A 288,358-nucleotide genomic window follows, 5' to 3' on the forward strand; every position below is an offset into this window, starting at 1 on the left:
CGGTACCCTTCCCTTGCCATGTGCCCTCAAGGGCAGCGCTGCGGTACCCGTCACGCCGGGGCTCTCTGGGCATCCACCGTGCCGCTCTCCTCTCGGATGTCGCTGGGAGGGCGGCTTAGGCGCGGAGATCCACGGGGCTGTCTGCCTTCCACGGGCTACCGGTGCGCTGACATCCGCTGTAGTCCTTGGGTTGTCAGACCCGAGCGTGGCTCCGGGCCCTGCGGGTGCCAGGCACGGCACGAGGCAGTGATTCCCCATGGATTCGGGGACCTTCCTGATCAGCGGTGTTGTTGTCACCCGAGAGTTCCGCCGCATGAACAGAAGTGTGCGGTGCTGTGTACACAGGTCTGCAGCCGGGCCGTGTCTGAAGGGATCGAGTCCAGCGGGCGGGTGGACCCTGCCACAGACTTGCGCAGGGGAAAAGGGAAAAGAAGGGAACGAGAGGGCACAAGACCTGGTAGAAAATACATGCATACCGTGCAGAAAACCCTATTGGCTTTGCAGATAGCTCTCCCCTTCTTAATTTGTTACAGCCAGCTGAGTAATGGTGTTTATGGAGGCCTACTGCTGCATTTCCAGCTGAGAGTCTTCAGTTTCCTGTTCTCCAGCTTGTGATGCAAAACCCAGCCTCCTGTCTCAGGCTTTGCATGAGACCTCTTTCGCTTCACTTCCCTTACCTGCTTTGAAGTAGTGTGTGGCTCTTTACCTAGAGCTTTACCTTTGCCTAGCTTGGCTTTTGCCTCTGTGATTCTCCTTCTCTGTTTATAAAATACAGTGAAGGGAGTGATATGCAAAGAAACTGAAGTCTTGTTTTCCAGGTAATTTTGTAATCAGTAATGAATGCTCAGGGGTACAAAACCTGGATTTTGCCCTGCAGTTCAAAGGCATGGCTCATGGGCATATGTTTTCAGTCAGGGAGTTCAGTAAAGGGTGAAAGTCAACTGATACGAAAGGAGGGTACTTACATTCTGGAAGCTCTACAGTAAGGAAGTTACCTATTGAATCTTTTGTAGTCTGATTATTTTAGTATAAAATTAATTGATTTTTTTTACAGCTGTTGTTGCATTGTGGGGTGGGTTTTTTTGTTTTTGGGGGTTTTTTACTGTAATTGGTCTGTCTATGCATTTGAGTAGTGTTTTGGGCAAATTGTGTCTGGGCTAAGTTTGTCTTCTCTTAACTGCAGTTACAGTGAATCAAATACTCGATCACAACTTGCAGTACTAAGGCACAGTAAATGCAAATGATAATATCTGCATGTCATAGTGTTTGTTATCCTCATTGTTCAGAGCACTTCACAATGAGATAAACATCACTGGATGGACTGTACAGATGGGGAAACTGAGACGGATGCAGGGAAAGAAATCTGTTACTGCAAGTAACCTGCTAGGTAGCCTTTTGGACTCGAGGTCACTGTTCAGGTCTTCTCTGTCTGCAGTTAGCAAGTGCTCTGCCATTACACTGCATTGTACTTCTTGGGCAACTTGGAGTGCAAGGCTATGATGCAGACATCTTCAGACAATGGAGACCTGAGTCTGTAAGTGTATGGTGTTATTAGAGAAGCTGACCACTTATAAAATGCAGGGGAAAAAAATTACAGTAGAACTGCTTTCTCCAAAGTTCAGCCCTTTAGTCTTGTCAGGAATAACAGGTTTAGCAGCATGCTGTGCAGTGAGGTGCCTTGTGCATTCAGATGCAGAGTAAACTGAAATAAGTGGTTAAAATGGGATATTTATGCCCAGGAGGCAGTAAGCAAACACAGCATGCAAATAAATGCCAAGCAGATCAGTAGGTATACTGCTGGCAGCTATGTTGTCATTAGAAAAGGAAAATGTCCTGATCTGGATTTTCTCAGAAGCAGAGAGGAATTAGGATGTGCATAGGCTGTGTGTATACACATCCAAACCAGTTCACCTGCCAGCAGCTTAGAGGTCTCCGGGTGTTCCCGTGCCTTGTTTGGTTTGTGTGTTGCTTAACAGTGGAGTTTCGGAACAGTTTGTACAATGCCTTGTACACCCCACAGCTGGATTAATCAGCAGTCCAATAAAGCTGCCTGTGTGTTGAGGGACAACCACACAGATCTCAGCCTGGCCAGGTGTGCTGCCCTCAGAGCTGCAGAGTGTGTCACCTGGGTTGTGCTCTGATCACTGGGCCTGAATTAAAGCAGTTCAAGTTACCTTACGACAAACACATATACTACTGCTCAGCTTCATACTTACAGTGATTGTAACATCAGGGTTCATTGTATTAGGAAGATGTCAAAGCTGGCCTAAAGCTAATTTGATCTGGTTCTTGGCTTCCCAGCTCTGTTTTATGACTTCATGGATTGAGAGTCCTTTGCAGAGCCACTTTAAAAAATTCTAGCTGTTTCAAGTACAAATTAGGATTCCTTTCCTTTCTTATCCAAATGGAAAGAGCTTGTGGAAATGTTTTGGAAAAAAAGGGCTGTTTAGTGGTGGTACGTGTGTGTACTGTATGAAAAGTATCGCATTCATGTTGTATCCCTGTTGTTAATATACATCCCTGTTGTATCTTAAAATATTACTGTATTGACTGTATACCGGAAACTTAATCAAATGGTGCCTCTTTGAACTCGAATGAATCTCTTTTGCTTTTAGCTGTGCTTTTACCAGAAGAAGCAGGGAGAAGAAAAGAATATGTGTTCATGGGGCATTTCTCAGATTTCATGTAATACACTTCTTCTCTGCATTGCTTTCAAGGACTATTTGATTCCTCCATGTATGTCAATCTGTATGTGCCATTTTTGTTCAAGGAGGCTTTTCCAGTAATGCCTCCTATTCTTTTACAGTTCTTCATAAGCTCTTAAGAATTTTTCAGGCATAATGGTAAGCCTGAATCAAATGGTGAGGTATCTTATCCCATTTGAAAGAACAGAAAAGAGCTGGATTCCATCATGAGAGTAGCGAGTGCTGATGTGTAGGAAGTTGTGAAAGTATAGGTAAGTAAAGCAAAAATGACACATCAGGAACACTGTAGCTTAAAGACCACGAATAGAGCACACAGGTAATTATCAGTGTGGGCTTGTCACCTATGGAAGGATGGATATGCTGTAAGCCTTACATAACAGTTGTATCTTTTGGGGAGGCTGAAGACTCCCTACTCTTGTTCCAGACTGATCTGCTTTCAAATTCCTTTTCTTCATGAACAGAATAGGTTGCCTTAGGTCAGGAACTTAAAGTAGGTAATTCTACCAGCTCTGTGGCTTGAAAGCCATAACATCCCTGTCCCCCTTTGTTTCTGAATTTTGTGATCTGTTTTATCAGATCACAGTCCTGTTTCCTGAAGTGACAGCTATGGGCCAGGACAACACAGAAAGTGACATTTTCTTAGCCATGTGGTGCTTGTGCAAAAATAACAGTATTCTGGGTGTTTTCCAAGGTATGCAAAGTCTATAAAACAGAGAATATTGTTGTAAATTGTTTCTGTGGCTCTCAGACTCTTTTCTGAGCTGTGGGAGTAGGGGTTTATAGTGCATCCTTCTATTAGACTGTCTTTCCTTTTGCAAAATATTTTACTGTTCATTTTCTATCCCTTAGCCGGATACTAGAAACTCAGCAGAAGAATTGGCTAGGAACTTTGGTTATGTATTGCAGTTCTTGCTTCTATGAAAGAAGAAGGTTGTCTCTTGCTGTCCAGAGCAGGTGTTTCTGTTTGCAGTGGAGAGAACATTTTCAGAGAGTATGATTTTCTTTTTTATCACATTTGCAGCATGGATTTTGTGTTCTTCCATCCTAGGTTGTAGATTTGGAGTATTTTTGCGTTTTGTGTGTAGCAGATTGTACAGCTGCAAATTCTGTTGAGGAAATGAATACATGTTCTACCTCAGGCTGTATAGTCAGTTATTTTACTGCACCAGCCTGCAGCTGATCTCACTATCTGCCTTTGGAAAGGGATATTGCAGTTGCTTCTGAAGCTGCACTTCTGAAAGCTGGGCACCTGCAGTGTCAAGGACCACAGGACATGAACTTCCTTTTTAAAAGAAATGATAAAGCTGCACTGGTTGATGTGAGAAAGCACAAGAACCATGCAGCTGAAGTATTGCTTTTAGTACTTGAGTGCTGCCAGCTTGAAGAAAAGGGCCAGGAATGTGCATTTTAGTTATTCAGACTTAGGTGATTTCCCTTTATATTGTCTATTGTAATTATTTTAGTGAATCTCTTTCAGTTTTAATGCAGGAAAAAAAACATTTGTGTAGATGAGTCTTTATACTGTACATCATCAAACTCTTATTCTGGTCTCTGGCTGAAAGGCAGAGTACTATCTAAGTTTCTGTGGCAAGGTATAAGGCACTTTGAAGGCAATAAATCTTCAGACTTGGTGAGTTTCCCACTTAGATTTTATGATTTCACTGAAATACAACTTGGCATTGCCAGGGAGTGGAGCTTTCTAGGAAGTGTTTATCTTCTTGGGACTCTCATGAAACTCGGTAGTTTACAAATGAAAATGAATTCTCATGGTGTTTCTGGGGACAGTATAGAGTAATACAGCTGGCTAAAGATTTAATGTAAAAAGTCAGTATATCTCAAGTGTATTTCGGGTGACAGGATGAAGTGACAAAGTACTGGCTTAGCTGTGCAGAGGGTAAAACAACTTCTGAACCTGTCTGTGGGTTTCCTTATTTTGAACAATTAAAAATATTCCTTATTCCAGATGGAATTTTCCTTGCCATCCCCAAGCAAAGTTCAGTTTTAATGTCACAAGTGAAAATGAGGTGCTTTGCAAGTGACGTGCTCATTTATAGTTCTAGTTTATGTAGGACTTTTTTAGCAATGTCCTCAAAATGCCCGGAGTTTGAAACCTGGCATAGCTCAAGTACTTCCTGGTTTTTGTTTGTTTGGGGGTTTGGTGGGTTTTAATTTATTTTAATACTTTCCTAGCTAGATGTGGGGCAGAAAATTGTCTGGATATTAGCAAAGGGACTGAGTAATCACTGAGCAATCCTTACCTGGCACCTGCTAAAACACACAAGTAGAATCCAATTTAGCCTTGGCTTATAGCATACTAATATTTTGTGCTGATTCCCCCATGATGCTTTTCACTGCATCAGCTGAGAGATTTGGATTCCAGTTCCCTTGTCAAAGTCTTACCTCCGTTCCCCACTGACAGTACTGCTTTCACAGCTATATCAGCCATGATGCATGCTGGCATCAGGATCAGAATGCCTTTCTCAAGTTTCCTTTCTTCTGCCATCATTATATCATGGGCACTGGATTTTCCTTCCTGAAGCCTTTTAGCCTGCCTGCAGTGTCAGCATGATGTACTTCTTCTGGTCTTCCCACTTAGCTTTCCAGCCCTTGTGTTTTCACTGTCTTGGATCTGTTTTAAGAACCTGTCAGCTCTAAAATACGTGCTTTTGACTAGAAGACCATTATAGGTCTGTAGGAGGTACAATAGAACATATGCTGACCTGTTCACTTGGAAAGGGAAGCTGGAAGAATGGACAGGGTAAGTCAAAAGAAAAAGTGAGGAGAGGAGCTGTCCTGCCAGCCATGTTAGTGGGCATCTCAGCCTGAAGTACACAGGTTACTTGTGTGTTGGCTGGGTGGCTAGAAAACATTGTGATATAATTATGGGAGTGGAAAAGTATTATCAAAGAGTGTGGATTTCTAGCACAAAGTTTTCAAGTTGTTTGTTGAGGATGAGGTTTAAGTGCTTCTCTGGTTGTGTTTTTTCTCCCCTTGGTTTCTCACAGAAGAAAACAGTGAGTGTTGGGAAAAGACATAAATTAGTGATGATGTTTTCATGATATCCTATTTTTGATGTTTGGCTCAATTTTAAAGTATCCAGCTTCCATCTATAAGCCTCGTACCAGACAAAGCACAAGGCAGAAAGCTCTTCATTGAATTCTGTGCCCTAGTGGATGATTCATGCTAGCTTTCTTGTTACTGTAATCATCCCTTCCTTTTCCTCCTTCCTATCCAGCAAGTGAACAACCCTGCAGTTTTTTTTTTCACAAGAAAAGAGATACAATCTCTTGCTCTTCCAGCACTTTTCCTTTCTGAATGAAGTAATGCAAGAATGTGGGTTTGCAGAAGCTACTGAGGAAAACAGAGGAAGAGAGAGGAAAGCAATTTGCAGAGAAAGGAAAGAATATTCCTCATTTGTATTTGTATTGCATCAGGCTCAGTCTCAATTAAGCACTTTGAACATCACAATAGTATGCCAATTTTGGCTTCCTCTTCTAGCGAAGGATAGTGTGTGCAGCGGTTCTTGGCAGGATTCCTGGATATTAAATACAACTGAAATCAACTTGTATATTTTAAATTGGTCTGGCAATAATGCAAAAATGTGAATAAGTTATATAAATAATATAAACGGTAAGTATTTTAAATAAGCTTAATGAGCTTGGCATAATTTATTAGTGGTCATATTTTTTGTTTCTATTATGTTTCTTCCAAATCTGTCTGTCAGACTTTCTTCATGTTAGATGCCAAATAATGGGTACCAGCCATCTTGTTCGTCTCTGTCACCTCCCTTTCCACATCTGACATGAATGACACATGTTTTGTCAGGTGCTTGCTTGATACCAGTGTTGTAATGGATGCCAAAAAAAAATCAGGACATTTGGAGTAGGACAGAGGGAGCAAGTTTGTATTGAGGCATTTTTAACAGCTCACTATTTAAATCTGAGGATATAAATGATTGCCTCAGTGGGAAGTGGAGAAGATGACAGGTTAAAAAGCTGTTTAGAAACCAGACCAGACTGCTGTGGCATGACAGAACAGATTTCAGATGTAAGGCACGTGCTGGCAGTGGCCTGGAGTGTGATCCTGGCACACCATGCTGCAGCCAGGCTGGAGGCTTCTGAGTCCTCTCCCATTCCATCATTTTGGGCAGAGTATTCTGCTGAGTGCACTGACAGCAGTGAACCCTGGGCCAGGCATGAGGGGTGGGTTTTCCCTCTGTGGACCATACTGCCATCCACCTTAGTGTTCTCTCATCCCAGCTCCAGCATAAAGCAAACCTTGTTTTTTGCTCCACAGCTATTGCTGCAATGCAGCTTCCTGGAGAGGGAAATAGGATTACACAATCAGAGAGTACTGGTGAAGCTAGGAAAGCAGAGGATGAGCTTGTCTCAGATGATCTCCATGCTCCTTGTTTGTAGTCCAGTTTTACCAGCTAATGGAGGTTGGGGGTGAAATTCCTCAGTTCCGTGATTTGTGCAGTAAGCATTGAAAGGGGCTGGTGTAACTGCTGTAATGTGATGCTTCTGCCTTGGCTGCAGTAAAAAGCAGCTGAGGGAAAACATAAAAAGGGCTAACTTGTGTTTTGAAGAGGGGGAGTAGAGGCAAATAGAGATAATGACAAGTAGTGCATAATGACAAGGGGCTGGTTTCATCACTAATCTTTATTTTTCCTTAGCCAAGAAGGTGATTGGAAAGTATCACTTCTGATGCAACCTGTAAGATTCCTGGTGTTAATTTATACATAAAAATTGGATAATTACAATGATCATGAATGAGTTCAGAATTTGTTCTTTTGCTTCTCAGGAGATTTTAGTGTAGTAGGACTTTGTTCCATTAGAGTGGTAGAACTGATGAACATGGGTTTAACAGGGAGTCAAGCGTGGCGGCCATGCTGGTTTGACCTCTTATTCCTCACACTGTTCAGTTGTTTCCTTTCATTGGTGTACTTCGTTTTCTCTGAGCTGAACTTGTGACTACACTGGGTGCTGTGAAGGGTTTGGTGATGTCTATTCTCCAAACTGGGAGTCTTTCTGGTGTGGATGGAAGTCTGAGCCATGCAGGTGACAGGAGAGCTAGGTGAAAGTGGAGTTCTTCAGAAAAGAGGGAAAAAAGATGCTACTACCCTTGCAAAGCCAAGGTTTGTTAGGTAATGCCATAATTAATTTCTGAACACAACACTTGCATAAAGTTGTGGGGTTTTTGCAGAAAATATGCAGGGAAAATCATGTTCCAGAGCAATCTAATTAAAGACAGTAAATAGTTCCTGGGTCCAGTCTCATTGTTCAAAATGGAAAAGAGAGGAAAATGGGACTGTTTGTTACATCTGGTCAAAATCCATATGCAGCCTTGCATAACTGATGTGTGCTCTGGCTGGTAAGCCTGGTTTAGAGCCACATTCCTCTCATCTGTTGTGAAACTTCAGCCTCTGGTTTGTCTTTCAGCTACTGTCACTAGTTAACAGCAAAAAGGGAAACGGGGCAGCTTGAGTATAACTGACACAGTGCTTCTAAAGGCTGACAAGGCACATGATTTAGTAAATTCTATGGAGAAATAGCTGATTACTAGTAAGTCCTGCACTTGCATCCATTTGGTGAACCCTGATTGTATGTATGAAGGAGAAGAAACAGTTGTTTTTTCTGAGTGCTCTCTTGGGGGCCTCTTGAGAGGGAGAGGTTAAGTACCACTTAAGGAGGATGGAGGGCAGCTCTCTGAAGGGAAGTGCTCCACTGTCCCATTATGCTGCTTACATTGATAAGGTATCTTTAGAATGATAAACATTTCCCTGAACAGATTTTATTCAATAAATTTGCTTTATTTTATTTTATTTTATTTTATTTTATTTGTTTAGTTTATTTTTTCTTTTGTTTAACCTAACTTCTAGCTCCTTATTCCATACTGACTGTATTCATTGTGGGGTAACTTAGGGTTGCTGCTTAAAATTACACTGGCAATAGATTTATGTTGGTCTCTTTTTGAGATCAGTCATTCCTAGTGTTTATTAGCCAGTGGCAATAAACTCTGTGGCAATATTGTAGTTACAAAGGCAGGCTTGTCTGACAGTGAATAAATGGGGGTTAGCTGCTCCCCCATGCCACCATGGATGGCAAAGGACAGTTGACTTTCTCTGCCCTTGTTGCATCATTTTTGTGATATTTGATAGAAAGCAGTCTCCTACGTGTCCCGCTGCACTATGGCTGGTGATATTGCCAGCTGACTTGTTACTAAACAGTTCATAATTGTGGCCTATATTTGCAAGATATTTCCTTGCAGCACCCATGGATGTTCCTCATGGGATATTGTGGAAGTGCAGGACATGCAGTGTCTCTCTTGCTTGCTGGAAATGCGTAGAGCCAGCACAGAGCTGCCCACACAGTTGGTGTGGGAGGTGAAGTGTGTGGCACCCAAATCCTTAAGAATTGTTTTCCATTCCTGCTTTTAGCTTATCTGTAATTCTGGTCCAGTGGGCCTTGTCCGTCATGAAATGGAAATAGTTGGTATCTTCTGTGATTCCAGAAGCAACTGATGTAATATCCTGGTTTGTGTCCCCACTCCCAATTTGTACAGCCTCTCTGAGCATCACGAGAGTTCATTCAATGATTTCTTGATCCCAGGCACCTCTTTGAGCCCATAAGCTGGATCAAATCATGATACTGATTTGCACGGTACTAGCAACCTTCCCAAAACTGTCCAGTGCTTTTTAACTACCTAGATGTGATGTACGGAATCTTCTCATTCATGTGATTCATTGCTTATACGTACCAGACTGAAAATGCAGCACTCAGTCTTTTGCGTGGGTGTCAGTGTTACTGTGAGAGAAGTTGGTGCAGAGGAGATGTACCTCAAGGAGACTTTACTCATGAGTTTGGCCATTAACTTACTTAGTAAGGTCCAATTTACCTCCTCCACTTTGTGTCCAGGTATTTAGTGCTTGTGTGGAATGTTTTCATGCAGCAGCTCCGTGAGTTTTGTCAAATAGGCAATATAGGAGTAAATAACCACAATTTATGCAGTGGCCTTGTGCAGTTTTTTTCCCTAGTGGGTAACTTTCAGATGGTGATAACCTTCAGTGAGTCTTCCAGTTACCAGTTTTTCTACCTTGCTTTTAATTCAGCAGAGTGCTTCAGCTCATTCACAGCTACGGTTTTGTGAATGGTCCTAGTGAAGTAAAAGGGAACACTTGAGAAGTATGTGTCTTGCTGAATCAGATTGGCACTCGTTTCTTTGTCCATCTGGAGCCCAAAAATAATTTTCAAAACATACTAGGGAATTTAACCACAGAGTCTGTTGATTAACAGTGCATACATATCCATGTTCCCTGAACTGTTCTGGAAACTGCCCCAACTGCTATTCTTTTAAGCCTGTTATCTGATTAAACAGGCAATAATAGGACTTTTGAATAGTAGATATTCATAGTAATTGTGGTTAATTCTTATATTCCTTTCCATCTCTTCCTTACAAACGTGAAGTTGTCACGTTTAATGGAAATTAAAGTAGTTGCCATCTGAAAAGCAGAGGGGGGTGATCCCATCCCACTCTCCCTGTGTCAGTGTAACTTGAACCAGTTACTGCTATGTGAGTGATGCAGGTGCAGTTCAGGTGTCAGTGGTATTGATTGCTGTGAATTCCAATCTGTTAATGAAACTTTTTACTTCTTTCTAAAGGGCTAAGCAATCCCAGTCTTTTATTTTCAGTTTTGCCTTTCATTATAATCTTTATTGTCCAAATAAGAGTCTTATTCTTCTGCCTTCAAGTTATTTGCTCAGATTTGATAATTAACTTCAGGGTCAGCATTTATATGGCCTTACTTTATATTTTCTTCCAACTGCATTAAAAGATTTTTTAAAATATATTTTGAAGTGAACCTACTAATTACTCTTACTGCTCACAGTACCTAAAAATTGATTTGAGACACCAGTGAGTGCTTTATTCCTTCTCTGAACATGGCAAGCCCTTAAGAGGGCTGTTGCTTTTCCTCTTCATGCAAGTTTGGGGTCCTGAGACCCTGCTTTTTAGTCTTGTAGCAACTTTGATTTTTGAAGCAGGACTAGGACTTGGTGCTGGCGTGCCTTGCTCTCTGCTTTGTGACACTCTCCTGGTTTAAGCCCATCTGGTAACCCAGAACCATGCAGCTGCTCACTCACTCCCCCCGTTCTTCCTTCCCTTGCTTCCAGAGGGATGGGGAGGAGAATCAAAAGAATGTAACTCCCATGGGTTGAGATAAGAACAGTCCAGTAGCTAAGGTATAACACAAACCGCTACTGCTACCACCAATAATGACAATGATAAGGGAAATAACAAGGGGAGAGAATACAACCACTCACCACCCACCATCCAATACCCAGCATGACCTGAGCAGTGATCTGGGCCTTCTGGGTAATTCCCCCCAGTTTCTATACTGGGCATGATGTGCTGTGGTATGGAATACCCCTTTGGTTAGTTTGGGTCAGGTGTCCAGTCTCTGCTTCCTCCCGGCTCCCTGTGCCCCTTCTCACTGGCAGAGCACGAGACTGAAAAATGCCTTGATGGGAATAAGCATTACTGAGCAGCAACTAAAAACATCGGTGTTATCAGTGCTGTTCCCAGGCTGAAAGTCAAAAACACAGCACTGCACCAGCTACTAAGAAGGAGAAAAATGACTGCTACACCTGCACCCAGGGCATGTGTTTGCTTTCTCTTTCATGTGTATGTGTCACTTAGTACTCTGACATCTTCTCCCTACTGTAGAGCTGCTATCTGTGGATACTAAATTTTTCTTAAGAACTGTAGCTCTGTGTTATTTGAAATGCTTGGTTTGTCCTAACAAATTGTTAGGAAAGCAGATGCTTTCTAGAGTGGAAGACAGGGATTAAGGATGGCTATAGAGTTGCTTCTGGAGGAATTTGCCATCATTTGCAGTGAAATCCAACAGCTGATAACATAGTTAAACCTAAATTAGACATTGTTACCAATGTTCTCTTGATTAAATCAAATGAAAGTCATTGCTTTCTTGTTACAGTCCACATTTTTTTGTGAACTGCACATTTTCAATATATATTAAATGTTTTGCAGTTGCAGTTATAGTTGCTTCAAATCACCGACATAACTGGGACTTTTGTGTTCTTTTCCTTGCAGCAGGACTTACCAGTCACTGTTATCCTTTGTGTCTCCAGCCTGTCAGGCAGGGTACTTACAGAGGGGCTGTGCTGCGAGCCAAGGGGCTGAAAGCAGCCATTGTAACAGCAAGAACTTCTGTCCTACCTGGGGAGTGACACCTCAGTGTCAAGCCATGAGATGTGAGGGTTAAACAAAAACTAATCCACTACAAATAAAGTCTATTACTGTATTAGTCTGTCTCTGGAGGATGAGTTTTCATGCAGTTGGACATGGCTTAGCACAGTGCTAAGGTGGTCTCTAGATGATGTCATATCAATTGTTAGCACCACCTCACAATAAAGAGTATTTTTCACCCAGGACAGTTTTGTTTAATGAGTTTAGCCTCCCATCATGTGAAGTAGTACTCAACAGAGGCACAAGAATTTCTTTGTCATACTTTGATCTCTCCAGAGCATACAATTAGGAGCTTATAACCTGATTATTCACTGAGTAAGTGTAGCAATAAATTACTGATACAAAGCATTGCCTCTGAATCTGATGTTTTATATGTGTTCAATGTAAATACCGTTAATTGCTCTCAGTCCATCCAGCTCTGCTTTGTGATGTGTCCCTGCACTAGCCATCTCTCTGAATAGCGTTGTTGCACTTTCTGTAGTAGATTGCTAGTTAACAGGTTCAGTTGAGTTAGCAGTTTGTTTTACTGTCTAACAACCAGTACAGGCCAGTTTAAGTATGTCATTTACAGTCTGGGTATGTAATTAATAAGAGACTTTAAATTATGAAGAAGGTAAGGGATCAGCTTCAGTCTTCGATTTGGATCAAATCAACAGCTTCTTAGGAGTACTATGGTATCTGTCTTACAAATGACTGCAGTCTGGGCTCCTTTCTTGAGAGCTGCTAGTACTGATGTGGGATCCCAGCCCACCATCTTAGGGCAGAGGAGAAGGGAGCCAAAACAGGGTTAGCCATGTCCTGTTCCCTTCCTTTATGGTGTTAATGTTGTTTTCATTAGCAGTTTGTCTGGATGTTGATCAGTTGTCTGTTTTGTGTAGAAGACCTCTGGAGAACAACATCGTGACTTTAAACCATGTACTCCTGTAATGGATATAAATTGGTTGTGTGGATGCTGGCATAGTGTCTGGTGGTATGTAAATTATCTGCGTCAGGGCAATGTTATAATGGAGAGAGACTGCAGAGTGTGTTTAGTCTACATGAACGACCCTCTGCCCCTCATCATTCCTGTATTAGCATGGTGGTGATCACAATATCCATCCCAACTGAATAAATACTGCTGCTGTTGTTGCACTGAGAGAAGGTGGAAGAAGGAAGTGTGGTGCTGTGATAGCAGCACAAACTGGAGTCACTCACATGCCAGGGACCTTAGCTGCTTCCTATCGATATAAGCACTGCATCTTCTGTCTTTGTTGCTTGCTTCTGATGTCCTTCCTTAACGCCACACTGTGCTTGTGCTGAAAAAAGGCAGCCCAAGTCTTGGGTTTGCTTAGGTTGCCTAAGGACCAGGCTGCTCCCTTGTCTTCTTCCTTGCAGCATATTGGGTGCAGGTGCTTCAGTTGCAGCCTTCAAGTTGCAGGCAGGCTTCAAACCCTGTGCTTAGGAAAGCATCCTGCCAAAACATTGCATTCCACAGCTGGAGCCAACAGAATATAGATGTAAGGCAGGTCCTACAGCTAGGACACAGCTCTGCAAGTTGAGGGGCATGGAATATCTCCTCCTCTGCTCAAATCGTTTTAATGCCCTGATTACCAAAGTGGGTATGTCACCCCTTTGCCTGTAATAATTACAGATTTCCTCTCTGATTTTTCACTCATCGGTTGCCACAGCAACCGTGCAGTGGCTGGGCTGGAATGCTGTCACAGGGATTTAAATCTGAAGCGGCTCAGCCTTTTGCTGCGCTCTGGCGCATCTTCCCTCCTGCCCCCGGCACCATGGCAACCTGGTGATGGCATCCCAGGCCTGAAGGGATATGTTCTGTGCATGCCTGCGCCTTTCCGTTCCGTCTGGAGCAGTGTGCAGTGGGAGGTGGCATTGGGATGTGTGCTGGCTGTTGTGCTGCCTGTGCCTGTGCATCACCTGAAGGAGCTGAGACAAACCAAGGTTATTTTATGGCAGTTGTTTGCCCAGGTGTCACCGTTGGAATATTTGCAAACCAGAGTAAAATGAATAGTTTTAGAGATAAAAACTGTTCTTCAGCTTCCTCAGTTCTTGAAAACTGAGGGGCTGTTCCATGCATGAATACAGCCTGGTCTGCAGCTCAGTTTTTAGAGCCCTGCTGAGAAGGTATTCAGGTGAACTCAGACTCCCAGGGACCCAAGCTGATGGGCTACACCCACATGCCAGAGGTACTGGAATGGCAGCAAGCAGAGCCAGATGATCTCAGTTTGAGGCAAGTTGGGTATTGCTCCCCACTGGGTCTGGGGGAGCACAGGATATAGCTTGTGGGAGCTGGTTTCATTAACCTTCATTAACTGGGGCATTCCCCCAGTGAAGCTGCAGGGTTACAGCTTGGTGTTTCCTCTGGGTGATGCCTGTCCTTGCTGCTAGCAGTCTCGGGAGGCTCCTGGAGGGAGCTGATAGCAATGGCATTTCTCATGGACACAGCCAGCAGGAGCCTACCCTGAGGTGAAGAAGAGAGCAGCGTTTTCCACCTGCGAGCTGGCTGGGGAGATTGCATCCAAGTAAGTGCCTTTACCTTGTGCCTGTGTGCGGTAGGGGTTAGCACAGACCCTGGCCAAGCTTTCTGTGCCATGGGGAATGCATGTCTCTGTGTTTGTGCAGCCAGGTGTGATGCTGACACATCCCTGTCACGGATACACGCTGTTAGCAGTTCCCCGGGATTTTTGCTAGACCCCCTGTAAAAGGAGTCTCCTGCATGTGTTTGCCTTGTGTATCCTCAGCTGAAGTGGGGGTCACCTTGAGAAGCCAGAGCGCTCGCTCCCGTTTAAGATGTTTCCCTTGCTTTGGTGCAGGCTGCCTCCAAGTGAGCTCTTTTATGACTTCAGGAAGCAGAATAATTTGTGCTTTTACAGTGCATTTTATTTGATGCTGTTTATCTAATTTCATGACCTCTGAGGAGGCAGTAGTAGGATGCTGAGGAATAAAATCTGACAATGAATATAACTGAATTTCCTTCAATGAAGCTCATCTTGAGGGTATTTTGCAATGCTTCAATTTTTCCAGAACTACAGAAAGCTTGTGGAGTAACTAATCTGAAAAGCAGGGCTGTGTCTTAATGTAAGCTATTTAACCCTCTGAGAGCTGGGCTGTTCTGGTGTGCGAAATATGTGGAAATTAACAGGCATGGTTTGGATATGTTGTTGCCATTTGCATTTAAAATAATGGATTCAAAATATGCAGGCTTGAAGAGAGGTTCATATGTGTGGCTCAGTAGTTAAGTTTCCTGAAACACCAAAGTGCAATTCTTTTCAGTGGGAACTATTAAGGAATGACTAAAAAAAAACTCAATATGTTTTCAGCTAACATTAGCTTGGTTGTGCTTGGTTTTTACTAACGTTTATGTACAGGTATGCCACTTACATAGTTTGGATCTGGAACTTGCCCAGTTTCTAACAGATTACTTTTCTGACCCCATTGTTTCTTTTCCTGTGAGAATGTATTTGTCTCAGGGAAGATGTAGGCACATCTCATTCCAGCTTAGCTGTTGCAGTCAGTTCTTGAAGCAAAAATGCACTGCTGAAAAGTTTAGTAAGTCACCTGAATCCTAGTGTGCCATAATCATGACATTCCCTCCTGTTCTTATTCATTGGATCATGGACCAGAAGTCTTTGCTTGGTGCAGTATTTGTTAGAGAGAGGGAAAACAGAGATAAGGACAGAATTTTTTGTTGTTTTGTGTTTTGGGGTTTTTTAAAAAAACAAACCCAGATGTATTCATATCCAGCCACCAAATCCTGCTTAGGGGACATCTGAGGAAGAGAACCTGGGCACATGAGAGTAATGACACTTCTGCCTGTAAATGAGTTGTAAAACTTGGTGGAAGGACTGAAAGTTTCTGTTCTAGCTTTGCTGTGGGTTCAGGTCTGACCTAATGGTTGGGCTTGCCTAGGCAGTTGTTGCCATGTCAGGATGGGTACTGTGCTGTACTTCCAAGCTACAGATGAGGTTTTGTTTTGCGTGTTGCATCTTGCTCTGGGCTTTTGTAGCAGTGTTCAGATCAGCCTGACTTGAATGCCAGCTGAATGTGAGTGAGAGAAGGTAGTTGTGAAAAATGCCTGTTTATTAGGGAAGACTTAATACAGTCATGTGCAATATTTACTATTTTGTCAAGGCTTGATTGACAAAACCATTCTCCCCATTTGTGTCCTCTGAACAGTAGCGGGAGTGTTTGAGCCTGTCACTATCAGTAAATAAATAAGCAACCATGAATAACAGACGCTTGAGCTTCACTTGTAACTATGACGACTGTGTCCTTGACAACTTAAGTACAATCATGGAGGTTCCAATTACATCCTGTTCTACACAAAGCCGTTAAGGTTATTAGAGGCATAAACAGCAAAAGCAACTATCAGCTTGTGAAGTGTTTACTGGTAAAACCTGTTTTGGTGGTAGATATAATGCTTCCATTTGCAGATTGCTGTCACTCGTTTTGGTGTCAGTGTTGCTTGGTAGAAAGTGTGTTGGTGAGCTTCCAGGACAAGCTCTCCATTCTTTGGTGAGAGTCACTCTTTGTGCTGACCTTTTTGGCTGCTGCCTGTGAAATTGCTCCAGATAAGTGTTGAGCTTCACTTAGGGGTCTCTCTTATGTGTTGGTTTACGCACAGACCCGGCAGACTTCTTCCTCATCTTGTCTCTGTAGTGATCCTGGTATGTGGCCTTCATGTTGTGGAGCGCTTGTTAACCACTTTTGCTTTTATGGTACAAGGCTGTGGTTTTATTTGACCAAGCTGGGTGAGGAACAGCTTGTTTCTCTTTCCTGTGCCACCTCATGAGGGTGGTGCTAGGTACTGTTCTTTCTGAAATCAGGGGTTCAGCTCTGTTTTGAGCTGGGTTTATATAGATGCTGGATGGAAAATCTAATGTAAGCCTTATATGAATGCTAGATGTAAATTTTCTTGCAACTAACTCTTAACAGGACTGTCTCATTTCCATGGTCCTTAGTCTAGCTGTTACTAGAAATTCTTGGTACTGCTCTAACAAACTTCTCTTGCAAATGCTCTTGTAAGCTAATTAAAATACTTTTCAGAACTGTGCCTTTGAGAAAAAAGCCCCGTTGAAGTAAAAGGACCTGTTGCATCTCACTGTGTGCACTCAGGCTTCCATAACCACATAGTTTATATTGAACTCTTAATTCTGCCTCTGGGACCAAGTGAAATGCAGTTCAATCAATGCATCAATATGCCGGCGGGCTTCTTTATTTACTTTGTTGTTTACTACATTTAAGTGGCTAAAGCAGTAAGTCAGGATTTCTGATGTCACCCTGCCCTCTGCCAATAAAACTGGTGAAGTCATTCAGTTTTCACTTATATTGATCAGTTGCCTGTGGACATTCCCTGTCTCCCCAGAGGAGGGTGGAGCAGTACTCGGTGATGGCCATGCATTTTTGAACAGAGACTGCCCTATACATTGAATCTTTTTAGAGAGATACTGTGATGACATTAGGTTACCCCATTCTTCCTCAGATACAGACTAAGAAAGGACGTGCTTATGTTTAATGGATGACAGACTCAATTGTCTTCCACCACACCCATACTTACATTTCTTTGTGAATTCCAGACTCTGAAATTATCTTGAGTTGGTTTCAGAAGTAAAATGCTTGAGCTGCATCACCTGAATCATGAAAGATACTTGTTCATGAACTAGGAGACTTTCCCCCCTTTAACAAACAGATTTTTATTATTCTTTTAAGACAGGACCCTTCAACTCTCTGCTTTGTGAGCCCCAGACACAGAACGTTATCTGCCACAAGCTGGTGAAGATAATAAAAAAAAAAAAAAACAAGGGATTTTGGGGAGTTTATGGGGTGCAGAATGTAGGACCAGTTAAAGTACTTCCGTTTGGAAGCCTTTATATCTTCTCTTTCAGAACTGCTTATCTCATCTCTCATTTACCATGCAACAGTCACTGCCTATGTGATGGGGTCTGTGACTCCCTCTTCTCGGTGCCCATGTCCTGGCCCCATTATCCAAACTCTTTCCAAAAGTTTGCCTCTGATATATTCCAATCTGATTCTCTTCCAGAAAAGCTGTTTGAAGGGCCCTGAAGTACAGGTATGGGAGCATTGTGAGGGTTAGAAAAGGAGATACAAGTTTATGTAAGATAAACAACACGAAAAACCTGAACCACCAACACTTTATCATGCTGTGGGTCTTTGTAACAGTAATTGGACTCACTATCCTGTGAAGCCAAGGAAATTAGCTATTAATTCCAAAGAAAATCAGCTGTGCAGTGTTTTCTCACTTCCGGCATGGCTACCTGAGTACTGCCAAGCTTTTCAACATTGTTCTTTTGTTTAAGTCGCAGGAACCTTAGCTAAGTTGGTGTCTCCATTTGCAGTTTCTTTCACTGTTAAAAACCAGATGCAGAAAATGCAGCATCAAATCATGCTGAGCATCTGCAGCCATCCTTGGGATGGATGGCAAAGCTTGAGGACTTGAGGCTGCTGCCCCTGTGCCCCTCAGCCACACCCTGCACAGCTCCTAAGGGGAATGAGCTGCTTTCACATCGAGATGGATCCAAGAAAGCAGGACTGAAGGTAGTTTAAGATGTTTAGAATTTCACAGTAATTAAATGTAGCATGATGATATCCTCACTGCTTTGCACCATAGAAAAATCAAGCAAAGGAAAATGGGAAAAAAGGAATGAATTTACCTTTACCTTCCTTCTCCCCAAATACATATCATAAAGACTTGTGGAGTGTGCAGTTCCTGCTGGTGTTCCTAAACCACTTAATTGTTCCCCGTTAAATGGGTTTTTAGCAGCCAAGGGACAGATTAATGTGCCCCCATGAATTTAAAACAGGCTTCTGTGTCTTTGGCATGAGTTGCAAGAAAGAGATGCAAATCGGCAGTGCTGACTTCTCATCCGTGTTTTGCTGGTCTGTGTTTCACCTCTTATCCTGCTTCTTTCAGAGGCATGTTTTTGGAAGCTGCAGTCTGAAACACAGCCGTCATGCTGCATTAGCTTTTCTGCGAGCAAGCCAGAATGTTATATGAACTCCTAGTTTGGCTATTTTCGCTCTCGTATCTTGATCAAGGTTAGGGGTCTCTCTCTATTTTTTATTTCTCCAGGAAGTCCCCCTAAGAAACATAACCTTGTTAGCTCAAAACCAGCCCATCTTTCTGTGTGCACAGTAGCCAATGCTGGTGCTGCTGAATGGCTGCTGTCGCTCCTAGTAACAAATTCTGCCTATCAGAAATAATCACTTAGTACATAATTTTAAGAGCAGCTGTTAAAAAAAAAGTCCCTCCAGTTTTGCAGTGTGCATTTAAAAACGCCTCAAATCCTTGTGCTTCACGTGCTCGGCAAACTGTGCCGAGCTTCCTCTCGGAAAATCGGGTTTTGTACTGAAAGAATGTGTCTGCGGCTTAAACTTTGCCAATGCATGTGTTTGTGTAATGCAAAATTCCATATACAAATCTATGCAAATGTATCTGCAAAATTAATGTCCTAACATTCAGAAAAGCTGTTTTTGACAATGGCCTTCACCAACTTAGACTTTTGCCATTAGAGGAAACGTATTTAGAGAAGACCTTTATGAATCTCTTTTTCTGGAAGAGCCTCACTTGTCTACGGTAGCAAGCATTTAATCACAGATCTTATCTAAACGCTGTTCATCACATCCCCTTTCCAGTCTGGAACTGGGGGATGCATTTTGCCTGGATTTTAAAGCAGCAGCAGAGGCAATGCAGCCTGGCTTTGCTCCTGGTTTGATGTGTGCCAGAAAACTGATTTCTGCTGGCTTGCAATCTGTGCCACTGCTGCTTGCAGTGCTAGAACAAGCTGAGCTGGTGGGAATAGATCAAGAGGTGGATTATAGAGGCACAATTCAATTGGTTATTATGATAACCAAGTAGCACATGCTTAGAGATATAGCAGTTGCATCAGCTGATCTCCTGTGAGAACTCGTGTATGTAATGGAGATGGAAAAGAAGCTTGATTTTAATATAAATCATGTGATATTACATGATTTATTCTGACTCTGGTAAGACTTTTTATATAACAACTGTCAAGGAAAATTAGGGCTAAGCTACTTTATTTTTAAACTTCTTGTAATAATTTTTTCTATGTGTTTTTCAGAAAGCCAATAGCATTTTCAGATATATTTTTTAGCCTTTTATGAGTACAGTATTTGAACAATAAAAGAATTTAAGATAAGCAGTGAATCTAAATCTAAAATAATGTTTTGGGAGAAGAGAGGTAGGAGTAGTTCACCTAGGAGAGGAAGAGTAGGGACTGCTGAAGGGAGACCTGGACTCTGGTGGGTACAACCGTGTGGTGTGGAAGGTATGTGTGACTCATATGAGAAGAGACATCTTATCACTGCGGGGAAGGTGGATTAGTCAATTGATACCAAATCACCCATGGGAGATGACTTCAGGGGTTTAGAACAGTGAAGCAAATCTTGGTGGGTTGCTTTAGCCTTCTGGTTGCAGAGGTACAAACCAGATAAGTAACTCTGAGCAGAGGACATCAATCAAGGTGCTTAATCATTGTGAGAGGTGCTGCTGGGCTGATTCACCCTTTAATAGTGTTTTTCCACAGCAGGATCTCACTGACTTAGACGTGCACTTGTTTTTTGCTACAGAATAGTCATGAGAAGAAATTCATGGTACTGGGGCATTTGTACACTGATTATGCAAAAGTTAGCACAATAAAGAAAAGAGCCAAGAGTGAAAAAAATGCTGAATGAATGAATGAATCTCCTCTTATAAATGAAGGTACTCTTTTTTGAAAAAAAAATAGCTAGTTCTCTGTACACTTCTGACCCAAAACCTGACAAAGCTCATCCAGCTTTTCCAGCATGCTCTCAAACATTTTGCAAGTGTTTGCTCACCATGGCAGATTTCAAAATACCTTGGATTTTAAATTGAGCTCAGAACAAACCAAGTGAAACCAAATGCTGTGTCAACTGGGAAGCCACAGGGGAATTTCTTTGTACCTGAGTATTAACAGGTCCATACATCCATAGATCTCCATAGGCAAGGAGGTTTTTGTTTTCTGCTGCCAGTTTTGAAAAAGCTCAAGTGTGAAGGAAAACAAATGGTATCTTGGTTAAAGACAATACAGTAATTAAGTTTCTGATATATTAGTGTTGTGTAAGAGATAGTACTTAACTGTGGTACCAATAGATCAACTGCTTCCCTGCATTTAGTCATGATGCTGTGTATTTTATTGATGGCATTGATGTAAGCAGCAAGGTGTCATCTCTTTCTGCTGGAAGCTCAGCTCTGTTCTTGGAGCATATTTGTTAATTACAGTTCTTTCCAGGAGCCTTATAGGTAATAGCCACATTTCATTTGGCCTTGGCCAGTTGCTGCTGATGGCCTACACCTTCTCAGGGTAGAGGGACAGACATCCAGTGAGGTGAAAAAAGCCAGCTCAGTCTCTGTACAGGCAAAGAAGAGATCTAGTGCCCTACATACATGGGGTAGCAAAGCTTCTAAGTGTAAGCTTTTAATTTAACCTGTATCCTAGGTAATAATTCAGTGACCCGTTTTATCTATTTATGACTTCCAGCCAGGCTTTCTTCAGAGGTGATCTAGAGTGAAAAAAGAGTCATATTACTATTCATGGTACTTGACTTTACAATGTCATTTATATTTAACTAGCTGAGGCAGAATCACAAAACAGCTGAGGTTGGAAGGGACCTCTGGAGCCCGTCTGGTCCAACCTTCTGCTTGGGCAGCATCACCTAAAGCAGGCTGCTCAGGACTATGTCCAGTTGGGTTTTGTATATCTGCAAGCATGGTGACTCCATCCCTTCTGGGTGACCTGTCTGGGGTTTTTCTATGTTTGGAGCTTGCTGTGTTTTGGTTTGTGCCCATTTCCTCTTATACAGTCACTGAAACCCCTGAGAGGACTCTGGCTCCTTTCTTATTCCCTCCTGTCAGGTACTTATTACACACTGATGGGATGCAACCTGAGCCTTCTTCAGGCTGAACAATCCCAGCTCTCACAGTTTCTTCATAGAGATGTGGTTAATTGGTAGAACCTGTTATTTCTGGCAATTTACTTTCTTTTACTTCCTAATGCTTGCCCTGCTGTTTGGTTGGTTTAGGTTTTTTTGTATGAGATTTTCCTCATAAACTTCAGTTGAATGGAAGTAACAGATTGCCTTGAGAGACTGACTGAAAACACTGTTTTTAAAAGTTCAATATAATCAACATATGTAAATTAGAAGATCAAGGAGAAACAGGCAATGATCTTTATTGCTGGTCCCCGCTAAAGCTGGGAGATACAGATTTAGCCTAGAAGTCATTTGCTTCAACAAGACGTAGCATCAGACTTGGGGTTCAGTGCTGAGACTGCTCTGAACATTTGCATTAATCCATTAAAGCATGCTGTCAGTTTCTTTGGGTTGAAATTAGTGAAAGGGGAAATGGAAATGAATGGCACAGGAATAGCGGCTGCATCTGTAGGGACATGAATAAGTGTTCGCTTTTCTTTTTTTTTAGAGCATCAGCCAGAAAAAAAATCTCTCAAGACTTGGTCTTTTGAGTAAAGAAAATATGGCGTCGATGTTGCTGAGTCGACAGCTGACCTGTTGTCTGCAGCAAAACTCCAGATTGCTTGTATTTGGTAAGTGGTTTTTTTTGTACTTTACTGGTTTATATTTGGTAAGTACTCATTCATGCTAGTAGACATAATCCCAGTTTGAGCATTGCTGGGGTTAGTCTAGTGGTGTTGAGTCTTTAATAATATGATGTTCTGCATCTTGGATAGTGATGCGGCTGTAGGCCAGAAGTGGCCCATAGAGGTGCTGTGGCTTTGTTGTTTTTTTCAGTTGTTATTCTGCAAGCAAAACTCAGTTCATAACTTGCACTGTAAACGTGTTAGCTGAAACAAAGCTCTTCAGCCCTTGGAACTTTTCTCTTACTTTCTGATGCTCCATGGTGCAGAGATAAAACGATCATCCATCAGAATCAGCTGGTTCTTGTCTTTGTGCTGTGTAGTGTGACCCTGCCCATCTTCCTTTGTGAGAGGGTTTGTGTGACTAATGTGAGGAGGTGGCCCTCACTGAGGATAAGTACTTCTGCCTGGAGCTAGCTCTAGTGTGAAATAAAAACCTACCACATGGCATCAAACTATTGTCTCATAAGTGTATGACAGCAAGGTTTTGCTTGGCTCAGGCTTGTAATTTAGCTTGTGTATGTGCATATTAAACCTGCAATCTTTGTGAAATAGGTATGAAAACTAAATTCTGTTGGCTTTTTTGGACAAAGCAGTGTAGAATCTGAGGTCTGGTTTCCATCCATTTCATGTGCTCTTACACTGAATACAGTATGGCTGAATGGCTTTTTCTGTGACTGAGTAAATATTAATGCTTGTTCTCTCCTCCAGCCTTCTTCCAGTGCCATTGTGCTCCTCTGCCACTGACAGGCAAACAGAGAACCCTTCCATTTGCTAAAAAACTTAAACATAATTGACTTCCTTTTAAATAATACACTTTGGGGAGCAACTGACCTTTGCCTAAAGAACACAAAGCCTGGTCTGATAACTATTGGAAAAGTATTAGGTCAGTGTTTCAGTACAGAATGTGTTTCTATTTATGGGGGTGACGCCACTCATTGTGCTGTGCAAGAGTAGGGATAGTTTGGTCGATAGTGGACTATGGAAAGTGCTTGCAGCAACCAAGCCTTCATTAGTTGCCAGTCCTTTGAGCTTATTTGTTATATCAGTATCACTACTGCTCCTGGTCCCTCCCCGTGCCTTTCAGACTTCCATGCTGCTTTCCAACCACAAGACAGATATATTGCAGTTATGTGAGATATGTGAAGTCACTGGAGGGCAGAAGCACCAACTCACTCTTCCTTTTTCACCATTGCGGTGGGGGGTGTAGTTCTGCAATGAGAAAGGAAAGTACCTCCAGGCTCTGTTAATGCGTCCTTGCTTTCAGGAAACTTGTAAATGGAAAAGTCTGCTAAAATTTTGAAGCGAAGAATAGAGGGCCTTGGCTGCAGTGTGTATCACAGACCTGTGGCCTTTGGGACTGACTGCTCTATGTTGTGTCCAGACATTAAAGATGGACCAAGGGGAGAACCCTTCACCAGAAGGATCTGTATCCTGGCAGTTTTTTAGCCTGCAACATTCCTGGCTGATGTAATAGGCAGGAGGCTCTGATTCTTGTAGCAAAAACTGGAGTTCTGGGCCATTTTTGTAGTGAGCCCCAGCTAAGGGTGCTGTGCTGCTGGTCTCTGCTGGCTTTTGTGGAAATGCTGAGGCTGGCATCCAGGAGCTCTCTGCTCCAGGGTGCTTTCCTCTGAGGTATTTTTGAGCACTCAAGTTCAGAGCTTTGCAGACTGAAAGAGAGACTAGTACATTACTCCCACAAAAAAACCCTGCGGTGCCATTTGGTTTGCTGTTTTATTTTCTGTGGGTACTGAAATGACAGGGTTTGCAAAAAAGGATGGAGGTGGAGAGGAGGAGAGAATAGATTGCCTCTTGGTAGAAGTCTCTGTGTCTGTGGGCTGTCATGTTTCAGTTGTGTGTGTGCATTAAGCGCAGTAATCCAGTTTAGCTTGAATCTGATAAACTTATTTACAGAAAGAGATTTTTTCACCTTTGATTATTTCTGATTTTTAAAGCAAATGTGGGAGTTAGCATTGTGCTGGCCCTGAGACTGAAATAAACCAGTTACTGACAAAAAAAGGGGGCAAGTGGAAGGGAAGGATGTTGGCAAGTTTGCATTCAGTTGTAAACCAGGTGGGAACAAAGGTAACTGAGCTTTATATTAATCAAAATAGTGTTAGGAACCTTTTCTCTAGTTGTACATGAGGGATATGTTTAATTAAGATGGATTTCAAGCCTTCAGTCTTCTACAGAACATGGGCAAGAGATAAGCATCTGTTTGGAGAATCTTTTTTACTTAGCCATTGCTTATAGTGTTCTCATTATTAACACAGTGCTGGTCTGTGGCAAGCTAACTAGAAAGGGAAAATATAAATCAGTTAAATTAATCAAAATGCAAAAGGTAGGCAAAAATATGAAAGTACTATGCAACTTAAATCTTCCACAAAATTGTGAAGCCTACGAGTATGTGGAGTCCTGTATTAAAAATAAGCCTTAGTCACATGGGGTTTTAATTTCATTAGGTATTTGATCTATACTTGATAGTTTGGCCTCAAAGATAAAGATCACTGGAATCTGAATGGTGGCAGAAGAATGCCCATAGGCCTGAGTAGCTGCCTAATCTTTTCTGACAAAGACTCCTGTGTACTGCTGTCAGTATGGTAACAGCCAGGCAAGCATTGGAGACACTACCTGCCTTGGTGTTACGCTTTACCTGAACTGAGTTCTACTGTTGCTGTCAGCTCACTGTGCTGCAAGGTGAACACAACAGTCTGAATGTAAATACTTACTCTGCTTTGTGCCAGCTCTGGTTTTATGAGTCACACCACTGTAATAGGAAAAGTTGTTCCATTCCATGCTTTGGAGGTAGGTGAAGATTCAGTTGTTTGTTAGCTGATAGGGTAGTACATAATTACTTGGGCAGGCTGGGATTCCAAAGATCTAAGTTCAGTTTCCTATTGATTACCCTAAGGGGTTGAATTGGTCGCTGAATCTGGAACAGTAAAGCATGCCAAAAGGTCAGTCTTCTGCCTTAAGTTAGCATCAGTTTGCATTACTGCATGCCTGTGCCCTTCTAGGATGCTGTTCCTAAAGGCTCCCAGCAGTGGGGCTTCTGCAGCCTCCCCAGGCAATCTGCTCTATTGCTGAACTGACCTTACCTTGAAAACTTTTTTCTAACATTTAGCCTAAGTTTCAAAATAGGGGAAAAAGATTTGCCCTGCCCTCAAAGGACCTGGAAGCTGGAATGTGGGTTTTTAATTTGTAATAGCCTTTTATATATTTGCAACCTATTACCTCTCCCAAGACTTCATCTTTCTCAGTTTGTCTAAATACTGTCTCAGTCTCTCCCCTTCCCTGATGGGGAGTGGGAATATTCTTAATCTTTCTTATGGGAGCTTCCACTTCTGTACAGCCTGTTGAGTACTGGATTTTTTAATTCATCTCTGAAGAATCCTCTTCCAATAAAATCTCCAGTGTGGGAGTACTGAAACACAGACAATCTCATGAGGAAGAGCTTCTGATCGTACAGCGAAGCACTCTGTAAATAGCAATCTCAGTTTCCACAATATTATGCAATAGTGATGTTCGTTTTCCCAAACATCTCTAGCTAGCCTGGCCTTTTGCCATTCCGTCTCAAGATCTGTTTGTAACAGATTCTACTTGCAACACCTAAAAGAGGACTTGGCGGAAATCACAGTCCTCCTACTTCTGGCTGTCAGGGCCTCCACACTCTAGAAATTCTGTCTGGAAGGTGGTTTGATAGACACCATAGAGTGGAAGTTGAAGGCATGCCAGGGAGATTGCTGTTCTGCACTTGCATAGGGCAGCCATTCTATAGCACGTGTAATGTGCCTCTGGGACTGGAGAGCTTTCTCTCCATGCTCTCTCATAGGTATTTTAGAGATCTGCTCTGCCAGCATTTACTTTCACCTATCTTCTTTTCTTTCCTTTTTTATCTTGCATTAGATCCTTCTCTTAATTACACTGATGTAATTTCAGTGCTTCCACTGGAGTTTCTCCCAGGCAATCCCCAGTTGCTGTACACTCAGGAACTGTTATAGGTGTGTTATTTGTGGTCAAACATATCAGAGGTTTAAGCACTTTCTTTCTAACCCTGTGCTGAACTTGGCTCTTGTTATCAGAGATCACTGCTTAGCACAGAGCCCTGCTAAAAGTAGTGCTCTTTGTGACTACCAACATCGTAAAATGCTAGGAGGGTGTACTTACAGCAATTATGTTGCTATAGCAATGTGGTACTTTGTTAAAAATCGTGTAGTGAGACACCTGGTGAGGGATGAGGGTAGCATAGAAAAGAGAAGTAGAAAAATGAGCTTTTCTGTCTGCCAGCAAATCATTACATCCTCTTAGATGAAAAGGAAGGATGTGATTATTTGCTGATGTTATCCAAATGTTTAAGAAGATGATGTGTGTTGCACAGAGCTTTGAGAAGTCTGCAAGATGCAAGGAAAATAGAATTTAACTTATTGTGAACACTCTTTAAATGAGATGGCTAGAAAACTGCAAATCACTCAGCTTATATGCTCTCTGATGATTGTGTTCATTAATAGTACATACTTTGGGGTTTTTACTTTTGCCATGATATGAAAAAACAGCTTTGTTTACCAGGAAAAAGAGGATGCTCTTCTCAGTCGTATTAGTTAAATGTAATTTAAGAGCTTTCCTAATGCTGCTTCAGATGGACACTTCTGTAGCCCATTACCTCTACACACTTTTAAGGTGAGAGCTGAGGTCATGCCATTTGGTCCTGCTCTTCACTTAAGCTCATACAACACAGGAAACTCTTCCTGTTCCAGTTTGATCATAGACCTCAGTAGAAAGTCAGTGAATGGACTTGGTCTGTTAGCTCCAGAGTGTATCTTTAAATATCTAGGTACTGATTTACATACAAGTTATAGTGTAATATGTACTTAAGCATATTAACATAAAATTATATTGGTTTAAAAAATAATAATCTGTGAGGATGTTTAGGCAAGTAATACATTTCTGTTGAGCTTCCATCTTTTCTTTTAAACTAATGAAGTCAGACACCTATCAGACTGAAAATACCTTGCTTGGACATACTGAGAATCTCAGTTTTTGTGTGTCTCATCTCTGCTGTCTTTTGGAAAGACGAAGTGCAGTGTTCAAACCAAGACCTGACATGCAAACATCTAAACTCATCTAAGTATGAAACTGGAGTAGCCTGAGTTACGGGGTGACTCCAGGGCTCTCTTGCAGGATCAGTTGATATAAAAAGTTAAACAGGAATAATTTGGGCTAAGTTGTGAAGCACAGTGAGTACGTTCAAGAGAGAAACGCCAGCTGAGCAGAGCACACTGCAGTTTACTAGGGGACAGAACACTACAGTGAGTGATCCAATTTACTTGCATTTACTTGTCTCATTAGGAAATGCAATACTGACACTTGGTGTGAGGGGAAGCAAGAGAGATGGTCTCTGGGTTGAAATCCTCCTTCAAGCAAAACAAAGCAGGTATTGATGTAGCCAGCGGTCACACAGTGTCCAAGTGCATGGAAAAGCCTTGGCAGGAGAGTGAGCCACCTCCCAGAGCTGTGCTGTGTGTGCAGAGCCTTAGGGCCTGGGAGCGAGAGGCAGCACCCGCGTGCGCCGCCATTACTTGGGGCCAGGAGGACAAAGTGTGGCACAGTATTCGGAGCAAGGAATGCCAAAAAGCTGGTGAGTCTTCATGCAGAGGGGTGGCCAGACTGCCTTTCACAGGGCCTGTTGAGAGCAGTCTGAGCTCCAAGTTTCATCTGTAGAATAAGGACAGCCTGTGAGACCCTGATAAAACAGGCCTCTGAAGGCAGTGCTGTGGTAATACCTTGCTGAACTCTGCAGCATCAAGATGAGTGGAAGCCTTAGCTAATAAAAACTGCTGTGCTTCCTTTTGTCTCATTGTCAGGGGTGTTTGGACAGGTCTCTGAGCCCTGAGGCATCATTAGGCTTTAAAAGTCATCTATCCATCATGTGGTGGTAGGACAGCTTGTTTTCTTGCTGTTACAGTGCTCTTTTAGGAGAGCTGTTTACATGTGAGTACCAGAGGCTTGCACAGCCCATGTGTGCCAATGCAAGTCACACAGAGGCTGAGCTCTTTGCAGGAACTGGCTGTTTATGCTGTCATGAAGATTTCCAATCAGAATCCTGATTTACTTGAGGAAGAGTAGGGGAAGAAAAAAACCTAGAGCTAAAAGGGGGAAACAGGGGAACCACAGTTTTGTATTCTTAAGATTTGGTTTGTTTTGTTTATTTTTAACCAAACCTGTGAATAAGTATGGCAGTGTGATGCGTAGTGAAGTGGCCTATTTGGAATGAGTCTGTTCACCTTGCTAGAAACCGTGTGAGCTTGTGCCAGTCATTTATGTTATACTCTTAAAGGGGGGAGAGCTTCGTTAGAAACTAAAAATTTTGAGGATTAACTCCACTTCGGTTTTAGTTTTTGCTATCAGAAGCTTTGCTTGTATGTTGAGGGTTTTGTTCTATCCTGTATTCTTCATCCTCTACCTAAGGGGAAGAAAAAAACCCAAACCTTTTCAAGGTCCTTTGGTCTGGTAACACAGGAATTTTCAATACATTTATGGCAAGTTATGCCTTCAAATTCAAACCATAGTGTTTGCCTGAGCTAGGATGTGGAACAACTGTGTGGCAAGTGTAAGAATCAGTAAATCAGCAGAGCTTCCATAATACTGGCATTAATAAAATGAGATGCTCTGTGGGCTCCTGAAAACAAGTATATAGAATCAAATTTGTATCACTGAATCAGCCTAGAAATCTCTTGCAGCACCTGATGGCATGCAGCATCCTTTTTAGGAGATAACAAGAGAATGAAAGGAAATCTGTCACTCGTGTTGCTCATTTTTTAGATGGCTCTGGTTTGCAGAGAATAATTGTGGTTTGGATAAGCTGTTTAAAAAAATATGGTCTCACAAATTGACCAACACTACTGATTTGATAAAAATGATCTTGAAGTCAGCTCTTCTTCAGGGAAGACCTGTATGTTTTAGTTTCACTTGACCAGTCTTTGTGCATGAAAACCCATCTGTTGGTAGAATTGGTGCAGCACTGAACAGCAAAATACTATTTGGTTTTAATCGTTTATGTGTGCCCTCAGTAAACACCTAGCTCAACAGACCTATGCAAAAGAGCATACACAGTAGCAAAAAAGATGATGATAATGATCTGCAAAGCAGGCTGACTGGTTTTGGTCTTTGGTACAGAGCCTGACTGATGGAAGTATAGTTTAACAGCACACTCTTCTTGACATGTGATGTTAAACAAGTTAAGACAGCAGTAAAATACTCTCCAAATTAATTCCCTGTTGTGCAGCTTGGTAAGTATGGGTGGTTTTGCAGGGGAGACTGCCCTTTGCAATATCCACAACAGATTTTTCTTAGAGCAATAGTTAAATCTGTGTTTAATTCAGAATCTTCACCTGTTAAAATACCTCACAGATTGTCCTTTAGGGAAGTGGAAGAGGGAAGATGTCATCTGCACCTCACAGGTGATGGCCAGGAAGTCTTTCACTGTTGGCCTCAGGTCCAGAGCCTGCCAGTCAGGCATCTTGAATGCTTGCAGGAGTAGCTTCATCGTTAGCTGGAGAGGAAACCTTTAATTGCTGTCCCAACAGGTGTAGTTTTATGAGGACTCAGAAAGACTAAGGCAGGCAGTGTGCCTGTCAACTGCTGCTCTGGGTGGGAGAACCCTGGGAGATAGAGAGGGGACATGGTGGCACAGGGTCTCCATCATTCCTGTTACTGATAAGTTCCAAAATGCCCAATATATAATTTGTACATCCCTTGGTGCTTTCTCCTTTATCATATCAACTAGCACCCAGAGCCTGGGGGGAGGGAGAGAAGAGGACACACAAGGAGAAACATTTATCACTGCTTTGCTGTGATCTCCATCAGGGAGGAGCATTTGGTTTCTTTTCCCCTTATAGACTTCATGGTTTGTCTACTAAATCTGCAGCTTTATTGGCTATGAATTGTGTGGCTTTTGATCTCTTATATGCAGTTGCTTTTTTTCCAGTGGAGCAGTTGTCATGTGGTCTCCAGTTTGCATGAACACTAAACAGAATGGCACCAAAATGAAGTGTTGTTGCTGTAATGAAATCTATTAATAGCTTTGCAGAGAGGCACTGACGCATCTCAGATATAAGGGCTTAGAATTAAAGCTGAGAATAATCATCTTTGCAGACAAAGTTTTCCCAAAATGAGCAGTGAATTTAAGTGCTCAGTTAGAGAGGATCCCAAAGGGCTGTAATTTTTTAGATAGTTTCTCAAAGTCAAGCTTGACTGAGACATCTCAGCGTGGGCTGACAAACTGAGGCAAGCCATTTGGGCTATGCAAACATTGGGCTATGTAAATTGCACCAACTTAAAAATGCCTATCACAGACTAAAGTTATGCCCTTATCTTTCAAGTATTGTTCTGGTCCAAGTGTAATTCCCCTAAGTTAAGCATATGAAGGTTAATTTGTTGTTGACATTATCCTGGGTAGAGGTTTGCAAGTGCTCCCTGACAAAAATGCAATTGTTAAGAGCGTTAGTTCAGTTTGACACTTAACCACAGGATTAGAAGCAAGCTTATGGTCTCTTACTGGTCACCTTGGTAGAGCTCTTGAGTCTGCTTTCTTTGTTGCAAATGCACAATTCCCATATTATCCTGTACTCCCTTTAATGGAATATGTACATATTTGGAATATATGCTCACCAGAACTGTCTCTGTCATATGAAGTATGCCGAAACCCTGGATTTTGAAACAGTTATTTCAGAAATGGAAGGAGAGCCTGTTACTGATGAAGCACAGGGGATTTTTTGCCTTTTTGTTTCATTAAGATGTCAAGTTTATCATGATTCCCCAATTACACATGTGGATAAAGAACAGCAAGGCCAGAGGAAAAACTGTCGCGATTTCTGACCCAGATTTCAGAGCTGTACTGGAAGATGCTGCATTCATGTGAGATTTTGCATTTATTTTAAACATAGCTGTTTACCTTTCTGAGACAAATCTTTCCCAGATGGTTTTCTTTGAGCTATTGCAGAACATCGCAAGGGTTTTTACCTGTGGACTCCAGTAGGCTTTTTGGTTATTACTGAATGAATTACTAGTGAATGAAGCCAACTCTGCACAGGAGTGGGGAATTTATGGCAAAGGTGTAATGGACAGATTCAACAACAGAGATGGAAAGAGGTGTGCTGTAAGTGCCCCTGTCCTTTACAACAGGATTTGTCTCTGTTTCTCTAGAGTTGCCTTGTCATTTCACTTGGGTTTTTTATTTATTTTAAAGCCACCTCCCTTATATTAGTTTTATTTTAACACTTGTCAAAGCTATTTAGTTCACTTCATACAGTACAATGTAATGGGTCTCATCTGTCAAGTGTTCTCAGTCTGGTAATGTATGGATATTTATTCTGAGAGGAGAGCACAGAAAATACGGTCTGTACTCAGGTTTTCATTATTTGTTACAGGACACAGATATATCAGTCAAGCTGCAGCTAAAATTGATGTAGATTTTGATTATGATGGACCTCTAATGAAGACAGAAGTTCCTGGACCACGATCTAGAGTAAGTTACCAAAGCACAGGAGATTGGATTTTGTGGGGTTTGGTTTTCCTTTTTTCTTTTTTCTTTAGCTGTGTTTAACTTGTTAGAAAACAAATTTAATTCCAACCCTTAAATCTGATATGAGTAATCATCAGTTCACAGCAGTCTGTGGCCACTTTTATGAAGATGCTGAAAGTGAAAAGCTCATGAATGAAATGCCCTCTCTCTGAGAGAGAGATCTGAATCTCAACTGCCAACTTCCTGTATGAAGTAATTGAAAGCAAAAGAGCATCAGTTTGATGAAACATCTCATGAGGCTTGGTCACTTGTGCTGCTGCTGAAACAGAAACTCAGCTGGCTTTATATATGAAATAATGTTTTGGTTTTGAAGTGAAGAAAGAGTTCCAATTTGCAGGACGTTGTCTTCTCTTATTTTCTGATTTCTCTCTTGTTTTCAGTTGATCAGTATAGAAGAGGTAGCTTTCCCTTTGGGGAGATTTACAATTAAACTGTGTTTGCAGTTCCTGTAGCTTTGCATGCCACAGTTCATAGTTTTGATTGTAATATTTGCAAGATGCACTGTGGAAGTCCATGTGGCAAGTTTTGCATATGATTGGTGTGATCGTAAAAAAGAAGCATACATTCTATTTCAGTATGGGGTAGTTACATACTTGAGACTCTTTTGTTTGCTTGTTTTTTTACAGGAATTAATGAAGCAGCTGAGTGGCATTCAGGTAACTTGTCAAGTTTTCTGAGTTTTGGGGGGTGTTAATACTGTGATTTTGGAACTTGTTTTGAAATCCTGTTGTGTATGCTTAATTCCATACTAAAAAAAAGGTAAATCACTTGACTCTGTGCTTCCACACTGAATGAATGGACATCTGAATAAAATCTTTTTTAGTATATTTTGAATACTGCAGTTATTTTGCTGGGAACAGTGATTTTTCTTTAAACACTATACATGCCTTTTAAGTTGGTGTGAAGTGGCCAATGAAAACATAGGTACATTTGGGCCTGAGCTTAAAAATATGTCAGCCTCTGTGCGTTCCTTAAAGCCTGTGCTTTATTTCTGTAGAAGAAGTGCATACTTGCCCTTTTAACAGTCCCTCTTTATAAAAAGAGCTGTACAGTTAATTCCTATGCAATTAATATAATGTGCCTTTTATCTTATTGTTAGACATTATTAGATTTTGCTGTAGAGCCATTAGTTGAACCTACCTACACACTGCTACATTTTAAAGCATTGTTTGTTTTCTTCTTTAAGAATGCAGATGCTGTACACTTTTTTTGCAACTATGAAGAGAGCCGAGGGAACTACCTCGTAGATGTAGATGGCAATCGCATGCTCGATCTCTACTCTCAGATTTCATCCATCCCAATAGGTAGGAGGCAGTTGTACCAAAGCTTCTTGCTTTGTCCTCAAGTTGTCATTTTCTTATCTATCTCAGCCACTACCAGTGAAGACGGTTGGATAGAAAAACAAAGCAGATATATAAGGTATGGCTTGTTGCAGTCAGGGTACCCCTCAATGCTCTGTATTACATGTGGTGTTTTTGAACAGCTGAAGAAACTACAAATTGGATACTGACAACTCACTGGAAGTACATAGTGGTATGTGGAAGGTGCTCTAGTATTAATCTTAACTTGAATATGCAAGTTCCACAGTTTAGGTGGTCTTTGCTTGGATTTGTTACTTTGATTCTGTAACAGTATGTTACTGTTTTAAATGTTAACAAACATGACTTGAACATTTTAACAATAAATTATATACTTTAGTTAACACTTCTGTCTCAAAAGAACTGAAAAAAGGAGTTTTCCATACAGACTCCAATAGGGTGAAAGAAGACCAGACACTGAACTGTGGTGCTGGGTGTAAGCAAAGGCAGGCCAGCCGGGCTGAGGAACCAAGCAATGGGATGTATCAACTACTTGGGAAAGTCAGTTGATTTTGTTTTCATGAAGCGTTCCAAGAAGGAAAAGCAGCAAGGCAGAGATGTAGGTTCCAACTGCAAGGAATACAGGTTTCAGTACGTGTTCAGTTTGTTCCTTGTCCATGGTTCCTATCACTTGCTTAAAAATACATTTCTGCAAAAGCAAAAAGCAAGAGTGCTGAGGTAATTTAACAGGTAGATGTTGTGCAATGTATAGAAACTGTGATGACTCAAAATCATCCCTACAGGCTTCCCTTATTGGGAAACAGAATTAAGTGCTGTTCAGGTCATTATCAAAATTCTATTACTGAAGACCTTGTGGGTCTTATGGCAGTGAGTTTATAGTTACCCCAGTCTTCTTTGCAGATAGGTAATATTGTTGCTCTCATGTAGCACCTCAGTAAATGTGCAATCATTCCAGAGCTCTTAAATTTTTGCATCTTATTTTCATTAACAGAAGTTCTAGATAAATTTCATCTTTTAGCTAAATGCTGCACTGAGTAAACTTTGTCACTGCTAATGTAGAAACAGGGGTGAGACAAAGGAGCACAATGCTTGTGTGCCAGTGCTCATCTAGCTTGAGTTGGATTGGACAGTAGGGGTCTAGGAAAGGAAGTGCATTTAGTGTTCAAGATCTCCCGTTCTTCACACAAGAAATGCCGATTTGAGAAACTAGTGCATGGTCATGCAGTTGAAGGAAAGTCAGTGCATGCTCCAAAAGAATGAAATGAAGGTTGTTCACATGGTGCTCTGAGCCTTTCTGATTTTCTAATGCCTGATGGTGCAAGCACACCTCTTATAATACAGTTTTTGTGTATAGAAAGTTTAAGTTTTAGGTGGAAATATTTTCTTAACAGGCAGAAATGGGCAGGGGCTTCTGCAGTTTACTTTTTCTGGTTGACTGAAACTGTGACTTAACTGATAAGCCATCTATATCAGCTAAGCTGTCTAGCTCCTCCCCCATCTGTGGCAATTTGCTTGTGAGAATAAACTGTGTTTTTTTTTCCTAGAGGACATGTTCCTCAGTCACAAGGGAACTATAGTGCAGTTCTTCATACACCTTCTCAGATAATGGCTGTGATACTCTTTGTAGTAACAAAAGGTAAATGGAAATGGAATATTTACAGGCTGACCTAAATCTAATTGACCACACAGCATTTGTTTGGTTTTTTTTAAGTTGCACTGAATGACAAGACTGACTATCTGAAGCTGCAGAGGTTACTAATAACATCCTTCTTGGTGACAGCATTAGGTTCTAGACTGGGACACCAAAACAAGATCACAGTGTGCTTGTGAGTCATCTGTGCTTATCTCTCTGCAAGTAAATCCAATAAAACCTTTTATGAATCTGTCAAGATGCCCTGAGATTTAATAATGGTCTGCCACCTAGAATATATTTATCAGCAGAGCTTGAGAGATAATAAGTGCCTGTGTGGTGAGATAAGAATTAAAGTATAAAAAACCTCCAGGCAAAGATGTTCTGGGCTGTTTCTTGCTGAAAACCAAAAATTAAACCAATTTTTTATCATGTTTTTTGGGAAGCTGTGGCACAATATACTCCTTTAAATCTGTATCTAGTCTGTCTGGAGTTAGAGATGCCATGGAGCTAAATACAAGAGGAGATTCTATCAGCATATTTACTAGCAAACATCCTGAAATGTTAAATGAAACATGGGTTTCAGTGCTGGGAAGGCGTTTTGTTTGTAGCGATGTGGAAAGGTGTTGTTGGATACTATTGACAGCAGCCTGCTGCTTGGATCAAATGGATTCTTCGGGCTTTCTCCATCTCATTGTTCTAGCAACCTCCAGTTTTTTTTCCTCTTGCAAAGAGGCACATTCATGAGCCTGAGGACATGTACTTTCCTGTCACATTGATCTAGACACACAGCAAGAGTGATGAAGCAGGTGTCCTCTTAAGAACCAGCCCTGTCACTTCTGGAAGGAGTGTATGTGAGAGTGGATTCCTAAAGCTACAAACCCTCACATTGGTTATGGCAGTGAAGCATGCTACTGTTTGACATCTCAGCCTAGAGCTTCCTGAATTTGTCTGCCACAGTTGTGTAATAGTTATTGAACCGCTTAGTTCTGCCTGGTGTTGCTTTATGAGTATGAACCCATGTACCAGCTCAGCATCTTTCAGAAACAGTCAGGCTCTAAGGATTCTCTCTTCTCCTCCTGGGGCCTGTTTGGGGATGCACCAGCTGAATAGGGAGTGTTAGGAGGGCCACTGGGAAACACACCCTGCGTGGTTGGGAAGAGGTAAGTTATGGGTAATAGAAGCCTTGAATTTGTGTTACTTAAGGGAAGATGCAAACATATCTGCATTCTTCATGCATCTTGATAGCAGCAGCAGTGTTACATGTCTTTACCAGCAATAGCAGAGTTAATGGTTAAGCTCCTAAGCAGTGGTAGCTATTTATAACAAAGTTCTGTGAGTTTAGTCTGGAGACTTCTAAAATACCAGGTGTACTCTCAAAGGTACTCCCAGCAGTAGCACAGCTACAGTTCACAGTGACACAGCTTTCAGCCTAGCAACAGCACTTCCCATGACAGCAAGTGCAATGCAGATTCAGTTGTCTGTGTCACAAATAACTGCTTGGATTCTCTTGACAGTAATTTCTACAGATTCTTTGCAGCATGCCATGCAGCTAAAACAATTCGGATATTTCCTTGTTTTGAACTAAAATACTCAAAACAGCATTTATAATTGATTTGTTAATGCAGTAGCCTAAAGCTCCATTGCTCAGCCGTGATAATCAGGGCTGTTGTCATTCAGCTGCACTGGCCTGATAAGCTTTTGTAATAAAATTAGAGCAGGCTGGCTTCTTGAGCAGTAGGGAAGATGAAGTTTCCAACTGTTTCTACAAAGCTATATAAAAGATTATGTTAATCTCTGGATTTGGCACTTCATACCTTAGAAATCAGGCTTCAAATGAAATTTTGTAGGCTCCTTTGTTTGGGGTTTTTTATATCAGATAGGTTGGTTTACTAGTAAGCAAGCAAGTTGCACCATTGAACATCAATCCTTCTTGTGTTAGATCCAAAACATCCTTGGTATCTTAATGTTTCTGGGTAAAAAGAACACATTGTTGCATCTTTTCCCAAGTAACACTTTTGTCAAAGTAAGAAAAACCAGAAGGAGCAAAAAACTGGTCATGAAAGAAAGTGAAAAGAGCAGAATCTGCTGCTTTAATACCAGACAGCAGTTTATCAAACAGGGGGTTTTTATGGTGATGCACAGCTGAGGTATATAAATTTATGAGAAACAAAGATTTTCAGGCAGGTGTCTAGGAATGATGAATGGCTTGTGGCAGGTTAGATTTGGGTGTTTATCACAGCCCACGAGGTCCAAGTGCATGACTGTCTGTGTAGAGAGCCTTTTCCTTCTTGTGGGACTGTTAATGATCACACATGAACATCTGCAGTGTGCCTGGCTGGAATGCACATCTTCATGCATGCAGATAAATGCCAGTGTATGAATACCTGACAGTCTGGACAGCATGGAGACACATTTCAAACCCAGTTTTGACAGCACTCTGCACATGGTGTGGAGGTAGCACTGTAGAGGGGGGTGTGGTGAACACTGCCCAACTGCAACTGATGTCAAGGAGCGCTGTAAAGCCACTGGCAAAGTTCTGCTGGAGCCCCAGGGCTTGTCCCTCATGAGTCTGCCATAGCATGTGCTCTTCAGCAACCAACAGCCAGCTCTGAGAACAGCATGGCTGTGCTAGGAAGGTTACCCTGCACTGCCTGGCTGGAGCTGCTGAAGGACAAAAAGCCCTTGCTGATGTTTTGTTAGCACACTGTAATGCAGTGAAATTACATTTGCTAATAAGTGAGCTTTCTTTGAGAAAACAGTAAGTGTGGATTTTTGCGTGTCTGTTTTGTATGGTCAGCCGCCAAATACTGAGGAATGGCATGGAAGAAACAGGGGGAATGTTGATTTTGCCATGAAGAAAAATCCAGTCAGTTAAAAAGCATGGGGTGGGGGGAACAGAAGGGGGAAGCTCTGTCACTGTATTGGGAATAATCACCCTGATACTCAAGGATGATAAACATTGCTATGAAGGCATAGCTCCAGCTACTGTAATGGACAGAGCTGCATGGGGAATTTCCCTCCATGGTGTTAGGTGTGTCACTGCATGGTGAGAGCCACACAAGTCTAGCAGATAAGGGTTGTGGTGAGTGAGAACAGCAAGCAGCCTGCTTCAGGGAGAAAAAACTGGAGATGCTTCTATACCAGAGCTAAATGGTGACCTACAGAAACAACAGCTTGTTGGCTGCATTGGCAGAACAGAAAGCTGCTGTTAACTGAGGAAGAGAGAGGTTCACATGTTGCACTGTACAGAAACCAAGTACATGTAGGAAACCTAGGAAGGAGAGCGAGCAAGTGGTTAATAGTGTCAGTTCTACAGTAACTAGGTAGGAACTATAATGCTTCAATTAGGCCTTGTCAGGCAAAAGATCCATGTCGTGTCCCTGCCCATGGCAGGGGGGTTGGAACTAGATGATCTTAAAGTCCTTTCCAACCCTCACTATTCTATGATTCTGTGATTTATTTTTGTGTTCAGTTTTTAACTTTCAGTACTTACATAAGTTTTGCTATTTCATGACACAAAATTTGTACCAAAGTTCCAGATAATATATTTTGTAAATATATATTTGAAGCTAAAATACATTAACTTCAAAAGAAGTTCTATTACTGTTAGCTAAAACATACACTAGTTACATAGAAGCAGTCAAGCATTTAGTCAAGGTTATTGTCTAAGTTACTTCACATTAGTTTATTGAAACCAGTTGGAAATAACTTTTCTTTCTTTGTTCTTTTTTTTATTAGGTTATAGCCATCCCTCTCTGATAAAGCTTCTGCAGCAGCCGCAGAATTTGGTAGGTGAATTAAAACACGAAGTATTTGAAGGCATCCCCTCCTCCTTGTGGAGGGCATTCTGACTTTTTTCTTAAACTGATAATGCTTAATGACTCAATTTAAAGTGTGATGGGATCTGCTGCCTCCAAAGGAACTGCCTCCAAAGCCCAGAGTGAATAGTGCAGCCAGGACCCCTCTGTCCCACATATGAGAATCAAAACTTTTGTTGGTCCCCTATTCCAATTTCTGAAACCTACCCCAATCCCCCGGGAGGGCAGCACTAAACCCCATCAGTCTGCACCTCCCTGCACAGTTTGGGTATCCAGCAGGCTTTAGCCTGGGCATGGTCTGGGCAGGGTGTCATCTTCAACTAGACCACATCACTCAGAACCACATCCAGCCTGGCCTTGAATGTCTCCAGGAATGGCACATCCACCACCTCGCTGGGCAACCTGTGCCAGTATTTTACCACCCTCATTGTAAAGAATTTCTTCCTCATGTCCAGCCTGAATCTCCCCTCTTTTAGTTTAAACCCCTTTACCCCTTGTCCTATTGCAATAGGACTTGCTAAAAGGTCTCTCCCCATCTTTCTTATAGCCCCCTTTTAGGAACTGAAAGGCTGCAGTAAGGTGTCCCCAGAGTCTTTGTCTTCTCCAGGTGAACAACCCTAACTCTCTCAGTCATTCCTCATAGCAGAGTTGCTCCATCACTGATCATTTCTGTGGCCGCCTCTAGACCCTCTCCAACAGCTCCATGTTTTTTCTGTATTGAGGACTCCAGAGCTGACCACAGAGCTCCAGGTGGGGTCTCACCAGAGCAGAGCAGAGGGGCAGAATCACCTCCCTTGACCTGGTGGCCATGCTTCTTTGAATGCAGCCCAAGATACAGTTGACCTTCAGGGCTGCAAGTACACACTGCTGGGTCATCTCTCATCCACCAGGACCCCCAGGTCCTTCTCCTCAGGCCTACTCTCAATGCCTTCATCCACCAGCTTGTATTGATACCAAGGGTTGCTCTGACCCTGGTGCAGGACCCTGCACTTGGCCCTGTTGAACCTCATCAGGTTCGCATGGACCCACCTGTTGAGCCTGTCTGAGTCCCTCCAGATAGCTTCCTGTCCCTCAGGCATGTCAGCTGCAGCACTCAGCTTGGCATCATCTGCAGACTTGCACACTCAATCCCACTGTCTGTTGTTGATGAAGATACTAAAGAATACTGGTCCCAGTATGGACCCCTGAGGGACACCACTTGTCACTCTTGTCCATCCAGACATTGAGCCATTGACCACTACCTTCTGGATGCAACCATCCAGCAAATTCCTCATCCACTGAACAGTCCACCCATCAGATCCATATCCCTCCAATTTAGAGAGAAGGATGCTATGGGGGACTGTGTCAAAGGCTTTACAGAAGTCCATATGGACAGCATCCATAGCCCTTCCTCTGTCCACTGAAGTAGTAACTCCATAATAGCAGGCCACCAGGTAGGTCAGGCAGGACTTGCTCTTGATGAAGCTGTGCTGGCAAATCCACTGCAGACAGGAGTGTGTGCCGGGCTCTGCCTGCAGATAAAGCACCAGCTTTATTGTGAAAGTATTTCTTTTTAGCAGTACACACTGAGGGAGGACCCTTGATTACTGTTCATTATGGGATCAGTGCTTTCTTATTTGATTGGTTGTAATGTTCCACATACCCTCTTTGTAGCCAGGTATAGAGAACAGAATGTGCATCTGTTCATCTGGGACTACAGCAGCTTGATGTCAGTGTTCTCTTCTTCTCAGTGCTGAGTATCTCATTAACAACATAAGAAAAACACAGCTTTCTTCTCAGTGGCAAATGTTGTCAATTGACTGTGACATCTCATAATCAAATTCACAACAAATTTGTGGCCTCTTATCTGACTTGAGATGAAAATTTACTTCTAAGCTGAGACAAAAAGTCAAGTAAGATTTCTCGTGCACACTAAACAAAAGCTTTGTGTTAATCTGTCAGTAACATCCTTGCTCAGGTTGTGGGGTTTTTTTAAACTTGAGTCTGTTGAAATGATGTTTTGGAAGTTAGACACTTGTTTAAGTTACAAAGTCCTACCTCAAACTCTGTTACATCTCGCGTGATCTTTGTTTTTCCCTAAGAATCCTGATGAAGTGTTCTTGCAGGCACAGTGACCACTCATGCCTTTTGCTGTGGTCTACACGTCTGAATAAATGAGTACAAATTGAGGAAAAAGATTGAAAGATGCTCATAAATGTGCAAGCTTTGAATTTGAGTTGCAGTGAAAATACAGATGTTTTGGGGGAGGCAGCGCATCCCCTCTGGAGACCCATAAAGATGTAAGTCATCGAAGCTCAGCCTTTCATTTCAACATGACTTGTTATAATAAAAAGAGTAACAAAAATAAGGGCAAATAATGCTGCTTTGCAGGTGGCAAACTTATTGAGCTTGTCTTTTCCTGAGCAAGTTTAATTTAAAATAGGAAGTGTAGCACATTGTGACTCAAATAAGGTTAGCTACAAAGACTAAGAGCAATGATGAATCAGTTTTAATCCATGACACTTAATTTACATTAACTGCATAAACATGACATTCATCTCTGTTAGTGGACTGGGGAGACTGAGGGTGTTCCTGCCTGTGTGGGCCAGTGTGGCTCAGCATTCCCACCATACCTTCTGACACCAGAAGTACCTTTCTCAAAGGTGTGAGTCAGACCAGGTTGCTCAGGGCTTTATCTGGATCATGCAGTCTGCAAGGAGTGAGGCTGTACAGCCTCTTGAGGCAACCCATTCCATGGCTTCACTGTTGGTGACAAAGCTTTTCCATGTACCCAAATCTGCACTCTGCATCTCTGTCTGGATATATCACAATCAATGTTCTGGACCTTGATTAAAGGCATGTTGTTGAGTACTGGGGTAATAACATGCAGGGGAGCTTCTCACCATCTCTGTGCTGCACTGCCCATTACTGTACATGCCTGAGGAGTCTGGAAGGCAGACAGCATGCCAATGAGCACAAATTTTTGTCAAGAATCTATTTTTTTGTAGTGTTGTGTTGCTGATCCTTGCATGTGTGTTACCTTTCTCAGATGTAGCCCCTATCCTTTAAGTTCACTTTTGCCTTGTTGCCCTGATTCCCACTGTAATAGTATCTTGAGGATGTTTATAACAACAGTGCTGTGAAATGGTCTGTCTTGAGGCTCAGTAAGGAAGAAAATGCTGCTATGCTAATTGTATTTAGATTTAGCTATACAAGCTAAAGGCAAATAATTAAGATTTTGAAGTGTATTCCCTGTGTATAAGGAAAAATTAGATTGAACAACTAAAATGGCAATATTGAAGAGGAGATGTCAGTATCAGTGTGTCCCTTCTCTAAGGAGTCCTGCAAGAATGAAGTTTTAAGAGCTAGGCAGAAACATTTTCTAAGACATGAGTATTGTCGTCTGGTTTTAAAACCCCTTCTGCCACGATACAAATTTCTGGCTAAGTATTTGTAATGAGAATAAAATGTAACTGCCTTGTTATCAGCATGATCCTTTTTATGTGATAGTAAAACCTAACAATTTGTCTTCCTTTGTCTTTCTAGAGCACTTTTGTCAACAGACCTGCCCTAGGGATTTTACCTCCAGAGAACTTTGCAGAAAGACTGAAGGAATCTTTGTTATCAGTAAGTTTGAGATAGTAGTGATGAGTTACCATGTTCTGTGCTTTTGGGCACTGGCAAATCAAAGGATGTTATGGACTTTGATAGGGAATTGTCTTTCGTCATCCTAGACTCTGTTAGCCTCCCATTATACCAAAGCTCATGATGTTAATGACTGAGCAGTGTTACCATCACTTTGCACTATATGATATTATGTGTAATATTTTGGAGTAATTTTCTGTCTTCATTGACAGGTGGCTCCTAAGGGCCTGTCACAGGTGATCACCATGGCTTGCGGATCCTGCTCTAACGAAAATGCCTTTAAAGCAATATTTCTGTGGTACAGAGTGAGTAAAGTATTAAGATATTTTTGTAGGCTTCAATGTAAAATGAGTATTTATTCATTATCAGAGCTGTTACTGCAAACCAAAGTAAGGCTTGGAGGTTGTCTTGTTTGTGGTGTTAATTATGTTCAACCTAGTATAAAATCTTTATTTAAAAGTCTTCATCTGAGCTTTCACTTTGTATTGATACAACTTTAGAAATTACAAAGAAAAGGAAATAAAGAATATGCAGATTGCAGTCACTATCGAGGAGCCACTGTCAGTGTGTTCATTGGCTCTAATTTGGCATACCAGCATTACTGATTTGTGGTTCAGCCATAACTACTTTGATTTCAGCTATAGGAAAACTATCACTGGGTTCTTTGGGTTTTTTTTTGCAGAACAAGGAGAGGGGCCATAACAATGTCACAAAAGAGGAACTGGAATCCTGCATAATTAACCAGGTAATGTTTGCTCTTTTCCACACCTCAAGAGGTACCATTGGCTTGGATTTATAAGGGAAGATTGGGAAGAAAAATCAGCTTTATCTTTTAAGTGGAATCTCGGGCTTGTAAACGTAGGAAATGGTGGAATACAAACTGCTCCCAACAAATATCAAGAGCTGCTGCTTGTATTCTTGCATTCTTCCCAGTTGTAAATCTTGGGAAGATCTCCCTTTTTTCATGGCATCATAGAATCATAGACTCGATGAGGTTGGAAAAGACCTTTAAGCTCATGAAGCCCAGCCATTACCCCAGCACTGCCAAGGCCACCACTAAACCATGTCACTAAGGGCCTCATCCACACGGTTTGTGAACACGCACAGGGATGGTGATTCCACCGCTGCCCTGGGCAGCCTGTTCCAATGCCTGACCACCCTCTTGGTGAAGACGTTCTTTCCTAATATCCAACCTAAACATCACCTGAGGAGCCTACATGATAGATGGATGGTGATCTGGCTCTTGCCAATCACAAATTTGAACATGCAACAACAGCAGAAGACAGTATTTGATCTCTTTGAAATAAATGTGTTAGAAATTAATAACCTGCTGGTCCCAGCCTGATCTGTGGCATTTCTGTAGTGACAAGCATTCAATGCCTTCAGGTGGGATTAGGGAACTCACTTGGCTTTAAAAATGAGGAGGGTTCTTCTAGGGTTTTGTTGGGCTTTGATTGTCTTCAGAATTATGAAGTTCTTGATGCTGCTCATAGCCTGGTCAGACAGATGGCTGTCCAGTACAAATAACATGGCACATCATGACCTGAAGAAGCAGGAATTTTATACGATAGCATAGGACATGCAAAACTAATGTTCACTTCTGGTGATCACCATCCCTGAGCATCCCATACACATGGTCTCAGTTTGTACAAAAAGGGCTGATCCTGCTGAATGTTCAGCCTTTGTGTGACCTCCTGTGTGAAGAGTTACTATGATACAGTGTAAGATGCCAAGTATTCATTAGTATTAATGATGTATTTGAGGAGGCTGGGCAGTTACTAGGGCATGACAAATGTGTATGTTTAAATGGGTGACTAATGCTGCCTGGTGCCTGATGGCGGCAGCCTCCACTGGGAGTGCTGAGAGAGGCAGCAGTGCTGCCATGTGTCTGTGTCCCTGACTGCTGCCTGTCTGCTCTTCCTCCAGCCCCCCGGCTGCCCTGACTATGCCATGCTCTCCTTCATGGGTAGCTTCCACGGGAGGACACTGGGTAAGACGAGCACGGGCACACCTCCTCCTCCTCCCTTTGCCTCCTCTCACTGCTGCAGTTATCTCACCGTGGTTCCTGAGAAGTGTTTTATTTTCCTTAGTCTCCTGTGTTCCATTAGAGAGGCATAGACTTACTGAAGAACCTTGCAAGCCACACTAGTACTGAAACAGAGTGTTTGAGTGGCAGTGGGAATTAATGTTATATATATATATATTACAATTATTTTCAGAAGATCTCTTATGTTCATTCTGAATCTGACATTTCCTATCTATACTAGTAAAAAAGTAACTCCTGGGTAAAATCACCAGAACATGCACACAAGATGTCACTAATTGTTGCCATCTTATACTGTCTCGATCCCTGGTGTAAGCACATTACCCATTCTGAGCTTTGCAAGCAGTTGTATTTGGTTAGGTGAAACTCATCTAAGCACCCTGTTCACATTGACAGAGGTTCTCCTGTTCTTTGGCAACAGTGCATGTGGAAACTGACACTTAAAAGCTGGAGCAATTCACTAAGCTTAGCTAAACCAAATTACCCAGTATTTCAGAAACTAAAGTAAAACCAGAGCAGTTAAAGAATTCTACAGTCTTGGTATGAGGCAGTTTTTCACCTCTGGGTAGCATTTTTCCTGTGTTTTTCCTAGACAGGTATTACTTCAATTTTTGCTTTTCTGGGTTTAGGTTGCTTAGCTACAACTCACTCTAAAGCAATTCACAAATTGGACATTCCATCGCTGGACTGGCCTATTGCTCCATTTCCAAGGCTAAAGTATCCTCTGGAAGACTTTGTGAAAGAGAATCAACAGGAAGAAGCCCGTTGTTTAGAGGAGGTAAAAGAATTCCCTGGCAGCTTTCTAGTTGCTTTTTTTTTAAAATAATGAATAGTGTTAGTAGGATTAGCTGGTGTTCACTAGAAGAATGTTTTCAGGGGTTGGAACAGCATGTGATTAAAGCAGCATTCACTGTTGCTTACGGTCCGAAGTTTGTCCTGCCTTTCAGAGGAACAGCCAAGCTTACTGTGAGTTGGAGGTCTACATGAACCCTACCAAAGTGAAATACCATATGCAGGAGAAGTTCCTTGTATCACAGTGAACCTGACTGCAAAGGGACACTCACAGAGAGCGAGCACAGTGTGTATAATCCTATGCAAAGAGAATCTGGAACAGTATTTTCAGGTTTTTCAGCTTTTCTGTGGTAGCCTTCTGGCATCAAGTTGTGGTCCTGCCTATGGCTGCAGGGAGGGAGGGGGCAGGGACTTTGTGCCTTCTCTAGCCCCGGAGAGAAGAAAGGTGGCCAGAACAGCCTTTAAGGGAGGGAACTGTCTCCAGGTACCAGAACCATGTGATTCCCTGTTGGGCTTACTGGGATCCAGGATCTACCACTTCCAAGGAATCTCTTTTTGAGGTGGTGGTGGGCAGCAAGGCATGGTGCCCTGTGACTGGAACTGAAATAGGGCACAGTTTAGAGCACCACACAAACAACAGAGGGGCTGTGGTGTGCTGGAGGCACGTTTTTCTTATGCAAACATGCCAAACCTTAGGGTTCCTAACACCTTTATAGCCAGGAATGCCTTTGAAATTTTGAAGTTGTGTTGCTGAGACTTAACCTTTCTAGGAGGAAATGTACAAATTCCTGAAAGGTGAATGTACCATAAATGTTTGATTTACAGGTGGAAGACCTGATTGTAAAGTACAGGAAAAAGAAGAAGATTGTGGCTGGAATCATTGTAGAACCGATACAGTCAGAGGGTGGGGACAATCATGCTTCTGATGACTTCTTCAGAAAGCTACGAGATATTGCCAGAAAGGTAATAAAATATTTCACTGTTCACTCAGTGGTAGCTAAACATGCAAATACTTCTTGGTGTCTCTAGTGGCCCTCTCCCCTGCCCTAGGCAACCTGAGAGCCTCCAGGCCTCCTCACAGCAGTTGGGGTAGTTATGTTTGTGTATTCAGATACAGGCAGCCCCTTATCAGCACAGCACATTCTCTTCCATTGGATGCACACCTAGTGCTTTCTTCTAATGCCTGAGAGAGAAATTGCTCTGATTCATTAACTGTGGATTTCACAGTAGTGGTCTCTGAATTATAATGGAAATTTGTTGAGGGGATTCAAACAATTTCAGAAGAGGCAGGTTTGGAAAAGGATGATTTTTTGTTGACAGATTTGTTTTTAATTGCAAAAAAAAAAGCTGAAAAGTAAATCTGAGTCCAACTATGATGCAGATGCTCCAGTAAATCAATGCAGATGTTTTGATACTTGGACAGTGAAGTAACTGAGAAGTGATGACCTACTTAGAAGTAAGACTGCCTCAGTGCTTTTTTTACTCTCAAAACATTTGTGTGCTTACAGAAATGGGTATAGGTGACGTTTAGAAAATTCTGTTCTGCCATGAGAAAAAGCAGCTTTTTCTGTAATTATCTCATGCTGGAGTGATAGAACAAATGAGGTGAAGTGAAAAGATTTGCCTTGTCTAAAACAAAATGCTGCCAAAAGTACTCACCTATTGTTTTTCATTGCAATATCATGACATAGCTTGATCTCCCTATCTCAGAGTTTCAGCAGAATGGTACTTCACATAAAAAAACACGTTGCTGGCTAAAATGGGCAGCTCTTTCAGCAGACACATTTGAAAAGGCAGATCTTCCAAAATCAGGTTAGACCCCTGGACTGAATGGATCATGCTGCTGGTATTGCCTTTATGCACAAATGCCTCACTCAGATTGGAAGCAGAGAATTCTCATTTAAAACAAACAAACCTCCTAGAAATGACATTCTACTTTCTCAGGGCTTTGAAAATGCCACCCAGGGTCTTCCCAGATGTTTTCAGGTATCCTCTAGAAAATGTTCAAGACTATAAAAAAACACGTACTTTGTGAATTTAGGTAGAAAATATGTTTCTAGTGCCGTTCTGAGACAAACAGCTGAATTTTTCATTGCAAAATCTAGTGCAGGGAGTGGTGTTGGGATGGGGGCAAGGGAGATTTGGAGCTGTGAAGGGAGAGGCAAGAGGTCTGTTGTAACTGGCTTGTTTTTATCTATTCACTAAGGGAGGCATTTTTGGTTTGGAAACGAGGGCTCATTCCCTGCTCTTTACATCTATTTCTACAGCATGGCTGTGCCTTCTTGGTGGATGAGGTGCAGACAGGATGTGGCTGCACAGGAAAATTCTGGGCACATGAACACTGGGGCCTGGATGACCCAGCCGATGTGGTATCCTTCAGTAAGAAGATGATGACAGGAGGGTTTTTCCACAAAGAGGAGTTCAGGCCAAATGCTGTAAGATTTGTCAGTGGAACTTGAACTTCATGCTAGCTAAAGATTCATTCACAAGTAACTGTAGTGGCCATGGAATAGACAAGCTTTCCTTCAGTAACACAGGTTCAGCTGAGTGGAGCTGCTATTTCATAGACACTTGCTTTGTGCTTCTACAAAAGCTGTTGTGTCTTCGCTTTTATTCCAGTTGCTGTCAGTTGCAAAGGTCATAAAGCTGGTGGGAGGGAGAGAACTGGGTTTAGCCTAATGAACTACCCTTCAGTACAAAATCCAACCACAAACTGTAGGGCAACTTATTATCTTCAGAGCTTCCAGCATTTTGGATTCTGTCAGTAAGATTTCTTCTTTGCATTAGTGGCCCTTTAGATGAAATAAATGAAAAAAAAAGAAAAAAAGGGCAGGTGGGAGAACATAAAGCTTGAATGTAAAACCTGTATAGAGGATACTGATTTCCCTGTCCTCTATAGCCACGTTTCAGTGAGATGTTAGAGCAGCAAGACAGAATGACCTGAATTTGTAGCATGAAGTAGTTGCCCTTTGTTTCTGCTCAGCAGGGCAGATGTATTTTGCTTTTACAACAAAAAAGGGGTTTGGTGAGATGAATGTGTGATTTTTCATACACCAGATGTTTGCATTACCGGTTTGACAGCTTGCTTTTCTTTATTGTAGTGATTTGCCTGTTAGTATGTTTCACAACTCTCTTTCCACTCTTTCCCAAGCCCTATCGGATTTTTAATACCTGGCTTGGAGACCCATCCAAGAACCTTTTGCTTGCTGAAGTCATCAAGGTTATTAAAAGAGAAGACCTTCTAAACAACGTGACCCATGCCGGGAAAGCACTACTGACTGGGCTGCTGGATTTACAGGTAAACACCTGGAAGGATTAGAGATAAGTTGAAATTTGCTCATCAGGTAGGACCTGACCTCATCCACTTCAAACTCTTGGACTGAGGAACTCCAGCTTAACTCTGGAGCCCCACGTGAGAAGGAAAATCAAGACAGACATTTAAGGGTAGGCTCACAGATGCTTGCCTCCCAAAAGGCATTTTGCACAGGATAAACCCTCATACTGTCTCTGCTCTCTCCACAACTCAAGGTATAGCAGGCAGGAGAACACAAAAAATTATACCTTTGTCCTCTGGAGGGCCAGAATACAACTGGTACTACGTGAAAAAGGTTACTCATGTAAGGGAGGAGAATGGGGAAAAGAGCTTGTGGGTTGGGTGAGACATTGAGCCCCTGTAATAGTTCTGCTCCACCGTAGTGGCAGAAGCAGCAGGTTTCCATAGGAGGATGCTGGCAGAGCAGAGCTTGCCACCAGGTCCCCTTTGTGGCAGCAGCTGCCCTCCCTACTTCCTCACCTCTCTTTGCAGGCTCGTTATCCCCATCTTATCAGCAGAGTGAGAGGAAGAGGAACATTTTGTTCATTTGACACTCCAAATGATGCAACTAGAAACAAGTTAATTACAATAGCCAGAAACAAAGGTAAGAACGCTTGTGTGTGGATTAGCTTCAAGTGACAAGCAGTAGCGTATGTAATGTTTTAAATTTTGATTTTTCCTATGGGGTATGTGTACTACAATGATGAACTGTATCTAACTTTTCTGGAAATACTTACATTTTCTAGAAACATCAGACCAGTCTGTTCCATGGTGTGTGTTTACCTTTCTGTATAGGTCTAAGAGCTCTATGTAGGGCAAGAGTTTTTGTGACATCCCTTTTACATTCCTCTGCAGTGACCCTAGGTGCACCCAAGCACACATTACTTCTAGACACAGATCAGGAAAATGAGAAGAAAGCTAATGCAAGTATCACTCAGGAGAAAGGGAGGAAAAGATAGGAATTTTATGGAATACCCAGGAGTGAAATACAATGTGTTGCCTAAAATGGGCACAGATCTACAACTACATCCCCCTCTTACTACAGAGCTCGTAACCAGCTGTAGAAAAGCCCATGTATCTGAAGCCCAATGTGCCCTTTGAATTTAACTGTGTGTGTATAATTTCAAAGAATTAATTGATTCTGGGTTAAAAACAATGCCATGCACTTGAAGTACTGCAGGAATTTGTTTGCCAGCACTGAGCTGTTTTAATATTTTGTCATTAAAAATTAAGTAGCTTGAAATTTTGTTTTGAAGAAACCTATTGTGTCATTTTGTGGCACTGCGGTACTTAACCAGTACAGCATAGCAGCTTTGAAGGCTCAGATGCTGTTGGAGCTCTTTCCACTGCTGTTAAGATTAGTCCCAGCATTCCAGGTGTTTCAGCTACAGGCACCCACTGTGTTCTAAGTTGCTGTGCAGCTTGAGGCCCTTTTGAACCCATGACTGCGTGCTCTATTGCTGTGTGGTTGGCAGTGATTTGGGGAGTTCTCCCAGCCCCTGCAGTGAGGTGAACCTCATTTTCTGGGTATTTGGCAAGGATGGAAATGACTAGAGGACCTGTTCTATGCTTGGTTTAGGTGTTGTGCTGGGAGGCTGTGGCGACAGATCAATTCGTTTCCGTCCAACGCTGATCTTCAAGGATCACCACGCACACCTCTTCCTGAACATTTTCAGTGACATCTTAGCAAACTTCAAGTAAAAGCAGTTCCCTCGCACTGAACACTGACTATGAAATTAGTTTGCATTAATTCATGTCTTCTCTACTTACGAGATAAGTGTAAAGTCATAAACTAAGGTCTGTGTTCTGTCTGTAATCCTGCCCAAGGCAAGCTGCTCCATGCAAACTCAACCCAGGCAGAGCACTGGTACTGGGCACCAGCAGGTACATGCAGCTGTCCCGCACTGTGCGTTTGTAGATGCTGTGGCCCTCAGTCTTCTGGCCTGGGTCATACTAATTGCAGAGTCCTCTCTACGTTCATGGTCCTGACTATTTGATAGTCTAAATATGACCTGGTACAGTCTGTTTGCGCAGGTAATCCCAGCACATTTACTCTTGTATCCAGAAGCAGCCACAAGCCTGCCATGCAGAAAGTGCCATTCTCTAATGGTAGCTGGAATAAGCCCAGTGTTTCAAGGAAAGCTCTGCTTTCCCCCACTGCCAAACAATGTTTTATGGTTTTATGCCCCTGAACTCCTGCCACACCAGCTGGATCAGGACACCATCAGCTACTCTCTGCCCAGCTTTCAGCCTGCACACACAACACTTCAGTGGCACTAATGCACTCACCCACATGTGCAGTGCTGTACGTGCAACTCAAATACTCATGCTTATTCCCTTGTCCTGGATTTTAAAACTTGACTTCTCTTACAGTCAGACTTGTGCAGAGAAGACTACACCTCGAGGTATCTAATTTGAGGAAGCTTAGAGAATCGTGTGAAGCACATTATTACCACCTCTCAGCAACCCAGAATGATTTGCTGCTATTTACCCCAAACCACACAATAGGCATTCATTTACCTGTTGCACATTCTACACAAATACTTGAGGCATTTTGGAAAACTACTAAGCAGAATTGCTTGATCTTGCCAATTACCTGACGTGGGAGCCACTACAGTGAAGGCCTAGTCCTAACTGCACATCTGTAATGCAAAGTAATTCTGTGTTTGTTCTAATAGTTTATTCTGTTGTTGATACTTGAGAGATCCTCTAGGCCACAGATCAAAAAGTGTCAACAGTTTGTCAGTACATTTCTCCTCAGAATTGTCCTGGATGTCTCTTTACTATGTGCTCTTTGTTGTTTGCTTAAGGCTGACCTGAACTAGGTCTAGTGCCTTTTTTCCCCCTCTTTTCTTGGCTAGCAAATACCTGCATTTTGCTTGGTAAGTTTATGTTGTGTGCCAAAAAAACAGGGACCACAGTGGACTTTAAAGCTGCCCTATTATGATCTGGCCACAGTTTTTAAGTATATAATGAGGCAGAGCATTAAAATATCTACATGTTTAATACAACTACCAAAATGTGAGAGGTTTCTTACCTGCTTTGAGAAGTATTTATTGTGGTTTTCCCATTTTATTTCTTGAGTGCTGGTATTGGGAAACCCCAGTACACTCCCTTCTGCTAGCCTAAAAACAAGGGTATTTCTGTAGACCTCTGCAGAAACAGGAATCCTGGTACCAGCTGGTCAGAACCTGAGCAGGTTTTTGAACAGAGGTTGTAGAAATCTGGGGGGAAGGACTTGTAAACTGGTGTTCAGCACAACCTCATTGTCATCACTGTCCTTTTAAGCATACTATCAACAAGACAAAAGTCAAACTGAGAACTGTATTTGACAGCATTTTGGGAATTAGTTTGTTTAACATATCAGTGCAGTAGTTCTAGTAAATGTCTCTAGCAAGTCTTGTACTTTTACAGAAGCAAGGGTCCAGTAATTTGAAGTCTTAACCACATCTTCACTTTTATTATGAATACTCTAGGTGTTTTTATAATTTTTACTGACACTCAGTAACTGTATAATTGTGTACAACATGTTGATGAAATGTTAGAGAATAACTTAGGAAGCACTGCAGCTGAAGCATATGAAGTTACTATTGTTTACAGCATCCTGTGGACAGTGCCAAATAGATGTTGAAACAAATACTTAACTACACTTCATGGTGTAACTAGTAACCGTACACAGATTCGTAACAAATGACATCTCGTGTAATCAATATTCTTAAATAAAATATTTATAATGGAACTTCTCCAGGCTTTTCATTTTACACCTAGTACCTTCCTCAACTGAAGCATTGGTGCGTATTAAATATATTCTAATGAAGATAAGCCTTCAAAAAACATGATGCATGCTTACAGTCCACTGTATTTTGCTTTATTTTGTTTTAGCCATGGAACATTTCTCCTTTTACTATTGCTCTACCATACAGTGTCAGCCAAAATTTAAAAGAATGGAGTTTCCATTAGGAAGAGTTCAACACAAATCAATAGTAAATCAGGGTTAGCCCACGCAGTGACATGGCGCTTTTACTTACCTGCATCTGCTGATCCACCAAGAGACGCAAGTTTCAACATGCATGAGGAAGTCACAGGGAAAAGAACACTCCAAATGTCTCTGTGGGTGAGGGTCAGCTTATTTGCTGTGAATTAACAGCTAGAAGAGTGGTGTAAGGAGTTCACTGGCTTATGGCAGCTCAGCAAGTGAGCAGATGTGGCTTTACATCCTGCTCCTCATTTCTACTGTTTTGGTTTTGCAAAAGGAGGAATCGTGCCAACAGCTATGGAATTAGACCACTGACACAGTCTACTGTGTCACAGACACAGGTATTCAGCCCTGCAAGCACAACAAAACACAAAGCACACATTTCCAACCTTAATTCAACACTGCTTTCAGATGTCATACTTTTGCTTCCTTTCAGGTAAACTCAGACTGGAGAAATAGGGAGTGGAAAGGGTATTTGGCAGAGGAGCTTTTGATGTTAAAATATGCCCAAATGGGTAAACACATCAAGGCTATATAGTAACCTTCACAGAAGACAGCTTCATTCACAGTACAAGATAATTTTGGTAACATTTACTGAAGTTTTTGCAACTCTTGTTACAGCATTGATTAAATGTCAGCCACAAAAAAACACAAACATGAGTATGTGCAAAGCAGGTCCAAATTTTCAGATGATCATGAGGATCCAAAGTGAATAAAGGCTCTCAGACTGTCCTTGTAATCCACAGCATCACAGTTTACAGTTCAGGTATGTTTTCCCTTGGTTTCTATGAGAAGCCCCAGTCAGTACCTCACCCTTACACCTGAACTGGCCATTGCGTCTTGCAATATGTTTTGCCCCATTATGTTCATGTCCTGGAAGACCTTGCCAAGGGACCGCACACACTGCATCCAGCATTGTATGCTGCTCCTCCCATTAATGCATGAGCATGTAGCTCCCTGACATCCAGCACTGTCATACATATGTACATATGAGTTTTAATTTCAAGAGGCTTCCTAGACAAACTGAAATGTGCTGAAAGAAACAATTAATTGAGGCTGTCCTGGTGGCACTTAAAGAGTTTTTCCTGTTTCAGGACCATCTGAGAGGCCAGCGGAACAGTTGGGGTCAGCAGCAGTAATTAATACAGCCTCCCACTGCACCTTCCAAGTAGAGCACTTCAGACTGATCTGCTGGTGAGAGTGCACCAGGCACGTCACTATCTGACATGGAAGAGACACTGCTCATACCTTAAACAAGCTACAAAGTCACTTAATCCAGTGGACTGCTCTTTACCATTGCTACTTTATACACCAAGTGCACTTACCAGCTAGCTTTGCATAGGAAAATGACAGAAGTATGTCACTTTAGTAGTTAAACTTCACAGAAGAATAAGCACAATGAACATGCAACAAGGAAAATCACTGGACATTAGCTGCTGTATCACTCAGGTTTTCCAAATATTTCCATAAACTTCTGTCTGTCTACAATCTGGCCAAACCTAAGTGTAAAATATAAAACATCTGTACTGTTATAGCGTTTGAACTGGAGAAGCAGCTCCCCTTTGCTATCTCCAGTTTCATCCAGAGGTATCACCGTCTCTAGGGGACAGTAAATGTCATTTCGTCTTCCCCAAAACGTCAAGTGGGCCACTTTAACCGTATGGCCAGTTTCACTTAAGTACATTAATCCAATAATTCGTCTGAAAAAGTAGCTCATAGCATACAGCATTGCACCAGCAAAGAATGCGATGCCAGCTGTATACAAGAAGATACCCTGCGAAACCTGGTCTTGCAGGTAGAGGTAGCAGACAGGTGGCAGCATGAGCAGCGTGGTGCCAGTCTGCAGCAGCTTCAGTCGGGACAGCATCCGGCAGTACTTGATCCCTGGGAACCTGTACACCAGCTTGAACTCTTCTGCTTTCCCATCTGCTGCCCTTTGCCTGACCACAGCAGCGGGGGCCGAGTGGCACAGCCAGGCAGACGGCTCTCGCTGTCTCCCGAGGTAATTATTAACTCCATTAATGTGCTGGGTTTGTGACTGCAAATGCACCCATGGACCACACAATTGTGACTGCAAGCGCACCCATGAACCACACAACCAGGGCGGCTGCGCATCCTCCTTTTTCCATGACTTCATCCAGAGCTCCTTTTGTAGACATCTCCCAAAAGCTGGTGCCATGCAGGTCTTGGTCCTAATTCTGCAGAGCCCAGCCTATAAGGAAACATTCCCACAGGTCATCATTTGAGTTGTCTTTAGGACCAAATCCCCTTCAGCTCAGACTCTGCTTGCTCCTCAGGCACCCAAGGACAGCAGGCAGCAGCCCCAGCTGACTGTAACCTTGTACTTCAAGCCAGCCTTATGTTAGGAAGCTGGTATTCATGCCTGCAGCTGAGGGAAAACACTTTCGGTAACATAGCTGACACCAGAGCCAGCTCCCTGAACACAGCCACACGGCATCTCTGCCCGTGTCTTTGAGCAACATCGAACTGAAAGCACCAGCACCGCAGGCTGCCTCTAAGCAGAGAGGGTAAGAGAACGCAGGGCCGCTAGCCAGGGATGTGTTAAATACTCACTTCTGTAACAATTTCAGGGCAACAGAAGAGTTAACCGACCACAATGGAGCAGAGCAAGGGCCGGGCCGCAAGAGGGCCCTGAGGAACACGAGGAACGTGCGGGACAACACCAGATAAAGGCGAGAGGGAGTCCCGCGCTCCCTCCTGCAGGCACACGCTCGCTACCGTCCCAAGGCCGCCAAACCAACCGGACAGAAGGGGCACGGCCCCGGGCCTCGGGCACGGCTCCAGAGCCCGCCTGCACCCGGCGGCGGGAGGCCGGCGGCAGGCACCGCGGCTCCCCTCCTCACTGAGGCGGCCTATACCCGCTGCGGGCGCCTCACAGGCGGCACCGCTCACCCCGCGCCCGGGAAAGGGAAGGAGAAAAGGAAAGCAAAGGGGAAAGGGTTAAGGGGCACTCCGCTCACCATTGCCATTGCTCCAGCATCCCACATGCGCCTGCGCCACAGCGTCCACGGGCGGAGCGTGTCCCCGCTTCCCGTCGTGCCCCACGTCCGGCGGGCCGGGCCGGCGCCATGTCGGCGGCAGAGCCGTCTGTGCTGTGCCTGTTCGACGTGGATGGCACCCTCACCGCGCCGCGACAGGCGAGTGCTCCGCGCCGGGCCGTGAGGGGCGCGCTGGGGCGGGCACACCGGGCCTGGGCACCGAGACGGCTTCGGCTCCCGGTGGGCACGGGCCGCTCCTCAGGGGCTGCAGCTGCATCCCCTCAGGGCTCGGGGTGCTAAGGGCTGTTTGAGGCGAAACACCCTTTTTAAAGATCCGCACGGAGCGGCTGGTTTAAGGGTTGTTGCGAACTGGAGGTGCCGGTGTCACGGTAAGAACGCCGACAGAGCTTGTTTTATTTTGGCACTTAGAAAATCACGGCGGAGATGGCGGCGTTCCTGCAGGAGCTGCGGCGGAGGGTGAAGGTCGGAGTGGTGGGAGGCTCCGACTTCGAGAAGATCAAGGAGCAGCTCGGGGATGACGGTGAGGGCAGCGGCAGAGCCCGGAGCGGAGCCTGCGGGGGTTGAGCATAGTTCACCGTGTCCGTGGTCCCGCCTGGCTTGGCCGTCTCACACTCGGGCTTTGCAGAGCCCCTTACAGGCGTTTAGAAAGCGCAGGCTGTGATTGCGTTTGCAGGTACCGCGGTGCCTCGTTCAGGGGTGTTGCTAACAGTGAGATCCCGACCTGGTGACGGTACCGTGGGAGGGCGGTTGACCACCGTGGAATTCCATACAGGACAAGTACAGGTGCAGGCTGCTCAGCTGTGGAGCACTTCCCTGAGGATCTGGGTTTGTTAACTGCAGGTTCTGATGCAGAGATGGACTCTCGGCTTCAGGCCTTTGAAAGGCATTTCATTTTCTGTATATAAGGTGGCCTTTAATGGTCTTTATTTAACTGATGACACAAATATGCCTTCGGTAATGGCCAAGTAATACAGAATTTGTTTGACTTACAAGTGCTCTCCAGTAAGCCATATCATCATAGAATCATCAGACTCGAACAATTTGGGTTGGAAGGGACCTTAAAGCTCCTCCAGTTCTAGCCCCCTGCCGTGAGCAGGAACACCTTCCACTAGACGAGATTGCACCAAGCCCTGTCCAACCTGGCTTTGCACCATAGTAAGACCCTCACAAGTCTGACATCTGCTGCAAATTAGTAACACTGAGAAAACAAACCTCAGAGGGTAGTACTTGACGTGCTCTTCAATGTTTGAGGTATTAAGTCACTTTGTTATCATGTGATGCAAAGAGGCATATTGGCAGGAGAGGAAGAGCCTTTAAGCAAACCCACAGGCTTTATGTGATTTAAGGTGTGTGCTAATCGTGGAGTGAAATGAGAGTGCCTTTGATCTCGTGTTCAGTGTTATGTTGCTGAGTCTTTCGTTCTGTATGATCTAATGTTTGCTGGATTTTAACCTATTTAATACAACTCAGCATTAAATATACAGTGGAAGTGATAAGTTTCTGTCTTTTTCTTTGGTTGTAGTGGTTGAAAAGTTTGACTACGTTTTTCCAGAAAATGGCCTTGTAGCCTACAAAGATGGGAAATTCTTGTGCAAGCAGGTAAGGGAACTTACCAGTGACATGGAAGAGACATTTTCTAAACAAAACTTTACTTTGTGGCTACAGTGCAGTCCCTTATAATCAGCCTTGGGCCAGTGTGGCTGCTGTTTTCATGTGTCAGCTCTGTAACAGATCACAGAATCACAGAATGGTTTGGGTTGGCAGGGACACCTTCCACCAGACTGCCCCAAGCCCCATCCAACCTGGCCTTGAACACTGCCAGGGATGGGGCAGCCACAGCTTCTCTGGGCACCCTGTGCCAGTGCCTCAGCACACTCACAGGGAAGAGCTTCTGCCTAAGAGCTCATCTCAGTCTCCCCTCTGTCAGGTTAAAGCCATTCCCCTTGTCCTGTCCCTACAGCCCCTTGTCCAAAGCCCCTTCCAGGTTTCTTGTAGCTCCTTTAGGCTACAAAAAAAGGCTCTCAGGTCTCTCTGGAGCCTTCTCTTCTCCAGGCTGAACAAGCCCAGCTCTCTTAGCCTGTCTCCAGAGCAGAGGTGCTCCAGCTTTGGTCATCTGGCTTTCATTTGGCACTCTGATTCATGTAATGACAGTCTGCACTTCCAGCTTTATTCTTTAATCATATTGAATGGTTTAAAAAAGGGAGGTAAACAGAGAGAAAAATGAGAGCCTTCAGTTAGCACCATGTGTGCATCAACTGAGAGCTACTTACTGAAGGCATGTTTCTTTGTGGTATTAACTGTGCCCAATTATACAGTATCTGTGTTTTCCACGTGACTTGATTTTAGAATCTCTAATTCTGGACCTTGACTGTTGGTTATTTTGTTAGAGCATTCAGGGGTACCTGGGTGAGGACATACTTCAGGATCTGATCAACTACTGCCTGAGTTACATTGCGAAGATTAAACTGCCAAAGAAAAGGTATGTGCATACACACACCAGTGTCACCATGTTCTGCGTGCTATAGTGTTGAACATCCATGTGTAGATCAGGCTGCTCAGCAAAAAAAACTAACGATCCTGTTGGTTTTGGAATTAAAGTGTATTTTGACCAATTTTTCATCTATTTTCTGTCTCAACAATTCATTTTCAGGGGCACTTTTATTGAGTTCCGAAACGGGATGTTAAATGTGTCCCCCATTGGAAGAAGTTGCAGCCAGGAAGAACGAGTTGAGTTCTATGAACTTGATAAAGTGAGTTACAACTCTTGAAAACTATCCAGCTCTTCTGGAAGAGGCAGTTATGGCCAGGTTATGAGTTTTAAAAAGCTTTTATACTTTATGCCTTTCTAATTTTTCTTTTCATTTTAACCCTTTCCATGTGGTTTAACCAACTTCTCCATTCAGATTTCAGGAAATCAACAACACTATGTTTGTTGCACTAGTGAACAGTGATTACTTGCAGAAGGGATGGGTTTGGCTGAGCCTATATCCAGAATACCAATACTTCTGCAGGATGCTCCTGAAAAACCCTCTCAGAGATAAAACCACACTTAATGTGGAACGCTCTTTAGGATACCAACCTATATCCATGCAAATCAATGAAACTCTTCCATTTCTTGTCAACTCTTTAAAGCCTTTTGAAGCAGAATTTAAAAGCTGAGGCCAAACTCTTCACCATTTACTTTCCTTTGCACACAGCTAAACGAATCTGAGCCATGGTATCAGAGTTCTGTTCCCTGCTACATTATCACAACTGTTCCTGACCCAACACAAAAAGTGAGATTCAGATCCTCGAAAGAAGACTTTGCCTGGGTCTCAGTTAATGGATGCTGAAAGATACCCAAGCCCAAAGCATTCTGAAAATACCCATATACTCCCATTTTTTCAGTATATGGCATCAGAAGATTAGTACCAGCTTTTGCGACTTCCTAGGCCCCAGTCTCCCCATGTGTAAGACTGAACTTTACCAGGAGTTAAAGCATACTTCCAGCATTCTAAGATTTTCAGCTAGAGAAGTATATAACACAGCATCTAAATGAAGTTTTGCTCTCATTTTTGACAGGCTGGTAACCCATTAAAGAGGAAATATTCTCAGTGTACTTTCAGTGATAATAAAATGTGGCTCTAGCACACCAATCCTGACTACTCAGACCTTTGGGTGTTTTTGGGGTGGTTTTTTGGGCTATCTTTTTATGGATGAATTAATACAGACGTTTGGTTTTGTTGTGCATTTTTTTTTAACAGAAGGAACATATAAGAGAGAAATTTGTAGCTGATTTACGAAGAGAATTTGCAGGAAAAGGCCTCACGTTTTCTATAGGTATCATTAAAAAAATCACTTAAAATGTCATTTAATTTAAATGTCACTTAGTATATCTCAGCCATAAGAAGGTATGACTTCTCTCGTGTATGACAGATCTCTCTCTGGGGGTGGCTGCAGGCACTGCATGCAAGACTAAGCCTCTTTTTCCTCTTAGGCTTTCATGTGGTACATTTTAATTGAAATTCATCAACAGAAGTAACATCATTGCTTGTCATCAGTTCACTGTCTTTTATTGTCAGTTGGGTGACTGATTCTGCTCATTTTGAAGCAGGTTACATGATTCTGATTAGTCAGAGTTGTTTCTGCAAATCAATTTTGATCAGAAATGCTCTATCAGTACTGTTCCAGTAGCCCTTGGTTCTTCAGTACTGTAGTTTTGTGTGAGAATTAAAGAAATTCCAAAACCAAGTGCAGTCTTAAAAGTGATATAATGGGGAATTACTTTTCCATGTGTTTCTTTTTTCCTCCCTTTCCCCCAGTATATTACCACAGTCCTGCTTTTATTATTTTTCAGAATTATAAAAAAGTATGGTTGCTATTAGTGCTGTGGTGTGGAAACACTGAGGCAGAAATGAACTGAGTATGGCTCTCCTAAAGCACGTTGTAAATACTCCTGCTTCAACTGGAAATGATGCTTTTAAGCATGGGTAAAGCCCAAGGGTTTGGAACTGAAGCAGTTGTTACTCTGTCAGGCTGTGTTAAAAAAGCTGATTTCCTCCTTTTTCTGTTCTGAAGCTTTAGCAAGTCTTTTGCGTAAGACCTTATGGCTGTACATAGACCGATCGCTGTATCCAGTCACGTAGTTTCTTTCTAAAGCTGAAAAGATTAGATGTAATTTTTACACAAAGGTTCAGTTTTGGGAGCCACGAGTGCTTAGGAACATGCCAAGACTTTCATATTTGTTTAATGGGTAAGTAATAATCTGTAACTGACAACTAATAACTGATACCCTATAGAACACTTGCTGGAAGACTTAACTCCAGGGTCTTATCTCTGACTTCTGCAGAGCTCCCTCTACCAAAAATTTGACCCAGTTTAGGTTTTCTCACTTCTCTTCCCTCAAGGATGTGTTCTTATAGTAAAACATTAACAAAACTAATAAATTATAACAATACATTAACAACAGCTTGGTTCATGTCTGTCCTAGGAGGCCAGATAAGCTTTGATGTGTTCCCAGATGGCTGGGATAAGCGGTACTGCTTAGGAATCGTTGCCAACGATGGATACAAGACCATTTATTTCTTTGGAGATAAGACTATGCCAGTGAGTATACTGTTTTGTGTGTGTATTTCAGAGCTTTGCTTTTAAAGCACAAGCACTGTGGGTTCTAACCAACTGACAGGAACTGAAATCAGAATATAAACATATGTCTGTGTTTACCACACCTGTGTCACTTCTGTTTCCTGAAGTGAACACCATGTTCTTGACAGACTTAATAGAGTCTGGTTTTAAATTGAACTTCTATAATTCTGTTAAAAACCTAGGTGACATGACTGTGTAAAACGTTATTACGTTTGGTTATTGTAGATTGATGGTTCTTGTTGGCTGGTGTTTATTAAACATTGATTTTTCCATTGAATTTAATACCGTTCCTTTGCTAACCACTCTGTCTCCACCTTGAGGAGCTGAAATTACACATAACCCCTGTCCCTAGACATTGGACTGAGCTAAACACCTCTGTAGGGCAAGTTAGAGGCTTTTCTGAACAGTGAGCAGAGACCTGTCTAGAAGCAGTAAGTGCACCAGCAAGCACAAGGGTGAAATGAAAGTTGTCTGAGCATGGCTGAGGGATGGTGTCAGGCTAAGATTTAGCGGAAAAGGCTTAGTTTTATAGGAACTTACGGTTTTGTTAGTTATAAAGAACTTTATAGCTTTATAAACATAAAAGGCCAAATTTTACAAGAAAAAGCTTTAAAGGGTTTCCCCCCCCCACCCCCCCTTGAAATGAGCTGCAAAAGTGATCACCTGTCCCTCTGGCATAGAGCTATGGACAGTTGATTTTAAACCCCTGTAAGTGGCAGTGCAGCATTTTAAGAGTTTGGAAGTAGCCAGAACTGCTGCTGCCTCACTGGGAAGCCACCTGACAAACAATTTACAAACATTTGGAAACTGCTTCTTGTAACACATGAAGCTGCCGCTTTCATGGGGCCCTGCTCATGCAGGTGGCTCTGGCTTTGCTTCCTGTGCCAGCTGTGAAAGGATGGTTAATGGATCCCGTCATCTGACACCAAGTTACAAATGTCACATCAGAGCAGTAGCCACAAGGCCAAAACATTATTGCAATAGCAAAAGTTCAAGTCCTAACAATGATGTATAACTAAAAGGAAAGAAGACCAAGTTGGAAGGAAGAGGATAATGCAAAAGAAGTAAATACCTTGTGCTGGTAGTGTCCTGTAACAAGGTTTACATCCTGGTATTAACAAGTAAACTTTGTAAAAGTCAATTATACAAAACTATAAACAGAGGTAAAATTCTACTCTTTCTTTACCAGTGCTAATGTGCAGGGCAGGAAGCTCTCATGCAAGTGTGTGGTGTTCAGCTGCAGGTTTGGCAGAGCTGTGCTATAAACACATCATGCAAAAATCTCACACTGGAGGTTCACAGGGTTTTAGCTTTCTGGAAGACATCTCAAATGAGACAGTGTTAGCAAAGAAAGGCTTTGGCTGGAAGGGGCCTTAAAGCTCATCCAGTTCCAACCGCCTGCCACAGGCAGGGACACCTTCCACTAGAGCAGCTTGCTCCAAGCCCCATCCAACCTGGCCTTGAACACTGCCAGGGATGGGGCAGCCACAGCTTCTCTGGGCACCCTGTGCCAGCGCCTCAGCACCCTCACAGGGAAGTTTTTCCCAGTATCTAATCTAGTTTTCCACTCTGTCAGTTTAGAGCCATTCTCCCTTGTAAAAAGCCCCTTCTTTCCGTAATTTCCTTTGTGTGTCCCCTTTCCACCTCAAGTCTGTGACTGTACATTAAGTTAAATAGAATTAAATCCTTTTCTGCCTTTTTCCTCTTCTGTTTTCAGGGAGGGAATGACTATGAAATTTACACAGACTCCAGAACAGAAGGCCACAGCGTCACATCCCCACAGGATACAAGAAGAATCTGTGAAGAGCTGTTTTTCACATAAAAGACTTTTAGGAGTCACACTGATAAAATGGTTAAGACTCCCTAATAACTCAGAACTGCTGTATGGTTTTTTGTAATTGGTCATGAATAGCAAGTGCTCTACAGGTCAGTCATTACTGAAGGGAAGTACTTTGTTGCTCAGTGGTAGAATATAGCTGAGCTCATTGAGTACTATCCTTTCCCTGTGCCCATTTCACACAGGTGCTTTGTTTTCTCTTGTTGATTGTGGGTTTTGGGCTGGGTTTTAAGACATCAGTAAACTTCCTTAGCTAACTAATTACATTGGGCAGGGGGAAAATAATCTGATTTATGATTTCAAATTATCCTGCAAGGCTTTATCCCTTGTTTTTATTAAGCTGCTATTTAAAAGTTGAACGTTTTTGAGTTTGTTGGGCTTTTTTTAAATACTACCTTTTGCTATAAAATCATGAATTACATGGCAGATGTGATTTTCTTATTTAAAACTGAAAGATGAGTAAAAGAGTTGTTCTTTCTCTCTGGGGCTAGGAAGACAGAACTGCATGGTTGGAACATGCATCAGTTCTACCACCACTGGAACAGCTGGGCCAGTCAGTTGCTGCTTAAGTTACTCAGTACAGCTGCAGTGCCACTGCACAGTGCAGCTCATGGTACTTACACTATTCACAGACTGTTTTTAAGTCTAAAAGTTATTAAAATTAAATCTTGAGCTCAGTAAAAAAATACACTTGTCATTGATTACAGTCCTGATAGGGTATTATGGGTAGGTGAGGCTTTAGTACTAAGGACAGTGATATAAACTGTTAAATTTCAAGTTGAAGCATGACAATATGTAACAATCCTACTTGTCACATCTGGCATTAGGAAAGCAATCTTGTTTAAAACAGTTTCATTTAGTAAAAGAATAAAAATCTCATAACAAAAAAAATTACTATTTCACTTTGTCATTTTGGCAAACAAAATACGTAAAGCAGACCTGTTGTGTGCTGTCTGTCTGCACAGAGAAATGATTGACTTGAATCTTTCCAAGTTTACGTGATACTTACGCAGTAAAAAAGGGGAGAACACCATCTTTGTGTACAAACTATAATCCCCAGAGGGCCTACAGAACAGGTAGGGGAGCTATGTTGCCCTTCTGCATGGGAACTGTCTTCTAACACCCTTTTCATGTGCCTACTTCCAGAGTAACAGTCTCAACCATTTCCATGGGAGCAGACTTCAGGCCAGAACCACCTGTAGTGCCCAGAGGCTCTGTAAAGGTAGCCACATTTTAGCAGCTGCTACTCCCTAATTGTTTTGGTAATGCCAGTCACTTGATACTACAGTGCTTTTTAAAACATTTCAAACTATCATCACAGAAGTGCATATGCAGCACCTGTGTTCTCCAACACTACCTCAACACCAACTACACAGAGAGCAGACTGAAGACATACATGAAAGCATTACAATGGTCACATTTATTGTAAAGGAAGCAGCCTGTGTTACTCCAACAAGCTGAACAGTGTTAAATCCACCACTACTAAGTTTTATGGTTAATAAAAAACCAAACAGAACTCCCAAACCCTACTGCAGGTGGGTCATTATTTCACACTACAGTGTAATGCAGGTACAGCCACTGCAGAACCACCATCACAGTAGTTACTAACCTTCAGACACATGGAGATGTCTCCAGGCACCTTAAATGTCTTAAGACATTTCATGACAGCAAGTGGCTGCTAAAACGGCACCAGGCAGCTGGAGTTACCCTGTCACACAACTAACAGGAGAGCGTGATGCCATCTTTTCTATTTCTTTATTTGCAAAGTCAATAAAAATCCACTGTTAGGAACATAACAGAGAAAAATGCTTCATTTGGAAAATAAAAAATGTGGAAGGCAAACGGGGACAGACCTAAGTTGCACTACAACTACATGAAATCTTGCAGGCAGAGAAGAGTCAGGGCACAGGTGACCATATCCCATCCTACTGAGCTGCTCCACAGAGCAGCTGCAGAATCTGCTTCACCCAGACATGCAGCTGAGCCTGTTCAGGAACTCGCACAGCAGTTTACACACTTGCACCTGAACAGCATACACTGTGATACTGAACAGCATACAACTTGCTTTCCAGAGGTATGGTTACCCTGCCTGCCCAGAGCAATGCTGGGGCAGACATTCAACTATATGCCATCAAGAAGGTAATCTTCAGCTTTGTCTAAATACAGACACAAAGGCTGTGAAGCACCCACTAGTTTACAGTTTGCTACCACTTACCTTGAAACAAAATTTTCGAATTTTGGGTTGATTTTTTTTGTCTTTTTTTTTTAATACTGGCCTATAAAATCTGTTGCTGATCAACCATCAAGGCACCTAAATCAATTCACAAACAATCCAGGCTTTAAAACCACAATATTCCACTCATACAGGTATGCCATTTGCAAAGGGAGCACCCAAAGGGCACCCAGCCGGGGACATGGGAGCGTAGCCACCAGAGGGAAAATTCCCATCCTGCTGTAGCTGCTTTCATGAGCTTCCTCCCATAAGGCAAAGCAGTGGCAGCAGTGAACACCTTTCCCTTGCCCAAGCCAAGGTGTGCAGGCACTGTCCCTGCAGGAAGTGTACTCCAAGCCTTACAGAAGAGGGAACACAGTGCTCACACACCTTTAGGGACTCAGAGTGGTGCCTTTGCTGTGCCCAAAGCTCTCCCCAAAACCTCTCCTCCAGTCCCCTAGGCATTTCCTGGCACCAGCTCAGAGATAAAAGAGAAACCCCAAGCTTCCCCCTCCTCCACCATGCACACACCAGCTCTCTTTAAAATACAGTTTTGTAAACACATTGCGCTAAATTTTGTTTTCATTAGCATTTGAGTTGCCTTTTGTTTTGTTTTTCAGCTGTAACACCACTAATTCTGGCCTGCTTCTGCTTTATTGACAAGGCAGTATTTCCCCCTGCACAACACACAAGGCATTCTTAGCACAGGTCCACTGCAGCCAGGTGTTGAGCAGTGACTGTGCTCCCTCTGGGGCACCTCAGGAGCTGACGACGTGCCCCGACCAGGTCTCGTGCTTGGTTCCAGGAGCCAAGTGGGTGATCACCACCTCCACTGCCTGCAGCTTCTCGTTCTTCGGAGGGATGGTGCACATCTTATAGGTGACCTCATCGCCTGCCACGGGAACATACTCGCCTTCGATGCTGTGGACAGGAAGCTTCAGTTAGTCATAAATCACAGCAATGCTCTTTTGCAGCTTAAATTTCTTATCACGATTATCTTTTATGTTAATTATTATCAAGATATTTCAAGGGGTTTTTTAGAGCCCACCTTCCCCCACAGCCTGTGGTTGATTTCTGCCGTCTTGCAGCAAAATCCTATGAAAACACCATGAACACCACCACGCACAAACAACTCCCCACTTCATATGGCTTACAAACAACGAGCCTCGGAGAGCACTGCGGGGAGCCCTGCAGCCGCCTCTTCCTCGCCAGCAGCACTAGAGGGCAGGGCTGACACTGCCGCTCCATTTGAGGTTTGTGATTTTAAACTAGAGAAGTTGGTGTGGGTTTTATTTTATCCTCTCGCATGAGCTTTTGAAGTTTGGTTTGTTTGGGGTTCCCCCCCCCCTTTGTCTTGTTTCATGGCACAGAAGGACTGCACCATGCCAGGCATTACTTTACCTTTAGGTTACACCACAACGGTTTGTCTAGAAGATGAAAACAAAACTGTTTTTTTTTTTTTCACAGCAAGTAATGTTGGAAGGAGCTCAGGGACACACTGCACCACAGGAACTGCCCCCCCAGCACTCCGGAGGATTTCCCGGGGTCACTCACTCCTACCCAGCCTCTTCCAGCATGAGGACATGGGATGCTGGAGGACTCACACCCTGCATTGCTTACCGTGGGTCCTTACTGGAGATACAGAGGGAAATGCAAGCATACTGACAAGACACAACTGCCAAGGGTAACATCCTGCTTCCCTTCCACTCCTGCAGTCAAGATCAGAGCTTTTTAATAAAGACCCCAGCATGTGCCAATGAAGGCAGACAGGCAGAGATGCCTTCCAACCTGATCCTCTGACAGCAGCAAAGAATGCTTCACCTTCCCTTCAACAGACCTACACCATCCCATGCTCAGGTTCCCTCCTCTTACAACATAAGCTCTAAATTGCTTGTGGTTTTCAGCAGCATTTGTATATGTGAACAGATAAACACTAATTGTAAATTATACCAGGTGCCCAACTGGTCTGACTTGCTCTCTATCACACTGGGAGCAAGATATGGGGTCAGGGCAAAAGAAGAAAACAAGTCTTCTAGGTCAGAAATGGGGCAGACACTGCTGGGTGTGTTATCTGCCTTCATTGGGAGCAGGCTGGGAGAATACTCACACCACCAGGAATTTTACCCCACAACTGTTTCTGGGATCTAAGACTACACCAGTGCTTTTCAATCCACTCTTGCCTTATGACCCATTCTTGTTACAGCTTTCCTATTGCAGCAGAAACTGGCAGGACTGATAGGAGATAACTATACTGCCCCCCCCCCCCCCAACATGTATTAATTTCACATGAGATTTTGCTTCTCCCTGCTGTTTGCAAAACTTCTTCAGCTCCATCTCCTGCACTGCCTCTCCAAAGCCCTTCTCCCTTTAAGGACTGCCTCTGTTTCTGCTCCCCTCTGACCTGTTCATCTTCTGTGCACTGCTGCTAAGGGAGCTGGTGCATCAGACTGTGACTGAGCAGAAGCAGCCTGTACTCGGGGATGAGACAGGGTAAGCAGGCATGCACAAGGGAAGCAAAAACTGACCCATAAAGCATAACTTCTCCCATGGGAAATTCAGAAGTTACTATTTGCCATTGTATCTAAATATGGATCTAAAACCTGCTATGAGATGTTAAAGGTATTCCAAGGCCTGTGGCTTGTAACACATGTCCTTCAGACTTAATTTCCCTGGGCTAAACACCCTTACTCCAGAGCTGCCTGTGACTGCAAACCCAAGAAGGCACGTCCTAAGCTGAACTCTTCAGAACAGTGCCTGGGAAAGGCACTGTTCTGAAGGCAGAAGAAACCCCAAGATGCTCAAGCCTCCTTCACCAGACCTGACAGCCCTTTCTTCCCCACGCAGGCTGACATCACTGACCTTTACTTACTTCCAAAGTCTCCAGGCCAAGCTGTCAAGCCCAGCCTTGTATCACACTGGACAGGCTGTGTTGAAGCTCCCACATGTAGACTCTTGCTGTAGCTTCTTTAATTATTGCCCTCATTATATCCCACTTTCCCCATTTCTAACAGGTTTAAGATTTCTTCAGGTGTGGAGGGACCGCACACCCAGTACTTACTGTCAGACGTTAGCTTATCTTTTCTTACTGACAAAGGAATCTGCCACCAAATTCTTTGCAGCTTACCTTAACTTTAAACAGAGGATTTCAAGCAAGGATGAGAAGACGCTGCCTGCGCTGTCTCAGAGCCTGACAAGAAGACATGAAGCCCCAAGAAGAGACACAGGAGACGGTCAAACCATGAGTGAAAATAGGAACGCCATTAAAAAAATGACACCATCTTTTCCACTTGAATCTCTTCAAAGATCCCTGGCTGCCAAAAGAATTGCTGTTACTGAGCTAAAACCACTTTACCAGGAACAGTAATTCACATGACAACCCATGCAGAATGTCAGTCCCATCTGAGAAAGGTAGCATCTTTCAGTGGAAGGCAATACAGCACAGGCATTTTATCTGTACAAAGAAACATGGTACTAGCAAAACAGTGAGCAGAAACATTTCCCAGCTCAGATGTAATGAAAGTAGACAACATGAGCTGAAGTGGAAAGTCTACACTGAGTCAAGTGCAGCTGAGCCACTGGAACAAGCTGTAATGAAACATGTTTCTTTGTGCGGCTTTGAGCACAGAGGCCAGCTACAGACAGTGTTTCAGGGAGCACAGGCAGAGCAGTTACATAGGCCTGGAACTAAAGCAGCATCTCCTCTGGGTATTACAGCCACCCATTTCACAGCCCCAAGCACTGCCTTTGATTGCTGCACAGGGGATGCACATGCACAGCAAGCAGTGAGCTAAGTCACCACTTTGCAAGCATCAAATGAAATGGATGCCCTGCCCAGGAAGGGATTTGATGTTTGGTTGAAAAGCTTTTTTAATGAACAGGAACCTTACTTGTTCTTTAAAAGCTCCTGTAAAACAGGATGAGAAGCAGTTAGCAAAATAAATACCCGAAATCTGCAAAAGGTATCAGTAGGTCTGGTTAATGCAGAAAGAAAGTGGATTCTCACTGTTTCCTGAAGCACCAAACACGTGCCAACACACAAAGGCAGGGCTTTAAGCCCCTTGAAAAACAGAGATAAATTAGATTATCACTTAAATCTTCAAAGTCCAGTGAGGAAGAAATATAGCTTGAGTGCTAAAACAGACAGGTGTTTTGTTGGGCACTCTGGTTTAAAATTGAAGTATGAATATACACCAGGATGGGTTTTGGTTAAGAAAGGGGTTATAGGTGTACTGGTAATCAAAATGGTCCTGTTTTTCCCAGAAAGTAAGAACAAGTGAATCAATACACACAGAGAAATGGGATGCCTAACATCTGACAGCCTGCAGCAAGGAAAAGCAGAAGCAAAGGGACCAAGCAGGACTGGATGATGCACTCTCAGCTACCAGTGAAAGCTGCTTCACCCCTCAGCACTTATTATGTGACTGTTTGGGGTACTGTCTATGGCCACTGGTCTGCACAGGAGAAAATAAAGCAAACATTTGCTTACATGAATTTTCTGAAGCCTGAATCATGAGGTTAATTACTCCCATTCCTCCTAAACAGCTCACATCAGCCCCCAAATCTGCACAGCATTACCCAGGAAGGTACACTTTTCTCCCTGAGGAATCACTTCTTACAGGACCAAGCATTACACTAACAGCATAAAGATCCTTTCTTGGCTTTTTCCTTATCCAAGCTGACATTACAGGAGACTGAAGGTTGTAATAAAACCTGATTCAACCCCAACATAGCTTCTTCTCATCCCCCAATTTGTCTTCCTTCTTTTCAAGTTTGTAGAGGTGACTTTACCCCATCAAGACCAGGCCTGTCCTTACACAGCACAAAAAGGTTGTGACCACAAAAAGGTCAAATTTCATTTCATGCATTTGGTCTTTAAACTTCCCTCCCACAGATCAAATATTCTTGTTTCCTTCAGCTTTCCGATTACCAGTTATTCTTGGTAGCTACTGAATACAAGATTCTTAACTCATTGCCCCCAGTGCATGTGAAAAGTGAGAGGACAAAGGTCTTAATCTGCAGCCTGAGTAAACCTGTTTGTGAATGGTGCTCCCAGCACAGTGCTTGTCCACCAAATGCTTCTTCTGGGATAGAGGAAGACTGACTCCAGCATTGTTATCACTACCTGAGGCTTAGGAGCAGGAACAAACAGCATCCAGATTGTGCAGTACTTCTGGTGGTGTCAAGAAAGAACAATATAATAGCACTGAAAAGTGATGAAGGGGTATGGCACTGGAGGCAGAGCCCTACACAGAGAAGATCCTCCATCAGGAAGCAATTGCCTTAAGCCTGTGAGGGGAATGAACTGGGAAAGATCAGAGAAAGTAAACAGAGATCTTGGAACAGATTCAGCCTACAACAGCCACTCACTATATAATATAAGCTACCTGGATAATTTGGTAGAGGAAGTTAAACATGGACTTTTTTGATGTTATACATTGCATCAATATTTTTAGATGTTTGTTTTGGGTTTTTTTTACTTTTACCCTAACTATATATTAAATGTTCACCCAGAAGATGATGGAGATTTTCATTGCTATTTAAGAGATTCATATGCATCTTCTATTCAAAATAATGGATATTTATGTATCCAGGGAACTTTAAGATACTTCAACAAATTAAACTAAAAATAGGTAATGCTTTCCTGATGTTAGTGTCAGAGTGAGACACAATAGAATGAGGTTTAGATTATCCAGCAACTCCTATTTCCCATCTCCATGCCAGTGTGGTACGGAGGAGCTTTTTATCATGCACTATTTTTAGGGAACTGGGAGGTTATTAGGAAATTACCTAAATAAGGAATGTTCTAGTTCTTCCTTCTCACAGCTGCTATTCATATTCCAGGGCTCTAGTTAAACCTCTTGGGACGAAGTCTAAATCACATGGAAACATATTTGAACAAGAGTTTGCAGTGAATTCAGAGCCTTGCTGGTTAGCAAGCCTGCTATGGATCAGACCATGCAGCTGGATCTGCATGGATCCCATGGATCAATGGGCTGTATTATCTTGTGGGCTTCTTGAAGCTGATTTAACACAGTGCCCAGGAAACCCATAGTTCTATTAAACAGCAGCACATGACAGAATAATGAACTATTAAGAGTTACTAATCCTGAATGCAGTGCTGGGGTAAGTGGACTGGTCTAGCATGTATCAGCAAAGCCAGGCCATGACCTTAGCAAGCCGGCCATCAGGCAAAGCAGAAGCAGGGCTGCCTCTCACCAACCCAGCACACTCATAATGGGGACAGATAAGCATAAAGAGGTCCAGATACTGAAGAAACCCAGCTGTTAATATTCAAGGTCTCTGCCATGTGATTGCCCCAGGCTTTGTGCTGTTGCAGAGATCTTCCCAGATCTCCTGCTAGGGCAGGAGCTGCGCTTCCCTCCCAGCACAGGGTGTGCATCATCCTGTTGGTCAGCTCTGCTGAGATCTCTGGATGTGTCTTCTGAATCCATGTTGAGGGATATTTATGGTTCTATATGTACTTTCAGCAGCTAGTTCTGCACACGACACACTGTGAGGAAGAAACTGGTGATCACAAGAGGCAGAGCATTCCAAAGATGCCTACATGGACTCAGAGATACAGAAAATGCCTGTTCCTGCAAGCATTCAACTTGGATCCTGTCACAATAATACCTACTTTTGCACCTGGAAACCTAAGCCCGGGGCAGTTATGTTCTGTGCTCACTAACCATGAAGAACCTCCATCCTCAGGTGACCACAGCCTCCTTGAACACCCCTGACTGGCTTGCAGGTACAGAGTAACTCTTGGCTTTGACCTATTACAGTTTGTATGATTTAGGTGGAGACCCTGCGAAGGTTTTGCTACAATAATGACCACAGCAAGCTGGACTTCCTGCAAGCACCAGTGCAATGTGAGTTTCTTGAGCCAACCAGCGGGTGTGGGAAACCCTTATGAAAAGTCTATCCTTGTTCTAGTCATTTCCACTATAAGCATAAATCCCTGCAATCACAACACAAAAGCAAAGCACAGCAAACTCCAGATCTCTCCAGGGACCCAAAGGCACTGCATCCCAGTGTCCCAGGTGAAGTATAATGTCAAATCTCCAAAGCCATCATTAAGCATGGGACTGGGAATCCAGCCTGAAGGCCTCTGCAATGCAGCATTTTCCCCTTTGGAGCCAAGTACTGCAGAAAACCCGCAAGCACTGCAAGCGGTTTTTCTGTTCCATGAGATCAGCTGCTTTTGCAAAATAAAATCTTTAAAAACCACGAGTGTGGTCATCCATTTGTCACTGCTCGCTGGTGCACTACCTCCTTGCCTTGCCCTTGCAGGCGCACAGGCTTCAGGCCAAGCCCCAGCCAAGTGCAAAAGCCTGGAGAGTAAAGGAATATCCATCATGTGCCCACTCCTAAATACATTGGGAAAGCAGAAGAATGGAATTCCTATGCAATGCTCTAAAATGCATCATTTGATCAGCTGTACAGACACCTGCACCCCACCTCAACTCACCCACCCTAGCCTGTGCCCTCAGGACCCTGTTTGGAAGGCAGCTGATATGAGCCTTTAGAAGCAGCACAAGGCAGGGCCTCCGTAGCCAGTACTGCAGGGGTTATCAGTCTGCTCTTTGGAAACATCCCACATCCACAGGAAGAGTGGCAAGAGAGTGAAACTGAAGTCTCCAGAGCAATCAGTTTCAGCAACAACCAACCTGGCTTCTATCTGCACGAGCTGACTCAGTTCCACTATGGAATGGCAGCAGAGGAGGTCAGATAGCTGGGAGGATACAGCTCTCAGCACTGATGCTACAGTAACACCATCAGTTAGGTGACAGTGGCTCTCAACAGACTGGTAGAAATGAAAACATTAACAGCTCATGTCACTGCTAAAAATGTCATAAAGGGCTTTTTAAAATTTTCACTCCAGGAACATGAATTTGCCTTTGCTTCCAGCATTGCAGAGACATTACTGGGAATCACCATCTCAGCAACTCCTCCATCCCCTTGCTTGCTAGCTCAGGTTTTACATCACTATTAGCAAGCACATTACATTTTCTGCTCTGTAAAAGGGTGAAGGATGAAACAGAACAACAAAATCCCACCACACTCGAGCTGTGACATTTTCCTCGTACAGTTGTTGATACCAACTTGAGAACTGTTTTCAATAATACAAGAGACCAGGACTCACTGTGTGTGCAATGCAGGGAGCAGCAGTGAGCCCACGCCTGGTGCCAGGCTGTGCATCTCCAGGCCAGAACACATGAGCTGGCTCTTATCTGTCCACCAGATCACACCACTCAGTAAAACAGACAAAGCCACAGAGACAAAACACACCTCTAAAACCTGCATTTCCATCTGGAAAATGGAAATGGAAATGGAAAAACATTTCTTATGTTTATCTATACACTTCAAAGTAATGCAACTTTGCTGCAGGTTCCACTCATAAAACAAGCCTACATGTCCACATCCAGCTTAAAGTCTTGCACAGGTACTGAAACTGAAAGTTTTGTGGATGCCAAATGAAGAAGCTTTTGAATGTCACACGTTTGGCCTTATTTTTAGACCACTGTTCACTTACAGAAATGGAAATGCCATGCTAAGTTTTATTATCTTACAAAACTGAATGGAAACTTACAGGGAAAAAAACACACCCCATTTTATGGAAGGTATTTTCATTGAAGAGTAACCTTACATCTCCCCAGAGCACAGGGAATGTAAACATAAAATTTTATGTTTAAAATCATATTAATCTGCAAAATAGGTCCTGCAAGATAATCTGCACCTGGTCCCAATGCTCAAAACCTTCACTAATCATCACAGCTCAGTGCTGAACACAGAGGAAACTGGTGAATCCAAACCAGCAAACCATTTTATCCACATTCCTAAAATCCTAGCTTTCAGGAAGAAATGATTTAGGAGAAACAACCCTCTTTCACCTCACAAGTAGATGCCTACACCACACTGAGAGAACAGATTGATGTCTGTCTCACATCCAGGTTTAACTGAGTAATATAGGCAGAAAAGAATTATGTGATAAATGTAAGCAGTATCTCAAAACTCACAGTGTGAAAACCGGAGGCATTAAAGTCCCTGGAGCCACAGTGATGGTTATATAGAATGCTGCTGCAATAAGCAACTCCCATTAATAAAGAGCAATGTTTCTAATTCACTGTGAAATAAACTGAAATGGAAGGCATTATTAAGTCATCTCTCCAGTGCTGCCTTGCATCAGAATTAAGACAATGATACCATCACCCTCTAGCACTAAAAGCCGTTTCCAACAATTCCAGTGCAATCTAAGTAATTAAAGAACACAATGTTCTAAAACCTTCAGTACTTCAATAATAGCACCTTTTACTAACAGGTTGAGGCAGAAACATCAGCTATTTTTGAATTTGAGTTCCGAGATGGTACCTGAATAAGAAACATTTAAAAAAGTGGCTCAGTCCCAGTTCAGTAGAAAAGTCCTGTTGGCTTCAGAAGGGCAGAACTGTGCCTACAGAGCTGCATAAATCACATCCTTCAGTCCTACAAAATTCATATGAACTAACTTCACCAAAATGTTTCTGAAAGAGCAAGAAAAATGGTCTTCGAATGCATAAATGATAGGTTTAAAGAAGAAAGGCATCATTTACCAAGTGCAGAGACAGAAGTAGTGAAGTGCCATACTGAAACCAAGGGGAGATGTCAGTTAAACATCAGAAACAACTAAGAGCCAGGTCTGCTGATGACAGGAAGAGATTGCCCAGGGAGGCAGTGGATACCCAGAACTCAAACTGTTAAGAGTGGGCTGGGTAAAGCATCTGCCAAAGGCATGGTTGCATTCCAGCAGCAGATGGAGTAGAAGTCCCCTCCAAACTTCTCATCTACAGTTAACTTGCAAGATCTGCTGTACTGGAGACAGCCTGGGTGCACTGCGGCATGGTGTACGGAAACAGCTCCCCATCGGTGTGAGCATTAGGTTGAAATGAAGCCACTTCATTGTACCTCAGGTTGTATCTGTGTGGGCCAGAGCCCATCACCTCCTGCTCATGCAGTGACTCTCACAGTCAATCCTTTATCTGCTCCAGCTTTCCCATGCAGGGGCAGCCTGAGGGCACAGGTGGGTGAGGGTGAGAGCAAGCAGAGAACTTGATGTGCTTCAGCAAAATAAATATGCTGAAAATACATCAAGAAAAAACAAAACAAAAAAACAAACCAAGTGTGGCTCCCCAGGAACTTCTACAACCTTAGTGACTCATTCAGTAGTGTCTTGGGATAGACAGGGTGAGTGAAAGAAAAGGGAACAGCAGCACACCACACTCAGGGCACAATTACTCAAACTAGCCTACTGATGGCTCACAGTCAAAGCCTTTTGAAAGCTCAAGATGGATACACAAAACTAGCACAGCCCACAAGAGGGGACTCCTGTGAAAGGGGGTCTCTTAGACCACCAAAATTCACAGCAGACAAAAAAATCATTTTCTTAATATCATACAGAGTATCACCATAGGAGACAATGGGAGTCTTATATAGCCAAAGATCACTGGAGTGTGATTCACTAAGAATTCTAGCTGGTTGGAGAGGGATTGAAGGTAGAAGCAGTTAGTATATCCAGAATCAAGTACTGGGGTTTGGGCCACAGGACAGGACCTGGAGAACACCTGAGTAATTGGGTATGTCCCTTTGTTTGTCTATACAAAATGTGAACCAATCTATCTCTAGGGTTTTAAAAGGGCTAATTTCACATGACCAAAGAGAATTTTACTCAACTAATTGGAAGACAAAATGTAGGGGGAAAAAAGCAGGAGTGAAAATAGACAGTTCTTTAAAAGGAATTCATTAGAAGGCTGAAAATTCATGTTTCCATGAGAGATCTGCTTTAACTAAGCCCTTGCTGATCAGTAACTGTATAGGTCAGACTAGGTGTTCACAGTTAAATTTTTAATTGTGGCATAAGAAATGTTATTTTTAAGTTAGTCAGGAAATCAGAAGTTGTGCATTTGTATTATATGCAAGAAAAAGAAGATACTGAATAACATTTCCTTGGGTTGAACCCATGAGTAGGACTACTCAGCCCATATGCACCTATGAATCCTAAAAAGCTTTGGCTTGCCAGAGCCCATCACACAGCAATGTTCTAGAAAGCTGGAAGAAGGCCAGTGTGCTCCTCCAAGGACACGTGCTACACACACATGCAGGAAAGATAACTGGAGTAATGTGAACAACTTAGGTAACGCTTTTGTTGACTTATCACTGGATAACCACTCCAAACAACAAATAAGGATTATAGAGCTTCCACACTGTAAACAATAGATAGACTAAAAACTGGCCATAGATCTGAGAGGTTACTGGAGAATAAACATTAAGCAATCTTACTACATGCCCTCAAAGACCAGTTTCTGCCGAAGTGCTGGTCAACATCTCAATCTAGAAGCAAATACAAATTTGCCTATTAAACCCTGTAAATCAGACAAGCAATAAATAACAGACAGTGCAGTCACAGTGCATGATCTGCACCCCTTGGTCCAGCACAGCCTGTTTCAGTGAGAGCTGCTGCAGTACAACTAAACAGGGACTTGGACATCTAAGAACAAGGAAATACAACTGCTTGTGTTGTTTTTGTGTGCAAACACAACTGCTGGGGGTGCCAGCCTGTATCTGGGGCTGCACCAAACTCTGACCCTGCAAAGGATGCTGAGGTCAGAACTGATAAACAACTCAGCAAAAGCCTAGGGACAAGAGGGCTAATGTGATTATGGGACAAAAAGAAAGAATGGGAGTCTGGAGGACATTCCATCTCCCTACACTGGAAGTATGTTCACAATGTATTGGTCTAAAATTATATTTAAGTTCTACAGCACACTGAGAAAGAGAGACTGAAGGTGTTTCAGACTGGAAAAAAAGTTCTCAGTGAGGGACTTGAAAAGCTTAATCTGTTTAGCTTATCAAAAGGTGGATTCAGAAGTGATGGCTCTCAGTGTGCCCAAGGCGAAACAGTGGAGGTTCTAATGAACCCTTTAACAGAGAAAGCTTTAGCTAGAAACTGCTCAAAACTGAAACTAGATAAATTCAAGGAAGTATTAAAGTATGACTTTTCTTAAAAGTTAAGGTAATTAACCTTTAGTTTAATAACAGTACAAGCAGTGCAAAGTATAAGTAGTGAATTTTCAGTGTTATAAATCTTTAAATTAAAACTGGATACTGCATAGATTATTTGCTTTAGGTAAATGCAAGTTTCTGGGCCTGGGTGAAACTACACAGCTTATTCCAAGAGATTTGACAGGATCATCTTCCAGTTTTTAACTCAACAGATTTATAGCAATACAGGAAAAGAATAGCATAATCTATCACTGCCAGTAACATCTGCATAACTCCTCTTTGCTGAGGTAAAGGTGAAATGTTATAAACCATTCTTGTATCTGAAACACCAAAAACATTTAGTAATTGAAGCAAACCAAAGCTCCAGCCTTTTCTGCCACTCAGACAGCTTACTCAGAGATGTGTACAAAGATGTCGGGCCCTCCATCTGCAGGGGTAATAAATCCATGGCCTTTGGAGCGACAGAAGCATTTACAGACACCTTTGTAGATAGGACCCTCCGATGCTCTCACGGTTCTGCAGAAGAAAGCACAAAAAGAGTGGTTCATTGCTGAGCATGGATGTAACATGTTCTGGGCATGTAAGCCAGAACCTGCTAAGCAATAGGGCACAATGGTCCAAATACTCCCTGTGGGTACACTCCTCTGTAGCAACTGCTTACGATTCAGTTTCATACATTGCCCATGTTTTGTCTGTAGCTTTTTTAAGGGAGATAAAGATGATGATGTTTGTTAGCATTATAATCCATCAGCTGCCATGCTGAATCCATCTGCTCTATCACCCTGGACACTATGCTATATATAAGCATCTTACACCTTTCGTGAGTTTAGGAGTATCGGTATGCACTTAGTATAGAGAGAATGCAGTGCATAATGACATAATGTGTACACATGTCATGTATAAACACATACACACACCCCTTCTGCATACATATTTATTGCTACCCTGCCAGACTAGGATTCAGGGAAGTCAGTATTTCACCTCCAAATGACTCCATCAGGCTATAAGGCATAGCTGGTATGCAAAACATCAAGATTGATCTTCTCCAGTCATGGGACCTGTATTTTAAAATGACTTGCTACCAAACAAGAAAAACAACTTGCATGACTCATACTGAAAACTGTGTGATTGAATACTTCTCCCCATCAAATACACTGAGTTGTATCTCCAGAGATGCAATCTCAAAAACTTTCATTAATAAAGCCAACTGTTTTAGGCTTCTTATAGGGTTTACACAAAGGAATTAATAGATCAAGACCTCCTTATGCCATGACTATCCAGTAAGTTAGAAGAGGACTTTAGTGGGATTCTTCAAACTCAGTGACTGTGTTGCCATCTGGTTACATGCATCATGTCAATTTGACATCACTTCCCAAATGTTTAAAGTTTACTGAACTCTAAATAAAATCATTAAAAATGTAGCAACAGCTCTGTGCCTTAAGTCAAATTAGCACTAAAGAAATACAGTTGAAATTGCTAAAGAAAAAAGAAATCTCCATTACATTAAATCATTTCACTTCCATCTCTGTAAAGCTGCACCTGACTCCACAAGTGCTTGTTACGCAGAAAAGCACTCACTGTCCTAAATAAACCATTAAAGTTCAATTGCAGCTTTCAAGGAGATAAAGTACTGTGGGGAAAAAGGCCCCACACTTGCAATGAACCCAAATTAAATAATCCCACCAAATAAGCAGCCACTGCCTGCCACATTCATCTTTTCAATACAACTATGGGGACAGAGCTCACTTAGAGCTCCTCTTGTATAAAGAGAACACTAAAAAAATAATTTAAAAAAGAGTAAAAATTATAGTTACTTTGATTTTCAGAGCAAACAGATGCAGCAAGATTCCTACAGTAACTAATGATTAAAGAACTGTGGAAGTCAAATAACCAATTCTTTAGTTTTGTAGGACTCAGACTAGGATTAACAGTTGAGAAGAATTACAAAGAGTTCATTATTAACATGGCACTGAGGCAATCTAGTTTGGAACTGCTTTTCAAGGGCAATCCCAATTATCAAGTCAGTTATGTTCCTTTTAGCAATGTATTTCCATTACAAAGTTTAGGGCATTTGAAGACTTCTGGAACTGACAACAAGTACATTTTTCTTCACTGCTGCTGTTTTTTTGCCTCATTTTGAATACAGAAGCCATAATACAAAGCATCATCAAGATTGATGCTATTTAAATCTGCAAAGATAACTCTTGAAGAAAAGTTCTGGGTAACAGTGCAAGAAGCAAAAAGGAAAAAGCATGCCGACTACATTAAGGGGCACAAAATAACCTAGCTGAGGGTTTGAAATCTTACTTTCCACAATGTCTCACTCAGGCTTCCCTTACATGGAACTAATTGCAAGACTGCGCAACAGACTGATGACAGCTCATAATTTACTCTCAGACCCTGAGTCAAAGGCCACTGAAATTAAGAAAGAAGCCCATGTTGCCTTCTGAAGGTCAGCACCACACTGGGAGGCCCATCACAGGCACGGAGACTTTTTTGCAATGGCCAATACTTGTAACATCATCTTCTACTGCTATGCTATGGAAGAGTCCCCTTTGGGCAGGAGGCTCCCAGGAGTCTGCACAGCACCACCTGGGCCACAGGAAAGCTCAGGGAAAGACAGCTTTGCTGTAGGATCCCAACCTCAAATAACTACAAATAGCAACAAACCTTATTTTATAGAAAAACTCATGATTTCAGAGAATCAGAGACCAGGGTTCATACCTTGACAGCCAACATATTCTTTTACAGGTCTACTTGAGCAATCTTAAGATGGAGATGTGAAAGCTGAATAGGAAAAGGAAACAAACCCTTTGAAAAGTGACAGGGTCATGGACCATCCCTAAAATGGAACCTGGCTGACAGAAGGACAGATGTCAAGACTGAAAGAACTAAAACCTTCAGCAAGGTCACGTCCAGTGAGAAGAGAGATCATGTCAAAACACGAGATGGAGCTGATGAGGAAACACCATCAGGAACTGGTCCCAAGAGCCACAACCCAGTGTCTGAAGCAAAACAAAGCTTTGGACAAGAAACTCTGTTTTGAAAAATCGCAGTGTATTTTCCCTTCCCTGTAAAACTCCGATCTTAAGAGTGGAAAAGACTTTGAGCATCATTTACACAAACAGAGCATTGAAAAACTACAGGCAATTTGGCCTAAAAGTTTAGCAGCACCAGAATTTCTTGGAACAGTAAAATACCAAAGCATCTTCCAGATAGAACCACTCCCACCACCACCATCCCCACTGACTCCCTTCACCTCAGTACTTGCTTGGCGTGTGTTTATGAAGTGCAAGTTTCCCATACTCACGCTGAGAAGGTCCTGGTCCGTCGGGTGGGCAGCGGGCTGGGAATGAGGTACCCTCTCATGGGCGATGGGGAGCGGTCTCTTGCCCTGCGGGTTTCAGGCAGATGGAGAGAACCAGGTGAGGGTGAAGAGGTGGGGGACTGCTGCGAAGCAGATGAAGTGGGCTCAGAAGACATTCCTGATGCCTGAGAAAAGCCTAGAGAGAAAAAGAGATCTGACTTAGCCCAAAATGGGAATTGTCATAAAAGTCACAAATTCTTCAGATGATAATTTTGTAAGAATATGACTCATTTCCTGCAGACGTACACATGGACACAGTTGCATCAAAAGCTCCTCCTCTGTATCAGTTGAGTTCATTTTTTATTAAGTTTGTTTATTTTTCAATCCCACAGCTTTTGTAAGCTGTACTAGGAAGCTCCACTGAAAAATGATTCAACAACTAACATTTATTTGCTTACTCCTGCCTTACTCACAGGCAATGGCTCCTGAAACAGAGCTCAAGCCCACCCTAGTACCAGTGTGCCCCATGCAGCTCCAGGGCAGATGGGTTTGACCACTGACAGCACAGAGGAGCTTCCTGCAGCTACACAACAGCACACTTTACAAGAAAGACTGAAAGAAGAAACACTGAAATAAAAGCTGCACCTTCACTGCTGGAGGTTATTTTTCCAGTGCCATCACCAATGCTAACTCCGTTGCTGCTGCTCAGCTATTAGCACAGCTCTGCCAGAGCTCATAACACCTTCAGCTTGACTGCAAGAACAAAAATCATACCAAGTGGCTCCTTAATTCACTTCACACTGAGTCCAACAGTTAATTTACTCTGCCAAGGACAGGAAAATAGACAAAGCAGGGAGTCAGTGGCTGACTACAAGGAGGTGACCCCTCCAGCCTGGATAGATCTGGCAGAACAATCAGTCCCCTTCTGTAGGCTTGTGTCTGCTACAACTGTCCAACAACTAGGAAGCCAACAGTCCACATTTGCATTCAGACCCCCACAGCCCAAGTCAGATTTGCTCCTACTCATGTCCTACAGGAGAGGAGGAGAAGGTCCCTTTCTCAGCACACCAACAGCAATATGTATCCCATCACACAAGCACAACTCAAAGAACCCATGGCTGATAAGAAGCAGCAGCACTTCTACACACACACAGATGTATGGCTTTCAGGTGCAGCAGTGACAGAAACAAGAGAAACTGGTCAGCACTGCTCTGGTTTCACTCTGCAAGTCCCTGTCCACACTGGAAGAGTAATCAACTGTACAAAAATAAACAATAACCCATCACAATCTCACAAAAAACTAAAATTACCTGGATGAATTAGCAAAAAGCACTGGGATCTGGGTGAAGAAAGGGTCCTGAAGGCAAGTAAAGTTGACTTTAAGACCAATAGTTTAATTGAACTGAAATTTCTCATCTCCATTACACACCCTCTTTTTGACACCCACACTCCCCAGCATATGAATTATGGAGTGGATCCTTCACATGACATTTGAGAAACGCAGCCTTCTTGTCAATGACAAATTCTCATTATTTCTTCTTGAAATTAAGGACTAAAATTAAAGAGGCCTCTTAAGAATGAAATCACCAGGGAACAAAGGCTTTTGTGTTTAATTGCTCAGGGTACTGAGAAGGTAGAAATGGATAGTCATGTTCCCTCGTGTACCAGCTTGAGCTTTCCACAACATTCTCAAGAGCAACAACTCAGCTGGAAACAAAACCACATCTTTATGGATGGCATTTCAAATACAGATGGCATTTGCCAGTCACAAGCTGATGCCCTGCCCAACACCATGACAAAGTTCAGCTGAGGCCGAGATGGTAGCACAAAAGGGACAGGATTTCCCAAACTTCCTGTCCCTCCAAAGAGACCCTGCTGCGCTGACTGGTACTGAGGAAGTCTCCTCGGATTCCACAAGACCTCTCCTTTGAGTGCATTTCTTTCAAGGAATGCATGTTTGACATGCCAGGACTATAACTACTGAGTTAAATAGCAAATAAAACCTCATTCTGGGAACTCAGCACACATGGTCTGGCCTTAGCATTAGTGAAAACACAGCTTTCAGAATCACACACTTTCCTAATTTAAATATAAATCAGCTTGTCAGGTGACAAAACAATGCAGATTTTTTCACCCATCCACAGCAATACAGCAGAGCCAGCTACAAAGTACTGCCCATTCCCTTCCTCAAACAAGGGTAGAGAGGCAGAATTTTCCCCCTTTACAACAAAGACAACAACAAAAATACTTGCAAATAAAGGCGGCTAAATGGAGTTAGATGTGTGCTAATGTACCTTATTGTTCCCATTTATGTTATTTTTTTGCCCTCTGCTCTGTAAACATAAAGTAAAACACTGATGTAGAACATTCAGTGCCATTTCACTGTACAAATACCCTTTCTGTTCGCTGCCCATGGCCAAAGTAGATGAATGGCCTTGACTTTCATAGTCTATTACCAAGTCCTAAATTGTGAGGAGAGGTCAGTAAGAGCTGATACACAAAAGCAAGCAGCTGGAAGCAGCCAGGAGCAGCTATGCTCAACTTCACACCTGCTGCAGCAAGTGAGTACAGCTCAGAAGAGGAGAGAATGAAACGAGCAGCAGTAGGAAGCCTGTGGCTACACTACAGCTCAGCAACAGTTTGTGTTGGCATGTCTGTTGTGCCACTGCGTGTGCAAGTGCACCAGCACATCTGTTTGCCTCTTGGGTTTCTGACAATCGTGAAAATGGGACACACTTGAAAAGGACTGCACATTAATGACCAGGTCTTACTGTGTGCACTACATATGGTGAGACGACAGCAGCTCCTTCCCCCTGCAAACCTCCATTCAGCCCCCTCAGTGCAGAAGATTGCTTCATCTCAGCCTTTTCAAAGACAAAGGTGGAGTTTGGCTATTTCAGTTTGTTCTGGTGTGGCCACTGTCTTGACATTGTTCATACAGGGATTAACTCATTTCCTACAGGGAATAACTCATTGCCATTGGCAGCACTCTTAAAAGGAGCAGACACGCTATTCCCACTTGTACATGCAGCTGGAGGCATTCAGAGGCTGCACAGTGTTTACACAGGAAGCCTACAGCAAACACTCAAACTGAAACTTCACATCCCAGCCTTCCTCTTTGCACAAGCTTTGCCTTCCAAATGCAGTTACTGGCAGTCTTCAAAGACTGTTTTTCAGATGTTATCCTGGGTTCTGAATTGACCCTCTGCACATCAAGACTCAGCCCTGGGATGCAGACTGCTGCCAACAGCCTTTCCCCAGCAGCCAGCAATACCTTCCCTTCCTCATGACTGGCTGAACAAACCCACTTTCTTACATCTCAAGTCCACCAGCTCCCACCCTGTTCCCATGAGTTTCCCTGTCCCTCCAGACCAGCCACCACCCTCTACTTGCCTATGGCAAGGAAGGTATCATATGAACCCCAGACTCTGCTAAGGGAGCTCCCCACGAGCTTCATGCTTGCTGTGTTTTGTGAAGGCAGCCAGGACTTCACAGCAGGAAATCATAGCTACAAAAGCCCAGCAGCATGCAATTCTAGCTACAACAAAGACAAGGGACAACACAAACTGTGTATTTCTTCTGCTTGAGCCAGCAAAGTATTTGCCTTCAAGGCATTTACAGATAGAAGGCAACATGATGCAAGGTATATTCAGGCTCTTTAGGAAACTCTGACCACATGCTTCATGACCCATGAAATCTGCCCATATTTCAACATACATCATTTATTTTTCACCAGTGTGGAGTTTTTTGTGTGTGTGTGTATATATATATATATATATATATATATATATAGTTTTTTTCAGACTGTTGGTATGCACCAAACTAAAATATAAATAAATCACAGAATCCCAAGGGTTGGAAGGGACCTCAAAAGATCATCTAGTCCAACCCCCAACCATTAGAGGAAAAAAAAAATCAACTAATTTAACATTTCAAAGCAAATATATATATATATATTTTACCATACTTTTTCAGAACCATCAGGCACTCTGTACATAAAAAGACCCCAAAATATCACCTCTAGCAGGTGACCTACAAAGCACAGGGTGCAATACACGCAGGAGAAATCTCTGAAATTCTTAGAAAAAATAATACTCAAAAAGATATACAGAAGTAACTCAAGTTGGGGGTCTATAGGTACCACCATCAGTTCTCTCTATATTGACATTCTTTTCCTATTCTTCTTTAAATCTATTCTATACCTTCAAAAATACCCTCAAATTAGCAGTTCAGGGGAAGTTATCCATTCTGACCAGCACAACACTACCATGGAAATCAAGTCTCACTTTATTTAAAGGGAATGCCTGGAAAGGAATCAAACCGGATACAGCAGCTCAACAGACTCCAGGAAACCCCTCCATCTATGAATGGTCTCTTTTTCCCAGAGACACTGCAACCCCTCCAGCGAGCAGGCACAGAGCTCAGCCCCAGCAAACGTTGGTCAGCACGCTTCAGCGCTCCGGCACAGAGGAAAAGCTCTTCCCAGCCTCCTCACCTGGAAATAATGCTGTCAGCAGGAGCTGCTTTCAGAATGCAGCACAATTGCCTCTGAAGAAGACAGAATTGGCCACACATACCTGGAAAACAAGGCCCTTTCCTCAAAGGGAGAGCCACATTCTGTACCCCAAGAGCAGCCATGCTCAGCTGAGTTTTCCTTGAAGTTAGCTCTTTCATTTCAGCCTCTAAAGGGAACATGGACACCTGAAAATTTGTTTTCTGGACTTCCTTTCGATTTAGAAACAATGTCAAGAACTCAGACTTTTAAATCGTTTGCTTTCAAAATGTCTTGGTTTCCAAATTTATTCTACACACCTGCATTTCTCTCCTTCTCTAAGGAAGCCATGCAGATAAACCCCTGTGCTTTGGCTGCTCTTCTGCTGGCAGCTACAAGATCTCAGCAAGGTTAAGAACGTGGCTCGATGGCACACAGTGAGCATGAGAGGCTGATTCTGCTCCAAAGTGCCCTTTCCCAACAGTATGTCCCTTGCTCTCATCTACTGAAAGGCTGAAAGCACTGTGACTCTCTGCTCTCTGCATCCCTTTCCTTGGCTCCAAACTGTGCCCCCAGCTCCCATTTCCCTGGCACCTTTCCAAGGCACCTGAGCAGCCACTGACTGTGAGCACCAGGTCATAGTACTGCTCCCACCTTCAGCTTCTGTCCAAAGAACATTCTGGTACTCAGACCCCAGTGTACACAAGGACCCCAGCACCACAAAGCATCACAGCACTCCTACATCACAAAAATCAGCAATTACAGAATACATGCAATTACAGAAGAGCTGGTTCAAAAAGCCTCCCCTTCCAGCTGCGTCTGCATGACTAACTTTTCACAATTAACCCTGGTATTTCAATTAACATGGAAACTCAGAGGAGTTGCTACACACATGTGACGTGTCCACACAAAGGATTACAGTACAAACATGATGCTCTTGAGGCTGCAGAGGAGTGTCTGTGTTCTGTAGTGATTTGGCAGTTAATAGGGACCAGGACACTGCCCAGCTGTTCCCCAAGTCCAGTAAAAACCTAATTATGAGGTCAGCAAAACAGTACAAGGAAAATTCCTATTGCTCCTCTGTGCATTCAAGTTAGTTTGGATTAAGACAGTTTTGCGTTTAAGCAGCAACAGCTATTTCCAAGCAGTCTCAGCAGTGAACACCTTCTCCAAAACACTGCAGCTGCCTTTCTGCTCCTCTAGTGAGCAGTTTGTTGTGTCTGAATCAATGTTGCCTGAGCAGCATGCATCAGCCCTGCACAGCAGAGAGCACAGAAAGAGGGTGAGAGGGGAACCAAGTCATCAGCAGCCTCTATAGTGTCTTGGTAAAGATGAGGACTTCTTACAGTCCTGTGTTTTCCACTGGTCTTGTAAGCTTCTAGATGAACTTAAACTGCAGTTAAGTTAAGGAACAGAGTGGATAGTTGGGTTGGGTACAAGTTTGATTGGTTTATGGTTATACTGAAGGATATATGTTGATACCCTGTGGCTCATTCTATCAAAAATATAGAACAGATTCCCTCACTGGAAATCCAGTATCTGCAGTGACTAACTGATGCTGCATAAACTTCTTGCTCCCAGTTGTCCAGAACAGAGTTAGCCAGGGGCCTCCACTTGAAGGCAAACACAGGAGACCATCACCAGCTGTAATGTGTCAGCTGCCAGGGTGACATCACTCATCACTAGGATTTGCCTAAAGAGGGAGCATGTACAATGATACGAAGGGGGCCATATTTCATCCTACATCTTGCCAAGAAGTATTTCAGTGGGAGCAGAACACAGGAGAACCCAGCGGGGAGGCCACTTCCTCACACAATGCTGGGAAGGGCACAGAGCTGCCCTGAGACCAGCCGCCTCCCCTCACACTCTCTCACAGCACAAGTCCAAGACTTCAGCCTGCTTACAAAATCTCACTTACCTGTTTTTGTTTATAGAACAGATTAAAAAGAGATGGAAAACTCTCCACAGCTCACAGCAAGCCTGGACAAGCTATGATAGGCCCCAGGCAAGCACCCTTCTATGGGAGTTCTTACCCAGCAAAGATAAAGATTACAGTAATGATTACTGCATGCTAATCAAACACAAGTATTGCCCGGTGACTTAAGTTTCTGTGCACATATATTACTGACTAATGTCATCAAGTATTTAAATGACCATCACTTGCAATGCTGTTGCTCTGCTTTGGTTATCTCTAGTACAAACCAAAACATCTACAACAGGGCAGGAGAACAGGAAGAAGGGGGGATTCTCACAAGCACTGCAGAGGTTGCCCAGAGAAGCTGTGGCTGCCCCATCCCTGGAAGTGTTCAAGGCCAGGTTGGATGGGGCTTGGAACAACCTAGTCTAGTGGAAAGTGTCCCTGCCCATGGCAGCAGGTTGGAATTATATGAGCTTTAAGATCCCTTCCAACCTAAACCATCCTGTGATAGTATCATAATTCTAAAGGCTTTGGATTCATCTTTATTTCCCTGCTCATGCAAATCCACAGGTTCCAGAGCACCACACCTGAAGTCTGGGACAGAGACCTGCACATCAGCTCCTGCACCCACCACCTGCACCTCAGCAGGAGGCAGCAGCCTCTCACCAACCACACATGGTGGGAACAGCTGGGAGCTGTTATCCTCTTCCATGTACTGCTGGGGCAGCTAACAGCCCAGGCCTGCACCAGGACAAGGCAGAGCTGCAGGGAGGTCATGAATTACCACTCCTGGAGCAGCATGAGGATGATGATGATGAGCCAGCAAAAGCCCAGGGTGTGACACCAGGCTTCTTGCCCTGCTTTCAGTCTCCAACTGGTTTCTGTATAAATTGCCAGCCTACAAACCCAGTTGTTTCTGTAGCAGCACTGCAATGCTATGTCACAGCACTGCCCAGCTGCTTGCAAAACCGCTCCAGCAACATCAGCACTGCTAGCACCAGGAGCAAAAGCACATATGGCAACTCCCAGAGTCCTGCTTCCAGCGCTCTCTGCCTGGAGCCAAGTACACCACACATTACCTCCAGCACCAAGTGTTGGTTTCCCTATTTAGTCTTCACATGTCCTAGATAGGCTGCAATAAAGGGACAGTAGTCACAGTATGAGGTGTCCCTGGCTATGGCAGGGGGCTTGGAACTAGATGATCTTAAGGTCTTTTCCAACGCAAACCATTCTATGATTCTATGACAGAGAAGTACTTTTGCAGTGAAATGAGGGAACATCAGCATGACTTTTACTCCATCTGATGCTGGCAAGCCAGCAGTGGCTGCCTAGGTCAGAGTGAAGTACAAGGTAAACAAATATACAATGGTGCTTATTTTCACTTTCCAGCATTTTGGATGTACAATTTAAATAAATGCCAAACTACAGGTTGTATGGTGGTATTTAACAACCTCCAGTAAGTTTTTCTGTGGCCTTTTCTGAGCTCATACAATCTTTTAGCACCTACAGTATTCTATAAGCAAAGAGTTACACAGCTTAAAGGTCATGTGAAAAAACAAATGAATCTCCTTTTAGTGGACAGTGAGGAGTGGCCATTTTTACAGAGAAATTAAGAAAAAGCAGTGAGATCAAAAGTCAAAGCATAGCAAATTGGGAAGAAAAAGAAAGGGAACAACATAATATCAAAGAGACCAAACAGGAAGGAAGCACTGGCTCAGAGGAGCACACAGAGAAGGGTGCAGATTTATTCATAAATGAAATCTTATATTTTCCACCAGAGGACACGTAAATGGGATAGAGAGCAAGAGGAGCTACAATATCTTCCTGATATTCCACACACCACCACCCCCTTTTTAAGTACAAAAAGAAACACCTTATACTACTCCAGACTCCCGCTTCCTTCATCACACCTCCATTAGCCAAGGCTGGGAACTCTGTTCTTTGATAGCAGAGGCAACATTTAATACATCTCGTCCTATTCTTGCTATGCAGGCCCAGTCACAGCAAGCTTACATATTTCCCAGATGAAGTGTATTTGTACAACTGGACAGGGACCAAGCTGTCTCTTCCAGCGCCTGCTCCTGAGCTCTGCAACTTAACTTTTCCTTCAATGCTTTTGCAGCTCTGAAGCTCTCCCTCTGGCATTACTTCCATGCTGGTACATTCCATGTGAATTTATTCCAGGATTTATTGCATTTTGGCAGAAACTATTTATATCAAAACATGAGAAATAGCTCATGTGTCTTGTGTCTAAGCATCTTAGGGCTCATCTACAAGGCAAGTGGGCTTATACAGTGTGACACTATTATGAAGAATAGCTTTACGTATGTAAATCCCTAGGCACTTCTGAGAAGTTCCTTTCTCAGCCTTCTCTCACATCTCAAAACTTCAGCCAGGATTATAGGGAAGTCTGTTCATGTGCAACTTTGAGCCTTTTAAGAATACTGAAATGCCCTAAAATATTTATGTGGCTCAAGTGTTATTCAGAACAATTAGTTCACTGTGTTTCCTCCCTAATCAACATTTTGAACAGGGGAAAACAGTTCAAATTACAGATACCTATAACCATGGAAATTTGAGGCACACGAGTATTGACAAAGGAAAAAATAACCCTCTGAGGACTTGAAATTTGCCAGCATTACAGCAAGATGCAGATGTCAAAGTACAGCATCAGAAGCCCCTCACAAATAACTTGATCCTCAGACCAGTACTATCAGGCACCCACTGAACCACCTCCTTCTTACCAGGCCTGGCTCTATTTTCAATGCACTGGCCATCTCCCAGTCTCACCACCTGATACCTGCTGTGCATATTTTTACTTTTAAGCATCCTAGTCTAAGAACCTGAATATATTCCAATTAGATCGTTCAGAAGTCAATCAAACAAAAGGTTTGCGATTGAGATATCATTAGGAAGCTGTATCAATATAGATTAATGTCCGACAGATAGGCAATTTACTGAAATACTGTATTGTACCCAAATTAACAGTTAGTGACTGCCTTCATCACTCCAACAAAGACAGCTTGATGAAACACATTCAGGTTGTGCTAATTGGCAGAGCACTCAGAGGTACAGAAATGTACATTCCATTAAAATAAAACAAAAGGGAATATTTTTACACATACACACACACATAAAGACAGGAGATGGGATGGCACCTAAATTTTAATGGAGAAAGTTCATAAATATATCTTTATAGAAACACTGGCCCATTTAGCAACTGCATTTCTGTCTTGATTCTTCTCTCCACCATATTTCTGAACTCAATTTACAGTATATCTCACCATGCTGGAATCAACCTTTTGCTTGTGACCCTGAAACCCCCCTCAGCATCCTCCTTCCCCTGGCTCTGACATGAGGATAACAACCTAGTTTGCAGTAGCATGGTGAGGACCAGCTGTGTCCATACCTCTGCATACAAAGCCCTGACTGAGCCACAGAGGTTCATCAGGCTGCCAATAGCCAGCCCTGGTTCCCTGCTTCAATTCAGTCTGTCTTACTCCCATCCGGATCACACTGCTGGAGAGGAACAGACTTCTTGCAAAGCAGCTTAATAGAGGGAGGTAATGCTCCCTTGCTTTCCCTGCCAGTGAGCGACTGTGCCTCCACGTCCCAGTTGCAGCAAGGCTTCATTCCTGCTAAGCCCATCACAGCACCTGCCCATCCTGAGGCTAATGTCCATATCCTGCATCAGCAAGCGGGACACAGGAGACCCACTGCCAAGGTGTCTGCCTGTGACCAGAAAAATCCTCCCTGCAATCAACTCTATTCTGCTTAGGGTGAAGAGGCGACTGAGGCAAAGGTTCTTAACACTCTGCAGTCATGAACACCACTCACAAGCAAAAGCCATACTTGCGCTCCACTGGGAGACAAGTGCTTCATAACACTATAAAAATGCATGTTTAGTTCCCAACTCTCAAGCTGTAATTGTCTGAATTTGTTTGGCTAAAGTCTATAGGACAAGCATTACATAGGACAGATCTCTGCAGTGTGTGTGTTTTTCTTATATAACCTGTTTGCCAAACAGAACACAGAAGCAAACGCACACAACCAAGCTACTTATAAACCAGAGAGCTTTGCCCTGTTACCTTATGTCTCCTCAGCTCAGTCTTGGCAGCACAACTATCCCCACTGTGAGCTGCTGCTTTCACTAGAACTGTGTGACCTACTGCACTGACAAACAGGTAGTCCCCATACTGTGTAATCAAATCTGTGATTGCATGAACAGTAATGTAGCCAAAGCTCACACCCACAGCTCACAGCCTCCACAGCTGCTTCAGGGACAGTAGCCACCTCAATAAACATCCTGAACTCTTTGGAAACCACACACTGTACAAATCCTCCATCAGATCCTCTTGGATGGCAGTTTGGAAAACATCACCGAAAGTGTATTCGCTTTAGACTTCAAGGAAAAAGAGTCTCAAAAAGACTTACAATACCAACAGTCCAGCAAGTCTATTGTAGGCAATGCATTGTTGGCAACCAACTAATGAGAAAATTGACCCACAGAGAGTTTGATTGCTTTCCCCAATTACCACGTGTGCACAAACCAGTCTGTCTTGCTCAGCACACCCACTCTCTGCATTGAGAGCCAGTTAAATGGCAAAAGGAGACATATTGTATTTTACTGCCTGCAAAAAAATGGCACCAGCACAGGCGCGTGTGTGAGCCTGGATTTCGTGCCGATTTACACATCAACAAAACTATTTAACATGCTGTGATTGCAACAGCCATGGCTCCAGTGATGTGCTGGAAGTGTACTGCATAGGGTAGAGCTGTCCAGAATCACAGATCTGTTGCTGTTATGTCTACTGTGATAATGTCCAAAAGCCAACACAGACCAAAGCAAGGGAACAGGAAACACTGCTTTTCAGGAAAGGCAAAATCAACTGTTGTAGCTGAAAAGAAAGCAGACAAATCTTGAGGCATGCATGTTCTTCAGGTCTAAAACTAAAACTTGATATAGAAGCACATGTTGAATAGAATATTGCATCATATTACAATAGTCACTACCTTAAGGACCTGTACCTACTTCAGGGCACGTAGTGATAAGACAAGGGGGAACAGTTTAAACTAACATAGGAGAGACTGAGATGAGCTCTTAGTTAGAAGCTCTTCCCTGTGAGGGTGCTGAGGTGCTGGCACAGGGTGCCCAGAGAAGCTGTGGCTGCCCCATCCCTGGTAGTGTTCAAGGCCAGGTTGGATGGGGCTTGGAGCAAGCTGCTCTAGTGGAAGGTGTCCCTGCCTGTGGCAGGATGTTGGAACTGGATGAGCTTTAAGGTCCCTTCCAACCCAAACCATTCTGTGATACTATCATAACTCTAAAGGTTTTGCATTCAGCTTCAACCTTACCCTGCTCATGCAAATCCACAGGTTACATGGTACCATGCTCTGCAAACAGAGGGAACAGGACACAGCAGCAGAGCAAACACTGCACACAGCAAAGGCAGTGATTGCTGTTATGAAAGAGTATTTTGATTCAATTTACCTGGTTGATCACCTGCCAACAGTTACATGACCTTAAGAAGTGACCATTTTCCAGATTTGCTCACTGGGAGCTGACAGCAGCCTCCCATGTACATGCAGCCACACACCAGCAGCACAGCAGGGCAATCAGACCTGCTAGCTAGCTCCAGGGATCCTGTACCAAGCTTGGTGGAAGGAGACAAAAAAACAGCAAACCTAGAAAATCATATGTACTGAGGGCTGGGTGCAGGTGAGCAGGGGGCACTGACAGGTCTTGACAGTCATGGATGAAATTCAAGAACAAACTGGGCTTCTGCCTGGCGCGCACACACAGGGCATGGGGCAAGCTGCCCAGGGGGGACAAGCCCTGCACACACACCACAGGAAATGCCAACGATGGAGATGCATCTTCAAGGTGCCTCCTCACACAAGGCTCTCTGGTGATGATGGTGATCTCCAAGATGTGCAGCACAACACTCTAGCTTCCAATCTGAGATGCACAGGCTCTCCTGCCTTAATCAGGCAGGAGTCACACTTGCAGCCAGGAAGAAAGGGCTGCTGGGTACTCTGTCCTATAGCAGCCCCATGCATACAGCACTGGGAACAGTCCTTCCCACAGGGGTTTGATGCAACACACAAAGGACCTGCACAGGAGTGACATGAAGAAGGAACAGACCCACAACCACGAGAGGCTCAAGACTTCAAGAAAATGAAGGCAGGGAAATGCTTTTTTACCTAGACTGGTATTTTGCATGAAACCTGGTGCTACACATCTAAGAAACTTCAGGTAAGCTTACACATCTGCCTGCCTTGGAGCAAGCTGTAATTCCAAATAAGTCTTGTCACAGCACTGGTAAAACAGGTGCATGCATGTCTGATAGGGTCACCCTGGTCTTGGTGGCCAGGAGATCCCAGGCTGCATGGCTCCACATCAGTGGGGTACCAGAGACAGAGTGCATCCTCAGGACCAGTGCCAGGGAAGGGGTGGCACTGCAGCCCAGCCTCACTAAAATATTTAAAACCAGATTTGATTAGGGTCCTAATTATAGCAGCCTAGAGAGTGTCCCTCAAAAAGGGTAAATGAAGCTGCCAAAAAGCAAAGTGTTTTTCTCCCCACCAGGTTGCGATAAATACCAAGTCAGCTCTGCACTGGTTTTGTTTCTTATTTTATTGCTCTGGGAGGGTTTTCAATAGACATTTGTTTACATGAAGAGCCTGAGGGATGGAGGGGTGAGAAAGGTCAGCATGTGAAAACCTGAAAGCGCAGGCAGCAGCGTGGTGACACCACGACCACCATGCCAGCACTGCCTGTGCAGCAGCTTGGCCAGATTCAGCCTGGCCTGACTCCAGCACGGACGTGCTTTCCTGAAGTCCCTGCTGTGGGTAAAAGACACTGCAGTGCACCACCTCACATCCCTGGGAGAGAGACCTTTCCTGCCCAAAGCTGGCACTGGGGAAAAGAAAAAAAAAAACCTAAAAATAAATAAATAAAAAATAGTGCCTCAGACAACAGTGGAGCTGCACAGACATAGATAGATAAAGGCACGTTTTCTCCTCTAGAAACCTGTGCTCTAAACATCATTGAGAATTTTTAGGACACTACCATTGCTCCTGGGATAGGAAAAAGCAGCCTTTCTACATGGAAACAAACCTCATGTTTATTCAGAAACTGAGGCTTGTGCAAGATCACTTTTCAGACGTTCTTACTGCAACACCACAAAGCAGAAAGTGAATACAAATATTCACTCTATTTACCCTCTCCCTACCACTAAAATGAAAAACCTACCATGTGAAACACTTTAAGAACTCCTCCTGCCAGTCTCTATCACAAAGAGGCTCTATGAAAAGGCTATCGTCACATTTCATAATCTCATTGCTAGATTTCTCTCCAAATACTGGAGGAAGCAAGTCACAATCTACATAGCTGAGTAAATCCTGCCTTTCCTGGCTGCTGCCAGCAGAGCTCCTGGTCTGGACATGCCACCACACAGACAGGCACTGCCTTGCTGAGCTGGGTGAAAAAATCCACATTTATTTACACCTCAGTAACAGGTGTATATTTCCTAAACAGGAAATTCTTTACCTTTGCTTTCTGGCAGCTTCATTTACCCTCTTAGGTAACCGTCAATAAATTGCAGTCATGACTGTGGTTTACTTTAATCAAGTAACTGAAAACAAGTAAATGCCCTTAGCCAGCCTTCTAAAAATCACATGATGAAGACAAAGCCACCAAATGATAGACACTGAGAAGCAGGAGTTCATAAAACAACGCTGTCCATATCTCTAGAGTGTCTTGGTCAACCTGTCTGTCTGTGTAATGTAAACAAATCAAACTCTAAATAAGTTCTAACACAGAAAGAAAACTCCTCCCCAGCTGGCCAAGCAAGATGAAACATTAATTCAGCATCAGATATTGAGCTGGCTACAAACCTTCTTACGCCTCACCCCAACAATCAACAGCATAAATTCCCCTTTAGTAGCAGAGGTTCGTACTCCAATTCTCAGGAACATTAGTATTTTGTTACTGTTGGCTATCCAAAAGCTGCAGTTGCAGCAGGCAGCTTGTCCCCCCCATGGGACAAATATACTGCTGCAGATGAGCATGGAACACACCACACACGGCTGAGCACAGAGACCCACTGCTCCAGGCTCCTACAGCGCAGTGTGGGAGCGCTGGCCACACTTGACTGGTGTCTCACAGCTGTAGCTCCATCCAGCCTGGCTTCCCAAGCCAGCTTTGCAGCAGTCCCCACAGTGTTAGCTCACAAGCTCCTACTCAGGGTAGCAACAATGCATACTTTGCTTTTCTTCTTAGGATCAGCCTTAGCTAGTAGCACTCCACCACTGCCAAAGTGATACACTGCTCACGAGGCATGGCAAAGGACCAGTGTGGTTTAATATTCAAGAGAAACTACCAGGTCAAGGTTCTCCGTTTTCCTTTGTCCCACACAAAGCAGTCTGTGATCAGATCGGGCACAGAGCCATGGGCACAAGGAACAACACAGTGGCACATACAGCTCACTTGCTTTTTCCAGAAACCCGTAACAGAGCCCTTCCCTGCAGCGCTGCTGGAAGTGGAAAACCATCCAGGAATTAAACTGCAGGTTATTTTGTTTCCTCTGTGCCTGTATCCCTCCCATCTGATCACCTTTCAAGAGGAAGCTGAAGTGCAATCCCCAGTTCCCCTCCAAGCCCTGTTGCTAAGTGAGATATGTGGCCACAGCACACCACACAGAATCCTTGCACAAACAGCAAGGATCCAAAGAGCAAATCCACATCTGCTTGAAACACTAATGTTTAACCATCTGTCCAGACCTTCACCTTATCTCCACCTCCTCCCTGAAGAGATGAATAATTTAAGGCAAGTGCTAAATTAGCCCAAGGAGCCCAACACTCACACCATGGTCCAAAATGTAGTGTTTGTTTCCTTCAGATGACTATTCACTTTCCAAATAACCACCTCCTATCCCAGTGTCATTACCCCATGATACTCAATCATTAAGTAAAAAAGATTTCTTGGTTTACTTGATTATCTATATTTAAAACTGACCCAATGAAGAAAAAAGCAACTATGCAACAGCCTCAAACCAACAGCAGATAAAGCACCAGCAAGCCTCTGTGATCAGTCAGTGAGACTGGAGCATTACAGTCACACAAATGAAACCTGATTTAACTGAAGTGGAAGAGAGGTTTCCAGGCTGTTGAAGCCATGTCATTAGCACAAGGTCAAGCTCCCAGGGCTGAACCCACGCCCCATTTACCTCTAAGCCCTACAGCCAAGCCTGAGAAGATGTGATTTGACTCACATGGTATTTCACAGATTCCCTGGGGGAGAAGAAGCAACAGAAGCACCACTTTAATGTACTCCAAGTGCCCCAAATGTGACAAATGAATGCCAAGTGTGTTTCTGCACCACACAAAGAAAGCATCAGTTCAGTTCCTCTCCCAGATGCACCCAGTTACCACTACAATGGGGATGGCACTTGAGGTGCAACCTCATGACGGAATGGTCCTTGTCTCTGCATCTTCTATTCCTTAATGTCTTTTGTTCTTGGTAACCAGCTGAAGGGGAAAAAAAAGCAAAGTCTTCCTCCAAAGTGATCTCACTCGTGACTGTTTACAAAACCCAAGAAGCAGCTTTTTATTCTCAGGAAGGGGAGCCTGTGCAGGAGGCAGTGCTGTAACAGGGAGAGTTCAACGCCATGTAGGCAGCACTGTTTTGTTAGCAGCACAGACACCACTCACTGCCTCGTTCAGGGCTCTTCCTGACAACGGGGATTGTATCATACGAGCTACATCCACAGACACGTCAGGAAAAAGAACAGGCACAAAGAAAAATCCTGAAAGCACTACCTCGCTAGCAGAGGTCAGCTCAGGGAAACAACACTGCAGAACTGAAAGAGCAAAGAGCAGAGCACAGCAAGGTTCATCCGCTTCCTGAGGCTCGGAGTTACCCCCTGCAGCCACCAGAGACCATCCAGACAGGCAGCGGGGAGCGGAAGCGAGCAGAAATCAGTACGGGAGGCAGAGGAAATGAAGATCACTGAGCTGTCCAGGGGCTGCCTCCGACGTGAGGAAATGGCAGTGTTAGACTGAGATAGAAGAAAGCTAAACAACTGCCTCTACCTTCCCCCAAGAGAAAAGGGAAAGCAATTAGTGAGATCAATACTTTCTACCTGTTATTTTACCTAAACTATGCCAGGAGTGACACATTATGCAAACCCAAACAACCACTCTCATGGCTCCTTCCTCTATAGTGTTCCTTTTTGGTTCCCCACATCAACCTGCTGCAAAATGCAGGATTTGAGCTTTGGGGTTTTTAAAAATAATAAATAAAAATCCCCACCCTGTTTTGCAGAAAACAAACAAACAAAACAACCCAAACACATCATTTCATTCCCCAAAAGGGAATGAACCTCCTCAAAGGTTGCCACCCTGTGCTGTGCAGAGTCCTGTTTGCAGCCCTGATGCCTGCAAAGGGATGTGATCTCCACTCACACTGACTCACTACCCTTTCCTGCTCCAAGGTGGAAGTTTATGTGCTTCGCACTTTTCAAATTCAATTTCTCTCCTTAGCCTTCATCAGAAACCTTCCAGACGAGGAGCAAATTAACCATCAACTCTCACTACCAACATCCAGAATATTAATGAACATAGACTTGAACATCTACAACGTCATTACATTTTGCTAATGATGGTCCTCAGGAATCTTCTTCCAAGTTTCAAGCAGTTACAATATAACCCTGCCAACTCAACCCCATGGGCAGTGATCCAAAAATGCCCCCCAATAGAAACTTGAGACAAAAATAGATTAAATCGGTAACAGCTTTCAGTCTGAAGCCACCCTAGCCACAAACACCAGGACTCAGCTTCTGTGCCATGGTCCACTCAGAGTGAGATGGAAGCAGGGGGAGGATTTCTTCACTTCTGCCACTGCCAGGCTCAGCACCAAGAACAACTTTGGGCATTGCTTGCTGGTCATATCAGCTAGAAATAACCTCCCACACTGCACTGCATCCAAACAACCACATTTCATGTAGTGCAATACCAACACAGTCTAGCAGTTTGCTGTAAGGGAGCTTTACCAGCAGTAGATACATTCACATTCATGGTGTGGTTAATTCTTCAAGTATACATAAAGACTGGATTCACCAGAAGTATACCACTACCCAAAAAGCAAGTCTTAAGAGATGACAGATGAATGTACCTGGCTACTTTCAGATTACTTGTATGCAGATATTTCTGTGCTTACAAGAATGCAAATAAAGGAGTGGATGCTGCTGGTAAAAGTACTTACACCATGAGCAAACCTCGGTGCAAGCTCAGAGCAGCAGAGAGGGTAGCTGTAACCAGCAGCAGGTACACAGGACACAGAGGCAGTACAACCAGGCATATCACAATGCACAGAGCTGTTGGATAAGCTTCAGCCTCAGCTCTGCTCCTGCAAAGAGCCACTCACAAGAAACATGCTTTCTCTCCTTTTAGACCCTCACATAGCATGTGAAAATAAACCCATTGCCAGACAACAGTCACATCTTTTTACATTTTCTTTGGCACATGACACTTTTTCTGTAAAAACACAAAGGATTTATATATGCATACTTCTTAAAAAAGAGAAATACCTTTACTACATGTTAGTTAAGGCTCTCTAGATTTAACAAGCTACTAAGCTGCATTTATGAAAGCACAAGCCCTCTGCAGCTGCATTCATGGGACTTCTTATCTTCCACTGATAATCGAGGGAAGGAAACAAATATATTTGCCAAACGTCACAAGGTTAAGAACAGCAGTCAAAAAACCCTCTCAGCCTCACAAAACATAATGATCAGGAGGCTCACGTCAAAGCAGCCTTACAATTTTCTCAGACTCTCCAAGAAACCAAATCTAGCACCCACAGAAGGGTTGGCAAACATTTCTCAGAAGTAGTCCTGCAGTTCCAGCAATAACAGCGTCAGAAGAGAACTTCAGATCCTCTCCCTAAAACCTGAATTCTGAGGCACAGATCCAAATATCAAGCTGAGAGGCTTCTCTACAAAGAAGAGTGACATGCTTGCACAGCCAGCTTGCAAGGAAAACATGAAATAAAGGCTATTTCCCCCACTTCTAATAAATACGGGTGCAAACTGCTCACAACAGACTTTGTGAGTTCTGAAGTACCCCTTTAAGCAACCAGTGCTGTTAGACCTTTTGATTCCTAGTGGCAGACAACTCTTACTTAGCATGCTTTGTCTTTCTCGTGATTCATAAAATAAGCAATTCTAAGCATAACAACGACACATCCCCGGTCATGAGTGAAAAAAAAAAAAAAGCACAAATAACTATTTAAATTTAAAAAGAAAAAGAAAGAAAAAAAAGACGGTAAGAGGAAGAGCAGAGAAGGAAGGAGGCAGACAAGCCCTACTACCTCAAATCAACCCAGGGACGGGCAATCAATCAGCCGCCGGGCACTGCTCTCCGACCCTTCCGCATACACACCCCACCCGGCTCCCTCTGCGGCGACGCGTTCGGCGTGAGAGGGGCTGCCAGCGCTGGGCAGGGCCGGCCCCGCCGCTGCTGAACGTCCCCTCCCGCTCGCCCCGGACAGGCCTGCGCTGCTCACCTGGGCCGGGCTGGATGGCTGCTATAGTGCAGTCGCGGAGCGCCCCGCGCTATAAAGTGGGTGGGCGGGGACCGCTCCGCCCCGCCCCGAGGCCAGCATAGCCCCGGCTCAGGGAGTGGAACCATAGAAGAGTACTGTGCTTTGTCGGGAGCCCGTCTGTGACAACTGTGAGGTGACAAGGGCGTTGGAGTGGGGTAGTGCAGCCAGAGAGCTCAGTAAAACCGGTTGAAGTTAAAGGGATAATCCTGGTGTGTTTTCTCGAATTTTGCCATGAGGAAGGCTGAGGAGCTGAGCTGTGGTGCACACTGATGCGGAAGTACACCCGTGTGCTCCGTAGTAGCAGCATCACTAGCATGTGCTTGCCGTTGCCTCCAGAAGCCAGAGCTGCCACAGCAGAGCCTGAAGTAGAAGCTGAACCAAGACAACATGATGCAGGACAGGACAGGGACGAGGACAAGCCCTCAGGTAGCTGCACGGACTTTAATAGGAACCCAAGAATCACTGGAAGACGACCAAGAGAGCTGTCTTCACCCAGCACCCAGTCACCAGAGAGCGGTGCTTTCATCTGTGCACAATTGTCTCAGCTGATAATAAACCACAGGTTTTCAGTGGGTTTTTTTCTTTGTTTTGTTTTTTTAAGATAGCTTCAGCACTGAATTCTTTCTGATTCTTTTCCACTTTTAAGTACCAGGTAAAGCACATCCTTATGTCATTACAAACGTAAGATGTAGAGGAGATAGCAGCATACACTGTTGTAGCCAAACCACCACACACAGATTTTCACAGGGCTTTTTTTCCACAAGGAAATGTGAACAGGAGCCCTATAACATACAGTGGTTGACCTGAGGCAGGGGAACTAGGAAAGGTGGCACCATAGGAAGTAACCAGCTTCCTGTGTCAACTACAGGGTCATCATCTTCCAAAGTATCTTACCTGCCCAATTCTGTTCTGCACAAGATTTCACCCCTTTGTAGGATACATAGTAATGGGACTGATGAGAGCTCTTGCTTAAAACACTGATTTCATTCTTGGAAATCTTTTCTGCTTTGTATGGCAATACAAAAGGTGGAGGAGGATGAAGGGGAAGCACTACATAAGCAAGCACTGTTCAGAGCCATCTCCCCAGTCTTGGGGTCTGGGATTACAGCCGTGCTTTTATCAGAAGTTCAGCACTTGTGAGTGACCCCTCTCTCCCTCCTCTACCCAAACAGAAGTGCACAGCCTACAGTGGATACATGACAACATGTATGTTCATATTCATGAGGCTGGTTTTCAATACCAGACTGTGGGCTTCAGGGTCCCTCCATGTGAGTGTGTGTGTGCCCATCTATCACAGTTAGGAAATGTGATTTTGCCTGCTGCTTTTTTTTCACCAGCTGCACGAGACGAGGTTCCAGCTTCCCACTAAAATCCAAGCTATCTCCCTTCCCTTCTCCTTCTCCTCAGTACAATTACTAATGACACGTTAACCATATTCAGCACATGTGCCTATCTTGTGCTTTTGGTCCCTGGTTTGGGGTGGCCAGCAGCAGGGAGGCGTTGGCTCCTTCCTGGGATGCAAGCAGGGCTGAGAGATCTCTGCAAGGCTACTGCTTCTGGGCTGGGCCAGCAAGGGGCACTCATGGGCACGAGGTGGTCCAGAGATGCCAGGCCTTCCTGCCTCCCTCCTTTCTGCTGGCTGGTCCTCTGCTTCCTCAGACACAGCTCTGGGCTGTGACAGGGGCTGCGCTCCCCCCCAGCAGTCCTGACAGGGAAAAAGCAGATTTCTTGATAGCATAGCATCATTATACCACTTTTCATTCATTTAATGTATTCAAGGTGCAATTACTTACACAATTTGAGTCAAGAAAATGAGTGTGTAGGGGGGAAAATGTATCAGCTAATGTGATTCATTAATAATGATGGGTGATATACATCCGTGCACAGCAGCAAGGATGAGATGGCTTCAACAGCTATTAAATAATTAGATAGGTGCTAGAATAGGGTGAACTCTGTCCAGCTCTATTAGAAAGGCATGAACTATTCTAGGACAGCTCCAGACAGTGAGAAACAACCCCAATTTCCAGTTCTGGCTTCTGCACTGTTTTGGGCTTTTTTAACCTAAAAGATGTGGTTGGCATAAGCACAAAGAGTGTAGGCTGGTTATGAATGAACTGTGCCTGGAAATTAGAAACAGGCTTTCAATGATTGGAACAATCAGATTGTAGCAGAGAATAATAGGAGGAAAAATACCCTAAACTCCTTGAATATGTGGCATATTAAATATGCTTCAGTCCAGAGTACTCCATTGCCATTTATGTTCTCATGTGTCCAGTTGCAATGCAGACTGGAAATTGAGCAATGCCATACCAGTGTGCTAAACCAAAACTGTGAACTGTTTTTCATGTAAAGCTGTTTACAACAGGATATAGTCATTCTGTTTTATAATATTTTTTTTATACCAGGTATCTGTCAAGTTATTGTGTGCTCTCACTACCTTAATCATCTGTAGCTTTGAATCATGCTTCAGATGAGTTCTATTCAGTTTGCAAAGTGTGGGAATTGAGGACAACTTTGCTGTTCTCAGATAAACCATTGCAACAAAACTGGGGTTGAAAATCATCATAAACAAATCTCTCTCTGTGGTTAGGGGTTAGACTTCAGTTAATGCTAATTAATGCTTCCTTTTCTTATACTAAAACAGGTCCAGGGTCTTCCTCCCATTATTTGCATGCAGGTGAAATTTAGTTGTCTTTATTAGGAAGCAAGGGACTTCATACCAGCGCAGGAGTCATCAGTGAACAGCTTGATAGGAGGCATAATCCACCTAGTCATTGCAGATGATTTTTTCTCTTGGCTAACATGTCTTCAGGTGCCACTTCTTCTAAAGAAAGATAAGGAGCAGAGGAATCTTTTAATGCGTAAAATCAGGCAGAAGCTACTCAGCTACCAAATATTTTAGGGTCAGTCAGGTTGTCTGTCTGTTACTCCTGAGGCAGTCACCTAATAGCTCTCAAACCTGTTCTTTCAGATTTCTTGTCTTCACAGTCAAAAGGATGCAATTTTTTTACTTGAGGAAAAATAATGTGTATGGATTGTGCTGAAGTACAGACATAGAAAAGATGAGCTTTTCAGCAAAGCAAGCTCCAGGGAAATTGTAGTGGTTTAAAACTGATATGTCTTGTCTTCTCTGTGTTTTTACTTCACATGCAACAGATGCCTTTAAAGTAACCCAAACCCTATTCTAGTAGGAAAACAAGGCCTTACAGAAGAACTGTTTACTCTGCCATTTGTTTTTTATTTTGTAAATACTGATTAGCTGTCAGAAATAAAATATTCTCATCTGCTCTCTCTTCACTTAACACCTTCTATCCCTCACTCCTGTTGTTTATATTTACTCTCAATCACTAACACAAGTTTTCTCACTGGCCACTCTGCTACCCAGCTGTTCTATGGAGACTCACATCCTCAACCTGCCTCAGCCTCTGCCCTACCTGAAAGCTTCCCCTTATACTTTCAGTTGATGCCCCAGCGGACTCAGCCTTACATTCATAATCAAGCTTGTTTGCTATGACCTTGCAATAAGAAGTCAAGAAGTCAGCTTGATCTCTGTCCTTTACAGGATCAACACATGAGCTTATGCCAGGTTGTACATCATACATACTGGAGGGTCAGGCCAGGGATTGATGGGCAAAGGCATTAATATCTGAAGACAAGATTCAGCATCTCAGCTGAAGTTTTCTTTCTGAGGTACAGTGTGTTAAGGTGAAGTTAATCTACAAAAGCAATGCAGGGCACAAATCAATCACTAAACACTTAATAGTGGTTATCCTCTGAGTATATATATGACAGCATGTCACTAGAGACACTACCACACTGCATCACTAGTATATACCATCATGTTAGGAAACTACTTTTTGAAACACAAAATATAAAAGTAGCTGCTCAACAAACATATTACTGGGGTTTTGATACAGATTTCTAGTTTTAAACTGGTACAGAGATCAAACTGACTCACGTTTTACAATTTCTGACAGATGTCATGATCAAAATACGGCTGCTAGTTAACCAGTCAGGTCTTTGACAAATGTATCAGTCTTTGACAAAATATCATGTTGTATTATCTGCAGTTATTTAAACACATTTGTTTTACCATATGCTGGATAATATTCATAATTCACAATGTTGAATAATGATGATAATGATCACATAATTCATAATGATGACATGCTGATAGATAATTATAGAAAAACAAAACCCCACACAAAATGGAAGCTATGTTCTGTCCAAATGGACACACAGCAAAAGCTTCATCATGAAAAAGAACCTATGAAACCATCCTACCACACAGGCGGGTTGGGTTGTTTTATGACCTGCCTCAATAGATGGCAACTGCCCAGAGCAAAACCACAAAGACAAAGTGCATAGACAGCAGCATCACTTGAACATGTGGCAGCTGCAGCTGTTAGAAGGTGAAACACAAAAGCTTTTTATAGACAGCTTATGGTAAGATGTTTCTTATTCCCTCATGATCTGGCCATCTTCAGAATATGCATCATTCTCTTCCCACTTTGTCTATTCTGTTTAAATCCCCAGTGGCACACAGAGCTCATGTTAGTGCTTAAAACTGACATCCTGCAAAGCTCTCTGTTCATTATCAGTTGATTGTTTGTGATAGCTGTGATTAAACTGGTACAAATATATTTACATCCCTAGTAGTGAGATTACTACCTCTTTGGGGAAAAAAAAGGCTCTTACTAGCAGTATGAATAGACTGGACAGACAGATTCTTCCAAATGCTTGTGAATGCACATCCTGCTCAGCAAGAAAAAAAACTGTCAACAACTGGATTTTTAAGGACTAGATAAAAATCCCCATGGTGCTAGAACTATTAGGTGAAAGAACACATAGATGAAAAAGAATATGATGAGTACGAGGCTGCATGTCCAAGCATCTAGAAGATTCTCTGTACTTCTGTATCTAGAAGTTTTGTAACAGAAACATGGAACAAAATACTAATTCCTGTGTTTGTAATCAATGTGATATATGGGCTGCAATATTTGTGTTTATTTCATTTTGGGCATTAATCTCATCAGTATTTTCACTCCCACACCAGGGAGAGAAAAAAGCATTCTTCCAGCTACATTTCTTAATTCTGATTACGTGTTCCAATCTACAAGACAGGATTAAACGCAAACTCCTTGTTTGCACCTCTGTCTTCATTTTCTCTTAAAAACCACTGGATGTAGCATCTCAAGTACACATTATCTCAAGTCTTCTGAAAACCTACAATGGCAAGTTAGATCTGGTGAAACAAGGGTATGATCACAGGCTAGCAAGCCTGCCACTCTTGAAAGCCTGCCAGGTTTAAATATTTGATTATCAGACATGATATCTGTCTATCCTCCTAATCAATTCTTTTTTTTAGGTACCAGTCTGAAGAGTCTCAGAAAGTGCAATCAGGCAGTGCTGAAGACCTGCAGAGGCTTCTCACACCAAACAGTCAATAGCTACACTTGCTAGGAAATGAGTAAGGGAGGCAGAATTCTCTGCCCTGTTCCATTAGAGGCCCATGAATCCATACAAGGGCTAGACTGCCTCGAAATCAAGTTGCTTTTATAAAGCCTTTTCTTTATATCCTTCATGTTGCTAGCTTTTTTTGTTTTTTTGTTGTTTTGGGTTTTTTTTTCACTTAAAATTAAATGAAATGGAAACTTTCACAAAGTTGAAATTGGCAAAATTCTTCCTTGGAAGCCAGCGGACAGGGATAAGTTCCACAAATGCAGAACATCTAAGAGATGTCTGCTTACAGATGTAGCACATATGAACCATGCAGTGGGAGCACATAAAAGCAGGCATGAGGTTTGGGTCTGGCAAAGCAACAGGTCAAGCCATTTGCTTTAGAACCACAGGGAGCCTTTGGGAGCTGATGTAATATAAGAAATGTAAGCAACAAAGTCAGGAATGTGTGTCTCAAGTCACCTTCTGAAAAGAACTTTGGTTCCTTTGCCTAAATGCTCCTCCTTCTTTGACTGTGGTTCCTAACTTTCCCTCCCTTCAGGAGCCAAGTATTTATCCTGTTCCTTTCTGCAAAACAGTAGCCAGAGGGTTGGTGCTTTTTTCCTTATTTAGTAGCTGAAGGGACAGGACACTCAAGCTCCAACTAAGGCAATTCCCAGAGAAGACAAGACTGTAAGACTGTTCTTCAGTGTCTCTCAACTAGTCTGTTAGCACAAATAGACTGTATAAGTCACCCGAATTGAGCCTTCAGTGCTGGATTCTCCTCATCCAGAAGATTCCCATCATCAATAGATGATACTGTAGTTCCTTCACAACTGAATTAATATATGTTGGATTATCCTTAGCAAAAGGATTTGCATCAACAAAGAGCTCCAAGACTGAAGACCACATAGATCTACAAGAGATCCACATTCCAGATGTAGGCTCAAAGCAACTCAGACAAAAAAATAGACTAAAGCCCACTTCATACATTTTTGGTGAAGTGCTGAGTTTTATGCCATCTTTTATTGCGGAGAGTAGCTCCTAGGAAATTATTTCGCTCTAACTGAAGCTAATACTAAAATGTCTATTGTCTCCCAGTGAGATCAGTGAGATCCAAGCAAGGCTCATAAAGCATTTAGCAGCTAGAGAAAAAAAATTGTGAGGATGGCAATCTTAACAGATAATAGTACTCTCTCTACCCTTGCATTTTTCTTATGGGCTCATGGAATTACGTTTAACTGTAATCATTCTCTAGCACAGTTTTCCTTTGGGCCCAGAGTTTCATACTCTGCATTTGACACTTAGATCATGATGCAAATACTCATGTCTAAGCAATAGAAAGGATTCATTCCGTGATGACGTAAAGGGCATCAAAAAGTCATTTGAAAGAGATTCAGCAAGAAGTCTGCTTTGCATAAAAAGGAAAATTTTGTATATAAGGATAATTAAAAAAAAAAACAAAAACAAAAACCCTACAGAGCAACAGAATTGGTCTGGCTTATAATACCCACCCAGTGAACAGCAGCTTGTCCTTATGAAAGAAGTTTGTTTATTCTTTCCACAATGTTCATAGGTCCCTCTCATGGCACTTCATGTTTCTCTAATGCACAACAGAATAGAGACTAGGTAAAAACATAGCTGTGCTTTATTTCAAAGTGCTGTGCAATACAGGCTATTGTACAGCCCTTTGGGTTAAGTTCAGGATAGTGACAACTGATGTCATCACTTGATAAAGGTGAACATACTTAAATATGACTGTACCATTCTCAGAGAGTGTTTTTATAGATCAGATGCCTGATAAGAAAGCAGATACAAGTTTATCGGGATGGAAAATCCATGAGGACATTAGCAGTTATGTTCTTGTATAACTGCATACTTCTCCATTTAAACTGCTGCTGCATCTACCCCAGAGGAAATCCTTCTAATCACTGTATAAAGAGAGTCTCAACACAACAAACAATTTAAGCTTGAAAGTCAATATTTAGTTGAATGTGTGGGAGTACTGCACTAAATGGGTACAGATGTGCTCACGTTCTGGGGTTTGTGTCAGCAGAAACATTCACTTAAGGAAAATGAAAACAATCCTTAATGCAAAGAATCCAATGTACTTTCTGCAAGTCTATGTATGAGACAAGATCAAGTGCTGGCAAAGAACTTGACAATTAGAAAACAGAACAAAAAGCATTCATCTAATTTTGTATCTTCATCTGGAGATCAAATATTGGAAAATCTGCTTTAAAATGGGCGTGAGAAAGTCAAGGACAAGTCAAAATCTCCTGTACAAATTTGAAGGAGAAAGGGAGTAAATGTTGCATTAAGTAAACAAGCAAATAAGATGTAAAATTTTCAGGGAGCACCGTCACCACTGGATGAATGCATTGAGACTGCCCTACAGTCATTACTGGGGGAGGGATCTAGAATAATTCTGAGGATGCTACAGCTCATCCAGGAAACTAATCAGTTACTTGAACTGGTGCCTGATAAGGTCAGCACTGACAAAGTTTCACTGTTTTAGCCTGACCTTGCTTCTGCAAAAGCCTTTAGAACACCAATGAGCTACCAGAACACTGTAGCAGGGTGGGCTGGTTACAGTTATTCATGGCTCTGATTAGCCACAAAGGCCCTTTGTGATGATGTTAAACATACCCCATTTCCCAGCAATGATCATGTTCTTATCATCAAGAGGAAATACCTTCCAACCCTTTTGTTTCAAACAGATAAAGCAAACAGGAAATACTCAGCTACCTTGCTCCCAGTCTTCTGCCATCCATGTTACTACTTCCTATGTCTATTTTGGGACAGAACTGTTAAGAAAACTGCTTCTTCAAAAGCTCAGGTTTCACTTATGCAGGCAGCTTGAGCCCTCAGTATCTCACTGCATCCTTTTACCTTCATGGTGGGGAAAAGAGCAGGAGCAAAAGGAGGATTAAAACAGGAGTGTGTTCACAACATCAGCTTCTTTCAGCTACTGCCCTTCCTTCAACTAAGGGTTACTTTTCATAGCCCAGAGAAATGGTTCATGAATATTCCCCCTGTAGTGACAGTCTGGGATTCTTTGACAGTAGGAGCCAGGCATGCAGGAGCAGGCATTTTTTGTACTATTTATACTAACAATTCCAGGTGTCAGATTCCATCAGCTATTTGACAAAAGTTAACCCCTGGCTCTGTATGCTTGAAAAAACCCAAAGAATTTCATGCAGTCCAACAATTTCCTGCTGCTTTCAGAAAATTTGAAGGCATTAATACAACATAAAAAAAGATGAATTCTTGTTTGTATGTCAACTATAAGGATAGAAGGATTTTGGGTTTGTATCACACTAGTGTATGAAGCAGGAAAATAAACGTATAGGAACATAAGATCCTTGCACAGAGATGGTAGCCTAAAAATGTTTGTGGTTTCTGCTTATAAAGGGCTTCAGGAAGCTGGAAAGTGTGGTGCAGAAGTGTCACATCTTTGATGTTTTCTTAGAGAATATTGCATGTTTTTTAATGCCAATATCAGGGCAACTGACAAGGAAAAGGCCAAGATAAGGTTACTCTGATCAGGGAATTTTCTACACTATTCTGTCCTTCCACCAGTCATATTTCCTCAGGGGAAAAAACAATCAGTGGGAAAGTATAAGAAATTCCCAGATACATTGCTTAAATTGAAATATATTTTTAAAAGGAAATCAATTAAACAATTCCTACTAGTTCATCAGGTCAGTTTCCACCTCATTCGTGTCTCTCATTTTACAGCCCCATAGCTGTCTTCAGGTGTTTAATTCCTTCCCATTTATCTCTAAATAACTTTGACTCTGGAAAAGATTTCACAGTAAGTCTATAGACAGCCACTCCTGCATGATAACACTGAAGAACAGTAACACCACAGCCATGCATACTCAGCTTTAGATGTATTAATGATGAAGACAGCTTTGAGAGGTGTTTTACATCCTTAAGCCTGTGGAAAACAGAAAATACCTATGAAGCAGAAACACTTACAGCTCTGATTTTTTCAGAATGACACTGTATTCAGTTCAGTTACAGATTAAAATGGTCCCAGGATTTACTCCAGTTTCAGCTGAACTAAATAGCACTGTTCTCACCAGGAGAATCAACATTGCATGTAATAAGCACCAGAGAAAGAAGAGGGCTCCTGTTCATCTCTAGTGTTTCTCTATGTACCAGAGGTGACATCAATAATGCAGCACTCTTCTTTGTCTCTTTTTTAAATTTTCTCCTGCTAAGGACAGTAGCCTTGTGCTTTTCCATTAATCCTCCACCTGCAGTCTCAAATTCCGGACTGACAGAGTAGAATTTGCTGTATGAAGGATGCTTTTATTAATCATATAAATATGTGGTGCAACACTTAGCCCAGACACGTAAATGTTTCAGTGGGATGAGATTAAAAAACAGTCTTCAGGCTGACACAGAAAGAAGTGCTCACTAGAGTCATTATAGTCAGCAATGAGGTGATTCCCCACTCTGATGTTAAACCTGCTGCAACTCCACCAAAGCTATCATTCAATAGCCTCTGGCAATACCACCTCACTAATAGGTTTAAACAGCTTAGTTTAATTATTATTATCAGTTTGTGAATGTCCTCAATTCTGCCTCATGGTAAAGAAGTTTTATGCCAAATACAATGTTCTATTTCGCCCAATCAATGTTTCTGAATTCAGTTCATGTTCTGTTTCTAGCTGATTCAAAGTAAAATTGTGTTCAATTTTTCACTTTGGCCACGCAATAGAAAAAACAGCCCTTCAGCCTTAGCACTGTTGCCAGGTACCAAACTGCTCAGTGATGACTTACAGACTCAGTTTTAATTTTGAAGAAATTGGCTGCTCTCAGGTCTCATTTTTGAAGTTATTTACAATCCATTTCTGTCAAGAAGAAAAAAAAACAAACAGATATTAATTAATTTTCAAGTTCACAGTTATTTATTCAGGTAAATAACTCAGGTTCCTTTTGTAGGCAAGGAAAATGAGCTAACAAAACAGACTTGCAGATAAAGGTATTTAAACTTGATAGTGTTCAGATACCCCAACAAGACCAGTTGTTTAAAACTAGTAATCAGCAGAAACACTGCAAGACCATGGATGCAGCAGCATTCACTCTCCTAATTTTCCTTAATTTGATGAAGATATCCACTCTGTATAGCAGCTTTTCAGACCATCATGTGGGAGAACTCAGAATGTAGATCTTCACAGCTCAAATGGCATAACGGGTTGGATCAGCCAGCTCACACAGCTCATTACCTGAGGGACAGCCGTGATGAACACACAAGACAACTCCCCCTCCCTGTGTACCAGGCAGAGTGATGTAGTTTTCCATCTTCTCAAACTATACACATTTCTCTGCTCTTTAAGTACTGTGTTGTCTCTCAAGCAGACCATCTGGGGGCAGTCAGTTTGGCAGAGAGAATGAAAGAATCAGTGTGTTTTCTGTGGAGTAAAAGGAGTGAGCACAGGAGAAATGTCCCGTTGACAAGGCAGCTTCACAGCTTTCATGTTTCCTCACCCTTCTTTCCTCTTTTGAACTAACTATATACCTACTCTTTCCACAGAGCCTGAGAAACACTTGCACTGGAGCAACCTTGGTATTATTTTTTGTGCTCCTATGTAAGTCTAGTCTATACCAGTGTTCTGCAGTCTGTGGTCTGCAGAGATACTATAGACTAGTTCTTAATTTGGGATATTGGAATATGAAATATTTGGGATACTATGGACTATTCCTTAAGGTAACACAGAAAAGTAAGATACTGTCAATTAGTGCAAATTCACTGTCCTAGGGCCAAGAGCTCAGTGATCTCCTGGTCAGGAGAACTGGGAAGCTGCCAGGCCAGGATGTCTTAATTTCTGCCCATGCTGTGCACTATTGTTGGGCCTTCTGTAGTCAGCAGCACCAAAAGAGGTAAACATTTACTCTGCAACTATCACACACCAGCTCCCGCCTTCTAAAAGATTTAAAAGCTCACTAGCAGATGGTGAATTTAAACAACATGCCTATCTTGTGGCTCCATTTTGACAGAGAAACTGGTTTTCCCTCAAGGGCTCCACTTACTGTAAATACGATCAAGTCTAAACACATTATCTACCGCATATCATCATTAGAAACTGCCATTTGCTTTTAGCTTTGTCTTTGGGTGTAGTCTATTGTAGACACAAACCATTCCTCAGTGATTAGGATGCTGCAGCTCTACATCCTAAAACCACTTTAAGTGGTGAGCATGATTAGATGCTACAGACTTTAAATCACAGTACAATGATACTACTCAAAAAGTACTCCAAAAGATTTTAAATCCTGTTCTAAATTTAAACTGGAAAGACTGTACTACTTAGCTGGCACACCAAGCTATCTCAGAAGGGGGACAAGATGGTGGTACTGATTTCCCAACAACAGATAAACTCATCTTTGCATTTGCCTTCCACATCAGCCTTGGTTTTGTGGTCATGATGAGTGACTTTGTCAGGAGTATGTGTAAAAGGCCTAAATCAACATTTCCTGGTTTTGTCCTTAAAGCAACTTTTTCTCTCAGAGGATGCCAGCAGGACAGGGTACTGATAAACTATCCTTCCTGATTAACAGGGAAGGATATGATTTTTCACACTTGCGTGTGTGTTTGAGTACATGCCAGTTTAGTTTCATTGCTTCCTCTGCAAAAGGCATGTTGCAGAGATTGACATATACTACGGACACATCTCCTTCCAACAAATCTCCTTCCACGAGAGAGGGAATCCAACTCTGAGCTCTCCAGCTCTGGATCACTTGGGTGTCTCCTTCACAGAACTATTGAAATACCCAGAATTACCTTCCCTAAACCATAAAAAGGGAGATCTGACAGTAGGCTGATTGGATCTGTAAAGCCGCTCTTCAGTTTCTCAATCTCTTCTTCACACTCTGTCCTACCCTAGCAAAGCCCCACGCTATGCCTCAGTGCAAGAACACTGGTCAGAGTAGTGAGCTGACAGATCAGGCAGAACGTGGCTCATCAGCACATGCAAAAACATTGATGAGGTAACATCTGGGCCTTTCTCTGCTGTCAGTCATGTAATCTGGGTGTTGTTGATTCTGCTGATTAATGCTGTTACAACAATCCAGAGACAGGTTGCAGGGGCAGATGGGAAAGTGTCACAGCTGACAGATACAGGGAAAAAATAGTATTTCTGAGCTGCTCAACACACTGGCCTCTCTGCTACAGGAAACTATTAGCCATTGCGCCATAAGCCACTAAGAGCACTCAAAGAGCAGAACATGAGGAATACTTTTATTTGCTCTGCAGAAAAACCTCTGTATTTCACAACAGTGCACTGGCTGATCTATTAATCATTCGACTGTTTCCTGAAAAATAAAATTGAGTGCCAGGAACAAGAAAAAAGACCAAGTTCAGCAACAAAAGGTTTTATTATCTTTTAATTTCTTGCTTTGTCTTTGTTACATTCCTAACTGATAGAGGCACCAAGAAACAGATGCATTATAATATATTGCTCTGACCAGTATTTTTGCAAGAGTTAATGAGACACAGAGCAGTGCAAAGCATTTCCAGAGGTATATAATCTAACTTACTCTTCTTCAATTAGTACTTTTTGAGAAGAAACACTCCCCCTCCAAGCAGGGCTGCTCAAGAGTAGCATACTGTGTTAAAATTAACCTACTCTCTGATATGTCCTGTGCATAAATTCCTTACACTCCAAAAGTGAAACCATTTGGTAAGGTGCACCAGTCTGCCTTTTGATCCTTCAGTACTTAAACGCTAGGTGTCTTGTCTGTGAGAAATATCTGAGAAGCAAATATAGCACCTCATGTACAACAGTGAAATCCTCCTAAGAACAGTGCATATTAAAAGAGAGGAAAGATCTGGGAATGAAAGAGGCTGTCTGTGCTCTGTTAATGATGTTGTGCTTGGTGCCACAGTGTCACAGTAATAGCACTGTGGCTGAGTGCTCACGATTTCAGTCCCCGAAGGAAGGACTGCTCATGGCTGTTGCATGTTGTCTTTGATGAAAGGCAAACAAATGACAAACCTCTTTTATCAGGGAATGATTTTGCCACCTCTCTCTGCTCACGATCCTTATTTGCCCACAGATGCAAAGCAGGCAGCAGAGACATTCTTGATTAAGTTTCTGCAGAGAAAATACTGCTCTCTGTAATGATCCTTAAGTAAAAATATATTGAAGTGGTGACTTAGTACTTACTTCCCAGTTTAAGTAGGAGGCATATGTATGTGCATATTGGGACCACCACAAAGCATTTCCTTCTTGCCAACACCTTGCCTCAGAGGACTTCTCAGGAACCTGCTTCAACTCAAATCACTCCTAACTGAATAACAGCTTCAACCTCCAACACAGCACAACTTGCAGCAGCTGACTCATGCCATGCTGAATCAGTTCTCTGTATATTTTTTATTTCAGCCTACCATAACTCAAAAACACTTTAAAATGGCATTAGAGAGCTTCAGAGACTTCAAACCTCAACTGCATAAGTGAAATACTCAGCTTATGTTTGAGATACCCTACTGGCACAAGGACATCTTCATCTCTCTGATGGTTCCTTCTAACAACCTTCATGCAGATCAATTAGTTCCTGCACTTATTGGCCCAACTAGCCTGACCAGCTCTTACGGGTGTGTAATTTCTGTCTTTGGGTGGTGGTTTTCAGTTATTTTATTATCACCAAAGAAAGGGATGTTTAATAGCTCTCTCAGTAAAGCCAGAACAGTTTACTGTCCCAGTGAAAGACACTGTAGCCCAGCCAGCTAGGTACCAACAATGTACAGACAGAATGCTTGTCTCTTCATGACAAAAAAAAGAAAGTGGATCAGTCTGGTTTTCACTTGACCATAGTGATCACAACTAGCAACCTCTCCAGAGAATGACTGCTTTTTCATGTCACGTTGCCTGCAGAATAATGACTGCATTAAAAAGGGTTTAAACCACGACAAAACCCGAAGCTTCTAAAAGTGAGAAAGAGACATGACAGATTGTCTTGCCAGTGGCTGAAACAGAGATCTGGAGCAATGCAGACTGTAGGTGGCAGCATCCAGTAACCCAGCTGCAGGGTGAGCTGAGCCCAGAGGAAAGTCAATACGGGGTTGGGTTTGAATCCACAACCTATACTGCAAGTGCATTAGTATCTGTACAATTTCAGTCTGAATTTTCTGTTTTAATACAATTTTTATTATACTAATCAATGTATCATTAATCTGTATTTGAGTTCTTGACGTTTATGACTTTGCTGTCTACATATTGTTGTCACATTCTCATGTAACTCTAGTTGCATACTTTGCAGGTAACTTGCATAAATTACCTTTCAGCAACACCATCTTCATGAGCACAGTCACCACACAGAAAAGGTAAGGACAGAGGTACAGGAAATCTTGTTCTCCCTAAGTGGAACCTCTTTTCTCGTGGAGTTTTGTTAAGTGCTCTTGAAAGCCCAATCACGGGAAAGGGCTAAAAAAGATATGATCATATACGTAAAATGGAGTATCTGTTCAAACAAACAAACCCTCAAAAACCCAAACAACAAAAATCTGTGACTAAGGTTAATTAATGGCCCATTTAGTCAGAAGGTGGTGAGGCACTGGAACAAGTTGCCCAAAGAAGTTATAAATGCTCCATCGCTGGCAGTGTTCATATAAATGCTCCATCGCTGGCAGAGCCTTGGGTGACATAGCTTAGTGTGAGGTGTCCCTGGCCATGAAAGGGTTGGAACTGGATAATCTTAAAGTCCTTTCCAATATTCACTATTCTATGATTTAACAGCCTCTGGGAACCTCCCCCATGCAGGCACTCGACCACATAGCACCTCCCTTACCCTTGGACTCTGCCTGGCTGTAGGAACCTGAAGCCCCTCTTCATGAACGATAGCAGCAATGAGATTCTGCATATTTGTGCATTTCACATCCCTTTTGCTTGTAGAACCAGACAGGTGTGCATTGACCTTGTTGTGTATGGCAGTGTGCCCTGGAGGGGAAGCAACCTCGAAAGTGTTTTGATTGCACTTGCAACTAGTCTTTGCAAAGCCTGTGCAAATTCAACACAGCTTTTGCAAAGGAACAGGTATTTTTGGCCTATTTAAACTATGTCAGATTTCCTTTCCACATTGTCCACTTTTATAATTAAAACAATGTAGAATTCTATGAACAACTGAAATACTGAGATACTTATTCTTCTGACTGCACCAAGTTTGTAGTTAGACAATAATTCAGTCATCCAACCACATACTTTTTCTTACATCAGAAACATTTCTGGCTTGCAAGCCAGCTCTAGTGATCATCTTTCCAGCATCCTAGGCTTTACCATTCAAGTTAATTACTTCCTGAGGGCTAATGGTCAAGTCCTCTTCCTTCTGATATCATTATGATGATCTCTAAGGTGGTTTTGTCACATACATCATATAGATAGGACTCCTATTCATTCCTATTGTCTAGAAAAGTCAGAAAGTCCATTAGATTAAGCAGAAGCTTTTACAATTCTTGGACATGCCAAACACAGCCCAACTGGATAATCACTGGTGTCAGCACCACAGTCATGCAGCAGAATGGGATTTGTCATCTCTGCATGAAGTTTCTCAACTCTGTATTTTTTCCAGTCTGTGAGTCTATTCCTTCATGCTTCTGGCTCTAGCAGTTGCTAAGGTGGGATAACAACCAGTAGATGCAATTTCATTCTTACAGCAGGATTTGTAGTGTTTCATGCTGTGGTCTATTACTCCAAGGCATGAAAAGCTCAGCAGTAATTGCACAGATCTCAGCTGACAGCTTTACCTGCCTTGTCCAAGCCAAACTGCATGGTGCCAAGTTGGAAGCACAAATATTACTATTGGCAGCAGGGGTGTATTAGCATGAAAGTAGAATTTGTTGTGAATGTGAGGACTTCTCAGAAATTACCTAGATAAAAAAAGAAAACAATTAAACATTTTCTATAAGGGTATTCCTTGCAAACCCAGGCCTAGGTTTACTAGTTTTCCTTTGATTCAACAATTAATTTGAATTAAGCTTTTTCTCTGCCTTAGGTTGTCAATCAGTAAGACTGTGAATCACAGAAGACCAGGTTGGAAGGGCACCTCAAGGATCATCTGGTCCAAACTTTTCTGGCAAAGTCACAGTCTAGAAAAAAGCTGCAAACATCTTTCTGACACCAGGCTCTGTCAGAACTGTTACATTAAAAGGGGAAAAATAAAGAAAATCATTACTTTTGTGCCATTAGCTCAGCTGAGCAATGTCCCCACTTGTGGCTGGGCACACAGTGCAGTTGCAGCAGGCTGGGGTTTCAGAGCAGATTAGTCACAAAGTGTACAGTGATTTTTCAGGTTGCTGCATGGCATGTGGCTGGTGCTTTTTGTCTACATCTTAATTTCAACAGGCAAACTACTAGAAAAACCCTGTGTATACTTTTTCATATTGCTGATCCTGTTTTCATTTGGAAACCATTGTGTGGAAGTGGTTTCTGCTTTGTTTTGAGCTATGTACTGTGTGACACTTACATATTTACTTTGCGTATTAAAACAACACATCTCTAGACCTTATCTGAAAAGAATGATGTTTCATAGTTGAGTCACTCTGATCCTTCTTGTGTAATCAGTGTTCCAAGAAATATGTTGCATTCAGATACCAAGCAGGATAGGCAAGTTCCCAGTCAATAGGATGAATCCTCAGCTATGACAAACTGACATTTTAATTGGGAGAGGATTTTTTTTCTACCTGTACTATGTTTATGGTAGACAATTGCAGGGATATTCACAGATGCTGATTTCTTGAATTACAAAATACTTCCAACTCCAGATACCATTGACTGCAAACAAATAACTGCTGGTATAAACAAGAGGGGAATTGTGTGCACAAGGTCTCTGCTTTTTGTAACCATCAAGATATTCACATCTTTCTTCAAGCTTTATTAGGAAAGGAGCTTTATTCATTGTTAGTTTTCCAGTAGCAGAGAAGTTATATAAAAATACGGATTATCTGTAATAAGATCTTGATTCAACTTTATTCTGTCATGCTTTGACAAAGGTTTCAGTCAACTGTGCTAGACCTTGAACACAAACAGCAACAAAGAGATAATCATGCTTCAAAGAGCATACAAACTATTTAAAAGGGAGCAAAGGGAGGACCACCTGTCACAGTTTCATCCACCTACAAGCGAGGAGCACAGCATGAGCCAGTTGGCTGAAGACCCCTAAAGTCAATTGAGAGATATAAAGAACTCCAGTGTGCTCCATTCCACCTTCATATGTGGCCTGGCCAAGGAGGAGAGCTGCCCTGCCTTAGCAGGGGCTTGCTGCACTGCTGTGTGCTCTATTTTGTGTGCATCCTCAGAATGCTCTTAGGCCTGGTCCAGGCTCCAAACCTCCCTGAGCTTTCACTGGTGCAGCTGGCCCATGGTACTGCCTTACACATGGGTCTGTGTAAGGCTCAGTATCTAGGCATGCTCTTGGCTCCACCAGCAGCTCTGCAGCAATCCCCAAGTGAGATTTCACAGCTTTTATAATGCACAATGATCCTTCTGATCTTAACTCCATGGTTACCACATCCACAGTCATAATAGAGCTATCAACTACACACAGAATAAAGTCTTGAATCCAGTTGTCCCATCATATGAGATACTGTAAGGTAAAAGAGGAGAGAAGCCCCCAAATAATTGTTAATGGAGGTCCTACATGCAATAACAGGCTATCTTTCATGATGATAGGAAAAGCAATCAGCCCTTGATGGACTCATTTATAGTGATTATTACACCCTTGTCTCTGATAGCATATGTGATATTCAGGGGATTGGTATATATGATTCAAGGGGGCTGATATAATGATTCAGGGGGACTGATATCATCTTTCTCTTTGCTAAGTATCATACAAATCCTCTGAGAGCAAACAGCATAATTAAGATTGCAAAAGAAAGCCAGTGACAGGCATGTAAACAGAGGTTTAAAATCACTCACTTCTCCCCTAAGCTGAAGAATCACAGTGAGGTTGGTAGGTAACCACAGCAGTGAGAAAAGTGTGTATGGCAGGAGACAAGAGGATGTTTGTGTCCTCTCATCTCACCTATAATAAAGGTTGAAGATGTGAAAATGTGTCTGCCCAGTGCCACTTGGAACAGGTGAAATGGTAATTGCATGTGTCCTGCATGCCTGTAAACACCCCTAAGAGCTTAAACAACTTCAGGATCTTTCACGAGCGTCAGCTTGGCAGCATCTTAAGCATATTAAAGCTGTTTTAAATATTTAAGCACTTAAGCCACCCTACACCACAGTAAGAATTTCTTGTGCATGAGTGTTTCTGGATTCACTCATGTTTTCATTATCTTCTTCTGCTTTTCGAGGAAGAAAAAATAAAGACAGCTCTCCCCAAAGAAATGGGCCCTGTCTCCCACAGATTTACCTCCTACTTAACTGTAGCATCTCCAATTGCAATGTTACAGTTGCTGAAAAGCAAGGAGTGAAAGGATTCAGTGATAATGGCTAACATCTTCACAACATATAGGAATATACATAATTATTAATGTTTTTATATATCAGCATTCCTTTCACTTATTCTGTATTTCAGCCTCTTCTATACCCTATAACTACCTGTTGCATTTATGCATTATAGCTATACCTCTTGGCTTTTAACCTCATCAAATATCTTCAAATCCTATCATACTTAGACATACACATGGCAGCAATGATCTTTCTCCCTTATCAGAAATGACCAGTGAACCCTGAGAAACAAAACCTTTACTGAGAAAATGTCAAAATAATATATCTCCCCAAAGCATTTCAGTTTCAATAAAGAAGCATTTTAACCTCTCTATTAAAATTAAGTTGCATAGTACTATTATGATCAGTCTATTTCCCCCTTTATACAGACAGAACACAGAGGAGTGACTAACTTGCCCAACATCTGTGAAAATCTGTGACAGAGCAAGTGTCTGAAAAGCAAAAATCAGACCAGCCATGGTTGCTCTCAGCCATCCTTTCATATTTTTCATTTAGCCTGGAGGTGTGGCTCTTGTCAGGGAAGTTCACAACTATTCTGATGGTGGTCAAAGGTAAATCATAGCATGTGTATAGTGTACGAAGTGCTGAGTCTCCATTCTTTCTGGTGAGGCAAATTTGAGGAAGGACTCTGTACCTGGTCCTTCAAGTCTGAGTGAGAGGCAGGTGATGTGCTTTCACCATTATGGATGTTAACAATCCATTAACAACAATTTCTTTTTCAAAGAGTTACTAAGTTATGGTAACAAAAGCAGCATGAAAACTTGGCATGCTCAACTGTTCACTCTCTTCTTCCTTTACCCATTGGCAGTTCCTCAGCCATACCTTACTATTTTGCTAATTACTGTGCAATCCTAACCTCTCCAGGTCAGGGGCTTCCTGCACTGCTATGGCCCTTTCTTGAGTAAGACTTTGTTTGCTCAAGAGCCAAGCAAAGAGCATGGTTTGAACAGGCAAAACACAATGCATCATTCTCTGTCCCTGTCTGGTACACTGTAGATGGGCTCCTTTTGCAGAGAACAGTCTTTCCACCAAACAGTTTTGCAGTGGGTTTGGATGAAGCAAGAATGATCCTTAATGTGAAGTTCATGTGGCCACTGTTATACTTGGAGATGCCAAATCTGTGGCATCTAGGGGAGTTGTTTCAATTTTTGTCTTTGTTTCTCACCAGCCATGAGCAATAAACTCAATCAGTTTTCCTCAGGTTGAGTTTGTTTTGCCTGTGATGGTCACTGGTAAGTGATCTCCCTGTCTTTATCTCAACCAAAGAACACTTCCATTATTTTTACCTGCCTTCCTGTTGAGGAGGAGAGTCAGTGCATGTGGGTGGAAGTCTTGCAGTTGGCCAAGGTCAACCCAACACAGCGACAAAGCACCTATTTAACAAATAGTTCAGTTCAGCCACAAACCTAGTTACCAAAAAGATCTCAGTGATAATGTCAAGGATTACCACCCTGCACAGGTATCTTTGCTAACCTAAGCACAAACACCTAATCAGTCAGAAAGTTAAAGTGATGACTGACTTCAGTAATACAATATCAGAGCCTCATATACACCTGTACCTGCGGCTTTTCAACATTCTCCATGACCGTTTGTATAGAGGCACTATGGGTTAGGACATATACTGTTCTCCCATTGTCCTCAAGTTATTCCTATGCTTCTTCTAATTGTTTTTGCCTAGCTTTCAGGTTAGCACAAAGTCAAACTTCTGGGTTATTATTAAAAAAACCCAAACCAACAAACTCATGCAAGCCTGTCACACAACATTCCTTTTGCTGCAGAGCAGGTGTGAGCAGTAGGCTGGGACTGTGGGCAAACTGGGGTAATTATAGACTGTACCAACCTGACTTGCATCTTCAAATGGATACGCTGCTGAGGCATGACGGCAGGTCATGTGTGCTGCTTCCCTTCCTAGACACAAACACATTGAAAAGGCATGGATGAAGTGATCAACTCCTGAAGCGGTTTTGCTCCCAAGATTTGCCAGAGCTACCTAAAGGTAAGAGCTTTCAAGTGACTTGTGATCAATACTATGTTTGCTCCTTAGGGAGTAAAGGAAGGGAAGTGGCAAGGATTAAACGAGACAGTGAGCTCAAGGAGCATGACAGCTGTCACTCTCTGCTGTAAATATTAATTCTTTATGATTGAATTGAAATCTGCAAGATCTCTCCCATGTTCCTAAAATCTGAAGGCAAAGATTTTTCTCAGAATATTTTAACTTTTTCCTAGAACAGATCAAAGATGTAAAAGAGGAAAACAGGCTTTCTGATAAGGTTAAGATGAGAAGAGTAAGTAAGAATGGAAAGTCAAACTAATCCTCAATAGGAATGGGTTTAGCTTACGCGTAAGAGCCGGGCACATACCTGCTTTCTTCAAATGAATGTTTATTCATAATAACTATGCAAAAGTTGCTAAACCAGGTCCAGATGCTATATGACATGTTACTTGAGCTGTTTGGTCAGTTTTCAATTGAAGAACAAGTTATGGACATTATTTTTACATGGGTATAAATGAAATGCTGGCTACCCCATGATTCAATACTGTTGCTAAAGGAATGTTAATCCATAAAAGAATTAAATGGCAAATATCAAATTTTAAGGTAATGATGAACTGCTGGAAACAATTACGTAAGGTTTCCCTCAATTCCAACAGCTAGAAGAGAATGTGAAAGACAAAATCATGTCAATAGAGGACAACTCAGTATTTCCTGTCTTCTGTTGTTTGCTCAAATTTTAAGACAAGGCATAACCAAATGTAGACCATAACACTGTAGAATGATTACAGTGTTTCCCCAATACAGGGTTTCCGTATACAACAGAGCTAAGCAAAACCAAGACTAATTAATTTGCTCATCATCACTGTCGCAGAACAGGAACGGAGCCCATCTTTCCCACACACACACTCCAGTTAATACAAACCACTGGACAATACTTCCTTTTAGTGGGGAGGTTAGGACTCTATTTTTGTAATGGCAATTAGGGAGGGACAAATTCTAATGCAGTCTCAGGGCCCAGGCATGCTCATCCTTCAGAATAAAGGCCCTTTAAATCTGAATAAAGTTGTTCATCTGAGGGAAGCAAGCGATTATACCTCACAGAGTAAATGAAGGAACAGTATTTAAGAGATACATCTGGTTTGCATCAAAGGTGATGGATCTTATTCAGTGATTTAATTTATAACCTTGACAGAAACATAGGAGTGGTTAATAAAATGTATGAATGAAGAAATAAATCATGGAAGCAGAAAATCTATTACACAGAATAAGAAAACCTAGAGAAATGTCGTGAAAGAATTCATGTGTGTTATAATGCTACAAAGGAGTGCAGTTAGAAAATTGTACTAGAAATTTCAGCTACAAGCTGGGAGTTCATTAGCACAAAATGACATTGGAGGAGTAAGACCTATTGCTGGTCAATAATAGTATAAATACAAACTATCAGCCTGATTTGGCTTTGGAAAAAAAAAAAGTGCTACTGGATTGTTCTAAAACCAGCATTTCCATTAAATATGACATTCATACCATTATATAGGCTGAGGACAGAGCTCACTGGCTGCTCATAGTTAATGATGAATTCACTGTACAGAAACAAGAAAGACTCAAAAGCTTGCTTAGCCCTGTGAAGGAATGGCTGCAGAGAGCCAGGAATGTTCTCTGAGCTGTCTTAAGGGGAGACGGTTTTTCTATAGACATGTGATGCTGGCACAGTAACAAACAGGGATAAACTGTCATCAGTGATTTTAGGCTAGGTTGTTTCTGAAAGTTCACAGTATTTTGAACAGCTTTAAGGTGACAGCAATAGGAGCAGTAAATGTACTGAATTATAGACCAGAGCTTCCTTCATGGAGGAATAACCTAACATAAACATATGCTCTGGGCCAGGCCTAGAAATTCCAGAGAGTCCTTCCCTATCCAGCAAGGACTGCGAGTCCACATAGACAGGGCCAGGCTGCTGATCTGCATGCACAAGTGCTGCAGTTGCTTGCACAAGCCCCGTAACCAATCAACCACCCCTCTGGGCACACATCACAGCAAACAAAACCAAACCAGAACAAACCCCCAAACCTTCCAAATCTTTTTGCCTCTGTGTTACCATTTACAATACCACAGAGAAGGTTTTCTCCAAAATGGAAGAAGCAAAAAGCTATTTCTTTCTCAGTAGAGCTCAGTTCACCAACATTTCACTGCTCACTATATGCTTCCTCCTGATTTTATGAACAATGGTTATGTTCATTTTAGTCTAAACTTCCATTTAAGCCATAAGGACTTGGATTACACGTAAATATCTCCCTTTCCACACAAGGGAAGGAGAAGCCATATCTACACAGTGACTTTCTAGGTTCTACTCAGGCTCCCTAGCTCAATAACAAAAGCATCCTGATGACTTCAACAGATGAACCACCAACTTGTTCCACTGACCACTTTAAGCAGTGACCTTGTATGACAGCTAGTGAGTCAATGCAGTTAACAGACAAGCCAAAGGAACCAGGTGAAGAGTTTGCAAAGAGAAATACAGTTCATACTCAGCTGAATCTCCCATAGCTACATCCTCTCCATTTGAGAAAAGAAGCTGGTAGCCTGATACAGGCTTAAAAGCCATAATAATGATAGAATTTAAAATTAAATCTGGGAGTAAAGAACAAGGAATTGACAGAGCATCCTTCATCTCATTTAAAAGGCTGTCTACTTCAGACATCCTGAATACCTTTTAATGTCCAATTTTTACTTTGCTGCCAGCAGTAATCTCTTTTAGCTTCTATTTTAAGAATAAGAATAAACAAATACCTGAATGCTGCTCCCCCAAATCTTTGTTTAGCTGTGTTAGAGCTGGAAATCTTCCTTCCTGAACATCTGAAAAGCCTCAGCACACTGTGATTGTTACGATAAACAATCAACTCAGAGCTAAGGGGAAAAGATCTCTCCACTGAAGAATTCAGTGTTTTGTTGTTAGCTGAAAACTAGAATTAACTGCTTCAATAAAGTAAAACACAGGCACTCAATATTGTTCAAGTCGTAGCTGCAATGGCATGCCAGCAATGGCATTTTGTGGTCACTCTTTGAAATAGCAGAAACTTAAATTGTCTCAGAAATGCAGCTGGAAGGGCTAAATACCCAAGAAAGCATTAAACTAGTAATGACAGGAGAACAAGAACACATTAGAGCAAACTGAAAGCCTTTGGACTAGTACCCTGCAAGCTAACAGATCACTGGTGAAAACATCTATACCTACACATGAGGTATAGATGAAATCTATATCCATGATATCTGAAGATCACTCACTATAATATTTTAACATTAATCTTACAAAACACAGAAATTTTGAGTGCATAATTCTATCTTCTTCAAATCCATGAATCACTTAATGCTTCCTCCCAAATTCTATATTCCCTTTCTTCCATCTCTGAATCTGCTCTTACTGAATGGCAAATCTCACACTAATATCAGCTGGAATGCAGATTAAACACTTATAAAGTGTCTGCTTCTTGTCCTGCCTAAGATTCTGGATGGTATCCTGGTACATGATGTGATAGCCAAATAGTAAAACCACCTGCCAGGTGACATGATACTGATCAGTCCTTACAGCCAGCTGTAGTACAGGCAGGGCCCAGAAACAGCCCTTTGCAGCTTTAGTCCCTCTCTCACACATCCAAGTTGTCCCTACATTTTCTCCTCCAATCCCAGAAGTGTGAGGTACTTTGTGCAGTTACATCCAGGTCTGGGTCCTGGGAGCAGCTCCACTGCTGGACAGTTGAAACTGGAATAGAGATAGGCCAGTGCCAAGTACCTTAGAAAACTGTTCTGAAATGAAAATGAAACTTCATTTGGAGTCTGCAGTATGAGACCAACAATTAACCTTGCTAAAACAAACCCCAATTAAATAAGAAATTAATATTATTATTAATACTAATAGTAGTCACAATAGATTAGTAAACCTTTATCAGCTTTCACAGAAGTACTACATCATTCCCTCAAGAGAACAGAATTCCAGGGAAATGTTACCTAGACTGATACACATGCACCTGCCAAAACCCATCTGCCTCCTCTCCTTCTCAGACTGTAATTTCTGCACCTAAATGGAGAAGGATTAGTAAGTACTGCAGTGAACTTCAGTTTTCAAATGAAATCATACATACTTCATTGGCACATTTGTAAGACTAAAACAAAGATGCATCAGCACTCAAATAATGAGATTTCTGAGATGACTGTGAAATAGCTCCCAGTCTGTGTTTTGCTGAGCTATACCTAGGTCAAACCAGGCACGAATTGCATGGGATTCTTGAGGCTCATGAATGCTTCAATTTCAAATACCACAATGTCACCTTTGAAGAAGTGTTTGTGAGAAAAGCGTATTTCCAACAACTTTAAATCAAACTGAAAAAAGTATTTCTGAAAGGTGACAAATTATTTGCATTGATGGCACCTTCTCCCTACCCACCCCTGCAAACATGCAGCACCTGAAAAACCTTTCCAAAGAATACCACAGAGGGGAGGGAAGCCATGCTTCTTCTTTTCAATTATTTGAACCACACAGGGGAGGCCCAATGACAACTCTGTCAGGACTCCTGATAAGACTGTCCTCTGTGTGCCTCAGTTTCCCCCTTTACCAAGCAAAAATGACAGTACCTGTGCCTCTTTGCAGGCACACATCAGACTATGCTCATGTGTGGTATTATGTAGCCATCAGGGACATTGGGAGTGAAGGTGCAGAGGCTCGGGTGAGAGTTGGGCCCTGCCGTGAAATTTGACAGTTCAGCAGCTTTCTTTGGCTGCATGACACCGCTCTTCACACCAGAACACAAGTGCCTGGGGCAAATCCAGAGGAATATGATGGAAACTGCTGTTGCCCATCCTCCCCTAGGATGTCCTTACTGAAACACAATGGTTTTGTAGTTTCCAACTCCCCTTCCCTGAACTGGCTCTTTGAATATGCCTCTGGGTGTGATTTTCTTTCTTTTTTTTTTTTTTTTTAATAGTAATTTCCACAGGACTCAAGTGAGCTTTATTTTCCAGTGCAAACCCATTATACTCATATGTAGAGGAGACTGAAACTTCAGAGGAGAGAAGGCACAGACTTGTTTTGGTGCCCTTGGGACTTCATATTCCTGCCTGCAAATCAAGCAGCTTGCAGTTGTTTGAGTCAATTTTGAGTGCTTCAGATAAACAAAGCTCCCACTTCTAAAGTGCTTAAGGGTCTGCTGTGTCCTTGCAGAGAGCTCCCTTTGCTCAGTGTGACTGCAGCGGAGGCAATTTACATGACCTCCCTAGCTATTAAGTATTGGCCTTTTAGATATTACTGGTTTCTGGAGTGGAGTTTATAGGACATTTTCCTGCTCTTCAGGAACTGCTGACCAATATTTCTCCTTACATCTTTTTCCTACAGGACTACTAACACTGTATGTTCTTGCCCATACCCATCAGATATACCCAGCAGACGATCATAAATGAGATGAAAGTCTCTAGCTCTAATCCATGGCAATAACATTTACAGGCTTGGGGGCACAGCCCCAGAGAGCTCTTGGGTACCACAGACATTGTTGCAAGCAAGAACTGAGAGTAACCACTTATATGACAAATGAAAGGATCTACCTTGTTGCATAAAACATCCTACAGAATGCCTTTCATGGACCTCTGGACTTGCAGCATTCAGGCCCAGAGGGTATCAAACACCCTGGTACTTTCTGCCAGGTACACTGAAGATGCTTTGCAGAAGCTGAGGCCCAGCTGCCCATCCAGTTCTCACAGCTCATCTGCTCTGAGGCAGGCCCTCTATCACAATACACAGAGCTACTGACAGCACTATTAGAAACACACATCAAGACACTGTAAGTGAGCAAATTCAGGGCACCAACTTTATCAACAGCTTATGGTCCACAGCTTCTGTGCTTGACAGCTCAGTAGATCAAGCACAAACCTGGCATCCAGTGGACTCCCACACTACTCCTGGCTCTGCTACTGATTCACTTCTGTATCTCTTGTCCTACGCATTTAACTGGTAATATTATACTAATACCTCACTGGGTGGAGCAAAGATTACTCAGTGTTTGCTTGCATTCACCTGTTAATATGCAACACTCTCACTATGTTAACCATTGTTATTCCCTCTTACATTGTGCCTTACAACAGGCCTTTTGCCTGGGCCTATAGTCACTGGATGAAATCCAAAAGCCCTTTCCTCTTTTTCCTGCTTCACAGTGAATGAGATGAATTCAGCAGAAATGTCACCTGAATCAACACCACCCAGTATTTAGTGTATGGTGTTTAAGTACCAAGATAACAGTAAGCCAAAAACTTAAGAGACTCCCTATAATTTTGCCCACTGATCCCTGTCCCAGGTAAACAACCCTTGGTCAACACTGGCTAATGCAATATTGTCTATCAGCACACTCCTGAACCCACAGTTACTATTGACACACTGTCTTCTCTGTAATCATTACTCTCCCCTGGCTCAAATAGCTTCATCTTACTCAAGTTCTCTTTATTCTCAGTATTTCTTTTTTGTTCTCAGTGGGATCCTCATGAAGCTTCAGCAATGGCCTATTAATACCTCTGCCATTCCCAATCACTTATTTTAGATTTCTTATAACAAGTATACCCATCCCTCCTCTTCAGTCCAGATATTAGCAACTTTCTAATGCATCTTTGGCTTTAACATGGCCAATGCTGCATTTCTGATTTTTTTCTTGCCACCATTCTACCCATTCCCTTTAGTATTAATTCTGCTACCATTTTCCAATATCACTTTCAATTCATACAGATTTGTGAAAATGGCATCACTTCTTCCCTAGTGGTATTTTCAAATTCCTCCTTTTCTTCCTCCCTAAAAGGACTGATGCTTTATCTCAGCATTACTAACTCCCCCCTCTTTCAGGCTCCCCCACCCATATTCCCCTCCAGTGCTTCTTGAAAACAGATCTGTTAAGACCATCTTGTCTTGTTCAGCAATTTCTATCCTACACCAGTTTGATCTCATATTCAGCCAGCTTGCACCGATTTGCCAAAGGTTACATTTCTTAGACTCTATTTGCTTATCAAAGTGTCTTTTAACAATAGAACCCCTCACTTTTACATCACCACTGAGCAAGTGAGATGGGCACAGTCCTGATCTGAACCAGGGAAGGTGTTTGCACAGCAACACAGGACATTTAGCTGGAATGCAAGGAGTTAAATGGAGTTACCTGAGCAGCCACTAAACTGGCATCAGGCTCATTTAGAAGCTTCTCACAAAGATCTTTCCTCCTTTTTTTCTCACAAAATTGCCATTCCTTGCTGACCTGTGCAAAAAGGCTGTAACTTTCTTCTGCAAAGGACTCCTACAGTTAACATTAGTAGGAAACCAACAGGCTAATACTGGTTTAAGGGACAGCTAGAAATAATTAACACCATTCCACTTGCAGTAATGCAGATATATCTGTGTCCTCTTCCTCCCACTCTCCTTTATTGTGAGGAGCAGTTCCTGCTAACACCTGCAAAACACACATACTTTGTGGCCTGATCCTGTTCAGAGCCTCAGGCAGTGCAGTCATATTTAATAATGATCTTGCACAACAAAAGCCTGTCACATTAATGATGAGACAATAGTTTCACAGTACAAAACTGGTCATGATAATGACGATGATAAGGTTGCACAACAACTCAAGGAAAGACAGATCCAGATTGCCACTGGTTGCATTGTTGCTGGCTCTGACTTAATGACACACAAAAGTTTTTCAAATGTGCTCTACCCTTCCTCGATTGTTTTGACAACCCATAGAAAAAAATCAGGTTAACTTTTCTCCAAAGGTAACACATCCAGTCACGAGTTTACACACTTTGACTAGTGTGTTTTCCTGGAGGTACATTTTTAGCTTTACAGCACAAAGAAATACGTAAAAATGTATTTTCTCTTCTCCCTTCCCATCTCCCTTATCATGAAGTGCAACAGGAACTGACTGCACTTCAGTCTATAAAAAAGCCAGAATATGAGAACTGGTTTTCCTCTAAGTAAAATCTGAGTATGAGAACTAAGAATTACAGAAGCAAGCATTACAGGGCACTGGAAGTCACAGTGGATTTTAGTTTGCACTGGTTTTGGCAGGTGAACTGCAGAGATGCCCAGCGAGAAGGCACGTGCAGAAATTCCTATGATTATGTATGAACCGCGTCCTGAGCCCTATGCACAAGAACCCTCTGCACCAGAGTACTGCAGCCAAGAAGGTAAGCAGGCTTCACTGGGAGGGCTTTGGAAAGCGCACCCTCTTCATGGTTGTGTGCAAACATTGATAGTGTACCTGAGCAATTCTAAAGGGCCCAGCTTAGCCAGAACATGATGAGTTTAGAAAGTACCTATGTCAGAATATAAAACCAGGGTTGGGGTAGGCAAGCTGATAGGATCTCCTGACAGAAACATCGCTTACAATGGCAAAAGAACATTTTTGTTGGTTTAGTTAATAATTTTTGAAACAACGTATGCTTTACTGGAAAAAGAATTGCAGTTGTAACTCTACAATAATTTCATATCTCTTAACAAGCAAATGTTCAGCCAGTAAACTGTACATGGATAGGCTAAGTCTTGCTTGAATTGTAATCTAGTTTTCCAGAGGATTGGTCTTTTCCCAAATGCTCCTGCTGCCCAGAGCTGCCTTCCCTACATGAGTCAGTTCTGCAGCCAGGTTCTATAGGGATGAACAACCCCTCCCCACTATTGTACCATGGGGAAAACATGACTGAGTGCTGGTAATTCAGACCAATGACTGCAAATGTGGACAGCTGCTGCTCTGCTGGGCTGGCTTTTCCCTCTGAAACTAGGCATTGCTCTCACACCTACATAATTACCTCACAACATCTATTTGTCTTGTGCCTGTTCAAGCCCACACTTATTAAGACTGAGATATCAGTGATTTTACCTTTGTTACTTTCCTGCTAGTGAGGAAACTGCCATTCACCAGACAGGACTGGAACAGAAAACCTGAATGGGAGGTCAGAAGGTGACTGATAAGGCTAGATGTGTCAGAGCATTTTATTCTAATGAGTTCTCTCAGTAAGTATTTTTGCCTTCAAAGACCTCTCTGGTCTCTTTCGAAAGTCAGAAGAGCTTGCAAGAGGCTGAGGAGAAAAAGTCACTTGTGAACTGCTCCACTAAGGGATGGGCACTCAACACCTTAAGACTGAGCTGCAGTGTCTTGTCCTTGCAGATCCTTCGCAAAAACACATCAAGTGTTGTCTCAATATTCCTCTTCTAAATCAGAAGGAAATCCTTTACTTTTTAATTTCTTTACAAACTTGTTTTTCCACATTCCCCCCCTCAAAAAACAAAACAAAACAAAACCAACAAAAACAAAAATAAACAAAAAACCCTCAGTGTTATAAAGATTCACCGCAAACCGGGTTTTGTCCCAATCGTTTTTATTTACAATTGATTAGAAATTTAAAAGAGACAATAAGTAAAACAGCGCTGGGTGCGCAGGGGAGCCTCCGCTCCACCAGCAACGCACACCCGGGATCTTTGGAGTACAGTCTCTTATACTTCTCAGATTCGGGTTTTAGCCAATCTTGTTGTCTTCTTTACCCGAATGTCGACGTGGCCCTTTTCCTTTGTTCTTTTCTTGTTTGCTGGGGTCTTTTCCGGTGAGGACGTTCCTGAATTTACTTAGTAATGTATTGACAGAAAAAATGCTTACAAGCTTAACATTTTGTTCTATATCTTATATGGTTATTTGCCTAGTGCCCAAGTTTGCAGTATCCTGTATCAAAATGTATCTCTTGATTATTTAACCCCCTTAGGCCAGTCAAACCGTTAATACGGAAGCCCTCTTTGAAACACAAAGCAATTGATTAGGAGAGATTATCCCCTTTTGTTTCTCCTTATTGACAGGAGTACTTATGATAATCACGGCCACAAAAGGAGGCCTGGTTTCACACCAAGTGCGAAGGCGACAAGAACGCCCAAGTCCCTGACACGAAATGTATCTCTTGGTTATCTAACCTCCTTGGGCCAGTCAAATAGTTAAACGGAAGCCCCCTTTTAAACACAAAGCAATTGATTAGGGGAGATTATCCCCTTTGTTTCTCCTTATTGACAGGAGCACTTATGATAATCACGGTCACAAAGGAGGGCTGGTTTCACACCAAGTGCAAAGGCGACCAGGACGCCTAAATTCCTGACACGAATCATCCCTGTATATTTTACAATTCCCCCATTTGTCTTTTTGCAACATATTGATTTGTGTCTTACTTTCTAATTTAATGACTGCTTTTTGTGCCGCGGATAATGACGGCGTTGTTTTTGTATTCAAGATCATTAGTGAATGAGTTTTTCCATTGGCTGCCTTTTCAGGATCAAGTGGCATAGCTGAAATTTGCATTCCTTGTACGACTGAATAGATTAATTTTATAAAACATGGTATCATACAAGGTAAAAATAAAAATCCTATCAATGAACAAGCAATTATAAAGCCTATCTTTTTCCACCAAGCGCTGTTTAATAGATTATTCCACCAATTGTCGCCTAATATTGAGTCCCATCTTTGTACCGGTACATGGGCAATTCTTTTTATTTCTCCAGCTATTTGAGTTACAGCTTGTCCATTATCGTCTATCTCTAGACAGCATTCTGAGGTATTAAATTTGCCACAAACTCCCCCTTCTTCAGCCAATAGATAGTCCAAAGCTAGTCGGTTTTGATATACACCAGCCCTCGTTTGGGATAATTGTTTTGCAATCAATTCTAATGCTTTGGCGGTTTGATTCGTAATTACTTCCACTACGGCTTGTAGTCGAATAATGCGGTTTAACATATAGATAGGAGTTCGATAACCCCAACTCCCATCTTGAGCCCAAGTTGCTGGATTATAATATTCTATTATTCTTTGAGGCGGCCATTCTTCCTCTTTCCATTTTTGATCCCCCCCAATTTGTATTGATCTCTTTGTTCGCTTGAGGGTTTCATATAATGGCCTTCCTAACTGGTTTTCTTTTTGTTTTGGTAGTAGGAAAAAGGCTGGTTGTATTATACCAATGGTACAAACTCCTTTCCATGTTTTTGGTAACTTATTATAAGCCTTTTTCCCACATATCCAGAATAAGCCATCGGGAGCTTTCCAATCACCCTGTCGTTCTGGCTTTCTCCAGAATGATTCTAAATCAGTTATTTCTTGGAATGGGTTCGCTATAGTCCCATCAGTTGTTTCTTTCCAGCATATTGTTTCATTCTCCTTACATTGTCGAGACCAATACCCTTTGGGTGGTTCGGGCCACCAAATATTTTGGTGTGTGGAGTTGGTGATTATCATCATCTTACAGGGGGTATGTCCTACAAAATGGGTAAAATTTTTTCCTCCTCTTGATATGCATATTTGGCCTAGAACTTGGTTAGTTAATACCCACCCTTCAGGTCTCTGTTCCTTAGATTTATGTGTGTTATTCCATAAAAGCATCTGTTGAGGACTCACTCCCTCCCCTCTCCAGGGCCATTGTTCCGTCATCTGGGATCCTCCACAGATCCAACAATTTGACACATTTAATTCATTTACTATTCTCTGCATCAGATCTATGTATAGGTTTCTTCCTGGGGCAGGGAGTCCCTCCTTCCCAATTTTATTCTTAATTTTCTCATATAATTCACTAGGAGGTATTTTTTTGGACACAGAATTTTTAGATTGTTTTAGGTTTTTTGTAGTGTTCTTTACTAATTCCTCTTTATATATATCTTGTACTCCACCGCCATCGGAGTATCCCCACATTCCCTCTCGAGTAAAACATATATATTGTTCTCCATAGGGACAGCTACCAATTCCAGTTTGTGCTCTTCCAGTTCGTGCTCCTAGATTGGTTGCTACCCATAGGTTTTTATTGTCAAATTTGCAAGTCTCTAAAAATTGTCGTTGATAGCATCCAGCATTAATATGAGTATGATATGCAAATGACCGAGTTGTTGTATGACCAACTCTAACGTTTTGATAACATTTCCAGCACGAGTCGGCAATTCCGGATTGAGGAATGGTTAGAAAGATTATTATTAAACCCCACATGTTTCTTACTCCTCTGCCTCCTTCGCCTACCAGGTTGCTTCTGGCAGCGAGGTATTTGATCTTCTCGGCAGCAGGGGTATTCTTCAGGGGTCTTTAATGTGTATTGCCGGCTTTTTCTTGTGCCGTCCCTTACAGTTTTGGCTTTTAATTGTCGAGTGGTCACTACAAGACTCGGTTTGATTTGTCGTATAAAGATCTATTTTACTAATTCATTCACTCCTTATTCTAAATAGTTTTTCCTCCTTTTTATCATTAAAATTTTTCTTTGTCAGTACATACTAGGTATGGTTTGTGGTGGAGAATGTGTGCTGTAATGAGGATAATATCACCAACTCCTTAAACAATATAGAACATAATAGTGACAGAGTTTTGTTTTAGCAAAATGGTTACAGTTTCTTTTTAGTATGTTTTGTTAAATGTCTGTCTCTCGCGTGAGCTTCAATTTCAGCTCACCAGGTATCGACGCAACCTTCCAGTGGTCTGATTTCACTGCTGGAAGAGGTCCTTTCACTCGGGATGCATGCGTCCATCCTCTTTCAGCCGTTCGAATCGCAGTTTCTGTAGTTAAAAGAACAAGAAAAGGTCCTTCCCAACGAGGAGTTAGGCTACTTTCTTTCCAGCTTTTTATTAATACTTTGTCACCAGGTCGAATATTATGTATTGCAAATTCTAACGGGGTACTTTGTGCTAGCATTCCCTTCGCCCTAAGTTCCTGTATATTTCTATTGAGAGTTATTATATAATGTTGGATACTTGCATCTTCTAATTTGGGGTGCCCTATAGGTAGTCCTTGGGTATAGGGCATTCCGTATAACATTTCAAAAGGCGAGATACCTGTAACTGAGTTTGGCATGGTCCTAATGTTTAGCAGAGCCAGAGGAAGACATTTGATCCATGACATCTTAGTTTCAATCATTAGTTTTGATAGTTGATGTTTCAGTGTTTGATTCATTCTTTCTACCCTCCCAGAACTTTGGGGATGCCATGGGGTGTGATAATCCCACTGAATCCCCAAAGCTGCTATAATGCTTTTAAGAATTTTCGAAGTAAAATGAGATCCTTGATCTGAATCTATTATTTCTATCATACCATATCGAGGAATAATATTTTCAAGTAATTGTTTTGCTACCACCTGAGCCGTAGCTCTGGTGGTGGGTATGGCTTCAACCCAATGTGTTAATTGATCTATTATTACTAAGAGATATTTATATCGTCCGGTTTTTGGTAGTTCGGTGAAGTCAACCTGTATCCTTTCAAACGGTCGGTGGGCCAAAGGTCTTCCCCCTTTTGGAGCTTGTCGCATTTGCTTTTTATTAACCTTCTGACAGGTTAGGCAACTCTGTGTTTCTTGCTTAGCTATTTCAAAAATTCCTATACACCCATAAAATTTTAAGAATTGATCAGTGAGTGCTCTTGTTCCCCAATGAGTCTGTTGATGTAATCTATGTAATATTCTCCTTGCATATCCTTTAGGTAACATTTCTCTCCCATCTGGTAACACCCATTTACTATCTTCTAATTTTGCTCCCAATTTTTCATATTCTCTTATCTCATTCTGAGAATATGCTTTCGATTCATTTATCTGATTTTCCTCTTCTTCTATATTCTTAGCAGTTAAGGTTAGTAGAGCTGCTCGTTTAGCTTCCTCGTCTGCTAAATTATTTCCTCTAGTCCTGAATTGTAATCCTTTTTGATGTCCCCTAACATAAGTTATAGCAATTGCTTCAGGTCCTCTTATGGCCTGCAATATTTGTTTTATTAACTCTTCATGTACTAACCCTTTTCCCTGGGTATTTATCAACCCTCTCTCTTCCCATATTTTTCCAAAGGTGTGTACTATTCCAAAAGCATATTTTGAATCGGTAAATATAGTCCCCCTTTTATTTTTTAGCCTCTTTAATGCCCTCAGTAAGGCATATAATTCGCATGCTTGTGCTGACCAACTTGCACTCAATGGACCGGACTCTATTACTTCCCACGTTCTTCCATCTACAATTGCATAACCTGATTTTCTTTTCCCATCGACCACCCGTGAGGATCCATCCACAAACAACTTTTCTCCTTCTTGCAATTCTTCCTCCTCTAGGTCAGGTCTAATTTTTGTCTGTAACTCGACCATATCAACACAGTTGTGGCCGAGCCCCAAATCTTCCTCCCATTCCCCAAATAAGAATTGGGCAGGATTCTGAGCTGTAGAAACTTTTAATTCCAATTCAGGGGAAGAGAGTAAAATAGCCTCATATTTCAGTAATCTATTATCTGTTAGCCATTTATCCGCCTTTTGTTGGAGGATTCCTCGGATGTCATGGGGAGTATAAACAATTAAGGATCCTCCAAAGGTCACTTTCCTGGCTTCCTCAACTAATAAGGCTACTGCTGCTACTGCCTGTATACACGAAGGCCAGCTCCTGCTTACAGGGTCTAGCAATTTTGAAAGATATCCTACTGGCTTTTTGCTCCCAGCCCAATCCTGGGTAAGAACCCCATATGCAACATGAGTGCTTGTGTTCACAAATAATTGAAAAGGTTTAGTTAAATCTGGGAGAGTTAACACGGGAGCCTTCATTAAGGCATCTTTTAGGTATTGGAATTGTTCTTCATCTCTTGGGGACCATTTTATTACATTTAATGTGAGTTTTTCATAAAGAAACTTTACCTTGTCACTATACTCTTCTATCCATTGTCTACAGTAGCCTAATAATCCTAATAATTGTCGAATTTCTCTTTTTGTTTTAGGGGCAGGCAAAGCTATAATTCCTGCTATTCGGTCTGGGTCTAACCTTTTTTTTCCTTTACTAATCCAATGCCCCAAATACTTTACTTCAGGTTCTGTAAATTGTAATTTCGACTTTGAAACTTTTAATCCTGTTTCTCCGAGGAAATTTAATAATTTTATTGTATTTTCCCGGACCTCTTCTTCCAGTTTTCCAGTTATTAATAAATCATCTACATATTGTAACAGCTTTACACTTCCCTCAGGTTTGAAAGACATCAATAAATTTTCTAAGGCTTGTCCAAATAGATTTGGTGATTCAGTGAAGCCCTGAGGTAATACTGTCCATCTCAGTTGTTGCTTCCGACCTGTTTCTGGGTCTTCCCATTCAAATGCAAAAAAATCTCTGCTTTCTTCGGCCAATGGACAAGCCCAGAAGGCATCTTTTAAATCAACTACACTATACCAAGCATGTTCTGGTGACACTTGGTTTAGTAAGGTGTACGGATTTGCCACCACAGGAAATCGGGTTATAGTTCTTCGATTTACTGCCCTCAAATCTTGGACTAACCTATAACTCCCATCTTGTTTCCTTACAGGGAGAATTGGAGTATTGTGTGGGGACATGCAGGGTTCTAACGTCCCCTTTTGTATTAATTCTTCAATTATTGGTTTTAAACCTTTTCTCCCTTCTAAAGAAATTGGATATTGTCTGACTCTAATTGGTTCTTTTGGATTAGTTATTTTCACTTCTAAAGATTTGATATTTAGTTTTCCTACTTCCCCTTTATTATGCCAAACTTTCGAATTTATCCGTGCCTCATCCTTCTCTGTCAATTGATATAAATTTATCATTATCATCCCTTCCTTTACTTCCAAATTGATATCTAGTTTTATGATTAAGTCTCTACCTAACAAGTTATGTTCCGCTTCTTCTACTATCAAAAAGTCATTTAAACACATTTTCCTTTCAGATTCAACTTCTACATCTTTAATAATGGGTACTCTGAAAGGTTCTCCTTTTGCTCCTATTACTATAGTAGATTCTTTGCTTACTTGGCATCCTAAAGGGACATATCGGACAGTGGATCTCTGTGCTCCAGTGTCAACTAAGAATGTTATTTCTTCTCCCTGGGGACCAATTTTTAACTTTATCAAGGGCTCAGATGATGTTCTTGTCCCCAGGATATATAGCCCCTGACACCCCTATTCTTCTTCTCTAAACATTTTTTCGTCTCGTATCCGTTTTTTACAGTTCCTCTTACGGTGTCCCTTTTTACCACAGTAATAACACTCCGGTATTTCCCCAGAAACAGTTTTAATGTTTTCCCTTTGATCTGCCCGTTTTCTTTCTTGATATCTAAAGCTTGGAGTCTCAGGTACCTGTCTAGGCTGTTCTCGTTTTTGAGTCTCTCGTATCGCTGCAACAAATATCTTTGCCTTTGCTTTCTGTTTTTCTTCATCCCTGCGTACATAGATTTTTTGGGCCTCTCTTAGCAGTTCTTGGAGCCCACGGTCTTGCCAATCATCCAACTTCTCTAACTTCCTTCTAATGTCCCCCCAAGATCGAGCCACAAATTGAGTTTTTAACAAGGCTTCCCCTACTGGAGAAGCCGGATCTACACCAGAATATAATTGAAATGATTTTTTTAACCTTTCTAACCAATCGGTAGGAGATTCATCTTTCTCCTGATGTTCACTAAAGGCTTTATTAATATTTTGTCCTCTTGGAACTGCATCTCTAATTCCTTGTATAATCATTTCTCTTAAATCCATCATATTTTGTCGGTCATGGCCATTTTGATTATTCCAATTAGGGTTTTGATTTGGCCATTTTTGTTCTCCGGGAGGACCCTGCTGGTGCTGTCTTTCCCAATTTCGCATTCCAGCTTGTCTGATCATGGATCTCTCCTCTGCAGTAAATAATATTCCCAATATCGACTGCATTTCTTCCCAGGTATAGGTGTTAGGACCTAGGAATTGGTCTAGTCGCTCAGAAACCCCTAAAGGATCGTCTAGTAATCTGCCCATTTCTTTCTTAAAGGATCTTACGTCATTTGTATTCAAGGGCACCGCTACGAATCCAATACCTCCTATATTTCCCCCCATTGGAACTTCGCGGAGGGGTGCCAACGTTATTGTTTCCTCCGCTTTGTCTAATTTCTCATTTTTCTGTGTCCTCATTTTACTTCTAGTATGGGCAGAAGGAGGGGAAGGAGGGGGAGCCGACGGGACGGAGTTAGGTGTTAATGGGGGGTAAGTATCCCCTTGTTCCTCTTCCGAATCCTGTCCCAGATACGGGGGTGGTAAATTATCTAGTGGCTCCCAAGATGGTCTGTTTGATTTCTCCCTTTTGTTTTTTTTTTCTTTTAGAGGGAACAACGAAACTTTCGCTGATGATCCCTTCCATAGAGCTGCATACTCACTTTCCTCCTGACTAAACGGTGCTTTCCTATTCACATATAAATTTAAAGCTTGACATATCCAATCATCAAAAGACCCAAATATCGGCCAATACAAATTATCGGGTCGAATTCTTTCTTTTGTCCATACTTCCATACAGTAATGGACCATTTTTTCCTTACTTTTTCCTTCCCGGGACGGCCGAATGTCCCAGTATTTTATCATTAACCCCAGGGGACTGTCCGGTGGTATATCTGGTAGGTTGTTCCCTGTTTTATTCTTACGATCTCTCCTTGGATCCTTTCCTGGGTTATAATTACGACTCTTATTCTGACCCATTGTCTTATTCCGGGGACCTCTGCCTGGGCACCCCGGGACTGGGACCTCTGCCTGGGTCCCAGGGACGGGGGCCTCTGCCTGGGCACCCCGGGACTGGGACCTCTACCTGGGCCCCAGGGACTGGGACCTCTGCCTGGGACCCAGGGACGGGGGCCTCTGCCTGGGCACCCCGGGACTGGGACCTCTGCCTGGGCCCCAGGGACGGGGGCCTCTGCCTGGGCACCCCGGGACTGGGACCTCTACCTGGGCCCCAGGGACTGGGACCTCTGCCTGGGACCCAGGGACGGGGGCCTCTGCCTGGGCACCCCGGGACTGGGACCTCTGCCTGGGCCCCAGGGACGGGGGCCTCTGCCTGGGCACCCCGGGACTGGGACCTCTACCTGGGCCCCAGGGACTGGGACCTCTGCCTGGGCCCCAGGGACGGGGACCTCTGCCTGGGCCCCCAGGAATGGGACCTCTGCCTGGGCCCCTTTCCTTGGGTCAGAGTTGCAACCACTACTCTGACCCGTTTGCCGGGTGTATTCTCTTTCACTCAATTACTATCGCTTCCCTCCTTCAGCGGCCAAGTCCCTCGCGGGAGTTTGGAAACGCGCCTAGAAGAGGTCCACACTCACTTCATGAATCCTGATAACCCAACCTGTATTCTTACAGATTCAGGGTATCTGGTTCATGTCTCACCACACACTCCATCTCTACCATTGGGTTTCCGTACTGGAGCCTTGGTCCGAGAAAACCACGCAACGCAACTGTAGTTACGTTCCACACAGACACACACACACCGGCTTTTCCTCCCGACCGAACTATACTTACTGTCCGCTGTTTTCGTCCGGGTCTTCGTGCACAAGAATTACAGGAGGTTGTACTGCAGTTTTCAAGGAGCTCAATTCTTTTACTTATTGTCTCTCTCTTTTCGTTGATCTCGTGGAACCGCTCAGGACCAGAACCCCCGAGCCACAAAATGTGGGGCGCCTCCTCGTAAGGGCTATAGTCCCCAGCAGCCACACAGAGATCACGTCGGGGTCACCAATTTTGTTATAAAGATTCACCGCAAACCGGGTTTTGTCCCAATCGTTTTTATTTACAATTGATTAGAAATTTAAAAGAGACAATAAGTAAAACAGCGCTGGGTGCGCAGGGGAGCCTCCGCTCCACCAGCAACGCACACCCGGGATCTTTGGAGTACAGTCTCTTATACTTCTCAGATTCGGGTTTTAGCCAATCTTGTTGTCTTCTTTACCCGAATGTCGACGTGGCCCTTTTCCTTTGTTCTTTTCTTGTTTGCTGGGGTCTTTTCCGGTGAGGACGTTCCTGAATTTACTTAGTAATGTATTGACAGAAAAAATGCTTACAAGCTTAACATTTTGTTCTATATCTTATATGGTTATTTGCCTAGTGCCCAAGTTTGCAGTATCCTGTATCAAAATGTATCTCTTGATTATTTAACCCCCTTAGGCCAGTCAAACCGTTAATACGGAAGCCCTCTTTGAAACACAAAGCAATTGATTAGGAGAGATTATCCCCTTTTGTTTCTCCTTATTGACAGGAGTACTTATGATAATCACGGCCACAAAAGGAGGCCTGGTTTCACACCAAGTGCGAAGGCGACAAGAACGCCCAAGTCCCTGACACGAAATGTATCTCTTGGTTATCTAACCTCCTTGGGCCAGTCAAATAGTTAAACGGAAGCCCCCTTTTAAACACAAAGCAATTGATTAGGGGAGATTATCCCCTTTGTTTCTCCTTATTGACAGGAGCACTTATGATAATCACGGTCACAAAGGAGGGCTGGTTTCACACCAAGTGCAAAGGCGACCAGGACGCCTAAATTCCTGACACGAATCATCCCTGTATATTTTACATCAGCAAACCAACAAACAACCTGGCAACTATAAACACCCAATCATTAAAACCAAATGCTGTTGCAAATCTCTACCATTCAAGAAAACATTGCTACCATTTTTTCAACTTTGCCACTATATTTTGTCTCACTTTGGAAAAATCAATTTTTTTTTTATCTCATTTTGTATCCCTGTGGGCTTATTCCCTGTTTGAACTCACACTGTTTCTGCAAGGCTCAATTGTGCAGGCTGGACTGCCACGTCAACACTGCTCTGCCTGGGGGTGAAAGCTTCTCTGATGCTGTGCAGGCTTGATCAAACAAGACTTCTCACAGGGACTGTCCTCCTGCTGCAGACCACAACTATGCCAGCTGGCTGTAAAGTTTTATACATTAATTTATTTTTAATGTATTCACGAATGTGTATTTTACACATTCATTTATTTCACACTCAGCTGATTACACTCCTAATCTGTGAGATCAGAACTAAAGAACTAGAGCAACACGAGGTGTCTTAGTCACCAGCTTCCTTTCTCCTTTCTCCACAACAAAAGCAAAAAGATCTTTTAACTTTTTTTTTTCTAGAACAAATGGTATGATGAAATTAATTGGAAGCTGCAGGCAGATAAAATTCAAGCAAAAAAAAAAAGGCTCTAAATACTAACAGAATTTCAGTGTATCACTGGAACTAGTTGGAGGTACAGTGGATATTTTATCAATGGAATCCTTAAATTAAAACCAAGTATCATTCCAATATTATGCTGGAACAGATACATTTACTGCCTTTGTGTTGAAAAAAACAATTTGATTACTCAGTTTATGTTATATTGGAAATGAGGCCAGCTTGCCACTGTGGGCTCTTTTGCCTTTAAAATTCCATGATTCAACTCAGCATTTTTGCCCTGTACTTCATTGAGCTACATCAGGCCCCCCGTGCAAGCCACCTTCCAGCGCAGCTTCTTAGCAGACTCTGAATGGGGCTTTCAGGAAGCATTAAGCTGTATGCATTTTTATGGTTTTCCCTGTTTTTCTTTGCACAGGGGGTTATGAGTATCCTGCTCCCCCACCTTACTCCTATCGGGAAACAGCCACCATTGAGCAACCAGGTAAGTGCCAGGGGGCTGTGTTTCTGATAATTTTCAAGGTTCTACATGCTAACAAAAGTGAAATATTTTTAGTTTTAAAATCAACACAGAAGATGGGAGTTTTCTGCCCCCTCCCCCCCCCCCCCCCAATCTAAGAGGCTAGAAAATTTCCCTAGAGATGTTGGAAGATAAACAAAGATGAGAGATTTGGACTTGGTTTTCCAGCATTAGATAATCTACAGAAGCTCCCAATTTATTTATTTATTTTTTTTTAACCAGCTAGGAACTAGGACTTTCAGAACAAATAATTTTAAGTCCAGTGTATTTGTTGTTCCTGTTCTAGTCACCTTTATGGAAGTGGAGAAGCTCAAAGAAGACACTGAGGAAAGGCTTCAAAGAACAGTCAAATAACATCACTTACAGGAGGAGACACATAACATTGTTAAAAATCACTAAGACCAGAAGGCAATTAAACTCAGATATACTATATCCTCTCTATCTTAACAGACAATACCTTCCCACTCTTAAAGTTTTGCTTCAGGCTATGAATGTACCCTAAATTTGGTTTAGGATGTTTAAAATCATAGTTTTTCACTGAAAACATTTCTGAAAAAATAGTCTTCATGTACCTACAAGAGCCATGCCCTTCCAGAAGTATGACAGTCAGGTCCAGACTGAAAAAACTTGAGGGAAGTTATAGACTTCACTAAGCACAGCACCAGCATATAAGTAATGACATTTGTATGTTAGAATAACTACCCTGATTAATTTCTTGTAACTATTGAAAAGTTAATCCAGAAAGTTCTTCTATAGCCTTCTAACCTCTTCTTTGGGGAGAACATGCTTTTTCATATTATTTTAAGTATCAGAACATAAATTCTCAATGTCAGAGTGGCTAGTGAAGACTGTCTGACAATGGGGGTTATCGCATAAGCAATTCCTTGTGTATGTCCTTATCCAAGTAAATAGTCGCTGTGGGTAGAAGCAACATACTGGGATACACAGAACAAGCAATACTGTGGTTCTTATGAATATACTTGAAATCAGCAATAGGAACACAAGTGCTTCTAGATCAGCCATGTTAAGAACCTACGTTCTCCAATTAAGACTACAACTTGCAAAAGATTGCCTTCTAATTTTGCTCCTTATAATTTCCTCTTGCTCTCAGTTTACATGGTGTCTCAGCCTCCAATCATCGTAGCAGGAATCTTCTCAAGCAAACCAACATCCACAATATGCCCTTCTTGCCGTCAGCACATCACCACACAGGTCACCTACAGACTGGGCAAACTGTCCTACCTTCTGTGCACCAGCTTGTGCATGGTTGGGTAAGCTTTTATGCATGCTTTGAAGATTCTTCATAGCAGAAGGTTAAAAAAGTATTAAAAGTTCTAGCTAGTGCCTGTATAGATGGTTTACCCTTTTCTACTTGGAAACTAGTTATTCTGTCCATTCTAGATACAGTCATCAGGGCTACAGGGGATGCAAACTTGCTAAATGTAACTGACAAAAATTGGTACAACACTGTCTACTGCCCCAGTACAATTTAGGATCAGGCTCAGAATCAGACTAATGCATCAGGTGTTAATGGTGAAGACAATTTTTTTTGGAAGATACTTCAAACATTAGAAGACTTGAGATTTATGCAGTGAAAGTGCAGACTGACTAAGGCAGAAGAAAACCACAGATGTAGCCAAGCAGAAAGCAAAGTCAGTAAATCATTCGTGCATGTCCATCTCCTCTTTGGCTGTAGGTGCTGTTTTGGATGCTGCTTCGTACCTCTCTTTGTGAGGATCTTCAAGGACGCAGACCACTACTGCCCATGCTGCCATTTTCATATTTATAGATACAAGAGACTATAGAAACAAAGTTTATACAACCAGATGGCATCAAGTCTGTTTCCTAATTGCATAAGATTCTACACATAAAACTACTGGTATGAAATATATAAGAGTAGGCTTAGGTTCTGCAACACCCTTGCTGGTGAATCTGTCTGAAGTTTACCATCACATAGTTGGACTTACTTTAAAACAAAAAGGCTTGAAGACTATTTTAGTGTCATTTGTATTTATGCTCTATTTGATTCATTGTCCTGAGCTGTGAAGTGATCAGCTCATGACTACTTACTTAAGTGCTACTACTGCTGCTCTCAAATCTCAAACCCAGCTGGAACACAGACTCTTCTGGACTTTTCAATCCATCACTAACCAAGACGTTTGGAAATGCATGTTTTAGGGAAGCACTTACCTTCTATGCACTGGAACTGACTGGCTGGAATTTCACCTCTCTCTGCTCTTCTTCATAGTACTACCCCTGCAGAGCTGTGGGTGGTACACTGTAGCTGATTATTTATTAACAAAACACTAAGTTATGAAACTGTCTTTACTGTATTACATACAAGGTAAGAAAATAAACTTGTTATGGTTAGCAATACTGGCAAAACATCATCTCCTGTCTGCATTGCTTCCATGACCCACTGCATCCAGAGCAGAGACACTGGTCAGCCTGGGACACCCCATTTACAAACCAAAAACCAACAGGCAAACAGAAAAATCAGCAAGCACAGCTTGGGGAAAAGCCACCAGTACCACAACACAAGGCCTTCTTCATTTTACCTCTTTGCCTCACCACTGCAGTGCACCACCTCCTAAACAAGGGCTTACTGGGCTTTACACTTTGCAGAGCTTTCACGGTTCTCATCCAAACATACTTGTAAAACATTTGCAAATCTCTGCAGTTACATGCCCAGAAGGTGCCAAGAACCTGCTCAACACTGACAGGACCAGCTGCTGTTTATTGCTGGCTGGAAAAGTCAACAGAATAATGTAAGAAACCCTTGATTTCAACGTTTTATCACAAGCGTTTTCCTGTTAGTACCGTAATTTCAGTGGCAAGCGGGTGGGTGTCTGGCAGCATTCAGGCTGATTCCGACATTGTCTGACTATTGATACAAGGAGGCACAAAATCACGAAACGTAATCGGTTCTAAGTAATGATAAGTTTGATGGCTTTGTAATGGAAAATAACCGTGATGCCTGAAGGTAGTTGACTTAGTTTCAGGTCCTCAGAACCTTAGTACAAAAGGTGTGAGAAGAGCAGAATGGAAGAACAGGACCTGGGGGGGGGGGGGCATTATCTGGGACTAGCTGATGGCCAGGATGGGAGCACTTAAACTAACTGATAAGTAGGACAGGTTGATTGCTATGTCTGCAATGTTAATTAAGCTGGGAAAAGTAAACGACCCTTAAAGACCACCATCACATTTTTGTATGAATGCGGGAAACTTTCTGGAAATGATGTAATATACCCGGTGACCATATAGGGATGGCCTGTAGAGCAATACAGGGACACACGTTAGGAGGAGCTATCCCCCGTGTCTCCCGGCGCCGCAATAAAGAATACCTTCTTGTCAGCTTGAAACTCTGTTGGCGAGTTTGTTCCTGGAGTTTTCTCCGAATCACTATGGATGAGGTACCTTGCCTGCGCTCCGAAGGATCCGTAGCCACCTTGTAGTTAAAAATACCTTAAAACTTCCCAGTTCTTCTGACATTAAGTTTGATCGAGTTATTTGTTGCAACTATTTAGTCCACTTAAGCAGCAGAAAGTGTGACCCTCAACAGCCACTTAGCCACATTGGCTCCAGCACCGCGGGGATCCCCTCAAGGCCAGGACTCGCCGCAGGAGGGGTTTGCCGCCATCGGCACGCAGAGCCCTCCTCACCTCAGGACACCAGTGGGGGACACCAGAGAGCCCGACAGCCTCCCCCGGCGGCGCAGGCCGCTCCGGGAGGGCAGCCCAAGCCCGCAGCCCTCCCTCGCTGTCCTCCCGTAGCAGCACTGCACACACAGAGCCCTCAGCGCAGCCCCGCCCTTCCCGCCACACTGCGCCCCCTTGCGAGGCCCCTTGCTGCAGCAGGGTGGACGGACGGGGTTTGACCCGAGCTCCAGGGCTCGGACGGCACAAGCCATGCTCCTGACCGAAACAAGCACATGGGATCAACGCCAGCGATAACGTAAGGCGAGCGTCTTCCTTTCCAAGCAGTTCAGAAAAGAGAGGGAGACCAGGCTGGGGCAGCGTGCCAGGCACCACAAACAGGCCCGGTGACCTGCTGAAGGTGAGAGCAGCAGCACTGAGGGATGCTGCTGAAGGAAACCGTGGCTACTAGGCCAAGCACAGTCAGTAGAGCAAGCACAGCATGATTCAGCATGCCGCACATCTGCAGCTCTACGGGCTAACCCGTGCTGATGAGCATCACAGACTAAGAAATAGCGCCTAGAGCAGACCTGGACCTCCTCAGGACTTCAGCACAGCAGCAGCCAAAGCAAGCCATGTGGACCCATCACCTGTGTGTTACTGGTGTATGCACACTTCAAAACTCACTACCTCCAAGAGCACAGGCTCCACAGTGCAATTCCTCAAAGGAGGCATTTCTGTCGAGGCTGCCACGTTCCACCTCCCCATCCAGTGGTATAATTGTAAGTGCCTTCTGTTGTACCAGGTCAGTAATGCCCCATCCACTGGGGACCCAACCTACATCAACCCAGGGTGAAATAATACTACATGGATTAAATCGACAAGCAGTCATGGAGATGTCAGCCCAACAGTTTTCATGCCATTTCACACATTATTGTTAAATGTTAGGATTTTTCTTCATTTTAAAATCTGGCTGTGAAACACCAAGATTTGCTGTTAAGTAATAGTAAAGAATCTATCGAACCAGTAACAGGAGAAAAGGTGACAGCAAAAACCCACATGAATATATACATAAGAAATTATTTGTATGATTTAAGATGTGCAGGAATCATTTAACAGAAGTAGTTGGATCATTTTTACACCAATAGTTGGAGATGTTTAAGCAACAATATAATACAATACAGTAAAGTATTTAATAACAAAATGCAGGCTTCCAGGCACAGCCTGATGGTTAGCAAATATAATTTACTGTTGCTGTGCTTGGTACATGGCTAACTTCAACATCACCTGGGACAGAAATGATATTGAGCACAGATTTGGGCACAGCACACTTGAGTATTTCCCCTTTTTTCTGACTCTAAAGACCAGGCTGGTTTAAAAGCCAACAATAAATGACACCACAGCATTCACACACCAAACACTGATGCTCTCTGCCTCAATATCCAAATCATTGTTTAGTTCCTCCAAGAAAAAACGAGATCAAAAACTGGGAACTGCCACAGAAGTCAGCATTTGCCTTGTGGCCAGCTCTCCCTACACTGTGAATGTCATTCTTAACACACAGGTCAGCTGAATTTTGCAGGATTTATCTCCTTGGTCTAACCAAAATCACCCCAACTTCTGAGCGACTCATTAGCTTTCACATCCAATCTTCTCTAAAATGAAGAGACAGGACACCAATCCAGTGTTTATCCTAGTCTACTTTATTTACAGTATGTACAGTTCTTACAGAAAATGATTTCTCACAAAGGATATTCACCAGCAAAACTACGGCACAGCTTGTATTTGGGCCCTGACACCTGCAGCCAGCACAGAGCCCACAGGGCACGGGGTCCGAGCTCCAGTGGGATTCTGGATGGGATGTGGGCAGGATGCTGGCATGCCAGCTCTGGAGGGGCAGCAGCTGAGGTAGATCCAGTACGCAGGAGGCACTGCACGTTCGGCACATCCTGCGGCACATTGGCCTGATCCCTCCAACGCATCCTGGGGCAGCACAGGTTTGTCCAGGTGTTGCTCAGTAGGCCTTCTTGTACACAGGGTATATCACTCTCTTGGCTATCACCCTCTAATCAGCAGCTATGTCACTGGTGTGATTTGCTTAGATCTCAGAGAATGCTTTGGACTCCTTTAGGATAAAAGGCACTATGTAAATCTACAGGAACAATGCGTGCTATTTTCCTAGGGAGCATTCAGATGGGCCATTTAACATCATTTTGTTCTGATGATCTGTACCATGAAATTACATCCTTATTGCTTAACACTTATATTAACTTCATTTAATGCATTCATTGCTTATTATCCAGACAATTCCAAAATCTGAATAAAAAATCTGAAAGAACTGTGATTTTGAGGACTGTATTCTTGTAAATGTTTTTAGAATGAACTAAATATACTGCACCTGAGAAACCTCCTGTCTTCCTCTTCTCTTCATAGGTGTTTCCACTTTTGAGCAAGTTACTTGTGCTCCAAAAAAAAAAATTACTTTATTTTTTCATTAAAAACCTTCAGTTATTGAGAACTACATCTGGAATGCCTGAATGTATCCTCTCTTCAAAACTAGCGAGGGAACAGCACAAACACTGAAGCACGTTAAAACTCGTCACCTAAAAAATCAAAAGGCACCCAAAATTTACTTCGTTAGTGGTATTCTCTTCTGAAATAGGAAGTATTGATTCCTTTAGGTATTTCCTAAAAGATTCCAACATCCTATGCATGAACGTGAAAAAATAGTGACATTTGGCTACAAGCTCAATTTTAGATCAGTTACTGTAACATTAAAGTCACAAAACATAATTAGGGCTTACTACTGCTGACCAGAGTCTCTGATTTTACCAAAATGTTTTGAATACAAATCCTATCATTTGCTGAAAGCCTGCAGAGACAATCCAAGGACTAGTAAGAACACCAGTTGGATGGGGTGTAATTCTCACCACTTTGATGCAAATACAAATTAAAGGAAAACTTTATCCACTTAAGGCAAGTCATTTAAAACACTTCCCTCTACCTGGAAGCTCTGCACTCAGGTAAAAAAAGAAAAGCCTTGACTAGAAATCGGAGACAGTTAAAAGCACTAAAAGATATAAATTAAAACAAACAGACAAAACCCAAACATGCCTAAAACTTGAGCAATTAATTATTTTAAAGCTAAAAGAATGAATTAGATCTTTAAATTTAAAAATCCTTGCTGGTGTTTTCAGTAATCAGCAGAATCCACCTCAGAAAAAGGTATAAAGGCCATCACATGTACTCACCCCCTACTAAATGTTTACTGACAGGTCTGAGAAAGGGAAGCTTCTAAGCATTTTCTGTTTTGATTATGAATACAGGGAACACATTACAGTGGGAATCTATTACTCTATTTAGGAAGCTTACCTTTAAGACTCCAGATTTCACTTTACAGCATTTAAAGTATTAGACTTGAGAATCTGGACCACAAAATTTTGTACAGGCAGGCAGAGTCAAGTCTACCACAAAAACTCTACTACAAGCTTTACAAATGAACTAGTAAAATAAGTTCTTCCATTTGTCTTATTTGTACATGGCTCCTCCCTGGAAAACCTTTTATTGATTAAGCTCAAATTTGACGAGATAGGAAGTACAAAACAAAAGCAAAACAAAAAAGCCCCTCCAAACCCAAAACAACGAGACAAAATCCCACAAATCTTCCCCAAAACAAACAACATGAGGGTTACACTATTGTTAACACTTAAGAAAATAAAACAAAACACCACACCTTTAGCAAAACCTCACAAATAAAAACAGTTCCCAAAACTCTATTTCCAAGGAGAGGAAAAATCTTCTTCAACGTCCATGTCATCACTCACCGAAAAAAATTTTATAGAAAATTTTATTCAACATACAACATTTTCCAGCAAAAAAAGGCAATATACAGGAAGAGTTGTTGTACACTGCGGCTACAGAAACAAAATAAAATACTGGAAAAGAATGTAAAATTAAGTGTGAATTGCTGATTCTATCTTTACTGCACTCAAAACTAGACACGCGGCTGGCATTAGCTCCAAAAGAAAAGGAAGCAGTCTGGGGACTGAAATAAAACTACACACAATGAATATCAACATCAGTGAAATTCACTTGCAGACTCACCCAATAAAATTAACCTCCAAGTGTTAAATTGTACATGTTCAGTCATTAAATATACAATTCCATCTTTTCTTTTTTTTTTCTTTTTTTTTTTTTATTCCTCCTGTTTTATACAAAGTCAACAGCTTACTAAACACTAGTGAGCATGCCCTCTGTGCTAAAAGGCTAGTTCCTGTGTTTTCCCCATCTCTTCCTATGGTAACTAAATTAATGGTATTTATAATCTTTTCTCTTGCTTTTGCCAACTTTTGAGTGTCATTCTATTTGCCAGAAGACGGCAAAACAAATCGCAACAGTGTTTATCAATGGTTGAAAATTTAATAAAAAGACCCAAATATCTTTCTTTTTATGACTCGGGATATCCACTTGGCAAAACGGGACGCAAAGTAGTGACTAAATTAAATGAAAACTAGTTTATTACAAAAGAGTCTATGCAGCTGGAGGAGACAAAAATCCCGAATAAGTGCCAACAATGTACACAATGAAGTAGAGATTGCTATTTATTGATGATGTGAGTTTTTTGCATTTACAAATGCACAAAAATGTCATTTAAAGTATAACTGAAGGAAATAAATCTGATGTGAGTCTAAACATAAGACTTACTAGCTGCAGTGATGGTGAACACCATACTGGGATGGGCAGCCAGCCAGCTTATGCCATCTATAAACGTACTACAGACAAATATTTTGCCAATGTCAACTGTTCTACTAAACTCTTCCCTCATTATGCTGACAATTGCCTTGCATTATGTTTACCATAAAATAACTCTCATTGGCATCCAAGCTTTATAAAAACACCTTCATTTTGCTCAAAAAGGGCAGTCAATAGATACAGAGAAGCCAAACTGAACAGCCTCAACAAAATAAAATTAACATCAGCAGCAAATCCTCTTGCTGAAGACTTCAGATATAGTGCACGTGTACCAAAGTTCTACAGTTGTTAAAAAGGTGCACACACACACTTATTTTTGTCCCTTGCCTTGACAATCTGGTTAAGTAAGTCAGTTATGGATTTTAATAGCTTTTTCAAGGTAAGTGTAGCGACTTCTCTTTGGGGCTTTATTGAAATGGTCAAGCCCTAGCCATGGCCTTGGATGAGACATGTTGCCTAGAAAAGAAAAGAGAAAAAAAATAGTAAGCTTTAAAATTAAATTTGAAAGTTTCCTTTACATAAACTAGTGATGTGTGTCCTGTTCACAGTTTGCAAGAAATCCCAATGTATATAGAAGAGGACTGTAGAATAACCCTATAGTCCACAGCCAATAGGGCGGCATTCCTGATCACTGCTTTTCTTCCAAGAACACATTTGACAGCCATTTCTGGATCAGGTAGCAGACTTCTCTTCAATCACTTACAGGAGCTCACAGCAGTGAAGTGGGCACTAAGGAGAACTGCTGTTATAATTTACAGCCATAGGCACACTGAAGTACCAGCCTCCACCAAAGTGCTGAGCCTCTGAAACAGGAAGGCATCCAGCATCCAAATATGACAGCATACAGTCTTTGCCATACTAGAAGTTCTCTCTGCTATATTAATTTATTCTTATCACCTGGTTTAAGTGAGAATATTTGTTAAATTAATGTAAAATGCAAACAATCCATTAATAAGTCATGTAACTGACCTCCTCTTTGTCTTCTGAGGAAAAAAACTTAAGTCATATTTAGGCTGTATGGAAAGCATACAGATTTTTTTTTCTCTTGTTCAACCCAATAGGGTTTTATCTACAACCATTTTTCATGAAAATCCACAGTCCACATACTTCTTGCAAATGGGAAAAATTCTCTTTTAAGATGTCCTCAATGCAGAGCATCAAATGTGCTTTGAAGTGAAATGATAAAGGCAGAAACTAAATAGCCCGCCAGCAAGACAAGCACACTCCTACATTCAAAGCCATCAACTGCAACCACTAAAGCATAAACCACTTGACCTTTCTGGTTGCCTGCATCTGCATTTTTGGGTATATTTTCTTCAGTCAAAAGTATTTATCATTTTCTTTGACATAATAGTCAATGCCAAACATAAACCAGAACTGCCAATCTTGCTGAGATCACCTGAATGTCTTTTAAAGAAAGAAATTAAGTCCTACACTTAGTGCCAGTACAATTGTTGCTAGAGTGCATCTTTGTAAAACCAGATGGAAACTATTGACACCAGCTACATCAATCAAATTAGAGAATGCCAAAGCTTTGGTTTAATCAGTCCAGCATGTGTTCAAATTTGGTATTTGTAGAAACATGTGAGCCCCACTCCTTGAAATGCTACTTTAAAAGCATCAGAGCATCATATCACCCCACACAGTAATTCCACGGGTGGTGGGATGAACTCTATCAAAGGAGCAACTTCCCATGAGCTCTTAAACTAAAGCCCTTTAATATCTCATTCCCTACAACTCTTACAAACAGTTCAAGCTTTCCCTTTTCCAATTTCTGCCATGTTCTGTATGCTTGACCTAGTTACCTGGTTAGCCTTTCATATTGTTTTGGCAATATTGGCTCTACGTTGTTCAGAACGTCCAACAGTTCCAGACTATTGCCTTGCCCTATGGAAGATGACTCACAGAAGAAAATCAAGATGCTGCCTGCTCTGAGCATACAAGAGAGAGTTTATGTGCCCATGGAAAACTGTCCACCCCAAGTTCATCATCCAGACACTCCTCACAGCTACTGCAGAAAAAGAGATTTCTCCAGTGACACGTGCCTCTGCTCACAGACGACTTATGCAGACAGATGCAGGCATTCAAAGCTTTGGCAAGTCCTCTTGTATTCACAGACATAAACCTGGCTGTGTAACATACCACAACCAGAGAATGTTTTGCTAGGTTCCTGCAAAATACTCAGTATAGGTCTCACTCTCTGTGGGTTTTGAAATAAAGGGGCAGTTACATGATTTAGTCACAACTGTTACATAAATCCAGAACACAGCTTGAAAAAAAACTGAGTGAAAGTCTGGTCCTAAGCATAACCTGCCAACAAAAGACAGAGCTTGTAACTGTCAGAAAAACAGAACTGTAGAGCAAGATGTCCTCAATCTCATTTCTACCAGCTCACAAAAAGGAACACTCAGCTAAACTAGGGGTGGAAATACCCAAATGAATTCACGGCTTTCAACAGAGCCCTGACTGCAGATTCAATGGTGCCATTCCCAACTGAAACTCTCAAATTCCACTGTGGTGGAATTTTTGAATTATTAACCTAGTTTCTCCCATGTGTAAATCCCTCCAAGAATATAGCTTTAAACATTGGCCAAGTAAGCAGGATGGGAGACCATTCACAGTCAAATTCAGAACATACCTGCATTTGTAGCTTGGCCGATCAGCTCTTACAAAAATAATCTAAACAGCACCCTATTCACATTCACAATATTCTTGTTAAGATTCTCCAGATTCATTGAAGATATCAAGAATAAAGAAGTATCTTCAGTGAATATGAGAGCTCAAATACCTCTTTGCAGCACATTCAAAATAAGGATCTTACGATAAGGCACCTTAATGCAATAAAATGAGCGTATACTTCAGTAACAATGTCAGAATCTAACATAAAAAGGAGCAGATGGACAGTATAGATAAGATACAACTGATGTTGTTACTCTCTTCTGTAAAATATGTTGATATTGACCCATTTAGTTACTCAAATACAAACTTTCTATTTGGAAGGAAACAGATTTAGTTATTTGTATGCCTATAAAATACAAATTCTCAGACTAACATATACACTTAAGTGTGTGCACAAGTGTATATAAATACTTTTATATACAAGGAACAAACCATTTCTGCATCCTGAGTGAAGAACAATCACATTATAACAACTGGCAGAGCAACTTCAGCAGGTTAAAATAATAGTGAGGTTATCTAAGAACTTACCAGGTTGGGGCTCAAAGTCTTTCAAGTTCACTTCATACTCATCTTCATTGAGATATTGGTGTCGGCCCATCATTACAATTGCAAATTTAAACTGTGAAAAGGGGAAAAAACCCAAAAAAACAGCTGGTAAGATATCACATTAAAACAAATCCTTCAGATCTAATTTCACAGTCTAACTTGCAGCTCACTCGAAGTAGTATCCTTCAGGGGTTGATAAAGGCTAATCCTGTTTAAAATGCTCAATAACCTGCATAATGGGAGAAAATGAATGCTCAGGAAATCATGAACCTGCTTCTGGAGTACTGTGTCCAGGTTCAGGCCCTCCAGGGAAAAAGAGATGGCAACAAATTGCAGCAAGTCTAGCAAGCATCTGGGGGGGGCTGGAACATACAAGAAGTTAAGGGAAATGGATCTGTTCAGCCCAAAGAAAAGGCTAATAGGGGCATCCAGTCTTCCACCAACTGTGGGATGTTACAACAGGAACAGACTTTTCTCAAAGAGCTCTACAGCAAAAAGACAACAGGCAACCATCACAAGAAGTTGCAAAATTAAAAATTCTGATTACATATAAGGAAAACCAAAGTCTTCACAATGACTGTGGTAATGCTGTAACATACAGGGTCCAGAACATGACACGATATCCATCCCTGGCAGTTTTCAAATTGCAACAAGGTAAGACCCTGAGCAATCTCAGATAACTTTAAGCTAGTTCTGCTCCAAGGAGGAACCTGAAGTAAGTGGCTTCTAGGGGTCCTGCACCATCTAAACTTTCGTAGGCTACTTTAATGTTTTGCCAAGTACCTCTTTTGATGCAGGACAGAAATATTTCTACACATCCTACCTACTAATTCTCAGGAAAAAGCATTATTAAGTCAAACAACTGTTCAATTGATCAAAATTTACACTTATCCCAATTCTGTGGTGTTTCAACTTCTTAAAATAAACTCCTTTAGGGTCTATAATCAGCAATTAAACTCTCACAACTGGCCATTACCTTTTCAAATTCTTTTTCTTGTATGTCCAGCATTGTCTGAATCCGCTTCATAACCTCTCTGAAGTGTTCACCCTAAAAATATCAACGAAATGTTCAGTATCAGAAAAATACAGGGATATTGTTAGTATTTCCTGCTTCAACCTTCGTTGAAAAACACTGCCTTAATCTCTCAGTTATTTACAAAACCACACAAGTGTCAACATCATCCTCTGAAATATGGAATAACAACATAAAACTTGCTGTAAACTCATCCGCTTTAAGTCTTTGCATAATCATGAATCAGTAACTGTCCCATAGATCAACCAAGCACTGCTGATGATATGTGCAAGTCAGGTTAAAGTTAAGAAACAAAGTTAGAATATTAGCAGCAAAATCAGAACTTGGAAAAATAAAATTTACATATTCTTTCTAAGCACATCGCTTTTGAGAAACCTCTACACCTGTGATGCTCCCACTCAATCAATAACCATTTATTGTGTGTTTCTGCATGCTGTATATGTAAGCTGCCAAAAAAAGTGATGGATACCATCAATTTAAAGATCAATAATATACATATATAATATGTATATTATATATATATTACATATATATACACACACTGCTGTAGAAGCACTGCAAATGGTTTTCACCAGAAATCAACATGCAGGTTTTACTTCATATTGATAAAAAAAAATAGAAATACAGTAAAATTCTATGCGATGCAGAGATGTGAATTTATTTCTCATTCCCCAACTTCTAGGAAAAGTAGGTAATTTTCATACGAACTAATTAACGTTAGATTAGAAGCAAATTGCTAACTTCCCCAGAAATACACGCTCTGATATTCAAAGAATCTCTATGACATTCAGCTGGAGCAGCATCACATAAAAAACCTTAAGAATTTAAATAAAGCTTTCAAAATGAGCTTTCATGCTTGTATTTGCTTCAAGCCCTAGAAGATAAAGCACATTGAATCACAGAAGCTAGGAAATGCAATGTCATCTTAGAAAACGTTGAAGGAAGCAAACTCATTTTCCATCATCACGTGTCTCAGTAAGAAACCAAGCAACCACTGCCTAGCTACTTTTGCCAACAAGTCTGAACCACAGTTATTAAAGTGGTACTAGAAATAGGATTCTGTTTTGTTGGAGAGGGGAAGGAAGGTTTAGAGGAGGGTCAAGGGTAGTACTGTTTTAATAGCATTTCAAGTCCTTGGCCAATGCAATTAATTGTTTCTAGATATTGCACATACTGAAACACGAAATAGTCTGTATATGTACAAGAGAACTGAGATGGTAAACGATTTAAATAGAAAAAAGCATATATGGAGCAGAACCTTTTATACTAGAGCAATATTTTTCTATACACTTGTTATGATTTCTTCGACATTACTTTAAGAAAACATCATCAGTATAATCCCATGGGGAGAAAAAGGAAGGCATACTGTACCTGGTGTATCCTCAGCAAGAATGGAATTCCAAATGTCCCAAAAACCTCTTTGTGGAAATGTGCCACTGTGATTAGCATCTCATTTTCTTTATCTATATCTACCTGGTCCAGAGGAATTTCCTAGATCCAGACATAAAGTTATAACTGCAGTCAGCTGAAACTTCCCGAAAAAGTAACTTATCAAGTAACTAACAGCATAACTCATGCACTGTTACTGATGTAAACAAGACTATTTGAATGCAATCAAAAGAACCATGCTGTCTGACATAGTTTTTTTTCAGGTGTTGCTCACCCCTGGCAGGACTGTATTTCAGCTTCCCTAACTCAGTAAATACTGTCCTGGCTTTCTCAATTGGCATTTTGGACATACAATCATCTGTCAGCCATAGCAGTAGCTGACAGCAGTACCTCAAGCCCTCCTGTCATCTCCTCATTAAGTTTACACTGGAAACTTTTTTTTTTAAATTTCTGATCTTTGAGGCAAGTTAACAGATTTGAATGATGAAATGTTTAAAAGAAAAAAATAAGTCACACTGTAAGGCTCAAATTTGTCTCAAGAAGCTCAAATTTAACAGAAAAGGAAACGAAGTATTCTTGAACACTTAACTTCAGAGTATGAAAGCAGGTTCTAAGCATAAACATTTATATCATAAGTACTCAAACTGGAATTATTGGTAAGGCAGCAAATGGCCTATGCACAGGCCCTTGCTAAGTCTTCATGCAATAATAAACATTACATAGAAAAAATCAAAAATGAAATTATTATAGGGAAGCAGAACAAAGGAAAAGTTTTAGAAGTTACTATCTTTAAAAACACATCCATATTATAACATAATCTAGCTTGCTGCATGTATCACACTATTTAAAAATCAGAATCCAGCAAAGGAGAATTACCACTTCAGAGAGTTTCTTCTCTCAGAGTCAAGTTTTCAAGTTTCTGTAAGAAAGTAGTATTTACCTCTATTCGAAACGTTCGACTTGTTGCAGGTGACAAACACTCTAACAGCTCATCTTCCTGATGGACACCAATTATTTTGTAACTTACAATTTCTAGCAGCCTTAAAAATGAACAAACAGGAAAAGCATTAAAGCAGAAAAAAACCCCCAACAAATTAAAATAAAAAACCCAATCAATGCAACATTTCTTTCTCAGACATTGAGGATTAGTGCAGTTAGAATGTAAAAAGATGCTACAACCGTATTTGTAAAACTTTAAATTCAGTCTTTAGTAAAAATTAAGCTGTAAAGCTAAAGGAAGTTAAAGGAATTACTGGCTCATGGTAAAACAAAAACCCATTGCATGCAACTACAAAATAAAGGGGTTTTCTAATTTAGATTATTTTTAAAACTCTCTTTAAATGACCCCGCTTTTAACATCTAAAAAGTGAACAACAGCATGAAATGCGGGAATTGGAAACAATTATTACATTGCACGGTAACAAATACAGTCGATGAAATTATGCATCTCAAGGATGTAACTTTATGAAATACAAAACAATGATATAAAATTTGTATTCTTAGTTAATAACTCCGTTAACAACGTGAACCCGGAAGCTTTTTAACACAGTATCAGACTATTATTTGCTAATAACGTTCTCCACAATATTTTAAATTCTATGGATAATTTTCTGTGTAAAATCCACATGATCACATAAAAGAAATCACAATCTTCCAGCTTTACCTTAATTTCCCTGAACCTTTTTCAGAGAGTTCTACAACTTTTTTACATTCTTCTAACAGGTCCCGCACACACCCATGCTTATCTGGATATACTGTTATTTCCTAGAGAATTTGAAACAGGAAAATCATCAGTAAATCTGGAAATGCAAACAGCCATACAGGAGATTCTTCATCAAAAATTAACCTTCAAAATAAAATAATTATTACAGTGAACATCTGGGTTATGTTAATTTTCCAGAACTGACCTGACTTTTAAACAGTTATTTGTTATTGGGTTTTGGCTGTGGGAGATTTTTTGGTTGTTGGGCTTTTTTTGTCCCCTTACATAAGCTACAACTTTGTTCTAATTTTGTGTTGTTGAGGGACAACAGTGTGTAAACCATAATCACAGCCATACCACAGCCATACCAGCTTTGACACAGAAATGACAACATGTGTATAACAACCAGTTTCACTCACCTCTTCCCTAAACTGGCTATTTAGCCATATGCATTTAAAACTTCTTCTGTTTTCAAAATCTGTTATTTTCATTTTGAGCTTAAAGAAGAAAAGAAAAACACTTTAGGCATACTTTGTACAGGGTAGAATTATCTTTTTTTTAATTCACACCAAAAAAAACAGAAGACTCTTACCTGCTGATAGTAAAGTTTCTTAGGTTGCCTAGGCTTGAAGAACTGCAGAAGATCTCTTAAAGTACCTTCATAATTATGTCTAAGAGGATTACCAGGGCCATCCCTATAGCTACAGAAAGAAAAAGAAAAACACTAGTATCCCTTTACAATCCACCACTGCTTAATACACCAAGCACATTTTTTTTTTCTGGCTTCCAGTTTTACATAGTTGCAAGCACAGCCTAAGCAGCATTCTATTCAGTGCTTTAGTCATTTAGAAACAGGTGAGCATATGGGAACAGAAATACAACTTACTGTGCATGTTAACCCTCTTGGAAATTTATAAGCTCACTTTTAATGCTACAGGGTGGCAGACCTACATTTCTCTGAAACTATTACAGCAGCACATGTTTTAGCCTGTGAAAGGTTAATTTGTAGAGCCATATGACACAGCAAATTCCAGAGTGACCACAGCACTGTCAACTATAAAGAGCTATTCAAATGATGACAGACTCGCTGGTGACAGAGATACCAGCTTAATAGAGAGCAATCTACATGAATACAAAAAGATTATGTCATTTGTGTGCGTGCTTTATTCCTGCAGCATATACATGTAACAACAAATACACATGTTTTCTGCTATCATTTTATGCAGACTGAAATCCAATTTTACACAACTGTGGCTGACACTTTAACCAGAAATGTCCTTTTAAGCAGCTGTGAACTCTTTAGATCATAGCAGTTTTCATAAAATCTCATTTGCAGACATTGGGGGAGGAGAGGAAATAATCAGTAGAGTAACTTTTGTATTTAAACCTGTAAAATCAGCAAAAACCCTGCTTTTATGTGCACTGCTCTTCCCAGTTCTGGAAATCTGCATTCACTGAAACAGCATGTACATTAATTTAATAACTGGTCCCATACAGTAAGGTTTTGAAGCAATTAATGAGTTCATAAATTTAAACAATTAGTGCAGCTTTTTTTCAGTGACACTTAGATCTCTTCTAAAACATACAATTCTTTGAGGGTCTAAAGCCATTCGCTGCAGCACTTAAAACTGTGCAACTTGCTGTGCATGCATGCCAGAACACTAATGCTTCACTGGTCAAGAGTTAGTTAACTACCTGGAAAAGCTACAAAGTAACTGCCACCTATCTATAAAATACTATAATAAGCATTTTAAAAGAATAGTTTAGACACAGAAAATTCATCTTACCCTTGGGACTTGAAAAACTGTAATAGCATTGGATCCGTATTAAGCCTTTGTGCAACTGTCTTTGCAACCTGCAAATAAAGTTTTTGGTACATTCTGAGTTACTACAGGCAGTCGTGATATTGCTCTACAATCACAGAGTCATTCATTACACAGATACATTATGCTATTGAAATTACCTGACAAGAGCAGAGTGGCCTATCAAAAAAGAACACTATAGTCAAATAAGTCATTATTAATAAAACTAGGGGGTTTTGGAGCATTTTCTTCTCACAAGCATTAGTGGCTTCCTTAAATTTTTCATTACCACAATCCAAAAACTAGTGTACAAGAACAGATCTACTCTTTTGTAAAGTATGCAGAATGCAATGCACTTGTGAACTAGTGCAAAAGTTACTTTCAGAACAAGGAAACAAAAGCAGAGAAACAAACAGGACACGTGCCTGAAAGTAATTCATCCTATTGGATAAAGTAACAACAAAGCCTGGGTCATTTGGGATGGTTTTATCACAGAAAATGACATCCACACGATGATAGAGGTCTCGGAAGTATTCTTTAGCTGTTGGTAGTTCACTGTTATCATTTTCTGGGTCATCCCTACAAGAGTAAACAAACAATAATACCGTTATGTATCACACTGTTACATACAGAAGCAGTTAGGGCTTTTAGAAACATGTCCTATGGTATGTCAGCAACAGTTGAGATACAAAGAAATAAAGTTTAGAAACCTCTGTAAAGAGCCACCACTTGTACACAGTAGGACTAATACAGTCAGTAGTGACCCACACCCCTGAGTAGTTCTGTGCGGTGCAAGGGCAAACACACTTGCACACTGTGATCACTTGGGCAATCTGGCAACACCCTGGATGTGGTCGTTCCGCAGCAGCATTCTAGCAGATATAGTCCCTCCCTCCCACCCTGGCACATCACTGCACGTCTGTACTAACGTTGCCACAGCTTTCCAGGTACTCCTGTATTAAGGTACTACTGCATTAATTGCTTTGCACAGAGGCCAGATGTACAATAGCACTCCTTGAACCACAGAAGCAAGAGTTGACACAGACACTGGTTTGGGTCACTACTGACCGGTACCCCTATCTTCTCAGCAGAGAAATAGCACCAGGGTACAAGCTGTGCACTTACCCAGGAGTCAGCAGCCAGCCAAAGGTGCATAACACCAACTGGGTCAACAGGGAATGCGAGCTCCAAGGCATGACATGAGAAATACATTCATCTCACATAATCTGGGGTAAGAGTGCTGAAGATAGACTAGCTGGCTTCCACCCACTGTCAGCCCATGGAGAGAAACAGAGCAACACAGTTGGGTGTGACCATCAGGAGTGAGAGCATAGAAATGCTGATTTATAGCCCTGACAAGCTTATGAAAGATCCCTTTAATGGATACAAGATGCAGGAGTTCTCCTTTTGCCTTGGAGAAAGCTCCAGTTGAAGCACCAGTACACCTATGAGTTGCATATGCTCAGGCAAACTGGGAGCATTTCATCACCGCAGACTAAGGACCTTACTGTGAGCATGAGTAAAAGGAAAAAAAGGGAAAGCAGTTTAGTTTAGTTCTAGGCTGAAAGGAGCTCCAAGCCAAGAGCCCTGTATAGTGGCAATGGTAGTGAGCCTGAGAGCTGAAATGCTGGTAGGCTCTTCATTCAGGGTGTGAATTACAGTGGCTCCCAGTAAAAAGCTGCTGAACTGATACACACTGCTGAACCACACTCTTTGGTAATATTAAGACCTATTTATACAGTTACTAGTTTTCTGAGCTGGGACAAAACCTTATCTTGCTTAAATAATGTGGCATGTGATAATTAAAATATTGGTAGAATTTTTTATTTTTGTTTCCCCTTTGAATAAACAAACGAGAACTGCTGAGAACATGTCTACTGCTGGAAAACTACTATTGTTAAGAAAGCTAAGTTAAAGAAGTTCTGCTTTCAAAGTGAACCAGGTGATTTAACTGCAACGATAAGCCAGCCCCTTAAAATACATACTTCTGAAACACTATGATGTCACCATCCATGAGTTCATCAAGAGCTTTATCAAGAGATACATCATAGTCTTGAATCCTTTCTGTTAAATTGGGTTTAACTTCCTGCAATAAAGAGCAAAAAACTGTTGATCCCAGAATAAAAATAAAACACAAATGTAAAGGTCACAATAGTGAAGAAATCATTAAAGTAACCTGTATCTTCTTTCAACTGAAACACACACACACAAAATCAAATGTAATCTTAGCTGAGGTCCAGATACGTCTAATTGTTACTGATAACGCTGGCTGCCCATTTTTACTTTCAGAGTCTCCCTCAATTTACTGCAATTTTCAGAAGTATTTTATCATCCGGCATTATCTTGTTAGCACTAAAAACTTTCCAAAATTCAGGGATTTGTTTTCTACGGATGCAGCTTCCAGGAAGCTAGAGAACACTGATTATGTTCACTTATTTTAATAGTGCAGTACTTCTGTATAGCAAATCACTTGCCTTTTTAATTAAAAAAAGTCAAGAAATCAAAACATAGCCATATTAAAAATGTGTCTACTATAAAATTCCTATATGCATATTACATACTTGTAAGTTGACCTCCTGGGATAAAACCACCTGTCCAAGCAAACTAGAGTCAACCTACAGCCCTGACTGGCACACAGTAAAGTACCTGACAGTTCTGCTTTTCAGGATGGAAGTGTATGTGCTGCACTGGAACCAGAGAGAGTAGTGTAACTACTAACAAAATTCACAATTAAAACCACCCAACAATTGCTTGTTCTTACTTTAGCAACAACTTTGCTGTAGCAAGATCTGCATTTTCAGCATTCATTAAATACAGCAGTTATAAAGTTATTTCTGTAGTTGGGCAGAACCATGTTAGCAGACTAAGGACTCTGTTTGCCAACTTTGGACTTGGGGAAGGAAAGAGAAAATGCAACATTTTCTCATGCCCTCTGCCTAAGAGGGGGCATTGAAAATATGATGGCCAAAAATGTTAGTAGTATTAGTTTGTCTAACTCAGTGACTCAGAGCATATGCACAGATTCAGCACATCAAAGCTGCTCATGCAGGACTTCATGTAGAAGTTTTTTGGTTTTAAAGCCACACTTCCGGTTGTTTAATCTGAAATCTGTTCTGAAATTAACTGTGTGCTGCTATTCTCTGGCAGCACTGCAGACTTCACAGCTACATGTTACAGAGTGCTTATGATTTATAAATTACCACTGTTATCAGCAATCTTTATTTTAACCAATAAAGCTTTTCCCCCGTCTAGTTATACCATGTAAAAGACAAAAATGTTACAAAAAAAATCTATCAGTCCAAACCTCATAGAGGATAAGGTTAGTTTCTTGTGGAAATCCTGCTCTCTCACACATAACTGGAAGCAAGTCACCTATAGGAAAAGAAAACAAACATGAAATGTGTTGCACTTTAACTGTTACTGAGATCTCCAGCAAAAAGGAGAGAACCTATTTTTCTACCCTGGATAAATAAGATTAAAAATGCCTGAGAGCCTTCTAGGTTAAAGCTTTCCTTATTGACATTCAACCTAAAGACAGACTTCAAGTTTTCCTTCCACTTAATCTGAACAACAACAAAAAAATACGTGCAAGGCCATCCAAGATCAAAGAGATGAAAGAGCATTGCTCCTTCCCCACAGAAAATATTTAATCTCTTATGAACACGTTAAATACAAAAATCAGAAAGCATGTACAACTCAACAAAATAAGACATTACAAATGACAAATGGAAGTATTTTTACTCCATGGACATTTGCTGAATTCTTTACATGTACCCATATAAAAACGAAGGCTCACACCAATTCAGTCTGAGCAGTTGCTCATAGGCGACCATAGTGAAAAGTTGTAGAATAGTTATTTTAAAAGCTATTGCAGGAGGAAATTCCACAACCAAAACCACTTGAAACAGAAAAAAAACCTGGACAGTGATATTAAAACTAATAAAATTAAAACAAATATTAAAAAACCCTAAAAAATATATGCCAATCCATTGTCTTTAAAAAGTTTCAACTGTAGCCATGAAACTGAATTTCAGTACTCACGTATTTTACAGGATATAGGTGTGTAGATATGTCCACAATAATTCAAACTCCGAGTCTTCGGATCATACATCTTCAGAAACAACATTACATCATCTACAAATTAAGAAACAAGACTTAAAATTAAGTAAGGCTTATTTGGAGAATGGAGGTGGGGATATGACCTCACTAAATTTTTTTTTGAACAGTAAGAAAGGCATGCCTGATTTATTAATTTTATCAGCATCCTTAAGAATATTCTTAAATGCTGATTTTTTTAATAAGCCAAGTTTATACATATTTTTTTTTCAGGGATTCTAAAAACATGTGAATTTTCTGAGATATACCCAACATGAAAGTATTTTGTGTTTACTCAAGTGTCAGCATATATGCTTACGATCTTTATCAAACTTGGGTAATGTTGCTCCAGTAGCAGCCATCTCTGGATCTACTGTTTCCAAAAATATTGTCCATGGATTTTCATTGTCACTGAGCTCAATCATCTATATAGAAAGATATGGAAGAAGAAAAAAAAGTCTCTGGAGAATATAGCCAGATATCTGCATTTTCATCAGATACTTTCTGACATTCTATGAGTGGGAGATTTATTTTTTTAGTTGAAATAATGACAGGAGTTCTGTGAAGTTTATTAAGAGAAATGACGAGAGATAAAACCACCAAAAATATTTCAATGAAGCACAAATGATAAGATTTTATTTAAAACTGACCTATTTCTTTTGTCATTTAAATAATACACCTATAGCTGTTTTTATTATGGCAAGAAAATTACTTCTGAGAAAGGACAATGAAACCAATCAGTTTTCTGTGATACTCTGATGCAATGTTTTACAATTTAAGCAACACGTTTCATTAATCCAGAGGTCATTACTCAAATAATGGAGGACTTGAAAAAGACACTTTTGTTTGAAATCGGATGTAAAAATTCATGATCTTTTTTTTTTCCTTCATGGAAGATTAATCACAGACCACATTCCTGTCTCCCATCCAAATCAATCCCTTAGATCTCAAGTCTTCTTAAATATTAAGCTTTACCAGATACAGGTTAAATTAAACCCCTAAAAATTCCGGTGCCCCAAATGTACACATTGTTAGAGAACTAAAAATCATGGGTCATTTACAGAAATAATGTCCTCTATCAGTGAACATTTACCGTTTTACTGCCATCTGCTTCATTATCTAACATTGCAGGTCTTTTTGTTCCATTACTTCTAGCTTGCATTGGCCATAATCTGATTTGATCCTGGGGAAATCCCTAAAATAAATAGAAATTGTGACAGGAAACAAACAAACAAACAGACAATGATACTTCTACTACATCCAAACAGTTTTTCTGTGTTAAAAGGTCTGTATTATTACTGCTGCCAATACAGAGAAGATAAAAGACCACGAAGCAATCCTAAGCTAATAAAATACACATAGATATTCAGCTGCAGAAAACTTACCATTGTTTGAGAGAGATTTTGAACAAATTCTGTAAGTGTGGAGTTTTTTAATACTTTGAAAACAGTGTATTTTACTTTTTCTTCATCATACATGTCATTGCCTTGGTGACCACAGAACTGATCCTCTGCCACTATCTGGAAAATTACATTTAAAGGTTACTATTCATGTTAACTGCACAATGTAGTAGCTTCTTATGATGCTTTACTATGCAACATCATTGGCTCTCTGTGTAGTGGCACAGTGCTAACAATATTTATGTTCTCAGGAAGAAAATTTGCACATATACAGACTAATGAATTATTTTAAATTGTGACTGATAGTCAAATCAGTGTAAGTAATTAAAATACAGTAAATCTTACAAATCCCACACAATTAAAACCAGTTGTGCTTAGATCCCAATCTTGAAAACATGTGTTCTAACAATCTTGGCACTTAAAAAAAGGCTACATAATTATTCTACTCTTGTTATGCAAGGAGGCTGGCCTAAAACGTCTCCTAGATATTCCACAGCTCCCATGCATTCTTGGTCAACAGAAAGACAAATGGTGCAACTCTGCCAGTCTCTCCACTGAAAACAGCTCTAGTGTAACTGCACTGTAGAACAAGTAAAGCTTCACTGATATGTGTACTTATGAGCACCAGAAAGAAGATGGAAGGAAACATGGAGGCAAATGGAAAATGGATTCTATTTTCTTGTGCTAGGTGGGCTCTTTAAAGAGCCATAAACAGGATTCCTTAAGGCAATTCATAACAATCTAGTCCATCTGGCTTTTCCAAAAAGGTAATTGCAAATATAAGCACTCTCTCCTTCTGCTTCTACTTGATGAGCTCAGGTTGGCAGTAGTCCAGGCCTGCAGCCTATGGGCAGAGATATTCTAATTTTAGAAAATAACTCCTGAAGGAGATAAAACTGCAGTGGCAGGGAGCCATTTAAAATAACCTGGTCCTCCTCCTCTCACCTGAACTTACCACTTTTACTTGCAACCACTTAACTTCTAGAGGAAACAGACATGTCTATAACACAGAGTACTGTTTCATTAGGATTATGCATATGTAAATATACTTACAAGCATTAAAATTATAATTTCATTTCAAGCACTACTTCCAAACACAAATGAAAAAAAATAAAATCAAGGTTTGTCTTTGGTGGCTCAACGTTCTGAATTTTAATAGCAAGATAGTTGCAACTTGATCTGTTTCAAGAGCTGACCTGCACTTGCATGTAGAGGTGAGCTTCCTGCCTCTCCTTCCTCTTCTGTGCTTCTATTCTTTTCTCTTCTTGTAGCCTTTCTACAAGTTGTTGAGGAATATCATGGTCTGTGACAGGCTGCAAAACTTCACCTACAAAGCAGATTTTAAGATGTCATTTCAAGATTTATATCAAACAGGGTTTTCTTCAGACACACTTGACTTTCCTCTGACTTAAGTCAAAACCAGCTTTTTTCATCTTTTATTTAAAAACATGGTTTGATATCATCATGTTTTGGCAAAAGAAGCCTTTTCTACTCCAAGCCAAAATGTAGTACTTCCATGAAGTATCTATCTTAGACTTCTGAATTAAATATTCATTTCAGGGTTTTAAAAAATACTTACTGCCACTCAATTTCTTTTTTTTACATATTAATTTTTAACATATTTTACATATTAATAATTATAATTGTTAATTATAATAATAATTAATTTGGTTCAGTTTCCATCACTGAAGGTACCTCACTAATTTTTCCATCCTATAAAACAAACAAGGCTGGGCACTTTACAGATACAGAATCTTGCCTCACTGTGCTAAGACAAGATGCCTAGATTACCACATGCTTGTCAAAAGACAGAAAGGCCAGCTGATCCCACAGAATCTGTAAATTCTAACTGCAACTAATGAAGTCCTTTTATATAGGAAGACTGTTAAGAATGCATATGTAAAATATAGCCCTAAATCCCAGTATGTAAAAGCTAACTTGGAACACATGCAGTGTATACATACTTAATTTGGATTCCCTGATGTAAACCAACATGTAGGCATTCGTACAGTGCCGTACAGATAAGTCATCGTCATGACCCCCATAGTTGTGTTCAATCGCTTCTTCCTTTGTACATCGTGATACAACATCATCGTCAAATTTACACCACTGGAGAAAAAAATTAGTATAAATATAATTTTACACACCACACAAAACCATGATCTTGAATGGTAAATTACTCCTATTTCTGACATGTCTCCTTGGAGTAATTAAAACAGCTCTTCAAGCAGCATGGGTTTAAAGAAATCCTAGTTCAGTATAATTTGTGCTACCTGCTACTGGTGCTCAGTATAAGGCAGGCTGTAAATACCAAATCTTTACTGAAATAGTTCAACACTGAATACTGTATACAGTACACTGAATATTAAAACCCCCTTAATTATTCAACGAATTTTATCTTAAACAGCTATTCAAATACTGAACATTTCTATATAAATTAGGAAATTAATCTCATTTGTTGTAAAATAATATATAAAGAAGTGATGCACAAGATATCTAGTAACTTCTTTACTGTAAGAGTGACAGAGCACTGGAACAAGTTGCCCAGCGGGGTTGTAGAGTCTCCTACATTGGAGATATTCAAGGTCCGCCTGGACAAGTTCCTGTGTGATGTACTCTAGGTTACCCTGCTCTTGCAGGGGGGTTGGACTAGATGGTCTTTTGAGGTCCCTTCCAAGCCTTGGGATTCTGTGATTTTCAATGACTTCTGTGATTCTCAATTATTTGTATGCTGAAAGTAATTTACAGCAAATTTTTTATTAAAATAAAGCCAATTAAGAAACAAAGTCAAAAAGTAAGAAATTCACAGCAAAATCTGACTTCTACTTTTACTGTGGACAGTCATATACACACAAACAGAGTCAACTTAAGGGAAGAGGCACCTGAGCTATAAACAGATACAATAAATTCACGTAAACTTGTAACAGTGGGACGTGCAAAGATACTGAACTTCTGAGTCATGGCAACATCTGAAATATTCATTATCTGCTTCAGCATGAAGTCAGCCTAAGAAAGAATGCTGAATAAAATTTGATTGCAGCACAACTTCAATGAATATACACACACAACTGAAGGGATTCCCTTACTTAAAAGTTTTGCCAAAAACCTGTAACAGCAAAGATGAAGCTGCTTCTCTTAAGAAGGCAACTGATTGTTTTACTGCCTTCAAATGCAGGCTCCTCCCTGAAGAGCAAAAACTAGACAAGTGGGTTGTTGTTGGCTTTTCTTTTTTGTAAATAAAAAGGAAGTTTTCCAATACATTTGAACAGGCACCAAATGAAAGAGTATCAAGCTTAGAACTAAATGAAGTCAACCCCCTGTGTGATGAGGTGAGTGTGCCAGCACACTCTCCTTTTAGGGAACAAATATTCAAAGAACAAAGATTTGCCCATTACAAAAACTGCAAGTATTCACAAAGCACAAATATCTTCAGGCACTTTTCAATACTCACTTTGCCATCCCCCTTTGGATTTAAGTAAACAACATAATGTCCACCATGGTTATCTCCACTGTGTACCAGAACTGCATGGAGAATGTAATTTGCAGGATCCTTGGGATCTGTTTTTTGCAAAAATTCATCTAGTGGCAACTGTTCAGGAAACTCAAACCTAGTTTTAAAAAGAGTTAAGATGGTTATAATTCATAGTTAAGACAGATGCATGTTATTACGTAGGACATCAGTAGTTACTCCTAAAGCATGCTACAAAACCTGCACAAGTTACTGCTACAATGCCATTTCTATCCAGGATATACCACTTACAGTGGCAGCTTTTATACTGGTTTAAAATGGAATAAGCACCTCTGAAAAAGTATGCCTTCAGTTACAAGGGTAAGAGCACTTGAACTGAAATAGCACTGGTTTAGATTCACTGGGTCAAAGGAACAAGCTCAGAACCTGTTATTTTCTAGTACATAAATACAGCTTTTCTAGCACAGGTAACACTGGACTGGAACCTGATTTTGAGATGTCGTTTAGCTGCTGCAGTCAACCTTTCTTGCTGAGAATGAAACTGTTGTAATACAGATTTAGTTTAGAACCAACAACACACCTCCTTGAGAAATTATCAGCCTCTACGTAAAGTGAGCAGGCACAGAAATAAGACAGGAAAAGCAGAGGACTACCTATTCATCCTATTTACCCTTGTGATAGCCAATGGGAATGTAGCAACTTCCCACATGTGCCACAAAGAATGTTCCACAAAGTGTTAAAAGATGCATTCACTTGTTTTGTATTCAAAACAACAGCTACAAATAACTGCTTAAGTACTGAATTTGTTATTCAGAATCTGAACATACAATCAGTGCAGTTTCTGGGGATCTCCACTATGTGACTGTGTGCACCTTCCTCAGCATTGAATCCAAAATAGGATTTTGGCAAAGTGTTTATTGGTAAAATTAATTCACAGGCCCAACTGCTACAGTGAACACCACTGCCCCCACCCCCTCATAAAGCACAACAACCACCACCAAAAATTACCTGTCATTTATCTTGATGTTTTGGTCAGTCTGAGGATCATACATAAATCTCATAAGCTGTAGGTGTAATACTGGTGGCAATGTTAAGAATTTCACACCCTTCTCTGCCTCCTAGACATTTTAAAGGAAACAGATGTTTGAAATTGCAACATTTTTAGCAACTCTCAATACTTGTTTGTTACAGATACTTTTCTTATGGGCTTTTATTTTATAGGCTTAACAACACCATGTGCAAAGAACGGTTCAAACCCTGGGGGGAAGTTAACTATCATAATATGGCACCAGCCTTCCCAAGAGCTATTCCAGTAACACTTAGAACTCATTTAAATTTAGGCCATTCATACAAGCATATACCATTCATACAGCACCTCACTGCAATAAGGGCGAGTTATGTGTATAAATAAAAGAGAATACAAAGGTAAAAACTTTATTTTGATCAATTAAAATTTTCACATGCATTGTATCATGCAAACAAGTATTTGGCTACCATGCTGCACCTTCCTAAGAATAGTGGAAAAATACTTATTATATTACTGAGAAAGCTTGCTATATGGAAGCTGGAGAAATAAGTTTTAGTAAAACTTTTTTATAAGGGACTTCAGCTTCCTGCAGTGGGTGCAGCAAAGTGCAGTGAAAAGCTCAGAAACATGTGCACACACATAAATGTATAACATTCCATGGGTTCATTTGGTGTTCTTGTTGAGGATACAAAAATTACCTCCCTAACATTACTTTAAGAGACATGCCACTGTTTTACAAGATACACAGAAGAACAGACTTCACTTAGAGGAAGAACTTCTCAGGCCTGAGATCAACGGAGAAGTTCAGCATCCTAGTCACTACAACACACACGTAAGAATAAACTCACTGCTAATTAGATTGTTTTAAAATCCAAGCTCCATTTTAAGAAATGTAACAGATATTGAGAGGAGCTAAGTAAAAGGTTGTCTGAGGAGAAGCATCACCAAAATGGGTTGATACAACCTAGAATGGGGTTTGCAACATTTTTTGGCTACCATAGCTTTCTTAATTTATCAAGGACAGAGAAATAAAATAAAAAAAAAAAAACTTTAAAAAATACCTGCAAACCATGTTCTCCTGCATCATACTTGTTATCACCATCCAACTGCTCCACTGCAACGTAGTCAATGAAGGACTCAAAAACTAAAAGAACATAAGATGAGGGAAATGTAGGAAATCAGGAAGAAAGATCTAAGTGTACTCCAAGCCTGAGGGCTTCACAATGTATTAATCAAATAACATTAAAACATGATTTCATGTTTGAATATTTATCTTTATTGAAATTAAAGAATTTATATTGCTTAATAATGTCTCAAAATGCACCAAACTGTAGGAACTCTCACTGCAAATGAGAATACCAACAGATTTTAAAATCACACAGTTACAGCTGTCTGCCAAATCTCCTGTTCTCACTTTGCAACTGTTAAGTATCAAGGCTAGATGATTCCATTTTCTAGACGCTTACTTAGCCTTTTTCGTGTCTTGTTTGCCAAGTACTTGCAGAATCTATTACCTCCAAGTTCAACTTCATATATAAATGATAACCTATTGTGACACTACTGTTACCACTATGGCACAGTAAACATCAGGAACTCCTAAAATTCATAATTTTATGAAAGCAGGTGAGAGAATTAGAGAGGAAGAGAAATGGGAGAAGAGAAAAAAGGTAACATAAGCAAAAAATATTTTCTGCAGAAAATGTTTTCAATGAGGTGTCTTAAAACAATGATATTTCAAAGAGCTGAGCACCAGGAAAACCATTTGAAATGAACAGGCACTAAAGATGTCCAAGACATTGAAATATTTGACTGATGCATATCACTTACTATTTTTCTTTCCCTTTATACTTAGCTGGATGTCATAATAATCTTCTATTCGTTCAGATCGATAGTCTACGTGTTTGCATTGGATGTAAGACTGTAAATAAAAAGAAACATATAGTTTCAATGTATACAAGTAACTGCCAGTTTAAATTACTTATATAAAACCCCCCTAAATGATTAAATACCTACCACCATCTTCCCTCTGAACAGTTTAGGAATAGTGCCTTCTACACATGTGCCTTTCATTTTATTTTCCACGTTGTCAAGCAGCTGAAAGAAAAATTAGCTTTTACACAGGATAAACTTGCACATTTTGGTGACTACTTCACTGATTAAGTCATCTGCATAAAAATGAAGTATTAATCTACTCTTACTGGCATCTCCTTTATAATCCTTCAAAACCCTGTCTTCCCCTTAAAAACTACATTGCTACATTCCTTTGAGTATGTAAAAACCCACAAATGTAATGATGTATTTGTGTCTTCAAAACTGCATTTCACTACATGGCTATACAAGGATCACAAGCATACAATCCTTTTATTTTCAGCCTTCTCTATCCTTTACAAACTCCTCACCCACAAAAAGCCACAATTAATCCAGTTCTTAAAGAAGAGAAACCAAAGCAAAACCTCTGTGTCTTGGAGACTCAGTTTAAATTAATCAGTACATGCCAGTACTACACTAGGACTGTTACTACATTATATCATGTATACACAATATCAAGAGAAAAATTTATGCATCACAGTTTAGTAAGAAATAGTAAAAACATACCACTCGACATAATTCCTGGACATCGTGTTGCATGAAGCTGTCTAAAGTTTCCCACCTTTGTAAGGCAAATTAATACAAAATTAGTATATTATGCAGAAAACTTATAGCTCAAAAGACCTTTTCATGATTTCTTGGCAGATCAAGAATTTAATACCCAGCAAGATGTAAAGACTCTGAGATTTAGTACTGGCTGATGCACAGTTTTTTTTTAGTCATGTAGCATTTACTCAGCAGGAAGAAGTGGCAGTGAACTTGCAGGACATTCTGGCACTGAGTCGTGCCCTCTCTGCCTTCCCTCTCTGTGGCTCTGGGGACAGGCATCGGAAAGGCAGCTGAAGCCAGCCAGAGGCAGGCTGGTGCTAGCAGAATTCTTGTTCCTGTCCACAACCTAGTCTCAGTTCACGTCAAAAACCTCTGAAGAAAAGGTCTGGGACCAATTCAAGGCTGTCAGAATAGATTCCGCAGCAGTTTGCTTCTAGCTGCCTTTCTTCTGAGGGCCCTTCAGGTGCAGTCAAGTAGTGTTCAGGGATTACTGCAGCACATGAAAAGTAGTAAACGGATTTATAAGAAATACTGTCTCCTTTGTGCTCATCTAAACAGTTGATCCTGAACTCATAGCACCTCAAGGATCCAAGGAGACATCCAGCTTCCCAAACTGTCCGTATGCAAAAACAGTCAGGTCAAAGGAGGGGTGAGAGCAACAGCCTGGCACACTGCATCACGGGGATTCAGCACTACTGCCTTGAATGAAAAAAGCAGCATAAAGTGGTTTTAGTTTCCACATGAAATACTTTATCCTGTGAACTCTGTAACTTAAACTCATGAATACTTTTTAAGTCTCTGACAACTAATTTTCAAGTCAACATTCTTAGCCATATGAGATAACCTATGTTTACTGTAGATTCTAGCTTTAGCATGAGGTTCAACCCCAGCCTTTGAAGCCACAATCACAGGGATGATCAGGAGCAATACCAACTTTACCTTCCCCTCCCACTTTCTTATTGCTGACTCACAGGGCAGCAGACTACTCTCAAAAGTGTGCCAAAACAATTGTGTAGTGGCCCACACTTAGACAAGCTGAAGGAAGGGACCTGTTTGATAATTAAGAATGAAGAATGCAAAATAATCTTCTGACTCCCTAGGCTTTAAATACTAGCCAGCTTAATGGTTACATCCTCTTAGGATAAAATGGGGTTCCTTCAGACAATGGATTTGCTTTCTGCTCAAAGCAGCCAAGCGTACTTAAAAACTCTCAATGCCCAGCATGTAGACAGATCTCACAAGGCCAGAAACCTCTCTCTGATTTAAAAATATGGTGAAAAAGACCAAATCTGCAAGCATAATCTAAACTTCCTTACCAAGAATGAAGGGAGGAATGAACACACCTTTAAAACCTTGCTCTCAGACACAAAATTAAGCATCTGCAACACCCTTGGGAAAAGCCTTTTCATGCTACTAAAGATGGCACAGTTGAGATCTTAAGTCAAGATGAAATATTTACAGCATCAGCAAGTCCTTCTGGTGTAACAGGACAGCAAAAATAAACTAAATAAACTAAATATACAGTGTGCTAGTAGGAAGAGGGCACGACCGGATAAACATACAACAATGAGGTGGCTGAGGTGGTCTCATTTTAAAATTCTCCAAAAGGTGAAAAGTAAAGGTTATAAAGATGCAAGGTTACAAAGAGTCTTATCAGGACAGAGCACTACTACAAGCTTTAGCAGAAGATGCAGGATGGACACTATGCAAAGAAGACAATACAAACTTCCTACCTTGTTTTTAAATAAAAAATGCTTATCAATATTAACACAAAAGTCTACAATTACTGGGTAATGAAAATATAATCAATTAGAACAGTTTTTGATAAAATCCTACTCCTTGTTACATGACATGCAAAAAGAAGGCTTGTAGAGGTTATGCTAATCTTAAACTTCTGTTCTAACTTGTGCTCAGCTTAAACATCAAGTTAGTAAAGAAAAAAAGTCAACACCTCCAATGCAGCTATATTGTGCAATTCTATAATTCCATGTTTAGATGCTCCAGATGTAAAATTACACCCTGTAATTTAAAAATTACACCATCTCACAAGGAGTATCACAAGAAGTACCATAAGACTGGAAAAAATACCAGCCAGTGAACTGGATACTAGGCAAAAACTAAAATATAATGCAAGCCTTTTGGTATTGTTTTATGAAGGAAAAGAAGGTGTTAGAAAGACAAAAACGTGAAGCATTACTTTTGTGTGTGTGCTCAAACACCTTTACTTCATGCAACAGATAATCCTCTTAAGCTTTAAATCACAAAGCAGAATACAGCACTAAATGCAGAAATTGCACATAGGCAAAAATACATGCATCTTGGATGTGCTATAAGAAAATGTTAGAACTGTCATCAATGCAGAATAATAGAGGAATGCAAAATTCCTGCCATTTCTCTAAATTTAAAATGGATTTAAATTATAAAAATCCCAAACAACACCACTACAATGATTCAACAACGTATTTTGTCCTGAATTTTATATAAGTCAAATGTGTAATGCAATTTTCAGGCAGCAGGTAAATTATAACTCTGCTACTACCAGCTATGCTCATGTACCTTTCCCTTTCCTCCCCAGAAAATTCTGCCTTTTAGATCAGCAGGCTTTGCTACTAACTATAAATACAAACCTATTTAAGTAAACTAAGAAAAGTTAGCCATTAACATCCTAACACTTCTCTGCACCTCTCTAAAACCAGCCTGATTTAAATAAAAACTTTAAAAGAAAAGCTTCATGAAGTCTGTAACAGCCCAATAAAAAGTCCAAATTTCCGCAACTTACCCAAAAGATTTTGTTAACTTTTTCGTTCCAACTGGTTTGTCACTATGCTGCAGCTCATAAAACACTCTTTGCAATGCTAAAGGAACACTTTTGGATGAATCATCTCCTTCCGTGGGCATCATGTACACAGCCTGGAAAAGCATTTAGTTCCATTAGTATCTGGGGAAAAGTTTAATGCTTATACTGTTTAATGCATTATTTCCTCTTCAGTGACTTGCTTCATATCACTCCATTTAATCATCGCCTCCGAGAGACTACAAAAAATCTCATCCTGTAGTGTAAAAATATTAATTGTCTGGAATGACTTTTCTTAGCCCACAGTGATTAGACAGATGCAAAGAACGGATTCCATCCATGGTTATTTTATCTGAACAGTTCTCTTATTCCACCTACTTATTCCATCCTATAAAAGTAAATGCACTAAAGCTTTAACACCTTCAAACAACATATCGCTCCTGGCATGTCTACACAACCATCACACTAGAAACCAGATATATGGATCAATACTATAGGCTTTTGAAAACAGTCAAGCTACAGCACAAAGCTGAGGCTATCTGCGAATACTGTCACCTCTAGTGCATGCGGGGAAAAACCACAGAAAAACACATAAAACAATAAAGGGCAGCAAGCAACTGAAAACAGAAATGATCCAGAGAGAGGAGAAGCATGTCAGAGGAAGCTTTTGAGATTCCCCGATACGTTCACTTTTACTTAACGTCATCACTGTCCAGCAAATAAACAGCTTAACAATTCAGTTCTCTGATTATACTGATCTGGGAGAGATTGAGAACAAAGAAATTACACAAACAGACCCAACAGGGATTAGGAGAGTTCAACAGGCACTGAAATGAGATTTACTTTTAAGAAGTACACACCAGTATATCTAGGGAAAAGCAGCAGCAAAGAAAAGGTATTTACAGGGAGATGCTCATTTTAAAAGCTTAAGTGTGAAAAGGAAACGGACAACTCTGGAAGGAGATTAGGTAACAACACATGAAAAAAATAAGGACTCAAATATTAAGTAGCATATGAGAAAATAATGTGTTAAGCAACAGAAATATTGCCACCTGAGTTTTTGTCTGTGAAGTAACAGGGAATGATACATTTCTACATGTGAAGAGCTTAACTGGATCTCAGTAGTTCTCATTCTGCTTCTGCACCAGCCTAGATTTCAAGAGGTGTCCAGCACCTCTAACTTATCCTGCACTTCAGCTCGCTATATAGAGAGCAAGGGTAATACTTCCAGTACATAGCTGAATTGTTGGGGAAACACATTCATTGTTATACAAAAGCTCCTTACAGAGGTGGTGCTAACCAGATGAGACAGCCACTAGATTAAGACAAAGCTGATGCAAAAAGAACACAAGGGAGTGACAAAAAAGGAAAGAAGAAAGAGAAAAGGCAAATAAAGTTGTTGAGAAGTTGGCAGGCCAGTTTCCTATTCCAGTTCTGAATATCCACAAAAATTTTAAAAAATACAGCAACATAAACACTTGGAATAATATAAAATATCAGCAGAACAGCTACAGTAATAAGTAAAATAATTTTACTAAAATATCAAAAGGTTTCATAAAGAAATAAAATCCCTTTTATTCAGACAGAAAACCACTGTTTAATTATGCAACTGTTAAGCAATCTTATAGTTCACAAGACTTTTATCTTTCAAGTTTTATACGCAACTCTCAAAATTTAACAGAGATGATCTAAAGCACAGTCATGACTGAACACTAGTAACTTCCAAAGTTTATGTTTCCACTTATTTGCAAGTACTTATGTACATAAGAGGGAAAACATAAATAGAAATTAGCTGAAAGTTATCATCAACTTTTCTTGCAGGATGGCCAACCTTACTTCCTTAAGATAATTTTAAGAACAGCCCAGCCCCACCTTTATGGCAGCAAAAAAGGCTTCTTTTGTTCTGCTTTTATTTTGAGATTTGCTTAAACTGCTTTTTGAAATCTCATAAATTGAAGTAAATAGCATCTTCAATTTTATCATCAGCAACAAATTGAACTTCATGGCATTATTTTTGACAACCCATCTGGCTACCTATCTGCCTAGTCCAGAAAAAATTAAGAGAAAAATAAATAGTATTTTTTAACATAGCTGCATCAGCAATTTTGTTGATGAGCCGAGAACTGCTCTAAAAGTTTGGAGTTTGTAGTAGTTCAGTCTGGAAGAGAACTCCATAGGTTTTGAACTCTGTACCTGCACACAGAGGTGCCAAGTTCAAAGCTGGGTTCAGTTGCTCAGGGTCATACCCAGTTCAGCTCTGAACACCTCTCAGAATAGAGATCCCACAACCTCTCCACACAGCCTATTGTAAAATTTGGCCAACCATGTTATGAAAATTCTTTCCTTAAGATCAGAACATAAAACTAATAAAGAAAATTCTTTTCAATTGCTTCTCTGTTTTTATCATCCAAATGCATAATGCCAGTTAACCATGCTGATCTGGGCAAACTCCAACATACTGAACATACTGCTTAAAGTCAAGATGACTACTTGAAGAAGGGAAGAAAATATCATGTATGAAATTCCAATAGGAGTTAAAATATACTGAACAACTTGAGGAGCGCCACATCAGGGAGAAATGTACTGGACCAGTATTCATGATTTTAGTATAGTTATCCAAACATTCTGCAATGTTCTCATGAATTGTAAGGAATTTTTCAAAAAAACAGCAGAGAGTTTTTAGATGGACTGGAAGCAGCCACATGCACTGATTGCAGGTATCACTGACAGACATGGGAAGGCTCATGTAAACATGGCCCATTATCAAACTGGGATCAGTTTGGGAAGTTACCACTGTCCCTAGCCTAGGTGAAGTACATTTAAGCATGCATTTATCAGTTACAGGCAGACAAAGATACTCTCTGAAGAGAAATTTCTTTTGCTATGTTCCCTACCAATGAAGCCACCTGGTGGCTAATAAAGGGAGGATCTCATTCCAAATACCTAAGAACCTTCCATCTGTTGTCTGGAAACAGAAAGGAAGGAAGGACCTCTCCATCCATCCCCACCTATGCTTCATCAGAAGCTGACTTTCCATGGGTATGTGCTTGCCTTTGCTTTTCCAGGTCTACTCCTGACAGCAGCATCTCTGTTAACAAAGCTCTAAATAACAGCAATAGAAATCACTCTTTCTTCTAAATCAGGAGGATTAACAGAAATAATGGAATTGGTGCTAAGCAAACTGAATATACTACACATTTTCTTTTTTCTTTCCTGTTTTAAGAGGAACAACTTTGCTCAAAGTGAAAACAAGAATGTAGAAATTCATTTGCTCAGACAAGGTAACTACTGATTTACCTGTAATAATGGCAATCAAGAAGTAAAACTGTCTAAAAACTACCACTAGTCTGTTCTGTTTGGGGGATCTGAAAACCTGAAGTAAGAATGAGGCATTTCGGCTGATGTCCAGTAAGATTTTCATAAAGGAAGCTGCAGTTACCAGCTAGTAAATCAAGCTTTCTCATATGTTCCCTATTCAGATATTAACACTCCCTAGAAGCTGATATTTATTTGGGGGCTGGAGAAGAGCAGGGAAATGCTGCCTGAAAAGATTAGTTCAGTTGAAACAAATCTGTATCACAAAAAGAATTTCTTCTTCACAGAACAAGATTATTTCATGGTTCATATTGATTTACTGACTACAAGACAGTCTTGAAAGGAACTACTCAATCGGATTAGATGTAGCTATTATAAGAACACATTTTTCTTTCAAGAGCCAAGTGAAGTTGTCCAAAAACATAAAATGTACAAACATTATGAGTGCTGAACAAAAGGAACAGGCATTATAATAAATGATAAGCTGAATTAGTATGTTATAGATCTTGCAAGGAAGAAACAGGCGCATCATGTGAAACAAGTGTTTATTCCTTGTGCATGGCATTGGTAAGATCTTAGTTACACTCTACTGGAGCTTGATGTGCTATTTTTTGCAATGCTTCAGAGTAAGCAGCACATTGCAAAAGAGAAAAAAGAAATCCCAGCTGGGACACTCACAGGCCACAGTGATCTAAATAATGATGATTCAAAATCCAACACAGTGGAAAGTAGGTACATTAAAAAGGGAAATTTTGGAGCAAAAAGGGAAACGGAAATGTAATAATTAGTATACACAGAAAAAAGTGTAAATCAGAACAGCTCATTTTCACTGAGATACAATAAGCTCAGGAATGTGCAGAAGATTGAATTAGGATAAATAGGACACTCCAATATGAACTAAATGGTGCAGTTACATTTCTTCCCAAGTATATCCCCCTCTTCCAGATAGTGACCTCCAGTATCAAGTCATCATTTGTTTTTATCCTATTAAGGCTACTGCACTATTCTAAAATGATACATTAGCTAGAATATTTCATCCTGGTTTTGAATGAGATACTTATTAAGCTGGTATTTAAAGTTTTTCCAGCAAAGAAATAACAGTAGGCAAAATACACATTAATGAAGCAAATGCAAAATTATGTTTACTAAAATTATATGGGTTTCCATAACTAGAGATGCTAACCATAACAGCAGGAAATTCAACTGCATAATACAAATTAAAATGCAGGAAAAAAATTGCCAAGGTTGTACATATTTATCTTTTCTATACACTCATTGTTTACGGGCTAAGAAGTCATAATTGATTTCTCTATTTTAACTATTCCAAGAACGAGAAATTACTTCCATCTCTGACCTGCATGATGTAGTCATCCTTTCCCACCCCCCAGCAATTTGTAGCAATATTAACCCATAATACAGTTTAAGAAACGCTCCTTAAAGTCAGATCTTCACCAGGTACTCTGTTTGCTTTCACAAAAAACAAAAGTTTACATTCAACAAACTGCAGAAGTTAAAAAAGGAGCTTCCTGCACTCAGGCTTAAGTAAAACATGTATCACCATTTAAGTCACTTCCCCAAAAGGATGAAGGAGGCAAAAGGAACATACAGTTCTGTTTTGAAGCATTTATACTGCATAGTTCAATTAGCAACCTCATTTTCTTTCACATATTAATTACCTTTCGTAGCTGATTTGTGAAAAATAAAGTCTGTAACAAACTGTTCATGTAACAAGTTGCTCCCTGGTTCTTTAGGCCAACATATCCTGTGTGCTTCTTTGAATCCCACCTAGGAAATAGTTAGTTGTTAAAACAAGATATTCTTTATTAACTATAACAAAGAGTACTTGCTCTAAGGTAGTACTGAGGGTAGGTACCAGCTACTCTTCACTACTACTTCAGGTTCCAGTTAACTACACTTCACTCCTGCCTGCCAGTAGCAACAGTCTTCGCAATCAAACGCTTTGCAATTTTGTTAGGTTTTCTTCTTAAAGATGTTATATATGGTAAAAAAAAAAAGTATAGTGAAAGTGCACTGGAACCCAGAGCTGCACTTTCAATGGCAAGTTTGCATTTCAGTACAACTACTGTTTACAAGTGACATTAAGTAGAACGACTCAGATGAGGCAGTTTTAAAGTATCTGTAAAGCAAGACAAGTTGGACAGCAGAGCCACACATTTCTAAAACCCTTACCCCTCTAAGGTAAGAAATGTTGAAGCTAGATTGACAGGTGTTAAACTACAAACAAATTCATAGAGAAGTTAAAAGTTCCACAAGATTATACTGACTAATGCAAGTTGAAGCTTAACCTATGCAAAAATCTGTGTGACTAATGAAAAATACTGCCATGTGAGAATTCATCAATTAAAGGAGATAAAGTGAGAGCACCTAATGAGAGCTACAAATGTCAATAACACAAAATACTTGAACAATTTTGAGCAACATAAAAATATTAGATTTAAGAATTTTATTTTTAAACAAAGATACTTACGCCACTCCATGTGGAGCATCTGCTTGAACATAGACTTCAAAAGTAACTTTGTCCTCTTCTATGAAGCCTTTTTCAGGATCAGTGACTTCCTGTAAAACAAGAATAACACATGAATATGAAAACTGGAACTTGCAACTTGAATGTAGTGAAGCACTCAGACATCACTTTCTAACATGCAGGCCTGAGCTACCAGCAATAATAAAATTAAGAAGAAAAACTGAAGGGCAACAAGAAAACTGTTCTTCAGCTCAATATACTTTAATTCTTTTTTTCATTTCTGAAGTCAGTAATCTTGTTCCTGGCTTTTAATATTCTGCAGTACTATTTCAATTTTCTGTGGACAGTAAGAGTCAGTAATCAAAGGCTCTGCTGCTTCTCACCAGTATCTCAGACAGATGAAAATGCTTAATAAGCTGTCTCAATTCAAGATAAGCCTTAGTAGTATTTATTACTAGGGCATCAAATACCTGTACACATACACAAAAATACATGCAAATGCAAGAAAATCTATGTTGTTTCGAAATGACATTGACTATCACAGTGAAAAAAAAAGCATTGAAGTATGCAGGAAATAGTAATGAGGGAATATTTAAATCACAACATAAGTAAAAGCCATCTACAACAATTAAGTACAGGAACTTACGAGAAACTGAAAAAGAATCTACAGCAATGACAAAAAAAAAACCCATAGCGTGGAGAAAATCCTTTTCTATAGGTATCTCAGTACTCACAAGTGCAAGTTCAAAACTGCTCCTATCTAGCAATAGGTTAATACATGTCCAATTACTTACACTCCAGGCCATGAAGTTGGAAAAGCCCCAGTCATTTTCCTTATGAAAAAACAAGTGACTAATACGACGACTGAATGATTTTTCATCATCCTTGTAGTTTATTATCTTGAGAACTGCTTGTGCATGACAAGACCATGACCTATAAATACAGAAGAAACATTTGAAACTCAGAAACAAGCTTTGCATAGTCACTGAATTATTTTTTTTATTGTTAGGGATTATGGAACATTACTTTCACATACAGGATTCCCCCCCCTTATTAGGTTAGACAGTTTAGATAAGTTAAGATTTGATTAATTGTTATCAAGGACATGAATCCCTGGAGCTTTCTGAAGTCACATTATGAATATGAATCCGGAATGGAGATTTTCTGAGAGCAACAATGTTGAGAAAATACTGGTCAGGCAACTGCAGGTAGCAGCGACTTAACCTAGATGATGTCTGAGGTGAGCTAATTCTGATCTACTGCAATACAGATGGATAAGCCTTCTCAGTAGTAGTCACCAAGTAGTCTTGGTGTCTGTCTACAGAGTGTGTTTAACTCAGCCTTTCAATAAGGAAAGGACAATGCGATTCTACTCTCCCTCCAACAAGATAAACTCTCAAAAGTGATTTTCTCAGAAGCACTCCTTTATGACTATTCTTGTTCAAATTCATCCCACTTGTGCAAGGCAATAAGACTGAGTATGAGATCACACATGGTCTTGTCACGGCCTGACACAGGGGCATTACTGCTTGCTTCGCTTCTCCAGCTGCACCTTAGTTGATACATCTGAAGATCACATTAGCCTTGTTCTGTGACTACCTGCATGTGAACCACTTCTGTGACTAGTGGTTCGCTAGTTGTGACACAACTTTCTTCCTTACTGCCTGCACCAAGCACTCACCTTTTAGATTACAAATCTGATGGAAAAGAGCAATTTACTATTCAGAGTGAATTACAAGTTGTGTCAAATCTGGCACTAGAATGGAGCTACCCCACTGGAAAGGATACCTATGAGGGTTTTGCACTGTAGCTGGATAAGCTGCAGTAATGTCCCAGAGGTTTGCATTTATCTTTTTCTGTATTATTTACACAGATAGCATGGAGGGCTCCAATAACATGAAGATACTCCAGGGGCTGGAGCACCTCTGCTCTGGAGACAGGCTGAGAGAGCTGGGCTTGTTCAGCCTGGAAAAGAGAAGGTTCCAGGAAGACCTTAGAGCAGCTTCCAGTGCCTAAAGGGCTGACAAAAAAGCTGGAGAGGGGCTTTTGATAAAGGCCTGTAGTGACAGAAGTGGGAATAGCTTTAAACTGACAGAGGGGAGATTAAGGTTAGATCTTAGGCAGAAGTTCTTCCCTGTGAGGGTGGTGAGATGCTGGCACAGGTTGCTCAGAGATGCTGTGGCTGCCCCATCCCTGGCAGTGTTCAAGGCCAGGTTGGACAGGGCTTGGAGCAACCTGGTCTAGTGGAAGGTGTCCCTGCCCATGTTCAGGGGGGGTTGGAACTGGATGAGCATTAAGGTCCCTTCCAACCCAAACCATTCTATTTACAATTCTAACATGCATATATTCACATCTTGCTTGACAGGCAATGAAATCCTTAAACAAGAGATGATGACCTCATACACTGCTCTGCTTCAGTTGTAAGCAGTTATCTGCTCACACACTTTACAGGGTAGGATTTTAGCTCAGTGGGATTAGAGAAGTTCAGTACCACTTCTATTTGGAATAAACCCAGAACTTTTGCCATTCCAAGAAAACTGTCAGTCAAAGACTTCTCCATACCCCCAGCAATCAAACAAATGTATCAAAATTCTACCACAAACTTGAGGATACACAAACTACTTTTAGCTCCTGAAGAGAGGATTACTCTTATGCTTTGGGATTTAGAAAGGTCAGAGGAAAAGCGGGAATCAAATCCCTGTGAGAATTCTTTCCTCTTGCAGAGAGGTAAAATATTCTTTTTAGATGCCTGTATGTCTTGCAATAAAGATTAATGAGTAGCACATGAGGACTCATACAGTAATTAAAAGGGTCTTACGTGGAATCAGATTCAGCATTGCACTGAAGGAAGAATCCTACGCTTTTTTGGTGTGGTCTGTCTGGGTAGAGTCGTGGCATAACCATGATCTTCCATGGCAAATTCCGTACAAAGCAGGGAGGACTGAGAACTGACTCGCTCAATCTGTTGAAGCGTTCCACTGTAAACTGAAATGTTGCTTCTGATCGCCAACTTGTGTCTGGAACAAACACATACACACTTATTTGAAAAGAAAAAAAAAAAAACCACACCAAAAACCCAGCACCAAAACCGAGATGTTCTTCACTCCAAAATGTCATTTTCAACAATCATGCAACACAAACATGTTTTATGTAGTGGGATATTGGAAGCAACCAAATAAAACCCCAAACCCTGACAGGCATGGAGCAACTGAAGTTTTGATTTTTTAATTTTGAAAAACACTGCAACATCCTTCAAGAAAACAGAGCATTCCTTTTGCACACTATTTTCTTCAGTAATTCTTTAGCACTTAATACCACTCTAGTATCTTCTAAAGCAGTGAGTACAACCAAACACTTTACAACCCAAATCATAGCCTACTCTAACTCTTCTTGTTATGTAGTATCTTCACAGCCAAATTTAAGTTAGCTCTTTGCATGAACCAAGATGTGCAAAGGATTTTCACAATCTCTCCAACTGCCCTATTGATACCAAGGCACCATTTAGTTTTTTCTTGCAATAGTATCTTTTCAAGTAGATGAACACCAATTGTTGAGGGGGTTTTGTTATTTTTTTTTCTTTTTAAATCTCATACCAGTTTGCTGAAGAACAGCTCAAGAGTGGGGTCTTCACTGTGGTATGTGAGCATTTTAAACTTTTTTAGTGATGTAAGAAAAAGTTAAATGAGACACTTTTTTTTTTAAAATGGCTTAATTTGACATACACAATTAAACTAATTTTGCCTTCTTCCCATATCCCCAGTTCTTCATATACTACAATCTGTTCTGCTTCTGTTGTACACAGCTGTAACAGATACGGTGACAGCTTCAGGAAGGCACAAGGCTGGGCTCTCTTTACTGTGACATGCCTCACTCACATACAGGGAGGAAAACCCTGCAACTTATCCCAAGAATTTTACAGGGCAGGGATAAACCAGAGTACACACAAGACACTTCCCCCTTTTCCATGGTTCCAACTTCACACCCATGGAACATGGAAAGATTTGCTACTGTGTGTACAGAGGTTCGAGTATCATATGTGGCCCATGGTCAAACCACTATGCTTGCACCACCCATGGGAGATACCAAGCAGATATGTCACAGTGACACCTGAAATCAAAAGCACTGATATACAACACCACCAAGATCCCGAAAATCAGATCACAAAAGGGTGTGACAAGGCGCACAGAATCCAAACATGGATTATTTCCCTGCACTCAAAGTAGTTCCTCACTTGAAGCTTTGCATGGCACCAGGCACTGTTGAGTGATTTTTATTAAAAAACAGGCAAGCCCTTACTTAAAAAATTGCACTCTCTTGATTACCACTTGCAACAGTGTAAAGACTACACACTTCAATACACAAAATTAACAAGTTTTGCCCACTGCTGCTGGGGAGCTTTGGCAGATTCTTCTCCCTTGCAAACCAGTTTTCTTTTCAAGCTGTTGTCCTACTTTTATCTTGATCTTGGCAACACAGTTGATCTTATTTGTGTATGGCCTGACAGCACTAAGCATTCCCACTTACCTCTTGAAAGTAATAGTACTACAGCAGAAACCAGCTTCCTCTCCTCTCTACACCTGCAATGACCTTCACATTACTGTGCATTACCAGCTTCCTCAGTAACAGAAGAGTTCAAAGGATTATTTTGTCCTCTTTTCCCCTGCATGTAAGTGTAGCTAACCAGTAGTCTATCACCTACTCAAAAACTGCTTCCTGCTCATTTTACCTACTCACTCCCTGTTGACAGAGTAGACAGCTGGTATCCTACATCCAAGAAACAGACAGGTTGCACCCAAAGGAGCTGTACACTCTCACACTTGATTGGCAATGGTTAGGAATCAATCCTACATCACTCGTATCTCAAACCAGCTCAAGAACGCCTCCCTGCTCACGATCAAGATCAGTACTTCTGGGCATAGTCTAAGCTTCTGAAAAATGAGCCAACCAAGTTTGCTTTCTGCCTCCTTTGATGCAGCTTTCAGAGCACTTCAGTACAAGGATGCAGCAGCGCTGCCATGGTGTCAGCTAAAAACAGCAGCCCACGCAGCATCTGCAGAGGCTTCAGAGAAAGTTTGACTTATTTCTTGATCTCTTTTCAGGAAAGCCTATGCATGACAGCTCACCAGGAAAGGGTACTCTTTAAAATATTTGAGCAGTGACTAGTAACCACTCCACAGAAATGTAGCCTCATAATGTAAGTCAACCCTAAAACAGAAGTTTCTTTAAAAATACAAAACACAATCTCCTAAAATAACCTCCCTTTCCTTCCAGAAAGCCCATATTTCAGCAAGTGTAATTGATTAAAACATTTGATGAGTATACTGAGCACATAAATAAAACCTTTTTTACTATTTTCACAAACATGTCCACCAGTTTCCATAAAAGACTGCAACGGGCAGCAGGATGATATAGTAGCAGTTGATAAATAAGGCTTCTATAAATCCCTGAACTACAAACATGACATATGACATGTGGTCCTGAACACAAGGTAAAAAGAACAGACCCAAGTGCCCATGCTTGGTGAAGTTACATGCAATGGATTATATCTGCTATATGGGAAATATTTTTTCACTGATGAGTGTCTGAATGTCATGTTTACCACTCTGAAGTGACAAAGTTCCTTCAAATCAGAGATCCATCTACAGAACATGATCCATTTTAAGACTGAAGTACTCTACACTTAAGCAGATTTCTTTATTCTTGTAGTAAATTTGGCTACCTTTAAAGTACACTGAGGTTATTAAAATATTCTGAATCTGAATTATTAATGGAGAAACTGGCTGAATATTCTATGAATATTTTAATAATGATTCACATACAGCATGCAATACTAGCAAATGGCTAAGACCGATGCTTCTGAAAGCCTCCTAGCCACTGCAATCCTTCACAGAAATGAGACTTCAGTAGGTAATTGCAAAGCTGTGAGTTTATGTTTAGCTAGGGACCTTCTGTTTGAACTTTAACTTCCACAATAATTTATTCTGTGTGCTGCTTTGAATACCGATGCACTTGCAAACAAAATTTTATCGGAACCTTCTTTTTATTATTTTTTTACTTTACTTGCAGAAGCTGCTATTCCAGATTACAAAGCCTGGGTCATTAAGTCATTCTCTGTACAAAGCATAACACATTCCTTCAGCTGGTTCTTTTTAACTGGCAAGACATCATACATAGCAACAACAGGTTCTAGGCAAACCCCTTGAGAGAACACAGCCTTATCTGAAGGTCCTGCTGGGTGGTCCACTGCTGCTCCCATTACGTGTTCTTCACAATGCCTGTGGTTAATACCTAGCAAAAGGGGTGAGAGCTGCACTTTCCCCCTTCCCCCCATCTTACCAGTATTTTCTTTTTATGCTGAGCAGAAAGAACAAAATAACCTCAGAAGTCTCTTGAATTCAGAAATTCACCAGAAAGCTGGTTTCTACGATCCGGTTGGAAGCTTCAACCTTTTATCTTAATCTTCACTTTTTTCACAGGAACCATTAAACTCATTAAGATTTTCACTGAAGAGGTACCTAAGTTCTCTTCATGCATTCTTTATCAGCTCAGATTGATCCCACTTGCTACGAATAACAGCAGTGGAAAACACAACATGTTTATCAAACGTCTCTGTCCATTTTTTCCTATCTTGAGAATCTCCAACCTGTCCATTACTTGTATACATCATGCTGCAAACCAGGACAGCAAGAGAGCAATTGCACTCACGTGCAAATAATGCAACAGGAGGCAACTAATCTGATTTATAAGATTTGGAAAAGAGGCATCATCCACTTCCATGATGCAAGTCTTCAGGAATGTTTTTGCATTTATAACATTTTGCAATAACACTGTTTTCCATGTGTCAATGCAAACTTTAACAGCACTAAGATGTAGCCAGACACTCCTTATGCAAATATGATAATGAGAAACTACAAGGATTGCTTAATAAACACATTTTAACCCCAAAAGATATCCCACAGCAGAGTGCATCAAAGCTCCTGACACTACAGAAAGTCCACAAATATATGAGTGCCACTATAAACACAGAATCTTCCACAAGCTTTTTGCCGTACCTGCAGATACTTGCTTCTACCTACTGTGACTCCTTCATATCCAGTTCTCTGAGCTTAGTCAAGTATTTGATACATGACAAAAAACTGGCTGACAGTAGCTTGGGTTAAAAAGTTACTGTTACTCTGAATGAAGAGGCGTACATATGATTACATGCTACCCTGGCCTGGCTTTCATCAGCTGTTTCTGCAGCTTAAGTCCCTTTTGCTTCATTTATGCAAGTACATACAGACCAACCTCTGGGCAAATTTTTGTGCTAATGGCAGGTGTATTATCTATCAGCTGTATTGAAAGCAAACACTTATCGGGTTTTCTACCTATAAACATTACTGAGAATAGAGTTTCTACAGAAGTGTCCTTGCCAGTCACTGTCCACCCATGTGATCTTCCCTCCAAACACCATGGCCTGACAATGACATTTAGCTTCTTTTGTAACAGGTAATTTGATTCTGATAAAAACAGAATTCTCTGTTTCAGCCTCAGCTAGTTACTCTGAGCAAGAAATCAAAGCCCTCTGAAGGAGATCAGGCAATCAGACATGAAAACTTTCACAGATTCAGCAGAACTCATTTTTACTTCATTGTAAGAATATGATCATAGAAAACCTTCTCTTTGGCAATGATATGGAGGAAATTCAATCTTTTGTTCTGAATTTAAACCATATTCTCTTCATGGAACATTACTATTTTCTATCAGTATCCTATTATATGCTTCTTGAATACATGAAATTAAGCACATTTTTGACCTTTAACCACAAACTCTGATTTTTCCTAACCAAAACTGATCAACATTTTGCACAAATCTAACTAAAAGTTTAAGCCTAGTCCTGAATGTACTATCTGCTCACAATACAGCAGAAACAAAGACTCAAAGGGGAAGAAATCCAACTCATACTTTGTCTCCTTTCTCCAACTCAAATTTTATGTAACTCTTAAAGAAAAGCAGTGCCCCCCATATCCTCTCCTATAAAAAGAAATATCATTGTACATTTTCCTCACTAAACAACAGACTTAAGTGAATAAAACTTATCCCTCTTTAAATAAGCCCAGACACATCCACTTCAAAATTATTTGATCTTCTGCAAAAGAAAGAACCCTGTACACCCCTATTTTCATTGAACATACCAACAAAAAAGTTTCACAAACACATTCCCATTTGTTAACTGGATATTAGTACATACTTTTTCATTTGCATTTGCAAGTAAAAGGACATCAGACCTGGGGCAGGGTGGCTGGGTGGGGGGGAATGTTCTTCACCAGAACAGTTACCACTGACTTACCATACCATGACAAACACTGATCACAGCTGCCACCTGACAAGAGAGTGGGATAGATAAGGATTCTAAATGTCCTGAAAGAACTGCATAACTGATACAATTACCATTCAGCCAAGCACCAGGTGCAGGCTGTTTAAAGGGACATTTATCACAAAATATAACAATGGACAGTATCACTTTCAGCAATTTTAAAATTGCCTAGGAGAAGTAAGAGGAAAAAAATCCCAAGCCCTCAGATGCTTAATCCTATTGTATAGCTATGCTAAATGGATGCCTACACAGAAAACCAGCAGCCATAACTACAGAGGGTTTCATTTTTTTTAATGAGCTGCAGCTCAGTTGACACATGTAAGACTGGGACCATTTTATCCTCAAAAATCATAGAAATAAGCCAACAAATCACAAGGTTTTAGCAAGTATTTACTTACCATCTTCCATATCTTCTTCAGTGTTGTTATGTCCATCAGCCATTGCTACATTCCCATTAATGACAGGATTTTGAGTAATTCTTGGAGGATCGTCTGTATCTCCAGCTAACACAGAAAAAAAACCCAAAAAGTAACAATTAATCAGCTACACTAGCATTTCTGTTTCAGGCAGTGCTTATCAGACATGCAAATGGAATACTTTAGTGCAAAACAGCAGACACAAAACAATGGTACTGATACCCATCTAATCGTAAAATTCCTCAAATAGGTAAGTAATTGTGGATGAAGCAAAAAGTCCACATTAATGTGGAATATAAATACAAAGAACAGAAACTTATTCTGAAGTTTCCAAATTGTCTTACAGTCAGCATCTTACTGTCAAGTCTCATAAAATAAAAACAAACTTTTAAATTACTTTTTCTGGAGTTCCACATTTCTATATAGGTACAAATTTCAAATAGGAGACTTTCTAAATCGGCTATTTATTTTAAGACATCTTTGGTGTTACTTTAAAAACAAACAAGCAACATAAACATTTAATCAAATGTAACAGTAAGACTTAAATTTTACTTGGGCAAAATTGGAAAGGAAATCCTTTATTATCAGGCACATTTCTGAGGTAACATTTTCCAGTTTCTAGCCATCACTACTATGAAGTTTTGCTCCAATAACTATTTAAAACATGTGTAAACACCACTGAAGAGATATGAAACAACTCCATGAAATAAGCCCCCATGATTTTAATGATACATTGCTTCGACTGAACAAGCATCTTCCTGATTTATCCAACAACTGAAGAAAACCACCTCCTATTGCTGTACAACAAAAGCTGATGGATCATTTTAGCATAACTACAGGGAAGTGGATATATTCTTGAATAAACTGTTTTTCATACACAAATTGTAAAACCTATAATCTTTTGCAACCACCCCAAGGATAAGCACACCTTAAAAGACACTCTCTGAGAAGTTTCTCTGAACTACACCAGTCCTGCTGTTAACTTGTATATTCCGCTGCACCACACCAACCCCATGCCACGCCCAGACACTGGTGTAACTAATAACAATCTTACACACAAAAGCTACACACGAATTACTGGCTGTGTCGGTCATCAGGGCCTCAGGTTACCTTCTCCTTCAGAATTTAACTATTCCCGAGGAAACACCGAGAGTTCTGCCAACGGGAGTCTGCCTAGTCACGCTGCTGCCCCTGCCTGTCAGCACCCTGGACAGCGCCGCCCCCCCACCCATGTCCATGCTCCCGCCTGCGGGCCATCGGTGACGGCCACCGATCCCTTTCCAAAGCTAGGGAACTAAGGCCAAAACCATTGTAAGCCACACAAGAAGCAAAGCAGGATCAGTTGCATTTGCTTCACAGACCGCCCTCTCCTCACAGCCACGCTGAGGTGTGTGCAAAGAGCTCCTGCAGTCTCATTCCGATTCATAGCACACAAGATACTTTCACAGCCAGCATTCCTATTCTGATTATTTACTCTTCGAGTAAAACCACAGAACTGATAACCACTGCCCTGAGCGTGAACAGAAACAGATCAGGTTAGAGATTTACTTCTGCATTAGAGCTACAAGAGATGATGCACATGCTTAAACACAGGTTTTCAAAAGCTTGCCAGGATGTAGCAGATCCCGCTAAGGCACCAGTGAAATGTGAGTGCTGAAACACAGTATGCAGCACCCGCAACAAATTGTGCACCCTTCTTGAGTACAAAAGTAAAACATAGAATGCTTTAAAGCTCTGATTTTCTAATAAAAAGCTTTGCAGAAGGTGGGCTCCTGAGCAACGCAGCTGCAGAAGCCCCCATCAGCAGCTCTCACAGCACCAGTAGAACAGCAACTTTAATAAACTTGAAGCAAACAGAGCTGAATTACAACAAAATTTAGGGTGGCTGGAGGAACAGGTTTGAACTGCTGCAACTAAAGAACAGGAAAAGTGACAAAAAGAAGAGTATGAAGGAAAGATCCCTGTGGATTTCCACAGCTTGCCTTTTCCCTTGTTATCTTTGAACAGCATGGTAATAGTCTAACAAGGAAGCTGTCCCCTGCATCACTCCTGTCTGGGAGCATACAGCATGCCTACCGCAACCCAACAGTTGCTTACACAAAATTAATACTAGGATTTTTTTTAATTAATTGCAAAGTTATCATCAAGGCAACTCAGTATCTAGAAACAAAATGAAGCAAACACCTGAGCAATAGTCAGTACTTCAATAAGAGCTCATCCAAAATACTCCTTTTAACTGAGGATTTAAACATTGATACTGTATTTTATGGGGAAACACTGTCCTTAGGCTAAGAAAATGAAGAGCTGTCTATGAGATACTGCCCTACATTCCCCAAAAGTATAAATGGTGTTAGAGAGAGGAGGGAGAAAATGCCAAAGAGATCACAGCAAAAGCATTCAACTTAAAAAACAGAGGCAGCTTCTGAAAGATACTATTAAATAAGATAAACTTAATCATTATGTCAGAAAAAGCAGCAGTGACTTACACGTACTGACACATTTTGTAACACAGCTTTCAGATACAGAACCCAGACAACGTTAATGAGTATGGTGGCTTCTGTGAATAAGGAACATTTTTAACTTCTAACAGAATTCAACTATTACAGTAAATAATTTGCATGAGCAAAACAGTTCTTGTTTAACATTTTTTAGCATCAGAACAGCAAAATTTATTTTCAACTTCAGCACTGACAACCAGCAATTTATGTTTTCTTCTGGTCCTTCACAGCTCATTCGAAAAAACTGTCAAATCCTACCAAGAGTTAATTAAGAAACCTGTTTTCCTCTGCCTCCAGCAGAATGATGCCAAAGATTTATTCAAATTATACAATACGGGATTAAAAAAACAAACAAAACAAAACCTGTCCACACTGGCCAAAAAAACCTTCCTACCAAGCATATCACTTCATACAGCATTGTCTTTAATGCAGCTTAAACCACCATGTGTCAACATCACCCCAGTCATGTCAGCTGTCACCTCCTAGACCAGAATACCCAGTTTTAACCATGTCCCTTGTATAAAGACACAGTGCATTAATCAATAAAAAACTTAACATAAATCACATAAATTAAGAAAGTATTACAACAAAGCATGAAGTGACCTAATGAATAAGCAGTACTTTTAACTCTTTAAATACAGTACTGCAAAATATTAATTAAAAAATAGCTTTCAAACGCAGAATTTCAGACACTTGTCAGTGTTTGGTGAAGAGCACTGAAGCTGCTTTCTACCTCCCCAAAACGCAACACACACAACTCGTAGATACTCTTCCGTCACAAAAAGGAATGCAAGGCAACATGAAATGATGACAATTTCCTCCAAAACGTTTAACATTTATTGTTATATATAGTTTTCCATCTACCCATTCCACTGAATTAAAAAACAAGCAATACAGCTTGAAGTTCAAAGGGGGTCTCTGCCATTTGCAGGTTAAGCCTTCCAAGAAGAGGCTTTTAAGATATTAATGGTTTGAGCAAAGTGAGAGCATTCACTTATTTACTGAAAGAACATGAATGCTGAAATGAAATCAAGTCTAAAACTTGGCATGTGTAACAGCGAAGAAAATGAAGCATGGCAATAGATTTGGGAAAGTTAGTAAGAAGCGTCAGTCACCTTACACAGAAAAAGCACTGGCTCACATATAAATAACTCTGCTAGTGCACACTTCACATTGCTCATCAACTAGGTCTGTTGCCGAGGTGTTGAGATGAAAGCTTGAAAGCAAAATGGTTATGGCAACTGATGTGAAGGGAGAAAGAAAAAAAAAGGCACGACAAAATTCTCTAGAACTACAATCTTGCCATGACCTTACAGAAAATACTAAAATAAAAACCTCCTTGTTATGAACTATGACCTCAACATTATCATACTCAGATACACTGTTAAGTAATCAGAGCAAAACCAGCACCAAAAATTAAGAGACTGTACTCAAAGAAAAGCTGTTCAGATGGATTCATCTGGTTTAGTAAGATGAACTCAATGTCACTGAAAGACCTACTGCTTTACTGTTCTACTGTTTACAGTAAGTAAGTTAAATCTACAGGGAAGGAATATCAAACAGTTTGCTATTTTTATTTTTCCTGTTAATGAGAAAGCAGAACAGATTTTTGTCAAGATCATGTGGCTTTTGACACAACCTAAGTCCTGTTACAAGACAGGAGTACCACAGAATTTCATCTCTCCCCAAGGTATAGGCTATGCTGCTCAGCAGTAAACATGCTTGCAATCACATATGGACAAAAGCAATGGCATAACTCCACTATGGCAGCAGTTAAATTACAGGACACTGCTACTACTTTAACAATGATGACAGCAGCTCCTAACTTCATAGGTTTCAGTCAAAGTGTTCAAATTCTGAAACATTATGTTTGTCATTAGATTTCAGATCTGGCAGCCACAGCGAAGAAACTGAAGCAGTCTCTCTAGTTGGTTATGAAACATTTCTCTTTCATTTTGAGGTTAAGGAGACCACAATGGAGAAGCAATAGTGATATCAAAAAACCTGCTTACAGTTATCATGTACAACTGCCTCACAATGGAAACCACTAGTCCTGAGGACTTCTTACATGTCACTACAGACGATTTGCACAGGTCTCTGTGCAGAGCTGCCACAGCAATCCCAGAAGCAGCAAGGGAGTTGCACTAAAGATTAGCAGGCATTATTAGGCTGAAGAGAAGTCAGTCATTCACTGCTGCCTACAGTGTGAAGACTTTGGTGAACCAAACTTCATATCCAGGACTCTGCGTTTAGGGGAGGAAAGCTGAAAACACACAAGTTTCTCCTCTGTTGCTGGACTAAATGCACGTTCAAATTCAAAGCCTTTATAAAAGATACTAAAGGGCATTTAAATACTTTTTGTTTAAATATAAACAGAACAGTATGTACAGATATGATGATAAATTGGGCAGGCATGAATTACGATGGATAAGTGAAGCTGCAGTAAACACTAAGAAAAGGGTCTCACTGAGCAAAAATGTAAGATGGTAGGAGGTAAGAATAAGTCTGGCAATGTAAATCTCACTGCAAAATGAGTAGTCAGACTTGTAGCAGTTAAATTACATAGGCATAAAAGGATATCAATTGCACACTTAACATGTAGTCCAGGTCCAGCTTTGCACCTCAGTTTCAGAACCACTGGACCACTTGAGAGTGGAGGAACCTGCAAGGATGCACAGGCAACTCCACTGAGCCACTTATCTGCAGCTCTCTAACTGCTTAACTCCTCTTCAGTTGAGAGGTGTGAAACATACTATCACATCTTAAAGAGTTTAAAAATTAGGTATTTTTAAAAGCATTGGTATCTTAAATACATCAAACAAGCCTCTAAAAGTTTAGTTTTTTTAAAAGAGTTTTAAACCTAGACATTTTAAAATACATCAGTATTTTAAATACACCAAATAAATGTCTAGGAGTTTTACTACTTCAGTGCACATTTCAGAATGTCAGTCTCTCATAGATAACACCACACAAGTAGAAAAAAAAAAACCTCCAACATTGCTAGAAATAATGAAAAAACATTCAGTAATTTCAAGCATTATATTAAATATAACTTCTTTTCCCACCAAATTGACCTTTGCTATTTTAACTATTGGGCAGCATATAAAAATGTGTACTTGAAAAATTCCTGAGGTAGTAAATTCAGTGCTTTCTGAAGCAGCTATTGAACTGTGGTGGTACAGAGGACACTGATGAGACTCAGTCAGAAAGCCTTAAAGCAATAGTATCACTTCTTGAAAGCAAACAGAAAACTTAGAATAACATGAAGAAGGTGAAGAATAAATATCTGTCTTTAATTGGGAAAGGCAATGAGAACCAGTAACTTCACAACTGCCTGTAGCAGACTTCCCAAACCATGCCTGTAAGTGATCTACAGTTACTCTACTGAACCAGTGGCAGTGCTTTTTAGCACCTCACAAGAAAACCTGTGGTCTCCAGGAACTTGCTTCTGCAGAAGTCTGAAAACCATTGCTAGAAAAGCCAGATTAATGAGCATTACTCTTAGGAGACAGGGTCTCCTGATGAAATAAAGAAAATATATAAATAATAAAATAAATAACAATAACAATAACCTCCCAAACAAAAACAAGACAAAAACAAAAAAAAAACCCCGAAGAACCCAAAATCAAACGAAAGCCAACCAACCCCAAACCAAAGCATTTCCACTGGAAGAATTCAGCCTTTCAAAAGTAAGAGAAACTACCTGGCCTGTGATCCCTACCTGCAGTTACAGTACAAGCACCACTTACGCACAAAGGGTCTCAGGAGAAAAGGAATCAAATTAGAAGTGTTCTACACAGTTTCATTTTGTCAAGACAGTCCTAGGCCGCTGTAATGAAATTCTGAACTGATTTCTGCAGTGTGGCTGCCTTTCAAAAGGCGTCCAAAAGTAAAGCAATCCATCTCAAACATTTTTGAAGGATGAAACAGTAACAGAAACAGGGATTCATCTGGCCAATAGGATGGGGAGAGGGGAAAGGGAAGTACTGATGTCAGGTGTAGGTAACCTCTGCCACAGATGTTTCCATGGCTTATAAAAAAAATCATGTAATATACCTTTAGAGCTAGACGTTAATTCTCAGATCAGCAAAAGGGTGGATAATTTGCTTTTATTTCATTTATTATTGTTCTTCCTTCCCAGTTCATTACTTGATCTGGTGTCAAAAGGTGTATCTCGCAATGTAAACCTCTAGACAAGAAAGCTATGAAGGACAATGACTAAAGCTTAAGGGGAAAACGCTTCTAGAGAAGTATCATGAGGCAAAAGGCAAGTTCACAGATTAAGGGAGAAAGGTGTTATGAGCACAGGAAGTGAGATGATTTGTAGCTAAGGAGACAAGATTTAAAAGTTTTCAACGTTTTCAAAATTTTCCTTACCAAATTTATGAAGGAAGAAAAAACCATATTGCAGAAATGACATTTATTTACTAGAGAGCAAGTATCCAACATCAGGCCTTTAAAAAAAAAAAAAGGGCAAAAACCAGAAAATAAAATAGTATTGTACAGACATCTTTTGCCCTCTAATTGCCACCTGAAAGAATTACTGCATTATTGACTGTGAATTGCAAATCCCCCCCAGGAGGAGATGATGCTACACAAGACCGTAAATAAAGAAGGAAACATTGCTGGGATGGGACGACTTCCTGCAAGCAGACTCATCATCTCTGCCATGTCTACAAAACATGTAGCAATGACTGGACAGACAGTAACGCTGCAGCCACCACTTATAGAGATCAATCATTATATTGCTGTTGCCTTGTGTTCCTATCATTATGTCTGCCTGTCCAAAGGGAACATGTCAACAAAACACAGGATGGCCTGACTGGTTTTAAATTGTGCCTGCTTACCTAGTGAGTAATAGAGAATAAAGTTATTAATAAGTTACATGACTATTCTGGGATAAAACAAAGAAGTTATGCATGAAAGATACTGGCCTGTAAGACAAATTATATCTGAAACATCATCCTACTGAGTTATCTTTATGTGAAAATAAAAGAGAGGTACAATGTAACTTTTTTGATAGAAAACCAGCTGAGAACAAATAACCCACACAGAAATAGATATTGCTCTACAAACTAAGCAATTTGCTGCAACAACTCATTTACCTGCTTATCTGTGTCTGATGGCATTTTACAAAACAAAATTTTAAGTCTTAAAAAAATCGATTAACTTCTTATAGACATGCATAAAGCATTTAAGGTATTATCAGTGCAACTACTCAGTGGACCCAAAACTGCTATTTAAGAAGTCACCCTGAAGAATTTACTAAAACAAACAGTGACTATATTATTGCCTCCTTTCAGCAGTTTAACTCATTGCGTTATGAATAATTCAGTGTCAAATGAAAGACTGCATGAAACAGAGTTCAGTTTGGACACTAACAACACACCTATAATTATCCAGCATATTTACAACTTCATGCTCTTGCTGAAGGAGTTTGTACAGCCTTTAAGAACTTTTTCATACACTTTTTAAGCTGCAGGTGTTTAACAACTAGGGCTAGACAGCAGCACCAACATGAGTTTTTCTTCAGTACAGTGATGTCATTTATTAGAAAGACACCAACCTGCCTGCCTCAGACACTAACCTCGTTTTATCCATTCTTCAGTGCCACAACCCCTCCTTTGCAGTCATCAGGGTAAGAGGTCTGCTGAAAAACCTTTCACAGGTCCTTTTCTTAGATTGATGAGCCTTCTTAGCTTAGGTTTCAGTTGTAAAAAACTATCATACCAGGAGGAAAGGAAGAAAGACTGCTTCTGGTTCCCATGTAATACCCAAAATCCAGTAGCTAGAACAGCTGACAAGACAAATTATTTCCTTCCACAATAAGGAAAGGCTGAAACATCAGAAGTGTCATGACATATTATGGCAACAGCTATGGGACTTGCACTACCTTCCCTTTGCTGTATCTAGAGCAGCAAGGCTACAGAAGCAACTATCCTAACTCGTCACATCTTGTCTCCGTGCATTCCAGAGATGGTAGTATGATTACATCTTTGCTGAAGACAAGGCACTCGGTCCCAACCTACTGAACACACCCTAAACAATGTGCTTTTCCAGTATCACACCCCTCTTTATATTTTACTGCTTTACTGAGTAATGGACTTATCTCTTGCAACAACAAAAGCTAAGCTCTTCAGCAATCATCACTAGAAAGGATGAAAAACTACTCAAATTAAAATGAACTTCTGACACAATGAAGAAAAGGATATACTTGCAACAGGAGCCAGAGCATTCTGAGCATCACAGAGCATTTCTGTTTGTACATGATGCTATACTCAGCATGCTATAGCACTTGGCATTTTTTTAAAAAGACAACTACATAGCAACTAAAATGAGGTTTTTTTGGATAGCAATATGAGCACCTTATGGGATCCATGATTATGCTCCTTTCCTTGTTAAAGTATGGAAAAGCAAACACCTTTCACCATCTGGACCAGCCTTTTAGGGATCTGTCAGCTACCTACATTTTCAGAACTACTTTCTGTATCACTGTCAGACCATTGTGTCAGAAAGTTTTGGGGTATGTCTCTTAAAGTAAATACAGTAACTGAATGCTTGTTACATACTTAGGCAGCAAAAGGTTTTTCACCTTTGACAGCAATATAAAATGTTGCCTTACATGATTTTGTATGATTACATATACCACTTGCCCAAACTAGCTATGAAGGCAGATTGATTCTAAGTACTTTGTTATAAAGTTAAAATCTTATTTGCCACTATTTCAGATTCTGTTTGAGAATGGATTGATGCTAACGGTTCACTCCTAAACTCAGTCTAAACTCATGCTGAGCTCTGCTCACACTAGCAGCAGCACAAAGTTAGCAGGAACTCATTAAAATATTTTTCCCTAATTCTGATAGGATATTTTTAACTGTTGAAACACTGTTGATCTGTCCGAGTTCGAATGCAAAAATAATTTCCTACCAGAGAACAATGGATAATGATAGGGATTTTATGCTGCAATAGAATTAAGACATGAGCAGGAAAAAAACAAAACATCTTTTAGCCTTATACCTTAAACAGAACAGCTGGCATATGTAACAATACACACTTACATAATGCAACATTTTATATTGCTGTCAAAGGTGCAAAACCTTTCACTGCCTAAGTATGCAACAAGCATTCAGTTACTGAGCTAGAGAAACTGCAATGGGAACATCAGAGTCCTCATACCTAACCTCTAACACCTTCAACATTTCTTGTTAACTTCAATAATGTCTTCCTTTACCACTGAAGATTTGCTAACACTGACCTTGTTTTCCTTATGCTTTCTGCTGTGCAGAGAAATGGACAGATCCATAAAGCGGGTTCACAGGAATCTGACTTGCTGGTTACAGGTAGCTAGTAGTTCTAAGGATAGGCTTTTGTGAGAAGAAAAAGCAACCAGATCAGATTGAGGAGAGTAACTTCAAAAACTGTTACACCATTGTGATAAAGCAAGCAAGCAGAATTAATGATATTTCCTTCTCATTTGACAATACAAACAAGCTTAAATCCAGACTTCTTTGCTGAATAGTAAAATAGCCCAAATATACTCACAAGAAATTATTCCTTTTAGGATAACTATGCAACTACAAAACCTGTTTTAAAGGTGACTATTATAGCAAATCAGCATGAAAACACAAGCCAAATCATCTGCATACTGAATCTGGTAGACCTATGGCAAATCCACAGCAATGTAAAACTCTCTGTGGGTACACAGACAGTGGTGACCCGTGCCATGCCATGCCATGTGATGCACACAGTGCTCAGTTGGGATGGACAGCTGGAAGATCTTGGCACTTCCAAAGCAGTCTCTGACTAAACTGTTCTTGAAGGAGTGCTTCCATAAAGAACTACTATGGGCTCTAACTAGCACAGTGCACTGGATAATTAACATAAAAGAAGAAACATACTATTTATAAAGGAGAACTGTCAATAAAGCTTGCAGTGTATGCTGCTTCAGCTTCATATAACACACAAACAGGTTAAGAATGAGGACAGAGAAAACAGACCAGATATATTCACTTCTGAGAAAAGGTAACTAAAAGGGGTGCGGGTTACAGGATACACCAGACAAATACCCTGAATAACACGGAGGTGGGAGATGGGGAAAACAACCAATCAATCAATAAAAACCCCACCAGAGAACAACATTACTACCTCAAATACACAAGGCATTACATTAAATTGACAGAATGGGAATTTAAAGGACACAAAATGCTTTTTCATGCTCCACCTGAAACTTCTGAAAGCTGTGAAAACATTGTGTCTAAAGATGCTGTGCAGGCCAAGACACCTCCCCAGCTCCCTCTGGCTCAAAGGCAGCATCAGTGGTGCAAAACAGGAGGTCCATCCAGAAAGCACAGTACGCAGGTCTGACACCAGACAACAAAGGAAGACCTGGCACGCTGAAGGGAACAGGAATGGGGAGGGACACTGCTACAGGGCACCCTCCCAGGTCCCCACCCCATGGCTTTGGGATTGCCCGATTCATGGATGGTGTCTCTACATTTCGAAATGCAGCCACACTTTTCAAACCACCAGACACCACTAGTATTTACAACAGCCCAGCCAGGAGTGCCACAGTCTAACTATGCTATACAAAATAACTCTTCGTTTTCAACCTGCCCTCTGATGTTACACTCCATATTCTCCAGGTCTTACACTGCTTCTGTTTCACTTTCTTCTGCCACTTGTGCTTTCCAGACTTCAGCACACCTTCCCTCACTTATCCAGAGGGACACCTCCTAGCATATGTAGTCCTTAGTCCTACAGTGCTCCTTTGATAACTTTTACGATCTTTATTTTCCTTGTTGTAACTTTATTTCTCCTATACCTTTTTTAAAATAATGGAGGAGGAAAGCAAGGCTGTTAGCCAGGCTGCACTCAGTGTTCAAGATGCAGAAGCACAGTCACACAATGAACTTACACAAAGCATGCATTATTCCCAGTTTGCTTCTAAAGGCAAAGCAATGAATGAAAGAAGAATCCATCAGGAGCAGTGAAAAGGCAAGGAGGAAGCCTGGCCAGGCCCAGACACCCTTAGGGGGAAGAGAGCAGAGAGGGGAGCTCACCATATTCCCCTGCCCTAACATTTAACATAAGCATATGCTACAGACAGACCTCAAGAGGCAACCCACCAGGTTAAACGATTTTTGCTCAATCCAGAATGGCTAACCTCATGCAAATATACAGGATTTTTCCATAAGCAGCTTTTTAACATTCACACTGGAAAACCTGTTACCAGCTAACGTTAAAAAGAAAAAAAACAAAAAACCAAGATTCCTGATAACACAGTTTTGTGCTACAAAATTTACTGCAGAAACACCACACACCTATTCCAGAAATGTTTGGTACTTTGTATTTAAAACGAGTGCACCCAAGCCATGCTTCCCTTCAAGTTGAAGACAGACCCAGTTGGCGAGAAGCACACAGGTGATGTGGGGCAGCGAGTGGAACCACCCCCAGGCTCCCCTCTAGCCCTACACCCACAACGCCAGCTCTGGCTTCACCTCCCAGCCCAGCGCTGGTGCTCCTGACACTTTCCTCCCTGCCAGAGGAACAGCCACTGCACAGTACATCAGCGCAGAGCTGAACTAATCAGCATGGGTCTGCCCAGTACCGATAAGTCCTAACCTCAAGTAAGTGTCACTTTTACACGTTTAGATTAGCTCTGGGCAGAACTACAGCAACAATTAAACCATTCAGAGACTGGTGGTTTGGGGGGGGGGGGGGGTTTGTTAAGTCTAATGTGTACTAATGCATACGTGCAGATTCTGGTAACAGAAAACATCCGCTGTTTCCTCCCAGCGATACCAGGAGCACTGCTGGTAAAATCATTCTTTTCTACTGAAATTGAGTTTTCACTAGGTTTATTAACACACACATTTCAAGTGTAATGGTAAACTATGATTTTAAGAGATTCCTAGTACAAAAAAAAAACACCCAAAATTATACACTTCGGGTTAATTTTACCATTTGTTTTCACTGTAATTAACAAGAACTAATTCAGCTTTCATCTAAAATTAACAACTGTGGAATGAGCAAACCAAAACCATTCCTTTTTCAAATGGGATGTTTTACAATGAGCTGGACAAAAAAAATGCTTTTTCATTCTCTAAAACAGAGCTTTCCATTCTTCACCAGTTTCCCAAATTCCTGAGAATAAAAACCTGTCCCAGAAGGTTTTGAGGTTGTTACTTCATAAGCTCAATTCTCCAGCCTCACCTGTTAGCACTGTTCCACACTGCACAAAAACCTCTCTGAGCCAAAGAGGACAAGCAGAGAAGGACTGTACCTGGAAGCAGTGCCCAGCCAGGACAGTGGGCTCCGTGACGATGCCTCAGGGAGCTGGGGATGTAGAGTGATTTACCCCATCCTGCTCCCATTTGGCACAGGAAGCCTCTTCCCTACGTCACAAGTGTCCCCATTTGGGCCAGTCTCCACAAAGATTTTGAGGCCTGGACACTCCTGAGAAACCACAGCCATTAAGTTACTGGCCAGCCTCAATTCCCTGAATCATCTGCCAGGTGGCTACTCTCCCTTCTACTTTGCAGCACAAGCACTACCAATCACTGACATAATTTACAAAGTCTTAGCAGAGGAATGAACCAAGAGACTTCCTCAGCCTTTACAACAGAACCATTAGGTCCCAAAGCAGTTCAGGCTTTCTTCAGCCTTCACCTTCAGATCAGATCTAACTTATTTTCCCTTCCCATTCTGACAGCAACCTTTCTACCCCTCAGATGCTAATGCAAGAAAATTACAACTTAGGCTCTGAGGAAGAGCTTACTATTGTTGTAAAATGTTGTGAAGATCAGCTTCTCTACTGCTTTGAAGGTGTAAGTTACTGTACTGAAAACAGCCAGATGTGAGCAGATGATGAAATTAGCACTAAACTCTGTTAATTATTTAATACTGTCTACATGGAGAACAACTTTTTTCAAACAAATAGCACAGATGAAAAATGGCTTTATATAGAAAACACAGAATCTCAGGCTTTAGCTTCCATCATTTACCAAGGAATTCTTGAAAGAATGCAGAATGGGAATTTTGTAATTCTCAGTTAAGCTCCACTAACAACTTTATCACTCTTTGGTCAGCAGTTTTAAGTCACTTTTTTCCTTTTTTTTTGTTTAATAAAAACAAAAGAAAATTTCTAAGAAGTGACAAGGAAAAAAAAATAAACCCTCCACCAACCTTTTTGTGTTTAACTATTATCTACTGTTAAATAGCCAGCCAGTTGTTCTGGTGCCAAAAAGGCTGCCATGGAACCATACAGCCATGGAACCATACAGCAAAGTCCACATATTGGCTAAGAAAACGCAATCAGAAATGAATCATAGAATCAAGCAGGTTGGAAAATACCTTTAAAACTATAAAGTCCAACCATTACCCCAGCACTGCCAACTCCACCACTAAAACCCCTTCTCCAGTCTAAGCAACCCCAGTTTCCTCAGACATTCCTCATCAGACTTGTGTTCCAGACCCTTCACCAAAGAAAACAATATACATCCAAACAAGGGCACAACCATACCCACACTTTGAGCCTAAATCCAAATACAAATGCACTGAAATCAATGAGGCAAAGCAGCTACTTCATCCTCTTCCACATCAGTTGAGTACAGCTAAATACAGATCTCCAAAATAAAGCTACTTGGAATACAAACAAAAATAATAAGAAAAAATACAACCTACTGATAAATACTGGAACACCTGTACAGCAGCAATCATTTTTACAACTGTTCTTTATCACAGACAGAGCTTGGGCCATGTACATCATACGGTAAGATTTGCAGCTGCAAACTTCAAAACCATGTGGTTTATGCAAATCGTGCAAACAACTATTTTAGAAACATGAATTGAGACACATATTCAAGAAATAAGATCCTGCACGTATATAATTTAGATTTTGTCTTGCAGTGCAACCAAGTGGCTGAAGGGTGGAGCAATGATGCTCCCAATGAAGTTTATTTTAGATGCTGGGGCTCTCACGTATTTCAGCACTCTCATTAATGGCCTGATGTGTCACCACCCCAAGTAAACACCCAAATTACTTCTTCTATGAAAAGGGAGACCAAAGTTGTCCAAAATTCTCCCTTCTTCAGAAAGGCAGTCACCTTATACATGACAGCAGTTATAACTAGTATATTTCTGTGAAAAACATATTCTGAAGAGGAAAGTTGTACTTCACTACTTACACGTTTGCTGTGTACAGACTTGTACTCTCTTATTATATATCACATTTTATTTTTTTGTTTCATAAGCCAAATGCTCAGACAGTATCTCAATAGCTTTTTGGTAGACTATTCTTAGAGGATAAAAGCAACAAACCAAACTTGAAAATGTGTTTTGCAACAGCTGACTACTCTGCATCACTCAGTGAATTCCATCTTATGCTCTGCAGAAGACCCTAATTCTACAAATACATACCCAATCTTAATATCCTGCTCTTTCTGGCAAATCTTCCCCAATTACTTCTACTTTCGCCCCACTGCTAGCACCACTCATCTGAAGCAAATTTTGAGGACTTTCAAAATTAATTACTGCCTTCCTGCTTTGCTGGAAGCTGTTATAAACATCACCAAATTAAGCTGTATCTCTGATTCCCTACTCTATTGATGATGAATGATTCTTCCTTTGTCTCAGGAAAACCTTAAGTCCATTAAGTTTTCTCCCCACCCTATATTTTTCTCTTCAATAATGCAGCATCTGTGGATTGTGTCATCATCAGCCACTACACACACACAGAGCTGGGACAGAAATCCTTACTACCCAATACTTCTTTTGCTCTAGCTAGTCCATTTACATGCTCTCAGTGTTTTGAGTATACTGGAGCACGTAAGAGCAGATTTTTTTGTCAAGCCTCCTCACTACTGGATCCTCATCTCATTTCCTGTCTTTTTCTTCAACTACTTTTCCATGCTAACAGTTATTGGAGGGGATGAGCATGAGACAGTGCATGGCAGTTGATCACAGAGAAGAGAAAAACATCCAAACATAGAGGTATACCACAAGCTATCTTACTAGTATGCAACTCCTTTGTGCTTCCTCAGCTCCAGACCTTTTCCACCAAAAATCTTGCTTAAGAAACAAAAGTACAAACAAACAAATAATCATAAGTATCTGCAACCAGAGTGCATTATTTGAAGGTTTCTCATCTAAAAGTCCCTGTTTTATTTAATACCTAAAACTGACAGAATTGAAGCAGAGCCCAAATTTAATTGTGATTATAGCCACGTCTGACCCAATCCTGAAATGAACTCCAGATGTTAACTGGTCAAAGTCAGAATAAGACCAGAATTTAAGAATTACTAGAGACAGTAATAATTTCACTGCAACTGTTACTTATGTAGGAATACCTTTCTCCTTCTGAAAGGGGCAAACTTCCAGAAGAAAAGAGACATGCTATACCTTTACAATAAAGAATAATAAGAGGTATAAAAGCCAACAAACCCAAAGACAAACCAGACTGGGACTGAAAAGAGAATAGTTATTTTGCTGATGCTTAGCAGAGAGAAGAAGCTGCAGTCAGGGACACAGCATGCAGACTAGAAAAAGAACTGAACCAACTCTTTGATACAATATTCAGTTATTTCACCTACAAAACGCAGGTGCCTACAAGTAAATGGCAATGTGTTATGTTTATCAGGGTGGTAACACAACACTGGCATACTGTTAACAGCTAAGCTATACAAAAGGAAATTTATCTGTGCACGTGTAACAGGAGAGTCTTTACCTGTTTAAGCTTGTTCACAAGCCCCATCAGATACAATATACTGTCTAGATTTTTACCTAGCAGATATTCTATGCCCCCATTACATCCTTTGACCATAAAAATGTTAAAATAAATAAACACGCACGTTTTGCTTTGCTCTAATTCATACGGCCAAATCCAGGTATTTTCATGTCCCTGTGGATGTTTTACTCTTGATGCATTTTCAGCACACTTTTTAAGATCAAAGAAACCCCACAAGACCAAAGAGACCAAGAGAGAGAAGGGGTAGGGTGAGCAGATGTCTGTCTCACTTTGGCTTGGACATATGGGTAAACAAGAGACTCCATTAAACATCCAGATGATAATCTGTGGGATGCTAGAGATCTCTGGGAACTTCTATCAGGCTGTAGGATCTCCCCATACTCCTCAAGGCAATGGCCTGGGACTTAACCCATGTGCATGGCAAGAGAAAGGAGGCCCATCGCAGGGACTGAACTGCACACACAGCACAAGTATCACACCCACTGCTGCTGGGTTGCACAAACCAAGCCAAAAGCCATGTTCCTTCACTGTATAAGCCACTGCAAATGCTACCCTCTCTTCTTTGAAAATTATAATATTTGCTTCAAAGTGTTGAGACAGAACGAATGATCCCAGAACAAAGAGAAACACCTCCAAATGTATCTTACAGGCATCAAGTTCTGGCTTTTACTATGATTCTGCCATCATACTTGCCTAATTGATGCAGTGTTCACAAAGTTGGGGCAGGGGAGAGGAATTATTTCCATTATTTTCTGCAAATGCTATTAGCAACCAACTCCATCAATTCCACAAGCTAACCGAAAGGCTATAAATGTAAGAATTAATGGCAACAGTGCCTATTCCTTATCACTTAATATAATCCAGCATTCTTGATGTCTGAGCGCACTTCAAGTCTCTGCAACCTTCACTCTCTGGCACAGCAATTCTGAACTGTACAGGGAACATCCACTTGAATGCTGAGCTCCAGCTACCAGGAAAAAGGAAAGATTATTCCAGATCCACCAGTAAATGAACCTCTTATCCATCTGCACACATGTAAACTAAAACTCAAGACACTGGTGCCCACAGCGCTCCATCAGGATTATGGCATCCCCCCACAGCTGAAGTTAAGAACCTGCACTAAGTTACAAACTCCTGTTACATGATAGCATTGCCTGTGCTGCACTAATTACATGTTACAACTACTGCTCCTGAGATAGTTTTATAGTTTTGTATTTTATTTTAAATATTTTTATTTATTTATATTTTTCCTATTTATTTTTAATGGACAAATATTAAATATTTTTAGAAGAATGGCATTTTGACCATTAAAAAAGCCTGCTGGGCTGCACAGTGTACTGGTGCTCTTTAAACTTTTTACAGTGATCACCTGCATTTCAATACAGCTCCAACAATTTAACTCTGATCCTTACATTTAATTATTGTTGCTTGAAAAACACATCTGAAAGAACTGGTGGAGCTCTGTGAAAATGAGAAGGTATTTCTCACCACTACAGCTGGCACATCTAGAAGTATTTGTATTTTCTCCTAAATCATACAACACAGCAAGTAGTAGAACAATCTGGGTAGGCCAAACCCCACATTATTCAGGCATGCCAGGTATCAAACTACCATTAAAATATCATTAAAATAGCTTTTGCTACTGATGACTATCACAAGGACAGTCCAAATTTCTCTGCAGACCCAGGAGGCAGCTGCCTACATTCAACCATGACACAAGTTACAGAGTTCAGTGAGTGACTTTACATGGGAGAGAAATATGGTAGGGGGAGGAAAGCACTCCATCTCTCAGAAAATTCTTGCCCATCTCAATCAGCTATACTGCTATCTCTTGAATGTAAGCTGAACTTCTGAAGTTAACATAAGCCTGTGTTATCGACCTGAGCGCTGCCACCATTCCTTGCCTGGCAGGCAGTTAATATACCATCTTCTCCCTGGCTGCAAGGGAAAAGCAACAGATACCCCTCTCCAGCCGCTCCTCTGCTCAAGTTCAAAGGCAACCAAAACCTTCTCAGCTGCCCACTTCTCCAGGTGCCCTGCTGAACCAGACCAGTAGGTAGGGCAAAATTATTCTTTTGGAAGTAGTAACCTATTTTCAAAGCTTATTCTCCCAAGGCACTTCTCCCTCTACCTCTGGTGCAACCTCACCTAGGAAAAACAGGGGCATACCAGCTAGTTTCTGCCATCCCCCCAAGTCACCCACTAGGAGGTTGCTCCCAAGGAAAGAGTGCTGCCAGTAACAAGACACATCCCCACTGGAGAAGCAGTTTCCATCTTGCTAAATTAATTAATAACCCCTCCCCAGATTTGAGAGCATGATGTAGAAATCAAAAATGCAACACTACCACCAAGAATGGCTTTATAATACTGAGAGTTTAATGAGCTTCTCATAGCATGCAGCTGTCCATATTTAGGGTAGAAATGATCTATAAATCAGTCAAGAATTCCGCTTACTTAAAAAGGAATTCTTGCTTCAGAAAACACAAATATCTCTATTTACAAAGCTGCATCCTGCCAAAATTTCAAATACTTTCACTGTACACCTTTCCTTTGATTTAACAAAGCATGCATCTGAGGTGGTTTACTGTGCATGTCAAGGTATATTAAAAATGAAAGATCAAAAATTAACATTAGCCCAGTTAATCTCTGCCAGTATTCTCCTCCAGCTACACTAACTAGATCCTGTCTAGCATTAAGCCAGTCAGTACTGAGCCAGTTTTATATTCTTCAGTCTCATCTGTGAACATGATTCTAACAGCAATATGTACACTTGACGTTGAATTTAAAATTATCAAAATTTCATGCATCATCTCTTGCAAATTTCCCACATTAGGAGGCAGACTAACTCAGAAAACTCTTTTAACAGACTTGCTAAAACCTTGTATGATCCAACCACATTCCAGAAAACAGTGGCTCCTGTTAAATTAGGACCATGACACTGGCAAGAGAGCTTGGCTGACAGAGCAGCTGCAATAAGCACCAACTTCAGGTCTGAATGTGACCTGGAAATTTTTATTACTGTGCTGAAAATATCAGAAGAAAAGCTATTTTGGACAGGAAAGTTAACCCCTCCACACACCCCCAAACACATTTAATTATGATTTGAGGTAACTGAGATTTTAATAGGTACATAAATCAGAAAATAGTAACCCACTTATTGCAGGTGAGAAATAAGGAAAGCTTCAGATATATCTTCAAGTTGGAAAATGCAAGAGACTACATTCTCAGCTACAAGGAATACCCTTGTGGTTAAAAAAAAAAGCAACAAAAGTGAAGACATCCAGAAGCAGACCTGCAATGGGAGCAAGTTCATCCCCAGAAGTGGTCTGCAGCTGAATGGCATTCAGTTTTTACAATGGTAAAACCTGGTGCTCTGTAAGCTTGAATTTGATATTCATCCTCAGAACTCTGCTATAGCCCTGTCCTCTAATTCAGCTCTTGGGGGAGACAGACCCAAGTGTCAAATAAATGGTCTTGGTAAAGTTTAAAAAACATTAAGAACTTAGAGGAGTTATTAATGGCTTCAGAGTTTCTTCTCCCTCCTGCCTCCTCAGCTAAGCTGACCCACTTGTTCGCAGGGCCAAACAATAAAGCAGACCAGTGAACTGAGCTAGGTTAAAAATAAACCCAAAATAAGGAAGTTACTTTAAATTCAAATACCTTCATTCATCTTGTTTACCACGTGCTCCCATGCAATGATGTCAGTGCAAGTGAGGAGGCAATAGGGAGGTGCAAAGGTCAAAAAAAATCCTGCTCTAGAAGACACCTCTTCTCTGTAGCAGTGTTAAGAGTTAAATACACATAATCTCTACTCCTGGCTCCCAGGAGCATACAAAAGTCATATGATATAACGAAGTCTGGTGCCCAGACCAAAATCCAGGACCTTCCCTGCAGTTTGTGCTCAATTCTGGGTTAGACTCCCTTTTCTGCAAGCACTATTCTCAGCTGATTGCTGCACAGCACAGCCACCTGGCACAACAGTCCAGAGACATTCCTTGGATGTGGGAGACATCTGATGCCCCTTACTACAGGGCTCTAGCATGCACCCTGTGCCAAATGCAGGTGGGCTTCCACTACACAAATTTAAGCAAAAACCAGGTAATAATAATATTATTATTTAATAAAATGGGTTGTGAAGATGTGCTCTCTGTTGCATTCAGTGCTACCAGTATAACTTTACTAGCAAAAGCATGTGTTCATACATTCGGACATAAGGCATTATGAAGGCTCTTATGCTCATGTTTCGGGCTTATAAAAGGTGGAAGCAAGGACAGGTGGCCCGGGAAGAATACAGGGCTGTTGTCCAGGAAGCTAGGGACCAGGTTAGGAAAGCTAAGGCCCAGTTAGAATTAAACTTGGCTAGGGATGTTAAAGATAACAGGAAGGGATTCTATAGGTACACTGCGAATAAAAGACAGACTAGGGACAATGTGGGCCCTCTCCAGAAGCTATCAGGAGAATTGGCTACCCTGGATTTGGAGGAGGCTGAGGTTCTTAATGATTCTTTGCCTTGGCGTTCACTGGCAAATGTTCCAACCACAACGCCCAAGTCTTTGAAGGTAGACATACGGACTGTGAGGATGAAGACCTTAGGCCCACTGTAGGAGAGGACCTGGTTCAAGACCATGTTAAGAACCTAAACGTGCACAAGTCCCTGGGACCTGATAAAACCCATCCGTGAGTCCTGAAGGAGCTGACAAATGAAGTTGCAAAGCCACTGGCCATCATATTTAAAAATTATGGCAGTCAGGTGAAGTTCCCGATGACTGGAGAAAGGGAAATATAACCCCCATTTTCAAGAAGGGGAAAATGGATGACCCAGGGAATTACAGACCACTCAGTCTCACCTCTGTGCCTGTCAAAATCTTGGAGCAGATTCTCCTGGAAGGCATGCTAGGGCACATGGAAAACATCAAGGTGGTTGATGACAGCCAGCATAGCTTCACTAAGGGGAAATCCTGCTTGAACAAATCAGTGGCCTTCTATGATGGGGCTACAGAACTGATGAACAGGGGTGGAGCAGCTGATGTCACCTATCTGGACTTGTGCAGTGTTCAACACTGTCCCACACAACATCCTTGTCTCTAAATTGGAGAAATATCAATTTGATGGGTAGACCACTCAGTGGATAAAGAACTGGCTGGATGGCTGCACACAGAGTTGTGGTCAATGGCTCAATATCCAGTTGGAGACCAGTAACAAGTAGTGTCCCTCAGGGATTGGTGTTGGGACCGGTCTTGTTCAACGTCTTTGTCAGTGACATGGACAGTGGGATTGAGTGCATCCTCAGCAAATTTGCCTATGAGATCAAGCTGTATGGTTTGGTTGATACACTGCAGGGAAGGAATGCCATCCAGAGGGACCTTGACACACTTGTGATGTGGGCTGATGCCAACCTTATGGAGTTTAACCATGCCAAGTGCAAGGTCCTACACCTGAGTTAGAGCAATCCCAGGCACAGCTACAGGTTGGGCAGAGAAGAGATTCAGAGCAGCCCTGCAGAGAAGGACTTGGGGCTGCTGGCTGACAAAAAACTGAACATGAGCCTTCTTCAGTGTGCACTCACAGCCCAGAAAGCCAACCGTATCCTGGGCTGCATGAAAAGAAGCATGACCAGCAGGTCAAAGGAGGTGATCCTGCCCCTCTGCTATGCTCTCGTGAGACCTCACTTGGAGTATTGTGTGCAGTTCTGGTGTCCTCAACATAGAAAGGATATGGTACTGTTAGAACAAGTCCAGAGGAGGGCCACGAGGATGATAAGGGGACTGAAGCACCTCCCGTATGAAGACAGGCTGAGAAAGTTGGGTCTGTTCAGCCTGGAGAAGAGAAGGCTGCATGGAGACCTCATAGCAGCCTTCCAGTGTCTGAAGGAGGCCTATAGGGATGCTGGGACTCTTCATTAGGGACTGTAGTGACAGGACAAGGGGTAACGGGTTAAAACTTAAACAGCAGAGGTTTAGATTGGATATAAGGAGGAAGTTCTTTACTGTAAGGGTGGTGAGGCACTGGAATGGGTTGCCCAAGGAAGTTGTGAATCCTTCACCGTTGGTGGTGTTCAAGGCCAGGTTGGACAGAGCCTTGGGTGACATGGTTTAGTGCAAGGTGTCCCTGCCCATGGCAGGGGGGAGGGGGTGGAACTGGATGATCTTAAGGTTCTTTCCAGCCCTAACTATTGTATGATTCTATGATTCAGACCCTGACTATGCTGTATTTCAAGCAACCAAGAACTTTTCTTGGATTTTACTTCAGTTTTGTTCTTCTAAGGTGCCACAAAGTATCTAGATTTTGATTCATCCTTTATTATTAGTCTGCAGTACGAATTTATACAAACACTTCTGCAGCATGCATAATTCTTAAGGCAGCTAGCAGATAAACGTACTGAAGAGAGCCACCTGAGGCACTGGTCTCTCGCTGCATTAATGTTAACATCTCTCAGTTCATTATACTGAAGGCTGCTAAAAGGTCTTAAAGAATTAGTTAGAATGTTTTCTTAATCCAGCAAGGGAGGTCACCAACCAATAAAGTGTTTTTATCCCAAGTTTAAAAGTCTGGAGACTGATACTGCAATTCCACACACATTTCTTCATGGCAATGCCAACACACCCAGTCCCCAGGCTCAATTCACACCTCTAAAAACCTCCTCTTTGCTAGAGCCAGCTCAGCAATTTGTTCAGCTGCAGGGACTGGAGAATCCACTGGTTACACTATGCAACTCCATGCAAGGCTGAGGGGATAGAACAAAGTCATGGCTGATCAGGCTGCTTATGAATGGGCTACTGGCACAGGTGAAATGATATCCATTTTGTGCAACCTCCTGATTAGTTTTCCACTTAATCTGTGCTATTATCAAGAGCAAGAGGGTGTGTTTCCCCCACAGAGCTCTACTGGTAAGCAAAGCAGCTGCACAGCTTTCTCTCCTTTAAAGGGAAGGCCCAAGGATCTTTTCCAGTAAGGTCCCTATCCTTTCCACACCAACCCTCTTACTTTGGATGATATACTTCAGGGCACAGGCTACGAGCCAAAGCATGAGCCCAAGGCACAAAACGGGTTAAGAAAAACAAGACAAATCTGCTGAGAATATCTTAAAATCAATATAGGACAGAAGCAATACACCTGAAGAATCAATTATAAAATCCTATGGTTAAACTTTTAGAGTAAGTTACTTTAAAAATTATTAGCAAGTTTTGATTTCTAGCACATTTTAGTTTGATTTTGCTGCTGCTTATTTTTAATTCCTCATCTGTAAGGACACCTTAAGAAGGAAAAACAAACTAACCCTGAACAACAGAACTCATGCTTATGGTTACTACCTTCATGGCATGATGGAGATACTGCAAAGCATTACACTAGTTTTTAAGAAGACTGTTTTTCTGACGAATGGCTGAAGTCCAAGAAATATCTGAAACAGTCAGACTGAAACAGACGAGATAAAAACCACAGAGGAAGAATGCAACAAGGGAAAGGAAAGCAGAACAAAATTGTGAAGCATCACTACTGTAGTTGCTACTAACAAGGAGGGGTTTGCATGTGGCTTGTGACCCTCTGTTTAATTCATGTAATTTACAGAACACACTTGTGTCCAAACTTGTAATAGTATCTACTATTCTCCAGAAATCAGGTTCACCTCTCAATAGTATTAAGCAACCAGTAGATAACCAGGTGAAAAATTCTCCAGGTCAGTTCCTTGCTATTCCCAAAGAAGAAAATCTAACTATCCTTAACTTCACTTAATGAACAATAAAAGAGGGTTTACACAGCTTCTGCTTTAGCACATTTCCGTTTTAAAACAAAAGTACACCTCACTGTCTTAGGACTTGAAGTCTGTAAACCCATGCAACAGCATCTGAGTGTCCAGTCAGGTAACATCTGTAACAGAAGCAAACCAAGCATTTATCTAAATGGAATAGTTAAAACATACTGTGAAGGTAAACTTGTGTCTAAAAATTGTACCTCATTATGGTTACCAGAAATATTTTGGTGATACACAAGGCTTAAGTATTTCACAACTACTGTAAAGAAACAGCAATGGGTTGCCTGCATCTGGAGTGCTGCTGGGCTTTACAAGCAGGAAGGGAGAATGTGAGTTCTTCCCCACCTCCAAATGAAATGATCTCTATTACTGAAAAAAACCCCAAAGATGATGCAGAAACCACCATGATCCAGTACTAGGATTGTCAACCCCACCTTGATTGCCTAAAACAAAATGTACAAGGTGGGGGTGGGAAGGGGGAAGGCAAAATCTGAAACTGACTGCTCCCAAAACACCTTTTAATGCCTTCATTCTTTTCCAGTAGCCAGAGATCATCAAGATACAAAAAAAAAAAAAAAAAGCAACAGGTTACTGTCCAAAAACTGTACAGTGCTAAAGAAACACAATTCAACACAGACACTCCTCTAGTCATACAGGGGCTGGGGCAGCCTAGCAGAACCAGATCAGTAATAGTCCCTTCACAACTGATGGCTAAAATAATGATGAATGAAAATACAGATCCCAGACACAGAGTGGTCATCCTTTCTGATCTTAAGACCTGCAAATGACAACATTTGTATCACCACAAGCCACAATCCCACTGTTGCTGCCACCACCATGTCTAGCACAGCAGAACCACAGAATATGTGCAAGTTTAAAACACCTACTCAAAAGTCCTCATCTACCCAGAGATAAGGGCTGATCTGCACAGTGAAACAACAGAAGGGGGTGGCATACCTGCCCCAACACATGCAGTGTGGTTTCTTCCTCAGCTGGGGGTCCCCAGCCTGCAGAGCATCCCCAAGCTGCTGCTGGGTCCCACTGCAGGCATGGGCAACCATCCATGCGATGCTCCAGAGTGCATACAGGCACCATATGGCACAGGCTTGAAACTGACATCCACAACTTATCCTGTACCTTCATGGCTCAGAATCAAGTTTTACACCAAACATTTCCTACCTAGTCATAGCATGTGTTCATCTTATACTGGGAAAGTTTGTTCTTAAAAATTCAATTTCACTTTTCTTAAATACCGTTTATATTAACTTATTTATTAACTTATTTACTGCAGATGTAGTCTGTACATTCATAATTCACAGATTAGCCATTTTATAAGTTAAGTGTACACCCTGATATGTTTAACAGTAAGCATATTAATCTAAATGGATTTGGAATTTGAAACCTTTGCAAAGTTTTAATAGGTGTTTGCACCCTCATACTTTTATCAAAATCTCCATCAAAGTTCTGCCAAACAGTACCAGTGATGTTAGAAAATAACTCACCAAAACATATGAAATACATGGGAGGGAAAAATCTTTATTGTGTAACACACAACCATTCCCTTTTTTAAACAGAGCTCAACAGAAATTCATCCAATGGTTGTACACCATCACATTTAGAGTCCTAAACCAGAATCTTCCTTAGATCTTAACAAAAACACATATGCACAGCTGGAGATGCCATAGCTTTTAAGAACATCCTTGCAGTTGCACTATGTGAGAGCACCAAATGATCAAACTTAGAGCTACGGTGAACACCAATGATACTCCTACACATCCATTCCTACTCATACTAGGAAAAAAGAAATTATGAAAATCACTGTAAGAATTTTCACATGTTTCTGCTTTTAAACATAAAATTCTACTGGAGTGAATTCAATCCCTTAATATACAAAATATAAAGCTCCAAATTCTGCTTTCCAGCACTTTTATGATGTTTCATATCATAGAGGTGTAACTACTAAAAAACCTTCATCACATATGCAAGAATAATCTGAGATACCAGTGTTTTCTCTTCCCAATTTAAATAGGATGCTCCTGATACATCTTCTCTGAGTAGCACCATTCCAGAGGTTACTTTACAGCTACAGCCAGGAAGAACTGTAGGTTTGCAAGCACTCAATATCCTGTTCTCCCAAGATGTTTGATGCTGAAAAGCACAATGGTTTTGTTTAAATCTTCACTATTGAATGGAACAGGAATTACTTATTTCAGTAACGTTTAAAACAGCAAATTAAAATCACGAAGTGAGATATGCTATCTTGATTACATAATAGAACTTTAGTTATAGCAAAATTTACCATTTAGTTTTAATCTCCATATTTTTAAGATCTTTTGTTTAACAAATCTGCAAATGCCGCTACACTGAATAATCAAGCCATGGCATTCCAGATGCATAATAAGTCTAACATAAAACACTGCAAATATGGCTTTATATTCTGAAAAGAGTCCCAAAGATTCCTAGGCACTACAGTGAAAAACTAAAAGCATCTTCCCCAAACTGCAAATATTCAGTACAGTTTCAGCATTTTCAAAAGTCCATCTACTAATTTCCAGAAGCTTAATTACTTCTATTTGACAAAATAACAGCTTTCTAGGGAAACTACACAAATACAAGTCAGAATAAAACACTACTTCCAAGCTGACCATTCTTCATTTTGCTGGCAAGTGATTCAAACTCCATTCAGTCTCTAAACTTACAGAGCTTGTTTTACTACAAGCAGTAAGCCAGGCTGAAGAGAAAAAAACGGTTTAGCAGAAATATTAAGATGTGTTAAGTCTAAGCCTGCAACAATACACACAGATACATTATGCTAGGTGCACTCTTCCTCTTTTTGCTAGTGTAGCAAATGAAAACATTGAAACTATTGGAGCAAAATACATTCTATTTTAAGTGACCAATGAAAAAAAGTTTCAAAAAACAGCACTGCATATTTGATGACTTGACAGATAAGACAGCCAGTCTCCAGCCCCCACTCTATTTGCCAAGACACTTTGTAATAATTGCTAATACATATACTTATATACATATGATTTGAGAGGAAAAGCACACTTGCTATTTCTAACACTTTGTGTTGCAAACTACTCAATATTTTGCTCCTTCACAGAAAACATTCTCCAGCTACAAAATACAAAGTTAAATTAAAGCAACTGATCTGAACACCTGAAAGCACAAACTTAAGCAAACAATGCTCTATTTTAAATTTATTATCATTTAAGAAAAATTGGACACTTTGCAAGCTTTAAACCAGTTCATTTTCACCCTTACCCCAAATATCAAATGATGTCATGCAAGATGTACTGGTTAAACTGGTTTAACCGCTACAGGCTGGATGCAGGGTTGAGATTTTCTTGTGATAAATTAATTCTGCAGCAATTAAACTGATTCAGCTAGTCTCAAACAACTATCTCCATCTGCTTTTTGAAAGTTTGGGCTTGTATTTCTTTTACACACTCCCCCTTGATACTTATGTAGTACAGCTACCTAGTAATGACAGGGAGCAGTTTAACTTCTCTTCTGAATACTGGAGTGGAGTAAGGAAATCTGTTTTGTATAGGTCATCCTCAATAGTGTGCCATCTAAATTTCCCTCTGAATTTTCCACTTCTCCTTCATAGAAAGTTTACTAAATCTGACAACCGATTCAGTACCCAGTTTATAAAGAACTAGCAGAAGAAACTCTGGACACCGTTACCACTCTTTAAAAAGTCACTAATGCTGCTTTCTCAATTGGTGTGAAGCAGCTACATCAGAATAATGCAATACACATCTTTTCCCAAGGCCAAACATACTGTTTCCAGAGGTAGTAAACATGATCATTACCAAGAATAAGAGGCCAGGCCTGGTCCTTCTCTCTAGGTATAATATCAGAATTAACTTAATTTTGCTTGCTGACTGCTGCATCAGCATTTTTATCTCCCCTCACTTGAGCATCATCCTTTTCATGGAAAATGTCAAGGCTGGCGAGAGGAAGGGGCAGGAAGAACATACAAACGAGCAGATACCCATGGCTGCATGATGAATTCGTCTGCATATTCTCCTCTCAAACATATAACCTCACTTTATCACTGCTTAGCTAGCAGCAACACAGAAGACAGCAAAGGAGCTCAGGGAAAAAAAGAGAGATACAGGTCTTCAGGAGAAAGGCATGGAAGCAGGCAAAAAAGAAATGAACACTGTTATACATGCAAATGATATTAAATTGGCAGGAATTGAGACTATTAATGAGGATAAAACATGAGAGGGAAGTAAGCATTCAGAAGAGAGGCAAAAAAAAAAAAAAAAAAACCCAAAAAAATTCTGTACTTGAGACCAGTATCACACAGTGGATCAGAAAACTAGTAAAATCTAGTAGTAAGCAAAACCGGACTGAAAAGCAAGCAACACAGACTTCCAATTACACGAGTACTGCAAAAAAGTGCAATTTTACACTCTTCACATACATGCATGCACAGAGCCATGTAGATTACTTTTTTTTCTTTAGCATTCTTTATAAATACCTCGCATAATTTCACCTGGCATTCAAACCTGAAACTTAAATTGTCCTAACTAGCATAAAATTTGGAAGACAGCAGTGCCTGAGAGGCTGCAGAGGTGACACAAAGAGAACACAAGTGTGCAACCTGAACTACCAGTCACCACATATTCACGGACTGTGACAGTGTCTCAGTAAGCTTGCACTGGCTACTTTGGAAAATAAGCTTCCATAATGCAAAACACATGTACATACATAACTATGGGCAGAGGCTGGACCTACCAAAAAAGCAGATTCAAACCATAAACAAGGGAAACTTAAAGTTAGTAAGCACAAACGAGACTTTCCATGAAAAAACTTTATGAAATATATAACTGTAGGTTTGTATTAAACCAAGTTGTTTGAAGTTCAGACACATTTGTGAAAGCACTTTACAGAAGCAGCATATAAAAGTATTGGGATTTAGATTCAATTACACTTTACAGAGCAACTCACTAGCAACTAAACAGCCGTAATTCTTTGCCTGATAAAGCAACCTATATACCCTACTTAGAGAAAAACTCGTATTTCTTGCACTAAATTTATTTAGCATGAACTCAAAATTCCTACAGGATCATCTACTAATCACCACCACAAACTGTTAACTTATCTAAAACTCAAGCACCAGCAGCTCACCTGCACATTCTCACTCTGTGGTTTCAGTTCAAAGGCAGCAACAGCAGCCAGAATCACAAGCTTTTATACGACAGTGGATCAGGGCTGCAAACAAAATCCTTAACCAGTGACAGAATTTGGCCAAATAACTGCCAGCATCTGTGCTGCCTCAAGCAGCCCTTCCTGTTCCTTCCCACCCCAATGCCAAACCTTCACCACAACCATACACTAAATGAGGCTGCAGGGTGAACCAAATTAAAACCCTAAACCCCACTTATTGTTTTTAATCTTGAGGACTTCACCTTCACGGAGAGGTGCATCAGCCCAGTGTCTGGTGTGGCACACAAGATGAAAGTAAGCAGCAGCAAACACTGTTTGTCCAACTGTATTAGGAAACACAACCTCCTTCAACACATCCCTTAAATTTAAAGTTTCTCTATGGATCGCTGCTGCTTAGCCTCAGGAAGACTAAAGCTGATTACAACAACATCCACAGGTAACAGAAGACTAAACGCACACAGAGGCGATTTGTAACACCACTGCATTCTGAGGATTGCAAGGAGGTGAGCCTGCATCACACCTAGTTCCACTGAGTGGAGACCTGCCCTTACCAAGGCTGTCATTGCTTCTTTCCTTCATGATGCAGAGATTATTTTTTCCTTCTAAAGCGAATCTCTTCCTCCCCCCCTTTATGTCTTATGGCCCTGTCTAGTATTACTATTATTTATACACAGTGTCCATAATGTCATTAAGGAAGAGTAAATTAGTCATAAGGGAAAGGGAAGGGAGAAAAACTGGGATGTGAAAGCAGACACTCAAAATACCACATCTGATTTAATCCTACAGAATTTAATTCCACACTTCTTTTACTACCTATGAAATGGTTATCTTGTTTATCAAAAATCAATCATCTGCTATAGCTGTACACAGAAAAAGTAAACCTGCATCTAACACAAGATCAAGATGTGCATTTTCCACTGCACATTCTTCACATACCTCCTAAATCTAAGGTGATCATTCACTGAAGAATGGCATCCAACACTGTTCCGTGCATGTTAAAATTAAGTTAACTACATGTTATTAAGTATTTTCCTCACTGCTTGAAAGCATCTCTCTCAAAAAAGCACACCCATAAATTAAAATGAACATTGTTTTACACACTAAATGAACATACACCCATGATGTCAACTTTTATTAAAACTCAGCAATAATCTGATCTCTACTATCTTGTGAATTTAACACATTTCTCAAGAAAAATCAAGTACTGCAGGAAAAAAAATCTCCAAAGACTAAACTTTCTTAGTTTTGTTTTTGCATAAATGAAATTGACAGTTCTGTAAACTCTCACCAATTAGCCAGTTTGTAATATCACTGAGACTCAGCTGTGTGTGGCCTAATAGATCTCAGCTAGATTTCCAAGATAACACTGTATTTATTCTCCATGTTGCTATGTTGATATATGCAGAGACTCTTTCCTCACCCCTCCAATGGAGGTGGTGACCTGTGTAAGACTTCCACAACCAAAGGGACTTCTGCCTGTCTGTATTTTGGACTCCTGTATCCCTACTCACAGAGAAAATGCAATCCAGAGACATTCCGAAAACCTTTAAAATGCATAAAAAAAGCTTAGCATTTCACAGTGTGCCGAGCATCTTAGGGCATCAAGCACACAAACATCAAACTAAAACCATTAAATACAGTTAATATTCTAAAGGACTTGAAAAGGGTATTCAGAAAAAGCAGTTTGCTAAGGGCTATCAAACAATCTGCTAGAAAATATAACCCATGAGATGTTAACATTTGTATGCATACAAACAAATATTAGGTACACTTAAAATCACCTCCTTTAATGTTTTTGTCACACCGTATATAAATCCCAGTTTGGAGATTTTTCCAAAACCAGAAACAGTCACTCTGATAGTACATAAGTTTTAGCTATTATTTGATGAAATAGAGATTTATGCTCAAGAAAGCAAAGCTTTATGTAATGACCTTCTAATCTTGAAATGTAATCTCACAGTCACCGTGACAAACTTCCACTGAAACACCTCTGCTCGTCCTGATTTCAATGGTAATTATTAGCAGAAAGATACATTTACTAAGTCGATTGTCATTGTTTCCAAGTAAAATATCTTGCGTTAGCAAATATTTATGTCACTGTTGATTAGAACGGTCGTAACAGAACTGGCATCTTTGCAGCCACACATTATAAACGATATTTAGGTAGTTGGGCGTTTTTGACCTCCAAGTCAAATTCCATCGGTACGAGCAGCATGCTGTGGCTGCCCTTCCTTAGGGAACAAAATCCTGCCATACATTTACCCAAAATAATTTTCACATCGCTGAATCCAGGCGGAAGGTATTGTTCAAAGGGGGGAGGGAGGGTGCGTAAAAATAACAACACAATGCAAAATAAAATGCAAAAGGCACCAGCAGAGACCACACCGGACGGGAGAGGGAACAAGCCTGAAAATGTAGTGCCTCCTTTATGAAACCAGCGCAACTGCATGACGGTGCAGGATCTGGGCCGAGGGCTATGCAGGCGCTACACATGGCCAGCGCTGCCCGCCGACCCCGCGCTAGGCCCGCCCGCAGCCGTTCCTGTAAATAACCCTCAGAGGAGGGTTAATTAAAAATGGCGAGCAGCGTGGCTGCCTGCATACAATGAGCGGTCGGGCCGCGCCGCCCCGCACGGCCCCGGGCAGGGCAGGACTCAAACCCATCGCCGGCAAGAGCGGGGACATCGGGCCGCGTCGGGCTAGGCCCCGCTGCCCACCGTTCACCGCCCGGCAGCCCTCGGGACAGCCGCGCCCCCTTCCCTCGCAGAAGGCGAAACCCTCCCCCGAAATCACAACTACTTTGAGACGAACCCCAAAACCCCCTCATCCCGGCCGTCGGGACCCCCCGGGGCGCGGCTGCCTGTCCCCACCACCCCCCTCCCGGGTTCACCTCCCGACGGGGAGGCTTCCAGCTCCACCAGGCCGAAGGTCCGGGCTCACGGCCGCACGCCTCGCCCCGGGGGCGCGGGGCTCCTTTTGTAGCAGCGCTTCCCCCGCATCCTCCCCCTCCCGCGATGCAAATTCCTGCGGAGCCCCCCCACCCCGAGCCGCCTCCCGCGGCCCCGCACTGCTCCTCACCGCCGCAACTTTCCCCGGCCGAAGTGCCCCGCGCCCCGGGAGGGGGATCCCCGGCTAGCCGCGGGACGGTGAGGGGCGGCCAGTCCGCTCGCAAAGGAGGGAAGGCGAGAGCTCCCCGCGGGGGACGCGGCGCCGGGCGGGGGAGCCCCGGGAACCAGCAAGAGATAGGCGAGAGGGGGGAAACTCTCCTCAGAGTTGAGGGCGCGGGCCCTGCCCGGGCCGGGCTTTACCTTCCATCTCCATGTCCTCGGGCTCGCTCAGCTGCTGCTCCCCGGGCTTCTGGTGCTGCTGCTGCTGCTGATGGTGGTTCATGTCGGGATGGGGCTCGGGATCAGCAGTGGCGGCGGCCTGGGCCTTTCCCACTGGGGGCTGCAGGCCTGTGTCGGGAAGGGAAGGGGCGGAGGAGCGGCGGGGCCTCGGCAGCGACCGGTACTGAGCACCCACCTCGGGGGGCTGCGGCTGGGCTCCGGCGGACAGGGAGCGGGTAGCCGGCGGAGGCAGCGAGACGCGCACGTATTTGCTCGCTATTCGCCCAATCTCGGCGGCGGCACCCGGTCGGGGGAAAGGGGTGGGGAGGAGGGACCGGCCGGGGGTGGCGGCTTCCCCGGGGGGCCGGAGGGGAGGGGACCGGGAGGAGGGGAGGGGGGGACGGGAGACCAGGAGTCAGGGCCCGGCGGCGGCGCCCGGCGCTTCCCCCTCCCCCGGCGAGGTGTCCCCGGCACTGCAAAGTCGGGGAGGCGCCGCGGGGCCCCTCCTCTGCCCTCCCGCCCCCCCCAGCGCCCCGGCACAACCGCTGGCCGACGCCTGGCTCACTGCTCCCGGCCCGCGGGCCGCCCCCGTTGCCTGTGCCCTGGCTCGTTGGTGCCGCTCCGCCGCCGCCAGCGCTCTCTTGTCTCAAAATGGCGGCTGCGGTAAACGCCGTGAAATGTCACATCCGCATGAGGGGCAGCCCAGCGAGCCGGGGAGGGGGAGGCAGCGCCGCGGCCGCCCCGGGAACAGCAGCCGCCGTCGCCGCCGCCACAGGAGGCCGGAGGGGCGGGGCTACAGCGGCCGGGCCCGGGTCCTGGCGTCGCCGCGGCCTCCCCGAAGGCCGCCGCCGCCACCTGTGTGTAGCCCGTGGAGGACAGCCTCGGCTCCGGAGCCCTCCCGACCTCTGCAGCGGAGGCTCGCTCCTGCCGCCGGCCAGGAGCGGGGGCGTCTGCCCCACCTGAGGGAGGCACGGGCCCGCGCGGCCGCCTCTACCGCGAGCCGTCTCACTGCGGAGGCGGTGGCCTCCGCCGGGGCTTGCCAGGGGCCGCGGGCCGATATCGGCTTCTCTGGCCCCGCTGGGCTTCTGTGACTTCTGTGGGCATGTATACCCCCTTGTGCCCCGGCCCGCGTGTGTGCGGCTGGGTGTGGGGTCACGGTGGGCCCTTCCCAGATCTCAGTCCCAGCCTTGAAGCCGGGGCACAAGCACTAGCTGTGTCTGAAGGAAGCCTGGTAGGGCACCTCACTGCCTCGCGGCTCTAGGCCACACGTGTAGTGCATGGGCAGGCAGAAAGGGTAAGTTTGTGTGATGTGTGGGGAAAGGGAAAAGAAACGTGCTGTAAAAAAAGACTGTCACCTGGGTGTCTTGTGTGGAGGGTATAGTCATTGAATCATGAACTCACCGAATGGTTTGAATTGGAAGGGACCTTAAAGACCATCTAGCTCCAACTGCTTGCTATGGGCAGGGACCTGCCTGTGCTGGAAGGAGAAAGGAGGGGTGCAGGTACATAAATAACATCTGACTTGGTCCAATTTGGGGTTAGAGTAACACATGAAGCAACTTCACTTAGGGACGAAAGAGTATGTGGAAGGCAATGGAGAGGTGTATTTAACAGTCCAGTACTTACTTCACGGGCCAGGGGAAAAGGCAGCTGAATAGTGCAAAATTTGGCCTCTTGAAGGGACTGAAAGTGTACCCAAAGTAGACAGTGCTGCTCTGACTGCAAGTGGGTAAGTGAGCTGAAAGTTTATTTTTGTTTCTAGTTTATAAAATGAGCAAGTCAAAAACGATCTGGGGGACAAGTCCAGCCTGTCTGGGCTCCAGCTGGCCCCTTCACAGAGTCTGCAGGGGTGGGCAAGAGAGGAAAAGAATTTCCAAGTCTGAACCTCTGCCTTAAGTGATAAAACTCTAGAATGAGGAAAAGAAAGGGAAGTTGAAGATACTAGTGGGAAAATCAGGTTTTAAAACCAGCAAATTCTATATTTTGCCTTCCAAAAAGTACATTCTGACTTTCGTGTTGTTCCCCTGAATTTTCCAAAGCTGTTTAAAGAATGATTTTTAATCTGGAAATGGTTTGTTACCAATGACCCAAACAAAAACATAACAAATCTGCTAGACTTGGGTTTAAAATATCTTGACAAAAGAGGTGGTTTAGGACAGAGGTTCAGACAGAGATTGATGCACGTATCTTCAGTTTCTTAATGTCCTAAACTCTGAATTCTCTACTGCCAGTCTTCCCCTATAATTACCTCCCAGAACAATTGCTCTTTCCTAATGACTTCCATTCCAACCTCCTAAATCATACACAGGTTTAAACTCATCCCTCCGTCCTCCCTCCACGAGCCATCCCCAATACAGGATGAACCAGTATGTCACAACAACAAGGTGGATACAGCTTATTACCCGATTCTTCAGCCATGGACACTGAGTTTGCGGGCAGAGAACAACAGAGGAAAACAATTTCACTGCTGCACAGAGTGAGTCCCTGAACTCAACCATGTTATTGTAAGCATTAAACACGTTCCATTATATACAAAAACTTCTTTGAGCTTCAGTTCATTTTAAGGTAACTGATTTTCCAAAATTGATGACTTCCTATGCTGGTTTAGAGGAGTAGAAGTTATGCAAAATGTAACTGTCAAACCTCTTGCTGTGGGAAGGCCAGTAAGGGAGAGGCAGGAATTTTCTTGTCAGTAACTGGATTCAGGAGTGATGTGTCATCACTTTGTGGAGATGGCATATCACAGTCTAGCACTTGATTGTATATTTCTCATTTAACTGAACTTTTTATCTTTTCAGAGTCCAGCTACAATCCAGACAAAATTACATTATAATGTTTTGAAAAGACATGTGAAAATGTATCATTTATATTGTGTGAAAATAGCCATGAGTAAAAAGGAAAAAATCTATTGAGAATTGATTCGAGTACTTATTTTAAGAGAGAATAAATTTTATGTATGTGTGTATAATAATCTCAGATGCATCTATGAAATAATTAATTAGTAGGCATTTTATACCATCAGATAGTGATTGTAGCACTGTGATTGGATTGTTTCTAGACAGGAAATAGAAATCTTATTAATTGCCAAGCCTAAGGTGAAGTGCAGGTCTCAACATATTCTAATGTTTTACCCCAACTACATGGAAAATACTTATGCTGATTTTTTTTCTGATCCACTGTCACACCATCCTGAAACTATGTTGTTCACCTTTCTTCAGTACACAACACACAAACTCTGTTCTTTGAAGGACAGTCACCTTTTGTATAACCACCTGGACACACCACTGCTGCCCGAATTTCACCCAACCTCTACTCCAGCATTGATACCCAGTCACTTATTTCTCCAGCTGTTCCATACATGCCTTCTATTTCTTTAAGAAACCAGTTTCTGCACTGCACCCCCCATCTTCAACAGCCACATCCCTCTGCAAGTGGTTCCTGTCTGCTGTAGTTCTGATGGCAAATTCCTTGCCAGAGGAGTTGGGCAAATCTCTGGCAAGGGTTATTGATAGTCAAAAAATAAAGATCGTAAGTGGGAACATGATGAATACAATCTATGTATCCATTCCTATTGCTTTTATTCTTGTCCTTCCTTTTCCACTCTTTCATTTCCTACACCCACTTACTGAATCTGGTCTAAATTTAGGCCTCTATCCTGTCAACTAATCCAGTCCCTCTTGGCCCCTGTGCCCACATGTAATGCTGGTGAAAGCTGCACATGAGCAGAGGATTTCATCCTCCAGGTGAGGTAGATTAATAGGCAAAGGAGATCCCTTAATGTGTGCTCTGGGGGGTCAACAGGGCTGTGAGACTGGCTGCAGCCTCCCAGCATTCTCTCCACATTAGTCATTGTAATGAGAGATGAAGTTAAAGAGGTGCTATCATCTTTAAAATGCCATTGAAGAAACGCGCTTCATTTTGTGAGGCTGGCCTGCTCCCGAACCTCCCTGAAATATAAAAATAAATCTAACTCAGGCTGTTTATTTTTAAAACACTCTCAAGCCTGTGTTCCTCTGCGTGTGTGGCAGGCTGAGCCTTCAGGAACCAGAGTGAGTCCCGGGTCTGCGCTGTGTTTCTGCCCTCGATGTGAGAGATCCTGGTCATGTTGAATCCGGGGAGGCTCACCCTGCCCTGTTGATGGGATTCCCCTGTCTTCAGCAGGGCCTTATGGCTCCTGCAGGGAAAACTATAGGAGGGAACCACAGAAAACTGGGCTGAAGGAAAGTAGGAGAGTGTTTGTCCCACCCTCTGCCCCATGGCAAAGTCAGCTAAACCAGGAGTGTTTCTGCCAGTCTGCTGCTCTTCTCCCTGCTCCTCAGCTGCCTCAGGAAATCTTGCTTCTCTCTTGGCTCCATTCGCTGCCCTGGCTTCAGCTTCAGAGATGTCCTCTCCTGGTCAGTCTCTACACTTAATTCCAGCACCACTTATGGTGCTTCATAATGTGCACAGGTGGCTGTATCTATAATTAAGAAAATTTATAGCCATTTAATGACAGAAGAGCAATTAAACCAGCATACATAATACAGATGCACTAAACCAGCAAAACTGGGGTTACTATTTGTGCAGCTTATTCTGCTATGTTTCTGGAGGAATATGCGTTAATGCAAACGTGCCTCTGTGCCAGCACCGTGTTTCCTCAAGACATTGAGTTTGCACACCTGGGACCATACCCACAGTCATACCAGGCTGATTTCCCCACTCAGGCAGCCTCTTCTCATTTGTCACAGTTCTTCTCCTTCATTCCATATCCGTGATCAGAGATGGCTGGTACTACAGGGATAAAAGTAGATAAAATATCTTCATTGTTGCCAGAAGCGTTCTTTTCACTTGTTTGTGGTCCTTCTGATGCTTTGCCCTATTATTAATGCTGCCTGGCTTGCTTTGTACCTTAAGAGTGAAAGGTGGATCCTAGGTGACCTTATTTAGGGAACCAAAGAATCAAATCCATTGTCCTGGACACTGTAGATGAATGCAATGACATATCAGAGACCTTCCAATTCAACCAAGTGATCAGTGGCTCTTGCAAACACCTTCAAGCTGAGTGTTGGGAAGAAAATAATCACAAGCTCCTGCAGCACGTGAGGTAAAAGGCAGAGAATATTGTTAAAAGCATGAAATTTGATGGAAAAACTAGATTAATTTGTTTGGCTGCAATGTATGTAGCTATAACAACTTGTTGCACAGTTAGTGAGATAGATGAAGTTTCATGCCCTGTAAATGTATTTTCAGCATTTTCTAACCCTCAGCATCTGCAATAAACCCACACCTTCATGGCTTTTCTTTCCACAAAGTGACAACTCTAGATAACTCCAGTCTCTCTCTGAGCAGGGGCTGGACCCAATGACCTGTGAAAGTCACTCCCAACTGAAATAATTCTATAGTTCTTTAATGAGGCAGCAATTTCCACAAAGTTTGCAGGAATATTACTTCAGTCTTCTTTCAGTCTTCTTCCTTTACCATTTTATGTTGAGGGTGACAGGCAGGCAGACAGTGCAATACCTAAGCTCTGTTTCCTCAAGAAACTATGGTAAAATACATAATTACAAAATTTTCAGGGATGTTTTCAATTCAGAGATCTTTGGTTTGATGATTTCTCTTTAACTGAACAAGCATCTTTGAAGGAGAGACATAAATCATTATTCCTTAATAACCAAAGGTGGTAAATCCATTAGAACTTAATGTATTCCATGATGCATTTACATGTTTTAACGTATATTTTTGAGCAGTTATTCTAAGCCACATCTTTCATACAACTTTCACAGAGTCAAGGCATATAATTTCATTGCTGTTTAAGACAAGAATTGTTGAACTTTTATTTTCACAGTAAAACCAAGCCCATTTTGCCAAAAAGGTTGTATGTCTGCATCTAAGCTGCTAGGTGGTAACTCAGTCTCCTTTGAAAAGTCCAGTGATTGCTTTTTCTCATGAAATTTTGTTGGATACATTGAACTATGAAGCCACATTTTACAGTGATATACATTCAAAGAAAAAAGGGAATGAAAGTTACTTTACTGGTCTATCTTTTTCTGTACAGCTAAGGGTAGCTGTAAAAGAAGTGTCTCTGAGTAGAAGGCAGAAGGTGAAGCTGGAAAGTACCTATGCAATTAAGTGCACTTGAAACAGCCCTTTTTAAAATACATGGGTTATTAATGGAAAATAAGTATTGACAATAAGAAAACTGATGCCTCTCATGCAGATGCGTTGTTCTGCTGAAGCACTTAACCAGCAGAGGTTCTCAAAATGCTTGTCATGTGGTGAATTTGAATAATGTGTACATTTCCACTGTAAGGGAGGGGAGGTGTTTAACATCACTGTATTTACAAATGAGCAGTAAAAGACGAAGTAGCTTGTTGTGCACCACAGGTCATACAGCAGCTAACTCACTGTCACTGCCAGAATGTGAGCTGTGTATGTATTAGAGAAGTGAGTTGTGTGGTCTTTTTTAGAAAAAAATGATGGTTTGTATGTTCTGGCCATCCATCTATCACACATACAAGAAAAGGTGGCACAGAGTAGTGGAATGAAAATAAGGTGAATTCCTCAGACACAGCATGGCAATTGATCACCTTGTTGCGAAGTTGCTGTTGTTTAAGTCTCTTGACTTTTGACACTAAAAGTAACTATCATGTGTAATGGTGTTTGGCCACTGGTCTATCCAGCTGTGAAGGATACCAAAGAATTTCTGTTCCCTTTGCCAAGAGAGTTCTTGAAGGCAAGAAGAAACTTCCCAGTCAAGGTACCAGGCTGAGATTTAGGAAATGGGATTTCAGTTCTTGGGTTTGTCAGAGACCTTTTCTGTGACACCTCCTTTACAAAGCACCTGATTAGTGACCTAGAAGAACACAACACATATTTATGTCTGGTCTTCCTAACTAGAGGAGGTAGTTGTGTATCCACAAATGTAGTTCTCTGCTTGTCTCATCACAGAAAAGGGTCACAGAGATGGGCAGGTACTGTCTCTGCTAAATAAAATGTTTCCTAATCTTGGGTAGGTTTGCCAAGTGTTAGTGCTGCTAAGCAAACAAACCGGTGTGCAAACCATTATGTTCAAGTGAAAATAAATATAGAATATAACATGGAAAATCTGAGTACTTCAAAATTTGACCTGTTTCTCCTCCATGAAAGCACCTCCATTTGCCTGGCTGTGCATCAGATTCCCACCTGGAAACTGAGTTTAGCTTTTGTGTACTATGAAGCTAATGGCAGCACAGGTATCAGCCTGAGACCTACAGTGCCATCTATTCACTGCAGTTTCCTTATCACCTTCCTCTACCTTCTTCTTCAGAAGAAAAACCTGCCTCCACAAATCCTTCCCTTCTTTCAAGGGTCCACATTGATGATTATCTCCTCTCTGCCCTGGTCTTCACTTTATCCTGACAGTTTAACAAACAGGGCAGGGACAGCATAAGCATAGTTGGTGCTATGGCTACACTGAATCTCTATCTATCATATAAGGGTAATCTGTGGTATTTTAAGGGGTAAATTTTATTTGTTTTCAATGTGTTACTTACATCTGGCAGAGTTCAGTATAAATGTAGGAACTGATCCTACAATTTGATCAGCTCAGGTAAACCCAGTGAAGTCAGTGGAGTCTGCACAGGTGAATCGGATTCCAGTACTGAGGTTATTCTTTTAAGCTGTTTTACATGCAAACCTCACAAAACCTGTAGTCACAAAATGACCAAATAAAACAAGGGAACTGAGATCTGAAGTTAGCATTTTTACGTCAAATGAATGTTACAACATTGGCTGAATTAATACATTTGGTTCAAGTGGCAGAGAAAAGATCTTAGAGAGGGAATAAATTAAAATAAGCAAAACTAATAATGGAAACTTTTTAAAGATAAACTTGAAAAGATGCATCTTTTGCTTTGAAGTGAATAAACTAGGTCCTAGAAGACACAATTCTCTTTATATCGCTTTCAAATGAGAGCCCTGATCATGCAGGGAGCTGTGTGCAGGCAGATCCAGGAACCAATGCAGTGTCCTTCAGTGCCTTGAGTTTTGATTTCAGAAGGTCCCAGTAAAATGCACAAAAATATTTTTCCCTCTGTGTGTGTATGAAAGGAGTATCAGACTTATGAAACTTCATTTTTCCTCCAAGAAACTGCTGAAGTGAAAGCCCTTTGACTTTTGATAAAGATGGAACTACTGAATTTTTCCCAGAGTAAGTTGTCTCCTATGTATTATTAGGAATTTGAGTTCAGTAGGAGGAAGAAGTATTTTGATTAGAAACCCTTGCTCTCTGATTGTTCAGATGTTGGCCCTACTGTCATTGTCATCCTCCTGGTTTTCCTATGCTATCTGCCAGCTAGTAAAGCTGGAGAGGTCACACTGCAAGGAAGCAAAACACCCAGACAGAATTAAAAAAGATACCTTCAGCCTCTTGTCATAAAAGCCTTAAGAAACAAATGAGATAGGGTTTTGATTTTTTCCCCCTCTTCTTTAAAATATTTTTCAGAGGCATATATGAACAGGAATGATTGCTACAGACATTTAAGCAGAGACTGAGAATTAAATGCTAGAAAACTGCTCCTATATGTGGGGTTTGAGGAGGTGGAGTTTCTCACCACAGCAATGCGAGAATTGTGCAGAATGTTGCAGAGAGGAGGAAAATACCAATTAGAGTAATAGAGCAGGGCTGGGAGCACAGAGATAAACATCTGGAAGGCTCCCTGGGGCAATTGCATTTGAAGACTTAAAAATAGGAAGGATGAATTTAACCAGGATCCTGAAATGGAACTGAAACTGGTAAAGTTGTTTGCCAGTGGAATCACATAATTACACTTTTTCCTGTTATCAGCTTACATTCAGAGGTAGTTTACATTCAGAGGAGTTCAGGAAGCTGGACTTTTAAGGAGCATAGAAGAAGAACTAACAATAGAGTGTGGGAGGCAAGATGAGAGCATGAATTAACATTTCCACAATGGTGAAGTCAAAGCAAAACGTGGCATCTCTCTACCTTTATTTGTTCTCAATATTTAGTAATGAATATTAATTATATTTAGTACAAGCTGTCTTGTTATTTGAATAGAAAACTTACTTAAACATTCAGTTGGTGCTAACATCACAGCTCAAAACAGGCTGTCATTATTTCAGCATGCCTTGCTTTCTAGGCAACCCCTCCTATGTCCACTGTAGTGGAAGTGAAGTGCCCTTTCACTCAGGGCTGAGCTTGGTTTTTAGTAATAATAAACCATTTAATTCTTGTGAGAAAATTGGAGTGGGAGGAGGATCTTTTTGGCAGTTTTAGATATATTGTATTTGAAATATTTGTGATGCATGGTGTGGTTGGTAGCAGTAGGGCATGTGGAAGAAAGAGAATTATCAGTTCAGTTTTTCAGATACACTACGCATTGAAAACCCTTGAACTGATCTTTTTTGAAGATCGCCTCTGGTCAGAATTCATTTCTTGATCTGGGATCCTGAGGATAATTTTCAACAACTTTTTTGTTTAATCCTTGATGTCTACAGTTGCTGCATTAAGCAAAAAGCAGGATTCCTATGGTTGTCATTTGCCTTTTCTACCAAGTATATGCATATTTAATACCCCCCATCATTTCTTTCTGACTGTACCTGGCAAAGGAAGTCCTTGCAGAATCATCACTGCTTTGCCAATGCTGAAGGCTGTTGCCTGGAGTAATATGATGCATGTAAGAACCTGCTTTGACACTTGATTTCTTTGACTTCTCTGGAGGCTCCTTCAGTGTTTTGGCAGACTGTTGTTGGTATTCATTGTACTCCTTGCATTGATACTTTCAAGAAGTTTTTCTTTAACAGTGTAACACACAGTATCTTCTACAAAAGGGTTAATTTGGTGTTTCTACATGCTCAGTGAGATGTCTTTTTCATATTCCTATCCATAGGCCTTTTACACTGTCACCATCAAATTGGAGGATTCTACCAATGGTTAACTCATGGTGTCAGCTGAATGCTTTAGTCACGCAGGGGAGAAGGATTCTCCCTTATGGATAGGATTTTGTGCTTCTGAGTAGCTTCAAGGAGATCAGTCCCAGAAGTCCTCTACAGCAGAAGCTGAAGGAGCATCTTTCAACACAAACCAAACCCCAGGAGGATCGAATATTTAAAGCTCTCTTGCCAGGAGCTTTCTAAGAAAGGCAAATCATTTACCTCTGGCCTCAGATCAGAACAAGCAGAAGATTTTGAGTGATGTTCAGCTGAGTTTCATATCTGGGAAAACCTACAGCTGAAAGTAAAGAAGAACTGATACTTTTCTTTGATGATTCTATGGTGATTAAGTTCATGAGAACCTTGAGCTTAAAGCATTGACCTTCCTCAACTCACATGGGAAGCAGTACATCCCAGTAGTCAGGCTCTTTGATATAAAAATGCCAACAAGTTTTACCTAAACTGAATTTCTCTAAGGTAGATGCTCAACACCTTGTTATGGGTTCATATGGCAATGGGTATTTTTGAAACCTCCTACAAAAAGCTCTGTTCTAAGGTCTTTATGGAGTCTGGCCCTCTCATTTCCTTGAAATCAGTCATTGTTTGGTTTCTTAAATACTTTCTTGGTGACATCAAGTGAATTTCATGCATCAGTCACTTATTTTCTCTTAGATTTTACATGGTAGAGAATTCAGATGAAAATCACTGCGAGGAGGAGACTTGAGTTACTTTACGCTGCATCTTACAATGAAGCCCTGTTCTAAATATTTTATACAAAGCAGTTGCAAAGTGCTACTTGAACAAATTAATTCCCTTGAAAGGTTTGTCTTATTGTCTCACTTTATATCAATACAACTGGAAACTCTGTTACCAATACCTTGTCTAATGGCTAAACTACTCCAATACCTTTTGGTTTTATCACCTATCTGGCCTGAAGTTTTAAGTTATGTCAAACTTCATTTGATCTGACCAAAGCAGCCTCTGTCCCTTAGAATTTTTTTCTAAAGGATATTTCCATCAAAGGTAACTAGCTATGTGGACTTTCTCCATGCATTTACAAAATCACTATGCTTTAGATTTAGTCTATAGCAAGAAATCCTATTTTAGTCATCCTGTGCTGTGAAAATAGGTCCCAGTGTTATAGGAATCAAGCTCTTCAACCCAGCAGAAACTTCATCTGTAGCAGGATAGCATTACTTAGCTCTGAGTTTCATTTGCTGTAGTCTCACATGTATCTGAGAGTTGCCTTATTTTTTGTTTTAAATATGTCTTGGCTTCTGTATCCATCCATTTCTCCTATGAATTCCATCATTAAATGTCTTTTCTCATTGTGATAGCTTCTTTTTGTTACCTCCTGTTACTCCAGGGGTAAGAATCTAGACAGACCTGTGTAGACCGCCAGCCACTCATGAGAACTGACTTCCCTAAAGAGACTGTTCACCTCTGTCCTATTATTGGAGAGTCTCTAATAAGATACTGATTTTGTAACTTCTGTATTGTTCTGTCAGACTCCCTTCCCATTCCTATCCTCTTTTATTTTTTTCCCTCCTTGGCTAGTTTATTTCTTTGGTAAAACATTAGCTCCTGCTCAAACTGGGAGCAGCTGATCCAGCTGTGGAGATCACCAGCTTGTGGTTGGCACTAATACCAAGCAACCGCTGTATGAACCCAAACCTCTCAGGGTTATTAAGGCTTGTGTTTATCTAATTCTGAGTAGTCAAGATGTAGGACTGAGAATCTTCACTGAAATGAGAACCTGAATGATCTTTTAAAACGCAAAAATTATAGGTCAGTAACTTTCTTTGATTTAGGCTGTTGGTATTTTGCAATCAATACTGTTTGGGTGTTGCTAGCATAGTATAAGATGTCATTAGGCGTTCACAACATTAAAGCTTAACTGAAACTAGAGAACAAAGCATCAACTAGGCAAAACAATGCACACATTAATGCAGAAACAGATTATTCTAAGAGATAGTTCAGATTTACACAGGTACAAAAAAAAAAAAAAAGAGCCATTATTTGTTCTGGGAATTTGAGTGAGAGGACAGAATATTTTTCCAAAACTTCGGGCTGAGTATGTGAAAACTGTCTTATTAGTGATACTTACCAAATCATGGGCATATCTTTCCATGAAAAGGTCAAAGCATGTCCCTTAAAGGGTTTGAAATAGTAGGAAGCAATCCTCTATTAACAGGTAGGACAGGCTGAAGTACTGGTTACACAGACTCTTGGGACTTGAGGAAGGCAGTAATTGCCTTGGCCAGCATGGCTACAGCTGGAAGAGGATGAGCCATGACACCTTCAGGCACAGGCACAGATTTTCAATTGGGATACTCTTGTGCATAACTTTACACATACACTTTTGTAGACCTGCAAATCTAATGCAATAGTTTTCTTCCTCTTTGTATCCTATAATTTGAGGGCTGAAAATTATTTATAGTAGAGGGAGTGTTGTTTAAACATGAGGGTAATTTGATGTTTAAATAGGTTGTTCTTTAAGGATACTTCCAAGTTGTTACTGATCATCTCTCAATACAACAGCTAGGCTCTACTTTCAAAGAAGTAGGAAACTTTTTCCAGTCCAATGTCCTCATGTCTTATGTTCCTGAACAATCTTTAATAGCAATGTCAAACAGTCCCAGAATACTACATTGCAAAGGTCAGGATGCTTATAGATGTCACTACTGTCAGTCACCTTTCCTATCCTTTTGTCAGGTGTCACTGCCCCCAAAAGCAAGGACAACTTTTCATGATTTAGAGCTGGAACTGCTGCAGTTCTGTATTAAGGCCAGCACAAGCTAGAGTTACTTTCCTTTAGTATACTGGGCTGACAGTAGCAGTCTAGGACCTGATTCCCCAGAGGATCAGATGTCTCTGTCTTGAAGAGGAGTAAGGCTAAAGGCAGTGTAACCTCAGACTGCTGATTTTAATCTGCTGTCCCAAATGAGCTGGTGCTTGGTTAAGCATCAGATAGTGGCTGTGAGGGAGAGGTTCTGGGCTATGTGACAGGTGCTAGAGGCCAGGTAGATTGTTGGTCTGATTCTGCTGGCTGTGGAGAGTTTGGACATACTGATAAGCTATTTTTGAGTCATGTCAGGCAAAAGCTTGAGGACTGGCTGTCTGGAAATTCGTGGGACATCCTCAGTCCTCTTCTGCCCCAGCAAAGGAAGCAGAAAAGTAAAATAATTATCTTACACACACAGCAGCAGGGAAATATATCAAGGATCCACAGTTGGAAGGACTTTACCTGGTGTTTAAGGGGTTGTAAGAATGAACACTGTTTTTTGGGAATCAGTGGCTGAGCAGAGGGTATGTTGTTGGAGGGAGGCAGGAGTGGAAACCCAGGCTTACCCACTACCTGAAGGGAAGGAAATTTCCAAGGGTAGGTAGAAGTCCTGGTGGGGAAGAGTGAAATAGTGCAGGTGAATGCTCCTGTGTGCAGTTAAGCCAGCACGTACCTACAGCCTGTGTCAGGGTGCAGCTCTGGAGAGCGATACAGTCACTTGACATGTACAACATATTGCAGTGCAAAAGTACATAACCAGCTTGTGGGTTTCTGCCTGATAGTGGGGTATGGAGCACTGCAGGAAAACTGCTGTTTCACAGGCAGATGTACAAACTCATGCTCCTTGTGCAATGCTCACTCACCCTCTTGTCCTTCTCTGCTAGATCCAACTCAGGTTCAATACTTTTCCTTCCCCATTATTTTGAAATAAAATGACTATTGGGGGGGGAGGGGGAATTAAATAAATAAAGATGCCCACCATTCTATAGCTGTCAGGGAAGTCAGAACTTTTCAGAGTTTAATTCTTCAGAGCACTTTGAAAATTCCTATCAGAAAACATCATATAAAGGACCTGGAGGGAGCCAAGGCTGGTTCAGGAGTAATTTCTGGGGATATGAGACTTCGAAGAAGACAAAATAGCAATAACCTGTGTGAAGGAGAGAGGCCTATTGGCCCTCATGTTGTTGCTTTTCCTGTTCTTCTGGCTTCATCAGCTCTCTGCTGGTTCCTGCCCAGAGGAGCTTCCTCATTCTTTCCCTGTTATTTTTGAATCCACCTCTTTCCATTTCCAAAAGACAAAATGTGAAGTAGATTGATCAATGAAATAAAAAATCTCATATTTCCTAATGCCTAGCAAATACTCCCTGAGCCTGCCTGATGGTCCCCAGGAAGGAGGATCCCCCTGGGAACACTGGCCGTCACCCAAGGAGAGTAGGAGACACCCAGGCCTAGCAGCATCATTACTGGCAGAGCACACTCTCTCTTTTTGTGAGACTAAGGGAATGAAGTGTTTTTACAAATCTTTATGCAGAAAATCTTCTTTTCATTTGCTTTCCTAGATTGATGGGGTGTGATTCTTCCTGCTTTATTTATGGAGAGATTATTTGGCTATATGATTAACTAACACAACAACCAATTACATGCATATTGTAGTAATTGAGAGTTTGTGTACAGAAAAATTACCATAGAAATTATATGAAAGTGTCTCATCTCAGTGAAACAGAGGAAGACTGGCTATTACACCAGGAACAATGTAGATCATCTTCCCATATAGATCTGTCATCTTGCTTTGCAGTTGCAGACAGAGATTCTTTTTCAAACCACGCATTTGGTGACATTTAAAAACATATCTGCAGTTTACTAGATGCTCACGTATGGCATTTCTTGTATCAAACAATGACACAAGTGAACTTGTGGCCTGATTTTGTTGTTGAATGCTTTTACTATGCAAGAGATACTTGAATAGGGATGTTACAAATGGAAGGTTTGTGTGGTGGTTTGCAGCTAGCTGCCTGGTGTTGCCTCTGCTTCTTGTTGCAGTTCCTTAACCCTTACACTGAAAATAACCAACATATGTTTAGCTATTGCAGAGGTCCCAAAGGAGCTTCTCTCAAGAAATAAGAGGCTTCAAATGTCAATGGCATCTCTGTTAGGAAATTTTAATCTTTCCTTGAAGGACTGGATAACCTTAATGGTTGAATCCAGGAAGCAGAAAAATAGGTTAAGTAGGTGAAAGAAACACAAAAGGATAAAAGTAACCTGTAGGCAATCTCAGTTTGTCCCAGAGGAATTTCGTAACAGAGGTAAAATGATTCTGCAATATATCTGGAATTCAGAGTTCCCAAATTCAGACTGCCTACTCCCACTCCCAAAATAATTTGCTGTGAAGTTTATCGCAATCTTAGCATGTTGGTGATAAGCTGGAAAAAATGACAGCTAATTCAAGAAGAGAGGGGACTGGGCAGCAAGGTAAAGAAAATTAAGAGTTCTGTGATTTGTATTCCACTCTAATAAAAGAACTCAGCACCAAAATAACACTGCTAATTTTTCTTTATGGGTTTAAAACCGTTGTATACCAACCAGGACAATGCATCTGTATAGCTACACTATTACTGTCAGTAATGTTCAGAGTGAGAAGGAAAGGCATTATGTAACAAAAGTATAAATATAAAATTAAGGTTAAAGGAAGATACTAAAAAAAATAAGGGAACAAAAAACCTTACCTGGGTGTATGCTTTGAATATCCTGGTCTTTCATAGTGAGCACAGCCTGGAACAGCTCCCCAGAGAGGAGCTCATTCACCACCACCAGCTCATCCTGTGGGGAGAACACAGGACAGCACTGGGTGAACACAGTCCCCTTCCCATGGAGCTGCAGGATCATCCAACAACAAAGTTACAAGGATAACATAGTTAACATGATACAGGCTTTGCAAGCTAAATCCTCAGCTGCTGTAAAACTGAACAGTTCCATGGGGTCAATACATGTGTGTCAGTTCATGCAGGGCTGTTGGGCACAGCAGAATATGTATTTTGCAAATCTCAGGTGGCCCCACGTTCCTGGAGAAGCACAATAAAAGGAAAAACAATGTGCCATAAACCACAGTTGTCTTAAGCCACCAGCATCAGGTGATTTTCCACGTAAGCTTTACAATGGCCATAGGTCATCACAGCAAAGCAAGTCCTGGCCACTTGTGTTTCCATTGTATTTTATGTAATGTCAAATGATCTGTTCTCTGAGAGCTTTAGAAAGGCAAGATATGCTAGGGCTGATGGAGACCCAGCTCCAGCTTTGGGTGATTTGAGGACAGGGGCTCCATGTGTGTGCAGTGCTTGGGGTGAACCAGGAGTGCCAGGAAGGGCTGTCTGCCTTCTCTGGCCAGCCACCCATGGTCTGCACAGCTGCATGAGGGCCGTAGGGAAGTCCATTAGGAAAAAGATTGCCATTTAGCTTACAAAAGCAAAGATGATCCCCCAGTCAGACAAATGACATTACTTTTGATTGCTGGGGGCAAAGCCCAGATGTGCCAACCTGTTTTTAATGGTGAGGAAGTGCTCTCTGCATTGGCCCTATGTGGCTGTGTTGGGGTCAGGCTGTGCCCTTCACATTTCTCTTTTTTCACAAAAGAAGTGAGGAGATAAATTCGCAAATTAATAAACCTAGAGTGCTCCATGTGTCACTCTGTTAGAGTGCTGCACAGGGGAGAAACCCACCTTGTCTCCCCAAGTATAAAAGCTGCAAGAAGAGCACAACTGTGCTATCAAGATATCAGAGAATCTGAATGGGATAACATGTGGAAAGCAAGTCTCATCATTTCTTCTGTTCATAGACCATTGTTTGTAAGCAACATTACTTCCTTTTTTATGGCCCTGTATAGCCCTAATTGACTATATTTTAACAACATTTTTGTCTGTCTTCCCTTATTCTCAATGAGTTGCCACTCTGAGAGACCAAAGGAAGCAGCCTCCTCCATTCCCTTCCCTCATTCTCCCATGGGGATCCCTCCCTCCCCAAATTACAGGCAGATTGAGACATCTGGCATCCAGAGAAGTGGGAAAACAAACAACTCTTTCCCACTCTTGCCACTTTTTGCCTTCTCTTTGGGACCAGCTTGGCTGAGCGTGCTGGCTGCCAGCATGCAGGCAGTGTGCTGTTGCACTGCTGGGCTCCAGGCACACGGCTGTCGCTGCAGCATGAAATGGTCAGTTTTGTCCCTATGCTGGTATGGAGCAACACACATGTTTACACTCTCATCCTGCCCCATGTGAGGATAATTAGACTGCAGGAAAACCGTCTGCCTTAACTTCACTACATTTGTTTTTTCTATTCTACAGGCTGCTACATAGTGTATTAAATCTAGAAAAAAAGGCTGCCAACGTTTTTTTTTTTGCAGCTTTAATGGTTAAGATCAGGTGAGAAATCAAAGGGTAAGGCAGAGGTATACCTTTCATTGCCTGCTATAAACAATCAAACTTAGACTTTGCACTATGTAGAAGGCTGCATTATAAATCAGCACGGCTGCTATCATATTACCATCCTGAGGCTGATTTATATAAACTGCCTTCTAAGCTCTGATTAGGCTCAAAAAACTCCACATGCTGTATAGGCAAACCAGATTGCTGGGATACAACTTTGAATAACACCTCTAATTATTCAGGTGCCTGCTAGTGGGAAATTTCTGGTTCAGGGAAGTTGCATGCAGTTTCTCAAGTGTTTTAGGAGGAAGGTAGTTATGCAAATGAAGGTGGAACACTTTCTGTCTTTGAAGAGGTTGTATCTCTATTCTATTCATGTTGTATATTCAGGAGCAGTAACTTCAGTTTGGTAAATTGCTGGAGGGACAAATGAATGTATTGTAATGCTGAGGTTTCATGCAAAGAACTGCTTCAGATTTTTTAGTTTATTTTATAGAAGGAATATTTACAGCTAGTAAAATCCAAAGAGTTTTCAGGAATATGTTTGGAGGTCGTGATCAGGGCGGCTTTAAGTGAACCTGCATGGCTTATACTTAACTATAAAAAGACTTTCTATCAAAGCATATCATAAAAAGAGCACTATTTCTTCCACTCAGCAATTCCAAAATCACACAAGCCCTTGATTATAGATCTGTGTTCTGCTCTCATGATATAAACCCCTCCTTCCTTGAAGATGTTTAAGGTAGAAATTCTTCTGTATTTATGTGAAGGGCCAGGTATACCTATGGTTGAGAATATATTTACATGCCTGTTCAAATAGCAGTGAAGTAAGGCTGGGGACACAAGAATTAAACATTGTATTGGAGCCATAGCTGCTTAGAAAAATGCTACAAGGAATTAGGAAACAGCTGCCCAAAACCAAACTCCAGAAGTGCCATTCAGTGCTGCTAGTGAAGCCCTGGGTTACTAGAAAAGTTGTACAAATGTGCTAACCTTTATCAGTCAGAAGTCTCTGCTGTCCTGGATTCCCATGCGATTGAAAGCAGAGTCATCTGCAACAATGGGAGCTTTATTTATCCTGCACAATTGCTGCCAAAGCAGTCCTGGGACTTCCATGAGACTGCTATGAATATGTTTGGAGTGGGATAAATCTGGCAGAGCGCTGCAAAACTGCTGTATCACCAGTCTCAGGGCTGCCAGCTGGCTGCACTGACTGGCGATTTTTGTGCAGGGCTGCCAAGGAAATTGTGAAGCTCTTAGGAGCCTGAAATGGCCCTGTTCAACCTGCCCAATGTAGACATTCGTGATTGCTCTACCCTCTAGAGGCAGTGGAGAGGATATAATTGCTGCTGTTATGACAGTGGATGGAGATTTAGAGTAGGGACTTCGGTCTGTGCCCAGCCTTGCATCCCGCACATACTCACAGCTCCCACTCTGACGGTGGGAATTTTGAGATGGATCAAGAGTAAAATGGGAATCATTTTGCATCGTCTTCCCAATGGCTCCCTGGACTCTATTATGAGGCTGCCTGTTCTTGTCTTTATTCAGGGTAAAAATAGGTGTGTACTTGAAGAAAAAGAATTTAAGTCTTTCCTTTGTCAGGGACATTCAGCACTTTCAGATATGCTGCATAGTGCTTATCAACTGCAGCAGGGGAGAGATCTGTGGCCTCTGAGTGTCCTACTGAACTGCTCATAATCCTGTTAGTCTCCCTAATACGACCTATTTCTTCGCAGGGCTAAGAGTCATCCTGCTGTCATATGAGATTATAATGAAACTATCTCTGCTTTCCAGCATGTAGAACTCCTAAAAGAAGAGTCATTTGCTCACAAGTTTGGACTTGGTACTAGAGAGGCAGCAGGACTAGTAAATTCCAAATGGAGAGCAGGCTCAGCAGGTTCAAAGACTTCAATGGACATTATTACCAAGCTTATAGGGCTTAGAGAGCAGCGAAAATTTTGGGCATCAAACTGATAATGTACCTAGAAAGCTCGCTGATTGTATCCCAGAAGATGGAACCATTACAGAAGAAGGATTTAAGCACTTTATATCCTGTGAAAACTTGGCTTTCTTATGAGACATATGAAAACACTTCACTGCCTTACAGCCAGGAAGAGCTCTGGATCTTCCTTGTAGGGAGAAATTTCAAATCTGTTGTGGGATTCTCATGTCAGATTTTTAAGATTTTTAACTCATCTTTGAAGATAAAAGCTTGTCTTAATGGTTGGCTGCAGCAAGTTTCCCAAGATAAGGAGTGATAGGACAAGGGGCAAGGGGTTTAAGCTTCAACAGGGGAAGTTCAAATTAGATATAAGGAAGAAGTTCTTTACTGTGAGGTTGCTGAGGCAATGGAACAGGTTGCCCAAAGAAATGGTAAATGCTCCATCCCTGGCAGTGTTCAAGGCCAGGTTGGATGGAGTCTTGGGTGACATGGTCTAGGGTGAGGTGTCCCTCCCATAGTAGGGGGGTTGGAATTGGATGATTTAAGGTCCTTTCCAACCCTCACTATTCTATGATCCTATAAGGTCTCCCATGTGGTCTGAATTGTTAAGAGCTGCACTGCACTCCAAGTCATGAGTAAGGTGGGGAATATAAAGGCAAACTTTGAAATATACAGCCCAGGCAAAAGGAACTTTTCATAGATCCAGAATTAGAGCCCAGTATGAAGCCCAGAGTATGGCAGTGGCAAGCCCCTAACATGCTAAATGTTACAAACTTCTAAGCAATGCACATTGATGTTACCAAAGTTTCTGTACAACATTCAGTTATTTCACTCTGGAGATATATCGCAGGAAGGACATTATCACAGCTTGCAAGGCCACCAATGTGAGTTATGCAGTGCATTTGAGACTATGGAAGAGAAGGATTCTCCCTGGTTACCAGATGCCTGGGAGAATCTGTGTCATTCTGAAACTAAGCAAGAGCTGAAAGAGCAATAAAGTGATAAGTCAATGGAAAGCGAAGCCTGTATGTTGACAGTGGATAAAAAAATATTTGGCAGTTCCCAAAATGTTCATTTCCCTCTCCCATCAACACCTTCAGCTAATGTCATTTGCTTTTCATTTTTAACCCTCCATAAGCTCTGGCATAGTGTCAGACTGTAAGGCCCTTAAAAAACAACTTGCTTACCTCTTGCCTCACATCCCAAAGCATAAGACATCTTTAAGGGGGGAGAACAAAATGTGCTGCCCTGCTTTATTGAGAGACTGTTAGGATCTACAGTGCTCTAGTAAAAAAGTAAGAAATTTCAGCAGCAGAGGAGGTTTGAAGGGCTTGCAGGAGGTCATGAGAAGGCTTTATAGCAAGAGCAATTTTCATCTTCTCTCCATTGTTTCATGTTCTCTCTAAAAGTGCATTACACTCTCTGTCCCAAGAAGCTTGCAGTTCATGATTCAGGCAACTATGATACAATACTCAAACATTAAGGTGCTTGGTTGACAGTGATAACAGTGTTAGAAGGCTCTTGTTGGAGAAATGGATATTTGGAGCACAGTGGCGGGAAAGATAAAAGATTGCAAATGTTGAAGTAGAAATGTCACTAATAGTATACAAAAGGATATAAAAAAGTGATAAAATAATGCAACTGTTGTAACACAAGGACCTATTTGAAATCTCCTCAGTCCTCCTAAATTCAGAGGTATTGGATGAATAACTTTATTTCCCTGTCATAGCTCATTATGAAAGGACGTAGTAGCATGCTCTGCATACTCTCTAAGATTAGTATATGTCTCATAAAGTTCTGTATTTTAAAGTACCCTGTTCTTTAATTGACATTAGACTTCCCCAGATAAAGTTACAGTAATTTCACTGGATATTGTCTCCAGAGAAGGTAGGATTAGGAGCAAAAGGTCAATTTAAGTTGACAGAGTTGGGTGCTAAGCTGTATCTGAGTACACCAGACTAGGGCAATGCTGTACAGTGTTGTATTTCAGCTCATTCTGCTCTGTTTGGTGACTAATATTACATTGATCCAGTTGAATAGCATAAAGCAACAGATGAAAATTGTCTTTCAAGTACAATTTGGCACCAACCAGGTTACAAGTGGGGTGAAAACTTGAAATACTGACTCACCAAGTTTAAGTTGTTTGGGTTTTGCCTGCACCAAGAGTTCTCAGATCTTTTAATAATATGCCCCAAATTAAGTATAAGGAGAATAACCTCAGCTACAGCAGGATTTCTTGTGTGTGTATCATCACTACTCAGCCACCAGATGTGGATCTGGTCCCCAGTGCCAGCCTTTGTGCTGACTCTCCCGGTCCTACCCTGAATAACACGATGCTGCTCAGTGCCTCAGGTGATGCTGTCAGGAACCACAGTGTGAGATAAGTGAGGTGACTCACCCACTTGGTCTGTTAAAGAAGGATGTGAATATTATATAGCTTCTCTTGATTCCAGAGGAAAAAAAAAGCAGGGTTTTTAGAGTTTCTGAACTTAGTACATGGCAGAGCCACAGACAGACTGCACAACATTCCTGTGAACTGGCAGTTTCTGTTTTTTTTATGTGAGATATTTTTCATTCCATTCATGAAGACAGGGGAGAGCCATCTTCCTGTCCACCTCCTATTCTGCCTCTCACAGAAAGGTTTCACTAGAACTTTTTCTGATGGTACCAAAGCCTGACATACAGCACATAAAATGCAGCACTATCAAAATATCAATCAGTTGCTAAAGCACTTCTCTCCTGGTGAGGTGACACAGGTTACAAACCATCCACACTGATGACTACATTGTTAAGGTGAGACTGGCCTGGTGAATGTGTCTGAACAGCAGCTAGACACCACTGCTGTTAGTGGCAGATCTGCAGCTAAACTTGCAACGTGGTTTGAGGCCTGGTCTTGACTAGAGTCAATAAAGTACTCAACAAACTTCTCTAACTGGACTGTTGCATGACCTTGAGGAGACAGATTAACTTTTCTTTGTCCCATTTGGTGCAAATTAAATATGGGTTGTTTAGATGAATGTCACCTCTCTGCAGAGGGCTCATGAAAAATTCAGGCAGTATTTAGAATCATAGAACAGTTAGGGTTGGAAAGGACCTTAAGATCATTTAGTTCCAACCTCCCTGCCACGGGCAGAGGCACCTTGCACTAAACCATGTTGCCCAAGACTCTGTCCAGCCTGGCCTTGGATACTACCAGGGATTTGAATCATTTACATGTTCTTTCCAAAATGCACCATAGAAAAGTTTACAGAGCAGCCCAAAGGCTGGAAGATGAGTTTAAAGGGGGTATTTATGAATTAGCTAAGCATTGATTAACAGACAGTGTACAGAGGCAGCCAGGAGGCCTGTCTGCAGTTTTATACTGTAAAAGTGCAGAAACATTGTGAACAATAATCAAGATAATAAAAAGGAACTATCAGGAGGCCATTGGGCAGCTCTACCAGCCATCCAGAGTGCTTGCCCCTTCCCTGCATCAGCCTTCAACATGACATTTTGGAGATATATTCATCAGAAGCTGCTAAGTTGAGAGCAGCACAACTTGGGACTCTCTGTGGGACAGGGAACTCAATTTCCATCTCATAATCCACCACTTTGAATTCCCTTTCAAAACAAAGTTGGCAGTGGATTTGTAGTGACAGGTGTAAACAGGGGATCTAACATAGACCATAAGCCACAATCAGGACTGTAATCACAAGTTAGCTAAAACCTCTGAGCTTTATTGTTAGTCATCATTAACAAACAAACCCAAAGAAGTTACCACTCACTGTTTCTGACACGGATTTTATTCTTATTATAAGAATATTCAGAAAGATGGAACTCACCCTGTCTGCTCAGAACAGGACTTGGGAGACCTGAGACCTCCTTAGGAGAGGATTCCAGCTGAAAATAGCCTCAACAGCTGCTTCAAGACAAGGTTTCTATCAACAAGACAGTCCAGCACTAACCTGTGCAAACCCTGTCCTTCTCCCTCCTTGGGTCAGTCTCAGAATAGATTCTCTTTTCCTGAGAAGCAGAGCCAACATCTTTCCTGCTCAGTAGCTGATGAGTGAAAAAGAGGAAGAAATGGACAATGGCAAAGGCATCAGCTATACTTTTGTACATCCATTTGTTGACACAATGATTGGAATGAGTCCAAGATGTGCTGTAAATTGTGGTACTGAACATGAGATCTTATTTTAGAGGCACAGTGGAAGAAGGTGTTAAGGTGGGGAGAGAGATGTGGGAAGAACAGCAGTTTGCAGAAGAGGGTGAGGTGGTGAAAGAGGGATTGTGGAAGGGAAAGGAGTCAGGAAGGGTCAGAAAGCAGAGGCAAAGTTGGAAGAGGCTCTACCTACACATCAAGGACAGTAGAAACCTGTTAAACCACATCTAGGAGGTGGTGGGACCTCAGCAGTGAGAATTGAGCATGGAAAGGATGCTTCCTCCATGACTGAAGTGAATGTTCAGCATTTGATTTGGGCAACACTGGGAAAAGTGGATCTGGATCTAAACCTCCACACACTGTTGGAAACATGATCATTAGTCCTAAAGCCCCAGAGGAAGCGCCATTTTTAAAGTGCAAGAGGTCTCATGGTGCATGACATCAAGGAAGAAGCTCACCAAACCATGAAGCGAGCAGAATTACACTGACCTGTGAGGGATCGTGCTCAGCCAAGCAGCTGGACATGAAGAAAACAGAGGCTTTGTCAAAACCCATTCCTCTGTGGGACATTCCTTTGTGTTTAGTTCTCCACAACACTCTTAAAGGACATTCATATAATGCTGAAACAAGAATGGGACATGCCTTGTCTCAGACTTCCTGTTTCAAAGTAAAAAATAATCCAGTATCCTCCTGCACTTTACTGTGGCATGGGGGCCTTCGGATGGCTCTTGCCAGAGTTGGGCTGGCACAGAACAGCAGGGCAGGGCAGGGCAGGGAGTGCTCCCTCTGCCGATGGGCACCGTGCCTGCTCTTCCGGGTCGTGTTTTAGTTCTAATGCAGCTAGTCGTTGGGAGGGAGAGGAAGGGACGGGTGCTGCCCTGGCTTGAAGTCCAAGGAGTATTGTTTTCTCGTTGTGAGTATTGTGTTGCCATCACAGAGAATTATAATCTCACATCTCAATTCTTTTTTCTTTTAAAAACCACACAAAGGCACTGAAGCCAGAGACTACTTGGTGACAACCCAAGAGATGTCTGTTGTTCTTCCTGACTGTGTATTTTATCTTATGGGGATTCTAGGGTATTGCTGTGGAAATGCCAGATATTAAAACCTCATTATACTTCTGTTTGCAAGCAGATCTTAATCACTCACCATCCCAATTACCCTGGCAAGCAAATTCTGGAAGAATTAACAGCCAAAAGGATGAAAAATCTTTTTCTTTGTTGAGGCAGCACATTCTGCATGCAAGTTCTCTCAGTTGGCCAAAATGTCCTGCTAAAACAGGCCTATTCCCAAGGAGGCACTTCTTCAATTTTCTAAAGCTACTTGTGCCTCCCAAACCTTGTTCTAACTGTAGCTATGGTTTAATGTTTTTCTGCAACCTGTACCAGCACATAGAGCTTTGATAGGAAGTAGCGAAATGCACTCCATCCTCACCCTCAGTCACCTTTCCTGTATAACTCACATGTGAAGTGAGAAGTGCAAAGCCCCACTGGCCCCATGTGGTCAACACTCCAGATTCAGTGCAAAACCTTCCTGACATTGAGAATTCACAAGGCAATACCGATGATTTCTGGCATCTTCTTGTCCAACAGAAAAAAAATCTTCATGCACTTTGGCTGGAGCTAGTGAGTGATTCTCACTTCCAAAACGGATAGTGTTAGTGTGGGTGGACTGACGCAGGTTTACTGGAGACGAGCACTGATGTCTAATAGAATTATTTCCTTTCATGGGGATCCTGGTCCTGGTATTTCTGTCCTTGTGTGGGTCTGAATCCTTCAAGGTCTCCATCACCCCTTGGGGTCTCCTAGTTGTCAGGTCTGTGCTTAAAGCAAAATATCTCTCAAGAGGTTCAGGAAATACTGCTTTTATAACAGTTATTTGACCAAATGAATAGTATTATTGGAATATCTACTTACCTTGGAGAAGATTAATTTCCTTTGCTATTTTCCTCCCTGTAGAGTTTAGTCATTCCGTGACTCTGGAGAACTGACTTCTAAAAAGCTGGAACTAAGTGGTCTGCTCCCAGCCAGTGCTTGGGCATCAGATAATTCCTGAAGTTAGCAGCAGAGTCCCCTCCAGGTCTCCTCATTCAGCACCTCTGAACGGGCCGTGTGTGAGCTGATACACAGGCTACACAGACGTGCTTAAAGATGGTCCAAATGAGTGCAGAGCTGGCCAGCTGGGCCCATATGTCTGCCTGCTCACAGCCCACTCCCCAAGGACTCAGGCAGACTCTGCTGCCTCTCCCAGCAGAACCCCTTTCTGGGGTGTGCAGCATAGCTCCCTGGGGATCCTCCTCTGCCAGACATCCCAGGTGGAAGCTTACAGATGGGGTGCTTGCATCCCCATAACCACCCATTCCTGAGCCCCCCTCCGGGCATCAGGTCCTGCAGTAAGTTAGATGTACCTAATACAGCATCTGAAATACATGAAAACGAAGACCATAGAACCCCCAGTAGGTCCGTTGGTGCGAGAAATTGCTTGGGTTAGTTTTGGTTCAGTGGCATTTATGTGTTGTACTTTAGGACTAACGATGGAATGATGTGAGGGAGAGTGATGTCATTCTCCTATGTAAGCTGGCTTCTTGCCTTGCCAACCCCACAGTTCAGCATGGCACAGACTTCAGTGCATTAGGAAATTTATGAGAGAGCACTGCACTCCTTTAGCGGCTGTAATCTGCTAACAATGCCAAAAGATAAATGTATGTTACCAACTGCTTAATTTCGTGTTTCATGTCTCAGCTCTCAGTACCCAATAGATGTTTATTTACTTACTTTGTGCAGGTTTAGTACTTGAATAGCAAGTTGAGGACAGGTTTGAGTGCTCCAAGCAGGGAACTGACACCTCTGTGATTGCTAAAGCCCTTCAGCGGGAATAACCTAGCGGCACCCAGGGCTGAGCCGAGCTGAGCTGAGCTGAGCCCCAGGGCTCTGCTCTAAGCTGTGATTTAATGATAATCAGACCTAATGGCCGTGATTTCCAAAGCGTTTAGCTTTATTGTGTGTACCTTTTCAATCTTCTTTCTCTCTTAAATACACGTTTACAAATTTACATTTCCCCCCCTGGCTAATCACAGTCCCTGAAGCGGTCCAGGAAACCAGCCCAGGTTAAAAGGGAGTCTTGCCCAAGTCTTTGTAAGAAGACAAAGCCGGGGAGAGCCAGGCTCAGCCCCGCCAGTCTCCAGTCTTGCTCTTACCGTCCCATCCCTCTCTGCCTCGTTTTTTTTCAGTCAGTGAAATGAAGCTGGCAGTAGCATCTGTCTTACATGAGTCTGTGAAGCACCTTTAGCAAGGAAACTAGATGGTATGATGGATGTTTTCAGATGAAATGCAAAGTCCTAATCTACATCGGGATTTTGTAATTTGTCTGAACCTAAAGGTATTGGAAGTCAAGAGGTTAAGTGTAACTGAAATGGGTGTAATTATTCTGCTTCCTCTAACAGGTTTGATGTGAAAAATCAGCATTAAGGTCTGTGGAAGTTATATCTTCTCAGAAAGCAAATCTTATTGACTGGTTATCCCAGGAACATCTGCTCTAAAGCATTCTGGATCATAGCTTGGTTTTCTTATTTCTTTAGAAAGACATAGTTGTACAGATGCACAGTGGAAAAAAAAAAACAAAACAAAGCAAAAAACAAACCCAATTTAAGAGCACAAGTTCTTAATCCACTTGCATTTTGAATATTGCTCTAGACAAATTACATAAAGACCGAGGCACCAAGAACCTGAGCCAAGGATTATGCAGCAAAAGACAAATGCATTAGAGATAAATATTTCTGGTGAGGAAGCTCCCGTTGCTGAGACCTTTCACACTTCTTTATAAGAAAAGGGATCTTGTCTGTTGTAACCAAACAGCCCTGTGCTCCTGTAGCTCCTGGCTGGAGAGTGGAGCAGCCTGCAGCTGGCCCTGGAACAGAGCCGGTGCTCCACTGCCTGTTGCGGTCTGCAGTGCACGTACCTCCCTGACAGGCAGCAACGTGAGTGTACAGGGATTTCCTGGGATGCTGTGACCATGAGGAAGTGGCTTTCACCAAAACATTGCAATAACTCTGTTACCTTAAACCTGCTCTGAATTAGTGCTGAGCAATAGCACTGGGGGATAATGGTAGATGGTCTCCATGTTCCTCCACTCCCACAAAGCACCCAGCATGTGGGATACAGCCCTGTTGACACAGTTTGGTCCTCAGTGTCAGTCTGCTGCTCTCTTCCCCTTCATTTCACATGTTTGGGAGAGGACCAGCTCCTTCCTTCCCCCAAAGCAAAGGGTGCTAATGCTGAGCACAGCCTCTCCCCAGACCCGTGGCTGCCAGGCTAAGCTCTCCGAGTCCCCCCTACCTGAATCCCTGTCTGAAAGGCTTCAGCTCCGCACAAAGGTTTCCTAAGGTGAGGCCAGGAAGGGGACCTCCTCAGAGCTGCTGAATTCAACTTCAATTTGTGAAACCCACTTTGATGTTAGACAGAGCCAAGCTTTGCAAGGGCCATTTCTACTCCGCTTCTGGAGAGAAGTTTCATTGTTTTGGCCACGGGCGATGGCACGGGTTCAAACATTTAGTGTGCACAATGACAAATACTCTGTATCTTAGCACATTCATACTTCAGGAGTCACCAAGAGGGATTTAAACACATCTGAGTGCTCAGCGGGAACAGGAGGTTGTGTTTAAACCTTTGCAGTCTTGCCTTAACAAGAGTTGCTGACAGAGAGTGAGCCTGCAAGGGAGCCCATACCACACAGTGTATACAAGTCCCCTTTGCTATATAAGGATTCTAGCCAAAAAAATGAGACTTCATGCCAAGTGAGTGAATGCTGCCAGTCAGAGCAGAAGGCAGGAGGATGCACAAGGACATCAATCTCAAGAACAAAGTAAACCATGGTCCATCTTTGCAGAAGCTAAAAATAGTGCATGTTGGGTTTTGCAGAGCAAAAGCAGTAAAGAAAAGCTTGGAAGTGGGAAGGGGAGCTCTTGTGCTGACAAGGTGACGACCAGCCGGGGGGAGGGCAGCTGCCACCCAGACCCCTGTGCCAGAGGGTGGGAGATGCCTCATTAACATCCCGCATTCCCGGGCTTTTGCCCTTATCTTGAGATCTTAATGGTAACAACAGCCAACCATTTGTACCTGAAGCAGGCTGCCTGGCCAGAAAGGCCTTTCAGGTGTACAAGCTCCTGCAGCGCCGCCAATTCCTACTTACTATAGGAGGCATTTCACAGTATTTGGTGTGTTTGGGGGATTTGATTTTTTTTTATAGCTCCACATGACTGAATCTTGTCAATATGTGAGAATTTCAGCCCAGGTTTCACATGATTTTTTTTTCTAACCCACAACTTGCTCTTTCAGAGGAGGGAAAAGTGAAGCTCTGTTATTTTAGAGGCAGTGCTTGGGCAAAAGCACTCTTTTTGCTGGGGAATCGCTCTCAGGATGAGGCCCACCAGCACAATGAGCAGCTTCCCCAAAAACTGCTTCCCTCCCTGGGAGGCTGAGGGATGAAGTGGACACACACAGCACCATACAGTGTTTGAAAGCAGGAAGGGGAAAATAAATACACTGCTCCCCTTGCAGAGGTGATGTGGTGGAGAGGCTGAGCCAGTAAGGGCCACTCTGGCTGCAGGGATGCAGCATTCCAGGGGAGCTTAAGGGACAGACCTGCTCGTCCAGAGGTTCCCATACACTGCATGCCTCTCTTTTCAAGCACAGCAGCCGCTTTGCACAGGGGCAGCCAACCAGAAGGTTCAGTCCAGTAACAAACCTCTCCCTAGTTCTCTGGATCTTTGCATTCCCTTTACCAGCCTCTCCCCAGAGGTGTGTTTGGGCAGACGTGTGCTCTCTTCACCCACTGCACCCGACCTGAGCTGACTGCAGGTGCTTGGCCCCTGAGGAGATGGGGAACTGAGCTGTGTGCCAGTGGTCAGGGAGCTTTCTGGAGGAGCCTGGAGCAGCCCTGCAGACACTTACCTGTAATTCAGGCTTTCTCTCTGTAGTACGGCTCTCTAAGTCACTCCTTACATAACTCATGCTATTTTCATTTCCCAAAGGCTTTTCTTTCATGGAAACAAATATTTTAAAGCAGATTCCCAAAGTCAGGGTTATGTTAGTGTTTAGCAATCTCTTAGGGTAAATTGAAATTTCCCCCTTAAAACAGCAGGTAGAATTTAAACCGGTGGTTTCTATTGTGGAAAGATGTTCCCTCTGAAGTTTTGCTGTGAGTGCAGTGCAATCCCACTTAGGGTTAATTATTCATTTTCTTACTTTGAAGTGCCTGGTGTGACGTGTGATAGCCCACGCAGTGCGGGGCAGGATTTGTTTGGGAGGAAACGTTATTCCTTGAAATTCCTAAATATATTATTGTGTCGATTTTGAAATAATCATAAAAATCCCTGGAAGGTCAGTGCATGGAATCCCGCGGGGAAGGGGGACCACACCTCTCCTTCCCTAGAGGTGGGCATTAAACTAATGAGAAAATTTCTCTTAGCCTCAAATTACACGAAATCGTTTCAAGATCACCAGAGGGATACTCGTCACACGCAACGCTTGACTCCAGGGATACACACCATCTGCAAATGCTTTGTGTAAACTGGGGAAGCCCAGGATTCCCGGCGCTAGTGCCTGATTTAGACACTGAGGCGGGGGCAGCAGCGAGCAGCAGGGAGCGGGAGCAGGAGTAGGTAGAAGAGAGAGTGAGCAGGCAGCAGGGAGAGGGAGCAGGCAGCAAAGAGCAGGCAGGAGCAGGCAGCAGAGTATGTGAGCAGGCAGCAGGGAGAGGGAGCAGGCAGCACAGAGGGAGCAGGCAGCATTGGATAGAATCAGGCAGCAGTGGGCAGTAGCGGGCAGCAGCAGGGAGCAACAGGCAGTAGTGGGCAGAAGCTGGCAGCAGTAGGCAGCAGTGGGCAGCAGTAGGCAGCAGTAGGCAGCAGTGGGCAGCAGCGGGCAGCAGTGGGCAGCAGTGGGCAGCAGTGGGCAGCAGTAGGCAGCAGTGGGCAGCAGTGGGCAGCAGTAGGCAGCAGTGGGCAGCAGCAGACAGAAGTAGGCGGCAGTGGGCAGCAGCAAGGAGCAGTGGGCAGCAGCAGGCAGCAGTGGGCAGCAGCAAGGAGCAGTGGGCAGCAGCAGACAGAAGTAGGCGGCAGTGGGCAGCAGCAAGGAGCAGTGGGCAGCAGCAGGCAGCAGTGGGCAGCAGCAAGGAGCAGTGGGCAGCAGCAGGCAGCAGCAGGCAGCAGTGGGCAGCAGTGAGGAGAAGCTGGCAGCAGTGGGTAGCCGTGGGCAGCAATGGTCAGAAGCAGGCAGTAGGGGGCAGTAGTAGGCAGCAGTACGGAGCAGTGGGCAGAAGCAAACAGCAGGAGGCAGAAGCAGGCAGCAGAGGGCAGCAGTAGGCAGTAGTGGGCAGCAGCAGGGAGCAGTGGGCAGCAGTGGGGAGAATCAGGCAGCAGTGGGCAGTAGTGAGAAGCAGTGGGCAGCAGTGGTCAGAAGCTGGCAGCAGCAGGGAGCAGTGGGCAGCAGTGGGCAGAAGCAGTGGACAGCAGCAGACGTAAGCAGCCAGCAACACACTGTAGCTATTTTGCCACTACTGGAATCTGGCATGCTCAGGTGGTGCCAATACACTGCAGTGAGCAGCCACGTATACTTCTTGGTAAACATCAATACGTATAGCATATAGGCAAGTATAACGTTAACAATATACATGGGCCTTAGTCTGCTTTGCCTTCATAATAACGTCCCTTAGAGCAGAAGGCGTCTGCATGTCAAGGTTTTCAATAAAAGCCAGTGATACTGGATGGGCCACAGGACCCATCTTCAAGAAGCTTGAGCATCCAGGTGTGCCACATGTGCTTTGGAAACATGGATGGTGGGTTATTCTGTCCATGCAAGGCTGGCTGGCAGAGATCTGAGAGGCAGAGTTCTGGTCAGTGCAGTGCTGCAAGCAGTGCCTAGGTCTATGAGCAAGCAGCAGCAGAGTGTGAGCTGTGAGCAGCATCACCCTGCCCTGGGGGCTCAGTCGCTTAGATATATATTTAGGTCAATAATCTTTGAACATCATGTCTCGTATCAGACCTTCCAGTGCAAAAGATCTTATTTATAGATATAGACACAGATACAGAGATACAAACTTCAGCTGGTTGTTCCTCCTTAGACCCTTGGACCCAATTTCCTTTGGGATGTGCCACCTTAAAGCATTGCCAGAGACTGCTGTACTGTATCCAGAGAGAAAGTGACAAGCACTATATAACCAAATTACAAAATGAATCAAGTCATTTGATATTTGCAAGAAAAAATGCTTCTCCCAGAGCTCATCATTTATTAAAACCTGAAGTCAAGAGCTGAATATTTATAGTTTTGTTCCTCTTTCTGGAGCTCTCCAGACAGACATTTTGTTCAGTTGGCCTAAAAAATGAGATGTGCATTCAAAAGGAAGAAATCTGAAATGCTTTCTCAGATAGCCTTCCTCTTGGAAGATATCAAAACTTTTGCCCATTTAAGTGGATGATTTTTCCCAGCTAAATATCTTTCTGGCCTTTAGTAACTTTGTGTTTGTCTGACACAGTACAATGTGGTGATACTGGAGCCCATGCCAGTTGGGATACTCACACCTCAGGGCTTTCACATCTTGGTCCAGGGCTTCTTGGGCACAAAGAGCACAGGAGCTCTTGTCCTGCAGAGCCCATACATATGCCTTACACCACACAAAGCAGTTTTTGGCTGGGTCATTCCAGAGCATGTGTTGGAACCCCACTGCTGGATCACAAGCAGGGAACTGCTGCCCTTGTGTCTGGAAAAGCCATGGCTCAGGTTAGTCCTTGTTCTCAGGTTAGTCCTTGTATAGTCCTGAGTCTTCTCATGTTTGCCAAGTTTTCCTCCAAGTCTCAGCTCCATCACCTGCAAAGCACATCAAATTGTGTGGCACTTCCCTGGGACCTGCTTCTGAGCCCACCAAGTGGAACTGCCCAAGACACACATTTACTCACACAAAAAAATCAGACTTGATTTTTGACAGCATATTCTGTAACACACAGCTCAAAATGGTCATGCTGGAATCACAGGTGTTTTAAACTGCAGTGGTACAAATAATAAATACTTATAGATTATCACAGAATCCCAGACAGGTCTGGACTGGAAAGGATCTTAAAGCCCATCCAGTTCCAACCCCTGCCACAGGCAGGGACACCTTCCACCAGACCAGGTTGCTCCAAGCCCCATCCAACTTGGCCTTGAACACTGCCAGGGATGGGGCAGCCACAGCTTCTCTGGGCACCCTGTGCCAGTGCCTCAGCACCCTCACAGGGAAGAGCTTCTGCCTAAGAGCTTATTTCAATCTCCTCTCTGTCAGGTTAAAACCATTCCCTTGTTCTGTCACTACAGGCCCTTGTAAAAAGTCACTCTCCAGGTTTCTTGTCACTTAAATTGGCATGTGCCTAAGAAACCAGCTGATTTGTTTAAAAATCTCTTTCAGGACTTTCTTTCCCAAAAATCATATAGAAAAATAAAGCATCCATTATAGGAACAGATCACCTATAATCATAAGCACACCTGGGCTTATTATTAGAGGCTGATTCAAATAAGCTCATGAGTAGTTCCTCAAAGAAAATAGACTGAAATTAAATTTAGATAAGATAGCTACAGCAATTCACACCTCTTGCCTTTGTGCTGTCCTTTGGAGAGGATCCTCTCTAAAATCAGCTTGTGTCCAGGGGTGGGCAGCAGCTTAATTCCTTCCATCCCAGTGAAACCCACACTGAGGAATGAAGCAGCTTACATTGAATCCATGGATTTCATATTCACATTCAGAATGAATGGGCACATACCTCCACATGGAACAAAATGAACTGCATGCTAATCTTTAAATAGTGTTTTTAAACCCTAAGCTGAGGGGTATTTGTGTGGTGTTCACTGCCCTGAAGAGGCAGAACTGAGCTCTGTGGTATTTCTCATCTACTATAGTGAGAGAGGAAGGTGAAATTCAATAAACTAGACAAATATGCACCCAACACTCCAGTGCATCAGTGTCTCTGTGAACACAAAGCAATGCTTGTGAAGAAGCTGTGGGGTTCAGCTCCTGGAATCTGTATTTTGCCATGTCGAGCCTGCTCAGGTGGCAGTGAATATTCCAGCACCAACAAGTCACTTCCTGCTCACCTTCTGTTCCAGTGGGGCACTGCTGGAAAGTTTTCCTGTTATTTTTTAAAGGGAGGAAGAGCTGAAATATGCAGGTGCTATGCCCAGCTGCTTGTCCTCCTCTGCCACCCCGTCCTGCCACCATGAATGACTGCTGCACTGCACCCAGGGAGCCTCTCTGGGATCCAGGGGTTGTTGATGAAGTATTTTTTCCTGGTGATCAAAAGAGAGTTCAAAACACCTTTTTAGAGCAGATTAGCTTGCATATCCATAACAACTGTAATCATGCTCTACAGGTTTTAAATGTTTGCCCAAATCTAGAGAAGGACTTTTGACAAGGGCACGTAGTAACAGGGCAAAGGAAGCTGTGGCTGCCCCATCCCTGGCAGTGTTCAAGGCCAGGTTGGATGGGGCTTGGAGCAACTTGGTCTAGGGGAAGGTGTCCCTGCCCATGGCAGGGGTTGGAACTGGATGAGCCTTAAGGTCCCTTCCAACCCAAACCAGCCTGTGATTCTATGATTCCCCTATTCATACAGCATGCACCCATGAATGTATCCTTTGCAGGACCCCATCAACGCAGGAGCAGCCATACCTATTCTGCACAGGCTCCAGCTCTTTTCTGTACCTGCCAGACTCAACCCCTTCTTCAAGCCTGATTGACACACGTGTGAAATGACCACTGTAGTCATCCAATATAAACAGGTTACACACATGCACAGATCCCGCAGTGCTTTCCAAAGGAAACAGCTACATAAAGACCCCATAGATGGTTTCCCATTCACTGGGAGAACAAATCTCAGCACTGAACCTGCTGTTGGCTCCCAGTGCTGCTGCTGCTGGGGACAGTGTCGTGACCAGCACTCCTGTGCCTGCTGGGCATGCATGGGATGAGATGCACACAGCCTCTCCTCTGCAGGTTTACAAGCAAGATTCAAAAGTTGAGTAGAAAGTTGCAATAAAACCAGTATGTTGCTTGAGGAAAAGGCTAAATCAGTAAGAATTAATCTCCTTAATATGGGCCACTCTTTGGACCAGGTCCTACAGACTTCCTTTAACAGTAAATACTTTTGTGCTTTTAGTTAAATGTCAAAGCCACCCGACACATGCAGTAAGGTTTTAAAACAGAAGGACTCTGCAAAAAGGCATCTGTGTGGCAGAAACACTGGTGGCAAAAGTGACTGCTGAACTGGTTCCTCTCTGCACTGCTGCAGTTGGCAAATTCTAGTGCAAACATCAAAAAAGAGTTGTTTTCTTTACACAGGCAGGACAAAGTGCTGGCTGGAGCTGTGTGCAGTGTACGTCAGGGGTCAGGAAATCAGGGATGGAATCAGCCCTGAAGTCAGAGGTGGCAGAGAGAGGCAAGTGATACGGGATGAGTGAGATCCAGCGACCAGTCTCATCACTGTCATACATGTTCATTCAGAAGGGCTTAGTACTGTGCAATAAGAGACATCCACGGGTCTGACCTCCCAGCTGTATGTGTGAGCAGTATAGGGGACTGACCATATACATGCAAGGATTGCACTCCTTCTCTGGGACAAAGATACCTTCAGTGGCAAGGTCTCAATCCTGATGGAAACATGCTTGAAATGTGGTATTTTCTCCCTGCTGTTGAGATGGAAGTTACTGACTTTGACAGATTTTTCTCTGCTTCTAAATAGTAATTCCAAGTCAGAAGACACCACTATGAAAATCTGCTTAGCACACAGTAGCAGGCTCCTACCACCAGGTTTTGCACAAGGAAGCCCAAAAAAGCAGAGGATCCACACTTAGGCTTCAGTGTAACAGGCTAAAAAGATCATATGTTCACGGACTACTCAGCAAGTGGCTTGCTATACACTTCCTTCAACATATACAGTTATACAATGCAGCAGTGCTTGGCAATTATACAGCCTCTTTCATTCAAGTGCCACAAATAATTTGCAAGCAATTAAATAACTTGCACAACATCCTTGCTGATAAAGTCCACATGCTAATTGTGTCTCAGCATCAAAGGCGGAGGCACAGAAAGGTTTAGGGACTCACCCAGGGTCACACTTTGAGGGTATCAATAGGGGATCACTGGCATCTTCCCTCTCATCACCTAATGTCAGTTACTATATGCAACTTCCTCTGTTTGGATTTTAAATACAGATGACTAATGGCATCTCTCTATTCCTGTTGGAAGGAATCCACGTGTCAAATCTGAGTGTGAGAATACCATATTTTGATACAAATGTATGCCATAAAAGGAGATATGCTAGTAGAGCTTGCAAATTCATAGCCTTTAAGTCTTGAAGCATCTCAAGGAGCTCTTCCCTGAGTATTTATATGATTTTCATTTTACCACCTCTCAAGTGGAACATAACATTCCCTTAATAGCACACAGAATACACAGCATAGAAAGTGAGGAACAGTATCCAAGGATGGGGCTGAGAATGAGAAAGGGTTTAAACCCAGAAATAGGGTAATGCTTCAACAAAAGCCTTCATCTAGAATTCTAATTTATTTTCCCCTGTTTACTTGAAATGCTATTATGAAAATCTGCCTTATTTTCTGCTTATTACAGAGCAGAGAATTTCAGCTGCAGTTTTATACTGGGGAGTGTCAAGTGTTCTGCAACTCACGCCTCAGTACAACAGTAACCTTCTGGATAGCCAGAGCCACTCATTCCTGGGCCAGACAGAAGGTAAAATGCTACTTTACAGTCTGGTTTGCTGAAAATGATCCCACAGTATGTAATTTCCCAAGAGCTTTGGTTTTATTTATAAAGGGACAGTATTAATTTACAGACAGTTATTACTGGAAATGGATGAAACCTTGGACTCAAAAAGTCCATAAGCCACTGCTGTGTGTGTGTGCATTAGGGAGGATGCACTCGGTACTCACCTCACTGCTTGAGACAGCTGTCAGCCTCCTTTGCCTTACTCATAGAGGCTTTGTAGTGGGAACTTAGAGAATTCCTCAGTCAAAGGCATTCAGACCACTGCAGTTCTGGCAGTGACTCCCTTAGTTATTTTAACCCTTTTATTTCTGTTCTCTTGTATTCACAAGAGTGAGATTCTTTGCTGTTTCAGCCTCCTTTGAGTGCTCAGGTGTGTTTTTTCTCACGTGCAAACATTCCCTGCCAGAATGGCTGCATCAGGCTCTGGGCAGAGAACGGCAGCCTGCATCAGCATTGCAGGAATGGATGGAGAAGATACTCCTGATCTGCTCCAGTGCCAGGGTCAGGTCCCAGCTCATGTCCTCTATGGTGTATATGGATGAAGGATACACTGAGGGAAGGAGGGGGAGGGAGTGGGTAGGGTGAGACACAACATCTCAGGCTGCCTCAGCAGTTTTTGGTGGGAGCACCAATAGAGATTCAACTGCTCTGCAGCTGTGGTGCTTGCATCTATTTTATAGAATAACAAAGTGGTTTGGGTTGGAAGGAACCTTAAAACTCATCCAGTTCCAATGCCTCCCATGGGCAGGGGCACCTTCCTCTAGACCAGGTTCCCATTATACCATTGTTCTCAAATCCATTTCAGAAATATAGGTTTAAAGCTGGTTGAAATACAGTGCAGCACAAATCCCCACTGTCAGTGGCTACACATTAAGGAGTCATTACTGTAAATTATATGATTTAAACCACGGGACACAAAGACACTGAATCTTAAAGAACAAAGGTCATCATGAGGGGTAGCCATCATCAAGTCCAGACTTGAGCCTTCTGTCTTTGTCTGAGACACTGGAGGGGAACTCTAGCAGGTACTCGGGCATCCATTTGTTTCTTTCCCTTTGTTGTTCTTTCCCAATGTTTTTGACACCCTGTCTTCTTGACCCTTCTCATGAGCCACCTCTTTCACAAACAAGCTTTAAGGGTGGAGAGGAACTGCTTACAGAGACCTCACTCCTTTTACCTCCTACTTGTACAACCATGCCTGCCATCCAAATGTCTGACACATACAACTGCTCAGCATGTTCCCTGCTCCAGGAGTGCAGCCAGAGGAGGTGGCATCACTGCTCCCATCTCCCCTCCTACACATGGTTTGTGTAAAAGTGGGGTTTCTGATCTATTTTTAATGAGATGTCCTCTTGTGAATGCCATTGGGGGTAGAAATTTAGGAAAATGAGTTCTAAATGTTTGGATTTTCAGATCCTGTTAATCAAGGACACAGTTTCTTAATGAAGGAAGTTTTGAGTAGCACTTTCATTTCATTTTCGTTTTTGTATGGAAGACTCCAGAAGTTAAGTGCTAATTTTATTGATTTATCATCTATTGAAATACACCCAGATCGGTGCAATAACTCAGCTAATGGCATCTGTAATTACATGATTACAGTTGCTGAACTATGGTTCTCTGAATATTAAAAGTATTATGCACTGCAATAAAGCCAAGGGATAATCTAACTGTCATGAATTCAGATAAAACAGCTATAAAAAATCCTATGTGCAGTATTAAGCCCTCAAAATGAACACCGGGAATACATGTCTTCCCTTCTCAACTCTGTGTGATGCTTCTAGGCTATATTTAGAGGAATATATTACTATTTAGAACAGGTTAACTAGCTTCCTCCCCCCAGTATTTCAGCACCTGTGTACTGAGACATGTGCATGTGTATATTCTCCTCCAGCATCCTCATTCTCCACATCGCTAGGGCTGCTAGCTGTGGCACATTGTGAACCTAGACATTCAGCCTGCTCCAGTCAAGGAAATTTAGACATTTCTCACCCCATATGTATTTTTACAATCTGTTTCCACTGATTCACATGTAAGGACCTGGTACAGTGATCTTTAAATGGCAGAAATAAATAGAAACACACCTTTTTAAACAGATACATCCTGCTGGCTCTCTCCAAAACGAAGAAACCATTATGAAGGAAACATGATGTACCATGTGGACGAGAACAGTTCAGTTTTGGGAAAAAAATTAGAAACAAAAAGAGGAGACAGCAGCAAAGCATGACTTCAGAAAAGGAATCGTGTGAATTCATGAGAAACAGAGGAATGTATCAACTAGCTGATTGCACTGCTGCCTCACTATGGAGATTATAGGGGCAGAGGGCATAGGAAAACCACAAATCTAAAAGTAGTTTATTTAACAAGACCAAACTGGTGCCCCTGAGAACACACCACAAGTACCTTTGAGCCAGGGTTTACTCATCATAAACGCTAAGCTACCAAACTTGTCCTGCGAGGAGTGATCAGGGACAAACCTCTTCAAACCTCTGACAGCTACGCCAGCCAAGAAAACCAAACCAGCCCTCGAGACCATGATAAAGCCCAGAAATTCCCTCCAGTTCCGCAGGCTGCTGGGCACTAGGACTCCAGCACCTCCCTGCAGAGCAAAAACCTCCACTTCTGTTTCGCACAAGGGTATTTAATAAAGACAAGGAACTGCCTTGATGGCAGTGGCAATAATCCATGGGACTGGAAGACCATGCACTGACAGAGGCTACTAAAGCTGTGCACTACCTGGGTGGTAGTTTTAATTTTAAGTCCCTGTTCCTAAGGGAATTACAAATAGGTTTGAACTGAGTTTTTAGCATGCCTCATTTGTTCTGCAGGTTGTACTGGAATTATTTATGACTTTTCTTCAGCATCTCCTTAGGGAAGGCCAGTGTCTAAAAAGCCCCTCCTTCCCTATCTTCTTCCCTTCTGTTTCCTCTCCAAAAGAGAATTTAAAGGTGAAGGACTTAGCTAATACTTTTCTTACAGAAGAGAAGAATGACTTAGACCACTTATTTTAGCTCTTGTTGCTTGATGACTTCATATTGACTGAAGTCTGCTCTGTCACCAGACTGTGTCTCACCATCTCCACATCACATGAGGCTAATAAGCCAGAAGATGGGACTAATTTGGCTGAAAACCTGTATTTTTTTCAAACACAGTAAGATAAAAAGAATGTTTTCAGTCTGATCTGGTTTGGTATGTGATACACAACTGTGCCTGCTGACATAAAAAAATGGAAGGAAAAATCTGGCTGGGGAGGAACTTTATGTGAGCACCTGTATTTTGCCTAAACCTTGCTCTGTTTGACACTGTGTCAGCTCCCAGCAAATGAAGGTGAGCTGGAGTGGTAAAACAACCATAGAAGACCCAAACTGTCTCAAGCTGCAAGGCTAGAACCAGAACTTCAGATCTGGAGTGAAAGGCAAAGAAAACACAAGAACACACCCCCCCCCCCAACAAAAAAACATTTTTTAAAGAAATTAAGCTTATCCTATTTCCATGTTTATTGCATTTAAAGGTCTGTTTCTGGTTTATTCCCAGGAGTAAAATACAGGAAGAGTTACAGAACATTTATTGACAACAACTGACTATAGTGTTGGGAGGAGAATACACTCGAGTAAGTGATCCAACATCCTCATAAATCTGCACTGGAATAGACTCTAGCCATTGTATTTCTAAGGCTGTTGCAACAGAGCACAGCGGGACATACTCTCACCATAGCAACCCAGAAAACTGCCCCATCAGAGTACATTTCCACTCTCTGCAACACCAATCTTCCCCTGTCTTTGTTTCTCAAAGGAAATTGATATATTCAGATCATGAAGTAGCACTCAAAGCTCAAGTCCCATCCAGTGCCACTTAAAGTCTTCTGTACTCCATCGAACAGCAGCAACAGAAAACAGCCATGTCTCTCTAAGCTGCAGAGATTCCTTCAATACACATCAACCTTCAGGAGCCCAGCACTTGCTCTTTATGGTGTGTATCGGAGAGACTTAATCTGAGTTGAAGTTCCAGTTGTGTTTTCCAGGTTACCCTCCCTCACGGTACTGCTAGCCCCCACCATGAGGATGGAGGCTCAGATAACATCCTGAGATCTGCTGAAAGTTATCTGAGACCAAGTCACTGGGCTGCACTGTGGGAGCTGATGCTGGGGCTTCCATTCAGCCCTGCCATCCCTGTTGCTGTGTCTGTGTCTGCTGGCACATGTCAGCCAGGCAGCTAGTAACTAGAACTTGTCTGTTAAACCTTGTCTTCTTCAGTATTTGCTGTATGTTTCATTTAAAATATTTTATTAATACTTCGTGACAAAAATTTGTTCTTATGCAATCTTCCTGGTGAAAGGTCTTTTATTAAGCACTTACAAAGTCAATAGGACATCAACCTTTTCCTTGAACTAGAAAAGAGGCATTATAGAAGAGAAACCCCATGCATTATCCACTGAGGCTGAATGACTCTATTACCATCCCCAGTTTACTGCATGTCCTGGTTGCTCAGGACAAATTGTAAAGAAGATTTTAAAGAACTGACACTATAGGTATCCCCGAAGGGCAGGTATTAATTCCATACTTCCTATGGAATAGAAGTATATTTTCTCTGTTATACAGGAGAAGAATTAAGCAGAGAAGCTACAGGACCCATTCTGGGGAGTGGTGTGTGTCCTACTCCCACACAAGCTAGATAAAGTCTTCCTTGGCCTGGGTCCCAAGAGATTAGTGGTATTCGAACAGCTACTGAATCCTCCAATAGCTGAGCTGCAGAACTGCAAATATTATATTTAGCATTTGAAATGCTTTAAACTCAGTCAGTCATTACAACATGGGAGTAGGTGGACTGATTCTTTTTTTCCTACTCAACTGGTTAGAAGAGTGTGGGGAGAGATGTACTTTGTGAATTAAATAATTTGGTAAGAACTGAAAGGACATTGCTATTGAAGCTGCAGTCCAAGATCTGACGTCTAACCTCTGTTCATATTACTGCTTAACTCCATGCACAGCTGTGCACAACATTCCCACTTGCTCTTTTCAAGAAAAAGTTCAAATTCAGTTGTCCTTGAGAAAATAAAATATTCGGTAGCTTCAGTGAAGGTTTTGCTGAGCCTCTAAGGTGTGATCAGGGAGCTTGCTTTTCGTGGCTTATTCGGCCATCTAATCCTGCTAAAAATGTTTCCTACAGAGCTCTGTAGGCACAACTGAACCTGACCCTCCTGCACTGCTGTTGATGTGCATCTCACTCACTTGTGAGTACTGTCACTGAGGCTGAGAGAGGCTCAGCTGCAGGACTGGTGTGTGCTACTAGATAAAAGGAGGACATTTATTCTCATTCACAACAATATCATGTCTAAAAAGATTATGGGATCTCTGCTCTTCAAAGCTTACTCCAGCAGTGTAAAATGAGTGTTCTCATGACAGTACCCAATAAGCCTATGTAGCAAACTAATGTACTAAACCTATGACCCTGTTTCTTGATTTCAAAAGCAGTGGCTTATGTGACATTACCATCTGTATGGAGGGAAGCTAACAACTAAAAAATAAAGCTGCTGGAATGGGACTTTCTGCCTAGAAACAACAAAAACACCCAAACCACCACTGAACACAGAGTTAACTTAAGAAACTCTCGCAATCTGTGATTCCAAAACATTCTGCAAAGAGTGACACAGCAAGCTACTTTTGTGGTGTGTGATGCTCTAAATGAAGGAGGGGAGCTAAATGCTGAAGTGATTCTTAACTGCCTTTGGGAGCACATAGGCAACCCACTGTAGACCTCTGGCACCTTGCTGTTCCTTGAAGTAATAAATAACAGTAAGTGGTGAAGCACCTGGCAGCTGCAGCAATGTCTAACATCCCAACACCACAGGACCGCATAGAGAACTTCTACTTTCATTTATGTCTTCAAGGAGTTTTAAAAGCCTTGGCTTCCCATGAAGGTGCTGGAGCAACGAAAGGAAACTCCACTTAGATGATCCCCACAATTTTTTCCCCCCAGTCTTTCATTTACTCTGCAAGCCTCTTTGTTTTATAGGCCAGGCATGTATCTGCAGTAAGTGATTAAGATGCTTACAGTTAGACTTTGACCTGCAGTAGGTATTATTGAATATTGTTTCTCCTGCAGCTTTGGACACCACTTTGGGATTGAATTTTGGACAAAAACTTACTTATTGGGGCAACCATAGCACAAGCTCCCAAACTAACTTCAGCTTTGAGGTCTGATTTACTACTGACAACAGAAATACAAGCATATGCACACACTAATAAGGTTGTGTTATTGGAAGCAACAGTCATCTGTTAATTCATTGTATATCATGAAAATATTATGCACACTTTCTTCTTCCTTTGTGTTTTAATTGCTAGTCCTTCACAGCAAAGACCATCTCCTTAATTTGTATACAGCCCATGGCAATAGGACCTTTTTCTGGTGAACCAATGTGCTATGTAGAGACTGGTTTTAATTTGATAATGCACTAGAGATTTTCATCTGGGGGGAAGGGAGCTGTTTAGAGAAATATTACAAACAAGCAGAGTTTTTCTTTCAGAGCAGTTCTTAAGGCATGAAGAAAGATTAGGTTGCTCTGAAGTCCTGAGCAGAAGGACAACTGCATATTCACCGTGGGCTTTATCCTGTTATGCAAGAAATACCATTTATTTCAGTAGAACCAAATATATAGTAAGGTACTACCCAGTAAAACTGAAAACTGTGTCTGCTACTCTTTTTGGAAGGGTTTGAATTCGCATGTAATTGATCTGTAACTCAGTGTAGTTACATTGCTTTTCTCACAAAAGGGGAGTATTCCTCCTTGTCTGTATTGTTTAATGATTTTGATATCAGAGCCCTGCATGAGGTTTTGAGAGTCTTGTTCCCACAGAGTCAGACTGCTCTCCTCATCCTGAGCATGGATTTGAGGGCAAAAAGTCACTGGATCCCTATTTTAGGCAAAAATAAACTGACCAAGCTTTCATCACATAGTTTCAAATTGCTTTTATGTGACAGAATTTTAATTATGGTCTTAGAAGTGCTACTACTAAAATGCTCCCAAGAAACTGCAGGAAGGATGCAGACACTTCATGGCAATATTCATTTTGCATTTAAGGTGACAACATTTTAAAATTCAAAACACCATTCAGGTAGCCTTTTTGCAGTGCTTATCTAGTTTTGGTTTTCAGAACATACCATCACCTAGGAGCACATACTGGAAAAAAAACCTTTAAACCTATTTCCTTCCTTTTCTACTTCCTGTGACTCCAAATCAGGAGACACTGAGCCTCTTGCAACCACAATGAACCCTCATACATTGATGCTATTAACCTTTGTCAATCAGTTTCTGTTTCAGACTGACCAAATGTTTCCACTAAGGGTGCTCTATCTTGAGGTTTTTCAGAGGGAAATAGCAGTAACAAGCCAGTGTACATAAAAGCCCAGCCGACCACATCAACAAGAGCTTAAACTGTTCGTGTGCTATGCAAGTTAGTGCACTGCCATTCTCTGTAAGCCAGACTTCTCATCGGTACCTGCTGCTTGCTTGGTCAGGCATATTCCTTCAGATTTACTTGGGCTGAAAACTTTTGCCTGAAAAACATTACAGTTTCCAGCTGTGGAATTTCCTTCCCTGCTGACCTTTTTTCGTTTTGAGGACAACATACCTGATCCCAAAGGAGAAAATGGTGAAGAGAAATTAATATACTGTCACTCAGACCTGGTTTTTGCCCTTTGGTGAAATGAATACCTGCTCCCTTCAATTCCTCCAATATCTTATATTATCATGAAAGTTCTCTTGCACAGATATCCAAGCATTCGGCCGCAGCACTGTGAAAACATTTCCATATCTATATTCAACCACCTACACATTCAGGTATTTTAAAATGTTTGTGTTCACTTTGAATGGATTGCATTATCAATTGACACTTCTCTTCCCTCGAGTTCATATTTTCATATTTAAAGAATGCTTTCCTTTATTTATCAATAATTCAACTCTTACTCAGAGTCTGCAAAAGGGAATAAAACAAGTCTTCAGAGCCTTCTACAATTAGCATACCCTCATCATGCTCCAGTAATTATCTCCCCTGAGATTTCAGTTGGGATGCCACACTGCTCTCATCACTACTGCATTCCCATGGGCGAAATTAAGAGGCAAAACACCAAGATTATTCAGATGCACCAAGATTATTCACTATGCATATGCCATTGAGCTCCCAGTCATTCTGCATTTGACTCTAGCCAACAAATTATTTACCAGCAACCAAAACCAGCACAGCTATGTTGGTTCCATGCCACCAATGTCAGTTCAAAATGGGTTAGCATGAAACTTGTTCTTTGTTTATAGGGAGGAAAAATTATTTACTGAATCAGCATTGTTCAGAGGATGCAGGTACCAAGCTTCTTAGGAGGCATCAGGGAGAAGAGTGTTTGGTGTATTAAGGGGGTTTTGCTCATGGAGCTTTTGTTCCTTTTTCTTCTTTCCTTTGCTGCCTCCTCCCCACTTTACCCAAGAAAAGTCAATCAATATTGTCTTCATTCTCTATTTAATGCCACTTCTCTGCCTGCAGGACTCCTTTGGTACATTATCCTTCTCATCCCAGAAAATGATTGACTCCTTTCCCAAGACCCTAACACCCTTTTTATCTTTGGGTGGCATAAAGAGGACTGTAGGCCAAGGTAAAGTTCTTCCAACCATTCTATAAAAAATTATGTAAGTTCTCTAATTTTAAAGTTCAGGAGTACTAGAAAGAAAATTAACTACCAGCATCCCAGTTCTCAGCTGTGCTAAGTCTCCCCACACTGTTATCTCAGGAACTGTGAATGGCCACTTCAAAACAATTGGTACAGCTCCAATGGTACCCACCCAATTTGGTGTAATGTGTCTAGAAAACAGCCCTCTTAAAATCTCAACAGTTTTTATCAGCTGTAGGTGTTTCTGAGAACTGTGTGTAGCTGGGTTTGTCCAAGTTAAAACGGGAAAGCTGGGTGCTACACTTCCCCCCGGGATTACCTAGTGATGCATTACAATTCCCTGCTTGATTTATACCGAAGGGGCAGTAGTCACAGCCAAGTTTCAGGACTGCATGCTTGGTAAATCGTAACTAACACCACATTGTATTGCAGTAACCCACTGTTTCTTTCACAGTTGCCAACATTATGCAACTCTTTAGAAATATTCAGAAAAACAGATGTGTCGTACACAAAAGCCATGATAGCCGTGTCCCCTCCTGCATCAAGCTCCATGCAGTAACTGCTGATCTCAGATCTTAAGAGAGCATCTGTAAAGTCCACTGAAGTTGACTTTTTTGCTCATCTTTTAATGGGGGAGATTGACTAAGTATCCTATTTATGGAGAAGTACTTGAATGCAATCCCATCATACATTCCCATTTGATGCCTTTCAATATTTAAACAATTTAAGAGTTTAAGGAATGAACATTTCCAAGTTGCAGGTTTATAAAAAATCCTATTCAATACAGGAGATAGTTTCTTCTTCTGTTCTTTGTTTTTCTTGAAACGGTTACACGGAGAAAAATCCATGTTCCACCACAATTACTGGCCTACTGATCAATATATTATACACAAACCCAATTTTCATTTACTGTCAACATTTTTTTAAATTATGTATTCCTTTATTTTCTGTGTTATCTTTGTACATTCGTAAAAGCCCAATAGCTTATACCTAAGAGCACTCCTAAGCTTGTTGAAGTTCATAATCCTAAACAAGGACTGAACAGTTTTACCTAAAAAGGAACAGAATATCCATGCTTCTGTGTATGTCCATTAGTGTTATGAAATACATATCAAAAGCCAGTGCCACAACTTCAGTTCAAGAATGTGTGCACAGAAGTACAGATAGTCTCATCCTTCCTACTCAACTGGAGTACCACAAGCAGGAGGTCCCTAGTAGTTAGTCTCAGTGGTCTACAAAATACCTGTGAAATACTTTTCTGTTGTCCTTAAACACCCCCCCAGTGGTTCTAATTATTTCCTCATACCACCTCTTCCCCACTACATGAGACTTAGACAGGATTCCTGTACATTTTAGGAAGTTTTATGAAGATCCAAAACAGGAACAAGTATGGACTGGATAAAATAGATTGTCAAAGGAGGAAACAGTCCATAAAGCTCGTGTTTCTAACATCTAGTGGCTTTGCAAAGGATACGTACACCAGGCTATCAGTTTATATGCAATACCAATTTAATAATACAGAAGAGCTGATTTGAAACCCAGCTCTGCACACAAAACCACGGCATTGCACTCAGGACAGCAGATGCACAACCAGCTGCAGGTATATCCAGCCTTTTGCACTACGGACACAAACCCCAACAGACTTAAGGTATTTTATAGAGTGAAAGGAGTTAAGGTATTTTATAGGCGGACAGGGGAATGCTAGGTGCTTGCCTGCTGGACTGGTACTTCTACAGCAGTTAATGGCTTGGCTCACATGCCTGATTTGCTTTGATTGACAGGAGCAGTGTGGCTGGGGGTGTTCGGGAGACGATTTTTACAGGAGCGTTTCTAAGAGATCGTGAGATAAATGAGTGCCTTGAACATGTGCAAAAAGCCGGTATTTCCATCTGTTTACTGAAATTTTTCCCAGTACGATGCAAACAGACCGCAAGAAATGGTAGCTAATATAAGAATGGCAGCTACGGGATCGCAAGGCCTCGGGTCCCCAGTGCAGATCTCCCGGCCAGCGCTGTGCCCTTCCAGGCGCCGCCGCCATTTTCCCTCGGGCCTGGCCTGACCCCCGTCCTGGCCGCAGGCCGGGAGGAGAAAACACCTTCCAGGGGAGGCTCTGCCGCTCAGCGGTAGCGCGGCGGCCGCCGCCACCTCACGGGTTCTGGCTCCGACAGCTGCGGCTCGGGGGAAGCCCGAGGCGAGGCAACGCCTCATCCCGCTTGGGGAAGGCCTCAGCACCAAAACGGCAACACCGCCCTGCCCTGCCCTGCCCCGCCCTGCCCCCGCGGCCCGCACAGCCCCGCGGAGGGCGTGAGGGGGCTCCGTGCCCCCAGCCAGCCGCCCGCTGCCCGCCACGACCACGACCCCAGCGCGCCGGCCGGTGAGGGGCGCCGCCAGGCGGAGCCGCCGACAGCCCGACGCACCACACCAGGGGGCGGGACCACGCCGCTCCGAGGGAGAGGAGCCCACTGCGCCTGCGCCGAGCGGCTGACGCCACTGCGCACGGGCGTATGAAGGTGTAACCAATCTTGCGGCCGGGTACCCCCTTCAAACGTCACGCATGATTGACGTGATGGCTGTCCAATGAGAGACGGAGATGCCATTCAAATGAAGGGTGCCGGTGTCATGTCTGCCAATCGAAGCCTGGGGGTGGTTTTTGGGCGGACGTACGTTCCCGGGTGTCTCCGACAGGGTTTTACTGCGCTCGGGGCGGTGCCGACGCTTAGTGTGTTTGGAGCCGGCGGCCGGGCGTCGGGGCTCGGCGCCATGGGGCTGAGGTAGAGTCGGCCCAGCTGCGGAGAACGGGCGAGCGCTTCTGAGTGACGGGGCCGAGCCTGCGCGGCGGCGAGGAGCGCAGCGCCGGCCGGAGGATGGAGGACAAGAAGGAAGAAGGCGAGGCGGAGATCCAGGAGCACGGGCCTGAGCACTGGTTCAGCAAGTGGGAGAGGCAGTGCCTGGCTGAAGCCGAGCAGGAGGAGGCGTTGGCTCCGGAGCTGCAAGACGAGGAGGCTGCGCAGCCGGAGCACAAGCAGCAGAAGCTCTGGCACCTCTTCCAGAACTCGGCCACCGCTGTGGCGCAGCTCTACAAGGGTGAGCGTCGCGGGAGAGATGGGGGGGGACGGGGTTTGGCGGGCGGTGGAGCCCGGGAGCGGTTCGCTCGGGGCCGAGGCCGGGCCCAGGGAGGTGGCGGCAGGGTGGGCGCCGCTGAGCCGCTGGTGGTGGGGTGGGAACGGGGCCGCGACGGCACAAAGGGGATGTGGCGGCCTGGGTAGAGGGAGGAGCGGGCTTCCGGCCCGGGGGCTCCGCGCCCGTCCATAGAGGCAGACGGGAAAACAAAATGGCGTGAGGGGGAGCCAAGGCCGCAGCCCGGACGTCGCCCTTCGCCGCCTCCAACGGAGCGGCGTATACCGCTGGAGCGCTTGGGCCGGCGATACCCGAGGGCTGGCTCTGGCATCAGCCAGGCCTACCATCACCCTGGCTGGCACGGGAGGGCAAAGGCGGCCGGTGGCATTCGGCCGTGCACCGGAGGCTCCGGGGAGGCAGGTCTCCTCGGCTGAAAGCGGCCTCGGCGGGGGGCCGCGCCGGGAGGGCCCTGGCCGGCGGGGGGAGCACTGTGAATGCCCGGGGAGCGGCGGGCTCCGGGGACAGGGAGGGTGGGGACCGGTCGGGAAGCCCGGCCCTGCCGGCGGCAGCTCCCGACGCCCAGCCCAGGGAAGAGGCTCCGACAAAATGGCGAAGTGAGGGGCCGGCCCCATTGTGCGCCGGGGGCTGCGGGCGGGGGCCGCGCTGTCCGCTTTCCCGGCAGGCTGGGTGCAACGCTGCTGCCGGTCCTGGGCCCGGGCCGCTGCCGGCCCGCACTTCTCGGCCCGGATCCCGAGTTGCCTTCGGAAGGTGGAACAAAATGGCGAAACCTAACATGGCCGTTCGGAGTTGGTGACTCCAAAATAAACAGCGTGTGTCCTTCCCTCCCTGCAGACCGGGTGTGCCAGCAGCCGGGGCTTTCCCTCTGGGTCCCCTTCCAGAACGCTGCCACTGCGGTCACCAACCTCTACAAAGGTAAGGGGCTGCCCTCCCTCTGCTGCCCTGGCAGCCCTCTCTGCTGAGCCGGGCCCGACTCTGCCTCCTGCCCCGGCTTACTCATAAGCAGGACCTGTTAATGTCTCTTATTCACCCTGATAAAATCTAAGACGAGACTGCTTCCTGTATCTTGAAAGTTTTCCCTGGGCCCCTTTAGCTGACAGTAGCTGAATCTTTTTTGTTGTCTCATGTCACTGACTAATAATTTAAAAGCTGTTTTACTTCATGACCCTCAAAAGAGGATATTTATAATATGTGGTGCAGGCCTGTGAATTAAGGGAAGATGCAATAGTTTATTAGAGTACTGCAATTTCCTGCATTTTGTTTTTTTCATAGTGTATTAAATAATGAACCATAGTTTGGGCTTAGTGTTTGTAAAATTTTCTGTAGATGTGTGGTCCGTCATCTTGTGACAGTGTGGTTTCCTAAGCTTACTAATGTAAGTGCTAGAATGTCACTGTGACTGTGGCCAGGGTGGCTGTAAGAAAGCAGTGTTAGCCAAAACTTTGGTAAGGGTGCACTCTGCATGTGGTTCTTCTATAGTGCTGTTTTCCTGTGTGTTCCAGTTTGTATCTGTTTCTGAGCCCTGCTTTTCTTTAGGTTGTCACAAGAATTCTTGTGTGCAGAGGAAACAGGGGTTACCAGTGTGTTAAAAAAAGGCAACAAAATACCCCCCAAGAAACCAAGCCAAAACTGTATGGAAATGGTATCTGCATCAGTGGAAGCTTAAATTGGCATGGTGTGATTCCCACTGTTAGTCTTCCATTTCTAGGAAAATAAAGCTTTTAATGTCCAAGTTGTGCTTCTGGTTTGATTAATTTTTTTATTTTTAGTTGTGGGATATTGCTTTTTTTTCTTGGTCTGTACAGCATTACCTATAGTTCTGTCTGCATCTTTCATTTGTCTCCAGTTTTCCCATTTTTGGATTTGCTGAAGCAATTTAACTTCCTAATGTGCTTGTGATGGCTGAACAGGTTTCTAATAGATGTGAACAGAGCAAGGAAGAAATGTGGATGCATAACCTTCTCTGCCAGATATGACTTCCGTAGAAAGTGCATTTAAGTGTTGGGTATATATTACAGGTCATATAAAGGGGTAGCATGTCATGTAACAGGGTAGGCCTTGGCCTGAGGGAGTGGGTCACTAGATAGTGGTCTGGGACATGAGTCACTTGAGCATGGTGCTAGAGTAGCAGCAGGTAGTGCCAATAGCCTGGAATAATTTTAGTCTTTTTTATTTTATTTTTTATTTTTTATTTTTACAAATGGCATTGCTCTCCCTTACAGCATCTTTACTACAAAGAGTTAGGCTTTTTATTCATTAAATAATTTGATTTCTTGTGCTATAGGCAAAACTGAACCCCATTTTTTTGCAATAATGTGATTAACAGGAGTGTGTATGTGGTGACAGGAAAACTAAAATTTAAGTAGGAAGCTGTCTTTAGTCAGGTGTAATGTAATACTTTAGAAAGCAACATCTGAAACAAGTCTTTCCTTCAAGCAGATCTTTAAGTGCTGAAGTACCTCTGTTACTTAGAACTGCTGTCTTTCAGTTCTACATTTCTGCTTCCAAATGGGTAGAAATTTATTGAGAACATGGGTAGAGTCAGCTAGATAATTGCCTACCAGATAAGTTGAATTCTCCAAATGTGGATTTGCTTTCCTTAGTGATGAACCTGGGTCTTTAAAGATATTGTTTCTGACATGCTCAGTAACATTTGTGTTTTGGAGGACTCTTTAAAAACATTGGAGAAGTACTTGGTGTTGTAAACTGAACACCACAAACTGCCTCTTGCCCTTGTCAGCTGGTTTCTGATCTGAGGAATGAATGCTTATATTTTTGAGGTGTCAAAAGTCTTTATAACAAGAACTACATGAGGAATAGTATGTAAGGATAATACCATGTCTTGAATGTCAGTGTTTTTTTTTTTTAATTCCTGAAAATAGATGAAAAAGCTTAATATCATGAGTGATACCATCTCAGTGACCACACTGAGCAGGTCTTGGATTGTGAGTGGTTCTGATTGGTGCTGGTGGCTGCACTTAAAGACACATGATTATCTTCTGGATTGCACTGAATAAATGAAGGCATGACTTGTAATGCAAGATTCAGAATTGAAGGCCACTATAGGAAGTCTTGGGTTTATGGTGGAATAAGACTTGTAAACCTGTAATTTAGTTTTATAAAGCTGAATGTTTGCTAATGTTAATTTTCAGAATGTGTGTAGCTTGAATGCTTGTATTTTGCCAGCTTGACTTTTGTATACAAAGTAGTTGTAGCTTTGAACATAAAAATCTAATGTTTCCTGGAGTCCTGATGCTTAAAACTTGCCCAGGCTGTATCAACAGTCAGTGAGTTTGACCTCCTAACTGGTTAAGTCCTTTGTAAGGCATTCTCAAACACAAGGAAAGGAGGTTATTGTTATCAAGGTGGGCTTCTCATCTCACAGAAGGACTTTCTCATTGTATTTCTGGAATTGATTAAAGGAATATTATCAATTTTCATATTGGCACCAAAGTGTTTAGGTAGCTTTTACTGTGAGTGTATTACAGTCTAAGCCTCTGTGGAGTATCAGATAGCTGGAGAAATGGTCTGTCATGTTGCCATTGCTTTCACAGGAATTAGCATTTGTAAATGTTCTAGCCTTTTGATTACAAAGCAGCATAGGCAAAATACTCTTAGAGTGCCTAAAAGTACACTTAACAAGTTAGTTACTCAGTGTACCTGTGTTGTTTATATTATAAACCCCCTCTGGAATTATCACTTTGAGATGGTTTTTCACTATGTTTTATGCTTGAAAGGCTGCTTTCTGCTAGTGTAGGTTTTGATCTCTTTTGTGGTCCATCACAGTGGTGCCTTGGAACAGAAGACTAAAAATAGGATTTAGTAGTGATGATTTTTTTTTTTGTTCTGTGATAACCAGATTAGATAGGTAGGTCATTCTTCACCTGTAAACCAATAGCTTGGACAGCTGTTCTTAAATCAATTTTTTCTGGGCAAATGGCTCTTATGTGGACTTCAGTTGGTAGAGCGGGTACATAAAAAGCTGTCTTAAATCGTCTCTCTCCCAGATTAACTATGGAAATAAAGTGGAATTGGAGTGGGTATGTTGGTGTCTTTTAATGAAGAGCAATATAGCAGTAATTATTATAAAACTAAAATAGCTGTTCACAAAGCGCTGAAATTTATGACAGACAGGATGGGCATATTTGAGTACAGAATACAGTTTGGTTTTTTGCTGTTGGCTGAAGTATACTCAAGCTAGTATGATCTTCAGTACTTTGGAAGCAATGTCATACAAGGCATTGAAGTACTTCTTGTAGGCACAGTTGTAACTGATGTGACTAGTTATACTAATGGAGAATGGCATTGAATTTTGGAGATGGATTAATTGCAAATAATGTGCTTAAAACTTTTGCATGTAAAATTTTCAGTGGGGTCTAAGTGGGGAAGGAAACTGTTTAGCTTTCCTTTGTAAATGGTATGTTACCTAATAAAAAGGCACTGGGGACACTTTTGTTCTAACTAGTTTTAAAACTGTGTCCTCTAGTGAATTGCCTCTGCAGTTGAAATTCAGATGAAACTCGAAGGACTCTAAAGAAATCTGAGTTTCCTGAAAATTCCTTGTCTATTAGAATCAAATCTTTGTGGGGTTTCCTGGCTCTCCTGGTGCACTTTGTGTGTCTCTTAAAGTGCATGGTGTTAATTTGAGTGCCATCCTCAGACTGACAAGCTCAAAGTGTGGTTTTAATGGCAATATATGTTGTAAAAGTACTGACCAGAAGTATGGTAAATGCAGTCTTGGTGGTGCTTGAGTTGCTGTTGACTTTCTGATTTGCAAAGGGGATGCAACTCTAGCTAATACCCTTTTCAGGTTTAATAGGACTTCAGTACTAGCCAGTTTGTTGCAACTGACCTGGTACTATGTTACAATAACATGTAGAAGAATTACTTCTCCATGGTTGACAGGAAGCAGTGTCACTGTGTCATACTATATGTTGCTATATGTGTAACACTAAAACACCTTTTTTTTTTTGTCTCCTTGCAGAAAGTGTGGATGTCCATCAGCGAAGCTTTGATGTAGGAATTCAGATTGGCTATCAGCGTCGGAATAAGGATGTCTTAGCTTGGGTTAAAAAACGCAGAAGAACTATTCGTAGAGAAGACTTGATCAGCTTCCTATGTGGGAAAGTTCCTCCTCCAAGAAATTCTAGAGCTCCCCCAAGACTGACTGTAGTATCCCCTAATCGAGCTACTTCAACAGAAACTAGTTCATCTGTAGAGACTGATTTGCAACCCTTCCGTGAAGCCATAGCTCTGCATGGTAACAATATATATTTTTTTAATGCTACGTGGTTAAAATTTTTGGGGGGGAGGTTCTTAAAGCAAGTCTGGCTTGTGGCCATTGCTGGTTCCATATCATGTACCTGATGTTCCAGCTGAAGGTTTGTATTCTGCTCGAGAATGAATCAGTGTTTGCATATATAAGGCATATTAGCCCCTAAAAAGGTGCATAGTCCAGTGTTTTGAAGAAAAGATAAAAATGAGGTTTGGCTCTGTAATACTCTACAGCTGTGAACTCAACAGTTAAGTATCAACTCTTGGTAGTATGTTTGAAGCTTGATCAGATTTGGCATTTATACCAATGCTAAAGCAAATAGTTTTTGGAAAATAATACTATGCTAGCAACTTCATAAATGTTAGATTTGGCTAGTAGCAAGTAGCTAGCAATTTTTTGTGGAGTTGGAGAGGGAATTTGTGTGAAACTTCTGTCTCTGGGGTACTATATTTCACTGTAGTACATTTGTTATTTGCTGGGTAGTGTGGTGTTTAGCATTCTACCTCAAGTACCCTAGAAAGGATACCTCACTTGCATGTCATTGCAATAATTTAGTCCTGTTTAGAACTTAGTTCTAGTTCACTTTCAGGCTTAGGTGTCTTCCAGTGTGGTACTGAATTTCCTTTCTTGCCATCACCAGCAATGGTGGTGGTGTATCTCTTCTCCTTTTCAGAACTCAGTATTTGGTAGCTTGTTCCTATTAGTTAATAGTCCAGTATAGAATATTTTTATCACTTGCTTAAATTGTTCCTGAGGTGAAATGAAGCAGCTCACCCATAGGGTTTATACCATGTAAAATTCTAAAAGGTAGTAGAAAAAGTCAAGCTATCTAAAAGTACAACTTGTGAAATGTAAAGGAGACTTCTACTATTTCAGTTTTGTGTGAGCTATGGAATTGAGTTAATTAGATTAGTGGATTCCTGAAAATGCAGTCTTTGCTTTTGCTGTGCTATGGTGGTTTCTCAAGATACACAAACCAGACACTGTTACTCTCTATGTGACAGCCTAATTCTGGTTTTGCTTGCTGGCTGCTCTGTTGCCATTTAAATCAAACATGCTTCCACACAATCATGCAGTTTTTGGCAGTTTTCCTCCTCATATTGGAAGCTGGATAGAGAATTCTGTGCACCAGTACTGCTTATTCAGTAGGTAAAGCTAGTTTCATGAGAACTGCAGAAACAGACTCTCACCTGGTATATACACCCTCTGAAAAGTATCTTGCTTTCTGATGCCATAGGTGACTCTGGCATGCCAACTGGCTTTGTAACTGTAAAAGCTTACTCTCAGGTGGGAGTAAGCAAGTAGACTTGCTTCAACACAGTGAGCTCTCAAGCAGAATAAACTCAGACATTTTTATTGGTAATATGGCTCTCATGTACTATCGTTTCTTAACATCCACTTCATATAGAGGTGGTTCATGGAAGTCACTTCTCTATACATCATGGTTCAAGACTCCCATGCTATAATATTTTATTTCATATTTCATAACCTAATACAGGGTCACAAGGACTGTAGGAAGTTCCCCACTCTGGCACTGTAGGGGCTAGAAATGCACTCTTCCCCTCATCAGCTGGTTGACAAGATTCATGTCAGTCACCTTCCGAGTTAAGTTCTCTTGGTACCAGTTTCAGTCTAGTCTTTGACACAAATGCTGTTGTGCTAAGCCTTTAGTAACTAGGCTTGTATTTGACCTCAGCTGTTTTTAGGTTGTTTACAATATCTACATTCATTCAGCTTCTCCCCCTCTTTATCATTAATGAAGTCGTGGATAATCTCCCAAACTATTTTTCTCTTTACCATAGAGCTTCTTGAAACTACATTTTGAGTTTGAAACCTGGGTAGGATCTTCAGGTGTGTATAGATAAATGCCCTCTTTAGGGCTGTGCTTATCCTTTTCTGGCAATAATTGCTGCTTCTAGGTATTGTGAGGATACAACCTGATGATAGTGAGTGGCAGTCTCAGTAAGTAATCAGGCCTAAGGGTTTAAGGGTCACTTTGACTGGAGTGTTTTGTGGCTTTTGTTTTGAGGCTTTGTTTTGTGCTGGTAGGCTACCTGTGGGAATGGTGTCATTTATTGGTAACATGGATGGGCTGGATTAGATTTAAGGGATAATATACTAGGGTTTTGCTGCCTGGAGCAAGATCTCTTTTAGTGAAGCAGGAGTAGGTATGAATGTGTGACACCAAATAAAACTTGGTGAAAGCAGAGATGGTTCATTCACTTCTCAAAATAAGACCATGGTGCTGCAATTTGCTTATCTTGCTCTTTGTGGAGAAATAACTAATAAATAACCTGTAAATTCTTGACAACCAAGTCTTAAAACTTTGATAGAAGCTGTAGTCACCGAGTAGCTAATATCTGTATAATTCCTGGAATACACAGTTCTAGGTATACTTCCTTAGACAAAAGCATCAGAGAAGAGTATCTTCAGATACCAGTACAATCTTAAAACTGTATGCTGCATTTGAAAATAAATCTGTTAAGATTGGTTTCTTGGCCTTTTACCTCAAATGTTATAGCTGACCTGTAATACAGCTCTGTGAAGTAGTTGGCAGTTTAACCAAAGCTAGGGATTTTCAACCCAGTATTTAATCTTGTGATACTAGTTATCAAAGTCTTTGTGCTGTAAGGAAGCTTCTCTATTGTTCTGCTTTCAAGGCTTGTTATGGTAGCTAAAAGTAAAATGATCATGACAAAACTATGCTAACACAAGAATGTTTAGGGTGTTTATGATCTATCTTTCCTTGTAACTATGCCATGTATGCTGTGCAGCTGTTACTGAATCCTTTAGGTAAAGTGTACCTTAAAGGGTACTTGAGAGTGGGTTTTTGGGTTTAAGCAGTGTCTTCAGAGTGTTAACTCCAGCAAATATAATAAAAAAAAATCTTTGCATTTAATATCAGCTTTGTTGTTGTACTGATTGGTAACCTTTGAAACAGAATTGGTGGAAACTTGAAGTATGGATACCTGAACTAAAGTCTTTGAGAGAAGCTGAGTAGCTAGCTCAAGATAATAGGTTTCTTTTTCTGAAAATTGAAGAATTCTACAGCTGATGATGCAGAATTTAAAGAATTGGACATTAAGAATGAGGCATTTTAAGACGTGGTAGAAGGTAAATACCTTCATTGTTTAGCATCACAAAGTCAGGTTTTTAACTTTCACCATTCCCTAATACATAATTGTAGTTAGCATGGGTACGGGTGTATTTTCCCTTACTATTTGGATGTGTATTGCCATATCCAGTTCTGCAGAAGTCTTTCAAATGACAGAATTGCATCAAACTGAGCTAAAGAGGCATTCCCAAAAGCTGATGTGTGCCAGATCACTTATTGCCTGGCTGTAGCCAGTGTATGAAGGCTTGCTGTGCTGGTGGCTGTGTGCAATCCATGTTTGAAATAATGCTTTGGTCTTTTATTTTAGGATGTGCACCATCTTTTAGAAAAGATTCTCCCAAGTGTAAGAGGAAAAAATGCTATGATTTGAGTAAGGGGAAGAAGCAAGCTTGGGAATGCAATGCTGAAATACATTGGATGTGAGCATTCTTAACTACAAATTAAGTGAATGGGCAACACTACAGTGAAGGGAGTGTTAGAGTGGTGGTTGTGTTTTTTTGTTTGTGTGGTTGTTTTGGGTTTTTTTATTAGATTTACTGTTTCTGTGTATTCTTCATGTGATTCAGTCTCTTTAGAGTGGGGTTAGCCCTTGCTCTAGCTTGTAAGAGTGTGGCTTGGCCTCTTTAAAAAAAACCCTTTGACTTCCATTATGCCCCTTACTTCTCAAAGTATTAAACTGTAATGTAAGACATTAGCAGTTATTACCAGCGTGGAGAAGGAGCACTTGGTAGAAGAGGGGGTGGGAGGACAGAGTTCAGATTAGATTGAGAGAGTTTAAGCTAAAGGGTGTGTGTGTGTGTGTGTGTAGCTATCATAGTTGCAGTGTTTGTAGGTACTGCTAAACTTGCTCTTTGAGCAGTAATGTGAAAGGGTGAATATGAGACAGGAGTGACAAGAATCTATCTGCATGCTGTGTTGTAGCTATCTGAGGTTAACTAATTCCTGCTTCAGTCACACTTAAATGTGAATGGGTTTTGATACTTCCTGATTACAATTTGTGGAAAACAATAGGTAGTACTGCTACTATACTGAACAGTAGTTATCCCATATCTTGTATAGTGGTAGTGGCCTGAATAACCATGTCCATTATGAATTAAAGTGCATATAAAATACTACATACAGTTTATTAGGCCAGTGTTGATAAACCTAATGTTGGCAGCTTTATGTACCTTAAGTATTTCATACTCCATAAAACAGACTTTTAGCCAAGCATTTTAATAACTTGATACTTTTTGGAGAGTACTTAGTTACAAATTAGCTGTTATTGGTCACACTGTCTATGAACTACAGCTTTTCCTACTAGTATTACAATGATTTAGAATTTAGCTTCAGGTAAAAGCAGTGCGTTGTGAAATTAATGGCTATGAAATGCCATATTGTTGATGACTGAAAGATACGGCAGGAATGAGAATACTGCAGAATATTTCAGATATGCCCTCCACTTCAGTCCTTTGAAGTTTGAAGAGAGTGCTATGTGTCTGTCTTGAAGGCCTCTAGTAAAAAAAAAAAAAAAAAACAACAAACCACCACACATCAAGATTGCCTTTAAAGAGGAGAGTGTGAGGCTTTAGAGGTGGTCATGAGGTCTGTTTTAGTAGCTGCTTGAATCTCTGTACTGTTGCATAGACAACTGATGTGCCTGTGATTAGGTCATGTTAGTCATGATACAGAAATTTGAGGTTATGAAATAGTGTTGCTAACAGTCATCTTACTATTTCCTGGTATCTATTTCTGTTTGATTTATGGCTTTAAATGGTGTAAATACTTTGGGAAGAGGTTTGAATACACTGAAAACTTGAAACTCTGAATAATTCACAATAAATGGGTCTTTGAGGATTCCTCTTTGCATTACAACAGTTTTCAAAGAAAAAATGAACTGTGGATCACAGTTCCTGAAAGATGCTTTCTCTGTCAACAAAAGCAGATCTTCTCAATTGCATTGCTGAGTGTCTTCAAAGATGTTGTTTCTATGAAGTGGCAATTTGGTATTTCGGTGCATGCTGTGAATTTTCTTTTGGACTCTTCTATGTTAGCTTGATTACTCAATCCTAAACTGATCCAAATATTTCGTTTGACAGTTCTGCTCTCCTGGATTGATGTGCAGTGCTATGAAATATGGTTTACTGCCAGTAACTGATACCAAATTGTCACTCAGTCTGTTAGCATACTTGGTAATGACTGTTACTCACTAGTTCAGTATTAAGTGCCTATATGAGATGCAAGATTAAACTGCAACTGGAAGTCCATGTACTGATACAATTTTCTTGTACACCTATCTCAGTAATAATTCAAAGCTCTTTGCTTCTGACATGAGGCTTGATTGAAGACTTGAACTTCTTAATTATCTCCTGAAGATTGTTTCTGTGTTTAAATGTACAGTGATTCAATATTTCCTAAATATTGAAAAGTCATTGCCTGCTTGAGGCATTGCTTGTGAATCTTACAGCTTGTTTAAGAATATGCTGTAGCATTTTACAGATACATCTTTTAATTCTAACTTTATTTGCTATTTAAAAAAATGCGTGTTATTGAAAAGGCTTTACTTCAACATAGTTAACTGATGCCAAAAATGTATTCTTACATCGCATTTCAATTTTGGGGTTTGTTTTGAATATTGCTTCTCTGCTTACTTGGGCAATAGTTGTAATGCAAAGATGTCATGATAGAACTCAGTATATCAGCCATTTGTTTATGGGTTATGTAAGAGTAAATGGCTGGTAAGTAGTGTAAATAGTTGATTCTCAGTGGAAGTACAATGCTAAACTTGTGTCCAGAACTTGGAATAATAAAATGAGGGAAATTTTTGTGGCTAGTTTGGATTTGAAATTGTTACTTTCTGTGCACTGTGTTTTTCAGCCATTTAAATGTGCAGGATAAATACTTTAATCTATGTTGTGCCCGTTGAAGTGGAACTTGCTGTTATCTTTAAATTGTGATTTTTGCATGCTGGTGGCCTATCCCGGCTATAGTCTCAAAATTATATACTTGCACATACATTTGTGTTATCAATTGGCTGCTTTACTTTCTTTGGTAGATGTATAGGAACCTCTTTTCTTAATGGTTTTGAGTTTAAGCTTGACCTTAATCCTGGGATTACTAGAACAAACCTTGTTTCTGAATTATCTTTTCACTAAGACAGCTTCTGCTGTTCAAATACTTTCTGCTGTTGTGAAGGAGAGGTGATTTTAATGTTATTAAAATCTGTAGGGTTCCTATCAAACTTAAAACCATGCCTCTAAGTTGTTGGAACACTGCTTAGAGCTGTAAGCAAAAGCTCTAAAGAAGCATCAGTGATGTGTGGTTGGTTCTACCAGTGGTTGTACAATGCCCAGTCATAGCCTGTGCTATTACAAGATGTAAGCTTCAAATGTTCTTTCAACAGTGATACAGGTTGGCCGGTTCTGTCCTGACTTGTAAAGTAACCTGACATTGCTGCAGATAGTTTTAAATTGTACCTTCCAATTGATGTTTCTAGCAACTGGTCTAATAGCTCTAGTAGTCTCTTCACAGAGCCTCTGAAGAGGCTTATTTTGCCTGCTGGTGGCTAGTAGGTTGTTAAGCTTTACATGTCAGCATGTGAGTTCTGGCTGCCTTCTTGACTGTACATGAAGATATGTATCAAATGGTTTTGCAAACAAGGTGTGTGGTGACTGGACAGAGGTATAGAGTATTTGAGACTGAAGAGAATGTTGGGGCTCAAGATTTTGAAAGTTATTGAGGCAGATCTTCCTGGACAGCTTAACATTTACTTGTTATTATTGCTAGAAAAATACACAGATGTAGATCTTGTTGTGTTGGTCATCTTTTTGCATGACTAGTGCTTGACACTAGCTTTGATAGTTTATTTCCGAAGCCAGCAGATGCTCTTCTTGTACTGTACTTATACTACTCAGATTTGAAGCAGTTATGATAGTAAAGATGTTGTCTCACCTCTGAGCTCCTGTGTTCCTACGAACAGAGCCTGAATTCCAGTTTGACAAGAGTTATGCTTTCATATACCAGCCCTTACTGAATTTGTCTTAGTGTCCTACTTTTGCACAGTTGTAATAGCAGTATTACAGGAGACAAAGTATGTAGTATGAAATACATTATTTTCTTGTTTATAGTCTTATTTCTACATGAAACAAATTTCTCTTTTAATTAACACTTTGATAATCTGAATGCAAACTAAAGTATTTAGGGTACCTGTGACAAGTGTTTTGGATCAACCTGACAATAGCAAGTTTGGGGGGTTGTCTCAATTGGCTTGTTTAAGTGCTCTTCTGAGTTCTAGTAGTACTAATGTCTTGGCTTATAGTGTTAGCTATGAAATAAAGCTTTAACTTACAAACTAGCTCTTGTGTACCTGTCAGGTCTGTCACACTGCATTTTTCTTTAGAACTGTTGACTGAGGCAGTGAAAGGGAGCAGAGTGGTGGTGGTTGAAACAAGACTAAATCAGGTCAACTTGGATATCCTTGGTAGGGGATTTTGCTTCTGTGTAGCCTTCTACATTGAAGTGATCTACTCTGAGTATGTACACATCTTGAACAGCATGTCATATTTATGGAGCTAGCATTTGTCATAGTGTGCTGTTACAACTTGATGTATAAGCTTACCTTAATGTCATAAGAAGCAGTTCTGGTAATTGTTATACTTAAATGGATTAAAAGCTGGGAAGGTGTGGTCTGGACTATGAGGAAGTGTGGCACAAATAGTAGAATGAAGTGCCTTTAACTTATCTCTAGAAGTCAGATAAGTGTCATCCCTTCTGCCACACACGGGGAAACTAACTTTTCTTTACTATTTGACCTAAATCCTTCCTCTTTTTTTCTCCCTAGGTCTCAGTGGTGCAATGGCTAGTATAAGTGTTCGTTCAAGTACCCCAGGCTCACCCACTCACGTGAGCAGTGGCTCCAATGCTAGTCGAAGGAGAAATGGACTTCATGATGTTGATTTGAACACTTTCATATCAGAAGAAATGGCACTCCACTTGGACAATGGTGGAACTAGAAAGCGTACCTCAGCCCAGTGTGGCGATGTCATTACAGACTCACCAACTCATAAACGCAACAGAATGATCTAAACTGCAAAAACTTCAAACCCACCATGCTGCTTGAAAGCCACTTGATCCTCAGAGTACTATTAAAAAGGAAACATGAGGCCATCTTTCCATACTCACTGTTTAAGACGAATTCAATAATTGCCATAAAGGAAATTTTAGATATTACATTAGATGCCTCTTGTAACTGCAGCTTTCTTAAAATATATTCTTAGCAGAGGACATCAGATATTGTGTAGTAGTTAGCAAGATCATCATAGGCAAACATGTATCTGTTCCAAGGCTAAAAGTGACCTTACTTGTATTAAAGGGAAAGGAAATTTCAGATGTTTATTTGGTTATAAAATGCTTCTTTTTTTTTTTTTTGTCCTTTATTTCTTGCTGTGTTAAGTATTAGCTTAAACAGTATTGCCAGTTTGACTGAAATTGTCTACAACATGACTTGGCATCTTTGTCAAAACTGCAGGCTTCCATTTTTGCAGCACTACCATGCACCTAGTTTCTATATAGTAACAGTGTGCAAGTTATAAATATTGGACTGTACCCTTTTTAGTTTTAAAAGCAATTGATAACTGGTTATTGTGTGATAATGTTAAGAGGTGCTATGATGGTCATGCAATTAATACTTAATATTGACTCAATACAAGGATCTTCATTGGATTCACTTTGTGTGTTCTAGTGCTCTGAAGTAGCAATATTAAACTTTTCCCCAATTAACTTCATAGGCTTTTAAATTGGTTTAATAAAATATATGTACTTATTGGTATTATCCTTGTGGTAATCTTAAAACAGTGCAGACTGCACCAGTGCGGACCTAAGTTTAGAGAAAGATGTCCTGTAATTGGAAAATAGGCTTTTCTGTTCAGTATTAGTGAGGGGTAGGTTTTGTGTGCACCTGTATCTCATTTTGCATTTCTTGTGAAGTAATTGCCCATTGCTGGGGAGGGGTGGGAATGAGGGGGAATAGTTGGAAAAGGGGTGTGTTCTAACAAGTAAGACTTCTGGTCTTGAAACTTGTTGAAACTTGGACTAACTTAAACAACATTGTGTGATGCATGTCACTCCCTCCTGAAGGAGATGGCAGGTTCTTTGAAGTGCTAAGAAAATAATTTAAAACTGGAAGTTGATTATAAATCTCTGGATAAACATGCCATAAGGATGAATTACAAAGGATAAATGGCTTTCTCTGTGTTGAGCTTACATTCACAGAATTGAACTCTGGCTGCTGTAACTTAAGCATAATCTAAAACTGAACTAGAAATCAAGACTGATCTGCTGCAAATCCATTTCTGAGTGGTGAAAGATGTGTTGGGCTGGAAGAGTGTCCTCAGTATTTTTACATGTAGGTGCAACAAGTCTTTGGTGAAGAGCTCTGGAGTCTCTAAAGCTCTATACTTAGGGAAGGGGTAATACAGGAGGAATAAGAAAATGAAGAACTCCAAACCTGAAATTTGGGAAAGGGGTATTTAGTGAGGTGGTATGCATGCTTTAACTGGAAGCAGAGGCTGATTCTTGGATGAAATGCAGCTATGCTGGATTCATAGTATTAATGAATTGTGGTGGTCTAACTAAGTTAAGGCACCTTGAGCTCTGTGTTAATACACAACTCTTCAAGACTTTAGCTTACATGCTTGTGAAGTCAGATTTTTTTCTTGTGCATTACATTCCCTGTTTGAAGAGAACTTCACTGTATTTTTGCTCTTTTTTACCCTGGTGTCCTCTCATTAGTATTCTGTAGTCAAGGCAAGACAGCAGTGGTGCCTAAAATTCTCAGAATTCAAAGTGCTCTACTAAGAGCATGATCTTGCTGTGTGGTGCTTCCATTTCTTTATATTGAAGAGCTCTTGAAGATGTTGACAGTTGCACAATACTGTAGCCTAGAGGTTCTATAATCTATGGGACAAGTTCAAGACCTGTCCAAAGCAAGATGATAAGAACTGTTTAAAACCTCCACCTGTGTTACACAGCTGAACTTGCACATCACCTGGAGGCTTGGTATACATTAATTTCAGTTACTGCTATTAATGACAATTCATAAGACTTATTTTATGTAAGATATTAGTACTGCATATAAAGCTAGTTTTCTTTTGAAGACTGCATTTTCAACAGAGATTTTTGAAGATGGTACCTAAATACATCTGTTAGTATTTATTAGGCTGTGGGTGGAGGGATTTTTCTGTTCCAAAAGAAAAATCTGGAGGATATGTATGAAAACCAGTTTTCAGCTCTTCTGTTTATTCATTAACTGGCTTGTACAAGTAAGATGCTTATTCTCTGTGATTTCTAACACTTTAATATTACCTGTAGTAAAGGTAACATCACATTGTTATCAGTTCTGCATATGTGGACTGAAGAGTAAGGGTGCTTCTGGTCAATACACAGAGCCTGTTCAAATTACTTCTCCCCTTCCCTGCAGTGAAATAAATCCTGTTAATGCTTTGAAGCATTAATTCTGTCTAGTACCATCTAAAAGTAAAATTGTCTGGCTTATGGATGAATTTGTGCCATTTTTCTTTGGAAGAAAATGGGCTTAGATATTAAACTGGTTGCATTGGGTTATTTTTTTTTTTGCTTGTACCTTAAATATTTGGCAACTTTTTGATTGCTTTTTGTTTAGCCCCCACTGTTGTTTGCTCTTTGTTAACCTCTGCCAGAATGATCAAGACTGCATGTATTCACCTCGGAAACACAAGGAGAACAGGTTGTCTCTTAAAAAAATAATAAAAAGGAAGTCCCATACCTTTGCTTTGAAGACTATTTCTTGTGCCAGTGTAGAAAATGGCTGTTCTGGAAGTAGCTTTCAGCTCTTACCGAAACTAGCTCCTGGAGCCAGGAGTTGATTTTCTGTAAGAAACACTGACATGAACCGTTTAGTTTGGTAAAAAGGTGCTTGCTTTTGCTTTTTCCTATGAATCATACTGTTGACCAGTCACTTCTCCATGTACATCAGATCTAACATGAATGTGCGGCAAGTTACGTAAAGTACATCCTGCACTGAAGCTAATGTTTGGCTTATTAATAAATTTTAAATGTTAAATCTATATTACAATAAAGTAATGCAAAAATGATTTTGACTGAAACTCAAGTCCTGCAGTTCAGATTCCTTCCAAATATGGTTTACCCAGCTGGAGTAATAGAAACTCAGTTGGGCTGCTTTTTTAAGTTCTTAAGTACCACAGTCCATCAGTAAACCCAAACCAAGGTCTGGTTAGTGCCAGTTGCGACAGGCTTATTTCGTTCTGCAGAGTAGGATTTTTCTGTAGGAATGCCATTTTATGGTAAGTGTTCAGCACAGCTCCACTGCCTTTCTGGTTTTGAACTAATGAAGATTTAAAAAACTGGGGTGTGTTGTTAATTTGTACAAAATATTCTGCAGAGTTTAACATCACTGGTACTTAAGCATTTTAAACTGTAACTTAAAAACCTCTTTAGGAAGTGGCATTGACTTTAATAGTGTTTTCCAGTCTCTTGCAAAAGACTCGACTTCAGTGAAATGAGGTGCTTTAATCAGCAGCTTTTCCTGCTTAATGTTGGGTGTCCCTAAACCTGCAAGCTATTTTCCACCTACTTGCTGTAGCAGCAGGTCTGTGAATATCTGTATGAAGGGAAGCTTTATTTCACAGGAGCTTTTAAGATAATGTCTCTTTCTTTTTGTTAAATCAATGTTAACATTTTATCACTTTGAGCCACTGAAATGTTCCAGTGGGGATTTGGAAAGTATTCTTTAATGACTTATAAAAACCCAGCATCTTTCCAGTGTTAGCCTGGAGCTACTGCTGGTTTTGCAGCAATAAATAATGCCCCCCTGACTTGGTCCACTGGGTTCCCTGCCACAGGTGGGGCTGTTGTCTGGGGTGGCCACAGGGCCCTAGGGCTTGCTCATTCCAGACCTCTGGTTATTTAGGGTAATGAGGAGGGCACTAGCACTGGTCAGTAACCCTGCCTGTGTCAATGAAGTCTTACTTGTCTGTGTAGCTCCCATGGATAGTTTGAGGCTTGTAAAGTTTCTGTAGTCAACACTGGTGCTTTCTGCTGTCATTCTCACTGGGCCCCATTCAGACCATCTCAAAAGGACAGCTAAATGTCTCAAGCTCACAAGAGTAGTAGAGTATAAACCAAGCAGATTCAGTTCTGTGTAGTATGGGGGCCATCACCTAGCTCTAAGACTCAAGAGCTTGATGTGTTGCAGTGGGCATTGAGATTCCAGCATTTCCTTTGTTTTGACCAGTGATGCCACTATGATGGCAGCTCTTTGGGGGCATTTTTGAGCACCGGAATTGTACGTGAGGTCTGTACATAATTTCTACTGACTAAGAAGGGATATGGTGGGGAATCCACAAGAAATATGACCTTGTTGGAATCTGCTATGAGCCCATTAGGCAGACGCTATAGTTTGTAGAAAAACTTGAACTTCAGTATGAAAAGTACTGATCAACTGGGTAAGATTGCATGCAAGACCAGTCTTAATCATGCATTGTAGTACTTCACCATTCTTGTATCAACTTTGAAGTGTAGAAGTAAAATTGGTTCTGAATGCTATAGAACAAGTTGAGCATGAAAGGTAATACTGGGGTCCTTCCTTGTGTCATCATGGTGTAATGTTATCTTGAATCTGAAACTCATGGTGCTTCTCTACCACTGACACTCAAGCTACAAGAACTTGTTGGGAATTTTGTACACCTAGTGTCTTTTTTTTATCAAGCATCAAAGCGGAGAATGCAAGATTTTGCATTTATGCTAAATATACTAAGAATCTTGTTCTATTTCTACTGGAATCTTGATAGGGTCACTTACAGCTCCTGCTCACATAGGCATGTGTACCCTTACTCACAAATTGTGGTCAATGCTGAGAACTCCAAAGGTCAGCATTTTTTACTTTCTCATTTTGCTTTTCTCATTTTGAAGCAAGTTTGTAGTCTTACCTGGAATGTTCTATGCAAGACTAAGAGTAAGATGGGGAGAAAACACCAAGTTTGTTCTGCTGTTTAGCTGAGTGATTACTTGGTGTCGTACAGCTGATAACTGTAGTTGACTGTAACCTTGCCTCTGCTAAGTGATGACCTTTAGACCATTTTCAAACCACAGAAATCTTTGCATCATTGGAATGCTTTAGGCCAGTCTTGGGGCTATTTTTAAAAAAACATCCACAGTGCTTTTTTTGAATGTAATTAAAATTTTCAAGCTCTGGGGAGAGAGTTTTGCCCCAAGTTGGCAACAGTGGTATTGTCCTGTGTCTGTTCCATGGAGCACAGCTGAAGATAATGTAGGTTGTCCTCAACAAAAGTTTTCTAAAACCTGTTTTCTCTAAAAGCATCAACAAAACCCATGTGGGTTGTGCTTAGAAGCAAGTGGACTTCTCAGCCAAGGGGAGACCATCTTCTAGAGACTTGTGCCGAATGCCCTTCCAGTAATTCAACTGTTCATCTTACTGAGGGAACCATAGTTTGTGCTTTCTATTTCATCTCAGCTTTTCTGCTGGGAAAACTCATGCAGTTAAGTCTGCTCTGTCTCGACTATGCTTAAATGACTTCCCATGGAAGAGCATCTGGGATCTCCCATGGTAGGTAGGCTTTCTTCCTCTCCCTGGAGAAACTTGTCATTAACATGAGCCACTGAGGTTGTATTTCTTTTTGCTAAAATGAATTTTGAAGTTTTTGAATTTAGTGGTTGTGGTTTTCAGAGTAGGAAACTGCTGAACATTCTTTGATAATTGTAGCTGCAGAGGATTGTGTGCTGCCAGATGACAGTGCAGGGGTGCAACTCATTTGGAGCCTTAGGTTATTTATTGAAAACTGATTTGTCTACCCCTGTGTGCTCTGTAACAGCTTCAGATCTAGTCTTGACAAAACTCAGATTTCCTTAGGCCTACATTCATTTCCCCAAATACAGGCAATTCACCTCTCACACGCAGAAATTTTCCAGGGAATTGGGTACAACATACTTAAATGCCATTAACTGTGGTCTTTGTTTCAACACAGCAAGGCCTAGGAGTTCCTTCCAAGTTAGGTTTCAAGCTGATTTGATCTTTCCTAAAGCTCATACTCACAAGCCATGCCTCTCTCTGGTTTTCTTCCCATTTGAGACCATGGCCCATCCTGACCTCTCTTAGGTCAGGAGGGTCTCCCTGTACTGAATGTAGCATATCTGAATGTCAAGGTATTTCTGGTGAGTGCTTGTACATGACGTGGTGTTTCTTTTAAACAAACATAGTCTCAGATTGCCTGCGGGCTGTGGGATCTCTGTGGGATACAGCCCAGAGCATCCTGTTCTTGGACCTGCTTTGAGCACAGGTTGGACCAGGTAACCTCCTGGGCTCTCTTTCCACCTGAATTAGTCTAGGATTTGCTCTATACTGTCCTTCTAAATGCAATTTTATCCACCAGGGAGTAAAAGTCATTGGTGTCCTTGCTAATAAGTGACACCTGCTGCTCAAATAACAACTATCAGTGGGGTAACATAAGGAATGGGTGAACTTTCATGATGAGGCACATACTCTGCTGGA

The 288,358-nt window shown here is 41.7% G+C and overlaps 7 protein-coding genes across 10 annotated transcripts; 4 read left to right on the forward strand and 3 right to left on the reverse strand.

Annotated features, from left to right (window-relative positions):
- The first annotated feature begins 14,441 nt into the window (after positions 1-14,441).
- Positions 14,442-52,486, forward strand: ABAT (4-aminobutyrate aminotransferase). The gene is made up of 16 exons (XM_005150706.4): positions 14,442-14,494; positions 22,450-22,573; positions 32,050-32,147; positions 32,831-32,860; positions 33,391-33,508; positions 38,895-38,944; positions 42,500-42,580; positions 42,811-42,903; positions 43,281-43,343; positions 44,525-44,588; positions 45,272-45,420; positions 46,260-46,397; positions 47,702-47,869; positions 48,586-48,732; positions 49,240-49,351; positions 50,327-52,486. Exons 2-16 carry the CDS (start codon positions 22,504-22,506, stop codon positions 50,446-50,448), a joined length of 1,503 nt encoding a protein of 500 aa, XP_005150763.1. The 5' UTR covers positions 14,442-14,494; positions 22,450-22,503; the 3' UTR covers positions 50,449-52,486.
- TMEM186 (transmembrane protein 186) lies at positions 52,179-55,748 on the reverse strand. The gene is made up of 2 exons (XM_031050328.2): positions 55,705-55,748; positions 52,179-54,935 (listed from the first exon to the last, which is right to left on the reverse strand). Exons 1-2 carry the CDS (start codon positions 55,729-55,731, stop codon positions 54,165-54,167), a joined length of 798 nt encoding a protein of 265 aa, XP_030906188.2. The 5' UTR covers positions 55,732-55,748; the 3' UTR covers positions 52,179-54,164.
- A 6-nt stretch (positions 55,749-55,754) lies between these two features.
- Positions 55,755-63,595, forward strand: PMM2 (phosphomannomutase 2). Its single transcript, XM_034065215.1, has 8 exons — positions 55,755-55,881; positions 56,152-56,269; positions 57,266-57,342; positions 58,131-58,222; positions 58,394-58,493; positions 59,487-59,562; positions 60,713-60,828; positions 62,585-63,595. The coding sequence occupies exons 1-8, from the start codon at positions 55,813-55,815 to the stop codon at positions 62,687-62,689; spliced, it is 753 nt and encodes a 250-aa protein (XP_033921106.1). The 5' UTR covers positions 55,755-55,812; the 3' UTR covers positions 62,690-63,595.
- Positions 63,596-64,101: 506 nt separating this feature from the next.
- Positions 64,102-120,083, reverse strand: CARHSP1 (calcium regulated heat stable protein 1). Of its 3 annotated transcripts, XM_031050432.2 has the most exons (7): positions 120,016-120,083; positions 119,462-119,548; positions 101,997-102,100; positions 100,730-100,981; positions 80,266-80,458; positions 77,349-77,471; positions 64,102-65,837 (listed from the first exon to the last, which is right to left on the reverse strand). In XM_031050432.2, exons 5-7 carry the CDS (start codon positions 80,436-80,438, stop codon positions 65,675-65,677), a joined length of 459 nt encoding a protein of 152 aa, XP_030906292.1. In that variant the 5' UTR covers positions 80,439-80,458; positions 100,730-100,981; positions 101,997-102,100; positions 119,462-119,548; positions 120,016-120,083; the 3' UTR covers positions 64,102-65,674. The 3 variants fall into 3 exon arrangements, with proteins under 3 accessions (XP_030906292.1, XP_005150761.1, XP_030906293.1); XM_005150704.3 differs by lacking the exons at positions 100,730-100,981; positions 101,997-102,100; positions 119,462-119,548; positions 120,016-120,083 and adding an exon at positions 99,238-99,281; XM_031050433.2 differs by lacking the exons at positions 100,730-100,981; positions 101,997-102,100; positions 119,462-119,548; positions 120,016-120,083 and adding an exon at positions 99,043-99,207.
- On the forward strand, positions 120,020-143,000 carry LITAFD (LITAF domain containing). Of its 2 annotated transcripts, XM_005150774.2 has the most exons (5): positions 120,021-120,171; positions 128,246-128,364; positions 140,509-140,574; positions 141,722-141,881; positions 142,307-143,000. In XM_005150774.2, the coding sequence occupies exons 2-5, from the start codon at positions 128,259-128,261 to the stop codon at positions 142,413-142,415; spliced, it is 441 nt and encodes a 146-aa protein (XP_005150831.1). In that variant the 5' UTR covers positions 120,021-120,171; positions 128,246-128,258; the 3' UTR covers positions 142,416-143,000. The 2 variants fall into 2 exon arrangements, with proteins under 2 accessions (XP_033921105.1, XP_005150831.1); XM_034065214.1 differs by lacking the exons at positions 141,722-141,881; positions 142,307-143,000 and adding an exon at positions 140,897-141,715 and having other exon boundaries at positions 120,020-120,171.
- Positions 143,001-148,074: 5,074 nt separating this feature from the next.
- On the reverse strand, positions 148,075-220,970 carry USP7 (ubiquitin specific peptidase 7). Its single transcript, XM_034065644.1, has 31 exons — positions 220,629-220,970; positions 188,125-188,229; positions 182,189-182,387; positions 180,165-180,303; positions 179,374-179,462; positions 178,562-178,670; positions 173,556-173,686; positions 170,735-170,789; positions 170,153-170,233; positions 169,967-170,057; positions 169,201-169,283; positions 168,121-168,230; positions 167,095-167,251; positions 165,608-165,752; positions 164,840-164,970; positions 163,629-163,763; positions 163,337-163,438; positions 162,563-162,668; positions 162,190-162,282; positions 161,453-161,520; positions 160,134-160,234; positions 158,574-158,727; positions 158,134-158,201; positions 156,939-157,047; positions 156,766-156,843; positions 156,308-156,408; positions 155,585-155,684; positions 154,627-154,746; positions 153,199-153,270; positions 152,205-152,295; positions 148,075-149,453 (listed from the first exon to the last, which is right to left on the reverse strand). The coding sequence occupies exons 1-31, from the start codon at positions 220,708-220,710 to the stop codon at positions 149,347-149,349; spliced, it is 3,312 nt and encodes a 1,103-aa protein (XP_033921535.1). The 5' UTR covers positions 220,711-220,970; the 3' UTR covers positions 148,075-149,346.
- Positions 220,971-267,959: 46,989 nt separating this feature from the next.
- On the forward strand, positions 267,960-284,595 carry HAPSTR1 (HUWE1 associated protein modifying stress responses). The gene is made up of 4 exons (XM_005150702.4): positions 267,960-268,375; positions 269,261-269,341; positions 273,411-273,686; positions 281,636-284,595. Exons 1-4 carry the CDS (start codon positions 268,156-268,158, stop codon positions 281,878-281,880), a joined length of 822 nt encoding a protein of 273 aa, XP_005150759.1. The 5' UTR covers positions 267,960-268,155; the 3' UTR covers positions 281,881-284,595.
- Positions 284,596-288,358: the final 3,763 nt, after the last annotated feature.

This window comes from Melopsittacus undulatus, chromosome 8 (assembly GCF_012275295.1).
Source record: "Melopsittacus undulatus isolate bMelUnd1 chromosome 8, bMelUnd1.mat.Z, whole genome shotgun sequence".
Taxonomy (NCBI): Eukaryota; Metazoa; Chordata; class Aves; order Psittaciformes; family Psittaculidae; genus Melopsittacus; species Melopsittacus undulatus.

Coding starts and splice junctions, on each gene's coding strand:
- ABAT (XM_005150706.4), top strand. CDS start 22,504: ATGGCGTCGATGTTGCTGAGTCGACAGCTGACCTGTTGTCTGCAGCAA. Junction 42,904..43,280: donor CAATATTTCTGTGGTACAGA/GTGAGTAAAGTA, acceptor TTTTTTTTGCAG/AACAAGGAGAGGGGCCATAA. Junction 46,398..47,701: donor TACGAGATATTGCCAGAAAG/GTAATAAAATAT, acceptor CTATTTCTACAG/CATGGCTGTGCCTTCTTGGT.
- TMEM186 (XM_031050328.2), bottom strand. CDS start 55,731: ATGTGGGATGCTGGAGCAATGGCAATG. Junction 54,936..55,704: donor ATGCTGGAGCAATGGCAATG/GTGAGCGGAGTG, acceptor GTTTCCTTATAG/GCTGGGCTCTGCAGAATTAG.
- PMM2 (XM_034065215.1), top strand. CDS start 55,813: ATGTCGGCGGCAGAGCCGTCTGTGCTGTGCCTGTTCGACGTGGATGGC. Junction 57,343..58,130: donor GGAAATTCTTGTGCAAGCAG/GTAAGGGAACTT, acceptor TTATTTTGTTAG/AGCATTCAGGGGTACCTGGG. Junction 58,494..59,486: donor AGTTCTATGAACTTGATAAA/GTGAGTTACAAC, acceptor TTTTTTTAACAG/AAGGAACATATAAGAGAGAA.
- CARHSP1 (XM_031050432.2), bottom strand. CDS start 80,438: ATGTCTTCTGAGCCCACTTCATCTGCTTCGCAGCAGTCCCCCACCTCT. Junction 77,472..80,265: donor CGGACCAGGACCTTCTCAGC/GTGAGTATGGGA, acceptor TTTCTTCTGCAG/AACCGTGAGAGCATCGGAGG. Junction 65,838..77,348: donor ATCTTTGTACACATCTCTGA/GTAAGCTGTCTG, acceptor TCCTGTCCACAG/CATCGAAGGCGAGTATGTTC.
- LITAFD (XM_005150774.2), top strand. CDS start 128,259: ATGCCCAGCGAGAAGGCACGTGCAGAAATTCCTATGATTATGTATGAA. Junction 128,365..140,508: donor AGAGTACTGCAGCCAAGAAG/GTAAGCAGGCTT, acceptor TTCTTTGCACAG/GGGGTTATGAGTATCCTGCT. Junction 140,575..141,721: donor AGCCACCATTGAGCAACCAG/GTAAGTGCCAGG, acceptor TCTTGCTCTCAG/TTTACATGGTGTCTCAGCCT.
- USP7 (XM_034065644.1), bottom strand. CDS start 220,710: ATGAACCACCATCAGCAGCAGCAGCAGCACCAGAAGCCCGGGGAGCAG. Junction 164,971..165,607: donor CATCAGGGAATCCAAATTAA/GTATGTATACAC, acceptor TCTGCTTTGTAG/GTGAAGTTTTGCAGCCTGTC. Junction 162,283..162,562: donor ACCCAAGTTTGATAAAGATC/GTAAGCATATAT, acceptor CTTAATTTGTAG/ATGATGTAATGTTGTTTCTG.
- HAPSTR1 (XM_005150702.4), top strand. CDS start 268,156: ATGGAGGACAAGAAGGAAGAAGGCGAGGCGGAGATCCAGGAGCACGGG. Junction 268,376..269,260: donor TGTGGCGCAGCTCTACAAGG/GTGAGCGTCGCG, acceptor CCCTCCCTGCAG/ACCGGGTGTGCCAGCAGCCG. Junction 273,687..281,635: donor TGAAGCCATAGCTCTGCATG/GTAACAATATAT, acceptor TTTTCTCCCTAG/GTCTCAGTGGTGCAATGGCT.